Source organism: Molothrus ater, chromosome 2, assembly GCF_012460135.2.
Source record: "Molothrus ater isolate BHLD 08-10-18 breed brown headed cowbird chromosome 2, BPBGC_Mater_1.1, whole genome shotgun sequence".
Classification (NCBI taxonomy): Eukaryota; Metazoa; Chordata; class Aves; order Passeriformes; family Icteridae; genus Molothrus; species Molothrus ater.
Genome location: NC_050479.2, coordinates 33,966,035 through 34,254,392, shown reverse-complemented (window position 1 = coordinate 34,254,392; position 288,358 = coordinate 33,966,035). Strand labels below are relative to the sequence as shown.

General features: G+C 39.6%; 6 protein-coding genes across 7 annotated transcripts; 2 read left to right on the top strand and 4 right to left on the bottom strand.

Annotated features, from left to right (window-relative positions):
* Positions 1–104,716: 104,716 nt before the first annotated feature.
* Positions 104,717–149,008, top strand: PPP2R3B (protein phosphatase 2 regulatory subunit B''beta). Of its 2 annotated transcripts, none has more exons than XM_036381907.2 (13): positions 104,717–105,064; positions 132,776–132,961; positions 134,641–134,744; positions 135,280–135,382; positions 136,127–136,201; positions 139,787–139,873; positions 140,300–140,456; positions 141,824–141,872; positions 142,958–143,047; positions 143,727–143,902; positions 146,615–146,733; positions 146,841–146,947; positions 147,708–149,008. In XM_036381907.2, the coding sequence occupies exons 1-13, from the start codon at positions 104,717–104,719 to the stop codon at positions 147,850–147,852; spliced, it is 1,746 nt and encodes a 581-aa protein (XP_036237800.1). In that variant the 3' UTR covers positions 147,853–149,008. The 2 variants fall into 2 exon arrangements, with proteins under 2 accessions (XP_036237800.1, XP_036237808.1); XM_036381915.2 differs by lacking the exon at positions 104,717–105,064 and adding an exon at positions 118,272–118,636.
* A 1,198-nt stretch (positions 149,009–150,206) lies between these two features.
* On the bottom strand, positions 150,207–208,292 carry LOC118685991 (cohesin subunit SA-2-like). The gene is made up of 33 exons (XM_036381893.2): positions 208,212–208,292; positions 207,926–208,094; positions 203,457–203,541; positions 202,694–202,840; positions 201,135–201,231; positions 200,041–200,117; positions 195,983–196,054; positions 194,028–194,232; positions 192,808–192,959; positions 191,479–191,552; positions 190,929–191,052; positions 186,750–186,848; positions 184,616–184,695; positions 176,631–176,738; positions 174,603–174,705; positions 173,666–173,783; positions 172,698–172,801; positions 172,169–172,261; positions 171,994–172,083; positions 170,808–171,011; positions 169,180–169,256; positions 168,139–168,226; positions 167,041–167,118; positions 165,215–165,307; positions 164,388–164,556; positions 161,648–161,793; positions 160,689–160,790; positions 159,247–159,401; positions 159,016–159,144; positions 155,007–155,197; positions 153,749–153,923; positions 152,711–152,795; positions 150,207–151,198 (listed from the first exon to the last, which is right to left on the bottom strand). The coding sequence occupies exons 2-33, from the start codon at positions 207,967–207,969 to the stop codon at positions 151,190–151,192; spliced, it is 3,573 nt and encodes a 1,190-aa protein (XP_036237786.1). The 5' UTR covers positions 207,970–208,094; positions 208,212–208,292; the 3' UTR covers positions 150,207–151,189.
* A 109-nt stretch (positions 208,293–208,401) lies between these two features.
* On the top strand, positions 208,402–219,660 carry GTPBP6 (GTP binding protein 6 (putative)). Its single transcript, XM_036386852.1, has 10 exons — positions 208,402–208,744; positions 211,435–211,572; positions 211,999–212,069; positions 213,593–213,723; positions 214,429–214,499; positions 214,947–215,105; positions 216,575–216,783; positions 218,045–218,193; positions 218,504–218,656; positions 218,957–219,660. Exons 1-10 carry the CDS (start codon positions 208,402–208,404, stop codon positions 219,096–219,098), a joined length of 1,566 nt encoding a protein of 521 aa, XP_036242745.1. The 3' UTR covers positions 219,099–219,660.
* Positions 219,661–220,942: 1,282 nt separating this feature from the next.
* On the bottom strand, positions 220,943–234,202 carry PLCXD1 (phosphatidylinositol specific phospholipase C X domain containing 1). The gene is given in 7 exon segments (XM_036386864.2): positions 220,943–221,391; positions 222,985–223,168; positions 226,604–226,759; positions 227,282–227,410; positions 230,673–230,809; positions 233,981–234,179; positions 234,182–234,202. Coding segments are annotated over 7 exon segments (1,122 nt in total). The 3' UTR covers positions 220,943–221,095.
* Positions 234,203–260,900: 26,698 nt separating this feature from the next.
* LOC118688839 (regucalcin-like) lies at positions 260,901–267,141 on the bottom strand. The gene is made up of 6 exons (XM_036386751.1): positions 266,976–267,141; positions 266,362–266,544; positions 264,947–265,162; positions 263,423–263,554; positions 262,652–262,806; positions 260,901–260,966 (listed from the first exon to the last, which is right to left on the bottom strand). The coding sequence occupies exons 1-6, from the start codon at positions 267,139–267,141 to the stop codon at positions 260,916–260,918; spliced, it is 903 nt and encodes a 300-aa protein (XP_036242644.1). The 3' UTR covers positions 260,901–260,915.
* An 8,496-nt stretch (positions 267,142–275,637) lies between these two features.
* On the bottom strand, positions 275,638–287,425 carry LOC118686669 (regucalcin). Its single transcript, XM_036382988.1, has 7 exons — positions 287,268–287,425; positions 286,656–286,821; positions 283,654–283,836; positions 282,155–282,370; positions 280,579–280,710; positions 276,715–276,869; positions 275,638–275,980 (listed from the first exon to the last, which is right to left on the bottom strand). Exons 2-7 carry the CDS (start codon positions 286,816–286,818, stop codon positions 275,930–275,932), a joined length of 900 nt encoding a protein of 299 aa, XP_036238881.1. The 5' UTR covers positions 286,819–286,821; positions 287,268–287,425; the 3' UTR covers positions 275,638–275,929.
* Positions 287,426–288,358: the final 933 nt, after the last annotated feature.

Sequence of the window (288,358 nt, the reverse complement as noted above, 5' to 3'; positions counted from 1 at the left end):
ATGGTGATTCAGAGAGCAGAACAGCTTTTCCTGCAGGAAAGCTTCATAAAACAATTCAGTGTTCTACAAGATGTGTAGTTTTCATTCTCCTCTTTTATGTACAGGGCTTTTCTGCCCTGCTTCATATGTAATATATAGCAAGCAAAAACCTAACATGGTGCAATCAAGAGAAGATACAGTGGCACAACAAATACACAAATACTTGAAAGATCAGTCACCAGTGAGAGAGAGAAATTATAACGCCACCTTCACTAACTCTTTCAAAGTCAGTCTAAGATACAGGGAGTCTTTCTGGAGGTATCTCTCCAGATAGAGTTCTTTCTTTCAACAAAAGACAGTCCCTGCTTCTATTTTAAAAATAATAAGCAGTTCATGAGTGAGTAAACTCTCTTAGATGTGGAGGAGAGATAACTAATGGGCCTTAGAGGCTTTAGAAACATCAGGCAAATAAAGGAAACTCAGAACATACCCTTTTTTTAAAATTGCATCATTTTAAAGTCCATTTCTAACAAGAGATTAGGGGAAACTGAAGACAATTTTTCTAACAGACTCGCACTGGAAATCCTGGAACTATATAGTGTGATAAAAAGCAGTAGCAGAAGACATAGTTTGCTGAAATCAAGCAACATCTTATTTTTTCTTACAATCTAATTAATTGGCTTTATTTCCCATGGTTGTAGAAGCACTAGTGTTTGAAGCATTCTGAGTTAATTACAGACATTCAAGAAAAGAAATCATAAAAACTATGAATCACTGTGGATTCAAATCCAACAGATTTGGGCATCATTTTCTAAGTAACCCTCTTAACTAATACACTAAAAATGCACACTGAAATCCTACGCTGGCAGAGAAATTAGATGACTAGGTCTTTTTCATCTATACTTCCTCTGGTTCCAGATTTCTGTGGTTTTATTATTACAAATTATTTTAGGAATCCTTTATCCTGTAACAATGAACTTGTTCTTTGTTTTAATCATTGAGAGACACAACAAGGCTAATAGTTTCATATATTAAGTAATTGAAACACTTGGCCTTCAACTGTGGTGACATCCCAGGAGATTACCCCTCCTGCTGGGTGGTATCACTGAGATTACATAGCTCCTATAAACTTTCTTTTTTGGTGGAACAAAGTAAAATATTGACTAAAAGAAAAAAAAAAAAAAAAGGAGGAGAGGGGAGGGGAGTCAAACTGTAGGGCTTTTTTTCCCTGAGCTTTTAAATTTTCCAATTGTCTTTTTTCTTAGGACTGCCAACAATGCCAGCTATTCAGAGACCACACCAGTATGAACTCCATGATTATATGCCTTAAAGGCTAGCCAGGACTAGTAGGGTCCTCACATTTGGACAAAACTGCAGTACTCTTAATCTTGATGAATAGTCTGGTTTTGGTCTATATCCACCAATTAAGTTGTCTAACGTCAGGAGCAACAGGGAGCTGGAAAGAGCAGAGCTTTTGAGTACTCCATTAAAGCCAAAAGGTGACATGAGGAGTAAAGCACTGTCAAATGTTAGGAAAAGCATCACTGCATGACTTTTCATGAACAAAGGAGACTGGAAAAATCTGTGTATGCTACAGTCCAGAGTGGAAGTCAGGCAGAGGTGAAGGAAATGGCTTTCCTTTGCTGCTTAGAATTATAAAGCCCAGTGCTTTAGACTTCTCCACCCCAAGCAGCTTTGTCTTACATGAGCGATTCTACTTTGGTCATAGGAAACATTTCCATCACTATGAGTTTGTGAAGTTGAACCACAATATAATTCCCATGTTAATATGAATTGTCATGGGAAAAAGGAAAGAATGAAATGAATATACACAACTAAACCTGCCATTGTAGTTGGCTGAGGTAAAGAGCAACAGGGTATTGAAATGGAACCAATACAGTCTGCAGAAAGAAGCATCTATGAGCTAAGAAGAAATACACTGCAAGAAATGTGCATTATATGCTGAGTATTAAAATGTAATGCTTGCTTTAATGAGCCCCACAGAAGCAAAACCCACTTTTTCAATGTTTGTGGGAATCCACTAAAAGCAAACTCTGGAAAGACCTTAACGATGCTCATTCCTCCAGTAACAACAGATACAGGCAGTGTTGCTCATTTTTTCAAAAAAAAGAACACTTTCCATTTTTTTGTTCAGTTTCTTTATGCTGTGCAGCACAGAACATAATTACTTTACACTGTAGGCTCAAAAAGTCACTAAGCAGCTGATAAAAGGCAAAGAAATCAGTATGATTTTCCAGCTGAAAAAAGGACTTTTCTTATTGGAGCTGATAACTCTCACCAAGGGCTCCAGGCTTTTGTTACATCAATTTGAGAAACTCATAATCTCTGCATTATGAATGTTCAACCAGGATATTTTCTGTTGTAGTGTATCAAGCACCTTCAATATCACAGCTCCTGTTGTCATTGTTGGGTAAACAGCTTTTGACACGTTTTCAATATGATTACATTAGAACAAGTGGGTCATGATTGATAACCTAATATTCAGGCCATGCAAATCATCAATCACAGGAAGTATATTAATTATTCAATGAAACCATCTAATGCAAGAATCAATGTTGGAAATGAAGAAAAGAAACTCACAGCTCCCAGCAGAGGCTACACCAGATAATAAAAAAGGAATACTAAATAATCTCAGCCCATAATCCTGTTTAATAAAATCCATTTATTTAGCTGTCAAAAACATGATACAATTATTTAAAAAAAAAAACCAAAAAAAGCAAGATAATGAAAAACTTTTTTTCTTGTGGAAAATGGACTTTTGCACTTTTACACTGTGATTAAATGCGAAATCTAAAAATACACTGTACATAATGAGAATAGCTGTGACATATGTGAAGGAAAAGAATCACTTAGAAAAAACAGGTGTTCTCAGTTGTTAGTGGTGTGGTTAAATCAATTATAACATTACAACACATGGTCTGCAACAGCCCAAGAACCTTACAGATCCCCTACACATCACACACACATGGTGTAACTAATGATTCTGCATAGGAGTGGACAGTGTCCCTCCTTAAACAATCCAAAACTACTCAAGTAGCCAAAGCAGCCCTAGAAAGAAGGATCCTCAAAATGTCTGCCACTCTTCTAAAGTGACAGAAATTGTGGCCAAAAAGGTTTTGTAATACAGAAATGGAGGGGCATAGCAGGCAACACTGGAAATTGCAAGCTTCATGACCCACCTGGCTGATGTGTTGCTGTGGTGGTGGAGAGAGATTTGATAGCACTCACCTGAGCAGGTAGCTCTCTGCAGGCACTTGACCCATATTCTCTACTGGTTTTGACTTCTGCAATTCCTGAAATAACTCATCCTGCTTCATTTGAAGCAGACCTCAGGGTATCTTAAAAATAAAATCTCTGGCAATTAATGTTGGCATTATCAGCATCCACTTAGGCAGGAAACTATGACTCTACAAACAAACTTCTACATTCTACTCATAATATAATCCTACATGACTTCTACTCCATCCATTCTCTTGCTGGTTATTTTCTCCTACAGCACATCTCATCCCTAGTTTCCAAGGCCCTTTGCAATTTTTGGCATAGCATTGCTTAGGCTGCCTCTGAACTGATCATCTCATAGCCACCTCTCTTTTCATTTTAGTATGAAATCCCTTTCTCAATGTGCTTTCCTTCTGCATTTTAGCATCAGATTTTCAAAGCATACAGTTTATTCCTAGTATCTGCTTTCTTTCAAAGGAAACATCAAAATGTATTGGTGCTCCCCCTGCACTCAAACAGATAAGCGTGAGATTTTTCACAAAAGTTCCACCCACCAGGATCAGAAAGAAAAGTAAAGACAGGAGCATCTGACTTTGACCGTAAATGCAGAGAAACCCTCTTGGAGCTTGTTCTATTTTGTTGTGTCTAAGATTTACAAAGGTTTACATATACTCCCTGAGTGGCGGATTGTGACAACATGCCATAACAAGTCCATCAGAATGAAATAGTGACCAACCCCACAAACCTTATGTGCACCATGCCTGTCCACCTGCAGAAAGACAGTTATTATCTTAATTGTGTGGCTAATACCACTTTATTATTGCCAAGAAGTAGATACACTCTACCATGAAACATGGCTTTCAAGATTATATGCAAGAAGGACAGTGGCAGCCACAGCAGATTCTTGCAAAAAGCTCCAGGAAGGAAGCCTTGAGTGATGAGGCAGCAGTTCCATCCACACTATCTGCCCAGTGAGGTGCACCCTAAGATTTCACTCAGCCAAACTTACAGGTCTCCTAATTTATCTTCCCACGAGAAAATAGTATAACAGTTTCAGTACATAGCTGCTTAAATGTGCAGTGTTTGGCAATGAGAGGTTTGGGCTTCTGGAGAAATGCTAGAGCACAGCTTGTGATCTTCCTCAGTGTATGGGTGGAAAGCCACAGCAGCACGGTGGCAGCACAGGGCAGTGTGGTCCCCACAGCGCCATTCACCCCCCTCTACCTGAACAGACTCATCAACAAAGTCATGATTTTGAAACATCTTCTAAACAAGCTGAAGAAGTGAAAGTTTCTCTCATTTCATTACTAAGTTTGAAATGTTTGGTTGTTCTATTTTGGTTGACAGCCAGCTGGTGTTTAAGCCCTCAGTAGTGCATACTTATAAGTATGCATACTTACAAGTTCCCAGGGGTCTTCATGACTCCCATGTTTGCTCCTGCCTCAACATCTTTCAAGTAGTTTTCTTGAACATTGGTTTCTACCTGTAACCCCTCTATTAATACCCATCTTAAGATGCTCAAGGTCCAAACCAATGCCAGTCCAGAGGTGTTTCAGCATCTGAAATACAACCTTTCCCGTTTCCAAATCTCTTCCCTGTCCAGGCACAAATGTTAACTGAACTCATCAAAATCAAAGCTGTTGTAGAGTTCCAAAGGCAATCAGGTTTTAGGAATGTAAGACCTGAAAGGACTTCTACATTGTGAGTACATTTACTTGTTCTTATGAGGACTAATCATACAAACCCTTTCATGAAAGTCCTCAGAAGCTTATGAGGTTGAATCAGGTTCGAATTTTTTTTTTAACATATAAACATTCATATGTGTATGTATATTAGATTTTGGGCTTAGCATACTATGGTGAGATTGTTCCATAGCCTCACCATTGTAACAGCTAGAAACTCAATAGAAATTCTGTTCTAATTTTCAGGCACAAAGCATTCATGAGCAGTTTCTGCTCATTTATTAATTAACATTGTTCTGTAGCTCATCTCCTTCCTTGGAAGCAGAAAATTGCAGAAAATGCACATAAGCCCCATATTCAAAATGGAGTATACAGTTTAATGTACATAGAGATAGGAAGTCCACAAACCAAAAAAATCTTCTTAAATTGTACAATCTCCTTCAAATTGCACATTAATAAAAGTCTTCATGTCTGTCTTCTAAAAAGATAGCAAAAATAGAAAAACATTTGTTGAATAGCAAAAATTCTTAAGCCAAAGCTTTAAATGTTGTACCAATACCTAATGAAGGTCTACTAAACTTCCCAAGAGAACACAGTTGTTTTACAGGAAAATGAAAACTGAGTGTGTTCAACTCTCCATTCAGTCTGTAACAGGGAAAAATACAGATATACACACAAAGAAAATGTGTTTAACGGTTTCTCCTATCAAGAATATCAGGTAGTTATTTTTGGAGAACATGAGGGGGAAAAAGTAGAAATAAGATCACTTCATCTATCTGGAGAGATTTCAAAAAACTTTTTCCAGTACTATTGTGAGTAAATACAAATCACAAGCAGATGACACCCTGGGGTCAAGCAGCAGCGTGACTGGGCCTTGCCATTGCTTTTCCTATCTCCACAGTGCAGCTTTTCACAGCCCCCTGCCCAATTGCACTGTGACTCCAAGTTCTTGGCAGAGCATTGTGGCTCATCAACGAAGAGTCAGTGACAGAAGTTGCAAGCTGCTTTCCACTATAACACAGCAAAGCACTTTAAGACTCTATTAACAGGAATGTGCTGATCACTTACTCAAGCACATACAGTTTTTCTTTTAAAAGAATTGAAATTATGGCACAGAGCAAAAGGAGTTCAACCACAGCCAGAGCATTTTGATCACTACAGAAGATAGTGTCATGCAGGCCTTTCTGATTCGTTCCAACTCTTGGTAGTACACTCAGGCTTCTCCTTTAAAATATTCTTAGTATATCTTTTATGCTTAGTTCTAAAATGCATTGTATCTACCCAAGAGATCAGACCAAGTTTCTGTTTCCAAAACATTTAGACAGTCTTCTTTTTTTCTTTTCTTTTAATTGCACAAGAGACTAAAACTCATCTTTCTGGTCTACCAGGCAATTATACATCTAGGCGTTCAAAAGAAAAAAACATTTTTCTTCCATACCCCAATGGACAGTTGATTAAACACACATTATTTTAGCTGTGGATTATCTTTTCAGTCTTCAAATCAGAACATATTAATTGGTAGCTACCTGGCCTCTTGAAGAAGTGGAGAAAAAAGTACAGGTTATAAAAAAGGTGACAGAAGCCACACCAACAGAAAAATAGTCAAAGCACACAGAGTCAGAAAGTCCATCACAGAATAAAATTTGGCCCACAGTCTGTATCTTGAAGAGTCTGTGGCAATTTATCTACATTTTAGCTTTATCTCATTTTGAAATCTTATTGACTTAATCGAACCATTAGCTTGACCCCACATATCCAGAGGCAGAAGATAAACTTTGTCAATCTTGCTTGTTGCTGAAAAGCTCTTGGACCAGACTTTCATTGTTGCTGCTCCCTAGCCACCTATTCTTGTCATAGCACTGAATGTCTCCCCAGTACAATTTCACTTATCATCTGTACTTTATTTCTTTCCATATTATGATATTGCTCATGTGAAGGAGACCAGAAAAACTCCAGACATCACCATGCTACTGCAGATCTGCAGGTTTTAGGACCTGTGCTGGTCTCTCCAAATGGATATGCTTCTCCTCTCTGTGCCTCAAGGTCCTTTTTTAGTAGTACCAATACACTCAAAGCCCTGAATGCTCTCCCAGGGTAGCTGTCCAAACATTTTCATTCAAAGTCTGAGTGTGGATTGCAGCTTTCTTTCATAACCACATTAGAGTTTTCACAACATGAGCCACCAAAATCTGGGAACCCTGGGCTCACTGCCCTTTAGCTTATTTCACAGGCAGTTTTTCCTTCGTCCCTCTAGAGAAGAATGCAGTTTCAGACAATCCTGGAAGCTATTTCATTCTGCATCAGAGATTTGACTGTGAGTCTCTTTAGGTATCAATCGAATCAGATATCAGATTTCTCACACAACCAAGACAAATGCTTCATCACCTGGCTGAGGGAACGAGGGTGAGGAGATGGAGAGGTACCCAACAATTCTATCTTGTGTAGAACTCAATCAAGTTGGTGTTTGGAGAGCTTTTATTGGATTGAGCCCCTCACACAAGCAAACAGAAACACCTAATTTATGGATCCAAGGAGAATTAAAACATGAAACAGACTGTGAGCTGTTAAGACTGTCAAAAATGAAGTGCCTATGAGGAAGACCAGGAGAAGAATTTAAGTTCCCAAAAAAAAATCCAATGTCAAAAACTTGTGCAGCAGCAGACTTAAAGCAGTAGTTGAGCAGAATTTGTGAGATTAAGATACCAAAGCCACATTTGGAAATTTTGGTCCCTTCATAAATTTGACTCTCATTTTTCAGCACCTTCATTTTCCTTCTTCGAAAGAGGAACAGGAGCACTCTTTCATAGGAACATTGACAAAAATGCATTCAATAAAGTCTGTGAGAGGATGAGCCTTACAGGAAAAGTGCAAGCCTTTGAAAGAGAAATTACAGTTCATAGGTGGAGTTTGCAAAATGGCAAACTTCCAGAAAAAAACATGTTCACTCTGGAGCAATGAAGCTTTCTACTTAGCCCAGGGGCTCTGCTGGCTGGCCACAAGTTAGTTTGTGATACCTGAATACCACTGTCTCATTTATAATACCATGTCCTGTGATGGTTGTTATCACACCAAGTGTACAGGACTCAATATGTGAGCACAAAACACATGCAGAACATGCTAGTCCCTCACTTCACCCTGCTCCTGATTTGAGCTGTCAATGTAGTGGAGAAAGAAACTCTGCTCTTCCATATCAGCCTTCATCTGCTTCCTCCATCATGGAAATTGTCCAGAGTCCCAGAGAAATTTTCACAGGCATTTGTTGTATGCAAATAGCTGCCAAATAAATCATTGTATATTGCAGCACAACCCCTGAGGGGGTTTGTACCTATGGAACTTGCTACTGTCACTCCACTTCCCCATATACCTTAATCATGTTATTCATTCAGCAAGAAGGATGAATGTTACAGCATGAGACTTTAATCCCTCACTGCTGAGGATCTGATTCTCTGAGAGAGAGCAAAAGAGTGAGCAGGAAATCCAGAGGAAAAAACTTAAGGTGAGAGTCAAATGCCATTATTTCTCAGCACTGTGTTTAGGCAAGGGTTATATTATAAAAGCATCTTCCTAAAATACTTTGGAGAAATTTATTGTGTGAACACACATTGATTGTGCATGTGTGCACTTATGTATGCACACATCTGTAAATACAGAGCCTAAACAGGACCATTAAGGCAGAGAATTTTCAACCTATTAAAGCTTCTAAAAAATACTTCCCTTCTCTCTTCCTCTGTGGGCTAACTCTACAGATTACAAAGTAACTTTACAAGAATGTTCCCTCTGTCCTCCAACCCTTTGAATTTTTTTCCATAAAGACAATAAAAATGAAATAGCAGCAGACATGAGAGGGAGAGAAGCACAGCATTTAGAGGTAATCTAAGAGCCTGTCTCTTTAATAGCCCCAGTACATTTTAAAGGTACTGGTTTATTTGATAGCGCTGCAGTCAGTGCTCTCTATATGAAGGGCAATGCCTATTTCATCATGCTGCCCTTGACAGTAACCCTGATGAATCCCTTCCACTAAGATTTAAGCTCTCAGGCCTCTGTTAAGACTGCCAGCAAACATGCTAACTACCAGATCCTAGACAAATCTGGAGGAAACTAAAGGACCACTATGTCACACCCCATAATGCCCCTAAAACAGTGATGGTATAACACTAAATGGCATTGATACATTTGCTTACCTATACTCAAGAGTGTTTACAAATCAGCAGACGAGAGATGCAATGCCACTGTAGTTCATTACAAATTTCTCCCTCCAGCTGGCCCCTATTATTCCAAAACCTAGGAAAGTACAAGAATTGAGGTGAAAAAATGCAGATTCTGGAATTTTCAAACAAATAATTTTTAAAAAGAGCTAACACAACGTACTCCAGTTTAGGTTTTACAAGAAGAAGATCTAACATTGTTTTTGTGAACATTTCCTCCAAGCCTTATTTATGACTGATGACTTAATGAGCAATCTTCATCAGATACACTTTCATAAGGTGAAGATGAGGTCTCACTTTCTTTTCCAGTACATCTTTCTGATCTCATCCCTGCTGGAGGGATTGGCCTGTGTTGATTTTCTGGATCCATTTTGATGTAAGCTGTTTGCAAGCCTGCTGACTCTTCTTGGCCTCATTCCATGTCCTCTATCCATCAACATGGGAAAGAGTACTGCCTTTCTTGAAAGCCCCTACTTCTGAGAAAAGGCAGAATGACAAAAGTGATGAGTTATTGAAGTTAGATATGACAGAGGTGTTAGCCCATTGACCAATTCACCAGTTTTAGTAATTAAATTAATTATTAAATTAATAATATTATAGCAGATAGCCATAAACTGCATTGTTCTGTTCAGGAAGGGAGTAGGAAAAATCACTTTTTTATTAAGATTAGTGTATAAGTTAGATTTTTTTTTTCCAAAACCTTACCAATCAATCAGATTTCCCAACTGGCTGGTGACTGTGAGGGACTCACTACCATATTACCATTATTCAGTGATGTTGTGTTACATTGACACTACTTTCATCCTTCCAGTACTTATCAGTCTCCACCAGACAGACTTGACACCTTTTTCTGCTCTGTAAGCCCCACATGAGTGCTAGTTTTCCAGGTGACAGAAACCTGGAGTGTGAGAACAGAAGGAGTGAATCGCATTTCTGCTACTGCCACCCGGCTCTGAGTGGCCACAGTGCACAGCATAGTGACAACTGTGGCATTCCTGAGTCACCATGGATTTGCTGCACATATTTTATTGTCAAAATACAAAAGATTGTGATGAGGACTGGTGATACAAAGCCTTCCACACTCCCTTCTTGCCATCCCTGCTAAGCTAGGCAAGAACAGTAGTTTATGGATAATCTCAGTTTACTTTCTTGTTCATTACTATTGAACATTCTATGTCAACAAATGAAAGTGCAGTGGTTAACACTACAGATTAATTGTTGTACCTTGCTCTATATTTAAGCAATAACATTTGACAAGATTATCAGGGAGAGGAATGAAAAAGAGTATGATAAGACACAGTATCTGCCATGAAATTTTTGCTGACTTTGTCAAATCACAGCTCAGGCTTGAGCTCCTACCCAAAAATTCCATATCATCTAAATTTGCATCTCACACAGGGCAATACAGTAAAGGACTATATCTTCGCAATACTTGCAAGACATAACATAGACCAAGAGCCTAGCTGAGAAATATGCTTTATATTTTAGGATTTTTTAATAACTTCTTTAATTTTTACTAAATCAAGATATTTGGGAAATGTCAGCATTTTATATTTTCATGTAATCCACAAGGAAGGTAATTCTACATCAAGTATTTACTACACACTACACCACAATATGCTACAGTCTAGATAATTATGCTTTATGGACTCCCTGTGAATGGACCATGTCATGCTAAACCTCAAAGCTCCACTGAATTGCCCTACAGCCACCATTTTATGTCAAGGCCAAGAATAGCAACCATACCTTTGATCTACCAGAGCCGAATGATTATCCTTGATCCCAAAGTGTTCTGCTTCTGTTCTGTTGTGCTCGTCCAAAGCAGAACGTCATGACAAAACCCCATGGTTGCTCAGCTCATCCCCAACACTAGAAAGTCTTGCATCAAGACTGAGCAAGCTTTATTTGTACAAGGGGGAAAGGTTGTGGCCTCATGTTCTGATTGTCTTCATGAAACCACAGTTGAATGGGCAATTGAAAATTAGTTGTTAATTTTAAGCACACGGGTGTTCAATGAAAAGATGGCTAGGTTATGAAAACATACCCAAGTCCTTCCAAAAGTGAGGGTCTCTGCAATGTGAACATAGTGAACAATTCACTGAATGGTTTGATCAGGTTGCCAGCACTGGTTTCAAGAAATGATGCATGAAATAGTTTTCTCATTGTTTCTCATTTACACAGATTGTTATCCTGGGAAAAACTTATTTAAGAGTACCAGCATGTACTGTTGAAAATTAATGACAGTTACTTTCTCAAAGTCAAAAATATTTTATAGGAAAATGATTTCTTATGTTATTCACCACTTTTCTGAGGTTACATTGTTTGGATTCAGCCTTAAGTTTAGGACTGAAATCCAGATACAAACATATATCCACTCTTAACCCGTAATGTCACCCTGGATAAAAATGCGATTAGTATTTTCTCTTAATTATATTTCTGCTAGTACAGCCTGCATTTTCAAAGATGCTCAGGACTTTGTTTTATGCAGTGTGGAGATTTTCATGAGGGCACATACATACTGTTAAATTATAGAGATATTTAGCATAGGCACAAAATAGTTATGCACTTTTTTCTCTTTTTTTCTTCTCCTCCTTTCTGTATAGTCATAGTTCACTGGCCAACATCAGCATAATAGCTATGCTTCCAAATAAAAAATCCAAGTAATAATGGGCAGAGACTTTGTAAAGAAATTCACCCAAGACATTTCTTATTATTTTTTAATCTGGAGAGTCATGTTTTACAGAACAAATAGGAAGACACAAGCACTACCAGAGTGACCTTGCAATCCAACTTTTGCAAAGCTGCAAAGGCGAGATGTCATGCCACACACCAGGCTTTTATTCTTGACTCTGCCAGCAGCCTGCTAGCAATTCTGGGCACTCACCTTAGCTTTCTGCCCCTCAGTTATCTCATCTGTAGGGCAGGGATAAGGCTACAGCATACACTTAGCTCTACGGCTGAAAACAAGAGTGCAGTGCAATGGCTGATCTTTTGAGGGAGTGTTATTCCCTCTCAGAGATGAGTGAATTTGGGTGAGGCATGGAGGCAAGTGGGAACACTACAAACCAAACCATGGAGAATTTCTCCTCATTAAAGCCATCAAGCTGTTGCACAGTTCTGACCTAGGGGTCTCTTCCAGTTTGAGGGATATTTCTGGGACTTGTACTTCCCCCTCACTTCAAAGTGTTCAGGGATAGCAGATGGCTTTGGAAATGCCCCTCCACAAGGCTATACATACAGCCAGTCATGAGCTGCCATGTAACATGGAATCATAGAATCATGGAATGACCTGGGTTGGAAGGAACATTTAAGACCATCTAGTTCCAAACCCTCTGCCATGGACAGATATCCCTATATCTTCCACTAGACTAGGTTGCTCAGAGCCCCATGCAACCTGACCATGAACACTTCCAGGGATGGAGCATCCACAGCTTCTCTGGGCAGCCTGTTCCAATGCTTCATCACCCACAAAGAATTTCTTCCTAATACCAAATCTAAACCTACTCTTTTTCAGTTTGAAATAATTTCACTTGTCCTACATGCTTTTGTAAATAGACTCTCTCCATCTTTCCTGTAGACTAGACTCCCTTCAGTCACTGGAAAGCCACAATTAGGTTGCCCCAAAGCCTTCTCTTTTCCAGGCTGAATGTAAATATATATGAATATATATATATATATATATATATATATATATATGCCATATTACCAGCAACCATTTTTACAGACCTTCTTCTGCAAAAGAGGGAAAGGGTCACAATTAGGCATGAAGGATGAAATATAGCAGATTCAGCCATGTCACAAAGCACACACGTGTGAGCACATGCACACAGCATACCCACACTCACTGAGGGTCAGGCTCTCACCTTTATTGCTGTAGTACAAAAGTAAACCAAAGGAGGTTTTATAAATATGTTTCTGCCTTCTACATTCTTATTGCATAAGACCATCAGGTGACATTCTTACACTCTAATTTCATGCAATTAATTGCAATAGCTGTAGACTCACCCTGAAGGGTTGTCCCCAGAGCTGCCAGCTTAGAGGAATACTTGGACAGTGTGAAGCCATGACAAGAAGTTTTATGTTACTAACCAGTGGCTATCAGTGGCTACATCCCTTTGCATGGGGCTTGTCTAAGCCTCTGCAGCCAATGTCAGTTTCAGCATCCTAAAGCTGATAGTGCCAGATTGTTAATGGAAAGTTTTCAAATTCTGTCAACTAATATTATCAAGAAAATAAGTTTTTCTCCTGTATCACATAAAAGACATTTCTACCCATAAGTAGAACTTTCTAACCATACAAGTCTATATTTTTCAGTGGTAGTGTTATTGCCTCAACAGCATCAAGTGTCAAGGTGTGGCCTGGATAAGTCATGCAGTATGTGCAAGATAGTGGTTTAGGTTCACATGAATTATCCCTTTAAAGAGCTGAAATCCCTAGAGAGCTGTGGGCAAGGGAGCCCCATTCCAGGCTGAGATAACCCCTTATGAGGGCTGGCAGTCCATGCTTTCCCAAACACACCTCAGCTCTGGCACTACCTCATTGCCCAGTCACAGCTCTTCAAGATTCAAGTGATGTGAAAGCAGGAAGTAGCACAGCAAATATATTTGACCATCAGATGTTAAAACTGGCCAGCAGGAAGCCTGATAATTGCGTTTTTACCAAATGGGAAGTAATATTTCATTATTATTCAAAAAGATACATTTACCAAGCCAAGGTTAGGTGCGTTTTTTATTTTTTTAGCTTTCCTTGATGCAAAAAGGAGCAGAGGAGCAAAAAAATTACTCAGTAAAGGCTCTCAGATGTTGTACCTCGTTAGCATACAAATTTTTATGTGAGTTTTTCATTAGTTTGAGACAGGCCCAACAGACATTTGAACTCCTGTAGCCTGATTCTTGGTTTTCATTAGTTTCCATGTAAGGAAAAAATATAAATAAGCACCCTTGATATATCTATTTTATGTCCTTCATCTCTCTATATACGTTCCTCATGCTCCCTTCTAATTGTCCTCTCATGCTGTAACCTTTTCATTTTCCCTAGATAAAGTGTTCAGGAATTGCCTTTTATAACTTCTATCCATTCCCCATCCTATTCATGCTCTGTATTTCCAGTTAAAATTATATCATGACAATCCAATACTTTCGGTGTTCTCTAGCCCTTGATTTTAACACTTTTTTTTTTGCTTTTTCATTACTGCTGCTCCCTAATTTGTCCACTGGCAAACTCTTTCCTGCAGTGACTTCAGTTCAGTTAAAAGGCAGTGATAAAATTATTCCTTCTAATATGTATTACAATGTATTTGTCAGCACTGAATTTCATCTGACATTGTGCTCCCCAGCCACCTAGCTTTAAGTCCCACAGTCTCATTTCATCTGGACTAACCTAAATAATTTTGCAGATTTTGGGATCTCAAGGTTTTCCTCCTCTAGTCCTCACAGATTATAAATGGGTCTGTTAAATGCTTGGGATCACACACACAACAGCATATTGTCATGCTGAAAATGGACCGTTTATTCCAGCACTCTTTTTTTTTTCCCTGAAAACCAGCCATAGTTGGTGGCAGAATTTTACCCCTCTCACCTCCCCTAGAATGGCTGGATTTTGTTGACTTAATCTTCTTAGCAGCTTTTTTAAAAATAAAAACTGTACCTGCTAGTTCTCAGAAACGGAACACAAGAAACACGTAGTCCTTACCAGCTTCTCAGGTGCTGAATATATTAATTTGGATGGATACCACATCTTTTGACACCTCTGCTTCCTTAGTCAGGGAAAGAATCCTTGAATGCTTGCCCTGTTTAGACTCTCTTCCCTAGGCATCTTCTATTGGCCACTTCTGAGACAGAAGATGGAATAAATGGATCCATGGTCTTGCTTGGTACAGCCACTCCTATGCAGTAATCCCATCTTCATTATCTGAAATATTAGGTTTCAGGTTGGGTTTTCCCCAGCCTCCCTGTGATGACGAATGATTTAAAGAAAGCATTAAGACAAAAATGCTCCAAAGTGACTGATTTCAGATGGCATAAGATGACAGCTTTGTATCACGTCTGAATGTAAATAACTTCCTGCTTACTCTCACCTTCGAATCTTTAATGGAGACAGTAAAATAAGACAAATCTTATATTAGTACACCCTCGAGCCCATCAATCATTTCCCTTCCTCAACAGAATACAATTACCTTTGTATATGATTTTTTCTACAGTCTTGAATCCACATGACAGTGGACTCAACCACCCTTCAATGAATTAAGAGAAAAATATTTTTGAGATGCATCTAATGTTTCCCAAGCTGTTATCATCTATATGCTCTGAATTTACAATTTTTTATTTCCTTTTTTTTTTAAGGAAGAAAAAGAGCAGACGAGCACATATATAAAGCAAACAGTTTATAATCCCATGACTGAGGTCAGAGCTTCACAGAGACTGTATTGCTTCCTTTTCGTGTGATATTTGTTTGTTTATGGTAGCAGGAGGACAAGTCCAAAAGGAGATTCAGTCACCCTTCTGGTTTTAGAGATTATTATAACACTCGTCATTATTTAACAGTAGATTTGAGTGCCTCAGTCTTAGACTGTCTCATTGACATCAGTTCAAAGTCCTCCAGCACTAACATCAGGCTCCACATTGATAGATATTTTAAATTAGAAGCTGAAGGGTCTGGATGAAGGGCAAGATAACAGCACTGACTCTGGGTTGCTCTTTGTACCAAGACAGATGTGTATGCTTTTGACAGTAGGAAGATAAATCAGCACTGAATGTTTGGGTAATATTCCTCCTCTGGGCCTGTTACTTGCTGCCAATTTTTCAGAAATATGTGAGTTTTAGTGCATTGGTGATTTGGCTTTGTACTTTTGGTGCAAGGTCTGACATCTGGACCACCCAGGTAAAAGTCCACTGCATTTCAGAAAACAGTTGACTCTAAGTGGGAATGTCCCCTTACAAAAATGATGTTTGGGGGCTAATCCACAAATTCTGCATATGCTGTGAACATCTGCTTATGCTCCAAGGTCAGAAGACCTCTGAAATAACAGAATTTTTTAAAAAAACAACTATTTTTTTTTTGTTTTCAAGAGCCCCAACCCTAGATCCCCAAATCAGAGTGTTACAAAAAAAAAAAAAAATTACAAGGCAGGTTGAGGCAACTGCTTTGGGATTCTTTATCATTGACTGCCATTTAGCCTGGAGACCCATTGTTCCGCCCACAAATCACATGTTCAGTAACCAACCCGCTCAGCCACAGCCAGCCAGTAATTGTTTGCTGCACAAACTCTGTAACACTTCATTAGTTCTGCCACACATCTACTTCCACTGGAGGTACCTCTCCAAAACGAAAAAGCACAGAGCAACATTACAACTTCCATCTATTTTTAGTGCAACTTTAAAAAAAAATACAGGAAATGCAATTGAGGAAAAAGGCTGCTCGCACTGTAGTTTACAATTAAAAGCAAAAATATGATCTGCGTTTTTGGTTTGGTTTTATTTTATTTTTTTCTGTCAATCTTACATTTCTCCAATGAGACTGTGAGAAATGTGCAAAGTTATGTGATCATTTCTGACAGTTCTTGGCAGCTGGGCAGGCAAGCATTGGAAAGGATCTCTCTCTCCCGATCCAAGATTAAATTTGGACTGAAACACAGGGCTCATTTAGGCAGCAATTAAAGGACCTTATAGACTGAGGGAGAATGAAATGATAAATGCAAAGAGGCTTATTTAATGGGGATATTAAGTAAACTGCTGGTAAAAATGCCCATTTATCATCCACTGATTCCTAATTGGTTTCCTGTTCCTGCCTGCATGTGGCATTTTCAGAAGGAATTACCTTCCTTTAGTGCGACTGTTGCAAATGCAATAAATCAAGGCCATAGATTTCTAGCTAATTTAGATGGAGACTAAATTGGAGCCAAAGCATGCAAGAGTGCTTGCAATTAATGTTCATTACAACTTTTAGCTTCAAAAACAGGAAGGATCATTTTAATGCATCATTCCCAAGCAAGGACACTGCTTCCAGACTTGGCTACCCTTTGTATGCTCAACAAAAATCACTTGCCTTTGTAAGCCACTGGCCTTCCTGAAACCTTCCTAGGAATCCAGTTTGAGGTCTAGCAACCCTTTAAGCACCTGTACTTCCAGACAATTCCCTGTCTTTTTCTTTTAACACTAATTTGCCTCATCTGTTATAAAGTCCAACTTACACAAAAATAACTTACATTCACCATATCATTATTGATCTCAGCCACCTGATTATATCATAAACTTTATTTTCATCAGGTGGTAGGAAAAGGTACAATTTTCTAGATGGAAAATTAATAGAGTAAACTTTAGTTTCCCAAGTGCAGCTTTGCTAGATGGTCTAAAGTCTTTCAGTATATTCCTTTTCCAAGGGTTTGGCTTTGCCAAAGAGAGGAAAAAAGACTTACTGTACTTTGCCATTCTCACAAGGTGCTTTAGAGATGGAGTCTGTGTCTCATTTTATGGTATTTTATTGTTTGATACAGCAAGCTGTATTTGAAAACACATGCAGCGACCCAGAGTTTCTGCAGCTCTTGGCATTTGCTCCACTTGAGTGTAGACCTGATATGCAGCACTGTGAGTATTAATAAAACTTCGGTAGCTGTTGTGAGTTTTCAAACACAACAAAAAGAATAAAAAGTATTTCACTTCCTGAATCCAGTGAAGGTCATGGAACTCATTTATATTCAGTGGAAAGAAGATTGGTTTACTGGGTCTGAATCTCCCCAAAAGTTTGTATATGCGTTTCTCTTTGTTTCTCTTACACACGAAAAACAAAATGCTTGCTTATCTTTTGCTTTTAAAAATACAAGTGGCACAATCTAAATACCTCATAGCAATCAAGAGAAAAAGGTTTAGAAATACACTCTATCCTTGGCATCACAGAACAGACAACAATATCTCTTCTTTAGACCTGAATCCGGCCACAGACAGATTTTTTGTTCTCTTCTGCTTGGTCATTTACCATTTAATTCCTTGTTCTCAGTTTGGATCACCACTCACAGAATTAACATTCAGAATTTACAGCTTTCAGTGTTGGCATGTTTGTTGCAAATGATCAGTTTTGAGTGGAATAGGTTGAAACCCAAGTGGGTGATAAAGAAATCCATTAACTTACTGACACACAAATCTTCCATCTTCCTCTGTATTGTACCCATGAATGGTTAAAGGCAGTACCCTGGGGAAGATGAGGGTTACACTTATTCTCCTCCCCCAACCATATGTAGATAAATATTCATTGGGAAAAAAACCTGACATGGAAATACAAATGTTGGTATTAATGCCCATTCTGAGAGTCCATGCTGTGGAGGAAATGGGCTGGCAATCTGAAGATCCAATTTCCTTTTTCCAGGCTCTGCTACCAACTTACTATTTCATCATATGCAGAACATTTCTTTTTCTATGCCTCATCTCCTCCTTCACAATAGTGTGTCTGAATTCCACAGATGGGAATTACCATATACAAGCACTAACTACTTTCACTTTTTAATTTTAAGCAGCTTTAGGATAGTTACCCCTGAATGCCAGGAGCACAGAGAAACACTGAGGCAGGCCTGGGAATGCTCTGCCGTGACCAAAAGCAAGGCATAAATGTTGCTTAAGTGAAACAACCTGTCTAGCTCTTGCCCCAGCTACACTTCTGTTTCAATGCTTGCTGCACACACAACTGAAACGACTTAAAGGAAAGTGTGGATTATACAGAGAGGGAGAGCACTTAAATTTGCCATTCTATCTAAGGATTCCCATTGGTTTGATATTTGATTAAGCCAACTGAGGTTCCAGATTAAGGAAGATCACATTTAATTTACACAATACTTCAAACAGTAGAAAATTACACTTTAAAAGTTCTTATTCCCTTTTTTTCCCTCCTTTTACATTACTCTAATACCTTAATAAATCAGGGCCTAGATGACCTCTGAATTTAAAAGCCAGAAGCAGATTTTTACCAGAGGAGCATATAAAGCTGTTGGGGCCTGGTGCACTGAGCCATTACACTTCAAAAGGGAGAGAGTGCAGATCTTAAACTACAGTACTTTCAATTCCAAATAACTGACCAGGGCTTGATCTGACATTAATGGGTTTTATACTGCTTTAATGCCATTGACTCCAGTAGAGCTACTGATATAATTTTACCAAGGAAAGTAACATCAGAATCAGGCCTCAAACCTCATGCTTGATAGGCTCTCTTACCCAAACAGCTCAATAACTTGCTTTAAATCCTTCTCAATTTACCATTCTTAAGGCCTCACAGTCTTCAGAAAGGAAGATATTTGGGGTTTCTTTAAACCAGATGCAGCTTGTCTGCCAAGCATTTAGTCCAATTAAGTCCCAATTTTATATTATTTTTCAGCCACATGGTACAATAAACAACCGAGTAGAAATGCACATATGGTTTCTGATATTGGAATAATGAAATTCAAAGAAAGAAAGAATTGAATTTCCTGTGGTTACTTTTAAAAATACAAAATGTGTAATATTTTAATAGACTAAAATCAGTACACATGGAATATTACTTGGTCCCAACTGAATACAAGGTTGTACATTAATGGAAAAGTCCTGGTGATGTAAATGAAGAGGCAGAACACTGTACTCAGTAACTGGGAATTTATTACTCAACCAAAACCATATACAGAATTGGTACACATCAAATCCATCAGCAAAAGGGGAGAGCACGTTTATGTTAAAAGCAGCTGCCTGTAGCCAGTGGTGGTAGAATGAACAGATTCTGACCTCACACACCTACAAATGAAGAGTAATTCCAGTGTTTCCACAGGGGCTGCAAGACTGCAAAGCAGTTGTGGAGAAAACTGAATCTGCCCAAGGTGTAATTAACTCCACCAAGTTCTCATGAACTCATCAGCAAAACACACTGCAGTCATACTGCAGTCAAACAGATACAGTCAGGTGTGTTTCATTTCTTTCAAATAATGTGCCTGTCCCATAAACAATTTCCATAAACAAGGTGCCCTGATAATAAATTTCCTGGTTTGGTCTGAAATGCACAGATTTGACAAGGGAAGACTAACACGGATTGAGGGTTCTACAGGCCCTCCAACATGAAGGCCCAGTAACACACATGCTACTGGTGTTTCCTGTATGCAGGCTCCACAGAATCAATGACCATCCAGGGTGGGGCAGGTTTAGGTCAAACCAAAGCCATTCATGCTTTTGACATCATTGGTTCAATCCACAATGTGTCACTTCCCACACCAGTAATCCTACCTGTACCATGGTAAGATTAATTTCAGGGGGCAATAGTTAATACCCACAGGGCACAACCCTCAAACCTGGATGTCTTACAGCAAGTCATGAAGACTGAAAGATGCTTAGGTGCAAATTATTTATTCCCCGTGGAGTTCAAAGGGAGAGAATCACAGAACTCAAACCCTCTCTTCTCCCTCCATTTTTTCATCACTTGTTGTGATTTGGGAAAAGAAGTGAAATAACATGGTGACCCTTACAGCCCATCTCAAAAAAATCCTGTGTGAGGAATGTACTGTTATTGACCTTCCCCTTGGTATATATTAATCTACAACATTCTTCACAAATGTAGGGTGTCAGATGCAGGAGTGAAACAACTGGTGTATGTAGAAAGCAGCACAAAGTAAAACTACAATCTGAGTCTCCTGAACAATAGTAAAATGCAGCAATCCACAAGGGTAAAATGACCACTACAAAATTAACTGTGAGGATTTACAGCTGAGAATTAATTTCATCTCTATTATTATTTCAGGTAAAATAGTATAAGTTATACACTAATTTATATGGAATCACAAAGGAAATCCTATTTCATTAAGTGGATTAAGCATTAATTTATTACCCTTTCCATTTTTATCTTCATTTCATAAAGTGCCTAACAGGAGGTCAAATTAAGAGACCAAATTAACATTTAAAAAAGTCATAGTGAATGTTATACCACAGTGATTCTAACCACACTATTCTTTATCATGATGGTATCAAGGCTATTTTAGCCTTGGTACTCGAAATTAATAACTGTTATTTCCACAGGGACCCATTTTTCCTGAATGTAAATCATTTAGTAAAGCCAGGCAGAAGAAAAAAAAGCATTACTTATTTGAAACAAAGGTGTAAGCAGAAGAGGAAGAAAGAAAGCAGAAAGTGCTAAATCAGTTCCCCATTCTCCCTGGGTGAGCCATACAAAGGAAGCCCTCAGCAATCTCAACTCATGTTTATAACTGAAACCAATGGAGTCCACTCTAACCCAGTATGTCATAGGAGCTTTTTTGAAGGCTATTCTTCAATGACTGAATATTCAAAACAAGATAACGTGACCATTGCCCACATCAAAACACACCCTTGTGCAAAGCCTTATATACAGTTACTCACCAGTGCAGGTCTCCAAACCAAATTCCAGCCACAGCATTTTGATTGGCCTGTTTGTTTGTGGTTTTTACACCACAGGCATTCTCCTGTTAACACAGTTTTCCTAGTCTTTGCTGTTGGTAATTCATATTATCCTTAACTAATATTAAAAGTTTATCACTCCAATGTTACTAGATCAGTTTTCTAAGGAATTTCAATTTTATTTGTGCAATGTTGTTTATATGTCAAATATGTGTCAAGTCTGAGGGCATTGAGAGTTTAATAGCTTGGAGTGACTAGTGAAATCACATCTGGAAATCAGCATTGTTGGAATCTGAGTAATAAACTCATCTTACCATAATAACAAACAGGAAAGATTTCTGTGCAGAAATACATAACTTTGAAGAAATAATTTTTCTATTCTAATCTTCAGAAGCTCCAGTACCAGGTTGTAGCTGGACCATTCAATTTAATTAGTGCATCTGCTTTTTTGCCCTTTGCTGATTATGAGCTTACATTTGGAATGTTTTTATACACCAGTGAAGATAGATTTCCCACATAACATGGGTGGGAAATTAATAATAAGAGTACCAAATGCAAATTGAACCTGTCCTCTGTGAAGGACTTGGATGTGCTGTGCTTCTACCCCTTTTTTCCACCAGAAGGCAACCCATTACCTCCAGGTCTTTTCCTAAGAGCTTCTCTTTCTGTGCAAAACACTTTACAAACATCATATTCCATGGCTGGCTTCCCCACCATTCTCCTACTCCCACATCCAAGCACAGCTTTTCTGTTGGCTGGTATTACTTCTCATTTTTGAGGGTCAGACTTCCTTTTCGTGAGATTCACCTCCATCCTTAGAGACTTCCCACACTATGAGAAGAACACAAAGGCAGCTCTGACCCCTCTGCCAAACTCTGCTTCCTGCTCTTCCCCCGTCTTTCAGCAAAGGGCATTGTGGGTCAGCTGCTAACATGGAAAGAAACGGCTTCTATCAGAGGCTAGTAAGCTCTATTGGGAGAAAAGAGGAAACATGACCGGGGATGCTAAGAGAAAGTCTTCCCTGGACAGCTGGTATTGGTTCTGTGGATAATGTGACTGAAAATGTATCTATGGATCAGGTTACAGAACTTCTGCAAGTTCAGGCTATGTTTGGCAAATCCCGAGGTTCCAAAAAATAGCTTGTCAAATTCACAAAAATTTGTATCCTGTAAGATTTGTGTCTCTGTAGTTAAAAAAGTTATTCTATGGCTAAGAATTATTGCTATTGTATTGCACAGGAATTGCAGGAAAGGAAAGGAAAGGGACAAATACACCTGAAAAGGCCTTCTTTTTTATTCAGCATGGGATGGCTTTCTAAACACCTCTCAATGTCTATTTTTCAGAGCTATTTTTAATATATGTAGTCTTGCAGAGATGTTTAGTCAAGATGTGCTGTGCTGGTCCAGCTGGCAGAAAGAAAAACTTTCCTAAGGAAAAAATCAGTTAAGGTTGGTTTTTAAATTGTCCTGTCAGAAGTACTGTTCAGAGTGAATCAGTGCCACTCAACCTGTATCTAGCCACTTTGGCCCACTGTACATCAAGGACAAAAGGTATGTCAGGCAAATATGTCAACAAGAATGTGGGATTTTCCCTCTGAATATGTGTGTCTCTCTCAGCTAGCTGTAGAGAAGGGGTCAGTCACTAATATAGACTACCTGGACTTTAAAATACCTAAACTGGAAAAAATAAATTATGCTCATGCCTGAGGCCATGAGTTAGTCAAAGACCATTTTATATTGACACACAACAGAAATATAGTTCTGTGCCAGCCCAGCGAGGTCAACCCTGTAAGACTGAAAAGGAGAGAGAAGACAGTGAGATGCTACTGTTTGTACTTGGCATAGATAATCCGCCCATCTTCTGGTTTTGCACAAAACAAATTAACAGATATGTAGATAGGGAAAGGAAACAGGTACATATTGGTCCTAGCCTACAGTGCACTTGAAAAGACAAAGCTTAGGAAAGGCATGTTTGCTTGAAGCCACATTCTTCTTGACCAGGGAAAATTTCTTCCCTTCCTTTCCATTTGGGCAGGGAGTCACTGGTATGGACTTACAGATGGGACAGGTTGAGGAAAGTCACTTCAGCAGTTCAGAAACACAGAAAAGAGCTTGGAAAATAATGTTCAGTGTTTTAGAACTTGCAATGAGCCCAGTGTGGGGCAGGGAGATAACAGATCTAGCAGGATGGCAAACAGAAGACAGCAAAGGGGTAGAGGGGTTGTGGGTCCAAAGAAGCTGCTGAATGAGGTTATGTCTGATCATCTGTCCACATGTCTATTGACCATATGGAAAACAATATTGTAAAACAAGCCAGAATGGCCACACTGGTCAGTCATCCTTATGGCAGTCCTCCAACAGGTGGAGTGGATTATGGAAGGAAGAATGATCTGTTTTGTACAAGTTATTGCTGGATAGTTCCCAGATGTGTTAACAAAGCTGCATGCTATTCAAACAACATCTCAGGGTCTATTCTGGCTCTTCCTCTACCTCTACCCTAATCTTTAGAAAAAAAGACTGTTAGATAAGCCAGTGACCAGCTTTCTTAAGGAGTCTCATTTCAGTGGTCTCCAGAGCTCAGAAATGCAAAAATAGTTTTGTATAAAATTGTGCAAGTTTACATGGTTCTGACATAATAATGTGCTTTTTTCAGGTATCACAAAAATGGCAAGATAGCTTACTGAGCTATAGCTTTCTGCCTTTACAGGTATGGTCCCTGACAGCTGTTTGCTTCCCCTCTGCAACTGGAATGAGACTCCTTGTCCTGGCTTTTCAGTAAGTCCATGGCAATCAAAAGTCAGGAAACTAGCTTAGTACATGTTTTCCTAAGCAATGAAAAGAGACATTCAGGCACACAGAAAAATCAGCAGACATAATAACATTAAAATACTCCTGATGATTTTGCTATATTTTCTAAAACACTGCTTTTGTTTGAAAAGAGTGATGTTTATAGCCCCCTTTAATGCCTTTGCAATGTCAACTAGCTGCAGCCAAACAGACTGAAATAATAGCTGTATTCATTTAATAGAGTGTTAGCTTTGAAGTTTAATTATCAGGGGTAGGAACTCTCCACATTCAGGGAAATGCAGACTGAAGTATAAAATCCCCTTGGCTGCAGATCATTTCTATACCATGTCAGTGCAAGGAGGAATTTGAATTGCGTGCCTGCAGAAGTGAAATCAGATCTCTAGACTGTCCTTGTTGCCTCTCACAATCCCAACATCTGATCCAGTCCATACAACCTCTCACTGATTTCCTTCCAAATCCTGACAAATTCTTCTCCTCTTTCCCCAGAGTGACCCTTGGGAAATAGGAACTTGATTGGATTTTTCATTTCTACTGCTGTCTGTACCACCCTTCGGAGCATCCAGCACTGCGGCTTTGGCACAGACATCAATAACCACATAAAAATCCTGAGACTTTGGGAACCATCCCAACTATCTGAGAACTCTCCCAGAAGAAGGAGGGACCTTTCTCTACTGTTTAACATTTTGGTCACTCTTCTCATTTCCATAAGAGGTAACACACTCCCTCCCAGAGCAACAAAAATTGTTACTTGCATTGCAATAATGTAAATTTGGTTGATCAATCCATCTGGCAGATCTGACCCATGCAGTCCATCCATCCTGGTGTCTTTTTTTCCTATGGCCTTGAAGGCGATCAAGAACAATCGTTAGGATGGCACACAGGCTACAAAAACTGTTTGGAAATCTCTTGCACTTTCAGGACATGGTTGGGTACTTGGAGTTGTGAGTGGCCATGGCCATATTGGACACAGCGACAGTTCCCAGCCTGACATCCAACCCCAGCCTGACTGAGAAATTCAGAACGGTTGATTTTAATTTTCCCAGGGAGGTAAGGAAAGAACAACACAAATCACATGCCTGGAGCAAGGCATATCTGCTTGGGAAGAGAGTTGTTCCTCAGGATTTGGGGATCTGTGAACATTAGGCCTAAGGGTTTATAAACAGGATTCCAAATATTCTCTGAGAATGTCACTGCACTTCATCCAAACAATCCAAACCTGCTGACAATCAAACTAATCTTTTCCAAATCTAGTAATGTCCTCACAATGTCCATTCTCACAATGTCCATTCTCAGCTTATAGGCTTAAATGTCAGTTGTTTTTCCTAGAGTTTACTTCTCAAGCAATGCTTAAAATGCTATATTTCTGAAACCACAAAACAATTTCCTTTTTGTTCATCTCCAATACCTCAAAAGAGATCACGGATTTAATTTAAACATTTCAAAAGTTAGATGCACACCATTAAAATTTTTCACTCCCATGCCAATAAAATCAATTACCACAACTTCTCACACAATTATTTGAAATGTCAAGGTTTATTTTTTTTAAAGTCATTCTATATAGTTGAAAAAACCCAATTTCTTTGGCTCAACTATCTATTACATCACAGTATCTTATTGCATTATTTTTGGATTAAAAAAATTAATGAACATATAATATTGATATGAAAACACAAGATCAAATTCAACAGCTTGATGGTGAGTCTAACCATCATTTTAACCTCCAACCTCTAACTTTAAAGCATTAATCTCAACACTGATTGCACAAGAATATGCAATTAACTGCCCATACAGTGTTCACAGTAAACAGCTTTGCACCTTCTCCCCCAGAATTAAAAGGTGAGATAGAAAAGCACATATTTTCTAAAAAAAAAAAACAACAAAAAAACCACAAAAACAAAAAAACCACTTCACTTGTGACAGATAAATCCCCTTAAGCTAAAAAAGGGAAATAGGATGTAATAATTAGGATGAGTTATCCAACATGCAAATCAGTTCCCATGGATTGCTGAGGAGCTGCTGAAGGTTATTCAGTAGGTTTATCCAGGTACTGGATTCCTTTAAAAAAATCATATCCTGGGAAAAAGGAACAATGGAACAAATGGGCCCTGCCCCTTCACAGAACATCTGGCTGACATGTAGCTTGCTAAAAGAGTGTAAATGATTTAAAGAAAGGCTAAGCAGAAACATACATCAAGTGCCATTATTTTATCACCCACTTTAATCACAGGCTGCTGTTCAGGATGGTTTGGGATGTTGGTTGTTACAGAAGAGATTTCTGTACCATTATTAGTACCTCTGAACAAATGCAGTGAGCATGGGAAAAAAAAGACAGCAGGAGGGAGAGAGTGAGAGTGAGAAGGAAAATGTAGCAGCGGTTAAAGCATAGTTTAATAACTCCAATCTCAGTCACTTTTTTCATATGCATTGTATGTGCAAGTCCATAGTACAGCATAATGTGTCATAATTTGGCCTCCAATTCTGACAGCACTGCTTGACTTGGGCATTAAATCATTGCCCCGAGGAATTCACATTCTGGCAATTCCTGATGGTAGGGCTGTCATCTCCTCCCACACATGACCTATCATTTTTGACATGATTGAATCAAAATTAGTCAGTACATTTAGATGTAAATTAGAGACATCCAAGAATAATAATGAGCACAAAAATATAGCTCTGTGTAATTGACACGGCAACAGCTTAGTACAGTCTTCCACAGTGTCCTCGAAATTATTAATATCATGATAACAGAAGTACTGTATCAAAAAAGTGAGAAAACTTTTCCCTTTTTTTTATTTTTTTTATTTTATTGTTAGAGGGGCATATTTAACTAACGCTTAAATCCTAGAGAAAATCTGTAAGTGTTCACCCACCTAACACTTGCATTATCCATGTGGTCCTAACCAGAGAAAGACTTAACCGGACAGCCAAGGAGAACATGAGGGTGTCCTGCCCCTTCATGTCTCATCCTTCCACCTTCACCACCATTCCCCCTTCAGACAGTGGCCACTGCCTGCCCTGGTGCCACCACAGGTCCCTGAGGGGGATGGCCAGGCGCTGGTTCAGGAGATGATGCCTTCCAAAATCATCAGGACTCCTGTGCACTTTCCAGTGCTGCCCCATAGCAATATTGTCCCCAGCATTTCCCCCCTTAAAAGCTCCTTTTTAGTGTATTTTACCAACCCAGACAGGTGAGACCATCAGGAAGATGCCAGAAGCCACCAACACACTACTCATGAGCCCAGCTCTCCCCACACCTCCCTGGACAGCTCTGTCCAGGCAGAGCCCAGACTACCCTTTGGTTCCATCACCGCTTCCCAGACCAGGGGAACAGTGATGAAAATCCCCAGTTATCACACAAGGGAGGAAGGCTGAAACTTTTGAAGATAAACTTTGCTGGTCCTTCCCCAGAGCTCTTTCCTTCCCTGGGCAAAGGGCCCTCCATGTCACCACAACCTGAGGGAGTGCCCACACTCAGAGTGGGTGTGAGGGGTACAAGAAAGAGCCACTGACTTTAGGGAGGAGAAACAGCCTAACTCTCTGAAGAGTGGAGTGCGTAACACGCCCAAAGTACTCTTCTGTCAGGTGGAAAGAGAGGAAAACAGGAGGAGTTCTTGGTTTTTCTGTTTCCCTACTTCCAAAAGGTTTGGGTGACCTCAGGACAGGAACATGCTTGAGAAATCTTGAAACCAGAGCCACTTTTCACACTGAGCTGAGGCAGACAAAAATAGGCACAAGATTTAGAAACATTTCCAAGTGGTTTTTGTGTCTTCCCAACAGAAATGTCATTTAAAGTTTCTGGTGGCAGTGCTTTACCCATGGGGTGTGCCAGCTCTGGTGTCCTGGAGGAAAGGCTGCCCACCATCAGCCATCTCAGAGCCATGGGGTGCATCACAAGGGGAGGGCCTGATTTTGTTCCCATGTATCCAACAGGAAAATAAATAACTGTTTAGAACCCAAACAGTTCAATGAATCTCTCTCTCTCCTTTTTTTTTTTTTCCTTTTTTTTTAATATATGGTGGGAACATTTACATGTGTTAATGTGGCACTCAGTGATCTCAAAAACCCAAGTCTGTGCTGCTACCTTGAAGCAAACCTAAAATCTCCTGGGGTCATGCCAACATCTCAATGGTTGCGTACTGAGTATCTCCCTAAAGTCTTTGATTACCATGTTGCCGGGGGAAAAAAGAAATTAGCTGGAACAATTTCTGTGTCAGTTGTCTGTGATGAAAGAGGAAGTGCCCAAGATTACTATGTCCTCAATGCACTTGCCATACCTTCACTCAACAGAGATGTTAATATTTTGAGTAACCAGGTGAAGCAAGTGTCAAAGCTGCTTTATTGGAATATGTTTTTCTGGAAGCCACAAATCATAAAACCATTTCTGAAACAATATTGCAAACACTACAAAAGTTTCCCTGTGCAGAGCATATATATGGCCAGAAACACTGCTTAGTGAAACAAGTCCTGGTAAGAAAAAAAAATTTCTACCCCTTGCAACTCAATTTTCAGGGCTGAAAATTAATTATTTGTACCCTGAAAAATTAATAATTTGTACCCTGAACACTGGAGTTTTCAGGTGTCTACCACCTCTGAAAATGTGGCCAATGGGCAGGGCATGCAATCTGTGAGACTTAAATGACAAAGCTTACTGGGTGAAAATATTTTTTTTTGCATACATGGTCTCACTAGCTCTGTTTAAACAACAAAATAGAAATCCAAAAATATTTCTGTAAGAGAAGAAGAACACAAACAGTTTTTATGTATTTCAGGCAGATACCACTATTTTCTTTCACAAGAGCATAAGATGAAATGCTAGTTTTCTATTTATTTTTGGGACTGTCACTGGATATTTTTTGCCTTTTGAATTTGTCATACCACCCAATATGTGCTAAAGTATCATATCTTGCATTCATAACAAATCAGTAATGGGCCAGTTGCTTCTTGTGGTTGAGAACGACAGAAAAGCCAGAGAAAGTAAGCCTAAATGCAGGTACATGTTACACGTGATTTTTCTGGATTATATTAATTCTGTAGGACCTATTAACTGGACTCAGAAAAGGTAGCAGCAATTAAACTCATGGAAAGATTGTGCACTGGATGAGCATTCTCATTCTTATTAACAAATTATGCTAATTTAGCAAAAATGAAGGGCATTTCAAAATATTGTTTATATTTGATGAAGAATGCTACTGAAAGGGCTGACATTTGCCAGTGTAAAATAATGCTCTTCTGGCAACAAAGAAAGGGCTTTGAAATCTACACAGAGTGCCTGGCTTTCCTTCAAGGACTGTGTCTGAAAATGGCTGTCATCTCCTACTTTCTCTTAGCAAGGACCAATTTATTTAAAAAGCCTGTCCCTTCTTTTTAAACTCAAAGGATGTTGCTTCTAGTAGAGATGACCACTGTAGTGGGTAGAGACCAAAGAATAAAAATGAGGTTAGAAAAATGAAAGAGGAGTCCCCTATACTTCCCTATGGGAAACTGAAGAAACAGAGGACAAAGAAGACTGAGAGTAAATATATAAAGGAGAAGGTAGAAATAGGACTATAGTGCCTTTTTCAGACATCACTACTGGGATAGATTCAAAAGTTTCAGAAGGAGGAAAAATAAAGCAGTTGGCAAAGATCCAAGTGAATTTCCCAATTTATGGAGGATGCAGCTGAGATTCAGTGAAGTTTCAGTGAACTGCCAATGGGAATGAGCAGGAAGAGGAAAGGCCTGCATTTCAGTGTTACCAGAGGTAGAAATCTAAATTCGCCATCTACAAATTCAGGATGAGAACCTCTCAGTAAAGTTGAAAATAGTCAGGACATAAACCCCTATACCTAACAACATTCCACTTGAAGTTCTTACATTTGGGAAAGTGAATTATGCTCTCTTAGCTTCTGGTAACACCAGTTTTGATAAGCTCCCCCTGCAGTCTGCACTACATTTAGCAATCCAAAAACTCAGGATATGGACAGAATTCAGCCTCTTCAAGCAGGAACAGAAATGAAACATTATTTCTGAAGTAGTAGAGCAGGCTTCTAAAGGCTACAATAAGCCCACACAGCAGCCCCCCTGCATTTGCAATTGTTTGTCTGACTCAAGCATACACACCTGGTATTTGAGCCCTACCCTTCAAATGCTTTACAGTGTTAAATCAAGGCGAGAAACTGCCGCAGCAAACCTCGTGTCTGTTATGTAAAACCTGTAAACCTGTTGTGTTGTGGTTCCCCATGCAGCAGAGTGGACAATGTTTTTTTCTTTGTGAGAACACATGGGTGGGATTGCCCACATGAAGTAGAAATGCTCTGGCTAGTGCCTGCAGAATCAGGACCCTACTCTTCAGTCATCCAGCTGGTTGTGCATAGTTCTTCAGATTAATTGCCAAAGCAACACTTACACTTTTGTATCTGCCTTTTTTTCAGGTCCTACTCTAATGGTACCAAGGAAACCAAATGCAAAAAACAAAGGTATTAAATATTACATTATAAGAGAGAGCATAAAGCGCCTTGATAAGGCTGACAAGCCAGCCTTGTGGGAAAATATTACAAAAAATAATTCTCTTGCAAACTTTAGCTATGTTCTTTTGAAATAAGCCTTCAAAAATTGAGGCAAATCCCACCTCAGTATGACATGCAGCAACAATAAAAGGCACATGTGATATACAAAATTTCTGTCTGATAAACAGATCAGCCAAGCTACATCAAATTAGGTAATTAATACTTACTTAGTTTGTCAGAAATATTTAGGGGAGCAGCTGATTCCTGAAAATGTCATTATGCATTTAGGCAAGCTCCTGTGGCATTTCTTTACTTGACCAAGAAAAGCCTGATACAGTTAAAACCATAGGGTCTCTGTGTACAGCTGTATTTAATGATTGCCTCTACATCGTATCAATGACTGGTCTAACTAGGACAAGGTGAAAACCCGCCTCCAGCTCTGTAGAGGCAGGAAAGCAGAGTGTATGTTTATTATCACCCTGGTGAACAGATATTCACAACTAAAATAATAACACATTGTTATAAATAGGGCAACTCAAAATCCACCTGAAAAGCAGAATATCAGTATTTTATAAAAGTGTTTCGGCAAAATAAACTATAAACCACATAAAACAAATTCTTTGGTAATAGTTAATCTCCTTTGCATACATAGGTAATTTTCCATGTACTTCCACTACAGCAAATGCTAAACATTTTGAAAATTCTGAAATAGTCTTCATAGCATCATGGAAAAATTCTGTTACTACAGAGCCCTGCAGAGATTATAGAAAAATGTATTTAATCTCCATATTATGTTTTGTTTGCCTCAAGTAACCAGGCTTTTTGAGTGGCAAGAAGTATTCAGCAAAAAGCATTTATCTTGGGAAAAAAAAACAAGTGAACAAACAAAAACCAACCAAAACCACAAAACTTTCTTCCTCTTCCTACATTTGAAATTAAATGGGGTTTTCTAGTATACAAAAGTTATCATGGAATGTGTCATTCCATGACATTACAGGATTTATGCAACCCCTGATACCATCTGTGTCACAGAAGACTGCATTCTGGAAAGTCATTAGCAAATTAACAAACACCTGGAGGATTCCACAGGAGAGAGAAAAAACGGGAGTTTCATTCTTGGTTGACTTCTCTCATAAATGCCTAAGATGATTCATGAAGATATTCTCACAGAACTCTAGCATTAATTCAGTTGTCTTTTTAGGCCCTATTTTCTGTAACACAGAAGGTACCATCTGTTGTCATACTGTATGACAATATTTCAGTCTCACATATATCCTTTATGAATAAAAGTGCATTTTCACAAGGACTGGTGCACTGTCTAAAAGATTTTTGATAGATAAAAGCTTTGTATAGGACAGTAACAGGCATTATTTGCAGCATTCCAAATCAAAATATTTTCTTTAGACCATATTAGGTGTTATCTGGATTTCAAAACATCCCCTTTATTCACACATAATCAACAAGTTCAAGAGTGAGCCTCAGGAAAAGATCATCCTCTAATTCCCTGGGCTGTCTTGGAAGATATTATTTTAACTGCAGGATTCTCAAGAGTTTTCCCTAAACCCTTTATGCACATTGTCCATCTGCATCTCTAATACTCTTGTTCCTGAATGCTACACCCGCTCTTAGACCAACGACACAGATGTTTTTTGACCAGATATTGAAAAAAAAACAAAAGTCTCAAGTGGCTGCAGTACAGTTGGCCTTGTCTTGGATACTTTTTCTTTAATTAATTTATTTAATTCCATGAATCTTTCATCTAAAAATTGAATGGGGAAAAAATCAGCAGCTCACATGAGCATTCTATGCACATTTTCAGTCAGAAGATGAACTAGAAAACAAACTCAAGACACTCTGAAAAAATACGCATCTCTTTTTATTGTAAACATAATAAACTAAAAATTACCCAGAGTTACATTCTTATGAACATTAAAAAAGTGGAACCAAAAAAGTGGAATTGTTTAAAAACAAGTTCCAGTGTCCTCCATAGTAGAAAATATATTTTCTATTAAATACAGAACTTGTCATGGAGATATACCATGCCTCAAAAGAAAGCCCCTTGCCATGTTTTGAGGTAAAGGATCACATAGTAAACAACAATCACATACTCTAAGTTTTGGATGGTTTAAAGACACAAACCGCTGTTGATCACCTTTCTTCTTGTTTCTTGCATATTTGATCATCAGTTAAATAATAGCATGAACTCTGAGACAATCATCATTAGGCTTCAGAGTCAACAAGATATTGAAGTGAAAGGACTGAATATAGGGCATTCTGAGCTGCTGTCTCCAGTTATTACAGAAGCTAGAGGCAACATGGCTTCAATTTGCTGTCAGTCCAAGTGGGGAAGGCTATTTTTGCAATTATATGCTAGAGGCTATTTTTAATGAAGGATTAGAATTTGGAGCACAAGATGACAGCTTCCTAAAACAATAGGGCTTGTTCAGCTGCTGTGAGCCAACATCATTCATCTGCTGAGTCGTGGCCCTGATCCGTCAAAGCACTGGATCTTCAAGGAGACTATTTGCATATTTTTCAGTTTTATTACTTGAGCACCTGGGAGCTTTTTGTCATGGGCAAGAATGGCACTGTATGGACACCAGCAAAACAGCCCTGTCACTAGCAGTTTACAGTCTAAGCTTTCTTCAAGTTTAGGGTTCTGTTGGATTGAGGACTCCCTGGATCTCCTAATCCCATTCTAGTAACACAGATATTATGAGACAGTGCACAAGCACAGTATTTCTCTTTTCCAAACTGCACCAGTTAAAAAAATTACCAGGGAGGAATATTAATATGACATTAGGAAATCCTTACTTGGGCTAGAATACAAGGAGAAAAATGCCCATAATTCTGAATCCAGGATGATATTTTTTGCACTTTAGAATAGGAATGTCATCTGTAATATTCTATTTTAGAAAGCGCACTCTCTTCTAAGGAGTCTGCAATTTGGCTTCATAAGTCACCAAGTTTTTTATTACATAATTAATTTACCCCATTAGCCATATTGCAAATTCCTTGGCTGAAAACAACTGTCTTATTGAAGGGTTAAGCTGGATTCTCAGCTGCCAACCCCTAAGCTTAGTGAAGTAACAGAATTAAAATGGGCTTAAATTGTCATTTTTGGAAGAGCTCTGTTTCTCTTAGTGTTTTGGCACATCATAACACAGACTGTTGACATGCACAAAAATCTAATACAACATGGTGAGTCAAATTATTTGGCTAGTGTCACTCTGCAGAAGTCTGTCACTGTGTTAATACTCAGATTTGATAGATTTTGGAAAAATGTCATTCTATATCCAGTGTTCAAGCTCTTTCTGCTGGGAGTGTAGTGAAAGCTATCGGACCTCTTATGTTACATAGAATACTCTAGCAGGCACTTACCCTGATGTTTTGTGGTCATAATTTAGCATGCAACTACAGAATATTACACATGAATGTCTGCAGATAAAACAAAGTCCACTGTGAGTACAGCTCAACAGGAACTCAAAGTGTTTTACAGTGGCAAAAAAAGAACAGCCCTTAGATGCTTAAACAGGGAACGCAGGAACAAGAGACGATTTATGACAATGGTGAACACATGTGGTGTCCATTCTCTAAGAAGGAAATGGTAAAAATGGAAAATGTGCAAAAAGCATCCCAAGAGCTAAAGAAAATGCTTTACAATGAGACATTCTAGGAGCTCAGTATATTTACTCTTTTGAAGCATGACTGAGAAGTAATATGATTTCAGTAAGTAAATATCTTCTTAGGTAGCAAATACTGTGAGAAATTCTAGAAGAGAGAAGTACAGCAAGAACCCAAAGGGTGGGAAGCTTAAGCTTTAGATCAGAATAAATGTATCTGGGGTTTATGCTGCAGGAGGTGATTAAGTTTTGGAACTCTGTTCTACTTGAAATAGCAGTATTCTTTCACATTTTTGGACTTCTTCCTTGTAAGACTGGTCACCACTATGAAGATATTCTTTCACTAGAGCACAAGTTATTTGGATTTTATGTCTGTAATTTAGGATATGTATAGGTCTGTAATAATACAAAGTCTAGATGACATGATCATCTCCTGACCTTCAACTCTACATGTTCTGGGGAAAAAACAGATTCAATTTCTTCAACAAGGATTTGCTCTCTAAATTAAAATATTCAGATTTAAAATAATCTCATTCTTAAGTCCCTGATTCTGCCCACTGAGTATATTATTATATAATATCAGATTAGAAAATTCAGCCCACTAGTAGGCAAACAGGGCCACCATTCCATTCCACTCCATTTTATATATGCAAGGAATACCAAGAGCCCACATTTCAAACCTGACAAACGAGGGAGAAGTATAGCCAAAATTACAACAGTCAAATGTTCTGTTGATTCTACAATCATTCTCATGAAAGGGCAGTGTACTAAGAATACTACCCTCCTAAGGACACAGTTACTTGTTTTGTCTGTATCACTTTCAATCTCATCAACAATGAGGGAAAAAATTACTGCAATAGGTGGACATCATATCTTTCTCCCAGTACTACTTAGTGTTCACTGGCCAAAGACATTCAATTCAATAAATAAGAAATCATGGGTTACAAAGGGAAAAAATAACAGTACAGTAAAGCATAGTTATCAGTCCAAGCTCTACTCAATTGGGTCATTCCAATAATATTAATTCAGAATTCCGCATGGCATTACAGCAGGTCCAGTGGCACTTGTGAATTACTCCACACAGACTTTCCACAGCTAAAAAGATGCATCATAAATACAAAACCCCATAACCATCTTATATTGGCAGAGGTATTTTTGCATGATACGTGATATAACTGGTTATGGCAAATCAACTACCTCTAGAAACTAGAATTTTTGACAACCTTCTACACCCTGAATGCTTTCTGTGGCTTCCAAGTTAGATAATATATTTGCCTGGTGTAGATCCTTTAGATTGATTGTACATTTCTAATGTGCAGTTGTATATAGCATATGGAGAGAAAAACAGATAGTTAAAATGCTGCAAAAGAGAAGAGTTAAAATACATCCAGCTAAACAGAAATAAACACACACCTAATGGGGAAAAAAAAGTGAAAAAAATACTAATTTTAATGTGAGTATAACAAAAGAAGTTTTTTCTACAGAAAACCCAAAATATGTCCCATATTAGGGTGCACCCACAGAGCACCTGGGGCACTTGACCACTCCCTAGAAGATTCTGGGTTCACCCTGAGAGGATGTCCAAGGCCCCACATCGTGACTGCAATGACTGCACTGCTCCATGCAGTGCCATAGGAAGGGAGGTTTTAGAGAGAAACTTTGGCTGATCTCCATCTGTCCCATCTCTTCAGCTGGAGGAGCAGACAGGGTGGTTTGGCCCTCCATAGACACAGGGGGAAAACTGCAAATCTTGACAAATCTCTGCTGGTTCCATTTGGTTTTGCCTGAATTCCACCCAAATATTATTTTCTCATCAGACACCCCTGAGCTTGCTACAGCATGCCTCTTTTGAGGGATTTAAGCCACAAAACAAATTACAATAGACAAAAAAACCAATAGAGTTTTGTGTCCTTTGAGTACAAGGTTTTCAAAAGTGACTAAGTGATTTTTAAAGGTTTCCATATGACACACACATGTCCAGCAGAGACCCCTTTAAAGTGTCCCAATTTACAGAGGTCAGATACTCTTCATTTCCTTAAAGTCTAGTGCCTTTCAAAGGCATTGAGATGAGCATTCAAATGCTGAGAAACCTAAAATCACTAAATTGCTTTGGAAAAACTTGAGCTAAAAATGTAGCTAACTGCAAGAGATTGATTTCAGCTGCCTGACATCAAAACCCAACAGTTACCTTTTCAGAGGCCAAGAGCAAGGCTTACTTTCCCTGATAAAGTGTTCTCCAAAAGGAACTCATTGCATCTGACGGAAAATTAACACAGGGCATAGAAGATCACAAAAGACTATGACCTTTCTCCTATATAAATATTTAATCAGGTACTTGACCTCACCGGATTACAAATTAACAGTAATTGGGACCCAAAAGGTTTCCTCCTCTTAACAATTTTTTTCAATTGAACATGTTATTAAATTGGTTCAACTATTTTTTTTTTAGTAGAAGGGAATTTGTTACTTACGAAAAATATATTGAGGGACATTAGGAAGACTGCCATGCCTCTTACCAGTTTTCTGTATCCATGTGTTCCTCTTCTTCCCCACAAAGAAAGTCACCCATCTTACCTAAGTTTCATCTGAAGAGATTGTAGACACAGGGCACAATGTAGTTTGTCCTAGACCCCAAATTCCAGACAGCAGATGAGATGTTTAGAGACCCCTGTTAATATCCTTTTCACCTTGTACATGTAGGCAACAGAAACAGGGAAACTTCCACCAAAGCTTTTGATCATTTTTCAAAGCAGCAAAGGATGGATTTTGATCTAAGCTGGGACTTCAGTTCCATTCAGGACAATGATTTTCCAGCCTGGGAATTTTGTGTGCAACCATCCTATTAAATAACATGCACATGTCGTAAAAATTATATGGGCATGCCTGTCCACTCACAGAACTCATGAGTCCATAATCTGCACTCAAGCAACACTACCACTGAAGTTTCCAAGAAAACTTTCATTTGCCCCAGGCTTTCTGATTCTAAAAAAAAAAAAAAAAGTTTCTTTCTTTCTTCATTAGTGTAGCAGTCTCCACAACTTATGCTATATTTTTATCAACAATGCAATTATTCTCCCTGCATTTTCAAAAGTTCATAAAGCATACGGAAAAAATTCATATGGAAGGAAACAGCCTGCACATTTATGGGAAAGGACTTTTACTGGACATAAAATAATTTGGTTCAGCTGTGTGCAAGTTAAAAGAGAAGAAAAAACAAATATAGCAATTTTGTGGGATTCGTTGCTTTTTCTTTATATCTGTAATTCCAAAACAACTTTGAAATGACAACTCTCTGCTAGCACAGATTCATTCTTATCTGCAAAGGGCCATGGACATTTTTAATACCCTGACCCACAGGAAAAATTCCCATGTCAAAACAATCTCTGCCCTCCTGAACAAGAAGGTCTTTTTCCCTGGGACTTTGCATGGGCATCTTCAATTTCAGCAGGCATCACAGTGCTCAGCACAGCTCAGTTGCAACCTTTCAGATCTAGAAAAACCTGCTTTGGATGGCCAGAGACTGCCCTAGATACACAATGTGAGGAAGAAGCCTGTGGAATGCAGAGCCTGCCACTGGCAGCAGAGACAGTTTTGCATGTGAACTGGCCATAGCATGAGCGAAAGGAAAATTCAAAGAAATGACAGTGGGAAACAGGTCTTCAAATTAATCCTACTATTTGCCAAATTAATCTCAATTTCAGGGCTGATGGAAGTACAAAGGTGACTTTGAGCCCAGTTTTGACAAGTAAGTGCTGGTGATCAAAGAGACATCTTGTTCTTGAAGATTTTTGGGCCTGTTCAGTATGTCATGAAGACCAAGGTCATGCTGACCTTCACCCTGGCAATAGCCAAAACCTCATTAAACACCAGGTCCCTACAACCCACAAGTGCTGTACCAGGCTTGTGCTGGGATGGTTAACCAGGGGGATTATCCAGCTCTTTCTTACAGCGACCTTGCAGTTCTAATTTAAAAGAAGAACAGGGATATCAGCCAAATCCTAGAATTTAAATAAGGTTTCCTATAACCCAAGTACTGAGATGATACATTTGTCTGAGAAGTCCATTCACTGGCTCAAGTCCCAGAATGTAAACCAGGTGATGTATCTTCACTCCTTTTTTCTGACAGCAGTAATCTTGCTGAGGTCTGTATTTCTGGGCTGTGGCAAACACCTGGTGACTGTTACAGTTCTTTGTCCATTTTGACTTCTCTAGGCTGTTTGCCAAAAATCACAGTTATACATTGTTCTTTGATTTAGTCTTGTTTCTATGTCTCAGGTACCTATGTAGACTTGTATAGCTGAATTTCCTTTTTTTTTTTCCCAGGGTTCTCTTGTGCCAAGTGTTTTCTGAGCAAATTCTTCCTTATGCAGAGAGAATACGCTCTGGTGTTCCTCTGACATATATGGTTAAAGAATTACTGGAATCTTTATAGGTATATATGGATATCTATGGGATTTGAGATGCCCTACTGTGTCCACCATGGCCTCCAGCTTTCACTGTAGTAATGCACAGGTCTCCTTTAAGTCCTGTATCATTCCTTGTGGATGTTTCAGGTATGTCTGTGCATCTTAAATGGAATAAGAAGAATCAAGCCTTTGATGTCTTATGTTAAAATGCATACGCCGTAGGAACATTTGGGAGTTCAGAATTTGTGAAGTACAATAATAACCATTCGCTTTCTCAACAGTTATGCATCAGTTGTAACACATTTGATCACAGCTAAACCTGTGGTCTTTTCAATTAGTGATATGCCTTGAGAGATGCAATGCTTATTCACATAAATCATGTTTCACTTCTGATTTTGGAACCTGAAACATATCAACACTATAGGCATAGCAGGCTAACTTACAGAGGTCTACTTGATGCAGTTAAACCAGTCCCCACATATGTTCACCATTTCTGATATCTGCCTCATCTGTGAATAAAGTGCAACTTCACTGGTATGTTTTTTGACTAGTCATTCCAAGGTGTCCTTCCTGATGAACATCTTCCCTACATTTTATTTTGCCTTTCTGTGATAACTGCCATTCTTGTACTTCTTGTGACTGATCTCCAGATGATCCAATGTGAGCATGAGAAATGTTTTTGTTTTTTATCATTCTCTGCTTGTAGCTCACATGACTGCTTGCATAACTTATCCCACATCCAGGGTAAATACAGAGCTTCATACATTTATAGTAGTCATACACTGTGTTATAGCTCATTCTAGGTCACCTGGTTGCTTAAAATTACAATTTACTGTCTCTAGCACAACCTCCATATTCACAGCCTTCTTTCAGCCATTGGAAAAAAAATTGCAATAAGCTTGCTTGGTAATAAAAGCAGTTGCAATAAGCTTGCTTGGTTTCAGCAAGTCATTTCTTCTGTTTCATAAAAAGTTATCTATACTTTATGTCTTGTCTTTTGATTCTTGACAAAAATGACAGAACCTTTTACGGCTGTTGCATGGTCTATTTAGAATATACATTCATACATCTGTCCTGTGTCACTGTCGGAGCCCTCGAGGCCTCTGCTGTAGGTCAATTAGGCATCATTCATTTTGTGATCTATTTCTCTTATTAGCTAGACATTGACAATTTGGAGTTGTTCAATTTGAGGATGCTTCTTCTTGCAATTTTTAGTGTTCTCCACAATAATTCCTGATGTTCAAAAGTGCTGCTGCCCATTTCTCTTGTGTCATTCACATGTACTTTCCCCCCAGGAACACCTCCTAGTGTTTGGGGTGTTTTTCTGCAGTATGCTAAATGGATTCCAAAAGGTAATCCCAGGAAACAGCATTTGCAAAATGGTGATTTGAAAGCAAATTTTGAAGTGTTCAGTGTCCAGGGGAGCCTGCCAAAACCTTCCCTCTGTATCTAATATTCTGAAGAACTTGGCTTCTGCCATCTCAGCAAACATTTTGTTCCTTGAGAGCAAATGGAAATGTTTCCCTTTTTAAATGATCTTGTTCAGCATCTTGTGGTCACTGCAAAAATCTAGGCCAATCCTTTTTGCTATTTTTCTCCACAGCTACAAAGAACAAGCCTGTTTTATTGCTCTGACTGATCCTGTGAATGAAGCCATCTGTTGTCATGTTTTGCTGCACTTTTATTAGTGCCACATGTAAGACATTCTGCGTCTTCCATTAACTGTACCTGGAACGTCACCAGGTGACCCCTTTTTTCTGCAGGCACACTTCACTTCACGCATTGGCACATTCATGTCTGGTTCAGGTTGTTCCCAGGGCCATGAATCTACTGGGCTTTGGCACACATTTCAGTGACGAGACCAAACTTATGCCCATGGACCACTTGCTCTCCTTAATGCATTACCATAACGTCTTGTTTTACTCTTTGTGCCTTTGAATATCAGTGACACTTCACACTCGGCCAGGCCTGGAATTTGTCCCTTGCTTTCAGATCTCAGTCTCACCTTTGACTTCTCCAACTCCATACTTTCTTTTGAACAAGTGTGTTTCAGTTTTTCTCACTTCTTTCATTTGTGCTCCTGGGCCTAATTTGTGCATCACATGGAGGCCATTTGTTCTTTGTTTTATTAGGCATTCTTTTGACTTTGCAGCATCTTTGTTGAGCAAATGCACAGCTCACCTCTGCACACTATTTATTCATTTCATTACCTGCTCTAGTCTGAGTGATTTTGCAAACACATGGCTTGTTTTCCTTTCTTGATATTGGCACATATACTGGACTGGTTTATATTCATTTACATCAGCTGAAAAAGCTACTTTTGTCCTTTTTTTTTTTTAAGAAAAAGTACCTGTATTTCTCCTACAGACCTATCTGACTGGTGTTCAAGCATAGGCTCAAGCATTTAGTCTGAGAACTTTCAACTGATTCACTTCAAAGTGTGTAGCTTTGAACAAGGGCACTTTCCATTGCCCTAAATTCACAAGGGCTGGCTAGTTCTGAGTCTGTGCTAAGTTAGTCCCTTGTTCCATCTATATTATCGATAATATCTCTTCTAGAGGATTTTTACCCCACGATGGAACTTTGAAGATCAAATGTCTATTTCATTCACTTTGCTCTTGGGAAAAATAATGTTTATTTGACTTTAGGGTATATATACAGCCTCTACACATGTGCTTGAGCTTTCTCCTTACCTTTTTAGCATTCACCATCCTTTTCAACTATTGGAGATTTTTATCTATTCCAGGCACTAATTCTTTAGCAGGGAGAAAAAAAAATTCCAATTTTTCTGCTCAAGGAAAGCTTAGAGCCAGTTGGCTCTTCTTTTGTTTTTGTTTTTCTGGACCTTGAAACAGATCCTCTTGGTGGCCTGCTGATAAAATTGCTAAGCTACCACAATTGTGTCTCTCTTTGATGAAAGCAACAACTCCCATCCATGAGTCAGAAACAACCCCATAAGCCACACTGTGAGCAATCACTGCTCTTCCAGTCCTTATGTCTCCACAGGCAATCACAGAAGATTTGCAGATCTGCCAGCCCTCCATCAGTTTGTGAAAGTTAGTCCTAATGAGGACAGGGAAATGTCACACCAGATTACACTTCCACAGATTTTTTGCCAAATCCAAAGCACTCTGTTTCCCTTCCCTCTTCCTCTTACCATTTGTTCTCCTTCTTGGACTCACAACACCCTGGTTTGTGATGCATTGCCCAGGCAGACCTTCAGATTGGTGTGTGCCAGTAAGGTAAACTACTAAATTTGGAGTTGTAGCTGTTATGGCAATGCATCACATACATACAGGCATCACCTGTAACTTCCTACTTTTAGCAATGTATTTTCCAGGAAACCTGTGGCATTATTTTATAAATCAAACAAAAATGGCCATGAAAAATGATGAATTTGTGTAACAGAAGATTTGAAAGACAAGCTAGCACATTTGGATCCAAATGAACAGTCAAGTATTTAATATACTGCAGCTAATCTCAGCAAACCTAAAGGAGGTTGTCTTTCCTTTTTTTCTGAACCTGCCAGGCTTTATGCAGAACTATTTTGAACAGAACAAAATTGTTTTGTCTCCTCTCCTAGGTAAGAAAACACCTCAGTGACTGTCATCTCCATGAGATATTTCTTGGAGTTTTTCACTTACTTCTCTCCATATGGATACAGAGTTTTGCGTCATATTTGCTATTAGCACACAGATGGAAAGTTGCATGGTTGGACCAGAAATAGTTGAGATGTTTGGGTTGAAGTTCGGATTTTTTCCCCTTTTTTCCTTTTTCTTTCAAATGGAAAAATTGTCATGAAGGTGGTTAACTGTAGACTTAACAAGCCTAGTGTAAGGACTCTGAAATTCATTTAGATCAGAATCCTTAGGACTAAGTTGGGCCAATTGATCCTGGAGAAGAACTTCCCTGTAGTTTTGGGGCTTTAACTGTCATCGTGTTCTTCAAAAACGTAGCAGGCAGCTGAACGCTCAGTATTCAGCCCTTTTTAAATAGGTTGTACTGATCATACAAAAGTGAGTATGTCAAAGGGGCTACGTGGAGTCCTGTGGTGAGAGGGAGATAATGTTAGGACCATTGTATTTTGTTGAGTTGAAATCTTATCCTGAATGTGAGGGATTTCTGATCTGCAGGCTGCTCTGAGGAATCATACTGATAACTTATTTTAAATAAATAAATAAATAAATAAATAAATAAATAATAATAATAATAATATATACATATATATGTATTTTTAAAAATCCCAAACATACTTTCATACTTCAAAATACTGTTTGAAACAGTATGCATGCAACATTGATCCCAAAAGAAAAAACTGATGTACTCTAATTCCCTTAGAGTGGCTTGCTCACTTGTTTGCTTTTGGAAATGGAAGAAACATAATTCCATCTTTATACATGAAAGAGTGTATTGTCTTTAATGTTTAATTTTTTATTGTCATTGTTTGACTTTATATTATGAGTCAAATATTTGTACTCAAGGAAAGGTATTAATCTCAAACCAGCCCAGTTATCTATATATGTTCAAACACAAGGGAATCCCATTCTTATACAAAATCACCCAAATTACTTAGGTGTCTGCATGTACTCTGAAGATGGAATTGAAGGGTTTTGGGATAAGGGAAGGGTCTGGAAACCCATCCAAAAGGAGGTGCCAAATTTAAATTTTGTAACCAGAATCCAAATCAAATCCATATTCAACTGTTATTAATTGTAAATATTTTCAATTTAAAATATAACTGATAAGTGGGTATTTTCTCAAAGCCTATACCATCCAGCTGTTATAGCATTAGAAAAACTGGTAAGTCATGAACCATTTAAAAAGAATTAGAAGGAAAAATGTGCAATTAGCTGGCCAGACATGTTATCCAGTAGGGATGATAAAACAAAAGCAACACAAATGGTGAAAAGACATTTTCCCAACAATTTTTTCCTCCTCCATTATATTTGAACAGTATTTTTTTATTTTGTGCATTATTTTATCCATGATCATTTTTCCATAAGAATTGTGCTTAATTTTAACCATACCCACATTTACACCCTTAATGCTAAAAATCCTGTTCATTTGCATGAGCCTCTTCTGCTAAAGTAAAAATATGCCATTGCCATGCAAGCAGCCCATCCCACTGTGCATTTCATTTGTGCATTGAGTGTTCTCTGTAAATAAGAAGAAAAACCTACAAACTCTTAGCATCCAAACAATTGTTTCTTTTAATGTAGAAACCCAAGCTAAGGTCTAGAATAGGCAGATATTAAACTTGATTAGTCTAAATATACGCCTAAGGACAGCTTTATGGTAATTCTGTGTATCGCCCCCTCTGCAGTCCATTGAGTTAAAAGCGAAAGCACAGACATGAGGCAAACATGGAAAATGCCATTACTGTATGTTGAGAAAAGCAGCAACCTGGTGTCTATGAAAATTTAATAACCATTGACTTTTTTTTTTATTTCTTACTGCAAATCCAGGACAAACTTTTATTTGACAACCATATGTCCTTTAAAAGCGATCCATAAGTCTTCAAATAAACCAGACTGTTCTTCCCTCTCTCTTTCCCCCTCTCTCTCTCTCTCTCAATCCCTCTCTGTCTCCCCTTTTAATGCCCACATCTCCACTATCAGGAACAAATATGATTTCTGATTGAACATCACTTTATTTGCCAGTTCTGTGGTCTTTTCTTATCTTGTTCCACACTTCTCAGGCTTTGTGGTTAAATTATGTATTAAGGTCAATGTCAAAACACGGAAGATCTGTAATCTACAGGGAGCTCCCTTTTATTCGTTATTACAGTGAAGGCTGAGTGCAACTGTCAGGGAGCTTGGGATGTGCTCAGCATGGAGGCTTGCTACACAGCAGGGCTCTACAAAGCCTCTCTCCTTGTTCTCCCAGGACGAACCCTTGATAGATTTACCCAGATAACCCATCTCACTTTAAAGCTCTCTTGTCTCTGCTTCAATCTGAAAGCTGTCAAGTGCACCTATATAGTAATGTCATAAATCAAACGTAAAATGTGTACACTGGAGACACTGCAAGTGTCATGTATTCACTTGTACTTTGAGATCTTCTAAAGTAAAATGGTGTCAGAATAAGGAAGGCTGGGAGGAATGTTTTTTTCCTTAAAAACGACAGAATATTTGAAGAGGTTAGCTGTAAACTTTTTTTAAAAAACTTCTGTTGTTATAAAGCCAAATTCTGGTCTATCCTAAATTAATCAGGGACAGCTATTTAGTAAACAAAAAAAAAAGTTTCAGGAGATCTATCTGTAAACAATGTGATTTAATGCAAGACTCTGTATTGATTTTGTTTCTTTGGTTTTCTTCTTGACAAGCATTTGTCAACATGGATTTGTATTAGCTCCCAGGTTTGTTTATTAAAGACAGATCATTCTTTCCCTGAACTAGGAACAATTCTCTTGCAACAGGAGTAGCACATCAGAGGGATCCTAAAACAAGATGCCAAGCATGACAAGAAGAAAGGAGTCCTCTATGTGGAACCTGCCATCACTGAACTTAATTTGTTTCATATCTTTAGATAAAGAGAATTTTAATTTTTTATATTGGCAGAAAAGGCTTGGTATTTCTTAAGTAGTGGAGCCTGCATTTTCATTTCCTTACAGGAGGAAAGGGTTGCATTGCAACACTCATATTGCCTCATAATCAGATAACTCCTAGCAAAATATCTTAAAAATTGGTTGTGCACTTCAGGCTTTCTTGACTTTAAATGTTCTGGCTCAAAGCACATCTATTTTGAGGCCAATCTGCATATGACACACGACTAAGGGAACCTGTGAATCAAAGTGTACTGGGAGGTCATTAATCTGTGTTCCACACTGTGTCTCAAACAAGTTTACATCATTAATCTACAAAGAACATTTAGCATTACTGAGAAAGAATCTCACCCATTGAAGCCCTAAAAGAGTATTGTCTCTCCTTTTAAATCATTTGGAAGTGAAAAGTATCCAGTTCAGCTGGGATCCAGAGTGTGCACGTTTTCTGGTGAAGGGCAAGGTGAGGCCCAGGAGGTGTTCAGCTCTGGAGACAGATGTGTGAGTCTGAGCTATAAACCAGCTGGTGCCAAAGGTCACCCCAGAGGGTGCCAGATTTTTTAGGCTGGGGAACCAGCCTGAACAGGATATGATACTAGCTTTTTCATCCCCCTTCTTAGTGTGGATTGCAAATCTCTCCAGCTCCTTCACCAAATGTATCTCTGGTCTGCTTAGGTTCATGGAGGTACTTGGATCTCTTGAAGCTACAAAATAATTTATATTAATTTCTAATGTTTCTGATATTACATCATGCAATATTCCAAAAGGCTTCAGGTACAGGCAGTGACTTTTCCTGTACTCCATACTACTAATATACTACTGACTCCAGACTTTATTACATGAGGTGTTACTTTTACACTTTCCTAATCTACATGCTTTGTCTTGTTTTCATTTAAAACAAAGACCTTTCTGCATGGTAGTCTCTGCTTCACCTTCTTTCAGTTTGAAAATGATGCAAAAATGTTTTGCCATCAGGATCTCAATTTGATCTATCTGGAGATGTACTACAAGAACATCAGAGTGGCCATGCTGGTCAGGTCCAGTGAACAGGCCCATTTGCCCAGTTCACTGGACACAATTTTTAGCAGTTTAACCAAGATCTGTAACATGGAAAAAGGAGCAGAGGAATGTCAAAAAGAACCTGATTTGAAAGAATCCAGGAAACATTAAAGACTGTCTAGTCTTGTTGTCATCATCTGGAATCTTTTGATTATTCCAAGCAGGAGAGGACTTTGTGCTTTTCACTTTGAAGTGTAACTAGATCTACAACTCTATTAGTGTTCTTATGTAGAAAGACAAGACTTTACGAGGAGAGCAGTCCAACCTCAGCATCTCCTTTACCAGGAGAAATTTTTTTGTTCTGTCTTAAATATTTCATTCATCATTATTGAAGATGAGAAAGTCTGAAAAAAAGAGTTTTTTCCTGCCATTCTTCAGCCAGATTTCTTTGGAGTAATTCCCAAGTAATGGCAATACTCTATGTTACTGAAATTTAAAAGACTGTAATCTCACCAGTTGTGTCTCTGTATTGTAGGCTTAAATTCAGCCAGAGGATGCATTGGCTATGACAAAGAAAACACCTTGGCTGAATGCTTCAGTGCATGAATCTTTGTATACCTCTTCTTTCTCAGGTGAGCAACATTCTACTGAGACTGGTTATTAATAGAATTAAGGATTTGTATTTTGAGGATCATGATTTTACAGACTGTTTAAGTAAAGACAAGGTAAATAGAGCTGTGCTTTTAGATAAATGTACAGTCTAAGATATCTATAGAAAATACATATTTCTCTAAGAAAAATAGAAATTGCAATGATTTCACTTTCTTTAACTACACAAGATAAAAGGGCCAGCCTGTATTCACATTTTACTCAATCCTTCCTCACTTGTAACCTCTCAAAAGCACTTCTGGGTTCCAAAAGTACCTTGAACTTACCTGGTAAGTAGCAACTATTCTAACACAATATTTTCCCCCTTTTTGTTTTTAAAAAGAGGTAAGTAGGTTTGTTGTTAAACGTTCTTCTTTTTGTAGAGGTCAGAGGGTATACCCTAGAACCTCATGGTTACATTATTATCAGGAGTAGCTGATCAAAAGAAGAATGAGCATTCAGCAATACAAATCACATTATCCATATTTTGCACTTTTAAATTCTTCTCAGTGTCAATATTCCTAGGTTGCAAGAATAAGGAAAGCACAAGAAAAGTCACCAAAACCCCTGCAGATTTTTTAACAGGTCACTGTTAGGAGCAAGCAAGTTTAGGGCTTTCTTTAAATCCTTGCTTTTATATTCACAAGCGGTTGAGTGTCAGGCTCACCACTGCTCCACTTTACATGTATGCTTTCCACTTCAGAAGGAAAAGCCATGGTGCATCTGAAACAAACCCTATCTGAAGAGCCATGAAAATAACTTCTGACTACCAGGCCTAATTAATGCCTCCATGCTGACCTCTACATCCAGCCCATATCAAAAATGTTACAGCAGTGCTGATTCAACATGAACTCAAGATCAGGCAAGACCTGGTACTAATGAATACTAATGAACAGTAATTACTGGAACTCTGCCACAGAAACCCACTGCAGAGACATATGCTAATGGGCTTTACACAATCAGGCACGGGACTTCATATCCACTAAGAAACTTCTGGTAGACTGAAAGCAAAAGGAACCATATGTCACATGCAACCCTGTGTGCATCCATTTCCTCCCTCACTCCCTTGTACCTGGCATCCAGTTTCTGTCTCCCATACAGGCCCAGCTCGGGTCTGCTTTCCTTAGCAAGCACACAGGGTCATTTGCATCAATCAGTGAGCCTGGCTGAGCCTGCAGTGGCAGAGGCAGGGGAACAAGGACACATAGTAACACTAGCAGGAGAACTTGCTATGGCCTCTTCTGTTATTAACAACCTTCACTGAAGAAAAAGGCATGACATGTAGGAAAGAAAGCTGCCCCACAACATGGAGAGGCAAGATTTGCATGGCTCTGCTTTCTAGAACAGTGTGGTTGGTGCAGGGAATCTGAAGCTCACAAAAAATAATTTCATGATCATAACAACCAGCTGCTTTCCTTAGCAAGCACACAGAGTCATTTGCATCAACTTGGTGGCTGAGTTTGCTTTTCTGCTCTTGTTTCTCCCTCAAGATGGGCAAAACTCTCTCCCTCAGGACAGAAAAAAAATCGGGTTTTAAGTTTGGGGAAGAGGAAGCTCTGGGAAAATCCTATTGCATCCTGACACGGGCTATAAGAAAGAGGGGCAAACTTTTCAGCAGGGCCTGTTATGGTAGGATAAAGAATAAATGTTTTTAAATGAAGGAGGATCTATTTAGATTAGACATAAAAAAGGTCTTTTACAATGAGGGAAGTGAAACACTAGAATGGATTGTCCAAAGGGGTGGTGGATGCCCCTTTTCCGGAAACCTTTAAGTTCAGGTTGGATGGAACTCAGCAACCTGATCTAGTTGAAGATATCCCTGTTCATTGTAGGGGTGTTGGCCTAGATAATGTTTAAAAGGAGCCTTCCAACTCACGGCATTCTGATTCTATGAAAACATAACCTAAGAGAAAGTAATTTTAGAAAGATAAATCTTTATAACAATTGTGTAGAAAATATTTTTTGTTAGTGGGAAGACATAATGGGAATATAGATCAGCATGTATGACATGTGGATTTCCCCTGATACATATAACAAAAAAGGTATCTTCCAGAAGGAACACATGGGACATTTTCAAACACGATGGTGGCCAGTCTGACAAGTATCCTCCCTTTTTTAAAGTCCAATGCTGGTTCTACCCTACTGAGAGAATACCTGGATCTCAGTAAAACTTGCTCTTGACATTACTTTGATTTTATTTTCATTTCTGAGGCCTAATCCTTGCAATAAAAGAATAGTCAAAGGAATAAATGTCATGTAATCAAACCCCCAAATAAATTTACTATTCTTTAGTAAGTTAGTGCAAGAGGCAAAGTAATAAGTACATGAGTAAAGGAATCAGGCTTAGGGCTGGATCCAGCATTTGAAGTTCTGAGTGTGGGGCAACATAAAGGTAGAACACCCCAAAATGAAGATTGAAGAGGCATAATGTATTCCTCCCTGCACTCACAGATACTTGAGTCACACAAGTTCTATAATACCTGTGGTTTTATTGAAGCCTCAGTTCCTAGAATTATATAATTAGAATCTCAGCTTTCACTTTACTTTGTAAGCCATTTTCTAACCCTGGTGGGTATGGGCAAGAGTTTATAAATATGACCCACATGATCACTAATGGCTCCAAAACTGAGTGTTAATTTAATAAAACAAACAAACAACAACAACAAAACCTATGAGCATTCTTTGACTTTGTTTAACAAGGTGATTTAAAATATCCTTCCCTTTGGAGTAGGTGTTGAATGACAACACTTGGAACTAAAGGCTGTGTGCAGACTGTATAGAGGTTATGCTGTGAGTGCAGCCTGCCAAAGGATTTGCACCCATCTTTGAGCACAATAACAGTGACTGGCCCTGGTGGCTCCCTCTGAAACCCCTCAGCTACCAGGATGTTGCTGGTCATAGCCCACTCAGGCTGTTTAATTTGCCATGTCTTGGTGGTAGCTTCTGTGCTGGTCCACATGTCCATAAACGTAGAAAGGAGCTTCAGGAAGGAAAAAATAACCAGCCTTGTCAACTTCCACAGGGACAGAAAGAAAAGAGAAAGAAAAAAGGCACGCAGCAGTTTTACTTCTTCATTTGACTGCACAGTCCTACCCTTCCTCAAAAGATATGTGAGAGTTCAACTTTCCCCCAGCAAGAGATGGGGAAAGCACAGGACTTGTTTACCTGATACAAGGGAGAAAAATGACTGACGTGACAAACAGCTGCATGTTGGGCCCTGGACGGTCATGAACACTAAAGAACACAGGGATCTGTGGTTAGCACTGCCAGTACTCAGCCACTAGCTTAGCTGTGATTTAGCACTCTGTCCACTCAGATTTGTTGTTCTTTGTGACTTTTTCATGCTCAGTTATTCCCCAGGTATTTTCTGCCTCTGATCCTCAGTCCCTATCCTTTTTCTTCTCCATTTGCCCCTACTGAATGTACAGTTTTCCAAGTAACTCACACATTCTCATAATTCATTTTTTCCTCTGACATTTAAGTTCACTGCTCATTGAGCTGGGAATGGAATTTTGTGTTTAGAAGCATTGTTTTAGATGGTGTGTTCACTCAGAAAGGGTGATGGCTGGACCTGTTTACATTTAAAATTTCTATCTTTTTGGCTAGAACAGAAATATTTTGGATTTTTCTCTTTAAATAGAAGCCTAAACTCTACAGAATCTGAACCTACCACATCACCCAGAGAAATGCATCAAACAATAAAGAACACCTCATGGATGAGCAGTTTGACATCTGACTCTTACTTCTGTACTTCTGCACCTCCTCTCCAGCCTTCTCCCTTCTCCTATCCCTGCTGCATTCATACCTTTCTAACTGAAATTGAACTAAACAAGAGATCATGATGAACCTGTAACAGTAAGCAGAACCAGAGGTGTATTTATCAGCTGTACTATTTAGGAAAAACACACACCTGCCCACTGAAAAGCCTCAATGTACTTGACTTTCAATCTGAAAAGTCAAGAAACAGAATTGTTTTGCTACTTCCCAGTCAATATATGAAAATCCATATTCCTTGTCCTCTAAGATGTTAGTGAAGGTATCCCAGTTCTAGAAGTAAAACATTACAAAACTCTTCTTTTCTCCTGACCAGCAATCTTCTGCCTAGCACTGACAAACAGCTCTTGCTCATTTAAGTACCTCCTGAAATTCCCAGGGTTGCAGAGTTTACAGAAGGTTAGATTCCTTCTTTTTCCTTTTTTTACCCCAAATAGGAATATGATATTTTTTTCCTCCTTGTCTATTGTCCAAAATTAAGAAATCAGTTTATCTACAGGTATCTGGAGCTGACTGCATTATTTCTGGAAATAGATCCACAGAATCTTTAATTAGTCACTACAAGCAGAAAGAAAGAAAGGTAATGTCTATCTTTTTTGTTTGCAAAACTGCTCCTCCTCATTTTTTCATCAGAACAAAAGGCTTTCTCTCAGTCAGCAAGCAAGCTGTTAAACTAGAATTAGTTTTTTCCCAATCAAGCATGTTTTTCAGAATTTTATACATTAACAATTTTTACCATCTTCATCAATGAATTCTTTTTTTCCATGTTTTTCTCATACAATTTTCCTGTAGCTGATATAGCTAAAGAAATTCTCAGTGGTAATAGACCAGACTTTGCTAACACAAAGGAGGTACACACTTTGTGAACTCTCTCAATTCAACCAGAAAACATGGGAAGCATTCATTAACATTTTTCAAACTATTCAAGAGCGAACAGTAAGATACATCACCCAGTAAAATCAACATTTAAACACCTGCCCAGAAAGTATATCTGAAGGGAAGTGCTACTGCCACAAAGGCCATTCACTCATCAGACATATAGTCCCACAGCTTTAGAGTACAGTAAGTCATAAAAACCAAGGTTTTATGGCAACTTTGGCACCTGTACCCTTAAGTTCTGTAAAAAATACACTGCACGAGTCTGGAGATGAAAAGATGTGAGCTCAATGACTTGAATACTTTGATATCCACAGTGCAAGAGTCACATACAAGCAGAAATAGATCTGTTTTCACACTCAACTATAAGCTTTGCCAGAAAGATTCCCATCCCACCTGGTAGTCCTTTCCTATACCAGAAGACAAAAACATACCTCTTTTCTGACTTGTCCTGTGGGGAACATGCTAAATTTGAGACAGTTTTAAAAGCTAGCCTCTTTCAAAAGGTCATCTGCCATTTCTGAGTTCTTCTTTTTGACATGTAGTAAAACTTAATGTGTATTTTTGTGAAGTATTCCAGGTTTCAAGGAGGTGTGGAATAGCTGTTGCTTCATTCCTAACAAAAGGTTTCTCTGTATGATTAGCAATACATTGCTTTCTACCCATCTTGTTCAACAGCATTTGAGTAGTCTGGTAAGTATCTGAAATGTTTGAATGTTCTAAAATACAGCATCTTTTTAGCCTAAGTGGCACTTGGTTTCAGCCTTCAAAGTCCGAATAAAACAACACTGGCAATATGTAGCGTTACTACCTCCTGAGCTTGCTTCCAATGTCATGTTCTTCAAACAGCTTCACAAATATTAAGAAAGTTCCCCACTTCTCTTTAAGACTAGATATCATTATGGACTTTTTAAATATGGTAGAATTCATGAGGGATGAAAGAGTTAAGCAATTTTTACCACACAATACATCAGTTCTAGATTGGGACTTGAGCAGTATAGCTTTCTAGAATCAAGTCGGCTGAACACATCACTGACAACCTTTAAAATATGTGGTAAGCATAAAAAATTCCCACATCCCAGCAATGGAAAGAAGTCAGATGCTCAGTGAGCAGGATTTTGCACAGTATTAGTCAAGAATCACTTGGGGGATTCAAAGTTTAATGAAGGACGACAACAGGTCCTGTGTTTGCAACTTGAATCCTTAAAGACCAGTCCAAGGTTATCAAGACAGAGGTCAAGTCAAGGCAAAAAAGCATAGATCTTGCAAGGTAAGTCACAAAGTACAGCAAAACTACAATCCATAGCAGAGTAAAATAAAATATAAAGCATGCCAGATGGAGATATTTTTAAAAGCTAAGGAAAACTACAATCCCACAAATCTTTGGCTGACATCACTTCAAAACTAGTAGAATCCAACATACCCTTCCCATTACTAGCTGGTTATGGGAGCGTTAAGCTGTTAACAGTTATTACATCATCAAAGAAGACATTGCTTTAATATGCTGTCAGAACAACATGCACCCCTTAAATATTTCATAAAGAAATAAGAGCACCACTGTGAGGGGAAGCAAATGGTGTTTTGACATACATCTTGATGGTATCCTTGTATTGCATCATTCAGGGCTCAGTGAGCAGGTGCTTAAATAACATATTGAAGTTTCTGGTCTGGAGGTGGACCAAAAGAAGTGCGTCATGAAAATGAATCACTCATCCTTTATGCTTTATTGTAAATAGCAGTGGAAAAGATCTGGATTTGATAATCAATGCTGAATACATTCTATGAATTCTGCAGATTTAGCAATTGGTAGGAATAATTGCTCATCCTGGTGACTGCTGGAAGAGTATTGTTACATACAAATGTTTGCCTAAGTGAGTTTTTCCACTGACTCCACTGCACCATTGAGCAGGTCCTACAGTGCTGCAGTCTAATTTATTTACGAGCAGATCAGAGAGATTTTAAGTGAATCTTTTAAAGACATGCTCATTCAGACTCAGTGTTCCCATGCATCTTCATTCAATCATAGCTCATTACTATTGATTTTTACCAATAGTTAAAATAGTTTTAATGTGAAATGTTATGTGAGCATTTTAAAAATATTTATAAAGGGTGGAATTAGGACATTGTCTCCAAATTCACACAAAGACTGAATGTCTCACTTATAGAAAAATCACCTCTTTCTCCATTAAATCCCTTATTTTCTTTTATCCTTCAATTTATTTAATTGTAAATCTATTGTAGGAAAACCTCATCCTGAGTCACCTCATCATAGTACACGCAGTAATTTGCCAAAGAGATTTTTTTATGTTGGTGGTAATTTCATTAAAGTTGTCATCCTGCAATGCTGGAGATGTTTCTAAGCAGTTAAGTCACAGGAGAGTAACTGTGCAAATAGTTATCTGACAGTAATATGGGAGGAAGTTCTATCAAGAAACACCAGATTTCCCATTTTGTGCAGGAAAAAGCTACTAAGAGTGTTACTATTGGGCCAGGAAGTTGCTGGATTTTGCAATACCCCTTCACAGAATCTTGCTCTCATCTTAAGGCCTGTTCCTTTGACAGAGAGAACATTTCACAGAAGGCAACACAGGAGTACCCTCCAAGAATCTCCATGGTTCTGCACCAAAGACATGTACGTTCATTGTTGAAGGCTAGTACTTGTTACTCATTCATCTTCACCCTAATGAGGATGGGCATTGTCAACATTAGCAGATGAATTGAATAGCATTCATATACCCTTACACCCTTGTATATATGGAGGTCCAGCCTTAAGACAAACCCGTTGAGACAAATGGACAAAAATAAAAATCATGTGCGTGTATGTGAATAATTACATTGCCAATGAACAGACTTTTGGTTGTTATGTACTGCAACAGAACCTACTTGAGGTTCTTCCTCTCTTCACCTTCTATAGTCAGCTCCACCAGTTATACTTCATTCTTTTGGACAAGCTATACAGCAACAAAGCAAAAAGTTTCAAAATACCATAGATTTTTGTTTTCACCTCTCCCATCTCTGTTACAGTAATGGTGAGGTGAACAATTATATTACAGAATGTGAAGAAAAAAACATCCAGCTCTTTAGTACTCTCTTTCAAATATAAAAGCAGAATAATTTCACAGTGTTTTGCCCCCACTCCTTCACCCTGTTAGAATACTCAGCTCTGGAAAACATAATTGCCTGTTTCTCTTTCTGAAACTCTTCAGTGAGATGCCTTTTTACTGAGAGCTGTAGGAACACATAGCTGTCTCCTAAGAGTGGCAAAAGGCAAACCAAGGAAATGGGAGGCAAAATGGCCCCTGAGACCTTCAGAGAGAACTTATGGCAAGACAGTGACAAGAACTCTCCAGGAACTCTTGTATCTCCAGGAGTTGGAGATATGAGATATCAAATAAATGTTTTATCTCTTGACAGCAGTACTCAAGGCACAAGGAGTACGTGATCAATAGCACCTCCATGTCTATAAAAGAAAATTAAAGACAAAGGCTTTGGGAGAAGTCTGCCATTGCAGTAACTAACCCAAAGTCACAGGCGAGCGATATATTCCCTCTTTGGTTGTGCAGTTCTTCAGTCTTGTGCTCTTTTTTCGGTTTTTATTTCTCCATAATACTCTTGTCCTGATCTAGAATTGTTGTCACTCTGTGTAGAAAACAGAAATCTTCAGAGTTTTGGCACTGAAGTTCTAGGTGATGCATCCCTTTATTTTGCCACTACTAGCCTTTCTGCGTACCTGAAATACTGCAGAATGAGGGTACAGACAGTGAAATCCTGCCACCCAAAACATAAAGGAAAAAGAGTAGAATTTACCTTTTAGTCAATCCCTGACTGTACTGTGTTATCCCTGCAGATACCATTCTGCTCTTTTCCCACTGTATCCACAGTGTCAAAAATGATAAGCCAAAAGCTTTTTTTTATACAGCTGAAAAGATTTATTTCCCAAGTCTCCTTTCAGATTTGATTGTTCCATTTTTATCACAGATGAGATTATTTTATATATGCAAGCACTCTTCCTTCTAGATTCTTTATTTTTTTTATTGAAACTACCATTTCTCAATTTTTCAGTAATTTCTTTTTACTCTTGACAAAAATCTTGATTCTTTCTCTGTTTCTTTTCTGAACTAAAATATTCTATCCAATTAAATCATCATATTTCTCCAGTATTTAGCACAAAGAGTCTCACTGTTTAATACATACAGTCATGTATTTCTTCTATCCAATGCTTAGTTTTTTATTCAACTTTTTGTACCTCAAGGAAGATTCATATTTCACAAAAAAAACCCCAATAATAGATTAAACATATACCCCCTCTTACCTTCAAAAGATCCTACCTAACTCCCTATTAATGTGTTGAGGTATGCAGCCTTCATCCTGTTTCTACTGAAGAAATGAAATGAAAATATAAATTTTAAATGAAAATATAAATTTTGTCTTTAAAGTAGATAATTCAAGCCCTTGATAAAAAACTACAGCAAATACAGGTAATAACCAGAAGGAGACATTATTTCCATAAATGGAGGAAGATACCAGTCTTGAAGCTACAAGTCTCGTGTTCGCATGTGCTTAAAATCCATTAAAATACCCCTTTAAAAAAATAGTGAAAAAAAATCTCAGAATATCATATGACACAATATAACCTATCAGAGTAATAAATCAAAGATTGTGATCATGATTACAGATATTATCTCTTATTACCTGCAAAAGAAAATATAAGCCAGATATCCTATTTTGTATCCAGAATGTCTCTAGCGGCTTAGTATCTTTCTAATGAATATCAGCTTAAAATAAGCTCATCTCCTTAGAGAGCAGCTTCTGTGAAGGCAATATTCCCAAAGAAAACCCATGACTGCTAAATAACCTTTGTTATACTCATATGGCAATGATCTATTGGCCTAGGAAGCATGTACCTTTTGTATAATTCTCAGTAAAAGGTATTTTTTTCCCTGGGAGGTTTTAAGAAAATATCCCTTTTAAATGTTGATGTAAAACTAATTCTCTTTCCTGACTGATTAACAAAAAATATTGCTGCTGTGAAGGAGAATTGTCAATGAATGTGACAGCAACCCAGGCTGCAGAAGAAAGACAACAGCAGAAGAAAGACAAAGCCTGTAAGAGAACTAAATAAAGGTGTTTTCAAAACAATCTACTTAGATGATGCTGAAAGCTTTTAAAATCTCACGTGTAAAAAAAATATTTTTTGTCACTTATGTGTATTTCGCACCAACTTATATTGAAGAATCCTAGCAGGCTCATGATGTAATTCTTATTCATCCCATGAAAGCTATTGGAAAGTTACCACATAGCACCTTTTGCTAAATAAAGCAAATCAAAAGAAAACCCATTGTTATTTGAATATGCTTTTCTCACAGATATAGTGCAGTAATGGGGAAACTTTCAGCAACTAATCTGTACCCAACATAATTATAGTATTTGATAGTTTAGTTTTGACATATTTGTTACTTACCTCATTATCTTCCTATAAACCTAGATCATCATATTTAATTATATTTTAAAAACCCTCCATCCATGCTGGAAAGTTTTAAGCAGCATTCTTTCCCTTGCTCTTTCAGTACTTCTGGAATATGTTGTTTGATTAGTGCATGCCCTTTCCTCATTTAAATATGCTAAAATACTCACCTCTTCTGATTAGCAGTCTGCCATGCAAAGCCTTTGTGTTGCACTTTCTAGTGATTTGTACTGAATTTCACTGAGATCCAAGTGTGTGTCCCTCTTTTCTATTGAGCTCATTTATCTTTGACGGTCAGCCTCACATGTGCATTTGGTGTCAAGTGTTGGAGAGAGAAGCAGTCACTGAAAGGCCTCTGCTCCTTACTCTTAATTTTAGTACTGAAGAGAATGTGGATTCGATGCCTAGAAATTGCCTTTCAAGTCAGCAGCAGAGCCACAGATAATTATCAGAGTTTGGATTTGAAAATACTGTGCCAGACAAAAGGCTTCTTGACAAGTCTGCCTCTAGGGGATGGGAAAACGTAGCAGGATGAAAATCACAGTGGCCTAGTACAATGAGAAAGTAGTATACAACCAGTTCTTGGGTCAAGATCCCACAGTGGTTTCAGCATATTGTTGCTACAATTCCCAGAGCAGGGGAGGGTTGAATAGGTACCATGTGTCTTGCTGTCTCAGTATTTCCAGAGCTTTTAATAAATCAAAAGTTCTTCTCTGCTGGGTATCTTTCATTTCAGCAGATTTCAATGCAAATAAAGGGCCAAAAACATTACATTGCAAAAACGGGGTGAAACCTGGCTTACTGAGGCAGTTGACAGCTCAGGTGGCAAAACTGAAGCCTCCAGCATCCCTTTATCACTGGCACACCTTCTTTGCTAACTGGGCAAGTGTGGGAGCTCTGCACTGCCCAAGGTATCCCAGCAGGGAAGAGAGAGGCTATGCTCAAAATTATGTGAAGAACAAAAAACTGGACCTGTATCTTCAAGTCTTTTATGTATATGCTGCACATCTTTTGAAGAGCAGTTTGTGTGTCTTTACTGAGAGACATTAGAGCTGAAATCACTCAGGTGTCAGCTCTGAAACTTTAGAATAAGTGTCCTTAACACCCTCCCACAGGCACACCTAACTTTTCAGCTCAGTTTCTCGTTCCCTCAGATGAGCACTCATGGAACAATGTGCATTAACCCTGAAAGGTACACAAGGCACACAGCACATCCTACAGATTCAAGTCACACCAGCATCTCTGAGGTCAGAGCTGAGCCTATGGGCTTTAAAGCTCTGTCACCATTCAACAATAGCTGTTCAAACCACTTAGCTGCATTGCAAGCATATGTGAGGGCATCAGAATGCAGCCAGCATAATCCATTCAAAAAGCATACCATCTGCAGAGCACCCAAGCCCCAACATCCAAACTCAGCTCTGCAGCTCCATCACAGCAAAGCCAGGATGGGTAGTCTTCCTCTGTGACAGGTAGACAAGCTGTCCTCAGTCTGCCTGTATTATTGCTGGCAGCTTTCTTGTCCATGTAGCTGCTTCTGTACTGCTCAGAACTTATAACACCTACTCCCAAAACACATCCAGGTGGCACGGAGGGGGTAAAAAGCCCTTTTCAATCCTTCCATCCCTGAAAGCAAAATTTGGCCTTAATGGACACTCAACTGGATGCAATTAAGAAGGGGTAACGGTGAGCAGCAGAGCAGGGAATGCCATCCATAGTTCACTGATTATTCTGTAACAAACCAGACACTGGGAATTCTTCTCAGAGGAGAATGCTGAGATCCCATGAGGCAGAAAGGAACCTTTTGGAAGGAAAGTGCTGGCAGCCCAAGGACCCAAATATTTCCATCTCAAGCTATAATTTTTTGATGTGAAAAAACAATGAAAAAAGAGGAACTAAAAGAAAACACTTTTCCCCTAGTAAGTAAGTCTGATAAAAAGCGTTCTTTCATCTAGCATTTGATACTCAAATGCACTTTTCCATTCACAGTTGGATGGAGATTTTTTTTCAAGTTCAACCCTAATTTATTTATCTTAAAGAAGGCAATGTACTGTAATTTTACAATAAAGGACTCCCAATCAAAGCTTACCTTATCCAGAGGTAATTAATACAAAGATTGTTGAATTAAAGATGTGAGTCTTGACACTTTGGCGGGGGGTAAGGGACATGGTCTCAAAGGCACAAATTATGCCTGAAACAGACCAATTAACACCATGTATCTTCTTTTATGTTAACTTCAATTAAGGTTTCTTAAAATTTTTAAAGTTATTTTCTTCTTTACAATCTCAGAATGTCAGAAATGTACATCAAAGAAAAACGCTTCAGTATGAACACCATAGGTAACGCTCATTTGCACACAAATCTGCATATTGGAAAGGAGTTCAGAGCCCATTTTGCATGAATTATTGCCGGATGTGAGTCAATGAATTAAACAGCTGAAAAATAACAACCATCCAAGTGATTATAAGCTGCACCTACTTATGTTGACATAATGAATTTCAAAAAAAAGCATATCAGAATTTGAGTTAAGTTATAGTGGAAATAAATAGGTGATTTAAAATACAGTGTTAGTCAGGCACAGGACTGTGTATTTTACAATACTTTTCAAATTCATTTTGCTTATCACGTTTCACATATCCTGCACTGGAAAAGGATATTTTTTTTTTACCAGATGAAACAGAAATGGAAAAAAATTCACACTCTCATGTCTCTTGGTTTTGACAGTAAATCCATTGACTTTTTTTTCAGTATGTCATCTACGTAGCTTTTATTCTGCAGTCACCCATCTAAAAGATCACTTTGTCCTTGTACAATTCCTCTTGCAAGCTGCCCATCTCTTCATTTGCCACTGATTTGCCAGAACTTCCTTCTTTTCCTTGTGCCAATGTGCAAGCAACATATTCCTGAAACTGTCACAGCAAAAAGAAACATAGGCTAGCATGACTACTGCAGAAATCTATTACTAAAGAGTTGGTTCTTTGAAAGGTAAAATTATAGTCACAAATAAATAGTCAACTAAAAAGCAGAAATCCGAGGTTTTTAATATAAAGCCCTTTTTTTTGAGTCAAATTTATTCCTTCTAGGACCTCTATGTGGCTCCCCCTGATTCCAGTTTGCTCAGTCCTAATCAGAATGAGCTGCAAACAATAGACTCCTGTTCTGGGCCCTTTTCTTTTGTCCCTCACAACTTCCCCACTCATGAAGCAAGAATTTTTTTTTTTTTTTTTGAGCTTGTATGCTATTTGTAATTGTTTTACTGACTGCTTTTTGACTGCTTTTATTAATATATTTGGGGATACAGATTTTCCACCAGAATTCATAATGATTGTACCACAGGGCTTTTGCTACATAGAATTCAAACCCCAGATTGTGTGAGTGGTTATATATGTCAATTGGCATGCTGCTTCTCTCCTTGTTAGATGACATCCCTCTCATAAAAAGAATAATAGCTTGAGAAGTCTGAAGTTGACTGCATTTTTCAAAAATCAAGAAATGGCCTTAAGAAGAAAGTGCTAAGTAGGATTGCAAAAATCTTATTGCACATAAGGGGAAAACATTCCACAATGAGAGTGGTTATGAATGGGAACAGGCTGCACAGAGAGACTGTGCAATCTGTCTGTCCTTAGAGACATTCATAACACGACTGGAAAAGCTCTGAGCAGCTTGATCTCACTTGGAAGTTAGGACCGCGTGGAGCAGGGGGCTGGACCAAACATCCTCCAGAGGTCCCTTCTGACCTAAATCTGTACATGGCTCTAATATGTGACTCTACAGCCTCAATATTAATGGAAAAAGAAATCAACTGGGCCAAAAGCCTGATGTAGTTAACAGCAATGACTACATTTTCCTACACATTCTTACTGCTCTCCTAATAGCTACCACACTCACTATGGTGCTTAAGCCAATGGCAATCCAGAACGCATGCCCAGAGCAGAACTTGGGTGTTTTTGCGAGCTGTGGGTTGCACTTTTCTATAGGTTACAACATTTATTATAGTAATTATAGCAGCTTGTTCTTTAAAGAGCATTAGGAGAAGTGGAGCATGACCCCAGCTTCCACTACATTAAAAATTACTTAATCATTCCCAACCACCACAGGAACAAGTAATGGTTAAGGTCAAATGCAGGTTTTGTATGCACTTTGCTCTCCAAAGACCCTCAAGAGTTGGGTAGTGATAATAAATTTTACACCTGTATTACCTCCATCTTTTTATGTTTGTGATCACAGGGCAAAAAGGAAAAAAAAAAAAAGGGAAGAAGAAAGAAAAAGCCAGATCAGCTTAAATTGTAAGGGCTCACATTCCATCTGTTTTAGCTCTTTTTTTTTTTTGTCTGAGATGTCAGTATTTTTTAAAGACCAACTGTGATAAAACTTATCTTTGATCAACAATTCTGAAAACACTGGCCCTTGGCCAGACTCATCTGTTTCTTCAGTTTGAGCTCAATTAGAAGACTCCACTTTTTCATGAGCTCTGTCATGAAACTCCTAAAGAACTGCAGTTCCAATGGGCTGGAACCATTTTCTTGGGTTACAGGCAATTTGTGCTATCCCTGCTACCAAAGTGAGCCTTTTACTAAAATCAGTTACAGAGCTTGATCCTTCTGAGCATCCCAAATCTTGCTCACTGAGATGAAAGAAAATACTATGTGTATTAAGAGTGAATTATGGCCTTAGTGAAGGAAGCAAATCTCTTTTGGTTTTAAACCAGAAAATTTCTGCCTGTAATTCTGGCTGGTTTCTGAGAAGAAAGACTATGGTAGCTGATGTTTAGCCAGCTAATGGGATTCTATCAGCAAGTTGGTATTTTCAATGAAAAGCTTGTGTACAGACAGTTACCTGCAAGAAATGCAGGTGATCTGTGTCCTGTTTTAGGATTCATAGCGGACCGTTGTCCAAAAAGTGTGGCATCACTGCTGGAAGCAACCACCACTACTACAGGGATCATCCATTTAGCACTTCTTCTGAAGAACACCAAATCTGACCAGAAGGCCCAGCCACTAATGTTTTACCACCATAATACTGAACAAGAGTATAACGCCTGCTTGGTCAACCTCAAAGAAAGCAACAGAGATACAAAAAAAAATTAAAAAATCTCTCCTTCTTATGCACTCTTGCTCTATCTGGACATAAATAGTAAGGATTATCTATGCTGCCATCAATCATCTGCCAAAAAAAAAGACTGAGGTCACTGGGCAAAGAGGATAATTCCACACAATACTGTACCAGGGCAGGGTAGTAGAGGAAGGACTTGTTAGCTGTGAGTATCCATATGGAGACAGGTTATTATGGCTATTTAAGCAACTAGAAATTATTAGAAATAAACTGTAAGGCACCTGAGTTGCTGTATCTGAACATCAAGAAAGCAGTGAATGCTTTAATCTTTGGCCAACTCCTTATGAATAAATTTGCAGAGTTCAGTCTACAAACATCATCATGAACCAAACTCTACAGAATTCTCACAATTATTACTATTAGGCCAAGTAATCATCTCCAGAGCTAAATTATGAAAGTACTCTTAAGTTATTTAAAGCTAGATTGGACAATTCTCCTGAGAATATTAGGTGGCAGGGGGGGAAGGGGGAAGAGGTGGGAAATGAGGACTTTGTTATGATTAGACTGAAGCTATAAATAGAAAGATATTAATGCAGGGCAGAATTACTGAAACAGCAATGCTGTTTTATGGGGTTTTTATAATCTGAAACTAGGGACATTCTCACTTCCCACAGCAGTCTCTGCCATCCCCAATTGCTCCTATTGCACTGATCAGCAATAACACCTTGTGGCTTCTCATTCATCTACAGTGCTCTAACTTGTACCTTTCTTCTCATGACATGTCAGAAACAGGGACTTCCTGCACCTTTCCCCTGAGGTTGTGTGTGGCTTTTGATTCCAAGGTTTACAGCCCACGTGCATTTGGTTGATCCAGTAGTGCTTGACTCTAAAAGCAGAAGTCTTAGAGCAATATGGTGAAGATAAGTACAATTTGGCCCTTCTGTGCTTCAGAATGAGGAATGTACAAGACAGTCTCCAGTCTCCTCAACGAGGAGCATGTAAAGATGTGTTACACATCCCCTTAAAAGTAGACAGCCTTTCAGCCCACATTTAATAGGCTTTGGAAGGTGTCATGTTTTCTTCTGTGTGACAACATGTCTTTTGGTTCAATTAGCTGGAAGAGTAAGTTCAAGGTTAACAAGACGGACACCTGGAAATAGTGGGATGTTTCCTCAGCCTCCTCCCACTTAAAGAATTTACATGTATGCAAGTGAAGGTAAAGCAACGTTCTAGTTTAGAAAAATCTGTCTTTGCCCACTACCTAAACCTAAAGATACACAACATGTGCAAAGCACAGAAAAGCCAGGCACTTCAGGCAATACATGCTATCCACAAAGGCAGAATTCCAAGGGAACCCCTAAAAACAGGAGAGTGTGGTGCTTTGAGAAACTTGGCCACCTACTTTTTAATGTCTTTTTTTTAATTATGGCTGTCTCCTTCCTTTATTTGATTTTTGTTTGTTTGTTTCAAGAATTACTTCTTCCTTGTCATCTCAATCCAGAGGCAGTGAAAGTTATGGAAGGTGCTTCTTCATCTGTTGGATTTCTAATTCTGACCTGTAGCACTACATTGCAGGTACCAATAGGCATCAACATACTGTATGGCTTCTCAGTAAAACAAGCCTTTTCTTCAAGTGCTTTCTTAAAATGAGTTTTATGTGCCTATCAACATGAGCCAAAGTAGTGTGTATCTACATTCTGAATTCACAGAAAAAATGGAATGTGACACCCAGCATTATGGGATATTCAATTACTTCCAACCCACCTGCACACCTGGCTTGTCAAGGCCATGTTATTGTGTTCTCTTCCAGCTTCTAACATCCCCACAAATATCACTTGGCATGAGAGCTTACTTTTTTCTTTCAGACTTTAGTGTGCAGGTTAAAGATGAAGCTGAGGGAAATGTTCCATAGGCACATGCACTAGAACTGAGCAGATGGCTTCAATAGGCTGGGTGGCACGCACACATGAAAGCAAACATGCCTGAAGATGGGAAAACATTCTGCTGGCCTAATTCCCACCCTGATCTCAACCATTTTTCTTGTGATGAAGCTCTGCTTGTCACATTTGCCTGCAGGAATAGCAGGTGAGTTGTGGGGACAGGTATGTGAAATACCTACAGGAGTGCTATCAAGAAAATCACCATTCATAGAAATAAATAATACCAGCACTTCTGCTCTCCCCACAAATGCACAAGGGGACACATTGTGAATCATGTCACAGCATTTACTAATTCTTGCCTCAGTCCTTGCCCTAAGTCCCCTCTGCTACTTACTGAATACTAGTCCTTTCTAATAGTTAAAAAAATCCGTGGTACTGTGGCATTCCAGAGAGCACAAGCAAAGCTCAGACCTCTCTTCTAGTGCAGCCAACATCTTTCTTCTGCCTGATCAATGGTATTTTGCTGCAGCTCACACAGAAGAAAAGCCCAACATTGTGACAAGTAGACCTTCAGAGACCAAGGTCCACCCCTTCCTGCCACTGCTGTGTGTGGCCTTCTGGCTTAAAAATGCTTTCCTTTTGCTGCAGTCACTATATGTTTTAAGCCACAATTTTGTGATAGACTTTTTCAGAAAAAAAAAGTCCTTCTAAGTATTGTTTAGGCACCCAGGGTGAGGCAGAGTCTGTGCACGTGAGGCTACAGAAATTATCACTGCCCTGTTTCAGCCACTTGCAGACACTGCACACAGAATTGCTTGTGGCATCTCAACAGAAGACAAGAAACCAAGCAACTGACAAGGAGGAGAAATACAGACCCTTCTTTTTTTTCAATTCTAAAAGAAAACTTTTTAAATGCAGACCTGCATTTCACTCCCTCTCAGTCTCATACATCATCAAAGTTTTTTCAGTAACAATAACTTGATTTTAAGCATAAGAATGCATAGAGAACTCCCCCAGCCTCAATCTGCACATACAGATATGCTACAAGACATTTTCCAAATCCCTCCTGCTGAACCTGGTTTAAAATCAACACACAAACAGCAGAACACAGGCTACGGTTGCTGTCCACATTAACAGGTTCTTGTTGAAGACAAAATTAGCAGCAAGGCAAGAGGCAAAAAATCACTGTTGCATCATCTCTGACACAGACTCTGAAACACCGCTGCGTACCTCTGATCACTTTGATTTCAAGTGATTTATTTGAAGAATCTCTCAGTTCAGCCAAATACAGGTCCCCAGCAGAAAGTAAGCAGACAATATAAACAGTCAGTGGGTGCACTCTCATCCCTGCTTATTCTTGCCCAATATATTCATTTTTCCATTTCCATTTAGTTTGATGGGCACATATTGATAATTTCCCATCATTCTAATTAAATACTTTTGTAGCGTTGGTATCTCCAGAGCCATGTCTTCTTCCAGGACAATAGTACAAGGAAAAAGAAATTCACATGACTATTAGGCTAAGAACATTTGACTCTCTCAAGTACTTGTTTAGTGGTGAGCATTGGTGTCAGTGTTCTGTGTCATTGCTAGGCTAGGACTTTGATCCAAAAATGGTCTTACAGGAGGCTGCCGTTATCAGTATCACATCATATGGCAAATTTTAAACATTACCTTTGGAAGGCAAAGGTAGACTTCCAAAAGATCATGTTAGGAAATTGAAGCTCTTCCTGGAGAATGCCTAGACTGTTTTATTGTACTGCTAACTCTCATCATCATCAGAGGATTTGCATGTGACCCTTCTCAGCTATTCTCTGCTCTTTATTGCACAATTCCTGAACAAACCTGAAAATATAAGGTGGAAAAAAAAATCTTGGGTTTATTTTGTAGCATTTGGGTGGCTGAATTCTCTGTTGCTGTTTATGATTCAGTGAAAACCTGCATGACAGCTGACTCTTGTGATAGAGCACTTCATTTTTTCACAGCGCTGAGCAGCCTAGAAACAAATGTCAGCTATATACAAAGATGCAGTAATTAAGTAAACTCTAAAAGTCTGCTGGCTTTTGAAGTAATGCTTTCTGTAAAAGTTGTTTAGCAGAAGGCAAACTAACCCACAGGTGACTGTCCCAACCACATCAGTAACAGCAAGGCTGCTTCTGCCACACAAGCAAACTCATAGTCATTGCATTAAGTCCCTGCTCAATATGTTTTGGAAAAAACAATGCAATTTCAAAGCTGCAACTGATAAAGGTAAACATACATATCAAAAGACTGCAAAAAAGATTCTTTAATTATCTTCTTTTTTATATTAGCCAATGTTTTTGCAGAGCACAAGGCAGAGACACAAGTGAGGTGAATACAAGGACAATCATTGCTTCTGTTTATCCAAGAAGTCCAACTTCACATGAAACACTTTTTCTATAACTCTTTGAGAAACAAGTCATTAAATAAGAGCAAGAGAGAACATACGCATGACTCAGGTTAGGTTAAAAACAGTAGTATACTTTCAGTCTCTTTTTACACCAGTTTGCCAGTGTTTCCTTGGCATGAATCTTATCTGTACTGCAGCTAGTTAAAAGGATTCACCACTTCTTCCTCTCTTTCAGACAGTGATATCTGAGAAAAGCACCATCAAGCCAGGAGGACAACATTCAGTGAAAATAACTACTAGAGATGCCAGGCAGCATTACCAGGAGCTCAGGGAGAGATTCAGAAATTAATTACATCTAAGTAATTAGGAATGTCTATTTCTTGCAGGTTTTTTTCCTCAAGCACTTGCCCAGGACTTGTGGATAATATTTTTGCCCTTCCAGCTAATAGCATTTAGGGTGGAAAAAATTAAAGTAGATAATTTCACATTTTTCTGAATTCCAGTGGGCTCTGACTGGATCTAGCAAAATAAGTCTAACAAACTGCTCATGCAAAGAACAAGTTGAGTGTTATAATGTATTGAAATGCTGATTTAGGTATCGTATCAGTAGATTATACTGTCATCTAGTGGCAACTACTTAACTTGCATTCCAAAACACTGGAGACCAGTCTACACACTGCAAATTCCTACCACGGAATTTTCTCTTGACGAGCTCTCAAAAACAGTCAAATGTTCAAGGGAACTTTCAAGGGCTTTCTCCATAATAATTGAAGACCCGTACATACATTGTGACCTTGACCCTCCTGTACACATTGAAAATAAAAAGCCCCTAGAAACTATCTCAGAAGATGCATAGCCCCCCTAAAATTATCCTACTTCCTGAATAGTGGAAGGTAAAAATCATGAGCTGAAAGTTAGAGAAAAGCCAGAGCCCTCTATCAAGGTGCAAAGGAAAACATACTAGTCCCTAACACATCACATTAGGAACTATCTGGTGCTATTCTACTTTTTTTTTATAGGAATGCATTTTACTTGGATGTCACTGACATAAGAATGCATAAAGTCAAATACTAACTTGGAAACAGATTAAGCAATAAACTTTTTTTTTTCCTTCACAGGAACTTCCAGATGTTCAGAGAACAGAAGTAAATGGAAGGAAAAGGACAAAATCATTAATAGATGAATATAAGCAATGATTTAAGCCTGATTAAAAAACCACAAGTTTGTTTAAGAGACACAATTCTAGGTGTCTGCCTCATTCTAACATAAAACTGCCCATTAAAATGGGCAGTTGATTAAATGATTGTTAGAATAAATCCACTATTGATAGAGTCAGACAGAAAGAGCACAGTGGCATTAAACAGTTTGCCAAGCTAAAGTACTGACCAGTATGCTCAGAGAAAACCAGTAGTTTTCAATTTTCCTATGCCACCAGTCAAACCATACACTCTGGAGCACTCTGCTATCTTTTACTTTTCTGAAGGATAATACAGATATAAAAGAGATCTGAAAAAGAAGTCCAAGGAGAAGAAGAGGGAAAACAGGAAAGAGTGAGCAGATTGAGCAAGCACTGAAGGATGGGCCCTAGGGAAAAATGTACAAGACCTTTGGGGCCAGATGCAGGCTGGAAGTGAGGAGTGTGGACACAGATGCTGTTATTGCTCTTCAATCATTCTGGTGTCCCGAGACAGGGATGAGTAAGGCTTGGGGGAAGGGAAGATGCTCAGCCCTGTCTGTGCCCTTGTGCTGCAACACAGACCCCCTGCATCCCTCTCCATAGATAAAGCTCTATCTGCCCAGGGAAACAGGTGTTTGTACACCCAAGAAGCAGCTCTTTTTTTCTGCTCACAATAGCACAGATTTAACCAGCTCTTTTGAAGACAGCTCATGACTCTGACAGTCAGGTTCTGCCTGCAGCACTGTGCCAGCATAACCATAGCTCACCTATAAAGTGTCTGTGTAAGAGAAAGCAGGCATGAAAAATAACATCTAGCCTGCACCAAGAAGGAGGTTTTTCAGATATGTTGCTGTTATTGGTAATTTTTTGTTGGGACTTTTTCTGGACAGATGGCTACACTCTTTTTCCAGACTATTTTATATTGAGTCTCTTGCACATACTGATATTTTGTTTGCTTTTGTGGATTGCTGTGGGAGACATATTAATGTTTGCTGGACTAGACCTTTGGGTTGGACTTGTGCAGATGTCCTGGTTGTGAAATCCTGTGTTCTCCATTACCTATTATCCTTCTCCCAAGCTACACAGTTCTCCAGTGAATTCTCTTTTTATGGCTGTAACAAGTAAATTTTCTGGCTTTCACAACTCATGACAAATGGCAGTGTTCCACAATTTATTTACACTTATATTTTCAAAATTTGCACAAATGAAATTATCTACAGGAAGGGATTTTCAGTAGTATAAATACATGTTATCACAAAGAACGCATTTGTAACAGCATTAAAGAACCTTCAAAACTAAAAAGCATTTTGATTGCAGCAGGTCATTTAACATGCATACCCCTCACTGAAATTAAGCTACATTAGCTAATCAGTGAAGAAATAAGAGAAGCATTATTTTGGTGTGAATTAATAATGCTGGCTCTGCAAGACAGTTAATTGAGATCGGAACCATAGAGAATTACAAACAAGAGACCAAAATATTTAGAACTAGAACACATTCTAAAGTTTGACAGCACTCTTACTTAAAAAAAATTCTTATCTTTTCATCAGAAAGGCATGACTAAAAAAATCAAAACCAAGGGGTGACAACTCATTCATCTAACTGTGTTTGTAGCTCAGGTTTATAGAGAAGAAAAGTGCAGAAGGAGGGGTAATTTTTTTATCCTGTATTTCTAGACCTATATGGCTACTGCTACCAGTACTCACTGCCACAAAAGCAAGCAGTCTTGAACAAGAAACTGGTGTGCTAGGCACTGCATAGAAAGACTCAGGCCTTCCTTAGATACCATGCAGGAGACAAGAGATGGATGGAGATAGATCATGTTCTGCAGGGACTTGAGGGCCAGGCAGGAAGGGCCAGTCCCAGAACATGGACAGCCCAGCTCCACTCTGTGCTTTGAGAACAGCATTTAATCAAGGATAATAACACCCTCCACAAGGGATAATATGATGAATTGTCTCCACTTCATAGATGGCAAAACAATCTCAGCAAAAATACTCCTTGAATAAGCACAAGTTTTATACATACCAATAATGCTGATGATTGTCCTCCACTGACACATGTCAGAGAAGCCTGTGGTACCCCACAAGGCTGCCTCAACTGTCCAGGGATGATGTCCAGAAACCAAAAGTCTTTCAGAAAAAGTTGTTCACACATACATCTCTTCCATATTCTGTGCTCTGCCCAGCTCATGACAGAGCAGGGGCCTGGCTTGAGTGTGGCCATTCTCAGCCCTTGCCTTAACTAGTGAGGAAGGTAGTCCTGCAACACAGCTCCTCTGCTATAGGCTTATCATTTAAGACACACTACTAGATAATTTCAGTTTTAACTGCTGTAACAGCACAAGAATTACATTCTTATGGACCAACCTAATGCTCATTTTGTACACTCTTTGTACAATCTTTTACTGATTACACATTTCACTTTTTCATTATCTTTTACATTACTAACTCTCAATTGTCAGGGCAATGGGGAAGGCTGGAGACAATAATCCAGATAAAGAAATAACATGGGTAATACAAAAGAGATCCATATTAGGTTTTAAGAACTAAAGTATATTTAATTTTGAAAAAGTTATGAAGAAGGATGCAGTAAATATAATAAAAATGAAGTGGCAGGTGGAAATGGTTAATCCACAACTCAGTTTTCTCACAGGTAATCAAAAGTTGATTGTCCATGTTCACACCTGCAGTGTGCTCCACTGCTGCTCTTCTGATCAAAAATTCCAGTCCTTGGGTTGCTTAGGCCTAAGACTATGGCGACTAGGGTAAAAAATTGAAACCTGATCTGTCTTGGTAAGGGACATCTTGTCTCCCATGGATGTAGTTTCTCAAGTTTTAGTTAGTGAAGGCAGAAATCATGACTGGAAACTAATGCTTTGCAGGATATAAGATTTCTAACAGCCTACACACTTATGGAGATAGAAACTAATGGAAGGCAGCTCCCAGGCTGCACATGCATGCTTCACTTTCTTCAAAGCATTCTCATCCATTGTTGGACTGAGACAAATACTAGACTGGCTAAAAAGTCATTTTGGGGGCACTTCTACAAAATCAAGCTGTGCTTTATTCCCTCAGAACCTGTTAAGGAAAAAAAAGTTAAAATACTTTTAATTTTCCTGCCACAGAAAACAATAAACATTGCCCCAACCCTTCACAATACAGGTAGCAGTTCCTCTGTCTTACTACTGCAGTCACAGAAGGGTCTGTTGTGCTCTGATTTTATTCTAAAAAGAAATAACAGTAATAGAATCAAAAAAGCAATGGAGATTTTGTGACATTTTGAAAGCTGCTCTGAAAATCTAGCATTTTAAAAAGATATTACGTCCCATCCAAACCCTGGTCCCCAAGGCCAACCCCAGAAAACAAGGCCAATGAAGAAATACATAGTGCCTGTTTTCAATACTGACTGAGAAGGACAGGGAAAAAGTGCCACATGACCAGTGAGTCTGGAAGATTTTAACAGAAACTTAATTCAAAAGCTCCTTCTGGTTTCTGACCCCCACCACAAAAAAAAAAAAAAAAAAAAAAAAAAAAAAAAAAAAAATCAAAAAACTTGTTTACTTCAAGAGTTTTTGGGCGTTCCCAAAGAACCAGATTTATTCGTTTGCACTGCTCCAAATTTTCAGAAGAAAACTAGAAATGTGCCTGGTGCTGGATATAATCTCAAGGAATTTACAATCAAAATGGATGAGACAAATGTAGTCCAGTTTTACAAATGTGAAACCAAAGCCTCAAATTACAGAGTTAGAAATCCAATTTACATTCCTGAACCTGATTTGAAGCCTTACCTGCAAATATCTCTGTCTTTTAATTGTACAAATTTACTTTATAATTTGCCTCATTTACAAAGGCTATTAAATTTTACACCTGAATATAAAAACTGACAGTTTTTATAGTTTAAAGAATTAAAGAATTAATAGGAGAACAAACAATGCAATCCTGTGTCCCATGCAGATTGCTACAGCTGAACTTCTGCAGCACAGGAGTTCCACTTGGTTAGGCACCACTATCAGCCAAGGGAAACTAAAGAGCATTCAGCTGGCTGAGGCTGGGATGAAACTAATGTGCCATAACTGTGTACCAGTATATCAAGATTTGTCCTCATTTAGACAACCCCTCTTACAAGAATGAACAATCTTGAACAGCAATATCTTAGTTATGAGAAGATTGAGAAGTAATGGCAGAGAAGAAGCAGAACCACAGGTGACATTAATACTGGCCATACATGCAGCGAAGCACTCTATACTTGTCCTGTCATTTCCTGCACTGTGGCCAGGGGAATACAAAATAACTCTCCTTCAATTGTTCTTTAGGAACCTACATTCTTCCACAGAGCAAGATCTTGTTGGCTGCCATGTCTTACATGAACAATGTAGGGCAGGTGTTCTGCACTGCTGATGGAGTTTCCCTTGCTCTGCTATGTAATGTCACCCTGCTAATGGAAGAAAATGGAATAGCACTTTCTATTTAGGAATCCCAGACTGGTATGGACATGAAAATCACGATGTTGCTTCATTTTATTCCCTACTCTGACTGCAATAAGTTTTCTATTGCTCTAATAAATTATATGTCTTTGAAGTGAGTGCTTGGTGTAGATTTAAATCCTAATGGTTAGTGCACTATTTTTCTCTTGATACACCGGAGAGACATGAAGTGACATCCTCATGGAAGTTTTGTTCTAACAAATTTCCAGACTTTAACTAAGTATATGTAAAGGATGGATCTCAGCAGTTTGTTACTAACTGGAGACTGGTCCTGACTGTGAAGGATATGAGCTTCCCTTGGGCTGCATTTGCTGTTCAGTATGCTCAAAGGGATTTGTTCTTGCTGCAGAGCTCACAGATTAATCTGGTCCCTCTGAGGCATGGAGAAGGTTTGAGCCAGGTCCTTCTAGTCAAATAATGCATTCCACAGCTACATATCTTCTAATAGTTCCCAAAATCACATCTCCTGCAGAATTGATCATATGTTCTAGTTTTATGCAGTCCTGCAAAGAGCAGGGAGTCGGACTCAATGATCCTTATGGGTCGCTTTGAACTTGATTTTAATTACAAATAAGGTATCTGATACAGTAAGCATATTTCCTTGCTTATTAACCAGCTCTTATTTCTACTGATGTTTTTGTTCATAAATTGCTGCAAGCAGCTTGGACAAACAGGAGGTGGTTTGCCTGGATCATTTGCTTTGAATATCTGACATTTGTAATTTACACTGGGTGATTCCTACCTTAGATCAATAGTCAGACATTTGTCCTTCTTAATTAGATGATAAAATTTAATGAAAGAAGATACAAATAGATAATGAATAATAACAGCTCTTTACATTAATATTGCATTACACATTACTTAGCCCCAAACCCAGACATTAACAAATCCAATGTAATTGACAAACCACAGTTTAAGAGGCCAGCAGACATTGTCAAATGCAAGATGAGTGTAACCAAATTTCTTCCAAGTTCTTATGCTGCATCATCCAGACAGTGACAGCTCTAGCCTATACTGCCATGGTGTCTCTAAAAAATAAGGTTATTTGTATACACAGTTGAGTATTTTGTAAGGCACAGAGACACAGAATTGTAAGAGTCACATTTTTCCTATCTCTTTTCCTTTCACCTAAAAATTACACTCACTTAGTTTATTTCTACATTAACTTCACTAAAGATTTTCCTTAAGTACCCTTTTGAACAAGGGCCAAAAATCATAAAATTAAGAACTTAGGACTACAGAAATAAAATTATTAAACTAGTGTGCCTGGGGGAGCTTATAAGAAACCACCATAAAATAATAACAACAGTAATGATCTCATAAGAAAAGGGGGGTTGGAGTGCACATTTGTGTGTTTATATTCAGTTGCTCCTGGAAAAGTGTATTACACAATATAAGTCAGTAAAGCATCCATGGAAATTATTTCTAGAAGACACAATAAAGACCATACCAAACATACTAATATAATAGCTGCTAGGAATACTTTCATGTATCAGGTACACTCTTTCTCACATCATGTGCTTGCAGGACTGATCACCCTGGCATGATAGGCCATGAGGGAGACACTTGCTGGTACAAAGGTACCATATAAAGTCAACTCCTCATTCCTCTGGAGCTGGTTAAGAACAGGGAAAATTATTAGGGCCTCTGCTATGCATAAAATAAACTCACACATAAGACTTTCAGGATCCAGGGTCCAGCAAGAAAGTGAAAATCTCCTTTTACTTTGATGAGTGTGGCATTGCCTTTCCTTTTTTTTCTGATTTGTTACCTCAGTCCAAGTCCAGTTCAACCCTTCAATTGTATGACAACGAACCCCAGCTTCATAAAACTTTTCCACAACTTCTAGAAATGAATTTTCTATCTAAAAATGGCAAGGCCTTGACATAGTCACAACATGAGATGTCTGCATTCTGGTCTTTAGAGACCATGGATTCAAGTGTACTTACATCCCATTTTTAAGTGTTTCATTCCAAAGACTTAAAAAATCATTCTGCTTTTGTTAATGAAACAGGTTCTCTTGCACAGACACTTGCTCCAAGGAACTAAAGCTTTAAGACAGGCATATTTAATGAAAGTACAATGGTTAACTTGTGTTGTCTTATAGTTAACTTTTGTTAACTATGTTAAATAAGGCTGAGCCATAGATCTGTGGGAAATAGCATCATTAAACAGCAAATTTGGCATAAACTGATCTTCTAAGGAATGAGAATATTTGTCAAGTCAAATCAAGTCTTACAGACTGTTTTAGACACAAAAAAAAATGAAGAGGGAATGTCAGAAATGTCAAAACACTTCTCAGGAACATCGACACCTTGTATCCTCATTTTCCAAATAAGAAACTGATATTTTCTATTTGGAAAGGTATTTTTTCCTTACAAATTGAACTGAGGTTCATAAAGGAGGTGTAAGAAAGGGTTAAATGAACTGACAATTCAACACAAGGAATTGCCTGAAGCCAGCTGGTCTTGGCATTGTTTTTTAAAACCAAAATCTTCAAATTCATTGTAACTAGCTTCAAGGAAACCCATAGCTTCTTAGCTGTGAGCAGTTTAAATTATTAAGAAGGATTTGCCCCCCTAAATTTGACTGCCAGTTCTGACAACATTTCATCGATGACCTTGAGTACATCACTCGACAATCTGTGCTTCACCTTCCTTTTCTCTATACCTGAATTTCACTTGGATTTTATTGAAATCATCTCATGTCAAGAATACCATTTACCAGTATGGATTGTCATTTACTTATCAGTTTATCTGTGACAAGGCTGCCCTGTAATGTCATTGTCATCTGATTAACTGGGAAAGTAGAGGTTTACATGTATTTTTATCCTAGTATGGATTGGTGGATATCCCAGCAGCTTGGTGTTGTTATTTCCATTCCTCTAAGTAATCAAGTGGTTTTTGTAGCGTGTTTGTGAGCATTCCTCAACTGCTCAGCTCACACTTGCCCCTTGGTGTTTTCTTCAAAAATAATTTTATTTAACTTTGAAAATTAATAAAGAGAAAGGCTGTTGAATGCACAGTGCAGCACACGACTCCTTCCCTGCTGGGGAAGGTCTCTTGCCCGACCTACTGCATTCTCATGCTTTTTGCTTCCCTCTCAAGGAAATTGAGTGAGTTTCCACATCTGAGCTTTAACCACCAATAAAACACCAACCCTCTGGCACAGGCTATTACCAGCAAGGCAAAGCAGCTCACACAGAAGCAGGTACTTGTGCCTAATCCGTGCTCTGGGACTTTTCAGAAGTTTTGCAGCATCAATTACTGGGGCTAAGCCATCAGGAAGGTATTTACACACAGCAAGTTTCCAAATTCACTTGCTTTGTATGACACTTGGTGGTCACATGGGCTGCCAGGTGGCACAGGTCAGGGACAACATGAGGCCTCTGCTCCCAGGGGACTTGTGAGGGATGCAGACTTGCTGCAGGGCACAGCAGCAGCCACAAGTAGTGCAGTTTCTCAAGCATTTGATGACAAAAACTCTCTCTTCCAACAACAAGCAAGGAGCAAAAATATTAGACAATTCCCAGTATCTGTGGGTTTCATTTTGTAACAAATGGAAGAATTTGGCTCCTTAACCATAAGAACCTGAACAAATGTGTTTATCTAAATTACACACAGATTATTTTCTATAATGCAAATGACCTCTTGCCACATTTGCACTGTTTCTAGGACCAGGAAAACTATCCTACTCTGTCCTGCCTCAGCTCCCAAAGAAAACAGCCCAGGGACTAGTCTCTCGCATCCCCACCATTAAACTCTCCCCCAGCAGGATAGCCAAGTCCAAATCATCATATGGCAACAGCTCCAGGCAGACACTGGGTTGCCCAGCAGAGCACCAGACTGGCCCAGCCAAAGCCCACATCCAGCCCCTTGCTCTGGCTCCAGTTCCTGTACCGCTACTGGAACACCTTGGGGGCACCAACAAACTTACCTGGGAGGGAAAGAGAGAACATCACTGCTGCTGTCTCAAGGACGGGACGCTACATCACACACTCAAGGCCTGTGGGAGAGGCAAATAGAGGGCCAGGGCACTGTCCAGACCTCAGCACTTTTGTCACAATCTGTCCTATGAAAATGAAGAGCCTCAGTACACATCCTACAGCCCCTCCGCAGTACAAAGCCTGACAGCAACACTTCAAAAGCATGAAGGGGTAAATCTTCAGCTGATGTGAATTTAATCAAACTATGGCAATGAGTACCAGGAGAGGCTATTGACCACACTCAAAATCACACACACACACGAATGAGAAACTAAGGCGAAACTCAGGTGACCTGCAGGACCTACCATCTCTTTGTGGAAAGCAGAGTACCTACTACAGACTGGGTTTTGATAGGTGATTTCATAGCTCAAAGACCATCTGTTTCATAATTTTCCAGTTTGTGATACCAACAAATTGAAAAACATTTCTTCCAAGCAGAAGTACATATGTATTTTTGGGGATTTTTTTTGTTAAACATTTTAAGTTAGATATGTTTGGTTGAGGGTAATGGGTTATGTAACTTCATTGTTTTTATTCAATTCCAGCAATAATACCTCACAAATTCTTAACAGGACTCCAGTTAAGACTACAGGCTTAGCTGCTTGCTGAACTGAAGTGGAATTTTATTCTCCACACAAAGACAAGCAAATTATTGAATTTGCAAAGCAACTTTCTAGAATTCTTCCTGGAACAGAGGAACAGAGGTCAGAAGAAGCATGAACTTCCTTTTCCATCTGAATCCACACTTCTTTCTTCTTCTTTTTTTTTTTTTAATTAGGACTAGATCCATATTTTTTTATTCCTTCCTGAAACAGTCACAGAATGTCTTCTATGATCTCATTCTCTTACAAGAAATAAAAAGTATGCTTAAATCCATAAAATATGTGCTTAGCATGAAAACCCATAAATCTGACTAGATATTGTTCCATTTGTTAATACCTCTTTCAGCAAAGGACCATGATTGTGGGTGAGGGAATCTCCCCAGGTTTCCAAACTATTAATACATATTTTTAACAGGGCTTTGTACTTTTTTATACAGACACTGTTTTATAAGGGAAATAAATAAATACTTATTTGCAATAGTCATATAAGCTTACTTTTAAAGACAGACATTCAATTCCTGTTGAAATCTACAGCAAATTTGTGATTGAATTCTATGCTAAATGTTCAGCACCTGCCTCCCTCCACTGCATGCCAGTATGGACAACCTTTCATTCATGTACTTAAACTGTGTTTAGAGCCTCCCACAGGTGTTCTGAAGACACCACAGAAGACTGATAATTAGTTCACATGCTACAGCTTTTCTTGGAAGTATACAGCTGCACAGTAGTATTTGCAGGCTTCTTCTTTGTCACTGCTAGGTACCACCACATCTGTCTATTCTTGCTGGGCTCTTCCTGCTATTATGATATCCAGATTTTAACATAAAAATACCTTGATTTTAAATAGATTAGAGGAAAAAGTTTTATCAAAAGACCAAGTTTTTTATTGTACTTTCAATGAAATAAGTTAATTTGAAACATGAAGTAGCCCTAGTCTTCAGGAAGTCCATCTCCCAGAATAAAATCTTCCATTTTTTTTAGTGTCTATTCCAGGCAAAATCCCAAAGAATTTGGTGGAACGTCATCTTTTCTGACTCTAAGGTTTGCCCTCCACTGATTCAATAATACAGATGATCAAGCTGTCAGAGATGTCTGAGGAAACACACACATTTGCTGTGTCAGAGTGGCACAAGCAAGACACATTAGCATCTATGCTGCCGCTACTGTGCACAACCCAGCAGAGAAGATTCTTAAGCAAGAGGGATTTTTCTTTAGAGATTTTATTTGTCTCAGGCTGACTTAAAGAATATTTTCTCAGAGCATATGCTCTTTTTATTCTTTTTTAAAATAGTCATTACCAGAGCAATATCTCTGCAAGAAAAATATATGGTAAGAAAAAATAGATTTGAAAATTTATTTTCTTTAGAAATGTGGTGTTCTCCAAAACTGATATTGATTTTTTTTTAATTTGTCTTGAGCAAGCACTGCTACATGCATTTTGACTGGTTATAAAAACCAAGCAAGAATGACTGCCAGATATTTGAAATGTACATCTTTTCCATTATACCAAGATGAATACTGCCCTCTGCTATAAATACGGGGTCTGGTAGCATTCCCATCAAAGTTCCAGGCAAATTTCCCATTGACTTTAACAGTGCAACCGAAGGCCTTTACAGAACAGACAGAGCACCTTTTTATTTCTGGATAGGAAATAGAAAAACGTGAGTACCAAAGTTTCTGATCAAAAAGAAAACAAACACACCTCATGGGCTTTTTAATAACTTTTTCCCCCAAAAAAGCAGTAAAGTTGGTCAGGAATTATTATATGTTCGAACAGAAGGCATACTTTCTTTCTAGCCAGGCATTATATCATTCAATCTCTGAACACAGAGATGTAATATAAAGTAATAAAGAGGAAATACAACATAAAGTAAGATTCAGACATATTAAATTGCTTAATGAAAACACAAGAAAAAGACTGAGTAGAAAATATGGTTTCCTTTATTGAGAAAAATTCCCCTTCAAAAGCTTAATCAATAATAGCATTCGTATTTTCTGACTTATTTTTTACCTTTTTTTTTTTAATTATTAAATATCTTTAATGAATATAGATTGTCATCCTTCTGCAGCCTGGCCTGGCAGCATCCTGGATAGATTGCTCTCTGCCTACTCTGTTTCCCCTATGGTGCTGACTGTTCTAAGCAGCACATTTCACAATTTAATTTCAGATCACTTTTGTCAGTGACTTCTAGCCAGTAAATGTATATATATATTTGCAAATACATATTATATACATATATAATATATATATACACAAATACATATATATACAAATACATATATATATATTTGCAAATACATATTTGCAAATATACCTGGGGAAAAGAAAATCCTATAGGATCATGCTGCTGATAATTTGCAGATGAGTTGAACACTTGTTAACACTTAACATTTTTATTCTCTTGTACTGCAGAGCAGATTGAGGCTATGAGAGTATTGTAGACAAACAACCAAGATTATGTTTCCATATTCTTTGACCCTAATCCACTGTCCACAGGCTACTAAATATCTGGAATACAGTGACCAGGATGGTATCCTCTGGGGATGAGGTGCTGGGCACAGAGCAGGAAGGGTGCAGGTGGCTCTCAGCCATATAAAGATATTTAAAAGTTTGACCACTCCCAGATTAGCCCATTTCCTCTCTATTTGTTCTATGACCTGACATCAAGACAGCAATCCCTACACGTATGGGAGAACTGGTGTTTTGGACAGCAGATATCAAAAAAATGAGACCAGGGCCAGCAGACAAAATAGAAAATTTGTGGAAGTTGAAGGTCCTCCTGGGCTGGTACCTGATTTCTATCTGGGAGTCTTCCAGGACAGCATCCGTGCTTAGGTTGTACTAAATCTTTGGCAACTGGTCCCCAGCTGATTTAAAAAAAAATGCTTTCATGCTGACAAAAGCTTCCACAGGGTGTGTGATCTGCAAACAGCCAGATCTCCACATTTCCCCACCCCAAACCACTGGAGATTAAGCCCAAAACTCTTCTTCCCTGGATGATACCCATGAGTTCTCTTGAGGGATTACTGAAAATTAGTGAATATCATCTGAGGCTCCTTTAACTGTACTTCATAAATAAGGAGCAGGAAAACAACAGTGTGCAGAGTGCAGTGTCTGCTGAGCTGCAGACTCAGCAGACACTGCACTCTGCCCACTGATGTGAGAGCTGCACCCAGGGCTGGCTGAGCAGCAGCAGGCAGGTTGCTGAGCAGCAGCAGCAGCACCCGGGGGAGCTGCAGCCCCCCATATACTACACATGCCACACAACACCAGCTGCAGCGTGGGAGCAACTTCTGGAGATGCTTTGGGTGGTTGTGCTGGCATGAGAGAAGTCACAGAAGGGGGACAGACAGAGAGTAAAACACCACAGAGCATAGAAGTAATCTTATTGACATATCTGAGTTAAATCTGGCTAGTTTCTAGAGTATCACTATAGGCAGTTTGCAAGTATCATCTGGAGCATCATCTCCTTCCAATAGAAACCTCTAGTGATGGTTTATAAACAGAAATGCGGTCAAGCTAGAAATAAGCTGTCACACAAAATGCTGACATCTCTAAATACCAAGAGTATCTGAGAGATATTTTTTTCTCATTAAAAATATTGCATTTGTTTTTCTCAGAGGAAGTAGAAATCACAAGAAAAATCAACATTACATTACCTAATCTTTCTCATTTTCATTTTTAATTCCCTCAGCATGGGGGTGAGATAGCTCTGCTCCTTTGCACTGAGTGCCATGACAACCACCAGACCCACCCAGTATCTGCACTGCCATTCAGCTTGTTACCTCAGGAAAAATGTACACACCAAATGCTCAAACTCTTTTTAAACCTATTAAATATAAATAGCTAATATGATCTGACCTAGATAGCTGAATGTAATGTACCATAACATCCCAATATAAAAAAAAAAAGATCCGTAGTGTAAATGCTTTTATAAATGTTATGGAGACTAAGTAAAGTTGCTACAATGAGTTCATCAGTTTTATTTTAAGAGACATTTTCCTTACACAAAATATAAATATAAATGTTTTCAATATCAAAAACAGGAGCATAGCATTCAAGAACTTAGGTATTCATTGTATGCTATAATTATAAATTTCCATGAACAGTGTAGTTAAAGCATTTAATACATATGTACTTTTATAAATTATATACATCATAAATCTGGATAATTAACATCCCCAGAGAAAAAGTGTATTTTAAGCTGCCCTTAAAGATCTAGTTTTTGCACCTTATTGGAACCTAAAACTCAGATGAAAAATACCACAGCTTTTAGCAGTATTTGTCAACAAAACAAGCTGTAGTCACATGCACACTCAAACACAAATAAGCAAAATAAATATATATTAGTTCCTTGCCACTAGCCATTACACAAACATCATTTATGAATAGGTGCATGCAACTCAACCATCAGTCTTGTGTTTTCCTTTCATCTTGTAGTTTATCAATATACTAAAAATCCCATGGGATACCAAATGTCCATTTTGCAGTTGACATGCAAATACCAACAATATATCCAGTTTTACTTCTTGTCCTTATAAATTATGTTACAATTCTCACAGATACTTTATTTAAATATCCTAATGTTATCCCTAAGAAACACCATCATTCTGGCAGCTGGCCTTTGCAAGGGAAGGTAAGATTCTCATCTGAAAAATTACAAAGAGCTGTTAAGATCAAGCTCACACTCTTCAGCTGATGCAAGGTGTGTGTTTAATTAGCACATCTTTTTACCTCTGCCAAATTTAACTGACTGCATCTCTTGTTGATACAGGAAAAATGCCTAGCACTTGCACCCTTAACCTATAACTGCTTTAAAGATGAAGGGCTTGGAGTTTTCTGGCTGATCTCAACTTTATTCAGTTTAATTCTCATGTTCTCTAAACAGTATTTTCCCATTCTACTGCAGCTTTCTTCTCAAACATTTCTTCAGTCTTCTTCCCTTGTATCACTGAATTCCCTAAGCCTTTATTTTCTATTTGATTTAATTTTTGTCCCTTAAATGTCTCTCTTAATACTTAATTGCTTTTTCAGTTCCCCAGATAACATCCAGAGACGTTCAAACATTAATGGCCTTGCTTCCAGCTACTGACCAGCCATATAAATCTGTTCACACATCACAACTCTCTTCATGAAAATTGGGTTCAACTCTGTCCTAAACTTCAATACAAAATCTGTTTGAAATCTGCTGATTTAAACCAGTGTGCCACAAAAAACCACAGTTGTCAATGCAAACCACCCACCTTCATGACCCTAATGTTTTGACACACTTGAATCTGTCAGGAAGTGCAAAACAAATGAATTTCATTTGTAGCTGGGAGAAAAATAAAATTCTTTTGGGTGGGGCTTGCCCCATAAACTAATTCCTCTAGATTCAGCATTGCCTTTCATCTGGTACCACATCCATTCATCTTTTGCTCAGAAACAGGAAGAGGAGGCTGCTGCTTCTGCCATCCTTGATTCAGACCACATGAACCCCAGCTCAAAGAGGCCCAAGTTGGCTTGGGGCTGGAATTTGGTCCACAGGAGCTGACAAAATTACTTTTTTCTCTGCTTGAGATCGAACTACTTGCACAGAAGTGCAGCAGAAAGAAGGACTGTAGGAAAACTTAACTAAACTGCTTTTACATGTTGTCCTCTGCAATGTTCTACAATCTGTCATGTTCTTATTTCTCTCCTTCATGACAGTCTAAGTGGGGAAAAAAAAAGATAAACATTTAGCTAACATGTGAGATCATCTCAATGATTTATTATTGGGACCTTTTTTTTATTTGTTTACAGCTGTTGCAAGAGAATTCCTTTCATTAAAGGATCACCTGGGCATGACTTCGAACAGAAAATATATTAACTGGAATTAAGTATGAAGACTACCAGGTATGCAGCGCTGTGCCATAGAAATGTATTGTTATCTGGTCACCTCCTGCAAGTTACCCATATTTTTAAAGTTTAAATGAGCATCTGAAAGAGGAAATTGATGGTATAAGACTGAGAGAAAAAATATGAAAAAACCTAAGTATCAAATAATCCCTGCTGAAGATATTTCTAAACAAAAAGATAACCAGAGAAATGAAGCCCCATATATGACCCAGAATTAATTGCACTTGACTATTTATTAAATATATGTGCATTTCTATGAGCATGAAGAGAAGAGTCTTTCCAGCAAGGGAGGAAGACTGACTGAATGACACACAAGCACCATTAGCCACAGCCCCTGGGAACCCAAACCAAACAGATCATTGCTCATATAAGAAGAAGGTAAATAGGGTAGAAAATGTAGAAATTTGACAAACTACAGGACTATGGTCTGACACTGCAGAGGATAATAAGCAAAAGCTAAAAAGGACAGTAAGTGATGTCAGTGGTAGAGAAATCAGCTGCATTACAGGCAGAGGTATATAGTTCTGGAAATTTCTTATTTTGAAACGAACATTGAACTGGTTTTGCTGAACCAGTAGCTATCAGCTCTGGAGTAGTGTTTCTTTTACAGGCAATATTTCTGAACTGGGTTTCAACTAAGGGTCTTGGCAAATACCAGTGTGGATAACATAGGCGGATCCATTCTGGATGTGTTTGTTGGAAGCACAGGTATACACATGCCACCCAAATTTCCCAAATATTTCAGACCCAGGTGAACATTATAGGAATCCAATGTGTGCCATGTTTGCATTTCAAACACTGATCATGCGTATCCTGCCCCCTTCTTCAGCAAATGCAATCCACAGGAAAACAAGATCCAACAGAGCTATGTTCTTGCATTACAGCACACTAGTGTTAAGGCTTTTTAGGGCTTCTCTGCCTCTTACCTTCAACAAAGTCTTGAGTCTATCAGTGGGAAACCTTGTTTGGGGTTCAAAAGAGGGGAACAGGAGGTTTGGTATGGTATTTGCTATGTACAATGTATGTGTGAGAAAGAAAAGATAATCAATTTCTACCACATTTAAGTGCAAGGACTTTGGCATCTTTAATTTTCCTCCTCCCTCTATCACCTCTATAAAAGCAAGGCGGCTTTTCAATGTGTTATTTTTTGTCTTGTTTTTTCTTCATTTTCCATGCACTATTCCTCTGGCATTCTCTCTGTCACAAAAATCAATAGATACTAATATCATTACATTATATTAGGGGGTGTTAGGGGTGTGAGCTTTGCAATAACTTCTGCACACATAGACATGCAGTTTATAATTTATCATGTAACTTTGACCAACTCTTTCCCCCTTTGCTCTCTTACATACCTCCCAGGGCCTCATGCTAAGACCAGACAGTGCTGAGACACCATAATGCATATCTTTGTTTAATGTGACTCAATTGGTCAGGGAAAAGTTTCTGTTCATACAAATACAAACTTACCTTTGCTAAATATTACATTCACTTGTACAAGGCCTAGGAATAACAAAACTTGCTCCTTTGTTTGTGAGACAGATATATGTAACACTTCTACTCAAAATTCAATAATTAAACCCACTGTGACAGTAAGTTTTGACACATGGAAAATGGTCTCCTTGTTTCATGGTATCTTTTCAGACTGCACTTCATATGCACTGCATTACAGGGAGCAGTTATGTTGCAAGAATATTGTAATACTCCGTTTTATAGCTATATTATGAAATAGTGCAAAAGGAAAGGAAAATGCTTTTTCAGTAGACCACCAAGACAGTATTGCACTTTGAGAGAATAAATAGTCCAGACCCATGCAGCATTCAAAAATTGCTCCTCTGCACAGTCATGGGTTTTATTTAGACATTCAGAGCAAGGAATATTCTGCTGTAAAAAATATAGATACCACTAGTTACTGGGAAACAAGTCTTTTATTACTGTTTTTTAAGACAGTTTTATGTGTCTCCAACATATCATTGACCTGATTTGCCATAAATACATTGCTGTTTCAACTACCTTGAAAACAGTAACAAAACCCAACAGAACGGTCAGTCAATAATGAAGATACACACATTACTGCCTCACAAGTAGCTCAAGGCTGAAATCTAAACTAAAAGAGAAAATAATTAAAGCACTAGATTGGAATTGCTCATTTTAATGCTGCCTAAACCATCATAAATAATACAAAAAATTCTCTTGTGATTTTGAAATCACTACACATTTTAAGTGAATGAAAGAGGTGATGAAACATTACAAGGAAAAAGAGAGGCAGGCACATGTCTTTTTATATGATAGGAGAGTATTTGTACTATGTCATTATCATTTGAGAGGAGAGGTATTTATCTGACTCATCAGATTTGATAAGGAGGAGAGAGTTGATTCTTCCTTCAGTGAATAGAAAACATAGATATATACAGATTTTCTTAACTTACAGCTACAAATATACTGCATGCCTTCTCCTAATAGCTGGTGATGCAGTTTATAAGCTTCTCTTCAGAAAGAGCAAATCTAATATCCCCAGTAAATGTTCAGGAATTTTGCAGTGCTGATGACATAATGTATCTCGACAAATGTGACCTAGAGGCACTGCAGCATGGCAGATACAGTATGTGCACAGCCTCTGGACACAGCATGTGCAGGTGCCAAGGAGGAGAAGCAAGAAAATCCTATCCCTTTAGCACATTCACATCATTCCCATTTCCTGAAAGACAGGATAAGCACATACACCAGCCCCTACAATGTAGGGGAACAAAAAGGGTCCTTTAGCTGTAGCGGTAATGGGAGACTCTCAGTGTTTCTCTTTGCTTCGTGATATGGAAGAGCTGTCTTGCAACTGAGGTCAAGATTGTAAGCAAGGTTAATACCGGTCTCCTAGAGTTAAAAAGTGAAGATTCCTGGAAAATGGAGAAGAATTTTCACATACTCTTTCAAAATAAAATTCACCTGTGAGGCCTTTAGAGACTCTAGTGCTTCACTTCTTCAATATGGCTACAAGTATTTCATCTTGTTTCTACAGAATGAAGAGGAACAGGTAGAGGTAACACACACAGATCCTTTACCTCTCAAGTTATTTAGAACAGATGAATTTGAAGTTTCCTTATTCATCCTCAGAGGAGTTGTCTAAGGAGTTCAATATTCACAGTTATGTATTTTTAAGCAAAACACTTAAAATTATATCAGTAGCATACATGTGGGTGTTTTGTGCTCTGTTTATATAAAAGCCCATTCAAGTAACTGTGTTTCAGCCTTTGGGAATGGCAAGAAGGAAGGCTTTACTTGATGAACTGCGCAGAGTTACCACTGAGGAGTCCCTGCACACATCTCTAGCAATATAATTTTCATGTTCTTTCTTCAGCAGACAGCAGCATGGTCATTAGAGAATACATGAAAGAGTTTTCCAAAGCTTAATAGGCTTCTGCCTTCTACATCTATCAGTACCTTGCCCACAAGTACAAGCTTTTGTACTTGACTATGGACCCACCAGTATGGGTTTGATCTGCTTTAGGTTTTCTAGTTTTCCCCACTTCTCATGTCCAAAGAGGATGCTTTCAAAGTCCTATCCTGCACAGCATCACCTGGAGTTCAAAATTCAAAGAGTTTTCAACTGGTGCTTAATTTTACCCTTTCACTTTCCCCATCCAGAACCTCCCTTCCCACTTCCCACTAGGCAAGGATGACAAGTCCATCATCATGCATATGTATTATTCTCAGCTGAATTCTGTCTTTGGCAATCAGACTGTGGTAAATAAAAGGTATGGCCTAAAGAGGATTCTGCTTTGGTTCTTATTTGCTTGTAAAGCAAAAAAGAAAAAAAGGAATGATTTTTCTCTTTTTGTAGGAGATGGGTATCGAAAGAAATAATTTAGTGTTGAAATTCTTCATCTACCAATCTGGTATCTTTTGTAAAACAGACTGTTCTCCAATACACTCATGTAACACAATTATATGATTGGTTTTATCTTTTTATGTGCATTTCTTTCTTCCCGATGGCAAACTAATCATTAGACTGTGCACTTGTGCAAAGCAACCTCTTGGACAAATTCTACTTGAGAGCTTTACCAAATTATAGTTGTATTTTAATAAGCCCATGATCCAACAGACAACAAAGTAAACAGGAAAAGCTCTGCTGGAGCCAGACTCTCTCTGGGCTTTACAGCTGTTTCTGTATGTAAAATTATTAGTACATGTTTCCATATTCATGCATGGGGGAGAACAAGTTCAGATTTAACTGTCAATATGTATATGTGCATACCACAGTACCTCATTTGTTGCTATTAAAAAAAACTAATAAACAAGGCTTTGTGAGTTTACTTTTCATTTAAAAAAAAACTCAATAAACACAAGTGCTGGCTTTCTCCTGCTCTCAGCATGTAACCTCAACATAACTTATTCTACCCAGTGAAAATTTTCACTGTTTATCAGTTTAAAATTGATCCCTCTTTTCTTGTTTACTGTTGCAATAATGGGTCTGCAGCTGAAAGAAAAGAGGTTTATTCTTATAAATAAAAGAAACACCGTCATATTCATGTTAACATATTTCCCTGGTATTGTAGAGTTATGAAAATGGAGAAAGGGGAAGGGAGTTGCCATTGTGCAAATTTCTGTTAAATAGATGAAATAAGTCCATGAAGTATGGCTTCCCTGTTCTGGCAGCTTCTGCTTCCCTTTATTCTACTTATATTTAACTGAGCAAAATCGTCTTCTACTACACCTCTCTGTCTTGGTAAAGCAATATCCTGCTGGTCAAAACATTAAGTATTGCTGAAGTCATTGGTATCTCAAGGTATTCAACATCTCATTTAGACTCTGATCCAAAATATACTGAGATAACTGATGCATTCCTCTTACCAGAGTACGATCACATCACAATCACCTGGGCAGGCTCTTTTTCCACCAGGTATTCTGTAATGCTCTACACCATTTGCACTGAACTCAACTGTTCAGAAATCGTGGTGTTGACATGTGGCTAGGAAATTCCTTTATACCCAAGCACAACTGCATACTGCTGGCTAAGGCCACGCACCCTTAAAGTCAAAGATGACTCTTCTAGCAATATCACGGGGAGCTGGAATGATTCCTTTGGTCAGCATATCCTGGCCTGCAAAACCAACAGTATCTGTAAGCTGCTAAAGTTGAAATCTTCAGAGGAAAAACAGATTTGTGTCACATGTTCTAGCACAGTCACAAAAAATTTTCACCTACTCAAGTGAGTTCCAAGTGTCCTTCTCCAAAATATCTCTTCTACTCTTTGTGGACTTTTCTAAATGTCTGGCTTATCTAAATTCGCCACAGATAAAACAAAAGCAAATTAAAGAACTGCATTAGAAAGGGTAGTCCTATCCTCTAAAGTACTGATACTTATTTTATGGGAGTCCAGCAGAGGTCATATGAGGGACAGTGACTTCTTTTTGTACTTTTATCCCTCCATTCTCTCCCTTCTCCAGGAGCAACATAGTCTGCTATGGACAGGACAAAGACTGGAGTTGGAGTAGCTCTAAGGAGCTTGGCTCTAAGGAGCCCTGGGCTGCAGTCCATGATGTAGAATGGTCAAAAGCAGATGTAGAATGTTCAAAAGCAATTCAACAAGCAACTTGTCTCTAATGATACCCAAAACCTTGGGGACAGGCAGTTCCACCCAGACATGTTGGTCCAGTAAAGTTCTTGTCTCCTGCTCCATCTGTGTAACCATTTCTACATGGTGAAAAACAATAGGGCTGAGCTGAGCTTACCACCTTACCCATTGGGAACTGCTGACTATTGAATGCCTGATATAACAACCCTAACACTGTGTGGAAAAGGGTTTTGATACTTAAAAAGTCTTCCCAAAGGTATTTGATTAAGTAGGTCAGTCTCCTGCCTAGTCAACACAGTTCCTTCACTTTACTACAGAGCAGCCATTAGGCTGCACTTTCAAGCAGTGTTTTCCCATTTAAATTATCTTACTGCATTAGGGTAGCAAATAAATACATGTGGCCTTTTACATCATTGGCCTTGCAAGTAGAAGTTGGTACCCAGCCTCAGCTCTCACTGAGATAACCTGAGCTGAAGATCTCCAGCATCTATCTTACAACATCTCACAAATCATGCTTAGAGCCTTCATAAAACCCTTTTCCTCCTTTGTTGCCTACATCTTCCAACCCATCTGTTTTTAAAGTGATACCTCTGAGGGGACGTGAAGGTTTGCTCTTACATCTTGCATCTGCCCAACTGCCACTTTACTGCACAACTTCTACTTTGCTGCATTCTCCATCAGTCCATAAAACTGAGTTAAAAAAGGAAGCTCGTCTCTACAGTCCAGGTGGTTGACATTGGTTTTATCTCACTTTCCCATATTTTAGGATATAATAATCAAATTTCCACAGAATATCTATCCAACAGAACTTGAGGTTTTAGTTTATTTTGAAAAATCAAGTGCATTTTATATTTACTTTCCTATTATTTTGGTATAATACCTTTTCATTTGAATAATCTTGGTTTCATTTTCTGCACTATATATATTCTTTTGTTCCTATCACCCAAGTAGCTGTTTAATGGTTAGCTACAAATTAGCATTTGCTTGATCTCAGGTGTCTTTCTGCCCGAAGAATTAGTGGTGCTTTTGACAATATATACTCGAAAGGTATATTGTCTTGAACAACTCTTTTGACCTACTTGTTACCATAATGTTTGAGGTTTCTGTCAATGTGATTTCTCTTTATCATTTTTCTTCCCTTCCCTTTACCAGAGGCTGATTTTCTTCTAAGAACCTATTTCAATTCAGTAAAACTCCCTTTATTTTTTAATTTTCTTAGGTTATTGAAGTCCCCAGATTCCAAAAACATTAATTTTACATTTTGTCAAATAGAAGGAAGTTCAGTAGTTACAAACAGAACCAGACTGAATAATCTTACCTATGTAATGTCCTTTTCCCTTCACTTTGAAAAATTCAGCAACTGTAGATGAAATTCCTGTTCCTGTGACAGGCTGAAATGAAAATTAGAGTAAGCTTTATTTCATTAGATATAAAATATAAAACTCTCTGTCACTTAAAAAAAATTATTCATATCACATTATATAAGCAACATGCAGACAGTCCTGATCCATCTAGTAGGCATTTTATTTTACAAAGACCCCAATCTTGCAATCCAATCTGAACAGAAGAGCCCTTTCACTTCCACTGAAAGCCAGTGAATCTATTAGGCACTAGGCTTATAGAGGTGTTCTGGCACTTTAAAATGCAGACAGGCTCATAACAAAATCTTTAAAAAAAGGAACAGAAAATGAATTCTCACTCCAGCTCATTTCTTTGTCTATAACATAGCCCATTATGTTTTAGATGAAACAGGGCAAAAAAATTGAAACATCATTTTGGTTTACATAAAAAAAAAAAAAAACAAAAACAAAAAACAGAGATTGAAATTTCTTTCCCATGGAACAAGAAAAGGATAATTTAGAGAATGTTCAGAGAATGGACATTTGTTTTAAAGACCTATGAATTTGTGAGAAAACAATTCATCTCTCTGAACTCTTTCATGTTCAGAGATGTGATGGGTACTGCATCGTTTTCACTTCCAAACAATACCAACTGCAGGTGCTCACAAAGAGGTAAAGGCTTCATTTTGCATCTGCATCTACAATCCTTGCACCACTAAAGAACCAAGGCTGGGATTGCTAAATTCAGATTTTTAAAAGGAGACTATTTTATTGAAAAGCAGAGTAGCTTCATAGTCAATATAACATGCTTTTAATCATAGAATCATAGAATGGCTTGGGTTGAAAGGGACCTAAAAGATCATCTAGTTCCAATCCCCCTGCCACGGGCAGAGACACCCTATACTAGATCAGGTTACTCAGAGCTCCATCCAACCTGGCCTTGAGAACACTTCCAGAGACAGGGCATTCACAACTTAATAATTATATAGTATTACAAATACACCAAAAAGGCAATTATCAGATTTTGATTAATTACACTGAGTTTGAAGATTTACTTTCCAGGTAATTTCTCAGAGATGACTGCATTTGTCTTCAAGAGTAACAACACTTTCAAATTACTTTTTGTAGAATATGATAAAAACTTCACTAAGTTTTATCCAACACTGGAGAAAACCCAACTCAGAACTGGTAGTTGCAAAATGAATGAAAGGCTCCTTAGAATTAAAATATATTTGAATGTTTGGCTATATATGACACCGTCTATTCTAACTAGAAAGACCATAAATGGATATGTAATGATAAATTATTTTAAATTATCCTTTACCAAATACAGAAAGGTTTCTGTAAATACCATAGTGACTTTTCCTTGGAAAGAATAAATGTTTAGGCAATGACTGCAAACTAAGCTAACAAGTACAGACACAGAATAAGAACTCCTGAGATATTTCAAACTGATTTTATAAATGCTAATTTATCAACTTCATAAGCTCACTCTGTAATTTACAGAGTGAGCTTATGAAGTTGATAAATTAGCATTCCAGGATCTCACTGGAAATCTCCTTTCCTCTACCATTATCCTCAGCATTAGCTCAAAGGCCTTTATCAAGACCTCCTACCCTGCAGACACAGTGCAGGGATCCCAGTCGTGCAGCTGAGAACTGAGCAAGCATGGCAGCTCTTGGCTAAATCACTGCCTGTATCTGTAATTGTTAGTGTTTCACAGCTGCCCACACTGGGTAAGGTCTGGCTTATTTCATAAGGGTTTGGTATCTACACTAAAACAAATAAAGAGAAACTTCAAAATAAAGATAAAATTATGCATCTTTATGGCATAACACCATCATACTTTTACAATGATTTTGAACATTTATAATTTAAAATTAGGAGTTAAGGAGGGAAAAGGGCAGAAATTGTTATTACAAACTGTCTTGGAGAGGAAACTGATTACAAATATTTGAGAAGTCTTTCTAAACAAGACAATTTTATCCATACAAATTGTTGTAATTAGATATTCATTACCTCTGCCCACCACTGCTGAAGAAGCTAAAACTGCAATGGTTAAGGCTTTGAAGAATTGGCCATTCCATGTTCATATGGACTTTTACTATCTCTCTATGACTGATTGAGAATGTTTTCTGATTTATACTTTAAAAAAAAGTTTAAACTGCTTGACAAATATTTCATTGTTCCTATACAGCTCACTGCTGCCACTTGTTTGGAAAAATGAAAGGTAAGTTGAAAAATGCACCTTTTCCATTTTCATCTCTAATTGAATTCTCTCTTGACCCCCTTATTCCCCATGGCTGTATTTCAGGTTTTGATGATAAGAAAAAGAATTTTGTATTTGGATAATACAATTTTATCACTTGCCTTCAGCGACCTTCAGCTCAATTTCCTCTCCCCAGAGACACTGTATATTATAGAATTGAATCAAATTCCTTATTCATAGAAAAAAAGTTCCAATTTAATCTGAATATTCAGCATTTTACACTGGTCAGGGTGATGGATGGCAAATTGAAATGCTTTTGGTTCAGGTAATCAAATGGTAGAATTCAGACTTGTATTGAAAAAAATAATGAAGTCTATTCAATATTCTCATAAGGTGCAAAAAATGCACATTACATGGTAGAACTGGGGTTTTTTCTTATTATCTAACCAATAACATCTCCACCACATAAAGTATAGTAAAACATTAAGAATTTATGTAGGTTAGATGTGAAAATCAGCCACCTTTGGGGGGAAATGCAGGCATCGTTGTAAGAGTGATCAGATGAACGAGTACAAAACTGGGGGAAAAACAGACCTGTTCTCAGAATGTGCCTGCAATGTTCAGTGGTGGGTTACTGAAGCCTTTTAATATGTCTTAAATGCTTTTTGAGAATAAAACACAGCCCTTTTAATCACTTCAAGTTGTTTGATATACTAAACCACTGCATTGTTTCATTTCCATCCCTGAAAGTTTTGTCAAATAATGTCATCAGGCATCTCATTTTTTTCCAAGGACTATAATTTAATTTTGGAAAATCCTCTTGCTACTGGTGAAGTTCAACCCCAAAACAACAATTGATTTGAACAATGCTAGCTTGGCACCACACTATTGATAAAATTTACTTGGACATTTGGGCTTGGACAATATGTCTCCAGGAAAACAAAAGTATAATGACACTGCATAAATTTAGTTTGGCTTAAAAATTCCATCAATAGCTACTTTCCTTCCTTCTAGAGGTGCACGGAATTACGCAGTTTGATTTTCAAATCCTGCATACCAGTTATTTCTTTTCTAATTATTTGGAGTATTTAAGCCACAAGGAATGTCTATCTGTAGGCACCACTAACACTTAATCAAAAATGTGATGCAGCAACCTAAATGTTAAGGCACTGTGTTAAAAATAAGTCCTAGGCTGCCCTTACTGACTGTACTAGAATTTGTTCCTTCTCTATGTTTCTGCTCTCACTTCACACACATGAACCTGGTGCATAGACATTATCCAGGAAAGGATGAGGGGAACTCCTGTTCAGAGAAACTTCCCCATACCTGGCAGACACACCTTCTGAACTGGGGAAGAACATTTTTCATCAATTTTCCTTCCTCCACATCACAAGAAAGCAGTGCTCAGACTTGATCTTCCTCTGGGGAAAGACAGAGCTCTGCATGATGCTGGGCATGCTCACAGGGAATTTGTGTTCTCTAAGTAACCTATGGGTGCAGTTTGCCTTATCAGCTTGTGCAGTTTCACAGGCACAGGGTAAAGATGGAGTGTGAGGCAAGTGCAAAAAGTATGCACAGAAGCACTCTGAGGAACAGGATAAGTGCTCAGGCTATCAAGGATAATGGCTTTTTTAGAAATACTTACAAGTTAAAGCTCTTAATTTTGAACTAACTCTTAAATTAAGACATATTGGCAGGAAATGGTGAATGCTAGCAAGAACCTGTGACCCACCAGCAGTTGTGGAGAGAAGAGCTGAACCTAAGAAGACACACAAATATATTCATTTCAGTCTGTTGTATTTTCAGGGTTCCCAGATGAAGGAAGGAATGATGCATCTGACTCCAGGTTCTTAGAAGGCTAATTTATTATTTTATGATACTATATTATATTAAAGAATACCATACTAAACTATGCTAAAGAATACAGAAAGGATACAGACAGAAGGCCAAAAAGATACTAAATAAAAACTCATGACTCTTTCCAGAGTCTGGACACAGCTTGGCACTGATTAGCCATTAAGTAAAAACAATTCACATGAAACCAATGAAACAATCACCTGTTGGTAAACGATGTCCAAACACATTCCAAAGCAGCAAAACACAGGAGAAGCAAATGAGATAATTATTGTTTTCATTTTTCTCTGGGGTTTCTCAGCTTCCCAGGAGAAAATCCTGGGCAAAGAGATTTTTCAGAAAATATGACAGTGACATCAGTCAAGCCCAGATTAAAAAAAAAATTACGTTTTTTCAACTTTTCCCATAACAGCAATTGAGGAACCAAACATTACATGCACCACTGTATGGCATAAGGGTGGTTCTGCAATGGAAGTCACTAACAGGTACACTGATGATCAAGAAAATAAGAGCCCAACTACCCTTCCCAGGTCCCTTATGTCCTCTGGACTTGCAGGAATATTTATATTAAATATAAATATAATTAAAATGCACTATTTTATAGGTAAAAGTGAATAGATACCAAATAGATACACAAAGTTTGGAGTGTGTTATATAATCAGAAACACAAAAATTAATGTAAGATGTCACAGAAGAGGTTTTAAGCATGTGACATGCAAGTAATTCAAGTGGAAGCTTGTCCTCTGTCCTGAACAGGATGGAAAACAAGTGCATAGTTCTGACTAATCTATTATCTGCATTTCAAGGTCCAGAACTAAGGACATTTGCTGCATGAGTTTACTTCTGCTGAGTTATTTGGAATGTCTTTTGTGAACACCTCGATAAAAATATTAGAAGTGTAAAACACATATGACAGCAATTTTTACTACACAGTAAAAAGGAAAATTAGAAAAATATTTTAATTTTGTTGAAAAGTTGCATTCCAATCTTGTTTCTTCCAGAAGAGTCCTTAGTACCAGTCCTTGCAGAAGGGCTAAGTACTGTGTCAGGACAGTCAAGATATGTGAGGAAGTGCTTAAAAGTCAGGAAACAGCAGCATTGAAATACTAATACAAGCTAGTTTCATGTTACCATGGGGACTATTCCCAAAGGCCATATTAGCCTATAGCCACTAAGCCCCGTGGGGGAACTTTCACAACCAAGGGATACCAACAGGCTCTTCTGGAGGGCAGTTCAGATCAGGAAACCAGCTCCAGCCCAGAGGAGTCTGCATCACCCAGATAAATTTAGCCACTGTGAATACTCTTCATACGTTCAAATTACATTCTTTAGCTGCAATTATTTTGCCCACGATCATGTGGAACATTATGCAAGCTTTGTCTTCTTCCAGTGTGCACTTTTCTCATTTCCATAATAGTCCCATATTGGATCTATACCTTGGCAGTTGCTGACTGCTGTCACATTCACTTCTTTTTTCAGCTGGTAGTATTAAAGGTAAATGTTAATTACAGGGACTATTTCTCTAACCTTGTCTCTGGGACAGAATATTTAGTTGGGAACAGTATCATTCATCACAGCTGCAGCCTATTTCATAAAAGCTCAAAAGCCAGACTCCTTGTCTGCTACATATGCTGCCTCACTGAGGACTGCGGGAGTAAAGCAGCTCAGCCAGCCATTGTTAGTGCCCCTCCAGTGCTCCTTTCGGATCAAAGGACAAACATGGTTGTGACAGTGTGCAAAATACTCTGGCCCAGCGCTCAAGAGGCTTTTGTTCTTCGTCTGTGTGCTAACCCCAGTGAGCCTGGAGAGGAGAAGAGGTTCCCATGTTAGCTGGCACAGCAGCGTGAGCCGCTGATACGCTCTGAACGCACGCCAGCTTGGGTAGCAATTTAATAAAGCAGCTGAAGCTAATGCCATTTTTTGGCACTACATAAAAGAGTTTGTTGTAGGGTCACATATATGCATATAAAGGGTCATGTACCAGCAAATTTTCAGGAAATAGTAGACATGCACATTATTAGACTGAATTGCTGTCTGGCTCCAATATCTAAAATATGTAGCCAACTCTTAACCCTACGTCTCAGCATTCTGATGCACTTAAATCAGAAAAACGTGTAGGGTTTCTGTGTCTTAAATGAAGTTTATAGAGTAGGAGAAGAATACCAAGAAAGTAGCACCAGATTCTATACAAAAAATACTTGAAGAGCAATACTGCTGGAATTAGTGCCACTACTGACACAATATTTTGATTAAAAAACACTTTTCAAAATCTGAGATTGCCTCTAAAACCTCGATTTTAAAGAAATTAATCTGGGGCTCTTTTTTTTATTAGGATTTTTGAACCAATAATTTTGTATTTCCAATACTTTCTTTGCAACTACAAGGACTCCTTTTAACATGCACATTTGATGGAAGATAACATTATTACATAATCATGGGACTCTCGAGCTTTATAAGAAAAACAGTAAATCTTATTAAACTTGTGATAAAATTATTGGTGTTGGCAACCTTGCAGACATATGCCGAGAGCTGCACAGTGTTTTCCTCCTCTAACTACTGTAACTAAAAGGACTTTAATGAGAGCAAAAGAATGTAGCTCTGTCTGCCCAGAATCTTTTGGAATTTTCACTTTTCCCTAATGAAAATGAAAACAAATACTTTTCTTTTTTTTCCTGTAAGCTTTTACAGACATCTGAACTGACTTTCATAATGAAGAAGGATTAAGCAAACTCAGGAAAATTATAAATGTGGTTTGTATTAGTGTACTAATTAGCTCATAAATTTAGAAATAGTTAATCTTTTAGTTTTGCTGAATGAAAATAGCGGTCAAATCGCAGATCAGATCTTGTAAATGGAGTAATGCAGCAGTGAATTAAACCCCTCAGAGCATAGGTGTCTGATCTCATAGCATTATGAAAACTGGAAATCTTGCTACTGACTTTGAAGAGCACAAGGTGAATTTAGCCAAAGTTGTAAAATATTACTCAAGCAGCCAGATACTTAGCAAATAATAATAAAAACAATGTGATTTATTAGGTGTGTACTTCTCATTGTATTGTAATCCAACAACTAACTATATTAATTATTTTTAGTTCCGTGAGCTAATTAGAGCAGTGGTAGCTGGCAAAATTCTGTGGTTTACTGCAGTTTCTATTTATTGCATGTATTTATGTACATGGATATTCAAAAGAACCTGCTCTATAAATATTCATGTTATTACAGAAACAGTTGTGGATACCAAGTAATAAAAATATACTTGTCCATTACACGATTTACATTTCTTTAGAACTGCCAAAGTAGAAAAATAGTAGAGGCACTGTTTTACACTGCCCTATTGATAATCTGATGAAGACTGCTCTGATGAAACAAAGAAAAGTAGATTCTATCCCAAAACAAGTTTAGGTCTCAGCTCTTCAGACTGGGTCCTAGCCAGGTGATGGAGATGCAAGAGCCAAGCACCTGGGCATGGTAGCAGACAAGTAGCTGGCAGACATTACAGGCTGCTGGATACAAGAGCTCAGAGTCTTCTCTCCCCTTTAATGATTGCACCAGGACAAGGTTAGAAGAGAACCGGGCTCAGTAACACTCAGCGTGGAGAATGAATGGACTCCCATTCTCACACCCCATAAACATCCTCACGCACACCTTGTTAAACACCACCCCAGAGACTGCATTTCAAGCAGTTTTCCATAAACTCCATGTGACCTGGATACAATGCTAGATAAAACCATCGGATAAAATACAGCACTAGAAGTATGTGAACCTGGGATTAGAAGATCAGGGTGACTTAATACAGAACCAGCCTTCACATCTGGACTGCTGTAAACATTGTTCAGTCCAAGGCCCCTGTGGAAAAAAAAAACCACACCAACAGTAATTCAGTAAAATGTATAAGAACTGCTCATTGCTAGAGCCCTGCAGTGATATGCAGTAGGAATTAATCTAAAAACATGATGGCAAACAACTGCTGAATCAATTTTCTTCTTTGGCTTGTAGTGCACCTGCTCTTACAGTATCTACATTTTATATTCTTTTTTTTTTTTTTTTTTGCAGAGATGTAATATTCCTGCATTAAACCAAGTGCTCAACTAAGGAGAGAGCCAGGGACAAGGCCTTATTCTAACTACATGGTGCATGTGATAAGGAGAAAACAAAATGTGTCTGCAAGTACAGAATGTTTAAATGCCTCTACTCATAACACAAGCTGGCAGGTTACAAAATATTTTGGAATTATATCTCTTATTTGCTCTTAAGGAGTTGTGCACCAGCAAGCTATTAACCAGATCCTATATTACTGCAGTATTCTACCTCAAGGTGGTAGGAGACAGAGAAAATTCAAGCCTCCCATCTCAATATTAGGCTCTTTGGAGAGCATTGCTGGCTGCCAAACATGTGCACCAAGTCAGCATTGCTAACATATCTTTGCCTGCTTATGATGCTACTTCTGGAGGCCATATGACCTATAGTTCACCATTCCAGCTCTATTTTTGGTAAGCTGCTGCAAGACAGGATGGAGTGGTATAGTTAGATAGTATAGGTACATAGTCCAATGGATTACCATTTACTACCATTTTCTTAATATGTATCTTCATTTTAAATGATGCAGCATAAGGCATGCATCTCTTCATTCCCCCACAAATTAGTACCAGGACTTGTAATCTGAGTGACAGTATGTTAGACTTTATCCTTCACTTAGTGGAAAGCAACATTTACACTCCTCTGAAGTGTTTCTGACTGCATACCATAAGCAGGTTTACAAGGAGCATCATACTGGCAGCACAGCCTCAATGAACTCACTGGGCCAAACTTTTCAATAACAGCAACTTAAATAAAAGTGACTGGTTTGTCAGAGCATTCAGCACACCTGCTTCCAACTAAATTAGCACATCAGGAAATTGGGACACAGTTATTTTAGTGCTTATATATAGGTTAGAACTGGACTTCACATGCCTAAATTTCAAAGCTGTGAAATATGTCAGCAAAAGCATTATAAAAGCATTATAAAAACAAAAGCTTAATCAAAATGCAATATTGTCCTTAAAGCAGCATTCAAAAGAGGTACTGTAGTTCTCTTCCCTGAGTGACAGGCTATCATGGTTTAACCCCAGCCATCAACCAAATACCACACAGCTGCTCCCTCATTCCCCCACCAGTAGGATCAAGGAGAGGATTGGAAAGGTAAAAGCGAGAAAACTCATGGGATGAGGTAAACACAGTTTAAGAGGAAAGGCAAAAGGTATGCACACAAGCAAAACAAAACAATGACATGAATTCACTGCTTCCATGGGCAGGCAGGTGTTCAGCCATCTCCAGGAGAGCAGGGCTCCATCATACAGATCAGTGACTTGAGAAGATAAGAATCATCACTCTAAACATCCCCCTCTTCCTCCTTCTTCCCCCCTCTTTATGCACTGATCATGATGTCGTATAGTCTGGAATATCCCTTTGGTCTGTTGGGGTCAGCTGTCCTGGCTCACGATCTCCCACGCATCCATAGTCTGCTCATCAGCATGCAGTAGGAAAAGCAGAAAAGGCTTTGGCTCTGCACAAGCCCTGCTCAGCAATACCAAAAACATTTCTCCATTACCAACTCCCTGTTCAACACAAATCCAAAGCAAGCCCCACACCAACTCCTGTGAAGAAAATTAACCCTACCCCAGATAAACCAGCACAAAGGCACATGAAAAGCTCCAGAATAAGGACTCAGAAAGATCCTGCAGTGAACTGTATTTTGATCTTGGGCACATGTTCCACCTCAAATGGCCAGTCTGTTTAAGGATGATGACTCTGCTTTTGAGACTGGATGAGAGTACATCTGACACAGCCCTGTGCAAGCAAGTAAATATAATACTCCAAAAACATTTATCCTATCTAACTTTAGACTCCTAAAATGTAGTTATGTATGCTTCAAATACTAATTGAGATTCTTATTAAGTAGTGGAGAGGAACACTTTTAAGTCATGTTACAGCTGATCTGGGTTATATGTCTCCCTCTGGATAACATTTATCAGGCCTTAGAAATGTTGCTTTAGCAGAGGGAGATTGGAGACATCTCTTTATTGCCTGTATGTCTAAGTTGTACAGACCCAAGGTTATCAGAAAGAAGCCCAGCTGTCACTGCAAAATGCTGATTAGGAATGGAAATATTCCTTATGAACACCACTGCCCTGTGTCACTGTACACAGTGACAAATAAAGGCAAAGGAAGACTTTAATACTTAGCCAGGAACATACATTGGCAGTACTGCTAACATCACACCTGCTGAGTCAATACCAGTGAAGCAAGGTCAGAAAGGAGCTGTAGGCAACAGAGCAACAAGAGCTGGATGTGGCTCTTCAGTGTCTGCTCCGGGGTTAGTACTTCCACACTCAGCATGGTGCACTAACTCCACTGCACTGGGCTGATAGGCCCAAGCACTCCTGTTATTAATTGGCTCAAATTATATCAATCCACCACCCTCTTGCACTTATTAAACAAGTGCCTTACCTAAAGCATAGTCTGTGTCTTTTACAGCAATGCTAAGTGTGACCACATCACTAAACTTTCAGTTGGATATTGTATGCTCAGTATTTTAATATTTAATAAATATTCAGTGGATTTTTAAAGGAGACCATCTTTAAACCAGATGGATATATTTCATAAAAATGATTAAGACACTAGAACAGATTTTTGTTTTCCATGAATTGAAAGCAATGTAAAAAAGGTTCAGCTTCTGTACTTACTATGTCAAGCAAGAACAAGGAAATAGCAGTCAAAAAGGATTTCAGTTTCAATTCTCAGTGGAAGATCTGAATAAAGAGGTTCAGTTTAGGTATTTCTCCACTTTTGGCCAAGTTTGAGCCCCTGTGTATAAAAACACATCCCTACCAGTAGATACACTGCTGAATAGATCTGATTCATTCAGACACAAGTTCAAAACATCTGCCTCAATTGCCACAACTGGTACAACCTGATGAGGATGCCCAAAGTGTTTTCTGCTTAACAGAAGGCACATGGAATTGATTCCTCTCTCACACCAATGTTATCCATGACACAGTCTAATGAAGCCAGGGTTAGAATTGCTTTGAATCTACACTAGCATGCATGAGAGAACACTATGACTGTGTGCATCTCTCAGAGGAGGTTTTTTTTTCCATTTCTTTTTTTCTTATTTCTAATGTTCCTCTGGGAGATTTCATTGCCAGTTTCAACAAAGGGCATCATCTCTTTGCAGATGATATCCAACTCTACAACTCTGTCAAGTCAGTCTCTGATCTCCTTCTTCCCACCTGTCTTCAACATGTCAATCAACAGATGGCTACACCATCACTAAGGAATGCTTCAAAGGCATTCAAAATGTTTTAAAAGTCCTCTTTGTTCCATGTCTCTTGCTCTGCTATCAGTCTTCTTAATTCAGCCCTTCAGTTCTCCGCCAAAAATCTTGCTGCTATCCATAACACAGGGTTTTAAATTTCTTTTCTCTACTTAAAACCTACTTCCATATTATATACAGATTTATCCATACTTTGACATCTGCTTCTGCTGTGTTATGTTGAATGTTCTACTCCACTTTAAAAAATGCCATTTTGTCCACTGTGGCTTTGCAAAAACATATTTTCTAACTTCACCAACCAATGGGCAGGAAACAGAATACTACCCCACTTCACAAAGTGGAGACTCCCTCAAGAACTTTCAATGTCTTCTTACGTGCAGAATCTCATTTTAAGATTTATGAAAATATATTTCAGTGTTTACAGCTGAAAGCTAAAGCCTTCTGATACACTCAGAAGAGTAATACTGGGTTTTGCCAGATAACTGTTATTATCAAAATATTAATCTGGTATTACCTAAATGTAATTGTGTTGGACTGTACCAGATTTCTCTCACAGCATCTTGGCTTTTCCTTCTTCTAAGCCCTTTCTTATCTCTGTGTCCTCTCTACAAGCTTCCAAAAATGAGAAAGCAAGCCCATTCCTTCACTTACCCTATTTTACTCTTGCCTACATTTTCAAGCCTTCCCTCCAAACCACTGTATCATCTTCAGTACAGCCCCATTTCCACAGCATTAAGGTTCCAACAATTTGTAATATTAACCTATCATAAATCTGGAGTGTCTCTGCTGGTAAAGGAATTGGCAGAATGTAAAATGGATTAACAAAAGTGAAGCGTAGCCACTTGAGGAAAAATCAGTGCAGTGGAAGTAGGGAGTCTGATGTAAAAATACCAATGAGTCGCTGATGTAAAAAATACCAAAGGAAAAAACTATATGGGCCAATGGTCAACCACCTAAACCCCACTGATAGTGCACCCAGGGAGCCTCAAAAGGGTGACAGCCCTGAAAGCTGACAACCACAAAATCCCAGTGTATGTTTTCCAGTACAAAAAAGGGGCTGCAAACAGACTGGCACACGTCGTTCTCTTAGTAAGGGGATTATCCTTCTATTTCTTACTGCCTCCACCTCCTCTTTCATCCTATCATTTGCAATCCCATAACACTAGTGGTAACCATAGCCATTGTCTAGAAAGCGCATTTAGTGTTCTCCTTTTAACAGCATTTAGCAGATGGAACCAGCTCACTTTCACAGAACCACAGAATGGGTAAATTGTGTGGAAGGGATTACAGTGGGTCATCTGATCCAACCTCTCTGCTGAGGCAGGGTCATCCTAGAGCACATGGCACAGAAGTGCATCCAGATGGTTCTTGTACATCTTCCACGAGGGAGACTCTACAACCTTTCTGGGCAATCTGGGCGATCTGTTCCACTGTGTGTGTGCACAGTAAAGACATTCTCACTCATATTCAGGCGGAGCTTCCTGTGCATCAGTTTCTGGCCCTTGCCTAGTCCTAGTTTTGGCATCACCAAAAGTGTCTGGACCCACCCCCTTTGGATATTTATACACATTAATAAGGTCCCCTCCTAGTCATGTCTTCTCGAGGCTGAACAGGCCCAGCTCCCTCTGCCTTTTCTCTTAGCAGAGATGCTCCTGTCACTTGACTGTCTTTGTCACCCTCTGCTGGACCCTCTCCAGGAGCTTCACATCTCTTGGGCTGGGGAGTTGACGCTGGCGCAATGCCAGTGCCCCCATGAAAATACACTCTCCCTGGACATTCCAGATGGGACCTCACAGGGCTGAGTAGAGGGGCAGGACCACCTCCCTCGACCTGCTGTCAATGCTCTTCCTTGTGCATCCCTGGACAGCACTGGCCTTGTCCCCAAGGACACACTGCTGGCTCAGGGACAGCTTGTTGTCCACCAGGACATCCAGGTCCTTCTCGGTAGAGCTGCTGGTGCTAGGGTTATTCCTCCCCAGGTGCAGGGCCCTATATTTGCCTTTGTGGAATTCCAGACAGTTCTTCTCTGACCCTCTCTTCAAGCCGTCGAGGTCTTTCCGAAGGGCTGCACAGCCCTCTGGGGTATCGGCCACTCCTCCCGGCTTTGCGCCATCAGCAAACTTGCTAAGGAAACACTCTGCCCCTTCATCCCTTTGCCAGCTTCTCTCAGAGAACCGGTGAGGAGCAGCCCGTGAGACGCCGAGACCTTGTCAGAGCTCTAAGTTGCAGGGCAGGGCAGGACAGGGCAGGGCAGGGCAGCGCCGGCCCGGCGGCCCCGTCTGGCCCGTTGCCATGGCGACCAGCGGCCGCGTCCCGCGGGGCGGAAGGGCCGCGCTCTCGCGAGATGGCGGTGGCCGTGCCGGGCCGGGCCGGGCCGGAAGGAGGCGCGCATTTGAAGGCGGCGGCGGCGGGAAGGGGCCGTGGCGGAGGTGGAGTCGGGCAGGTGAGTGTGGCTGGCTGGTGCTGTGGAGTCACGGCACTCCTGAGCTGCTGCTGGGGGCTCAGTGCGGGGCTCGGCCGAGGGGAGCGAGCCTGTGGCCGCAGCGCCGGCTCCCCGTGCCCGGGGCGGTGCCGGGCTGGCCCCTGCCCAGGACCGTTCCTTTCGAGGCGGGTGGCGCTTGAGGGTGGCTGAGCGCAGCCGCCGGCGCCGTGACGGTGTTGAGCTTAAAAAAGTAGGGAGACGGGTTTTCTTCACTTTTAGAAACAGAATAACTGAACTGCGAAGTTATCGAGGTTCGGAAAGTTTAGGTGGTGCACTTTTAAAAGCCTTCTCGTTCTGCCGTGGGACGAGGATGAGCTTTAGGTTTTAGTAGGATGTTCGCTTGCTAGGTGTTATTCGGTTCCAAATTGAAGTGCTTGTTTTAAGGCTTGTTCAGCCAAGTACTTGTATATAGAATCATTTAGGTTTGAAGAGACGTCTAAGATCATCAACCATGTATCTTTTATCATGTGATTTTTGTATACAGGTTAAGTTTCGTGAAGGGCTTTAAAAAAAACAAACACAGACACGAGGAAGCATAGATTTTTATTTGAACTGTACCAAATCATGAAGTAATTGGATGCTGAAAATCTTAGTAAATTTTGTTCTGTTCTCAGTGTTTCATTCCAGTCCTCTGTCTCTCTAACACACACACCAAAAAAAAAAAAAATAGAAAAACTAAAAAACACCAAAAACCTGTTTTTTTTCAGGTGAGTGAGTATCTGAACTTGAAATCACACTGGCACAGTTCTTGAGTTATGTAGGATTTTACATTGGTTTTGAAAAGCTGCAAAAGTGAATGTCAAATAAGAGGTTTTAAAATACCAAATGGCAAGGCTTTGGGAATCCCTCACATGGGGAGATGCAAGATGTGGAATCCATATCACAACCTCAGAATGAAAATTGAGCCTTCAGTCTTAGTTCTAAATCTCTTGACTGAAAGACTTGCTTATTAAATTTTATTTGTTTTATCACCAGGGTTTAGCATAAACTGCTTAGATATTTACTTCTTAGTATGTTCAATTATAAGTATTTTCAAGTTCTGTTTTCCATAATGCATGTGTTTTTAACAAATGTTCTTAGAGGATATTTGTTAGCTATCTCTTTGAGAAAGCCCAAGTGCAGTTTCTTGTTCTCTAGTCTCCACCATTTACACAGTATGCTTTTAAAATAAGTTATCCATTATTTAAAAGAAATTATTGGAATTGACTCTGACTGATTTATGGCTTACACTTACAAAATGTTGTTGAAGTCACATGTTAAAATATAACAATATAACTCTCAGCTTCTGTTGGTGTCTTGAGGGAATCAATATTAACACTTTGTTAAATAATGCCTGTGAAACACTGAAAGGTGAATGGAATATCTATATGATTGTCAAATATTTACTTTGAATTTGAACCAACAAAACAGGGAAACTGGCAGAAAATGTCACCTGGAAAAGTTCTGCAACCTGCAGTGAAAATGAAGGTGGATGAACTCTTTTTGTGCTGGTTGAGTCAGCCTGCCACTCAGCTAATACTAAAGGACTGCTTGAGAAGAATCAAGAATAAGGAGAAAACAGAGTTTGGTAACACAGATTCAGGAAACAGTAAAAATAAGAGCTTCACCAGTAAAAATTCCAATTCCAAGCAGTGCATATTAGGAGATACCAGATTGCCTTTGTTGTCTTTGAGTCCTCCTCAGCTTTCTACTACTCTTCCATTGGCGACTCCAGCTAGCTCAAGGAACATTTCTAATGTTAGGGCAACACGTCGATCCTCAGGGACCAAAGAAGTAAGTTTGTTTCTTATTATATTTATTTGTTTAAATGGAACTGACTTTTGTGTTTGTGGTATTGGCAAATTATGTAAGTAAAGAGTTTCCTCAGAGGAGGTATCAGGAGTGGAGTGAAGCAATGGCACTGAACCTAAAATACCAATGTTTGTGTATTATTACTGTTAGTGGATAGGTGGCCTGAGTTTCCATAAGACTATCTTGGGTCCTTGCTATCTAATTGTGGATAAATTTAAGTCCTTGTGTTTGTGTTCCTTTTATAACATACTGCCTTGACTGCAAATATTCCTTTGTCTAATGATACCAGGCACTGTTGTTAGTACAAGACTCAAATTTGGCTTCACTGGATCTGCATATTAACAAAGTAATTGTTTTGGTGCTGCATGGTACACTCAGCACTTCCTTCCTAATGAGCTCTTTATTTATAACAGACAATGCCCTCTATGCAAGGATGGCAACCCTACCCCCAACCTGAACCCTTCTTTTTAAGCTTGCAATTCAGTTCCAAATCTAGTTTCTAGCTCTTTTCATAAAGAAAAACCAAACTGGATAGAAATTTTTGTCATGACTGACAAAATTACGTGTTGCTTATGTATTATCACCAACCCTAGAATCACAGAATTACAGAATGGTTTGGACTGCAAGGGACATTCAAGACCATCTAATTCCAACCACCCTGCCATGGGGAGAGACACCTTCTATCAGACCAAAGGGTGCACAAAGCCCCATCCTAACCTGGCTTTGAACACTCCCAGGATGGGAGATGCACAGCTTCTCTGGACAGCCTGTCTCAGTGTCTCACCATCCTCACAGTAAAGAATTTCAATAATTTCTTCATAATATTTGATCTAAACCTACCCTTTCAGTTTAAAGCCTTTTCCCCTTGTCCTATCACAACATGCCCTTGTACAAAGTCCCTCTCCAGCTCTCTTGTTGGTCCCCTTTAAGTATTGGAAGGCTGCTCTAAGTTCTCCCCAGAGAAGAGGGAGAACTTAGAGCAGCCTTCTCCAGAACTTCTCTTCTCCAGGTGGAGCAACCCCAACTTTCTCAGCCTCTCTTCTTTGGCAATGTACTGCAGCCCTGTGATCATCTTTGTGACCTTCCTCTGGACTTGCTCCAGCAGATCCACATCCTTCTTTTGCTGAGGACCCCACAGCTGGGCACAGCAACTCCAGCTGGGCTCTCACCAGAGCAGAGCAGAGGGGCAGAATCACCAGCCTTGCTCTGCTGGCTGGCTGATTTTGATGCAGCCCAGGATGTTTGGCTTTCTGAGCTGCAAGTGCACATTTCTGGGTCATGTTGAGCTTTTCATCCAGCAATATCCCCAAATCCTCCACTCCAGGGCTCCTCTCAATCTGTTCCCCACCCAGTCTGTTTTTGGCTTGGGATTTCCTTGTCCCAGATGCAGGGCCTTCCACTTGACCTTGCTGAACTTCATGACATTCATAAGGACTTCAAAGAGTTTTTATGCTGTTTGTGCTATAGGACTATAAATTCATACATTTTAATAGTACTGGAAAATTTTAAGAGGTTGTAATTCCCAATTGCTCTATATACTTTGGTATCTAACTTATTGCAGTGTCCAAACCTGGTAGCCCAGGGAAGCCTGCTCAGTTGGGTAAGGGTAGAGAGGATAAAGCTGGGATGTTTAAGAGTATCAGTTATTTATTGTTTGTTGTTGATATGCATTGAGTGTATAGACTTACCCTTTAACCTACAGGAGTAACAGCATGACACTTTTGCACTTAATCTGAAGTGACCTCTAGGTTTCATAAATACTAATTTTCAAATCTAGTTTGACAACTTCTTAGCTCCAAAACACCACATGTCCAGTCCAGTGTTTGTCTAGGTTGACTTTACAATAATAGGGACTTGTGTTTATGTATAATCACCAGCCTGACAGCAGGGCATGATGATTGATTTACTTTTTTGTTGTTGTTCACATTATTATATTTCCTGTTCTAGTGAAATGCAGAAAGTCAGTCAACAGATGCTCAGTTTATTCTCATATCAGATAAAAGCAGGCATAGGAAAAGACAAAGTTTTCTATTAAAACCCACTGTTATTTACCATACTTGATCACTAACTTGTGTACTGCAATTTCTCTTCATGTGTCTTGGTCGATTGCTTGAAGTAAATCCCATAAAGAAGAACTAGAATAGATTAATGAAGTGTAACATCCTTGACTTAATTGGAGTTGTTTGTGTAGTGCTGAGAGAGAACCTAGAGGAGTTAGGTTGTTCCTTGCTTGAGTAGGTTGGGGAGGGGGAATTTCCAAGCAATGAGAAATTTATTTATAGCTTTATTATTCAGGTGAACTGAATCTTCATCCAAAAGTTTCTTAATCTCTAAGTGTAAATTGCATTTTCAGCTGGAATTAGCTCTTAAATACCACCGAGAATTGCATGTTTTGCCATGACAGTGTATTTTCTCTTAGAAAGCACAATGTACCCCAATTTCTTCCACAAACTACCTCACACTGTGTCAAAACTAATGCATCTGCTGTTGTGCATCTTATTATGTTTCTAAGATGAAGCCACAATGGTTCTACCTACCTCATATGAGTTTTAAGTAAGTTTGAGGCCCTCATCTTGTTTCTGTAAGTGGAAGAAAATGTTTCGGATGCTGGACCTACAGTACAAGCTAATACAGATTTAAATTCTAAATATCAGTCCTAGAAAACGATAAAAGTTAATGTGCTTAGCTCTGTGTGCATGTGGGTGATATTAGGAAAAGGCTTTTACATCTAGTCATAAAGAGATGGAGAACTATTTCTTTTTGGACTATGTAAGTCAACTTAAGCATCTTACTAAACTTTTTCTCATTGTGCACTGGAAGTCTCATAAGGCAGCATGCAAGCAGTTAACCTACTTTGGCATGATACATTTTCAGTATCACTGAGCTAAATCACTGCATTTGATTATGGATAAGGCTGCTGTATGCCTTTTTCCTGTTTCTTAAAATGTTCCTGCAATTTTTTTGAAGGATAATACAAACAATAAAGCTGATAACAGAAAACCACCATCTTTAAGTAATTACCAGGAAGTAAATATGATTGTGTAGGAAAACAACATTTTCATCCTACAGGTTTCTGTACTTGTTAGCAAAACATGTTTTTCTGAACAGGAAGCATTCTTAATTAGAATCTAATTAGATGTGTAATCTTTTTATACTTTAAACAGTAGCATATGAGCAAAATAAGTTGGTGTGCTGATGGCAACCATTAAACAGCATTAAATGTACTGTAGCTGTCAGCTATTGTATTCAAGGAGATCTTTGCTTTTTTTCCAGAGATTAGCTTATAATTGAAGCCTGTGGGTTATACTTCTATCCAAAATACAGAAATTGCCATGTATTTTGCTGAAACACTAATGTCATGCCAGAGGATAATTTGCTGTCTTTCAAGATAGTTGAAGTCCTCCCCTGATTAACAAGTCAAAAGTACTTATTCCAATAATGAAAGAACCTACATGGTCTTTATAGAATTTTTTCATCTGGACAGGTCACTTAAAAACATGTTAAGAGTAAACTGTTGACTTAATCCAAATGCACATTTTAAAACCTGTTCTGGGCTCTACCATGAAAATTCATCTTTCAGTGTGTTTTAATGCAAATGAAAACAAAACAGTGTTTGTTTAGGGATTTTTTTTTTTCCTTTATGGGAAAAAAAATGACCCTTTCCTTTATGCTTTACTTTGCTTCGCTTGCGTGGTGCCATTCGCAGTGAGGCGGATATGTGACTGTCCCCATTGTTAACATGTTAATTGCAGAGTTCTGGTGCTTTGGGTATGTGATGTGAAGTGCTTGCTAGCACTTGGTATTCTGCAAGTAGGCCTGTGATTTCTATGTACTATATGCTTCAAATAACAAAAAAGTACAGACAAAAAAATTTCAGCATTCAAGTCTCAAATATTTTCTGAGTATATTGTTGAAGAAATTCTAGGGCTGTAACTTTGAAACTAGAAGGATGCTGTAGATTTCTTCTAACCCTTATCACAACTATAGGTAGATTTAACAGTGTTTCTGGGACTCTAGATTATCCTAAACACATGGGGCATACACAATTGTACACTGTGCATCCCACTGTCAAAAATCCCAGTCCTCAAGGTCTAAAAGGTGCCATGGGCAAGATGTTTAATCCTGACCAGCTGGTGTGCAAGGCATCTGGGGAAATTATTCACAGAATTCCCTATGGGCGTTTTGTGGGATGGTGGTGCAGAGAGAATGTGATATAATCAGAAGTACTTCAAAGTTATTTTCCATTTCTCTGCAGGGTCAACCTTTGATATAAAGGTACTTCTTGAAATGGTTTCTTTGTTTCCTTTATTTGATAAGCATACTGTTCCTGCTTGTTATCCTGTGGCAATTAAAGCTCATTTTCTTCCTATTTCTGTAACTTGTAAATGTTTTTACTTCTTTAGTATATGGTTGCTTAGCTTCAACATGAACAACATTCTTGCCAAATTTTTGTGATCAGTTGCTTGATTTAAACATAGTGGTACTGCTGTGATCCATTTTAGTTTAAAGGGAGGCTAGAATGAAACCTTTTAACATGGGCTGAAGTCTGAATAGCACTTAACAGTTGCTTTTTGAAACAAAATAATTCTGAGAGCTCCAGGTGGAGAGTAGCTGGGCTGATACCATCATCTTAAAAAGTGTGTCTGCATCTGAGTTGCTGCCTCGTTCATACCAGAAGCACTGTGAACTCCAGAGCCTGGGCTGCGTGGGCTGTGGTAGCATTGCTCTGCACACCAGGTTGTGCTGTGTGGTCTAGCACAGACACTCCCTAACTCTGTATCAGGCAAAGATAGTGTTAGTAGTGCCATGTCCTATCACTAAGTGGGGAGGATGCTGGACTTGGCTTTCAACTCAAGCCCGTGACTTAAAGGGAGACTGTAAATAACCTGCTATCAAACTGATGTACTTTCACACTGATAACTGGGCACTATGAGAGATGTCAGCATTAGTGTGATCTCAATAAAGCTCCTTCTATGGTGCCAACAAAGGAAGGGCAGCCAAGAGTTCATATTAAAGTCTGGAAGAGTGCGGTTATAGGTGCTCCTATAAAATCATTATTAGCTTTGAGTGGGGTGATGTAATAGTAGTCAACATAAGCAGCACTGGTAGTATGTTGTGTTATTCATCTTAAGCTTTGCTGTACTGAATAGCTTGGAATAGAAGAGCCATTTTCCTGATTAAAGAACTAACTATTCTTTTTATTCATAATTGAGAAACTGAAAGTTACTCACTGTTGCAGGGTTTTGATAGTGCTCCTTATTCTAACTGTATCTTGTTACCCTGGGATGTAAATGTTACTCTTGTTGGCAGTTATATTGATTTTGTTTACACTTTGTGCTTTATTTAAAAAATAATGAACTTTTGTCCTCTTTCAAAGTGGCAGTTGCACTTGTGTCCTACTGGAAACTCATATTTTTATATGCTGCATCCAGTCTAAGAGTTTTTGGCATTTCTAGTACTGAGAAATGGAAATCAGATTTTTTTTGCTTTCTTCAGGTGAGTTTGAAGCTCACCTGAATCCTGACCCAGGACAATTAAAATTAATTCAGTTTTGAATTATGACATTTATTAATGACAGTGACACCTTTGTGAGTAACTGCCACTTAAAAGCAAACAAAAAAAAGTTCAAAGCTATATCATCATAGCTTACAGGTCATTACTTTCAGTAGCTTCTCTGTTCAGTCTTTTAAAACAAGTAAACTTAATTATAGCTTTATATCAGTCATTTAAACGGTCCATTTTTTAAATGGATGTTCAGTCTGTGAGGAAATTAGGTATTGATGTAGATGAGATAGTGCTTTTTTTTTTTTTTAATCCAGTGATGCTTCAGAACCTGTTTTTGAGAATTTCTTCATATGTCTTACGTTTACTCTGTCAGCAAGAAATAAACTTGAGGCCAAAAGTATGTATGGGCTTACTTCAGTGTAAAATCATAAATGCAGCTCATCCAGTGAACGAGTTTGTCCACTGTTGTTTCCTAGTCAATGGGTGCTCAGGACTTTTCAGCAAGCCATGTTATGAGAAAAATCTTCAAAATGCCAGTGGTAAAATCAGATGACCAAGTCTTGGCAAATTAAGAGGTTTTGCACTCACAATTGTCTTCAAGTTGCCTTGCTTTCATTGTATTTTAGTCACTGCATTGATTCAAGAAGATACTAATTAAGCATACTCATTGTTTTTCACAGTCAGCAACAAATGGTTACTAAATTTAGTGTTTTAAGTGTGCCATAATATGTAAATAACTCCTTTGTTATTTACATATAACATGTAAATGTTATAGTGTTGTGGGATGCTGTTAGTGTGGTGTTCTTGTCTTCCAGTTAACCATATGGTACCAATGTCTGGTAGATAAGAATAATTTCTGTTCTGCAAACAACAGATACAACTTAAAATGAGTCCATGGAAACCTACAGTGACCAAGACGTGTTTTTAAAAGTGTGTTCTAGTACTTAATGTTAGATGTGCCCCTTTTGCATAGCAATCATGTGAAAAATAGCTAGAAACTGTAGAGCCACCCACGTACTGCTTCTTGACCATAGGTGCTTGCAGGAATGATGAGCTCTTGGGATATGTGTCCCATTAACCTTGTGCATGCTGTTTAGTTTCATTTCATATGCAACTAGCCTTGGATATTTGTTCTGTGCAGATCCTGCTAGTAACTTTGGCTGATTTCAGGTTGAGTGGGATGAGCTGGAAGTCTAAAAGGAAAATGTACATGGAATCTACATGGGGAAACGTAGGGGGGGAATACTGAGTGGGTGCTGAAGAAATCATTGCCAAATACTTGCAAGATGTGTTCAGTGTGAATTAGGTTTGGTTTGACTTTCTTGACAAAAGAAGCCTTGTAGAACTTATCAAATTACTTGATTAGGTGTTTTTTTGATTCAGCAGAACCAGGAGAACAGTTTCTAATGAGTTTTATTCCTTTAGAAGCTAGATTTGTATTGATAAACAATAAACAATCTTCTAAATTTTGTAAACATTTCTAGTAGATATGATGAATACTGATGTATTGTAAATAATAATCTTTGTGACATACTTTACCAAAAGATAAAGCAAACTTTGAAATTATGCAATATTGAAACAATGAGCTAGATTATTCTTCTACCTGCAAAATCTTTGGGAATAGTCATTTACAGCAAATACTGTAACAGGAGACTTTCCTGTTGTAGTATTAGATTTTTAAACAAAAGATGACTAATTTTCTTCTCTTACTTGCTTTTAACATGCTAAAAACACACGTAAAATTTTGACTCCTTGCTTATTTATCAAGTGATAAAATTAAGCCTAGTATTTTAGAACAATTTTTCTAGACTGCTTGAAAAAAATATGTAAAATTTACATAACAACTTACAGTAATGGAGATTGGAGTAAAGTCAGGAGTATTGCTCCTGTTCTGGTGGTGTATTTGGGGTGTTCTGCCTCTGTAAGATGTATAATTTCTTGTCTTTTTTCTTCATGCGTAATGATTGCCCTGTTAGTTATTCTGAAAGCTAAAATTCACATAGTTGCCAGTGACCACCTTCTTTCTTTGCTTTGTCCTTTGGCACTGTACCCTGTTTGCAATTTGTGGACAGTTTTCCATTCAGTTCTGTAGAAATCAAGATAGTTTCTGTTGCCTCCAATTCTGGTATCAGCAATGATTTCAGACTGAGACAACAACAAAATAGTATTAGATTAAGTCTTCATAGAAGGTCTATCAGAAATCCTGGTTTTCATTGGTAAATTAGCCTTTGTGATTTTACTGACAGGCATGTAGGACAAAGTCCGTGTCTTAAGCTTCCTGATTTGTTGGCTTTGTGTTAAGATCTTCAGGGAGGGAGATCTCAAGTGAAATCATAAGCGAGAAGCTGTTCTGCAGTTGTCACTGACTCAAAATTATTGTCTTGTGATTTCAGGGACTTGTGATTTTCATGTATTAATCATTCTAGTCTGGGAAAAGATGCTTTTGAAAGGATTAATTGAACATTCAGTTAGTGTCCAAAAGATGGAAGTACTGAACAGGTTTTACAGTGTTTAACTAAATTGCTGGACAGTTATAAAATGTCATTCATGTTCTTAATACCAGACTTCTAAATTACTGTCAACTTCCGAATTGAGGTGACACAATGTAAATAATAACAATAATAACAATCTAGAAATTACTAAATATCCAAAATAGCCAGTGTGACTTTGAAAAGTTCCATAATGCATATCATTAGACTTGGTTGTAAAAGCTGCTGTCTCTTGTAGGAAAATTTCTGGCATTCTGAATCAGCCTGAACTGATTGTTCTTTTTAATCTAAGTCTGCTATTCAGAGGGTTATGTTGGTAAAATTACAAGTGCATATATTGTGGACTGTAGCTTCATCTGTGGATAGCCTCTGTAGCATCACAGTTGATTGAAAATGTAAAAGCACAGCATCTTATTAGAGGAAATATGACTAGTTTGTGTAATCCATAGTAGATTTTTTGTTTATAGCTTTCTCTCTTTAATACTCACTTCATCAGCATCAATTTGGGTGGTCTTGGTTTTCATGATCTGATTAATAGGGTCATGTGAAGATCATGAATAGTAAATAGGCTCCATCTGCAAAACTATTCCAGCAACCTTTTTCCCTTAAAATTCGGTTTATGCTGTACATAAATAAATAAAATGTGAAGTGACTTTTCTTAAGACGGCAGAGAACATGAGAATTATTCTAAAGGGTTGTAAACCATTCCTTTGTTATCAGGCATTGATTTTATAACTTACTGATGCTTGCTGAAGTTCATCTGTCAGATGCAGTTAACAAACTGAAAAAGGCCCTTGCTATGTCTTTGGAGTCCAGGCTGTGTAATCATAGCAAGGTGACATGTATCTTATCTTAGTTCTAAGCTGATAATGGCCCTTAGCAGCTGGTGTTCATACATGGCTTTCTTTTGGTAATGTGCAGAAAATCTGATCAGCCCCTCCCTCCTGGCCTACTAACATGACCACACATCTGGCATCTAACTGCTGTCTTTTTACTTACTCACTGTCTTGTCTCCTAAGAATTCTGGATTCTCTTAACTACTGTGGAAAGAACTGCCAGGCACTGTTCTGTCTAATCCAAGACTACTGGAAAATTTAAATAATCATTCAAGAAGGCATTTACATGCAAGACTTCCCATTCCAGTGTGGAGGCATTGCATCCTACAAGAAAAAAACTTACGTATCTAGGCCCAGATGCACATGAACTCCCTTCCAAGGCCAAAGGATCAGTTTCTTCCTGGGAAGGTAGATTTCTGAACTGCACAGTGTCAACATCTAGCAGTTCATCAGTATGTCATACTCACTCCAGGAACACTGTCCATAACTTTAAAGCAATCAGTTTCCATAACTGGTTGTTGAATGTGAGCCTAATAACTTGATTCCTTCTGCTGTGTACACATTGTACATGTCAGCTCCCTTGGGTTTTGGGAGTGTACTGCTGAAAAGGGATGACTCCCTAGCAAAAAGTTAGTTTCAGGATCTTTCAGTATAGCAAAGGTGAGGTATGGACTATCTGATTTAGAAATAATTCTTGATAACATTAAATAATGGTGCTAGTCTAGACTAGACAATGGTTTTTGAGTGGAAAAAAAAAAGAACTCAGCATTTTAGGGTTGTTTGGTTTGGGTTTTCTTAGTCTAGCAAAGAATTGCTTCTTTTGTTTGTCTTCTAGTATATCTATGTAATTTCTTCTTTGTATTTTTTGCCTCATAGTAGCTGTGTTTTAGCAAGCATCCTTAGGTGATTGACTTCTTGTATATTTTCCCAACCTATTTGTTTTTACTAGTGCCTTCTTTCCACTTTAAACCCCTGGAATATATCTTAAATACTACATTAGTCATGCCATTTTTTTTTCTGTATTGAAAAGGTGCCACCTTGCCTTACTTCTCTTAACTGCTGTGTTCTGCCCCTCACTATTAAGTTACTTTTGTAACGAGTATCATTAGTTGCATTACAGCCCTTTATATTGGCTGATTTGGAGGTACAACAATTTTCTTTCCACAGTTAACCCAGAAGCCACTCTTAGTTTCTGCATCATCACAGGCTGAGGGATGCTATTGGGTTCCGTGCTGTTGCCATTGGGATTGCCTATTCAGCCTTATTTAAATTTCCTCCAAAAGCCAAACAGGCTTTTTGTTGTCTTGGTTCATGTTTTATTGGGTTAAACACTAGACTCCAGCAACTGAAGTTTTTATATGGCTGAAAATTATTTTCTTGGGGTCTTCCTGTAATGCTTTTTCCAGATTTGAGGTCACTTCCACTTAAAGGATTAAGACTTTAATATACTGCTGGTATATGCTTCTGACAAGAAATTCTGGTTTGCTAGGCAAATACTTAAGGGGTTTTTAAAGTTGTCTTCAAGATTGTATTTCCTCTACAATATCCAGAATATTGTGTTATTTATGCTGTGTTACTCTTGTGTATTTTCAGATCTTTGTTAAAGTGACGAACTCTTTGGCCACAGTCCTTGAGTCCAGTCCATTCATAGTGTGTATCTTTAGCTTTGGAAGGAAGTTCTGAGCATGCATCTTCCCCCTGTTTGTTTATCTAGCTAATAATAAGCTGCCAGGATACTTTAACAGCTTCATGGCTGGCACCCAGACCTTCACCCAGTAAAGGATTTTGCTTTAGCTTTCACTGGAGAGAATTCAGATTTAGAATAAAAGTAACTCTAGAACACTTCCAGTTCAGTCGGGATGAAAGCTGACTTTCCCCTGTGATTAATTCATGACTGAAAAGGCTAAAACACATCTTAGGGGACTCATGACCACATTGCTTTATAAATGCTCAGTCTCCTTAAATGTGGCAATAAAAAACCCTTTTCCATTTAGATGGTGAAAATGATGTGATTAGTAGCCAGTTGCAATCTCTGGAACAACATATTGCAACCTGTGAACAACAAATACCCAGGTATATAAAGGACCACTAGGTTGGAAACCACACTGCTAAAACATATTAGACTAACAATGGGATTGACTTGGAGCAGTGAAGTAATATTATGACAAAGCAATGCAGAATATTCAAAATACTGAACCTGGTTTGCTGCTTAAGTTATGATGGGTTCTGAGTTCTGTTTGAATAAGGGAGGGAAATACACACCTCCTTCAAAAATGGAGTTCAGAATATTTCTTTGTTACTGAGGCTCCTTCAGCAGGTTCAGGAGCTCCAGGCCTTTTAGGTTCCAGACTGGCACTTCGCTCTTTTAGGTTAGCTCTCAGTGTGACAATCCATCACCTTAATGACATAGCACAGCCACATCAAATAAGACTGTGCATGCAGCACAGTGATGCAAATGGGAGTGCATCACCTGGTTGAAAGGGATGAAAATAGCAATTTAGGTGAGAAGATGCCTTTCCTTACCTCAAATAAGGGCTGTTCTGCCTAACCTGAAACACAATCTGCCTTGCAATACAACCTTCCTGACCTTCCACATTTTGGTCTGGAATGGTTATCTGTTGCCAGAATAGGATTCCTCTCCTACTCTAACACCTCAGTCCTTCATCTCAAGTTCCAGGCATGCTGCTGTTGTGTACTGCATGCCCGGTTTTCTGTTGACTTCCCTGTGGCCAAGGTTTATCCCAGGTTAGTTGATTTAGTCTTCTTAAAAGACAGTGAGTGACAGCCAGATTTGCTCAATGCAGTTGGATAGTCTGGTCATGCCAACCACAACATGTCTGACTCTTGCCTTGTCAATTCCTTTCTTGTTCTCCCACTTCCGAAAGAAATAAATATCTTCATAACGAGCTGCAGTAGAGAAGTGGGAGGCAGGGACTGGGCTGGATACTAAATTAAAACCAAGAAAGAAGGTGTTTTGTCATTATTTACTTTCTAACAGTGTGTGATAAACTAAAAAAAAAATCCATTTAACACAAATCATGTTTCACTAGCACTTTTTCATAGTTTTCTTTTCTTAATTGAATAGGGATATTTACTGTGGGATTTTAATACAGTGTTACATATTGAATGGCTATGAATAGATAAATGTGGCTAAAGATTATATGGGAGTAAAATAGTGCCATCCAGTAAAAGAAATCTCTGACATAGTGGTGAAAGAGTTGTTTTGGGCTGTGTACATTTTGTGTAATCAGGAAAATGGCCTTATTTAAAGTAGGAGGGATGAAAACTGACTAGGTTTGGCAAAGTCTTTCCTTTTATGCTGTTTGTAACTAAACTTGTGCGTGACAATTATGTTGATAATAAATAGCCAACATCTCTATCTTTAGAGAATTTGGAGGTGCTAACAGTGTTCACAGCTTGAAATAGTATAAGTTACTCTAGTCATAACTGTAGTGGTGATATTTGAAAAAAAAATCCATCAAAATAGCAGCATTTCCTAAAGATTGCTATGATAAAGGTATATCCATTTAAAATGTGAAAACGCCACTAGTTTTAAGTTAATGTACCTAAAATTGCAAAGGAGAAGGAACTGAAAGTCACTTGAATTTTCACAGAAGCTCATCAGATTTCTGTTTCCATGAAGAATATTGATGTGTACTAAAACTTGGCCTCACCACCCCCATAAAATGTATTTGAGGTTCAATACACTGAAAATAGAGTAGTAGTGGAGTCTAATGCTACTGAAATGTGACAAGTATGCAATCTAGTATGTGGATGTTAATGTTTATAAAGTTACTTAGGAAAAAAAGTATCCTGTCAATTTTTTCAAATTTTGTGACATCATTTATATTTCTAATGTAACCTTTTGGTAAAACATGATTTAAAGCAGTGTTTCAGTGTGGTAACATTAACTTCATTTCTGCTATGGTTTTCTGTCTTAACATTTAAATTTTTAGATTCTTGAAATACAGTAACTTAGTTTTTTTTACATCAATCTCTATCTATTTATTGATTATGTGAGCCATTCTGAAAGCCTGTCTGAAGCTCTTTGCCATTGCCTTCATTGTCCCAGTGTAATAGGGTTCCCACTAAAGAGCAAAATAGTTTAAAAGGAATTAATTGCTGTGTAATAAGCCATATCCTTCGGTGAGGTACTTCATTGAAGCTAGACAGTGAGTGTTTTGTGACAGAAGGGAAAGCTGAGGGGGATGGGAGGAGGAGGAAGCTAGAAAATAACCACGGCTGGCCTCTCTGCATTCCTGTAGGGCTTGCCTCTTTTAAAATTGGAAGCTGCTTTTATAGATGCTCCTCCAAACACGGTTTTCATTTTCCATACTGTCCCATTTAGACTTTGGAATGCCTGGATGAAAGGGCAGGCCCCCAAAGTGACTTCCCAATCTGTTTTTGCGATTCCAGCCAAGTTCCCTTTAATGTATGGAGCGGGCGAAGTTGAGCTGACTCTTATAATATCCCAGAACTCGGGCGCAGCTGCTGCTTTAAGCAGCACTGAGAGATAATACAACAGCTCTGCTATTTACTGGGACTCAAGTGCCTGGACTGGCACACAGAGACATTATATGAAATCCGAAAGCATGAGGATAAAGGAGATTTCTTTGCGGCAAGATCCTGATCTAAGAAAGGAGTTGGCACTGCTAGCTCGAGGATGTGATTTTGTTTTACCTTCTAGATTTAAGAAGAGACTGAAAGCTTTTCAGCAGGTTCAGGTTTGTCTTTCTGTTCTTATACAATTAAGTTATTGTTGTCAATTGTACCTTTATAACCACTCAAACTGCAGGCAATGCATGGAAGCTGTCACTCAGCTAGCAGGGTTTTGATAGTCTGTTCCATGTATGATGATTTCTTCTGTGTTTTAAAAGACTCTTCTGGTGGTTTTGTGCAAAGAAAAGATGAGAGTTTGCTGAAGCACATAGCACAGCTCAAGTACAATGTTTGCACAGAGGTATATGCAGTGCAAAGTTGGTGCATTTAATGCTATTAGGCTTTTAAAGACTCTTTTCCTTAGTCTGTATAATTGCAATCTACGTGCATTTCTCTGGGGGGTTTAATTTTCCTCTTATTGGAACTGGGCATATAAAAACTACTGAAATAGGCTGTAACTTCACTAGCTCAAACATAATAGGGTAAAAAGTGCTTGCATACTTGCATGGTGATCCTGAATTCCTTTAGATTGTTTATTTTGAACTTTTTATTTGAATGAGATCAGTTGTTGCTGCTTGATTCACACGTGTGCTGTTGCTGTTTTGTAGCAGTGAGTTAAAGCTACAATTTTCAAGTGTGCTTAAACTTGAGAATAGAAGTATTTGAAAAGTAAAATCAGAAGGGAAACTACTTGTAGAGTCAATGTTCAAAGAGATTTGTTATCCTTTGGAATGAGAAAAAACGTACAACTTTTTTTGAGAAACTGAAATTTGGTATTTCTTTGAATACCCTTTAAGACATACAGTGATATCTGAAAGCATTCACTTTGACCTTACTTCACCCTCACTTCTAATTCATATACTAAAATAAAGGTGTCAGTGAAGGCATGTGTGAATTTTTTCACCCTTTTTTAATTAAGGAAAGTTTAGCAGTTGAATAAAAATTACATTAACTTAGAATTTCTGGCATTGTTAGTTATTCTAAATATAGCCTGCTACTTAATTTTGAATTCAGAGCACTAGTGTCTCTTCCAGATGACCTTCAAGAGAGGGACATAGAGCCCTATGACCCTAAAAATGTATTAGCCTTCTGTCTTCTATATGATTATTTAAAATTTGTTTCAAGTGATCTTTATAAACAATGTTTATTCCTTTTTGCAAAACAGAGTGCCAGTGTTGACTGTGCTGATTTACACCATTCAGCATTGACATGTGAGTTAAAGGATTTTTGACTTGTGTCTTCAGTGCTAAACTGGAGACAGGTACATTGACTAGAGATAATATTTTCTTTTCTTGCTATCTTAATTACCCAAAAGTAGTGGTAGCAGTAATATTTGGGCACCTCAGAAGAGGAGGCAAGTTCAGTCTAGTCATGGCATCCTGTTGTAAACAAACACAGCATTACCTTGTGTGGTGCCCCTTAACTTGATCTGTCTTTCATCGAGCGATAGTTGGATCACTTGTACTTTTACAGGGCCTTTTTATGTTGACCTAGAAAACATCTCAGTGTAGTATGGTTCAGCATACCTCCAAGCTACTAACTGCTTTAGAAAACAGCTTGTCTAATCTGTAGGGGCTCTAGGATGCTGCTGGCTATAAACTTAGAGTGAAGACAAAGAGCAAGTATTTTTCATTTTTTAACCAGTCTTGTGCTTCCTGGGTAAATGGCAACTGTAGAATAATGTATGATAAATGACTTCATTAGATTACAAACATTTGTGAGCAAAACAGAATTAGTAGGAGTATAACACTAGAATATGAAGTCTGTCATTGCTCAATTTCATAGAAAGCATTTTCTCTTAAGTTCCTTTTTTAGGTGATGTTTTGCTTTGACCCCATGATGTTAAGGAGACCTTTTTGGAAGTATCATAAAAAATTAAATATGAGTGCTAGTAACTGTTGATATAGAAGATGTGTATTTTTTACCTGCTGTTTTATGTTAATTCCAACTTATCCTCATAGGTTAGGTGCTTTTCAAATATTAATGTTTATCAGCTACATAATCATTGAAGAAATTTCATGTTAAAATTAGAGACTCCTTAGAGCTTTTGTAAAATAACTTGAAACAAAACTTTATCATTTCAGTTGTCAAACTTTGTTGGTTTTGGAATTTACAACCCCCTATTTCCCTGTATAGGCTTTCAGACACAACAGTTCATGAATATGATGTAAAATTAGAATGCTAAAGTCAAACAGAAATGGAAGCCAATCTATTCTTCCATATTTCCACTACAATCTTGTAATTTTACAGTTTGTTAAACAAATGACAGATTCTCTTTAAGAGGTTTGTGCTATTAAAACTAGCATCTTAAAATAAAAAATTAGTAATGGTGCTGAATGGTGAAATAGCATGTGGCTCAATCTGCTTTGAGGTGGGTTGGAATGACTGGGTCTTCCACAGGTTCCAAGAATTCTAAGGCAGTGGCTTTTCATATAGGGCCATGTAAGTAAATAATCTTTGTAGGTAATCCCTTGTGGTTTAGAAGGGGTGGTCATTAGAGCATAGCACATCAGGTTTCTTGAAAATCTTTAAATAGACCACCAGTAGTGAGGTAGGTTGTTCTAGAAAGTGGAATAGGCTGTTCCTCAGTTTTAATTTATTGATGAAAATTGAAAAAAACTGAGCAAAGTAGGGCTTTATGGAAAGAGCTATTTCTCAAAAGAAAGATGAAGCAATACATTACTGTTGAAATGTTCTCTGTTACCTTGGGGGGCTAAATTTCTTTGTAGGTATTTCTGCATAAAATGAAATAAAACTTCATTCCATCTTACTCTGATGTTGATTGTAAAACCAAGGTCTTTCTTAAGTACTTAACACCTATGGATTATATTGAGCTGGGAATGCAGCACTTGAAGAGTCACTGTGCTTGTCCACCTTGCTTGTCAATTTATCTGAAACTTTGAAGGAAGAAGAAACTCTCAAATGTACTGGCAACTTACAGATGTGACCTGAAAGGCTGAGCATTGTATTTTAACCAATGTCTGGTGACATCCCTACCTGTCAGAGTTGGAATATAAGCAGCCCCATTATGCATGCTATATGAGGAAAATATACCTCAAGTTTGAAACATAATTAGAATAAAATACGTGTGTGTACACTGACATGCTTATGCATTTAACTCAGTGTGAGCTAAACCTTGAAAAATGGGTATTTTTTGATACTTAGAGGCCATGTTGCCTTACAAAACGTCAGAGTTCTAATTTTAAAACTAGACTTAAAAAAATCAAATAGATTCATGCTGAATATAATTTTTAAAAAGGAGCTAAAAAAAATCAAGCCTAAGTTTTTAATTAATCTTCTCAATGTTAGTGACAGACCTGTGCTGGCATATTTTTTGATACTTTTAATGAATTATATCTTTATCTGCTGTGCCTACTGGGTGATCCCTTGGTGTAGTTGTATGCATCACAACTCAGTGTGAAAATGGAGAACTACTCATTTCATGACCACCTGTTAATGATACTAAATGCTGCTTACACACGCTATTTATGTCAGCTGTATGAGAACTATTTCTTCAGCTTCTGCAGTGTCTCACGAGATTAGCTTGCCTTCTGAGTGAAGTGGCTTTAGACTTTAGTGCCTCTTGGTCATTTTTACATTCCTTTGTTACCGAAATGCTACGTAAATGCTTGTGGCATGTTCAAGCAATGAACACGGAGTCTGTAGGTACTACTGTGTGCTGGGCTGGTGTATATTTGTGATGTAGTGCACACAGTGATTCTTTTAGTCATGAAGATAATTCTCATTTCTGAGGCAAAACTACTTTCAAAAAATTTAATTGAGGCTGTTGGGTTTACAGCTATAGTCTCAGAAGAAGGTTGTGTGACAATTAGAGGCTTCAGGCATGACAGCTTTCCTGTTAACATCAGTTTTCTAATTTAACATAATTTGTAGACCTTTTAACACCACAGGGGGAGGACCCAATATTCATTTTTGCATAATACTTTTACATCAGGCACACAAATGCCTTATTAAAGAACACAAGTGTTTGCTGGGAGGGCCAGAGATGGAATACAAATCTCATTCTGACTGTAGCTAATAAGTACACTTGATGCTACTTGCTGATATAATGCCAGTTTTCCAGAGCAGGTGTCAACGTTTAAAACAGAATGAAAATATATAGGCTGCCCACTGAGACTTACTAGTTAACATGAGGTTTTCCATAAATGGTTCACTGCTAGTGGATTGCCAGGTTTTAAGCTCTAGTCTCTTAAAAAGAAACTGTAAACAAGCTGGTAGATTTTTACCATTTCTGTAATGGAGACTCTTGGTTCAAATGCAAAATGTATTGGCTGCCTGTGATAGCAGCTTCTTTACCTGCTCATGTCTGGTCATAAATCTATTTTTTAAATTATTATTACAGAAAATGTGTACTGTTTCTATAGAAAAGCCGGTATGGTGAAAGTTCGTTACAGCTTACTTGCATTCGTGATTTAAGAGTCTAGATGTCAGTTCCCTCTGCAGCTAAGTTTTGTGATGCAGCAATTCATACATTGAAGAGTTCAGATGTACTTATTTTCCCCTTGAAATAAAAGATTCACTATTCTTTTCTCCATTTTAACTAACACTACTAATAGTAGATGTTGTATGACTATTGGTTGTCCTGGAAAGCCTGAAACAGTTCAGCACATCTTCATATACAATGTCCTTCAACTTTTACAGGGCAAGAGGGAGATGAGATTGTTTTCACAATTGTCCAAATCAGAATTTTTCAGGGCATCAGCAGACAAGCAGTTGACAGGATACTTGCTCCAGCTGTTGACTTTCAGCTCTGTAGCAAGGCTGAACTTGGTGGCACTTCTTGTTTGAGAGGATTCTTCTTGAAGTCAATTGCACCTAGTGATTGAAGCTTGCTTGTTGTAAACATGTAAGGATAAAAAGCTATTGCAGAGTTTAAGTGGATGTCTGTCTTAGCTGTATGTGTTACTTTTGATGTTGAACTGATGGCCTGTCCTGACAAGGGCTGTTTTCTGTAGACAAATGTTAGAATTGCCTTGGGTGTACCTGTCAGTCCATTGGCTGTGTACAATCAAAATAATCATGTACTAGGAGGAACTTGCCAGACTGTGCCCTAGAAACAGTTGGGGAACAGAATATAGTGGGAAGGAATAGAGGAACTGATTTAATCTGCAATCAGAATATTTTCTGAGGAAGCTGCAACTATATGACTAACAGTATATATTAGTTATTGGATTACTTAATTTGACATAATTCATAAACTGTAGCCTGTTTGACAGCAACTCACAGGCACTAACAGTTATAGTAGCAGTGACTAATTTTTCTACTACTTTTGTCTTATGAAATTTAAAAGAAAATTAGAAAATTTTGGGAAATTGTGGTTCACGGGGTAGATTTTTCTGAAGACTCCTGGGTTTTTTTCCATTTTATAATTTGTACCCTTTTCTATTTTTAAATTAGTAAGGCATGCGAAAGAGAGAAAATATCTTCACTGGATAAAAAGTGTCATCATTACCAGTGATGGTAATTCTCAGAGCAAACCTCGCTCTAGAAGCCTTTGGTGAAAGTTTTGTCAGCAAATGAAGCAGGTTACCAATGGATGTAGATGTAATGTGGAATGGTCTTGTGCCCTTTTGGGGGGCACAGGTAACTACATCTTTCATTTTGTGTTTGTGAAAACCCAAGTGTTTTCTGAATAAATCAATCAGCTCTTCATACTCGATATTTTTGATATTGAAGCTCTGTGTGGCTGTACAAAGAAAAAAGCGTGCAGCCATATTTGGAGGTGTTTCTACAGCAATAATGCTTTTGCAATAGCGTCTTCCAGTTCCCAGCCCAGCAGGACTGCATGATTTACCTGTGTCAGCTCTACCAAGCTGCAAATTGGGGGAATCCTAGTATTTACAAAATCAAAGTTTTAGAAGAACTTGAGTGAGACATCTGTTAGTGCAGCATATATATTACTGAAAGGGAGGAGACTGGTAATTGTGTGCTATAATGGTTAGGTATCATGCAGAAAAACGCCAGTTTACCTCAGCCTTCACTAACAAGTGAAAATCAGATTTTGACCCTTTGAAAGTTTCCCAGTGCTACTTTTGTTGGTGTGTATGTGATATGACTTGCCTGTGGTGGCCATTCACAAATGCTTTTAGTTGAATGTGGTTTTAAATTCTATACCCCAGATAGTATGTATGGGATGCATTTCATAATTTCAGGTGGAAGCTTTTGCTGCATGCCACTGCATACAGTCTCTTCCTACATTAGAACATGCTTTCCCAGATGGGTTTGTGTAGATGTCCAAAGTTTTGCATGCTCTGCTGCAGTGCTGACACTTCACTGGCTTTTTCTTGAGGGTCCTTTTGGCTATTTCAGTTTGGCTTGGTTAAATAAAGGGGGAAAGTGTTAATGATAGTTGTACCATAATTCTTTATGCCTTATAGGAGGACTTTCAAGACTTATCCACGTGGTGGCCCTTAGCACACCAATTTTGTTCAAACTGGACAGGGTACTTCTTTCCCACGCTATCACAAAATTAAGACTTAAAATAAGGGGAGAAATTAGTTTCATATAGCAAACAGCTTAAAAAAACCCATTTCATTTCTTACCTCAGAATCAGAAATTAGGGTCTTCTTCAGACTTCATTTTTACTGTTAGCTAGGATCCTTCCTTGTGTTACTCCTGTCTGCTCTAAACATCACTGAATCTCTTTTGATTTGTTTATGGAATTGCTACATGCTGTAAGATGTCAGTGATCCCAAAATGGGACAGAGCAGTGTACGGGTTCATCTCTAGAGTAAAGTTGATTCATTGTTGAGGGTTAACATTTGCATTGAACACAAGACCAGATTACCACATACCTTTTTACAGAAATAGACTTGAGAGTAAATGGCCAAGAATATGCATAACTGAGATGAGAATGATAGTCTGTTTATTTAAAACTGAGATGAGTGCACAACCTGGGATGCAGGAAGGAGAGTCCAGCTGTATTTTTCTGGTCAGAATTTGAACACAGGATTGCTAACTGGAACATAGGCTGCTTTGGGAGATTTGCTGAACCCTGCTCTCAGACCTTAACTCAGGTCTCATGTATAAAATTGGAAACAGTGTAGGTTAAAGTACCTTTTTTCTTCTAATGGTATATTGCTAGAACTTTATGGGAAAGTGTATTAATTTTTCCATTTCCTTCCCCCCATGTAGCACAAATATTGACTACAGACCAGACTGGATGAATGAAATTTTCAGAGTTAAGGCTAACAGCAAAAGTAAGCTCGTGTAAAACTGCAGCAGGGTTAAAATTAATGGATGTTTATCTCTTACTGTGGAAAGAAAGAGGAGCACGTATGATAAAATTAGTCTCTATAGCCCATCTAAAAACAGCTGCCAGACAGTCACTGAAGGATAGCAAGCTGAAGTCCAGAATAGAAGGAAACAGCTGGGACTAAAATGATTGTTGCCAGAAGAAAGACTTTTACATATATACCCTGATGATTGGTTTAACATGGGTTCATTCTTTGTAGGTATCTCAGGGTTTGATCAGTTTTATATTTCTGACTAGGTTATGCAAAATGAATCACAATCTTAGCATGGTTTTAAGCCTAATGTAATCTGATTTTAAACAATACTGCTGCAGTACTCCCTGATCTTCCTTACATTAGCAGCAGGACCATGTTGCTTTAAGTGGCACCAAATGAGTGAGATTTGATGAAGACAAATAGGGAGTTTTAATTTTGCTCTTCAGCTGTCTTGGTGACCTGAGGCAATTCACCATACTGCTTCAATGTCACTAGTGAAGCGAGTAAATTCTATGGAGGAAGGGGAAGACGCAGGTCTGCTGTGGTATAGCTTACCTTATGCCATGCTGTAAAGTTCATTATTAAGATTTCAGATAAACTTAATGTTTTTAAGATGATTTTCAGTGTAGTAATTTCATTTTAGAGTAATAGTACTTGGCTGCAGGAAGAACCCAGAAATTTTCAAAGTTTTAAGTTGTCCAAGGATCATCTTTCACAGAGGAAAAAATACTGTTTAGCACACCAAGCTGAATGGGAAGTAGTACAATCAGTGAACTCTTGCAGTAAAAAAATCTCATTAGTTTGGCTGGAAATATGCTAATGAGGATGACACAGAAAGCAATAACAAAGCATCACGCTTCAAGTCAAATAATTTTAAATGTAAATGTCTACCACAAGGTCAAAAGAGCTTATGTTACAGAGGGCATGTTTGTCTGGGCTTCTTCTGAGGAACGTTCTGGTAGTAACCTTACTTTGTCTATCCTGAAACAGATCTTTGAAGGCCCTTCAGCATGTTAAAGTATTTGATGTATTAGAACAGGTTTTTCAAAACTCTTGTCTTTCCTCCAAATGAGAATGAACCCTTTTCTAAATAATAGTAGTGCAAGTCTTTTATGTGAGATTTTCAAGATATAAATTCCATAAAACTACTTATAATGCCAATTGTTTATCTAGAGGGAAATGTTTACTTTCACTTTACAGTCAATTAGATAGTAAGCTTAAAAGGAAATATTTCTGTGATTTTATTGGTCAGACTTAGACTGACAGCAGTAACAGAGCAGAGGGATGGGAAGGCTGGTCAGGTGTTCCTTGTGAGCCTGCGTACTGACAGCTTTTTACATTACATTCACAATTACTATTTAACTGATCAGCTGTAACACACATTGTATTCTTAAGAACTCACTGAATTTAATAAAGGAAAGATTCAGTAAAAAAATGTTACCCTTTGAATCTCCATGTTGGCTTCCATTTTCTGTTGTGCGTCAAGGAATTTCATGCACTTATCTGTTTTCATTGTTAGGTGGTTGAGGAGCTTTATATGTGGGTGGTTGCATGGATATTAGGATTTAAAAGGCTGAATTGCATATCTCTGCAGAAAATCCTCTTAGCTTATTATGCACTTTGGATGATCCAGGTAAGTTTAGCATAAAGTAGAATATATAAGACTAGATGACCTAGTCTGTTGAAGAACTAGATTAACTTACATACTGCACATTGTAAGCAATATTGCAACAGACCTTTTTTCCTCCTAAATTCCTAGTTAAAAACTGCCAAGGAATTGAACAAGACTTTCATCTATTTGATAGGCAAAAATCTCTTTATAGTATTTTCAATATTTAATGCCTATTTTTTTTTTGTTTGTTTTTTGGTGGTTTTTTTTTTTTTTTTTGTTGGGAAGATTGTGGTGTATCAGTTAGTAAAATTGTAATGTAAAGTTGGATGTAAATGTGAGGTAGAATTTTTGGGGTCCTTTTTTGACCCTGTTGTATGCATTCCAATGACTTTTCTCTAGTATGGCCATTATCATGGAAATTCCTGTCAAATACTACAGCAAGAGCTGACTGCAAACTCTGTAAATATTTTTAAATATTTAGGGTTGGGCTTTTTTCAAAGAAACAGGAAGAAAAAATGTTGGTGTAATCAACATTTCTGAATGAAGTTATCTTATCCTGTAGTCCTGTCAAAACAATGTAAATACCAATCAGTTCAATCCAGATAGTGATAGGACAAGGGGGAATGGCTTTAAACTAAAAAGAGAGGAAAAATTCTCTACTATGAGAGTGGTGAGGCCCTGGTATGGGCAACCCAAAGAAGTTGTGGATCCCCCATCCCTGGAAGTGTTGAAGACCAGGTTGAATGGGGCCCTGAGCAATCTCATGTAGTGGGTGGCACCCCTGCCCACAGCAGGAGGGGTTGGAACTAGATGTCTCTTCCAACCCAAGTTCATGACTTAATCTCAGAAATTTCTAAAAGAGTATTAAATTCACAAATAAATTTACCTTGCTTCCTTCTCCAGCAAGTCCTTTAAGTGAGGTTTTACTCACTTGTATTTAAATCCACATATTCAACCCCTTCATGGGGCTCAGTGTTTCTGCTTTGGCAGTTGCTGCATGCAAATATTAGAGCTAGACATTACTGAGCATACATTATTAGAATATCTGGGATCAAGTCATCCCTTCCTTGTTATTTCAGCAGTATATATTCCTGTAGTTGAATGATTGTATCATGGCATCAGCTCTTACAGTTAAGAGAGAAGGAAAAGTGCACCCTTTTAAAATTCCCACTGTCTATTTTTTTGCTTATAACAAAGTTAACTGCTGAATGCCACTCATCAGGTGGTAGATGTAAGAAGACTGTCTAGCTTGAAGAATTAATTTCTCTCTTTGGAATATGGTGTTTCCATGTTCTCTGGTATATCCTAGTGTATCGGTGTATTGTAATTATAGTACTGATTTTATGCCATTAATATAAACAACTACTGAAAGAATGGTTGGAAAAGGATCTGGAAGGTTGCAAAATTAATATTAGAAATTTTGACCTTTGAACAGTGACCTCAATGGGATAAAAACTTCCATTTCCTCCATTGTAAAAATCAAGGCAAGTAAATGTTGGGTAGCTGTGGACAGTCTTTACAATTCTGTACCTCAAGAATGAAAACTGGTTGTGTATTAAAGCTTTTCTTGAATTCTCCTGTAGAAAAATCTTACAGAAGTTTGTTTACATTACTGCAAACAAGATGTTTTCAAGGAATCCTCATTTCCCATCTGTTATATAAAACCTAAACTGCAGTGGCAACTTTGCAATACACTTACAGATCCTGGAATTCATATGTACATATTGCAAAGTTTAATGCTCCCTTCAGTCCTGGCACTTCAACACACATCTGTTTGAGTTATTTACAGGCTTATGTAGCTGTTTTCCTTATTTCCAAGCATCCTGTTGTTGGTACTCTTTCTCAGCAAGTTGCAGGGAAAATTTTAACTGACCAAACAAGTCTCTTTTTTGAGTTTAGCTTACTGGTATAAGTTTTAAAGGTTTTAACTTAAAACAACAGGAAAATGTAGATCATTTTCTAAATGTTAATTTGACCACTGAAATGGAGTAGTTGTGTAAAAAGATTAATGAACTGTTCCTGCAGATTTTCCAGTCAAAGATTGAATGTTAGCAGACTTCGGGCAATTCTTGTTAATGAAGGAATTCTCCAGTTAAAATTATAATTAATTTTAGACCAGCCTAATCTTACACAATTAGTGCATTTTTATTTTCCTGAAATAACAGAACTGACTCCTTCATCAGCTATGCAATATGTGCCTCTACAGAAGTAACTAGCACCTGAACAGAAAATAGTGAATTTTTAGAACCCTTTTAGTATCACACATTCCTTCATTGGAGCATATACAGCAGAGTAAGGAGCCTTTTGTTTATTGGAATTCAGACTGAGAGAAGAATCTTTGGCCCTTCTTGGGAAGATGAGAAGAGGGAGGAGATGTAATATCAACTTTATAGTGCATTAGTTGGAGCTAATGGTTTTGGACAATGTGCTTCTCTCTTTGGTACAGTTCCTATTCCTGTGTTGACTGACATTAACAGCACAATTCAATTGTCCCATTCCAAGTTGCTGGTGGCATTTAAGAAGCATTAGTATGCTCAGAACATCCACGTGGCAGATGCAGAGTGAGAGCTGTGCTGGATGCCACAAGGAATGTTCAAGGGCATTTTGTTTCGTGCCCTAGATGGTATTCTCACTAGATGCCTATATGTAGGCACCAAATAATTCTAGCAGAAATTACTGTGAAGTGATCATACACTTGCTAATACAAATGAAGCCTTTTTATAGTTTCTTCTTTTGCCAGCTTGGAGAAACCAGCATGTGAAAATAGACATCTTTCAGCATAGGGAGAGTTAATTTGTCTTGCTATGACAGATTTGTAGTCTGTATTTGGTCTTAGAATTAATATTCCGTCTTATAGATTAAATATTATATGTTTTTACAGTAAGCATGCTGAATTCAAATGTTTCAATATAACATTTTCATCTTAGAAAAAATCATTTTTCTTCAACTTTGTTTGTCTTAAGTTCTGAATTGGTTGCTGAACTTCTTCCTTATAATCTTTGTCTGTTTTGAACATGTTCCAGACTATAAGATAAAAAATAAATTAAAAGCCCTTACCTTATAATTCTTTTAAATAACTTGTGCTTGGATAGGTCTTACTACAAATCCTGAGTTGAGATTTCCGCATGTATTTAAGAACAGCTTTTAACCTGGACCAATAGAAATCATTTATTGTGTAACTGAGGTATCTAAATTAGTGGTTTCTGAAAAAATATAGTATCCAATGATCAAATGGTTCTGATTATAGCTTTTCTTTTTCTCCTGGGATCTTTTCTAGTGTAGTCTTCCCTCTGTTTCTACCTTTCTTTTTAAAAGAAATTTTCCATCTGAGGCTCTAAATATCGCTAGCTGTGGATTTTAAAAATGCCTTGCCTCTCTGTACTAAGCTTCCTCAAAATGCTGATGTACCTCATGATACCAACAACATTCAGGGAATGTTAGTAGTCTGTGATTTGCACTTTCCCTTTTCTTGGATGAGGCATTCCTCATCGGGCACCTCTGAAGAGCTGGGCCACCTGCTGCTCTGTGGCCATTTGAGCAGCTCACATGGGAGTGGTTGTCACAGAATCACAAAATATTCTGAGGAATACTGGAAGAGACCCACAAGGATCATCAAATCCAACTCTTAAATGAACAACCTGTACAGGGATTGAGCTCATGACCTTGGTGTTATTAGCACCATGCTCTGATCAACTGAGCTAATCTTATGTCAGTCCAGGCAGTTCTTGGAAATGGGGAAATAGGGTAACTGCAAGGGCTCTTGGAAAGTGCTGATGGGTAGAGCTGGGCTTGTAGAATGAAACAAGGTGTTCACCCCATTACAGACATTATTTATAGTGCTGATGGTGATTTTACCTAGAGAATAAAACATTGCTGTCTTTAGACTTCCTAAAATTTTGGAAGTCTGAAGTTGGAAGGAATTTTTGATACCCCGTAACACTCTTATTTTAAGCTGCCTCATCAACTGGACTGCTGAACCAATGATAAGATATCAAAAGTTGTTACTTAACAAGATTCATAGAAAGTGACAGACATTGACTCCTGGTGTCACAGATTCAAGGTAACATTTTCCTCTATGAAATAAAATTTGTAACATAGTTAAGGTAATTCTGCAGCTGTGAACAGGAATTCTGGCTCAAATGCAGAGAAGAGGAAGGAAAGGTTAGTTCAGAGTTTTTTGGGTTTTTTTTGTGGGGTTGTTTTTTGGTGGTGTTTTTTTTTTGCATATGTAGCATTCTAGTGAAAGCTCCGGGGCTGGAGCTCTGGAAATTAAAATCTGTTGTCCATAAGCACGTAGTTCTTCCACTCACATAAAGAAGGACTTAAATTGTGTAGGAGAGCTGGGTAACTTTGCAGGCACTTTGGCAAAGATGATAAAGAATAAAAACAAGGGTTAGGGTTTCTGGAGAGATTTTGAGTTTATTTTCCGCCAGTTATGGTTGAAAATGAGAGATTAGATGCAGGATCTTGAACACCTTCATTATTAGGACAAGTCACCCAATAGCAATGTTTTTACATTTGAATAGTAGGATTGGGAATAAGGACTTTAATTTGGCTTAATTGCTAAGTTTGAGTTGTTTCCTAACTCTGTTGTTACTTTATCTTTGCTTCTACGCCCTATTTGACATTCTTTTGGAAACTGACTACTAGGTAAATTCTTCTTTACTGAACTTTAAAAGCTTTTAAATAAATTTCTCTTGTTACAGGTCATCTGGGGGATTTTTTTAGTGATGTGGTGTATCACAATTCTTGAGAAACCGCTTTCTAAACTCTCATTGAATATACTTTACCCCCCAAAAAACCCCTCTGCAGGCATTGTTTACTAACTTTATAAAATCTATAATTTTTTAGGGTGAAAAACCCAAAATCTTCATCATAACTTTATTAAATAGGTTGGTGGCTTGTAGCAAAGTTATTATATTTATTTCAAAAACCTTGAATCTGTAAAACTAGAAGTATTTCAAAAGCAAAGTCTTTCATAATATCTGTTAAGATGGAGGTTGAAAGGTTTTTTTTCTGAAAGAGATAATAGAACCTGAGTAATTTCAGATGTCCCCAAGAAGCTGTCCAATGTATCAGTCTTGAAACTTGATATGTGTTGAAGATTGAAGTTGTTTTTATTGAATATTTAACATCCTAGAAGGTTTTCTAAATTGACCATTTTTGGAAATACTCATCAATTTTTCTGATGTGCTCTTATTCTGTAATAGTTTATTCAATTTATAATATGAAATCTTTTTGAAGGTGTGTGGAAACATAGAATACCAAGAGATTTAAGTCATCTGTGGAGGACTATGTGTTTTCATGGTACTTGACTGTCAAATGTATATTTATCTATTTAGGTTCAAACAAAGAAGGAAGAAACTTTGCCACCACCACATAGTCAAAACATTCCAACTTTTTACTTTCCTCGAGGATGTCCTAAGGAAAAAGTAAATATAGATGCTGTGATTGCCAAAATTGAGAAAACATTTTCTGAATTTCCAAATGAGAGGGCAACGTTAGAAGACATGGGTAAGGTTGCAAAGGTGAGAACTTGCTGGCCATCTTTTTGTACTGTACCCTATGGAAAGGAAAGATGAGTTCTGTGTGCTTGGTTTTCTTGTATTGTGTGTTTCCATCTCCCATACATTAGTATTTAATGATATTTTACATTGTTGATAATAGTTATGTGGAATTTTCTGCATTAGCTGTCTTTCAAATGACCTTATAAAAAGAAACAAAACATTGAAACAAAACTTGAACTACTTTTTTTGCTGCACAAACAACCAAATACTAAAGAGCAATGTTGTATGTTGTTCTCCATTCCATATTGACCAAGAGAGTTAAGGCAAAAGCACTCCTAATATATGTTTTGTTTTCAGATGGTCACAGAGGTTGGGTTTTTTTTCTCATTTTGCTAAACCTCCATTGCAAAGACACTGGTAAAGACAGAATGGTTTGGTAACTTGAGATTATAGCTTTCAAGTTATTCCTGAAGAGCTACTTTAGAGTTACGGCAGAGTGACAAAATACTTAGCTTATAAAGCAGCAAATATTTTTTAAACTTCTCTGTAAATTTAAAGACAATAAGCTAGTTAAAATGGACTTAAATTTCCATTTTGTTATGTTGAATTAATGCTTGAAATCTCACTGCAAGTCATGATCTTGCTAATGAATCTCAGGTTCTCATCTCTGTTCCTGTCACTTTGTCCAGGGTCTAGAAAATAGAAACTGTGACTGCTCACAAGAGCAGGACTGGGAGTTTGCCTCAGCAAAACTTTTTTACTGCTAAGCTGAATGATAGGATCCCTTTCTTCCACAGGTCCTTCCAACACAGAAGTACATAGAAGTAAGGAGGTAGGGAAGAGACCCTTCTCTCTCAGCAAGGATGCTGAAAGGGTCTAGTCACCTGTTATTCAGTGATGAAAGATGCCTTCCTGAAGAATACTGTCTGAGGACAGTATTCATCACAACCACTTTTATTTTGTTTGAAGTACTAGTTAAGCTATTGCATGAGAAGTAATTGTACTTTTGCTGCAGTGACCTTACGCATCTTGCAGTATTCACAGTGATTTTGGAGATCCTTGGGGATGCCAGCATGTCTGACTACTCCCAGCTGGATTCAGTTTTGGGTAGACTGGGCTCTTGGCTGTTACAGCTGCAGACACTTGGGCTTTAGGTGCATGTGCTCACACTGGAGTTGGGAATGTGTAGCTGTTGAGTACCCTAAAGCAAGATCCTGCTGCTCAGGGCAGGCTGGCCTGCTCCTTAAAATTGGATACAGGATGTGCCATGCACGTGCAAAGGGTGCAGATGAGTGGAGCCATCTTCTGAGTCAGACAAATGTCAGTTTGCTCCAGTTCAGAGGGTTTGTAAGTGTGCTGTCTTGAGCTTAGCTAAAGATATCCAGCTGTTGAGCAGAGCTTAGGATGGACTCTGTTCAGCTGCTTGGAGCATGGACAGACAGCCACGTGACTCGCTGTGTTAGTCTGTTAGGAATGCTACAAGTTGCCCTGTGTTTTGCTCTCCACTTTTGGATTTCAGCCTAATGTTGCTTTAAATAGATTATTTCAGAAGCTGAAGCTGGTTTTGGAAACTGGTTTTCAAAAAATCTCTTCCCTAATGCTGTCTTCTTAACACTTGTAATTTTGAAGGATCCATAAATAGAAGAGTAGCCCTCAGATAAGCAATCAGTAAACTGACTTGATGTATACTTTAATTGTAGGCTTGTGAATGCCCACTGTACTGGAAAGGTCCTTTGTTTTATTGTGCTGGAGGTGAACGAACAGGATACGTGTCAGTTCATAAATTTGTTGCAATGTGGCGGAAGTAAGTAGATTACTTTTTTTAGAAGTACTGCATTTTTTTCATTGAAATGTGATATTTTAAGCTCTGAATGTGATCTTATCTTGTAAAGGGGAATAAAACATTTTCCCATAATCAACTATTGTCAGCAAGCTTGTACATTGGAAAATGTAACTAAGTAATACTTTAATATAAACAAATCTTCATTTACAGGGTTTATAGATTTTAAAATGTTTGGGTAAATGACAGTTCATGAGAAGTGAAAACCATGGCCCTTACTTGTAGATGCCAGTTCTGAACAATGTACTTTTTATTTTTAGTTCTTTTCTAATTTTAACTTTAAATTGTCCTTCCATGTAATCAATTACATGGTGTACCCACCTCCTTTAACATCAATTTAAGAGACGCTTCTGCTTTGATAAGTTTGCTTGGAGCATTTGACATTTGTAATGACCTTTTTAATAAATATTGTTTCATAGGCCTTGCTCTAGGATGCCTGCATGAGGTAGCATGAGCAATTTTCTGTGTAGAATACTAAATAGAAATATTTCCATTTCAGAGTACTTCAGACCTGCTATGATGATGCTGCGAAGTTTGTTCATCTTCTGATGAACCCTGGATGTAACTACTTGGTGCAAGAAGACTTCATTCCTTTTTTACAAGTAAGTTGCAATTGAAACTATTTCTAGGAACACAACAAAATGATGAGCTGGCAAAGCCCTGAGCTGCTTGAACTAAACATACTTTTTCATGGTCATCATTAAAGTTTATTGATAATATTTAGTGCAAATGACTTTGCATGGTCCACTAAGATGCTAGTGACTTGTTTTACAGTTAATAATTTTGTATAAGGTGAGGTGTTTTCTAAGCACCCTGGTGAGATTTCAAATCAGTTGTAGGAATAACATATGTATTGGAATCTTTTATGTTTCATAAGTCAGTTAAAGTTATTTAAGTCAGGTAGCCCTTTGGAGGGCAAAGGAGAAGTGGGATATGAATTCAAATCCTAGTAAATCTTTGTTGGAAGAGCAGCAAACACCACCTGTAGAAATGACTGAATAAAACCTGAATTGACTTCACTGAATCATAGCCACAGAATTAGAAGCTAGGACAGTCAACAGTGTTCAAAATCCTCAGCCTATCTAAAATATAGGAAAAAATCCTATTAAAAATATTTCTAAAATACAGGAAAGCTTCTGTTTATCCAATTTATTTAAAAGATAATTTTATTTTTAAAAGGTTTGTAATATGATTTGTCTGAACCCTCAGTGAAAACATAGTTATCAGTAGTGATTGTGGTAGTTTGTTTAAACTGTTTTGGTTAAGGAATAGCAAGTGTGTTAGTCTTTGCTAATTGTCTTAAATGGACACTAATGAATACTCATTGTGATATTATTTTTTTGTAGGATGTGGTGAATAGTCATCCCGGCCTTTTATTTTTAAAAGAAGCATCTGAGTTCCATTCTCGGTATATTACAACAGTAAGTGATTTGTATCTGGAAAAGCTATTTTTTAGTTAACTAAGGAAATCAAGATTAGTCAAATGTCTCTAAGCATCTTTGTCCCATGGGAAGAGTAGAGTTAGAGCAGGCTGTAAGTCTTCTTCTATTTCTATGTAACTAGAAATTTTGTGGAAAAGGAGTCTTTCTTAGGCCTGATAGTTCTCAACATTTTTAAGAAATTGCTGATTTTAATACTAGTAAGAGAAGCAGTGAATTGTAATAGTGTTGGATAAGTTAATGAGCATTAAATGAAGAGCAGGCTGTTATCTTAAACTCTTGATTGTGGCTGTAGACTGCATTCATTAGAATCCTGACCTTAGTCTGGGATTAATTAAGTGAAGTCTTGAATGAAACATCTATATTAATATGATTATGTTCAGTATTAAGTGAAATAATGATAATATTGAAGCTGCTTGCCACTTGTCTCTCTGGGGACTTTTCTTCCAAGGAAGGTTTTTATACATGAAAAGTTCCATTCCTGTCTTCCCTTGGTTACGTGACTGAAGTATTTGTTCTGTACCCAAGGGAGAAATCGGTGACATTAAATTTTCTCAGCTGAGGACTACACAGTCGATTCCACTGAAGTCTTAAAAGATTAAAATTCTTCAAAATGACATTCAGTTCACTTTCTTTGTGCATGTGAAAACTAGCTTAATGAATATTCTCCAACAAAAAAAAACATGCAGTGTTGATCATCATATATCCATCTTACACTTTTACCCAGGTTAAAATTGTGGAAGGTTTTTTTTTTTGAGAGCATTTGGGTTTTGTTCATTACATCCTTCTTACAGAGACTTGCTGGCCTATCAAGTATGTCCTGCTGCATTAGGTTTTGCTTCTTGTTATAATGATTACCTGAGCTCACAGAACTTTCTCCTGTCAGTTGTGATTGAAGGAATTGTTCTGCCTATGATTTGTTTTGTTTCTTTTTGGATTCTTGGTTGTGTCACAGCCTGCTCTGGTTAAAATTGTGAAAGCTTGCTGCATGACCTGAAAAAGAGTAGGAAAGAAAAGGTCCTGCCACGTCCAGTTACTTTTCTTTGGAGGAACAGCTTATTGGAGTAGGTCTGAGTCTAGCAATATTGAATAAATTAGTACTGGAAATATTTTATTAATAACATTTAGTGTAGCCTTCAACAGAAATTGGTGTTTAATCAAAAAATTGGTGTTAAATCAAAAAGTAAACTAGTATGAAAATATCAATAATATTTGGAATGCCATTCTGCAGATTAAGAAATGGCAGGAGTTCTCTGCCTTTTTCTCATCATATTTTAGGATGGTGCAACTGTTCACAGAATCACAGAATATTTTGAGTTGGAAGGGACCCATAAGAATCAAGTCTAACTCTTAAGTGAATGATCCATACAGGGGTCAAACCCACAAACTTGACATTATTTGCGCCATGCTTTGAGCAACTGAGTTTGTTACAGTCTTCCAAAATTCTGTCCTGCATGTTATTAATGATAATAAATAGATGATTTTACCTATGATGAAATATTTCATACCTGTATTCAGTTAGTTTAATCATGAAGCTTCATCTAAAGGATACATCCAGCTGCAAACCAAATGAGCCATTCTTCTGCTGGTTTTTTTTGTATATATCCACATATATGTATGTGTGTATGCATACACATTACATACATCTCTTTAGCACGTGTTGTGTAAGCCATGAAAGCAATCTGGTCTGTCTCCTAAGATATGTTATAGGTTTGTTGGTCAGCCTAGTTGGCCAAGATAGAGCTGAAATAAGTTAATAATGTTTGCTGTGACAAATGAAATACTACATTTATTTTTCCAGGATGTTAGGTGCATATCTGAACTATGAGTTCTTGAAATTGTAGTCTCTGTATTGCAGCATTTCTTCTCCTTTCTGACAAAGCACTCTGCAGAATAGTAAAGGCAATTCTAGACAATTTGCTTATACTCTGCATCAGTTTACTTTAGAAAACAGTTTAAGTTTGTTCCCAGTTGTCTTTACCAAACATTCAATTTTGGTTTTATTTTTAGACCAGTTAAATGTATAACAGATGAGATAATGACATGCAGATGGATTAAGTTGCAAAGCTAAGGCAAAAACCTTTTTAGAAAAAATTGCTTTGTAGTATAAGCCAAAAAATGGGCCTTCCCTAAATTCACAATTAGAATTAAGTTAATTAAGTTTCAGTAGCAGGATAATCTATTCTTCTGTCTGGAGTCATTGAACCAGCTGTTCTTGTTCAAAGTAAGAACTGAGGAGCTTGCTGCTCTACAGTTTAAGTTTTCTTTCAAAACTTCATCAGTACATTATTCTTCTATTTGTAATTTAAAAATGATTGGTTAGTTTAAACTATTGATTTACTACAATTGAAGTCTGAAGTGATAAAGAGCTTAGCCTGTAGTTGGGAGGACATATTAATTGCAGGAAAGGGATTCCTAAGGAGAGGGGATTTTAGTTAGTACCTGCTCTCTTGCAAATGAAATACTACACATGCATTACTGAGTCTTGCCAATTAGCAGGTACAATCAATCACCAGTTGAGCAGTTATAGTTCATAATATGCTTGGGTTTTTTTGGGTTTTGGGTTGTTTTTTGTTTTGTTTAGTGGTGAATGACTGACGTGAAACGTACACCTGGTTGTCTTAAGTCAAACTAATTGAGGTGAATACTGAATTCAGTTAAGTAGCAGAAAAAGTATATCTTAAAGTCTTATTTCAAGTCTTTAGTTTGTAAACTAAATCTAAGAAAATTATAGCAAATGCATGAGTTGCCCAAAGTAGCCATAGAACCATTAGTTTGGAAAAGATCTTTAAGATCATTGGGTTGAAGTACACGTAAAATTTATTTTTAAAAATGTGTAGAGTACTCATATGGATGTGTTTGTTTCTGGTTCCAGTATCAGTCATGGCACAAGAACTAGTTGTCTTTCTTGCATAGATTATTTTTTGTTGTTGTTCTTCACTTGGAAAATATTAATGTACTTTTAATGCTATTAACAGGGGTTTTTTTTCAAGGAACTTCCAAATAGAATGAAGTTAAATGGGGAAAAACATTCTCTTTGCACCTGCAGGAAATATTTCTGTCAGATATAGATTTGTTGTGTTTGTAGACTTCAGAAGTAGCAACATCTGCTGTACTCTGATCCTTAAGCAGTCCCAATTCTATTTCTGTAAATTCAGTTATGAAGTAAAACAGTCTCACAGCAAATGCAGGTCTTTAAATCTGAAGTAATAAGATACATTAATAGGTTTATTTGATTATATCCTGTAGATCTGGAAGACTTGAGGTAGTGAAATCACCAATATACATATTTTGGATAACACATAAATATTCTGCAACATTACTGAGTGAGATATAGGTACTGCAGCATTGAAATAAAACTTATCTAGAGGAGTTTAGATATAGATTTAGAAATGGTATGAATAGTGGATAATATGACATAAGAGAAGTTCTAACTAATGAGAACAATAGAAATAGGGAAAACATGGAGCTCTCTAATGTAGCTGTACTAAAACATCTTTGAGAAATATTTGGATGGGTATTTAACTACCATAGCTAAAGTTTCTTTCCATTTTCTCTTTCTTGCAGGTCATACAGAGAATATTTTATACAGTAAATAGGTCCTGGTCTGGGAAAATAACCTGTAATGAGCTCAGGAAAAGCAATTTTTTGCAGGTTTGTAATATCTAAAATTTTGCAAGACAGATATTTCTGGAAGTTTTAAAACTGCATTAACTAAAGGCTTAAGGCAGTAACATAAATAGCATTTCTTCCTTTTCCAAAAAGTAATGAAGACCCAATTGCATTAATTCTCATACATTAGAATATGTTTAAATGTAACTTTTTCTATCTGGAGCTGTATACATGTAAATGTGTGTAGCAGAAGTTGATCTGATCTGCTCTTTCTTTTGTGAATGCATTCATTTTCTGCCATGTGTTCAGTTTTGCTGTCACACTGTATGATCTGCATTGTCCCTGAAAACAAAAATTGTTCCACTGAAATAGCATTAGATACTAACTTAGTTATGAGAACTCAGATCATTCAAAAAATAAATGTCTTACAAACTCTTTAATATGTTCTGTTTGTCCTTCTGATAATAGAATGTGGCATTATTGGAAGAGGAAGCTGATATTAACCAGCTGACAGAGTACTTCTCATATGAACATTTTTATGTTATCTATTGCAAATTTTGGGAGCTGGACACAGACCATGACCTCTATATTGATCGGAAGGATTTAGCTCGACATAATGATTATGGTATGACAAATGAAGCACCTTTGTTTACATGTATTAAATGACCTGTAAACTTTGAGCTGAGGAAGTGGTTTAATGCCAGGGACAGTTTCATGAGTCTGTTGGTGTAGCTGGTCCTGCTGACTCAGTGAACTAAAGCAGGACAAGTCATCTGTGATGCTACTTTCCATCTACAAATACCACATTTGAGGAAAATTCTGAATTTGAATTCTGATCTTGACAAAGAAATAGGGCAAATATCACTTACGTGTTGGTGTATTATAAATGGTTTTATTTGGAAATTTTGGGTCGTTATATTGGACAAAATCCATTTTACTGATACTATTCAAGTAGCATTACTTTTATGGCAAGATATGGAAAGAGTAGAAAAGGCAAACATACCTTCAGGTACTTGGCTTATTTGGAGTTTTGCTAACTCAGCTGCAGTGTGTTTTGCTTTAATACTGTTAAGCACTAGTTAGCAGGTTTACATTTGCTGCATGTATAATATGCAATGACTGTGATTCTGTAGTCTTGCATGCTTGTTCCTATTTTAAATATTCTTGTAGCTTGTATGGAACTGTTGGGGCTCTTTTTAGATGCCTTGTGTCCATCTTCATAGTGTTCCTTTCAGGACTGGAAAGCTTACCTAAGCACAAAGTGATTATGGTATATTATCCCACGTTAAAAAGGATAAACACAATTCTGATTGCTTCTGAAAATTTGCCTACTAAATTTTGACAATGCTTTAGGACAGTGAGAAAGGAAAACTGCTTTCATTTGAGTGGCTGCTCTATTAAGTTAGTACATTTTTGAAAGAAAGCACAACTAATACAGTGCCACCTGCAATTTAATTTTGCAAATTCTTAAGGATAAACTGACTATCCTTTACAAAGGTAGTGATTAGTTCAGACATGTCTCTAAAATCCCTGAAATGGTTTCAAAATAGAAGCATGGGTCAAAACCATGTCAAAAATAGATCCCTGTCAGAATCAGGAAGGTATGTTTATTATGTGTGATTGTGCCAATTCTGGTTTGGCTCTTTGCCAAGGTCATGTAAAACTTACTGCCACTGGAAAACATTATTTACTTGTCAAAAAACTGGGAAATGCAGTTTTATTAATCAGCCAATTTTGTTACTTGTATTGCAATTTGATTACTATTTCTGCATTAAGTTTGAATTCAAAGCTGGGTGGTTGTAGTTTTTCTTTGGAGGCTTTGTGTTAAGTGATCCTCTCTAAAAGGATTTAAAGGGATTAATGAGCACTACCCCTGATCGTTCTCACTGATCTGTGTATATAAGAGGAGAGTTCCAGTAAACTCTTCAACAACAGGATACATGCAAAAATAACTTGCATAGAGTTGACACTGTTTCAAACTTTTCTTCACAGCAATTTCAAATAGGATGATAGAGCGCATCTTCTCAGGAGCAGTAACAAGGTACTTGTTTTGTATCCTGGTCTAAATCCCGTTTAATTTTTGCTTGTTAAATTCTGTGGTATTCCAAGGGGAAAAGATGGCTCCCCTCACAAAAGAGCAGTGAATTTTCAGATTAGATTTGTAGTTAAATTCTAGTAGTACTAGAGTGGTCTTGGAACCTTTGGCACAGTTAAGTTCTTCACTCTCTTTACCCATATGAACACAGGCCACTGGCTATTGTATGATGGGAATGAAGAAGGAAGAAATAATTCTTTTTCCATCCCTCAAACCTGTGAAATATGCAAGGAGAACTGAGCTTTTAAGTACTAATTGTAAAATCAATGCTTATTGCATCAATAAATTTACAAAAATGCCTCCAGTTGAGTTAGTTCACATTTCTGACAGTCATTCTTCATTTCTCCCCTTGGGATTTACTTCCTCTTTTGTATTTATGGCATTTTATTAATTTTTGAAATGTTTCCTAGCACAATATCTGAGATAGAAAGCAACTGATCAACAGAAATAAAAGCTGAAATAAGAGACTTACCAGGAATATGTCTAGAGCTTACTCCTTTATCTGAGTGTCTTGGGCAAGGCAAAAACATATACCATATTTTCCCAGACATCTTGAAGATAAAACATCAAAAAATGAATTTCATTATTGAAATGTAATATGTCTAAGAACTGCCTACCTGACTTTTTACTAGACAGGTTGACTATGTGCAACTTACTTGGTTACTGTGGTTGTGAGTAGAAACAGACAATTATGTTCTTGCCATGGACACTTACTTCCTGAAGATTTCTATTTCATTTTTATCTTCATATTTTCATTCCAAAACTCTTAGCTAGTGGAGTTCTGTAAAGCTTTTAAGTTCTCATCACTTCTATCTGAATAGAAATTCTAAAAAGCCTATGTACTTGTATACAATATAGCATAAAAATTTTTTGAGATGGCTCTTCTGTTAACTATTTAGCACCTTATGAACACTGGATCATTAGGAGTAATTAGTTAATACCATCAAGGAAAATTATCCTTAGTTTTGCTTAGTAAAAGCTAAGTGTTCTCTAAAATAAATTTTCTGTCTTTTTCGTCATTGACCTCCAAGAGGTAGAAAAGCACAAAAAGATGGGAAGATTAGCTATGCTGATTTTGTCTGGTTTTTGATATCTGAAGAGGACAAGAAAACACCAACTAGGTAAGCAGAAATAAAGACTGATCTTGTTTTTTCCAGTCCTTAAAGGGGGACCACTGATGAACAGCTGCAACTCTAATGGAAGAAGTTTAAACTATAAAAACATGAGTGGAAAACTGGCCCAGTTCTTTACATTGTCCTTGTTTGTCAGTGTCTCCTGTTGTAGCTGCAGAAGTCTAATTTAATGACTTTTAAGAGGTTAATTCAATGTTATTGGTTCATAAGTTGTGTGTGGCCTATTTATGAACAGGGCCATACGTTAAGGATGTTGCAGCTGTTTCATGATGCCAGTGACTCTGGGAAGCTGTGCAGCTTCTGTATGGTACTGATGAGAAACCTATCATGTGACATGTCACTAGCTTGTTCAGTATGGGAACATAGCCAAAATACTGAAGTTGTCATGTACAATTCAATTTTCCATTGTCTCCCTTGATTTCTTTTTTTAATGTAAAACTATGTGTTTTAGTCTTCTCCTTCACACCATTAACACACGTGTTTTCAAATGCAATAATGGATGGTGTAGCAAATACCAGCAACTCTTACCACAGTAGCTGGTGTTTAATACTTTCCATGGATTAGTGGAATGTACTCTTAAGTCTAGTTTTGCCTTTGAAACAGGCAACATGAATTCTTGAAATTCTGTAGTAAGTTTGTCTCTTTGCTGTTAATGACTGAATTCCAGCATTGAATACTGGTTCCGCTGCATGGATCTTGATGGGGATGGTGCTTTGTCTATGTATGAATTGGAATATTTTTATGAAGAACAGTGCCAAAAATTAGAGAACATGGCCATAGAACCTTTGCCTTTTGAAGACTGTCTGTGCCAGATGCTGGATCTTGTAAAGCCACAACATGAAGGTAATAAACTTCTTTTTCATCTTTAACTTCTGTTTCTCTGGACTTAAGAATTAGTGCAGTCTTAAGAGCACTCAGTTGGTCATACAAATAAAATGCCTTGAGGTTGTCTTCTCACTGACATCTGTTAAAGTTTAATAATTGATCATCCAACGGCAGGCATTCTTTCCATACTAAAATTTAATATGCTGCTTTAAAATTCCTTGTCAGCTTTCATTTTGTGATTGTAGCCACATTTAGTCTTAAGTAAAACCTTGTCACTATCTAGCTGAGGTGAGGCTCTCAGGAAAACCTCTTGATGGTTCACTCATTTCTAACCTCTTCCAGTGCTCATTTGAGTTTCTCTGGAGGAACAGTTTCTAAACAGTGTTTGTCTCTTAGGCCAGTATTGACTTTGGTTACATTAGAAGCCTAAGCTGCCCTTAGGAAATTCATGACAAGGGGATTAAAATTAACAGAATAATGAATTTTTCTGAGTTTTCACTTTTGAACTTTCCTTGACCTGCATTCTACTCTCCTGCATTTGACATGGTATCATCTTTAGCTGATAAAACTTCAGTTTACCTTTTACACTTGAGAAAAACTTAAGAATACAATTATGGTTAGACAACCAATTAGTAAGTCAGGTTTATTGCCCACTTTCTTTCTAGTATTAAGAATATTTAAATTACAAGAAATTTTTTAAAGACACTTGTCATTTATTGGGATGGGGTTTTTTGCATGCTGAGAGAATTGAAATGGCTCAAAATTAGAACATAAAGCTTGATATTCTTATTTAAATAAGTTAAAATGGATTTGCTTAGTGAAAGCACATCACGAAAGGCAGATAAAAATTGTAAATTAAGAAGGAATATTAAGTGTGATTCATCTGAAAGCTCCATCCCTGATATCAATGGAATGAAGTCTTAGACCAACATTCTGTAATGCATGGGGGCTAGGGGGCATTTAAAATGCAGTGAGCCACGCTCTGAGAAGCACATTTATGTTTTATGGTTGCTCATGATCACCTCCTGAACTCAGTAGTTCCCTTCCAGTCTTATGCTTCTGAAAGGCATTTATAATATTTCTGTTCTGAATTTAAAATTAAACAAGGTAGATGAGATACATCAATGTCATGAGGATGATAAAAGAAGGCTATCAAACACAACCAAGATAAGTTATTCAGGGTAACAAAAATGAAAGCCAGTTGAGAAGGTTGGGGTTTTTTGTGTTTTTTTTTTTAGTATAAACTGAATTATGTTTAAAAGGTGGATTAAGAAAAAAATCTAGTTTTCTAATACAAAAACTAGCAGCATAACTGATGTTTCACTTTGTAGCTTCAAAACAAAAGAAGACACTTCCATAAAGTTATGGCTAAACTGTGATACAGTTTCTATAGAATGCTCTGTGTGGAAAAAGCAAACTTGAATTTCTGGAGACCTGAATTAACTACTTAAATTTTACTCCTGTTTTGTTGGTGTTTGAGAGACAGTGGTAGGCATCTACACAAGTGTTACGTGTCTAAGCTCCCATTGCAATAAATGGAAACTGGAGAGCAAATCAATGAACCAAATATAGGAGTCTAACTTAAACTGGGAGCTTATGTAACTAGGATTCAAATCATTTGCTTGCTTGTGGAGAGCTGCTGCTACTTGAAATGGCTCTGTGCACCAGCCATCTGTGTGGGTCTGACAGATAGGGCACAGGTGCCATGGGGGATTTGTGTCCTCCTCCAGTGACGAGCCAGCAGAACACACTGGGGCCCTTCATGACAGATGCAAGCGTGGCGACCATGTACAAATGGGATTTGGATTTTGCTTCCCTGTGATGTCCTTGAGTTACACTTTGTTAGAGGCTGGGACAGTATGCTGAGGAAATACTATTCAAAGTCTGGGTTTTATTGAACTCTTCCATAACATCTTCAGTTAGCTCCTATTTGATTAACAATGGAAGATTATCTGTATTCCAGGTGAATCAATAAAGGGGAGTTGTAAGGATAGTCATCTGTCTTCCCTTGTGTATCTCATATTTTTTAGCCTTTCTGCAGAAGCTTCAATATTCAGCTTTGAAACAGGGTAACATTTCTGAGCAACCTGACAAATGCTTCTAATGTTTAACGCATCCATTGATTTGAGTCTTTAAAGTATCACACTATAAAAATCAAACAAAACACCTCTGAGCATTTAGCTTTCCTCTCAAGTAGTAAATATTGATCAGACTGGACAAGTGTGGCAACCTTGACTCTATGAAAAATTCATCTGTATGAAGCATAGTCACACACTGTCATGTCTGTCATACATTTGTCTGCTCAAGTCAGGGAAGAGAGAGGACTGCTGCCATAGGAGATTCCTACTTGCTACCCAAGCACTCCTTGGGAAGGAATGGCTAACTCACTAGAGACTTCTGTCTTTGAGGAAGCTTAAACTAATACCTTAAATGATTTTTAATAGCTGAGGGATGTAGACTGCATCTCACTTCAACATTCTGACAGGCTGTGGGATATGACAACCACAGCAAGGAAAAAAATCTGAACCATTTCAAGTTTTGTACACTTTGAAGGACACATCTCTAGGTATGTATTTCATCTGTTTGCATCTCTCTCATTGCATTGAGGATCAGTGACAAATGTTGCTAAGCAGTGATGACTGAGTAATGATAATGTACCTTTTGATTCTTCTACTTTTGAGATCTAATAATTTTCTCTCTAATAATCTTATCTCATAATCTTCTTTACAGGAAAAATCACTCTGCATGATTTAAAGCAATGTAAGCTGACAAATGTGTTCTTTGATACTTTTTTCAACATTGAAAAATACCTTGACCATGAACAGAAGGATCAGTTCTCTATGTTGCGGGTGAGTATGAGACTTTAAAAGTCTTTATAGCTACATGCTTAGCAATTAATACTGTTTAAATTAATGAATTAATACTGTTTGGTCTAACATGCAACATGATTGTTTAGGATGGTGAAGGTGAAAGTCAAGAGGTCTCTGACTGGGAGAAATACGCTGCTGAAGAGTATGATATCTTGGTAGCAGAAGAGGCAGCAAGTGAGCAGTGGAACGACGGGTAAGAATGCAGCAGGACAGTTAATATGAATCCTCTCTACTAAAGTACAGCCTCACCACCACTATAATTCATTTAAAAAAAGAATAAACATGTCCTTCCCAAAACTCTTATTCTAAGATATGCATTTTTTTATAAGCCCTTGTTTTTAAATTCATAACTTGGTGAATTGAACCTTCAGATGACTTTTGTTTTCTGTTTAAATTGGTGGTAAACTCATGGGATAAACTCAAGGTGCTGCTCTATTTTAGTGTGCACAGTGGAGTCTTAGTATTTAACTCTACTTTGCCCTATGTCTTTCTCTGAAAAAAAAGCTGATGAGCACATAATGCCTTTATAAAGCAGTTTTAAAGAACAAAAACGCAGTATCTAAAGCTCATTCTCTGCACAGTCCTGTTAAGTAGATGGAAACAACGTGATGAAATTCAGTAGTAGTTGGGAAGACATGCATGAATGTGAGTCACTCTAACCCAAGACCTGGTCAGTGGAGCAGTGTGTCAGTGTGTGCTTTGAATCCTTTCAGTAGAGCTGCATTTCATACTGGAAAGTTCAGCATGTGATAGGAGAGAAAGCTAACTTAAATTCAGGGAATTATTACAGAACCCTGGTGCTGTTGTGGTTATGCTTATTTTAAAATATTGGCAAATATGTTTTTCCTGCAGCTGCCTTGTTAGTGTTCCAACATTCAGGCACTTCTTGGCATAGTTGGACTCTTTCATTTTCTTTTTCTTTTTTTTTTCTTTTTTTTTTTGTCTGCTTCTAGGTATGAAGCAGAACTGAGTCCTGTAGACCATCAGAAGGCCAGTGTTCTAAAGTATCAAATGGAGAAAAGACCATTTTTTGAAATGCCTTCCCATCTGGCTGATGTAGACTTGGATGATTATGGCTATGATGAGGATTTTGAATAGAGGTTACTCATGGCCAGCACTTGCAGAAGAGAAGGGACAGTCTGCAGCAGGTCTGCTACACACTGACACGTTTCAGTGGGGTTTCTTTCCCTACTGAAAAGTATCAGTGGGAAAAGAAACACTTTCTTTAGTTTTGTGCTAAAAATATCTAATCACTACACTACCTTGTAAGCAAAAGAAATGCATTTATATGGAATGATGAGATTTTTGTATTTATTCAATAGTTTATCGTTTGTAAAATAGATTAAAATATTTATTTTCAGATGTTGCATAATTCCTTTTTGGAAGAATAACAATATTTGACTTAAGAGAAAAGTAATCTACTGTTTTTATGAGAGCTGTATAATTCTCTTTAAGCTAATGTGTAGTGCACTGACCATCTCCATCTCACCTGTGAACAGGTATTTCTGTCCTGGTATGGGAGGTAAGGAGACAATTTACACCTGCAGTGTGCTTGTGCTCATAGACAGCCCTCTTTTAGGTTTTATGCCTTGGCAAGAAAGAGATGTGACAATGAGTGCACAGTTCAGCACTCATTTACAAGCAGAGTTTTGTCTGACAGGCTGTGCATATTAGTAGAATACACTAAAGTGAACACCCAAGACAAGTTGTTTTTCTTTTCTGTGTAGTCCTTGTTTGCCCCAACTTTAATTTTGCCCTTTTAAGCTTGAGTTTCTTTGTTGATGTTAATCATAAAAAGATTATTTAACAGTGAAGTCTGAGTGTTCATACTTGATCCAAAACGAGGGTGTTAATTCATGCAGAAGGAACCAATTTTTTTTTAAATCCTTTGTATAAGTGTTACTTGATCAGTGATGTGCACTAATTTGTTGTGGGCATTCAGTGCTTTTGTCTGTCCTCCCCTTTGCTTGTTTGCTATTGACACATTCCATGGATATTCATCAGTGTCACAGCAGCCTGAAATTGTTGCCTCACTCTTAACTGTTAAACAGGTTTTGTTGGGAAAAAATGTACAAAAAGATGTAAGTTATTTTTTTGGTTGCAGTGTAGATCTTTTAAGATGTTTAGAAAACATGTTTGTATTTTCAAATAAAGATTTTCATACATGTAATTTAACAGATGTAATTTTTACATACTTCACACAATTCATGTCTTGCTAATAAAGAGCCATTCACCACAGGATGGGTTACACAGGTATGCAGTCTGATTGGGTAATTACAACAAGCTGCATATGCAAAGCAGTCAGCCTCTAGCAGGTTTTTCTTCATCCAGAAGAGTATTTGCTGAGCAGCTGGGAGAAACCTGTTGTGCTCAACTCCTCACACCAGCTCCTGCACAAACCTACACACCTGTGTATCAAGAAACTCACTGCTGAAGTGCTGGTGAACCTCACTGAGGGAAACTCAAGTAATTGTAATACCATTTGAAGGATTTTGGTTAATTATTCCAGTTTTAACACAGACTCACCAATGTCAAAAGTTCTCCAGGGCTGGCTGGATCCCTTTCACTAAGTGCCCATGGTTTGGGGCTTTTAAGCAGTAAAGATACACAGCATTTCTGTGATGCTCTGGTCCCTCAGGGAAAGGATGACCAGCTGGCATTGCAGAAGGTGATCCTGAACATCTGTTACACTGCAAGATACCTACCTTAAAATTTTTCTCAAGAAGGGGGGCTTGTAACTGGACAGCAAACAGCCACAGGCTTTCCCAGGCTGCAGTGACACATCGGTCACACAGCACTATGGTGCAGGGTCGATCTCTTCTGCAGAGCCGGTAGCTGTTGTTGCCACTTTGTGTTTAATGAAGTGCCTGTTAAATCCTGCTCTCTATTATACTTGTGCTAACCAAGTCCTTTCCTACGAAGAATGTATCCTGCAGTTTTCAGAGAAATCCTTTTTCCTAAAATATGAGTTTGAGGATTACTGGACCTTGCCTCTGCAGGGTAATTACCATCCCAATCCCACTGTTACAGAAATTAAAGTATCCATATGTTTGAAGTGGTTCCAGGTATAACTGTTTTCCTAGTCAAGCTGTATTCTGCCTACCTAGAGTCCTTAGGCCTGCGATCTACACATCATCCACAGATGGATGAGGGGAAGCATCAGTACCCCAGTCCAGGTAGGGGGAGTTACTGATGGAATCACAGAGGAACCTGAGAACCACCTCCCTTGTGTCAGCCTGCACACCATGCACAAGGAAAATCATGGAGTCACTGTGGCCACTTCAGTGTACCCAGTACCTGGGCAACACTCATGGCTTTCACTTCCATCTTCATGGGAACTCCCTGCTCAGCCTGTGCAATAACGCAACAACTGCAAAGGCCAGCACACATTTGCTGCCATTCTTTCTCCTTCACGGTGTGGGAGTATCACTTACACATTCAGTACTAGTGGATAGCAATAGTTCTGTAGTTTATTTTACATAGTTACAATCCAAAATATATATATATAAAAAATAAAGCTGATATGATTACTGCAATGTACAATTCCAGGGAGCAGTGAGAAGGGTCAGTGAAAGCAGCCCCCCACTCCCCAGCCGACTGCCACTGAAACACTTGAGTGACCATCATTTGCAAATTCTTAATGCAAAAACCCTCTGTTTTTGAATGGCCTTATTTACAATCTATTTACATTGTCTTTCCAGCATTTTTCCAAGTAAACACCACATGATCACTGTACAAAGGATTTCCAGAGGAAAATAGTCAGCTGGTCCATTGTTTGTTTCTTTGATACTCTGAAGCCTTGACACAGGTTTTCCAGGAACATGTCCTGATGCTTACAGACCTCTAAACACATTGTTCAAGCAATAGAATTCAGAAATACTTTTGATTGATCCAGGTTTTCCATTTTACAGGCAGGAAATGCACTTGCCATCAGCCAGCAAGTCCCAGTGCTCACAGGTGGGCCAGGCTCTTTTCTCCCCTGCACTGGGTGCAAGGAAACACACATCTCCATTTGGTTATCTTAAACAGTGAAGAACAGGCCAGCAGAGCACTGCCCCTACATGCTTCAGACAAGCTTGTCTCACCTGGTTCACAGTGTCTTTGATTCAGTGTTTGTCAAATACCCTGATTCCAATCCTGCAGCTGTGAGCTTTTCCAAGGCAGCATCAAGGATGAGGATGTAGCTGAGTAATGATGCTCAGAAGGCCCAAGCCTAGAACTGCAGCAGCCACCTCAGTAATGCCCACAGCCAGCAATGGTGAGAAATCAACCACAGTGCTACAAACTGGTTCTGGGTGGAGGCCCATGGGCACAGAAACAACCTGACCCACGTCTCCTGCCACCGCAGTTGATGCTCTCATATCACATTGACGAGTTAAACAACTTGCAGAAAAAACACAGCATGTGCTTCACTTCTGTTCATCCTCTCAGTGTCTTAACTGTCCTACATCACAAGAAAAAAGAGATTAAGTCAGTGCTCTCCTCTGAAGAAGATGTCATGTAAGAGCCTATAAGGAATCAGAGTAACAGTGTAGCATTGAACCATTCAGCGGCTTAGCCATAGAGCCAGCTCTTAAAGAGCTACAGCTTCCACAAAAAGAAAGAAGCATTTCCATACCCCAAAAAGCCCAGAAAACGCACAACAGGAAAGGCACCATACTGCCTAAATAGTGCAATTTCTGTATGGCTTTGATCTTTGTCCATGGAGTTAAATTCTTCTATTATCTATCTTCAGTAGGAGCTGCTTCAAGTACATGGGCCAAACTGTCTACATTTTAACATGCATATAACTGAAAGAAAAGGTAGAAGTCCCTTTTTTTTTCCTTCTAGTCCTCTTTAAAAATTAAAGCCCACCATATGTTAAAAAAACATTGGCTGAACTTTACAGCAAAAACTCATTTAAAAAGACAAAAATCATGCAAAGTCTGAATGTGGTGGTTAGATCCCAGATAACCAGTCACTGGAAATCAAGGAGTTGCCTGACTCACTGCAAAAATACTGTCTGCCAAACAGAGTTATGTTCTGAAGTGCAGATAACAGGGAAAAACCTGAAGGAACTGCTCAGCCCTCCGTGGTGGCTGACACAGAAACATTTAGGAGGCAGAAGGGTTGTGATTAGCTACAGGATAAACCATGGCCTTTCTTTCCCCTCCACCCCTTTCCTTGTACAGCCACTCCACAAGACCCTGCTGTCCAACATCCTGAGTCCTTGCACTCCACTGGCCCAAAGGGCTACAAGTCCTTCCCTGCTGCAATGAGCCGGTCCAGGGCTGAGCTGAGGCCACGCAGACAGCTGCAGCTCTGCCAAACTTGGATCCCAAAGGCAATCAGTGCCCGTGAGACAAGCCCCTGGCTATGCTGGTTGCCACTCCAAGCCCACAATGTTCTCATGCTTCCCTTCAAATCCCCAGTTTGTTCGGGGACAATTTAATCTGCCCAACAGCCTTGATGGAAAAGGGCAAGAAACATGGGATACTCCAGCAAGAGCCCAGGGCTGTCCAGTGATCAGACACATTCTGAGTCTTTCAATCCAAAGAGCACAATGCAAACACCATTTCTGAAGCAGATATTCCCTGCAGGCCACACAGCAGTGCCATCTCTGCAATGTGTCAGTAACACGAAGCAACTGCAGCAAATGCCTCTTAACAAGGAAGCTTCACAGTATGGGGAAAAAGAAAGGGGATCCTCCTCTTAATGTGACATTCAATCCTTACAAATGACCTAAGGATGTCTTGATACTACAATAAGGATTGCCTCTAAAATGTAGATTGAGCTGAAGGAGGAAACTACAGTTGCAGCTGGAAAGGGAAGAGGGCATCCTCCTTTTCTCATCCTGAAAAGGGCCACAAAAGAGCAACCCCCTTTGCTGCTGCATGGCTACCCAGGAGACTCTGACCTAACATTGACCCACCTCAACTAAAGCTGTGCTCAGAGCTGGAAAACCAGCCAGAATTACCTGGTCTGTACCAACGACATCAACGTCTTCTATTGTGTCTTCTGGACCCTCCTCAGAGACATCTTCTGTCTTAACCTCATCTTTGCTGGAAAAAAAAAAAAAAAACAAACCAAAAAAAAATAGCTAAGTCTTGAGATACCTCATAACAGAGACTGAACATGGCAGGGTATTTCACCTAGTAAGATCTGCTGCTGATATCCATGTACGGTAGCCTAAAGTTACTGGCCCAGGATTTCCCAGTATGAAACAGGTTATGCTCTGAGGAATTTTCAATAAAGCAGTTCAGAAACAAAACACTGGTTTAAACAGAGGCTACCTTCATGTTTAATAATTTGTTCTATTTTACTTGTATTCTCCAGGTTCATTTAACAAGTGTCCCAAAACCTGGAAAGGTATGCATCTTCCCAGGATTTGTGTTTCACCTTTTAACCTACTACCTCAATAAATGAACTGAATTAAAGGAAAATACTTCGACTGAGCACTTTGATTGCTCAAAAGTAGACTCCAGACTCCCTATTTCTGCAACACCTCTCTCAAATCCAAGTTGTGTGGGGTTTCACTGTGGCATGTCTGCATGCTGCACACCAACACTTCTCTAAAAGAAAGCCACAGGGTACACAGTGGTTAACAGCAGATCTGCAGAGACAAGAATCCTCTTTCATTTCCAGAGATGCAGAAAACACTTATTGTGTGGCTGCAGCAACAGCCCAAGAGTAACCAGCACCATAGATCTCCAATCTGGACACGGGAAGTGGGACAGGGAACTTTCCTCCATCCTTGTCTTTTTCTCTGCACACCTGATATTACTTCAAGAAGGCATAGAAGCCCTGTGACAGTGGCAGGAGAAAGCAGATGTAGATACTGGACTGAGGAAACAAAAAAACCCAACCTGTCCTTGGGACACAGCCCATAAGAAAGACAGGAGGGGCACACATTCTGAACTCACAAAGTATTACAAAAAAACAGAAGGTGGATAGGGAGACCTCAAGTGCCAATGCCAGAACAGGTGAAGGAGCTTGTAAGACATCAAACTCTCACCAGTATCTTCTACGCATCCCTCCTGGACAAAGGAATGGCAAATGTTCCTGCAAGTGCATCTCCTGAGATTTCAGCCTCTTTCTGCTTTTCCCTGCTGCAGAGGACTGCTGGGAAACACACTGCTGTTCTGGGGCTTTGCTTCCTGCTTCAGTCTGGCTGGTTTCAGGCACAGACCCTGCAACAGAGAGTGAACACAGTCATTCTTCAGCCTCACCCTTAGAGGTCCTGAGATGGACATTTCCAGTATGTTCCCCACAGCAGAGAAACAATTGGGCCAAGCTCAAAAGGACATCTGGAGCAAAGCATTCCTTTATTGAAAGAGACAGCTAAAAGCCACTTAAAAGAAAATCCATTTAATTTGCCCACTGGTCATTTTTGCAATCTAGATTTATGAACTTGGCCCTGGTCCATAACTGCTATCAGTACTGCTGAGTCTATATAATGCTCAAGAAAGCAGCGCCTTTGGGGATACAAAGGAACAAGCTCTCTGAAGGCAAGTCACTAAAAAGAAGATTTATGAGAAAGAATGAGAAAGAAACCAAAGGACACTGTGGGAAAATTTCCTTTCCACCACATACTCCTGCACATGTCCATAACACTTAGCATTTTTATTAGCAATTGTTTTCATAATAGCTTTATTGCATTTTAACTAAGTCCCACCATATCCATACAGTGAATACTTCATTACAGATTGGCAGTCCATAAATGCTGCCAAAGGCTGGATGCAGCCCATCTAAATATAATTATTTAAGGTAGGAGTATAATCTTACAGGCTCCCTAGAAATTCACCAGAGAGAAAAACCCTAGATTTGCCCAGATAATCTGGCCTGAAGATCTGAATCGACTTCTGGAAATACTTCTCCTGTCTCAATTATCTACAGGGCCTAAAGCAACAATGTCCTAAGTTAACAATTAAAAGCAATCAACCAAGTCTCAGTGGCTCAGACAAATGCCAGATTTTAGTATACAGCAGAATTCAGATAATCTTGAATTCTCCTCACTTGGAGTCCTCAGCCCAACCCTATTGCTATTGAGTGATCAAGGGACCTGTAACAACAACAAAGCTGAAGGCAAAAACCACACTTCAAACTGGGAAGTCCACAACATCCAACACACCATGATACTCTACTGCTAATGCAAAACATTAAATACATTTTAGCATGTGCAAATTTGCTACAGCTAAGCAAAACAGCAGATACAGCAGTTTTTCCAGACAGACAAAAAATACAGCTGATCAAGAAATAGGAAGTTTTCATACCATTAGACAATTTCCTTTTAAAAGAAGATGTCTTAGATGAGCCCACAGGGGGCCACTCTCCCAAACTGCCAAGGACAGAGCTCTCCTCATCTTCATTTGACAATAAGGAGTTTCTGTACCAGACCAAAGGCTGCCATTTGTCTCCTCTGCAGGCCAGTGGCTCTGTTATGTACCTCTGTAAGTAACTGTACCTGGAACAAAAACAAAAGCAAGCATAAGGAAACTCATTATCCTTCCATTCAATATCTGGGGCAGGTATTACAAGAAAGGATTTTCAATTTATTCTCCAAAGGTGCAAACAGAACTGTTGAAGAGAAGGCACTATTTTTCTGTGAAATACCTGACATCTCTGAACTATCTATTTAAAATGCAAACATCTTCAAAGCTAAAAGGGTGCTTGAATTTTTAGCATTAGAAACAATACATGATCCACAGAAATTACAAAAGAAATTACAAAACTACATCAGCTTCTATAAAGAGTTTCCTGTGCAGGGAATTGTGCCAATTGCTGCTGCCAGTAGCAACCTGAACAGAGCAGAAATTCTTCAAGGATTCATTTCTTCTGGTGGCCTTTTCTGCCTCATGGACACAAAGACCCCAGGCAAGAGATGCTCCCTGTGATTCAGTGGTACAGAAAACAGTACAGGTCAGGCAATGAGGGTTTTATACCATGAATGCCTGTTCTGTCAAAATTAAAAGAACAACCAATTAAACCACTTTTCTATATTATCAGCTCAAACTCAATCCAATTCTCTCACTAAAATGTCAAGTGTTTGCAAGAAGCAGATAACTGCTCTACAGTTGTGACAATACATGAGATGCAGGAAACATTAATCTCAAATCCTTGTTCTGTCTCTGTCAGAGACAGAATCTCTGTCAGTCCAGAGATTTGACACTGAGCCTTCCTGAATCCCAGGTGAAGCTATCACCTTTCCTGGAGCAAAAAAGGCCATCTTCAAACATTCTTATTTGAAAAACAGGACATTTCCAACAAAGTCTTTCTGACTTACTCAATAAGAAAACCAAAGTCTGACTCAGGATTAGAAACCAGATATTCACCACATTTCAGCTACAGCTCATCACTTTAAAATCAAGCCCAGTGTTGTTAAAACAGACCCCACCTTAGCAAATACCAGAAGTGACAGTTTTAACACCAGCCTGTGCAACATATTATTCTTTTTTTTTTTTTTGATTAGGAGAGTGGCCTGGAAAATATCAGACGTTTCATATGCTTTGCAAAACAAGAAAACCAGTGCTGAGAGGAGGTCAGGGTAAGCACCGGCTCCGAAACAATTAGAGTCCTGGACTCTGGGGGCCCCAGGGATCAAGAAACCCTGGTAATGGAATTTGTTGGTTTCAAACAAGCACACATTGTAACTACAGTTTCAGGGTCTAATCCAACTGCTATCAATGTCAATGGAAAGACTCCTACTGATTCAGGAATCAGGCCCTTCATGCTGCTTGCTATTCAGCAATTCATTTCTTGTGTGCATTTTGTGGCACAGAGCAACTGACAAGCCAGGTATTTTACTGCTACAGCATGTGCAATTACAGGGGAGAGGGTTAAAGTCCATATACTTCCATGGTGTTGAAATATAGTCCTTTCTAACAAATGCCCATATTCTGTATCTCATCTGTTACAGGTACGTTCACATATGTTAACATACAGACCTGGACATCAATCCCATGATTAATAAGAAAAATGAAAATAACCAGATGTTTGTTTCTCAAAGTTCATGTTGACCTAAAACATTCCATCCAATAATTTATGATGGAGCTAAACCTAAATATTTCTAAGAGGAAATATAATCTCCAGTCTCTGCAAGGCACTTAAGGCCTCCCAGAATAGAAACTGTTATTCTAGAAACATAGTATGAACGTACTTGTGGATAAATTGCAATTTCCCTTCTAGCAAATTCTATTGTTTCCCATTTGTTCCCAGCAGTAGAGTGAAGGCCCAAAGCAGTAAGAAGTCAAGTGCATTCCCTGCTACGTTCTGTTATTTTCCACAAAACTTCTCCATGAATAAAACTACCTGAATGCATCAAATGTATCTGATACATTCAGGAATATACTTCCAGGATATATCCTCTAATCAAGAGGTTTAATATAGTCCTAGGGAAAAAATATCAGGATTTAGCTTTGATCTGCCCCATCAACAATTAAATATTTTCCTCTTGTTTAATTAAAAACGACTCCCAGAGGTAAATGAAATGACAGTTCTTCAAGGATGGTTTAACAGAAATCTACTTATTGCATGGGTGTGACCACGGAAGCTTACAGCTCTTTAAAATACAGACAACATGGGCAGAGTTATACAGAAACTGTCCAAACTGGGGCCTGGAGCTCTTCCCTGATGAAGAAAGGCTGAGGGAGTTTGCATTATTCAGCCTGGAGAAGAGAAGGCTCTGGGGAGGACTTACAGCACCTTCTAGTACCTAAACAGAGATGACAAGAGGGACTTTCTGTAAGGGCATGTAGAGATAGGACAAGGCTTTAAAAGGCTTTAAATGGCTTTAAACTGAGCGTGAGTTTAGATTAGATATTAGGAAGAATTTCCTGACTGGGACTGTGCTGATGCGCTGGAGCAGGTTGCCCAGATCAGTTCTGGACTCCCTGTCCCTGGAAGTGTTCAAGGCCAGGTTGGATGAGGCTTTGAGCAACCTGGTCTAGTAGAAAGTGTTCCTCCCCATGGCAGTGGGGTTGGGACTAGATGATCCTTGAGGTCCATGAAAACCAATTTTAGTAGCAGATCTCAAAGATTCTCATCTGAGAAAAATGCAAGAATAGCAAATGAAGTTATCCATACCCATAGATTATGGGTCTGCAATCAGTGTATGTTGACTATTTTTCTTTTGCATTTTGCATTCCAGCTTTGAATCAATTCTTTCAAATGAATTGTGTTGATGGCAATCATTAATAAATTGTGTCATGTGAAGTAACAGGAAAATAGACATTTTACTATTCTTGACCCATGTTACATAAAACCCAGCTGATGATTCCCATGGAAGTTCTCCTCCAATGTAAGACAAAGTGACAAGGGAACAAGCGAGATACACAGAGCTCAGAAAGATGTGACAGTTGGTTTTCTTCCATTTCTGCTGACTTCCTTTCAAAAGTAAAACTTTTCTTGTTGTTTACTGGAGTGATTTGCTCAGAAATGCAGAAAGGCAGATGTGTCTTACTGTCCCACATCTTCAAATATGCTTTCAGAGAAATGGAAATACCTGGAAGTATCTCTGAAGTGCAGAGATCCAGATCCAAACTGGACAGCACTGACTAAGGAAGTAATGCTGAAGGTCAAATAGAAGGAACAATGTTACTTCCATCTCAAAAATGATCAGACCTGAGGCACGTGAAGAAGGGAATAAGATACATACCCATATATCTCTCCATTCAGGTGCATAATACCTCACTGATACAAAAAGAAAGCTATCACTCTTACAGCATTAAATGTAAATATTTAAAACACGACCCACTGGATCAGGGCATATCCCTGTGTAAATAGTAAATTCTTGGATTTAAATATCTATATAATGAAGAGTGTCACATATATTTTTATTCCAAATATGTTCCATGTTATTCACATAATTGAGGTCTGAAGCTGTGGAAATAGATAATTACAAAATAATGATCCCTGCATTATTTCTTCCACAATATTTTTATTTACTTTTCTGTTCAGAAAAGCATTCCTGCCACTCCACTAACCAGTCAAGTCACAAATCTCTTCCACCAAATTAACAGCCTTTCCTTCAGAAGAATTGCCATATGTGGCCACAACTATGTGTAAGAAAAATCTAGAATGCTTATTGCACATACAATCTGAAATAACTACTACTACAAAATTCAACAAGTGTGTCTCAAACTAACAGCCTGAAGTGCAGACTGATTTCAGAGGTTCTCTGAAGTGCCCTTGAGCAAATTCTGCCACGCTGAAGTTCAAGTGTCCTTTGTACAGGGATACACAAATCACAAACTGTGTATGATGGCATACAAGAACTGAACTTACACTAGTCTTTTGTCTGGCTTTAGCAGCTTGTTGGAAAATTCACTGATGATTAACAGAAAGCTCAAGTTAGGAGGCAAGCATTTTCCATCTCCTCCAGTAGCTCCTTGAAAAGCAAATTCAATCCCTTCCCTATTGAAAGAAAAACAGAAAAGAACAGAGTAATAAAACAGGTAAAAGAGACAACTAACAAAAGCAATGACCATGGACAAGATGATGCTACGTGGCACATACTTGTGTATCATGGCTATAGATTCTCTGGATTTCACTTGGTCCCAACCAAATGTTAGTGAAAAGCGACGAGCAAGTTCTTTGATGTTTGCAAAGGAAGGAGAGGAGAAGTCCACACCATTACTGCTGTCTTGGCTTTCTGCATGTGTCTGAAACAGCTGCAAGAGAAGTCTCAGATAAGCAAACACAGGTAATCCTACAGGCAAACAAAGCACCAGGCAGACAGAGAGACAGGCACAGCCACCTCACACTGAGAGAGGCCTCACAGAAGAGCAGGTGAGCCATGCGCTTCTGAAGCACTGCATGGAACAATGACAAGAAACTGACACAAAGGACACTGCTGTGCTCCTAAGATAGGCACAAATTAAAAAATAAAAATAGAAAAACTATGTGTATAAACAGAAAACTGATTCCTGAAGATGATGGTCCCACTGACCTCCTCTTGGGTCTTCTGAACCAAGCCCCAGAGGCCTAATTTGCCTGAGATGCTTTCAGAGTAGCACAGTGCAGATACAAAGCAGCAAGTCTGGCAGCACCATAGTCCCATTTCAGAGAGTAAGAGTAGGTCAAAAGCACATCTTGAGCTCAATTAACTGTGCTTTGGGTTTTTTTTTTCTAACAGAATATGGAAGTAGCTTGTTCTTGTCAACCTGTTAACTTTCAAGGTCAGGCAAAGGCCAAAAAAGGCCTGTTGTCTATGTGATACCTAAACACCAAGTCCTGACTATGTCAGCAGAATATAGTAGCCAAATGCTGCTCAGACTCATCTAAGCTCAGATTTCAAGGGCTGGTTCACAGATCTAAGCCCCTGGCAATGTGTGTGAAATAAGCAAAGCTCATGTGTCAGTATCCTCGGGAGGAGCCTGCTCTCTGGATTACAGCAGGACTCCAGGCTAGAAGCAGCTCTGGCCACGGGCAGAGCTGGCAAAAGCACCTGCTAAAATAGCTAACTGGCTATCAGTCAGCAGCTGCAAGCAACTGAGACCCTTCAGAAGAGCTGCAACCCACTTTCATCCAGAAAAAAATAAAGCTGAAAATACGGGGGGGTTGGAGTGGCCAGACAAAGGCACATGCATGGGTCCTCAAACTGAGAAAGAATTAAGGTAATCCATAAAATCCTTAACATTTATTAAGAGACATCATGTCCCAAGAAACACTTCATAATCTCACATCAGTTCTAATATACTATGCACTTGAAGATTAAAAACATGACCAAAAAACATCATGGACAAAAGCACCTTTTAAGATAGGTGCAATGATTTGAAAGGAGTTTTAGTTGTGACATACAAAAACAATATACATATAGAAAGTGCAGGAAGGGAAGTAAATTCTGTCACTAGGTTTTCTAATGATTTTAAATAATTATGGCATGGGAGGTAAAAATCTTCACTGTGAATACAGCTATCATAAGAGCCCCTAGGCTCTTGCTTTAATCTTAACCTTACCTGCTGCAGACAGAGAATCAGCGTCTTGGCACTCTGAATTTTGTCACTGTACCTTGTTTTGCTTAACGTTTCTTTAATTATGTCTCCAAAATCACTGTAGGTCTATTAACAGCAACAAAACAATTGAGAGTTATCATTCCCCTTCTTTAGCACTGGGAGAATACAAACCACATGACTGTTCAAGTGACACAAGAAGTTCCTAAAACACTCCCAATATCAGAACATGCAAGTTAAAAGATGAAAACTGGATCTTTTATAATATTTCATATGCAAAGCAATGGTATGCTCCTTGAAGAGTAATGTGAGGATCATAGTTACATCGAAATTGTTAAGTATTAACAACTAATTGATTGTCAATTCTTAATTCAAAATTAATTGTAATTCTTTAAAAAAGGCAAAGCCTCACCAAATAGACAAATGGAGTTTTCTGCACTTTACTAGTGCTTGCCAATGAAGCAAAGAACAAGATTCATATTCAGGTATTTCTAAAGTTCTGTCAGTTGACTCAGGAAACTGCCCACTCTCATGTTCTTGGCCCTCCTGAGACCCCCTTCAGAGTGGCTAAACCCTGGTCATCTAAACCCTGGGACTCCTGTGAAATGTAGGTACCTGCATATGCACTGTGTGAGCTGTATGAATTAAGCTGAACACTTCAGTGTGAGAACCTAAACACATGAATCACTCTCCAGCCATAAACTGCTGCTCTGCAGTGGCCTCTCTGGAGAAGCTGAGGAGCAGATGTCCAGACATGCCCTCTCCTCAATTTTCAGTTGCTTTGTCTGCAGTGAGGTACCTTTGTGGAACCAAGAGAGGAGCTCTGCCCCACTCATGTTTGATTCTTTTGTGATTATCCCAGGACTCTGAGCCATAACACTTATTAACACCCTCTTTCACAAACACTGGAGACACTTTCAAAAACTAAAATGCACTGGTAGGAACAACCTTATCTAAAACATTACCTTCACATAATACTTATAGATCTCAGCAGCTGCAGTCATCTCTACCACGTTATACACTATTAACTTGCAATATGCTGCCAGAAGACTCCGCTTTTTGTGCAAGTCATCAAGTTTGCAAGCTTCATCCTTTTCCTCTTCTGTCAGATCTAGGAAAACAAAAGCATTGAAGCTTTGTTCTATTACTTTATTCAAGGTATCTCAGTTTAAATGACCAACTTTCACCCAAATAGCACAGACTCAGCTATTCAGTAACAGGTGCCAGTGCTCATCCCTGTGTACATCAAAAAACACAGGTTTATTCCCATTTCAAAGCTCCAGTTGGTAACAGTGAAAACAGTCTTCTTCCACAGTCTCCTACTCTGATCTTCATAGGACTTTGGCATTTCTACTAGTCAGAATCTCCAAGTACATCACTGCTCACAGCTACAGAACTGAACCAGCAAGTAGAATAAAAGGCACAAACACACCAAATGGAAGGGACCTGAAAAATTGCAAACACATTTTTTTCACAGAATAAAACAGATGGTAGAAAAGAGCACATAACTCACTGGAAACCCTACAAAACTTGTCACACACAGTCAGCAAGAGTTCCAATTAAATTCTCCAAGTTCCAATGAAATTCTCCAAGTGCTTATCAACAAGAGTAAAAGGAAGAAAAGTCACTTAATAGCATTAAGAACAAGTGTCTGGAACATGAGTTAGTTACTAGCTGGGTAACTCATGGGAAACAGATACTCTTAAGTATCTCTTTTACTTTTCATGGGAAAAAGATACTCTTAAGAGTATTCCAACAGTGCTAAAAAGGTGCTTGGGGAGAGTTTGTTGCAGCAGGAGAGCCAAGACACACTCTCTCCTGCTGCACATGTGAGCTATCAACTACCAAAAGACTTCAGTCTCTGACCTATAATTTTGTTGTGGACTGTTTCTGCTTCTAGAATGAGTGTGGGCCTGGAAACAAACATAAGGCAAATGACTGATCAGAACTATCTGAAAGAGTTTAAACTGAAATGAAAGAGATGACAGCTGTGCACCCAGACAAGCACACCTTACATCACAAAATCACTTGTTCAGGAAGGAATCTGCAATAGGGTGAAAGGGATCCTTTGTGGGGAGAACTGAAAAATTGAAGGCATCACAGAATAAAGGTTTGGAAAAGATCTCAGGCCATCTATCCCAAAGCAGTATCAATTTTATCAGTTTCAGATATATAATGTAAACATCCTGAAACATAACCTGCTTCAATAACTCCCACAACTAGGATACTACAACCTACTTGTGCAATCTTTTCTACTGTATCTTTACTAATTCAGATTCTCTTACTATTTCCCTGTGGCAATTTTGGCCATGCAATGTTGCCCATCAGTGGTTCTTGCATATACACCATGACCTAAGGAAGTGTGGTGCCCAAAACTGAACAGAGAACTCCATCTGAACAGCTGGACAGGAGTTAGACAGAGAAATCTAGAACGGCACTTGTTTTCTCAAAGCATGGCACTTGAATTTGTCCTCAGAACCACAACGAACAATGTCTTTTCAAAATACTCCTAAAAGAAACCAGCCTTCATAATTACAACCTCAATACAACATCCAAATGTGTTTGAAAAAAGGCAGTAGACCAACAAACACTATTTCCCACTGGACTGAGGGCAGCCCGGCAGAAAAGGACTTGGGGGTGTTGGCTGATGAGAAGCTCAGCAAGACCCAGCAGTGTCTGCTCACAGCCCAAAAAGCCAACTGTCCTGAGGTGCATCCAAACCAGTGAGGCCAGCAGGTGAGGGAGCTGATTCTGCCCCTCTGCTCTGCTCTGCTGAGACCCCAGCTGGAGTGCTGTGCCCAGCTCTGGGGCCCCCAACACAAGAAGGATGTGGACTTGCTGGATTGAGTCCAGAGGAGGGTCATGAAGATACTCAGAGGACTGGAGCACCTTGCCTAGTGAGAGCACCACCAACTTGAGAGAGTTGGGGTTCTTACACCTGGAAAAGGGCAGGTTCTGGAGAGATCTTGTAGCACCTTCAAGTACCTAAACAGGGCCAAAAAGAGATGTTGGAAAGGGACTTCTTACAACAGCATGTAGTGATACAGTGGGGAATGGCTTTAAATGGACGGGGGCAGATTTATTTCTTAGACATAAGGAAAAAATTCTTCACTGTGGTGATGTGCTGAGACACTGAAACAGGTTGCCCAGAGAAGCTGTGGATGCTCCATTCCATGTTGAAGGCCAGGCTGGATGGGGCTTTGAGCAACCTCCTCTGGTGGAAGGTGTCTCTGTCCATGGCAGAGGTGTTTGGAAGTAGATGATCATTAATGTCCCTTCCAACCCAAACCAGTCTATAATTCTGTGAAATCAGCCCCACAGCCCCAAAATCAAAATCTACTGGTTCTTTACTCTGATGGCCTAGAAGGGTCCATGCAGTGACACACTGCAACACTGCAAGGCCTTCCTCTAACACCATCATCTGTACCATAGAAGTCAGTCCACCAAACACTTTTACTCACCCAGGCCCCGCTTTACTTCAGCCCTTTTCATCATGCAGGTGAATTGGTTAACCCACAGTCTGCACAGATCAAAGAATTACAGCTTTTTTTTTTGTTTGTAAAGGGGCCCAACCAAAAAAAACGCAAAGCAACTCACAAAATAACAACAAAAGAAAGGCCAGCCTTTTTCCCTGATACATTCACTGCAGATGACAAACGATAGCAAAAATAGTAGATTGTTTCTCCAGTGATGAAGATGTCTAACCTTTTTTTTCCTCTTCTCCATCCATGAAAACATGTTCCTGGATAAATGAAAACAGTTTTTCCTGAAGTTCTGTGTTAGGAAGATAACCTAGAAGTCCAACTGCATCTTCATTATTATTTGAATCCAGGTGACTCAAAATCAGCAACCAGTCACAGAGTATCATGAAGGCCTGTACCAAGCAAATAAAGCCAAAGAAGGATTTAGAGACCATGTTACTTCTTGTGCCAATTCCACTTTGCATTTCCATCAAACACAATCAAGTTTCCATCCCACTTCTTCCTTGCAAACTAAAGATTTATCTTTGCCTCAGCTGTGATGAAATGCCCCAGGTAAATCCTTAAAAAACTTGTATGTTAGGATGCAGTGTATACAAGTATCATGCACGAATACCACCTAAAGATCTTCAAAGTTCCGTGGGCAAGAAGAAGAGCTGTATTATGTTGAAATACTCCTCTTTTAACACATGAACCACTGGACAATTTCAGCATTTCTTTAAGTAATATTCATAGCAAAACATGAATGAAGCAATGATAGCAATCAGTACACTGGTCTAATCAGAAAACACAATGATTTTCATTCAGATTGAGGCCTTGATTCTGCAGATGGACTCATGCAGACAGCACTAACTTGTAGCATTTTAACTAACTTAACTTTAGCTTTTATTTAAAATAAATAGATGAAGACTGGGCGTTGTATGTGTTATTTCTCTGCTAAGAGACAAAAACACAGCAAAAATTTAATGGCATGAAACACCAGTATGAAAAAAGGCAGGCATTTAAAAGGAGATCTGAGCACAAATGCTCATTAAGTGATAGAAAAACACAAACCTTTTCTCTTACATCTTTTTTCTTATGGTGGAGGAAGCATGTGCAAATCTGACTGAAATGTCTCAGCCGCCTTCTTAGTGGAAAAAGAGTCTCCTAAAAACACATTTAGGAAAAACAAAAGGACCAATATGTTAGAGGCTATGATTCAACAGAGAATTACAGAAAAAACAACAGTTGCATCTTTCTTCCACTCATATTATTCATTTAAGACAGCACAGCTGATGACATGATGAAAGAAGCTGGCATTTCACAGAACAGCTTACTAGCTATGAACAACTGCATCTGTCACAGTTGCTGAGGCCAGTGGAATTCAGCAAGTCACAAACTCTTTGTTTCTCCATCTGTAGGGAGGGCAGCATGTATTCTCTTATTCACTTCATCTTATCTGTATAAAGCAGTGATAACAATGAAGCAGAGTCATAAAAACTTCTGGTCCATTCTACCTAATGTTCAATGTGCACTGCCTTCTGGAGCTGGTGTTCTCCCTTGCTCCCCTAATGACTACAAAGAGAAAAGGGTTTAACTTTGGCACTCAGAAACTTAAGACACTACACTTTGTTAAGATGAATCCAGTATGGGAGACTATTTGGTTTGCTCACAGCCATACAATAGACTTTCTGACCAGGTCTCAGCTGTACTGCACTGAGCTCTGAGCCATCAGTGTAAAAGGAATGCCCTTCAAGAGAGGCAGATTTCATGTTATTCAGCTCTACATTTATAAGAAAAGGGATTCATCCCAGGACATGCTGAGGAGAACCAGGTAAGGGGCAATACATTCTCTTAACACTGCTAGGGGAGGAGCAAGGGGAAATAACAGAGCTGCTGTCCAGGAATTCTTTTTTTTTTTTTGCTCTTGGAACTTCTCTATCTGCCAACATCCAGATTTGGCCCGGCAGAGTGTGCCGTCACATCTGCTTCCAATCAAAATCTGCTCCCATATGAAGGCCAAATTAAAAAATGTGCTGCCCCATTACCAAGCTGAGCTAACTGTGTCTGGAGTGAAAGGCAGAACACACTGGAGCAGTGAGAGATGTGGGGATCCAGGCAGGAATGGAACGGGACGGGAATAGACAGTGAATCAGTGGCCAAACGGGTAACGCCCCAGCTGGCATTCCTCACGCCAATGTCCGTGTCAGCGCCTGTCCTGGCTGCACAGGAGCGCCAGGAAAGGGGACAGAATGACAAAGCAGCACTCACTGGAGTCAGAAATCATAATGAGGAGGAGCCCCACAGGGTACACATTCACACATGAAACAAAACATAAAAGAGTTTTCCTTTCTGGTGTATTAAACTAGCCTTTCTTCTGGAATATCTGCTAAAGCATGGTACTTTTAAAAATCATGTAAGTAAATAGTCAACCGATGAGAAAACTACCACCTTCCTCAACCTTTCTGACAGAAATATGTAGGTAGGTAAATCAAGAAAATTAAAAAAAGAAACAAAGTTACAGAATGTCCTGGAGTTTTCACTTAATATTCTTGCTTCAAACAAGAAAACAACAAACTCTTTGGCAATGAGACAAGTTCCTTATCTCCATCAAGCCCTAGGAATTTGATGCACATGTTTTGCAGTAAAAATAGCGGTGAACCACTGATCCTCCAGACTGAAAAAGCACACACAGATTAAAAGAAAAAAAAAAAAAAGAGGATAAGATAGAGAGAAAATTCCTCAATTTGATTTGGTTTCCTCAAGAAAACAGACAAACTATCTTCTTCTAAGCTTGCTTTTTCAAGAAATCTCAGAACAGGAAAATTAGCTTTAACTTCTATAAGGGTAAACTTCTATAAGGTGAAACTCCAGGTTTCAAAATTACATCAGTGACCAACCTTGGGAGAATTTTCCGAAACTGCAGCTAGTTGCCACAGGAGAGAAAAATAAGTGCACTGGAGAGCTGGTAGGATAATCTGCAAATAAAAACACATGTCCTTTACTTACATTAAAGGCTCAGCAGCAAAAAGCTTAAGACTAAACAAAGCATTCAAGCCTGACATTCAGCATGCTGCTCACATGAACACTTCCCAGTTGTATTTAGATCCTTAAAATAAATTTAAAAGGTTTACATACAAGCAAGCATTGCACCCAGAGAAACTTCATTACTAAGGTGCTGCTTCTGCAGAACTTCTCTGACATCTCAATGAGTTCAAGGGAAAGCAACCCATATATCCAAAAGTGTATTCCCAGAGGCTTACTTGAGCTTAGCTCCTTGGGAGTTCTTTTAAGCTTTTGATGAAAGGCAGACTCCTCCAGAGGCCAGTTCAGAGCAGAAGCCAAACCTTGGTGCTCCAATGCTCCATCTAAATGAGTCCACTTCTACCCACTGGCTGCAGGCTCCCTCTACTCAACTAAACTTCACCCTTGCCAAAAAGCCCCCCAAGTTCTCTCCGGCAAACAGGCTGGTTTCATTCATTTCATTCAACTGCTGAAGTATTTCACCTTGCAATCCTAGAATACACAACTCCATCTTCACACAGTGTTTGAGGGGAGGCAACCAGATAACCAAAAGGCTGCAGTTGAGATAACTGATAATTATAAACCACTACAACAAGAGTCAATGTGTAAGCAACAGATCCAAAGTATTCCAATTTCTGGTTACATGCAATCTAAAAGGGGGTCCTCAAGGTCCCAGTGATTTCATATGTACTGAAACTGAGACTATGCAATCATTGGAAGTACTGAACATGACAAAGGATCAATCCAGATGTCAGATGATTATCACAGTCTGAAAAATTTCAAAATTAGTTAATATAAAGGCGTTAATTTACAGATTCCAATAACCAAGACAGCCTCAGTTCCCCAGATTGAGAAATGAACACAGTATCTTCCTGTCTCATAGGACACTGACATATAAGATTATTTAATACTTTGTATTTCTTTGTGCTTTCATCAAGAAAAACATCTTTCAATGTTAAATATTAACTACTCACCAGAACAGGCAAACTGCCATGTTCTGTTTCAAACACCAGGAACCTTAAAGTCTTGTCATACAGATTCCACTTGGTGAGATCATGGGCACTGCAGGTGAAAAAGAAATAATAGTGATACACTAAGCAAGAAATGAGGACTCACCTGATCAAACAGGTTAAATGTATCCTATTTCTGCCTTCATATGATGTATAACAACAACATTAAACAACTAAATATTAATTATAAGGGGAAAAAATTAGGTTTTCATCATCTAACACTGCAGTCTTTAGACCATAGCTTTACAGTCTGCACTCCTACCACAAAACTGCAGTGTTATAAGGAGAGGAAAAAGCAACCTGAGTTCTGTATCTTTTGCTATACTTTATGCATAGTCTTCAAGTACCCAAAAAGGTCTAAAGAACAATGTCCTCAGCCCACTCTAAAAGACTGTTTCTAATAGTCTTGAGTATTCTCAACTGAACATTGGACTTCTCTTTGGAAAACCACAGTAGCCCCAGCAGGCTGGACAGGTAATAGACACATTGAGAAAAAGGCCCAATTCCCCCAACCTCTGTACTAGCTTGCATGACAATTTACCAATCCCTGGAGAGCCAAGGTTTTGAGAAATCATCTTTTAACAAAAGAAGATCAGATAAACTAAATATAAAAAGCAGATTACACCTGCTACAAAGAACAACTGCATTCACTACACCCTCTTCAGACTGACCACCAGTACTGTTAGTAAGGCTGTGGGAAAACATCTAACTAGGACAGAGGCACCACAGAGGCGATCTCTGTGTCCACTCCAACATCTCAATTCTGCAGCATACACTTCTCAGCCACATTAGGGCTGATGCTCATTACTAAGTCCAAAAATAATTCCATATCCAAGAGTACAGTTCTATTAAGAAGAAACTAAACTTTGCAGAACCTCTCATAGGGATCACTTTCATTCTCTTGTGAAAAACCCCAATAAACCAAACAAGCAATTTTCACTTTGCATGTGCAAGGTTGACACTTTAAGTATATGGGAACATAAATTGTGTAAATAAAGATCTCACTTATGAAAAGCTGCTACTCTTCTCAAAGTAGAGTGCATCTGGGAAATTTCTCCTGCGTCCATACAAAATCCTTCTTCCTAAATCATGAAAGTTTGGGAAAGAGAAAGGAATTAGCCAGTGTGGGCCAAAGGAATGACTGTGTCCCCTTCCCAACCAACCCACAAGCTTGAATCACTCTCCTCCAGCCTTCCTTTAACCTTTACCTTTAACCATGCTACTCATGTCCTGCTCTACAGTCAAAAGAAAACAATATAACTGCACAGGAATTTTGTACAAGGGAAAATCCCTGTCATTAATAAACCAATGGCAGCCTCCCTAGACTGCAGTATTGCTAACACAGAGCAAAAAGTAGCAATTAGTCTAACATGGTCCCTCACACAGTTGCTAAGGATCTCTGGAAAGCTAAGTGTTCACATGGCGCTGACCTTCCCTGCTTCCAGCTGCCAGATCACATTCAAAGATAGCTAAAAATATATTAAATACTTTCCCATAGATGCAATTGCTGTAGTTTCCACAAGTATACTATGTGATTCTGGGGACGAAATATACAACCAGGAATTAGAAGGGAGGAGTTCCAGAAGAAAATCTCTTTATTTAGATATAGATCACACTACGGAGGAGTCGAAGAATCCCTGGTCTTGCACTGATCTTGTTTCTCATAAGTACACATTCTCCCACATTGACATAGATCTCTATTTAAGACCAATAAAATTAATCCAATCTGAGGTTAGGGGATTTTTTGGCTTGACACATTTTGCAATATCCCTGTGTCCAATAAAAACTTGCCAGTGTTAACTCTCATACCATGGCATGACACCTGTTCATGACGGCACCGTTGATCAGATCAGCTGCAGGCTTCTGTTGTTCAGCTCAGCCAGCAAGCTATTCATATCGCACCAGCTGTTTCTGCTTTTTAGACCTAATAAAAAGCTTTGAGGGAGACTGCAGTCCTCTTTCAAGGGGGAAGTCATTTTTTCCAAGTCCCTCAAAGCTATACAATCTGCATTATACACTGCTGTTTGCTCAGATTTTTTCCCTACATCCAAAGTGACAGCCCAAAGGGCATCCTATGTACAGTCAAATATAGAGAACTACAGAACTGTACCTTTTTGGGAAGAGCCTCATCACCTGTAGATCAGCAGCACTCACTAGCTGATTTTGCACATAGTATCTTTGGCACAGTACTGGAGTAACTACAAAGCAATTTCTTAGGTCCAGAATATCTGGTGTAGCAATTTTGTTCCTCACAAGTACACATTCTCCCACACTGGCGCAGATCAACAAAATAATTCTGAGGTTAGGGGACCTTTTGGCTTGACACATTTTACAACATCAGTATCCAATAAAAGCCTGCCAGAAGACATACAATGCCCCGTTGGTGGCATGGATTACCTTGTTCATTATTTTCCCAGATCTATTCCTGCCAAAATATACTGCCAAAATATATCTGCTTCATTAAAATGTGAAGAACCATTCTTTTCAGAGGTGCAAACTCATCTTTTAGAGTTCTGCTTTCTTCAAGCAGAAATGGCAGACGAAGAATAGTTCCATATCCCCCTTAATTTTCTTTGTCTTCCTTTTTTTTCCTAGGAAAACAGTCTGCTTGCCCCTCAAAGAGCCACACTCACCTTTTGCCAGAAGCAATCTAGTAGCTGGTTAAGCTGTTTCATCAACTCATCTATCATTTGAGTTCGAGCACAATCCACCTGGCTATAGATGGCAATTTCCTCACGGCAGAGGATAGAATAAGTCCTGGAGGAAGCCTCCAGGACAGACATGTCGGAGTGTTTGGCCACAATGTCTTTTATCTCTCTCAGCAAAGCATCCAAATGCTGCAGGTGATAAAAGGGGCATTTATAGGTAAATTGTACAAAAATCCTCTTAGGCTTTAAATCATTTCACTAGGCCCATATATCTCTATGGGTCATATAAACAAGATGAAACAAATGCCACTCTAAGCAGAAGAGGAGTAGAACTAAACAACACAACTTTTATTTTCTGTGTTTATAGCTCTCTTTCATCATTATGTCTCTGGATCTTCCTAAAGAATGAAGCAACTGCTTTAAGTTCTACTTTAGCAATACATGGCTAGCATTACATAGGGAATAAATCCCTTTCCAAAGGACAGATCTGTCTTTAAACAGTAGAAGCTGTCTCCATCAGCAATGGAGAATGTTTTGGATCATGTCAGCAACAGGGTTCTTCACTCTTAGTGGGAAGAGGTAATTTGTGCTGACTTGCTCTCTTCCAGTTCAAGTTTTGGGCTGAAATTAACCTCAGAGTGTTTGCCTAACACTGCCCCCCTGTAAACACCCCTGTTTAAGAATATGCTAAGCTATTTCGAGGATTTCATCTATCCGTTTCTGACCATCCCTTTCCCATCAGCAGATATATTATCTCCATTCTTATCTTTCACTCACTGTCATTCCCCAGCAGCTGGGAGTCAGCCTTCATGGAGAATGAAACCTATTCTGCAGTAAACTCCTGGGAGACACCAACTTAAGATACATGGCATAATCCACCCTCCCTCCAGCCAGGAATGAAAAAACCCAGGGCTGGGTCTACCAGACAAAACCACAAATCGTTATCCACCAAGGCCTGACCCAGCGTTATCAGAACTGACAAGCACTAAGGCTTTTTTTGCAGCTCCAAATCAAAAAGTTAAGCCTGAATAAGAGCACTTTTCTTAAGGTATGAGACCATTTCATTGTATTTCAACAATTTTCTACTTGTTCCAAATCCTGTTAAACTCCCCACATTGTCATATAAATTTAGAACATTCCACATGAACCGATTATCCTAAATCCTATTTACCTTCTCTAGATGTCCCGTACTGTAAACATCTAAATCGTAATACTGAGGAATCTGCAGAAGATTTGCCACTTTTTGTGCATCTGTTGAATACTGCAGAGAAAAAACAGGATATGAGTACATTACAGGAATTTTCATGAAATATTTAACATGCATTCATAGAGCAGCTGTTAGTTACCTTTGCCAAGAGCTGAGGAAGCACCATAATAAAGTGCTCAGTAATTTTGGTACAATCTTCCAATTGGATTTTCTTCTCTTTTACTGACAAAATCTGCAGATAAAGAACTTGGTTTCAATTATAAAATCTCTGGTATCGAGTGGAATCTTACATATAACCCAAGCTTAACTTATATTGCATTGTCTCAAGCATATCAACCTAAGATAGAGACACTTTTCCATGAACAAAACCCAATGCTTTTTTTGTTGATCTTCAATTAGATGCAAATTGCTGAACAGCTGTATGTCATGGATAAAATGCTCATCATTTGTCAATAACATGCTTCGAGTGGCTCTTCTCTAATGCTCATCTCCTTCAACATCCACTTCTAATAAAATCTAGAGGTGAAAAGACACTGCAAAACTTCAGGAAAAATAAGCTATTTTATTTCCTAAGATACATCTGCAACTAGGAACAAGCTGTCTGGCAAAGTTCATAAGGCAAAGATAATGTGATGACAGGACAATAAATAAAACTAAGATGCACTGACTTTTTTGGCTGCACCTCTGCCCACTGGAGGATGACCTTCAGCTGCTTCTCTGACTGTTGCGAGGATGATTTCAATGAGAGCGCTTTCCTGAGCATCGCTCAGTGCTGGAAGTAAATCAGTCTCAGCATCACACAAAAGAAAAGTGAAGATGCAACAACAATTGATGTAAAGCCTACTCATTTACCTGAGGAACTGTGGAAGGACACTAAAGAATGCAGTGTTGCTAAATAAACAGCTAAAAAGTGTTCGACTTCACTTGAAGGAAGTTATTTTCTACATTTAGTGAGTACCATTAATCCCTTAACGGCTTAACTTTTTGGGGCAGTTGGGCTTGCAAAAACACAGGCAGTTTTAATGAGGTCTCCTACTGACTAGTGTCTCATTTAGGACAAATCTTCTTTGAGTACCAAAATGCTCTAACTCACTGGGTTTACAAACTGATTTTAATCACACAATCAACTCCAGGTCTACAACAACTATTCACAGAATGGTTTGGGTTGGAAGGGACTTTAAAGATTTATTTAAGTTCACTTCAAAATAATTCTACAAAAAAAAACCACCTCTAGTGTTAGATGTTAGTGAACTCAATACCTTACTCATTTTCTTTTGAGGAAGGAGTAAAAGCCTGACAATAACTGCATTTCAATCTATTAATACTTTTAGATTCTACAGTTTTGGACAAACAAAGCGAACACTACATAAGCATCATGGCTTAATTACACAAGTATTTACTAGACAGGGTCTAAACTAACATTACATAAATACAGAATACTGAATAAAACAAGTATGTTGATATAAATATTACACTAGCAGTGCATTGAGTTGCATCTGCTTTGCGGCACTTGGGGACAACAATCTGGGACCAAATGGTACTGCAATATGAAATGATCCTAAACTAGCTAAGGCAAGGTTTAAAAAATAGCATGGGGAGATTCATTCAGACGAAACTAAATTCTTTGCTTACCCACCTTCTCCAGCTTCTTCAGCATTTTTTAATAGAAGAGTGGTCATGCACTCCCAGTCCTTCAGGAATTTGCCTGCCCAGTCCCACAAGCTGTCTACTAGGTATGCAACATGTTTGTGTAGCTAGGGATTAAAAACACAAGCTTGTAGAAGCAAACACATCACTAAAAGAAATACAGCTTCATATGTTCCTCTCCCTCTGTCCAATGACAAAGCTGTGTCATTCAAATGCAGTATTCCAACATATTTATTTCCAGGCCAATCAACATTTAAACACCATGTCTTCAACCTGATACAAAGCAGGAAAGTGGGGTGAAAAATCAGGAAAAGTAGGCAAAGAAATGTAATTTTCCCTTTTAATACAAATTTAAATTAAATTTAAATTAAATAATCTCTGAAACTAGTTTCTGTATTCCTTTATATTGCTGACTGTAACAGCCAAAAATGCAGTCACAGGACTAGAAACAAGTCGTCCATCCAATTCTTTGCAGAAAGATTCAAAACTGCTGTGCCTGAGACACTTTTGCCAGATAGAGATCTGCATCCCTGCAAAAGCCAAACCGTGAACTGTTTATCAGCACTTAAGCTGATAAAACTCTCATGAAACTACAGTCTTTGGTCAGCATGGAGCCATGGTACAGCAACCCACATCTGCCTCCAGAAAGACACATACCAAAAAACCTTCACTTGGCGGCATTAGTCTTTCTGGTTGTTTCCAGAAACTGCCTCAGCACCGATTCTTTCCATTAGCACACTTGTAAATTAGGTTTAATACAACAGAACAGAAATGGCTTCATTAAAATCTTAACCTAGAGAGTAAAAACATTTCTAACACCACACATTTAAGGGCTCACCAACAGAAATTGCTTTCAAAAGCAAGAAGATAATTGATTTAACATGCAACACTGGATTTAAAAGGCTTACTGTACGGGCAGTTCTCACCTCACTCTCCAGGAAAAAGTGTATTAATCTTTTCAACTGGTCAGTGCTCGCCCCAAACTTTCCTCCTTTGGGCTGAACTTTATCTCCCCCATGACTAAGCAGCCTGCCAAAAAAAAAGCAAGTCAGTCCAGTTCTGCCACATTCTCCTTACACTCATTTACCAATGTAACACTAATTCTGACAAGATCACAAGGACTTATTTCTCTCAAGTGTCTACTTACTGACCCCAAATCTCATTAGACTTTTTTTAAGATGAAAGGAAAAAAGATTGTTTTCCATTGAAAAGAGAGATATGCTATCCCTGTGGATGCAAGGACTATTTCTGACAGTTTCACCAGCACCCTGCCACCCTTCTGGATGATGGATGCAGATTCCATAAACTGACCATACAACAATGTGGGCATTTGCTCATGCTTGAAAAGAGGCTTGCTCTAGGCCAAATTTAAAACATTAACAACACAGCAGAGATATTACCACACAGCCACTATTCACATCAAAGTGCATCTTGGAACTGCAGCTTCTTAAGGAAAGCAGAGTATCTTGTAATTATAAGAGGCAATTAACGTCATAAGTACAGTGGAAACTCTGCTCTTCCTCTTCTGTCTGAAGTATGAACCACAGTATGACACTTCCACTTCCCCCTTTATCCAAAATGCTTCTGACTACTACCCACAAAAAGTGCTAATCTCAAGATAAATACAGGAAGGCCATCCCTGCAGATTAATGTAAGGCCCAAACAGCTTGGATTTAAGAGCTGGACCACACTACTAAATGTCAGCAAAAGCTTGTGCATTCAGGAAGAGTTTCTGCTGTCATAATTTATGCCAGCTAAGTAACCTTAGTTAAAATATGCAAACATGGAAGAGATTTTGTGCAAACTGAGAAGAAGGGGCAGCAGGGGTGGAAAGCATAAGCATTTATACTAAAACTTAGCAGTATAACCAGGGAAAGGAGGGTGTCACTAACATCTCTTATCACAGCAAAACAAACATTCTATACTGGAAAAAGTGCTGGAGAGAGGCAAACAAGAACAAGGAGGAGATTTACAGGGTCAAGGTGTCCATAAGGCACTGGCAAGCTGGGTAGAAAAAGTGAAGTTATCAGGGTAATAACTTTGGTAGCAAAATACAGCAGAGTTCTGAGAGAAGAAACATCTAATTTATGAGAGCATATTAGGACCAACACAAACAACTAAGTCTAGCAGATGTAATAGCAGATTCATCAAAACAGAAATTTCTCTTCATTTGTCTTTCTGTTGGACTTAGCTCCACAAATTCCAGAATGCCAACATCTCAGTTAGACAGGAAAAGACAACTAGGAAGAGATTCTGTATGCGTGGAAACACGATTATTATTTCTGAATGTTCCCCCACAAAATCCTTGCCTAAATATTTTTATTTTCATTTCTTTTTGTAAGTCGAGATTATTTCTCTCAGTGGTAAAGACAGAATATTTGTCTCTTCCCTTTTTAGCATGCCAACTCCATACAACTTCATGCAACCATTGTTATAAGAAGCCCATTTATAAGAGTTACTCCTGGGGAAGATAAACCCTGTATTTCATTAACCTGACAGGAAACTGGGAGGGCTTTTTAATCTGCTGCATCTCTCATTATTCAAAGCCTTTACAATGTATAAGGCAACTTCCAAAGGGAGAGAGGAGGCAATTTTTGTGATTAATCACCAAACTATGAAAATCCAGCAGATGCCACGTGACAGATTAGCTTGTAAGAAGCAAAGCAATAGGAAAGTAGAGAGAAAGAGGGCATTTTCTCAATATAGCATGGCACTTGTGGATCAATTAGTTTCCTATTCCCTGTGTTAGTCTTGCAACTTTTCTCACATCTATTGTTTCAGGGTTGTGCAGGAAAACATGCAATTACCCCCAGATAGCATTTCTCTTCTGATTACCAGAAGAAAGGTGGCACATACTTTCATCAGAAAAATTAATGCATAATATCCCCCTTAAATAAATCCACCTTAATTCCAAAACAAATGAGACTATGCAAGAAGTAGGCAGGCAGAGATACCTTTTATAAAGGAATTCCCCAGCTGCTACTGCAAGCGGCCGGTGAGTGGTATAAACAAACTGGTATAACATTTCACAGTCTTCAGCTGATAACACATCCCCACAGTTCCTAGGCAAAAATAACAACGGAAGTTATAGGCCAGGTTTATCTGCAAAGAATAGCATGAATGCTATGTCCAGCTTTTACTAGGCTTGATTCTCCATAACCGTGCAACTTGTTTACACAGCTATGTGTAAATTTTTGTAGGGCATTTCTAAAAATGCTCTCAAACAAAATTGGCAGCGTTCTTTTACTCACTGTGTAGAGAAACAGAGGTTTGTGTAATTGGCTTACATTTGTCATGTAAGCCATGACAAATCAGGCCCACCACATGTACACGAATGTTAATTTAAAGTATAATGACAGTTGATCAGTGATCTCGGTAAAAGAGTAATAGTAATAAAACAGGAAAATCATGCATTTACTCTATGCTTAGATGTTCATCATAAAAGATAATAAACAATTAGAAACCTTCATTCTGTAGTACAAATTATTCTTAAGTCATTTAGTCCAGTATTTTAAAACCTATATTCTATTACACTAGAATCCCACAAAAAAAGAAATCAAAACACATTCTTGATGGCACACTTATGGCTGTGACCTCTCTACACAAACACATTTAAAGTCATGACCTTTTTCATTCAGCTACACATCTTGAGAACACCACATGCCAACTACTACACCTAAAACACTCTCTGAGAGGTAGAAATGGTATTCATATCAAATATTTACAAAAAAGAAACTGACACATCAAGGTTGAAAAACCCAATGAAGAGGTACCAGAGCAGTGAAGTCCAAAGCCAGGATTACAGTTTCCAAATACCTGCTTCTTATTGCCACAACAATGTCACTGGACTAGGCTACTTCAGAGAATGGAAGAGCAACATATGAGATCCTGACACTTACTAGACTCAGCTGAGAGGAAAGGGTTTTTATTGATCACTGCATTCAATCCTCGAGTAGTAACATTTTAAAACCATCTACACCTCTGGTCCAACATCCTCTCTACAACTGAGGATTCATGCTGTTCTCCAGCTAAGGGTGATGTCTACAAAAAATCAGCAGTCCTTCCTATGCTTGCCCATTTGTCTCCAACCCATTGCATCCTTTAGCATCCTCACAAGTCACAAAGCCCCAAAAATATCCTCCAACCTGACTGAAAAAGAAGTGAGCTCACACTAGGTGAGATTACCACTGGAGCATCCATTAAAAGGTCTTTAAATGAAAGTGCTAATGGTATGTCTCCAAAAGTGATGAATCAGTCTCACAGGATAATGTGAAATAAAAGCTGCCTTACACACTTAAGGCAGGTTTTGGTGGACTCTTTAAACATGCAATTACCTTGAGAATATATTTGCAGTAATAGAACATATAGGAAGTGTAAAGGAATACATCTCAAGAAATCACCATAAAGAGAAATATTTATGTCACTCATTTAACTATCTACAGAACTGAGAAAATAGACTAAAAATGTGCTTATTGATGTTAAACAGTAAAAAAATGAAAGAAGTAATATGGTTTTATGGTGCATTAGAGCACATGAATAAGCAGCGGTGTGTCCTGCGAAGCCATGAATGATCAAATTTATTAAACTTCTACAAGTTTAACAAGTGAGAGTAAAACAAAGAATGAAAACAAAGAGCACTTACAGGAATAAAAAAACATTATATAATAAATATTAAAAGGCCATGGGGAATTTACAGAAAAAAATAACAGTCTGACAATGTTTCTTTCATTCTTTTTAATGTCAATCTATTATTGAGTTCTTTTAAAGTACTAGTTTCCATGAAGATGTCTTTGTCATTTTTTCTCTCTCTATTTATATTTTTCAAAACCAGTGGACAACTGGGAATATAAGAAATTTCACAAACATAAGGTGATCTGAACTGAACCAATACAGAATCATAGAGCACTGAGGATGGTCAGCACCTTTGCAGATCATCTGCTCCAATCCCCTGCTCACATGAGGATCAGCTACAGCAGGTTGATGTGTCCAATCCATGAAGTCAAAGACTCTACAACATCTCTGGCAATGTGTTCCAGTATTGGATCACTCCCACAGTGAAAAACCTTTTTCATGTGCTTAAATTAAATTAAATATGCCAGTCAAGTGCACACATTTTTTTATATTTAATTTTTTTCTTCTTTGTATTTCAGGTTTTCTCTCTTTAGCACATTTATAGAAATAATGAATGCAATACCTGAATGTTTATATTTTAAAAGAGTTCCTTGACTAAATTGTTCAGATAGCTTGAAGACCAAAGTAATATCTATCTCTCTGGATAGAACATAAGGACTCTTCCTTTCCAGTACTAATGAAACTGCTTTTCCATAGGTATTTTCTATCCTTAGAAAAGAATCCTGGTGGACACCAAGTTGAACCTGAGCCACCAATGTTCTCTTGCTGAAAAGAAGGTGAATGGTATCCCAATCTGCATTAAGTGTTACCAGCAGGTTTGGGGAGGTGATCCTTCCCCTCTACAAAGCACTGGTGAAGCCACACCTGCAGTGCAGTGTCCAGGGCTGGGCTCCCCAGTACAAGAGACAGACTGGGGAGAGACCAAGAAAGGGTCACAGAGATGATCTGGGAATCATCTTTCCTGGGACTGGAGCATCTCTCCTTTGAGGAAAGGTCAAAGGAGCAGGGACTGTTCAGCCTGGAGGAAAAAAGGTTCAGGGGGATCTTAGCAATGTGTGTAAGTACCTGGTGGTGGGAGTAAGAAGACAGAGACAGGCTTCTGCTGCTGGTACCCAGGATCAGAAGCAACAGGCACAAACAGAAACTAAGGAGGCTCCTTCTGAACATTGGGAAACATGATTTTACTGTGAGGGTGGCAGAGAACTGGCACAGGCTGCCAAGGGAGGCTGTGGAGTCTCCATTGCTGGAGGTACTCAAAAGCCATATAGATGCAGTCCTGGGCAATGCACTCTACGTGGCTCTTCTTGAGTAGGGGATTGGATCAGACAATCCTTCTAACTTCAGCCATTCTGAGATTTCGAAAATCCCAACCTCCCCATCTTTAACTTTGTCTTCTAAGAGGTTGGGAATTTATCCATTACATTAATCTAGTGCAGTATTATTTCCTCCCTCCTTGAGACATAAGTAGGTGAGATGCTGCTCCAGCTACAAAGGAAACACCCCCAAACAGCAGAGAAGCAAAGGAAGGGAGAAGAATCCATTTCTTTTGCAACACAAGCTGACAGACACTCCTGACACCACTTGAGCACCTGATCTTCTGCTTTTTCCTCTCTTGAGTGCGAGGGAATACCTGTGTGCCCTACTACTATTACTGTTCAACCACTACTCTCTGACCATGATGAGGTTTAGGCTTATAACTCCCTCTGAAATGAGTGCTCAGGCATTTTACCTTCCTCTGCAAGCAGCAGCACTTGACTACACCTGCTACCACCAGCACTAACACTACCACACTGAACTGTGCCTTTCTTTTTTACATCCATCAGGCAATCATCAACCACACAAAGAATACTTCAAATACAGCAGTAATACTGCTGCAAATTTACAGCCCTCAGCATGCCAAGCAACAGATAAAGGTTAAGCCAGAAGTGCCTGCCAGTGTTTAGGTGCCTAAAAATAAACAGGCATGGCCTTCCACATACCAATCTCATGACATACCACTTTCTCTGCACTTCAGTGTGAACATGTCCCAGTCTTCATGTCCCAGAGGAAACTGGGACATTCTAGAGGGAGATCACAGACCCATTTTGTTCCACATATGGCAGCAGTTGAAAGATATCTTGCTTTTTGTTTCACTTGGTTGCATGCAAGAGGTATGACTGCTGGAGTGGCTTGACTTGGTCTGTTCTGTTGCTCATACCAAGGATAATCATCAAAATCACAAGAGTAAATAAAAACACACCTGACACACTTTAAAGAGTTTTACTCTAGCCATTGTTTTTAGTGGCTGTGCAGAGCAAGATATGGTACACATTATTGTGATGACAATCCAAGCATCTCATTCAAAAAAGAATCTGGTCACTTTGCATTTAAAATTAAGTCAAGTTAAACATCCAAATCTGCAGATGCATTGTAAAAGTAGTATATGTGCACAGAGCACTATCAACCAAAAAAAAATGTATATTAAAAGTATTCTAATGTCTGCAATAAAAATTTTGAATACAAAAATCATGTACTACTAAACTGTTCTGCAATTTCACTCTCACTCCTCTGCTCTCATTGCAGGTTATTTCAAGACACACTTTGGTGATCAGCAAAATGACAATATGGTTGCCACTAAAATGTAACAATAGTCCTTTCCCACCCACTGTACAATGGGATCAGCATGTTGCAATACACTGTGATTATGCTGTGGCAGACTGATGTGTTTTGAGTTTCAAACTCAGTTTAATTTCTAATTACATTTAACTAAAGTAAATCAAAGTCATTTTCCCCTGGGCTATTTACATATTCAAGCTAATTGTAGATTTGTGCCCCCACCCACACCACCTGTAACCTTTCCCCATGCATCTACTGCAGTTACCTTATTACTTTTGCTGCTCTTTTCCAAAATCCCTCTACGCTTTTAGGTAGTTAAGCACACAAAAATTAACCGAATTGTCTAGCAGTAGGCACACTGAACTAATTTGCCTCCTAAAAGGCAATGCTTTTTTTACCTTGGTCTCTCATTGTCACTGATGCTTCTCTGTCTTTATTTCCTTCCTAGTTCTATTCCCTGTCAGATCCTTTGCAACATTAATGCTAACAATTATGCATAATTCAGTACCATTAATAATTTCTATTATGCTAAACCTCATAGGCTCATTTCTGTTCCAGGATCACATCATGCTGTGTAAAAACAGAAATCTACTAGCCCAAAGACTGGCATTCAATTGAGACAACATGCAACAAACAAGAAGGAAAAAAATCTCAGCTCATAGAGATACACAAGAAGAAAATACAAATATGGATTTGAAAAAAACTAAGTATATGCATAGTAGGAGAAATGGAGAAATCTGAATCAGCACTGGGGCTTTTTTTAATAATATAACACATATAAGTGAATTGAAAAGATCAGTTTTTTCACTGCCTCTCTGGCTATCAAGAGAGAGAATGTAAAGGCATAGCAGCTTTATGGGACAGTAGGACACAGAGTAGTCAGTATATATTCCACAGAATTGGAATGCAGTGATGGTTGAGAGATGCTCAAACCTGTTACTACCATACATGGAGCACAGCTTTCCTGCCACTGTAAAACATCACAAAAATGGTCAATTAGCAGCAAGGTCTTGCTGCTATGCTGACCCAAAAGACAACTATGGAAGTCAGTCAAAGAAAGTTACTGACATAATGTATTTTTCCCAAGAAAAATTATCCAACTGAGTAATTGGAAGAAAAAAAGCTATTACTGGATCACTCATGTCATGACATAACAAAATATTTATTCCAAGATTAGAGACATGTTCTGAAGGTCTGTACCTCATCAATGAAGACTATTTTTTTTAATTAATGATTCCTGATCAAATAGAGAGAATTCGGATAGAGGTTCTTTCCAGAAGCTTTAAAAATAACTTTCAGAAACGTGATCTGAAAGACCTCTCTCATCTCACTAAAAACACAAGTTGTGGGCCACTTGAATTCAGTTGCCAGATTTTCAGATGACAAAAATTAGTCATTCAAAGAGAAGCCAAGACAGCATGGCAAAAGTGGCAAAAATTTTATTCCACCAATGCATACACTAGTCATGCCATTTATACAAGCTGTCATTTATTACTTTATCATCCCCTTTGAGGCAGGGGAGTTGCTGTCCCCAACTCAATTTCATACTTTACTGCATGTATCAAGCAGCACTACTGCTCAAAAACCAGACACTTTTTGTGTGTGTCTGGACACACACAAAAGCTTTGAGCTATGAGACCCACCTATTTGGGACACATTAGCCCTGCAGGTTTTTGTTTCTGCACTGCCAGCATCAAGTCCTTTCTGCCACCATTGTAGGTATTAAAGCAGCAGCTTTTCTTTCCCCTGCTAGAAAAGGATCTTGATGCAGGCTCTTATTAAGAAGCCTGTACATGTGACTGGCTATATTATCTGCATTCTCCTCACACAGAGTTATAGACTGGTCAGCACTACTCTTATCAAAGAGAAGAGCTGTTGTTGAATTTGCTTATTGAGTCTCCAACGCACACTTTCACCACTCCAATAATTATGCCAAATCAGCAGGGCTCAGACCAACTGGGGGGGTACAGTGGAAGAAAGCAGGATGGCTATGCAACAGAAGAACAAAAACAAAGAAAAGAATGTATTTGCTACGTCTCTACATAGCTTAATTAAAAACAATTTCATAATGTATTAATTTTACTTATGAAAATTGCATCTTATGATGGAAAAATATCATTCAGAAAACTTTAGATGACATTTATTCACACTGGAAACCATATTTAAGCAAAATTCAGAAAAAATTGCTTCAGGGAAAAAGAAACATTGATCAAACTTTTATAGCTGCAGCTTGCATTAATGAGAACATGATCCCTTATAATAAAGCCAGAGATGATAAACAGCTGCAGTGCCAATATAGCTCTTGTTAATTCAGACACAGAACAAGTGCAGCCCTAACTGGTGTATGGAATCTTTGTACTTCAACAATGGTGAGCTGCTCCTCTTAGCACAGGGACATGTTATCCATGGACACTGCATTGTGCTTTGTTCCAATAGCTAGGCACCACAGGGAACCAAGGGATGTAGAAATGGACATTGTGAACACAGGAACAATATAACCCTGGCTACTACCAGTGAGGTCCAAACAATGGCACTACCTTCAGAAGAGGGTGCAGGGCTCACACCATCATATGCTGTTCTGCTGTGCCTATTGAAGGAGCCCTGGAAAAATGCCATTCAAACCAGTGGAATGTAAAGTGAGACAGGAGACAATAAAGCAGCACCTCAATATACAAACATACTTGAAATTTAATGTAAATGTCTACAGCACCACATTAGCTGGACCACTAAGGTCTATATGCTCCTCTAGCAATGACTAATACTTCTGGCTTAAATAGAGAAGCAAATCCCACGAGGCTATTGGATAATGTCTCATGCTGTACATGGAAATAAGCATCTACATCACCAAAATTCAACTTACACTCTCAGACAGAGGAGACACTGAGTCCTAACATCTCAACTGTATTATCAATGGAATGCAGTGAAGTTCTTATTCCCATTTTGCTTTGAGAAAGAGGGACAGAAAATTTATTCTACACATATTTTGCAAATAAAGATATTCCTAAAATAAACATGCTGCTCAAGGATGTATCAGAAAAAGATTTATATACTTCTCTAATACTAAGTGTAATTCTTCCCCATACTTCCAGCTTGCCATTATCCTACCAAAGCTATGGCTGGCAGGTAAATTTCCCAAGAAAACAACTCTTCTGTTAGCCTTCCACCTCAGCAAAATCACACACTTGACCATTTCCTGTCAGTCTGCTATGGGCTCAAAGGCTACCAGATTCTCTGCCCTGGAGCCAAGAATCTGAAAGTCCAAATTCTATCAACAGCCTCAAAGCTCAAAGCTTCCTGCATCAGGTGCAGAGACAGGGAAGAGGGCAGAGTTCTCCAAGCTTCTGGTCAAGACCTGGCAATCCTGGGACAGAAGGTGGAGTAGGGACCCCATCTTCAGTGGGAACTTCCCCCAAGACTGTCAAATGCTCTTTTTGAGAAAAACCAATATTAAAAAAAAGGTGGGATTTCCTTTCAGAGGTAAACAAAGATATAAAAATGTAGTTTTCAGACTGAATCTCAGCACAAGGGTTTTCTTAACACTGGCATTTCCCACAGAAAGAAAATGTCATGTCTTGAGCAGCTTTAACTGTAACTCATATCCTGCCAGAAGCAACTGTTTCCCAACAAGTGATTACAGGAAGATTCGTCAGGTTTGTACCTGGATCTTGTTGCCATTAAAACAATACAGTAAATTAAAAAAGAAATTATTTACTGTGACATAAGCATCAAGAGTTTCATGGCTTGAACTGCTACTTCATGGTCCTTGTCCAGAGGCATGGACACAATTCGATCCTAATGGATGTAAAATGACAATAAAAAGATGTAACATGGTTTGTTCTCAATAACATGTAATTTTGCTACAGCTAGATCATCTACACTAGTACAGCAGAGATTTATTTTTATTTCAGCAGCTATTTCCTAAGAGACATAAGGCAACTTGATTACTACCAAGTAGTTCCCCAGCCCCTGAAAATTAACAGCATGTTAATTTTTTAACTGAATTAATCATGCAGTAATATGATATTTTTTATACATGTAATGTATGCGTTCACAAGAAATTAACTACACACTACAAATTAAAAGTGACTGACAACTTGTTTCTAAGATGTTACTACTGGCACTTCAGTATGTTAAATGAAGGTAAGCCTCAAATTACAAGCATTATCTAATCAGTTTCTCCCACTAACAGTAAAGTGCCTGCACCTACACATTACAGAAGTCTGTGCCTTGCTGAAAAGACAGTTAAAGTCATAAAGATACCGCATGGCATAGCAGCAATATTGCTGACCTCCAGAATTCACAATATTGTAACTTACTACACATGCAAACAACTCAAAAAACTGAAAAACTTCCCATCCCATGAAACCAGGAACTTGCACACCTCAGAGTGGCCTACACCTTTAAGATACATTACACCTTTAGACTTGCTTGATCTGGAAATATTTTAGTTTCCCTATTTAACACATGGCTTCTAAATCTCTACATTCATTTTCCTTTGCACCTTCCTTTTTCTCACAATCCAGTTGGAAGGTATGTAAATCCACAAATCCTGAGCCTGAACACTCAAGGGTAACAGAGGGAGCATGTGTAACTCCTGTTTGCAGGAAATGGATTGATGGTTATATGATTACACTCCCCATCACTGAGAAAGCATGCTTTAAACTTTGAAACTGGTATTTTGTGTGTAACTGTTTAGATTTCTTTTGTTTAGAGGGGAAGGAGTTGTTTTTGGGTGGGGGTTTTTTGACTGGGGGATGGAGTTAGCAATAATCCATTTATACTGCATCCTCCACAAAGGGAGATCGTAGCACAAACAGCCCAGAGCTATTTCATCACTCTTTATTGAATACAAATCCTGCATTTGGTTACAGAGCTTACAGCAGTCAGAAAGATAAGGGACCACCACATAATCATTTAAAACAGGGGTCAATCTTAGATAGCTGAGTTTAATTCTGAATAATTTATTACTACGATACCAATATTAAGCCATTTCATGTTCTTTGAGGATATGTGATAAGCATTTTTCACTAGCAGCAACTGCTTTGACACATAGGCAAGCCCTGCACCTTTTGCAAAAACACCACGGGTTTGCTAGCACATGCAGGCATTGATTTGTCCTGACATTGAATCATGTCCTGATTCACAGGGACTGAGTTATCTATCACCTCATCTTGAGCTTTCCTACTCAAATACTGAGAAGGTGCAACCCTGCTAGGGTAAGAGCAGCTGACAAAATTCTTAGCAAGGCCAGGGTTAAAAAAAATTAAAGGGCTTACTTCTTAAAATGAGTGGGGATATCGGAATATTACAAAGGCAGAGTACAGGGTCAGTGAAGCCACAAAACAAGCACTCAAAACTACAGTGTATCACCTGATTTGTTCAGAAAAGAGATAAGGAATCCTTCTTCAAGATTCATACTGACATGGTAGATCAAGAGAGAGCCATTCCCACATCAGTGTGATACATGGACAGCCAGTCCATTATCTACAAGGTTAACCCATTATCAGGGACAGCAAAAAGAGGATCTTTAGCATAGGAAATTCTTTGTCATCTGCCAAAGATCCTGTAAAAAAACCTGAGCCAATCTGGATAAATGGTGGAGATAACTGACCACAGCCATGCTAACACCATTTTGTGTGAACTAAAGTGAAATGGAAGAGTTCATAGAAACAGAGGGAAACATCCCTGCAAAACTCCTTCATCTATTCAATCAACAAGGCTGTTTCTGCAGGAGTCTAAGCTCCTCTCAGTCAAGAGAGTGGGGAGATCAGCTCTGATCAAAACATCAGGCCCTGTGTATACACCCAACCTAGACTTAAAAAATCAGCAAACAGTAATTTATTTACCTTGAACCTGTTAGTAAAGAGATCCATCCTGGAAACAAGTTCTTTTCTGCTATAAATTCCCTGCAGCCCCAGAAGACACTTCAACCGCACTTCAGCTTGCTGTAAGACAAAGAGAAATTGGCTAACAGTAAAATACATGTATCTTTGTAAGTCACTATCAGCATTTACATCATGTAAATAAGAGCTCTTTGTGGGTGCCTACAGCAGACTATCCAAATGCTGCCTCATCTTCTTTATCAGTGACATCAGTACCAGTTTGTTTGTGTGTACACATGCTCATCTCTCTCTCACACACACACAGAGGAAGCCTGCAGTGAGCCAAACTCAAAGGTAACATCAAAGTTTGTGTATGGCTCCCTAAGAGTCAAAGAAACTCTCACAGACCACTGTTAGTAAAAGCAACAGAATACAAAAGATACAGGGATTGTGCTATTCATCTGTTAAAGATACAAAGACAGGAGTATGGATGGCCTACTTAGTACAACCAGCACTCTCCCATACATCAGACTTTGCTTGCTTCTTGTCATCAGCTGACTGGGACAATTGCTAAACACAGACAAGAAGTCCAAGAAATTACAGATTTCTCTAGATTCCCAGAGGAAGAGGTACAACTTAGAAATGCACTGTGGATTCCTATAGAGCTAAGCACCATGCCTTCTCCCTATTTCTGTTTTACACTAGAACATGGTATTTTAAGTATTGTAGGAAAAAGGCTGCTTTGAATTCAGCCTAATTAGTTAATTTAGGCGAAATATATTTATCCATACAAGGTGTTATTTCATACCATTAGTACTTTTGCTATGCTGCTTCATAGATCCCTCAAAAAGAAATCTTTTCCTTAGCCAGCTTTTCAATTAGCTCATGCATATTGTTACAACATTCAAAGGACAAAGCTTTAAATAGAACTAGGAAAGTGATTTTGATGATCCAACATAGAAAAATCATGTGTTCTGTAAATTTATAATGCTAAGCATATCAGCAGAGATACTAAGATGAACTGCAGGCTTTGAATCAGTCTCTTCATACTTCTTTCTTAATTCCTCTTGCTAACAATAGTAGTAAGAATAAACATGGAAATCTAAGAAAGGAGACCACCTACACACAGGCTATCCATTGCTACAAGTTCCTGTTCACCTGCTTAGATGGAAAGCCAAGGATGATACCCAGTGGCAGGCTTTGACTAACAGCTCTGTTTAAGACAGCTTTTTGCTAGAAATATAAAATGAAAGGTCAACAGGTAACAATATACACTGTTCTGTAATCTGCCCCTGACACACAAGCAGTACTTATTCTGTATTATATTTTAAAGTCTCTGAGGAAGAGACTGTTGCCCACACCTACTGCTTCCTACTGCCACAGAACTCCCTCACAGACAGTCTCAAGGTGGCACCCATCACTGCACACTGGCACAAACTCAGCTCAGCCAAGGTACTGCAAAACTGACTTGGTTCTTTGGTTCTCTTGGTTCTTTCAGTTGCCCTTGGTTCTCTGTCACAACACTCTGCTTGTGAAAAGGGACTGAATTTGTTTGTGGGGAAAGGGACAACAGTGTGCACCAGTTTGCTGAATGCTCATACAGCCCCTGGCGCACGCCTGGAAATGTCATTTGTCAGTCAGGTGGAGTCAAGTGTAGGCCTGCAGACATAAAGTGTAACATGTTAAAGTGTTAAAAGGTACCACCTCCCTTCTGAGGTTTCTACCCCAAATGTACAATTAAAGTGTGCATTAAAGTGTACCACCTCCCTTCTGAGGTTTCTACCCAAAAGCTCTCAGTCACAACTCCACACATGTATGCTCCTTTAAGTGCTGAGAAAATGAACTCTAGTAAATAGAAACATATAAGTACTTCTGTGACTACTTCTATTATTTTTTCCTAAGTTTTCATCTGCATTTTCCTTGCTTCTCCTTCTCAACCACCTCGCCTTTTTTAAATTCAACATTCCCCATAGTTTTGGAAGGATGTGAAGTAATTTGAATGATCAAGAATATCTCACTACCTTCAGGTTCTTTCAACAACAGCATCAGCAAACACGAACACCCAGCCACTTACCACCCTCATCAAAACTACCACTCTAATCGTGACAAAAAATATGCCTGTTTGGTCCTGCAAAGCTGTGACAGAGTGAAGGGGAATTATGTAAGCACATTTTCAGGATACTCTGAACATATACACTGTGCCTCAGCTGTATCATGGCACATTTTGATCCTGACCTGATGACAGAAAACATCAGTAAAGTGGTGGGCAGCTCTAGTGACCTCAGAGAGCTCTGCACAGGCTCCAGCACTGCTTGAACACATTCAGTTATGAGATTTCAGCCCCACCACTATCACAGAGATGGGGCCAGTCAATAAACCTTCCAAATACAGGCTGGGACCTGGATGGTTTGATAGGACTGCTGAGTCAACACTTCCCAGACTATGAACTGGGAAGGTCTACTTCTGAGTTACTCCTGGACAGCAAAGACAACTGTCATTTGAGGCAAAACAATTTTAAAAACTGCTCTACCTCCCCAGCCTTCCCAAAAAATCCATGACAGTATATAAAAAACACTGCTGCCCCTGCTGGTGCTCTCATTTTGAAATCAGACAATTTGACAGTGGCTGCAAATCACAAAGCACAGCCAGGACTGCAGCCACCAGTAGTGGCACACTACCAGGTCTCAACCAAATGTAGATATGGAAGACACTTCATTTTATCTCACTCTGCTTGCCTTCAGATTAAAAAAGCCTTAGAAAAAAACATTGCATTGCCTTCAGATTAAAAAAGCCTTAGAAAAAAACAACTATTTCCAGTTTCCAGTAAATAGCACTGGGTGAGCTGTGTGTATTAATTAGAGACACCAGCTGTTAATCTTCACTGCAGAGTACTGCAAATGAAGACACATCATCTTCAAAAAACAAAACTTTTTCTTTTGAGAATTCTCCAGATAAAAAGATATTGTGATCAGATGAAACGTACGCAGGAACAAACGACAGTTCCCGATGTATTTGTCGCCCCAAAACCCCAAACGCCACCTTCAGAGGGAGGGCGCAAGCCGGGAAGCGGGAGCCTCGCGCGCCCCCTGCTGGCCCCGTGGCAGAGTGCAGCCTGATCCGCACAGCACAAACATCGCCCGCAGCCGACACAAACAAACCCCGGGGCTTTCAGCATCCACACAGGAGCTACAGGCGCCTTCAAAGGCGGCCTGCAGAAGTACAGCGTGTCCATTTCGCTAATTAGCCGTTCCTGATAAACATTCCTATCACCCTGAAGTCTCTCATGCTTTTTCGAAGCAAGAGAAAAGGCATACTTTCACAGAAGCACAGAACAGTCAGGTTGGAAGGGACCACAATGGTGCACCTGATCCACCTTGTTGGTTCATCTGGTCCAACCTCCCTGCTCAAGCAGGGTCATCCCAGCACAGGATTGTGTCCAGACAGTTCTGAACATCTCCACTGAGATGCCCACAACCTCTCTGGGCAATCTCCTCTAGGGAACAGTCACCCACACAGTAAAGAAGTTCTTCCTCATGCTCCAGTGCAACTTCCTGGGTATCAGTTTTTGCCCATTGCCTCTTGTTCTACTGCTTGGACTTCTATTTTGGACTTACTGACTTCTTTTGGCTTTTGTTTGGGTGGTATTTGGAGGATTTTTAAAAGTGCCTCTACTCAAAAGAAAAAATAAACTATAAGGAAAAGGAGAAAACCCTTTGGGAAATGGCTGGATTTCCTGTAAATATTTTCTGTATCTGTCTAACTCCAATAAGAAATGCAACATTGAAGACTATTCTACTACAATAGAATTGTAGTAGACAATATTTGTTCGTTTGTTATAAATCTAAACAAAATTTTAAATGTTGACCAAGCCTAAAAGCAGAATTTCAGTCAACATTTAACCGTCTCAAAAGATATGAACCATTTTCCATTTCAGAAAAAACTCCCAGTTCAGTGACATATAAATATACTGCACATACAGGGATTCACACAGAACTGGAAAAAACGTTCAGTGTTATTTAGTGTTAAAATGGCTTTTAAAATATCACCTGAAATGGGGAAGAAAGTAAATTCTTATTGTACCCCCACAGTCTTAAACATCTACTCTCAAGAATTTAAATGCAAGGATTCTTTCAAAAAGAAATTTAAAATAAGAGAACTAATGTACTGCCCTAGGCAAAAAAAAAAAAAAAAATTAAACTTTACCTTATCGTAGAGCATCCATCCAAGATATTTTAAGTAGCTATCATTCAAAAAAGCATCTGGGTATGTTTTAATCCAGCTGCCAATTTCTTCCATGCAAGTTGCTCTGATCTCAGGGATAACATCACTGTGAAATTATAAAATTGTAATATTAATACATTAAAAATTAATTTTAAAACCAATTATATTATTTGCAATATTTTTATGTTCTGGAATTTCAAAAGCATGTATAATTCAAAATATTCTAAGTATCTTCATATTAATATTATAAGTTATTCTTCAATCGGTACATAGACCACTTTTAGCTACAAACTATTTTGCAATTCTGGGTATCTTCTCATTCACAAATACACTGCTCTACAGCCAGCAGGAAGAACTGAAAGAACACACTAGAGATGTCCTCTTGGAAGCCCAGATTCTTAAAAATAATTTAACTGCTACACTTTCCTTGACACCATCAGTGCCTCCAGGATGTTTAGCTTGATTCTCCTATCTGTACAATCTGAGCAGGAGTTTCTGGGGAATGCGGATACAGCTTTATTTTCACTCTTACCGGTAACGGGTTAGAAACGTCCCTTTGAAAATAGCATTCATCATGTTCTGTATCTCTAGAAGCTTATGCTCATACTGAAATACAAAGAGAACTGAATGTTAATATTGGTCCCACAATTCACTACACATGAAGAATTTTCATCAGGGCCCTTGGAATACTACTGTGATGCAAACTGCTGGTGCTTAGCAATAAAATGAGGAGTCTGTATCTGCACTAGCAACTGGCCTTTTTGTGGCTACATCCTGAGGAAAGAATTATTGGATACCAACTGCTAGCCTTGGGAAACAAGCTACTTGGTTGATACAGTGAGTCTTGATCTATCAGAAATCACACAGAAAGATACAGCACAACTATTAAGCGATCTTCACATACAGATCCAAATTCTCTCTTCATGTACTTGAACAGAGATGGAAAAAAGGCAGACAAAGAAATTTTCAAAATACACAATGAGCCTATTAAAAAACTGGATCCTGAAAATGTAGGTAGGAATTTCTGAAAATCCAAGTCAACAAATAAAAATATTCTCTCATCAACAACATCAGGAAGGGTGAGAAGTTTGGGTTTTCCCTCCAACACACCTATTTCCTCTGTCTTTGCTGTAAGATCAGACTTACTGACACTAAATGACACTAAAATATCCTGTCTCACCCAAACACTCCTCCCCACAAAAAGGGTATTGTCTCAGAAAAGCCCACAAACACCTAAAACTCAGAACAGAGATAAGTGATTCTAAGGTCAGGAGACAAGGAACTATACCTGATGTTCATTAACCAAGTCACCCTCTCCCTCAAGCCAAAGTTATTTTTTACAGTTATAGCTCTGCCCCTGAGAGCTGAAAAGGAGCTGTCTTTGAGCAGGGAAGAAACAACAGAAACTGAAAAGCAAAAAAGATATGGGACATCCCTGAAGTTTAATCCATTTTTATAATTAATTACTTACATAGAGATGACACTTAACCTGTGTCCCTTTTGATTCGTCACTAAAATTTGGGTTTGTAACTTGTACAAATATGTACAAAACTGCACTCCCACAACACCAGAGCTACTGAGACAATTAAATTTGTGTATAAATCTGTATTTGTGTGAAGATGAAGGGCTAATGATGCCAATTTAGAAAAGCAACCAGTAGGTGAGACATCACAGGTTAACAGTACACAGGGCAGTTTTTACCTCAGTCATGTTTGTACCACTTAACCCAGCCAGTCACACCTGCTCTGCACCATGCATTAAATAAACATATAAACCTCAGAGAATTGCAGGGACCCAAAAGCAAGCAGCCAGTAATCCTTTTATACTTTCACAAAACTCCCAAACAAGACATTTCCCTAACCTCTTTCCTTTTTCTCTCTAGCTGATCAAGTCTGTAACTGGTCCTCTTGCCACTTAGCCTCTTCTTCTCCACCTCATACAATCTTTGAGCATTGTGCTTGTTGACATCAAGGTTCAGATGGACACTTACAACTGCTGTCAGAAGTTTCATTGCTAAAAAAGAAACAAACCCAGTACAATTAGCTTAGCTCAGAGATATGCAGCATAAATATATTCACCACTTTACCACAAAAAGGATATGGTTAGCCAAATCAGCTTATATAGAAAATATGAATACTACTAGATTATAGTAATTTGCTTTAAAATACAGTGTTTATTTTAAAGGCAGACAATGATCAGAAAGGGAAAATTAACTTCTATTTCTGATGATTTAAAACTTTTGGTCAGAGTTCTGGTCAGAGAAGTAATTTACTGGGCAACTCTCTTGTAAGTTTATGTAACTTTGACTTTTCTGCAAAAGAATCTAGAATTGTGGAACAGCTGATTGTTGGTAATCAAAAAGAAAAAAAGTTGTAAAAACAGTGAGGCTGCCTCAGAAATTGCTGGGAATCTTAATATACTACTGGAATGGATAAAAATTCACATTCCTTTAAGGACTGTTGGATGGTTTGAACAGATTTCAAGTCAGGTTTTTGAGCCCTCAAAGCAAACAGCGTACTTTAGAATAAATTATACTTTAAGTGCTCTTTGCATGGCAAAGAGGGTATTTACTGACTTTAGGGGAAAAAAGTAGTAGCTTTAGTTTTTTTCACACTGCATGAAAAAAAATGTGTAATAAGCAACGTTCTTTTCTTGCACAGAGACCACAAGAATAGCAGTTCTCCAAAGGAAGCTTTTTAAGGTGAAGCATCTACTGCAACCTCATCACATTAGTTAGTGGAGGGAGAAAAACAACAAAAAACTGTGAAAAATCAGTTACTGAAAAATATAATACTCAGAACAGCAAAATTCTGAAGTCAGTCGTGTCAGGCATTAAAGATTTCTTTATAAAGAAAAATTATGTTAGATCCATCACATTTAAAGCATTCAAATTCAATTCAGATACACAGGGGAACAAAGAGTTCATATTACAGACATTCATATAACATATACTAGGAGGAAGGTACTCTCAGTGCACAAGAGAACTGCTCCATTAAACAGCTTTTCGATTTAGAGCAGTTTTGTTAGTACACAAGTCAATAGAACTCAGCACTTCTAGAGCAACTCTGCAAGTGATTTTACCTGCCAAAGTGCTTGTGTGCCTGAATGCTCTGACCATGGAATCTGCTAACCCTGTAAGCAGCGAGATGATGGTGTCCATCAAGTAGTTATCATACAGGATGCTGCACTGGCACTGCTGGACAAGCACTGCAATGAATTCACAGAAATTGGCCTTGAACTTCTTCCAATAGGGCCCTGTTCTGATCAGCGGGTAGTCTTCATTGTCCTGCACAAGAGAGACAAGTTGAGAGAAAACACACTAATTAGTTCTGCTTGTGCATTCCCATATCTCCCACTGAACATCAGAGAGAGTTCTGCTGGCAGTCAGCTTCACTTCATCCCCCATAACTTTTTTCATGGCTAGTATTCCAAAGTAGGAACAAGCAACTAGGATACAAGCAAGCAGAGAGAGAAAATAGCTTTATTTGCACTACACTGTCATAACAGCTCACTTTTGAAAGCAATGTAAGCAAGGTAACTGTGAACAGACAGGAGGGAGAAAGTGTGTGATGGCAGAGCAGAGTAAGTAACTTTCACTGGCATAAACCATGAGCACTCCTGGCTTATTCTGCTTTCTCACAGGTAGCAGTGCTTCCCCACTTCCCCATCCTTCCTCTTCCTGCAAAAGTATGGTAAAATCCAGGCAGAAAATGAAGTAAGTAAAAAGTGGAGACAACAACCTGGCATGAACAGGGCAGGACTGTTTGCCTCAGCAGCACTGCCAGCTTGAGCACTTTATCAGGCTAAAGCTCAATGCCACTCAGTCATTCACCTATACCATCTGCACCTGGGTCTCCAAAAACCCCCACAGAAACAGTAAATGCACAATACCTTTGACACTATGCAAAAAGCAAGTTACAATATAAACATAAGTGTCCACAGTATGGTTGATACCGCCAGGAGGAAAGCAGAGGGAAAGTGAAATTACTTCTCACACGAAGTAGTGGAAAGCACACTAGACAGACTTTGTAAATGGCAGCCTCAGACAGTGTGAACATTTCATGTACACCTCAGAGATCCCAGGAATGGCTCAGAATATGAATTTGCATCTTCATAGCTTCCAGGTGTGAGTGAGGTCAAGGAACTCCAAAACTTCACTCACTGTGGAAAACCTCTTCCTGAAGGCTGGCCACTGCTCAGCTGGTCCTTCACTAGTGGGCAATCACCTTCTCATTCTAACACAGCATCACACTCAGCATAACCTCCCGTGCTTCTACAGTACACTTCATGCTCTTCTCTTGTAACTAAGTTTCCAATGCATAGGGACTGCTGCTTTCTTTAATGAGAAGTGTCAATACAGAACGATCACAGGGCTGGCTGCAACCCAAAGCACATCAGGAATTTGGAATATGCTCCACACCAGGCTGTAAGAGTCAGTTCAGAGCCTAACAGTAGCAGCAAGTGCCAAAACAGAAAGGTAAGTTTCCAGCAAGCCTCATTTAATGCTCCTTGATCATGACATGGACAGTAGAAAGACCATCTACAACTTCATGAAATACCTACTTTATCACCATAGCTTACTCCTCAGTCTGAAAATCAGCACAAAATACACAAAGACTTCTGACTTTTTAAGAGCATTTCTACTGCCCATGTTTTTCACACCGGGATACTCTTTAATGGTAACATACACACTGTAACCATACACACAACATGAAGGGCACACCACCTAAATTAAGGCACCACCTAAATTAACTTGGGATTCCCTTAGGTTCCTTTCATAACCACTAGAGAAATAACTCTGCTTCCAGAAATCAAGTCAGATTAGGCCCTTAACACAGGTTCTTCTAGAGAACTATTCAAATCACTCAACAGAGTGATGTGAGCTCCTACTTTGACTCAACCAGGAAATGCTTCCTTCTTTCATACAGAGTTTACAAAAAGAGAAGAAAGTCAAAATGAAGTGCCAACAAGGAGTTAAGATAAATTCCCCACAGAAAAAGCTATACTACAGTTGTGGGAAACAACAATAGCCCTACCATGTCCATCGGCCAAGTAACTGTCAGGATCCAAGGATAAGCGATGAATTTCTTATACTGCAACCCAGTTTCCTGTAATGCAGGAGACAAAATTTTGAAAGCTTGTTAATGAAATGGCACAGATAATTCATAGACAAAAGCATTACAAAACATGCAACGTATTTCAAAGGCCATTAGAACTTCAGCCAATGTGTGCTACAGGTGGCCCACACAAGCCAAAATACTACAAAAAACCTAAATCCTTCTCATCTGGGTTTTGTTGGCTTTTTTATTTAATAACCACTGACAGAAGACAGATACACTTTTATCTAAAGTTTGAGTTGCCTTGTAACTAATACAAGACAACTTATTTCCAAAAATTTATAAGCAAACATATACAAAATATAACCTTCATTATTAATTCTAAGACAAGGCTCCTCAGCAAGTCTAAGTACATAACCCTTTCAATGTTTGGTACCTAGATGTAAAATATCTAAAACCTAAAAAAACATTCTGAGGTTTTCAAATTGAAGAGAAATGTTTTCATCACCAGCGTGACTTGATTCAAAGATGTTTTCTCAACTCTGCAATTATTCCAAAACAAAAGGCATTAAATCTAGAGTTCTTTATCAGGTTCAGTGAAGCACAAGTATTTCTACCCCATATAGCTGTAGAGTTAAGCACCAAAGTTAACTCTTTCCTTCCTAAATGTCTGAGCAACAAAATGGGAAAGAAAAACTACATAAGAACAAAGAACTGCAAGAAGTAAATGTCATAAACAGGAACAAAAGCAGAAGAAACAGATTACCTTAAAATAGAAGAAAAACAAAAAAACAGTGTAAAGACAAGAATGTCTCATCACTGAGGAATACCATGGCTCACAAAGACAAAAAAAATTACTCAACGACCATATTAAAGCCATTCTCTGCTTCCAACACCAGTACAAGTTTTCGCAGAATTACAGAAAGATTGAAATTGAGAGGGACTCTCTGAGATCATCTACTCCAACCCTACCTGCTCAAGCAAGGTCAGTCAGCATAGGTGGTCCAGTGCTGTGTGCAACCAGCACTTCTGCTCTCAACAGCTGGAAATGTGGTTAGCATAAACTAATGCAATTTTAAAAGGCAAGCAGCCCTTCTCTGTGACCAAGCCGGTCACATATTCATTCCCTTTCCCTCATTACCAGGCCCTGAAGTTCCTGTGAACCAAGCAGACAAATCAAACAGATTAATTTCCCTCCCTCACAGTCTCACTGTTCCTGGGTACCAGACCAATCACTCCCTTCCTTACCAAGCCTGTAGGTCCCGGGCATTCAGCCAGGCAGGTGGTGGCAATGACCCAGTCAGAGAACAGGGAAGCATCACAGCACCCAGAGCACTGTCAACAAAATCAAGGTACTGCAAGGTCTAACTGGTGAACTCTGACCACAACTCCTGCTGGACAGTGAGACCTGAGCTATATTATACATTCTATATTATGCTATTATACTGATTCTGCTTATAGAAATCCTGTGCCATTTTAATCATAAATTCTGCTCTATACTAATAATAACATACTGTTAAGAAATAAAGCTTTAATTTTTAACTACAATTGGTGCCATCATCATTTTGTCAAGGATCCCTCAAAGTAAACATCTTTTCCCTCAGCGTCAGGTGATGCCATGAGCAGTCAAATAATATCTGCAGAGACTGCACAACCTCTCTGGGCAACCTGCTTGATCATTCTCTCAGTAGAAGTTTTCTTGTGTTCAGGTAAAATTCTGTCCATTTTAGTTTGCACCCACTGCCTGTCTTGGCTCGCCTTTGCGCTCCCCATCTCACTGCACACCACTGAGTGGAGCTGTGCTTCCTCCTTGTCCTTCTGTCACATCAGGTATTTTATGGGCCAGATTCCTTTGAGCCAGCCTCTTTCCAGACTGAACAGGCTCAACTCCCTCAGCCTCACCCCATATCAAAGATCATAAATCATCTTTGTGGTTCCTCACTGGCCTCACTCCAGTAAACCCATCTCTCTCTTGTTCTGCAACGTCAAATCTTGACTCAGCACTCCAGATGAGTCTCAGTAGTATGAGCAGAGAGGAAAGATCATCCCCCATGACTTCCTGGCAATGCTCTGCCTAAGGCAGGCCAGGAGGTTGTTGGTCAACTTTGCATCAAGGGTGCGTTGCTGGCTCGTGTTAATTTTGTCACCCACACCAAGAGCTGCTTTCCAGTCTACCAGACCCCAATGTGTAGTGGTGCACAGGGTTATTCATTCCCAGGTTCCTAGGGCTTCCTGTTGTAGAACTTCATGAGGTTCCCCCCTGCCAAACTCTCCAGTCTGTTGAGAGTCCCTCTGAACAGCAGAACAACCACCTGATTTGGCAGCTAATCCTCCCCATTTTGCATCATCTGAAAATTTGCTAAGAGTAAACTCTGCCTCAGTGTCCAGGTCATTATTAAATATGTAAAACAGCATTGGCTACAATATCAAGCTGGGGTTCAGCACTAGTGACTAGCCTCCAAATGGACCTTTTGCCACTGATCATTTCCCCACAGGCCTGGTTGTTCCACCAGTTTTCAGTCCATCTCACTGACCACTTAACTAACTCATACTTCACCACCATGACCATGAGGATGTTAGGAATTCTTTTCTTGCCATACTGAACTCTATTAACATTTCCCACTAACATTAGTAAGAATTCTAAGAGGAAGTACTGGTGCAAGGATATAGTGCTGCAATTAATTAACAGCAATGCCATGGTTGAATCACTGAAATCATCAAGAATAAACCCTCTGAATGCTAGAAACAAAGAATAAAAATTCAAAGGCAAGATGATGTTAAGCAAATATCTGGCAATATTCTCCACTCTCATTAGTACTTTCACTATTACTGTCATTCGTTTTTAAAAAATGTTTTTGAAATCCCTGTAGTCCCATACGGCACTCCTCCTCGACTAACTTAAACCACTAACTTACAATTCCATCTTATTTATGGAAAAGATAAGAGAGAACTCACTTTCTTTACAGAGCGTAGAGAATACAACTTCTAAGGCAACTGCAGAACCTGCCTTTTTGCCCATGAGGACAGGTGAAAAGGTTACAGAGCTGTAATATTTCCAGCCTGATGGTAAAAGTAATCACATCTTTGTATCTGCCAGAGTGCCTGCACTGTCATGAGTGTTATTCAGGGCTAATTTAGTTGGCAAAGAAGTGCCAGACTACTAATTCATATGGCCAGACACACAGAGGTTCATTTCTGTCAAAAAATTAGCCCAAGTGCTACTACACTTCTAAAAATGAAGAAAACCATGTTGGCAAATTCATTCTCTGTGGGAATTTCTATAGCAGCTGGTCTTTGAGAGATGCTCAATTAAAACAAGGCTGATGGCTGCTGCTTGACAAATCAATTCAGAAGTGACAAATATAAGGGAAAAAAGCATGGAAGCAACTGTGAAAGCACCGCAGAAAATTTAATGTTGCCATAATTAGTCAAGGAGCAGTCAAGCAGTGAAACAGCATTGTAAAGCTATGTACCTTTCTTAACAATCCCCAAGAAATTAAATACTCACTACTGTTTTCACAATTATCTAAAAATCAGAAACACATTTTTCTTCTTTCATATGATGTAATACAGCTATTAAAAATCATAATTGTCAGTAAAGCAGAAAGAACATTTTCAAATAAAATATCAGCTAAAAATATCTTTGAATTAATTCATCAGTAATCCATATTAGTATTTTTTAAAGGACCTATCAACCAAATACCAAAGGAGCCATTTAGCTGCTGCAGTGCTGGGTTATATCTACATCTCTAAAGTCATTATCAAAAGAACTCCTAAGAGGAAGATTCAGGAAGGCTGCAGTCAGACAGCCCTAGTAAAACTCTCAAAATAAAACTTAACTTAAAAAAAAATCTGCTGCTGCTAAAATGGGTCATTACGACAACAAATTTCTCTTGCAAAAAAACCAGTTTTATTTTACTAAATTAATGCAGTGGTACAGAGCTCCTGATAAGCAACAGGAATTCCATCCAGGTTGCCTATTAAGGTAGAGACTATTGTTTATATTAAAAAGACATGCAAAATAAAGTAGCACCTACCTTATCAAAGGTCTCTGTCATTTTTTGCATGACATCTTTCTTGTACAAACTTTGAAACATCTCTGCTGTTACCATGCCTAAAAAAAAGTAGTGTTTTAAAAAGAATTAGTGACAACTCTATAACATTAATCAAGTCCAAACCACAGTAAGAACTTCATTAAATTTAGAAACACTGAAGACAGGGGAATTCTCTTTTATGTATGTACACTGGTTCAGGCAACATATACAGAAAAGGATACATAAATTAATTTATAGGAAAAAGTATTGATGAACCAAAACTGAAATTCCCATTAGAGAAGTCTGCTCTGTGCTGTCTGGAAAGGCTGTTTTCTCTGCTCATTCACTTACTTCAAGGATTGACTAAAATTTTGCCCACAGGTCAAAACTAGTCAAAAACCCCAAAGTATTTATCATAAGAGAAGGCATATTAGTCAAAGACCTAGAGGGGAAAAAAAAAAGAGATATGTAAAAAGTATGTTTCTAGCTGCTTAAATACACTCAGAAGTTTCAAACTAATAGGACAGTCTTCTTAAATCTCTTACTTGCCATCCTGAAGCATTTCACTAGCAGACTGTCCCCAGAAGGCAGTGCTTCAATATTTGTTATGAAACAGACAGCTTCACAACTCTCTAGTAAAAGCAACTGCAATGAGGCAAGAGATTGCTTTTCTAGCCACCAAAGCAGGCAGCTGAATTTGCTAGCTGGTTATTTTCAAGCAAGGATACTAGCAAAACAAAAGATACCAAGAAATACAAAACAAATGCCAACTGAAACAGTGGATTTTAATTAGAATACTCATCAAAAGCACTGTCCCTATGTGAGGATTCTCCAAAGCAATGTGACATGCCACTTCAGAAACCTGACCCTGCAAACCTTGTTCAAATATAACTCTCAGAGCTGGAATGCTGCTAGCACAAAGAATTTAACCAGCAGCATTCTTTCCTATTTTGCCTGTCCATCTGGAGTTCGTCTTAATGAACAGTACAGATCATAAGTTCATGATTTACTGCACAGAAAAACTCCATTTCAAAAAGCACACTTCAGACTCCTCTCACACACAGGCAGTGGAAGGGGCTGTGAAGAAGGTAAATTACCTTGACAGCCTGAGCACTGAATGAAGAAGTTGATGAGATCCAGAAGTGCCACATTTCTGTCTTGTTTATAAGCTTCAACCCAGTCAACTACTACAGACTAGAACAAATTAAAGAAGCTCATTAGTCAGGAGATGAAGACAGTTTGCTGCACTCCACTGAAGATACCCACAATAAAGACAAAAACTAACACTGCTCCATCTCCATTAAATTACAAAACCAAGAATAAACTCCAAGAAATTCTCTTCCATTTCTAGTAGTTCTAAAAGACTCTTTCAAGTCTTAAACTGCTTTAGACAATGTAGTTTTTCACAGATGCTTTGCTTCCTGTTAACAGGGAAAATTACCACAGTTTTAATAAATGTAATATAAAGAAAAATAAAAAAGTTGTCCTCCTGAGTTCTTGATTGCACTGAGGTAACAATTTAATTTAAAAACAAAGAAATAAACACAAACAACAAAAAATCCAAACACACATTTAGCCTCTGCACCATCTAATAACTAGTATTAAATCCTACCAGCAATTTACCCTGGAAGTTCTCTTTTTCTCTAGGACTTGATTTGTGCAGAAGGCTTGAACCAGTTCACATACTAACATAAGCCAAAAAAACTACTCCAGATGTCATTTCTAGGGCAGTACAGCCTACAGCCTGTAAGTGACATGGGTCTCCTGGGACAACCCATCCAGGCTTCAAGCTCCACACAGGTCTAACAAATTCCAGCAGCAACAGAACTCAAGCCCTGCTGCCTTTCCAAGACCTTCCCATGATGATTAGCACAGCAGAAGCCAAGCTCTTCAGGAAGCTCTACTGAAGTTACCTCAGCTGTAGCACGAAGATTTCACATCCAAAATATAAATGTACTTTTCATGTATGTGCACACACACACACACTCTCTTTGCTTACAAACACTACACACCAGAGACATATCTATAACTGTACATAAAAATATTTGGGTCTCCAGATTTTCATATACATATACAAAGATAATATATACATGTGCTCACAGAATATGGGGAGGTGGGCTTCCTGACATTAAAGAAAATTGCTAACTATATAGATGAACAGGGAACCTGGCTATTATGCAAGCTGCTGGCAAACTGCATTGGAATGAAGGTAAATGATTAACAGTTCAAGGCAAGCACAGGGGGGAAAAGGAAAAAAGGGGGAAAAGGGAGAAAAAAGAAAAATGAAAAAAAAGAAAAAAAATTTAAAAAAGAAAAACCTGATTTTTCAGAATTCTGGACAACTAAAATTTGCTATTGATGAATCTTTTCCACATTTTTTAAAATAATTATCTTTTTGTATATTAAGGCATTGTAGACTGGTTTGGGTACAATTTCCTTCCTCTTTTTAAATATCTGACAGCTACCTCTTCACTAATTTCTTGAAGCTGCAAGATATTCTTTCCAAGAGCCACATTCACAGCAGTTTTCCAATCAAACATGTTTCTTCCCCAGCTAAACCAAAATTTAAATGTTCCACAGTACAAATAATGGAAATGACCACTGTTTATTCATCTTCCCTCCACCAAATGCTTTCAGAACTCAGTGCTGGGAATACCTGCATGGCCTGCTTCCCCATGCTAACCACTTCAAACAAGGTAACTGCCTCAACCACTTCTCCATTCTGCAGCTGGCTCACTCTTCTGCTAGCAGGAGAATTCCTCCTGATGTTTTCACACTGCTCTCGGACCTTCCGCTTCTCTCTCTGAAACGAGTCAAACACAGTGTGTGAGAAAACACAACGCACAACAGGCATTCACAGACACGAGTTTATTTCACTCTTACTGTAAACACTTCTCCAGGCTGCTCAGTTTTATGCCCCACAGACCCCAACAATTCCTTACCAAATACAACCATACTAAAAGGAATGAAAGTAAGGATTTACCAGTTTGAATTTTACTCTTAACAATGAGTCATAAACATAGGCAGATGTAACAGGAAAGAAGTTTTTGTACAGTTGCACACTACCCAGAAGGCAGTTTTCAGTGGCAGCTGTAATTTCTGAATAACAGAAAGCAAGCACAGAAGCTCTTCTACATCTTTTCCCTCACAGGTTAAACTGACTACCTGCAAATTAACATCAGCAGCACACAAAGCACAGAAAGGAAGAGCAATGGTAAAATGAACTGACCACTCAAAAGCCAGCATTGAGGCTTTGCTGCCAATGGAATTTTAGGGTCAAACTGTATCCAGTGACCAGCTTTTAGATGCATTGTGATTGCTGCATGCAGTACTCAATTTTGTAACAACTGAACAAGACACAAAATAAACTCCACAATTTAAAAGAATTAAAACTTTTAAAAGTTTTAAAATTAACTTACTGGTGTTTTCAGGTTGCCATTTCTCACACAGGTGCCATTCTGAGCAGGAGACTCAGGCACAGTCTCATCATGGACAGCATTCTCTCTAAGGTGCAATTAAAAAAAAGATTGAAGGAGTTAGGAGCAAGCACTCAGAACTACACACTTCAGGACAAAGCCAGAAGAAAAGCAAATACATGCATTTCAGGATTTTTAATTTGTTGTTTGGAACTGGTGACATTTTTTCACTAAAACCAAACAGCTAACTTTAAAAGTACAATAGAAATTTGGGGCCTTTTTCAGACTATTGGCTTTCCTGTAAGATATGCAGATAATTAGAAAACCAGCAAAGCTATCAAAGGTATCAAGGAAGTATAAAGTAAGTAAATGAAACAGAAAGCTGACGTTGACTTAATGCAGCCTTTGTTGACTTAAGAGCTTTGCACCATGAACCAGTAACACAAGTAGGCATTCACTCTGTGGGTGCCCTAAGCTAAACAAGGCAGCAACATTTGATGTGTTGACATTTTAAAATGAGAAGAAGAAATTGGTTTACTTTGTTTATTAAACATGCTAAAGAAAAAAGACACATAAAAAACTTCATTTTCAAGTCATTGCTAATATCATGGAGGAACAATTGTATAAAGAAAGATGCACCTTCTGGGAGATCTGAAGCCATACATTTATCTGCAATGAAACCGTGTCATTTTTCATCATTCCCAACGCTAACAATGTGCTTTGCCAAAGGTCATGTTTGAGTAGATGAGCTGGATCCCACTTGTGCAGCAGGTCCAGTACTGGAAGCTGGCTGCAATGGCCTCCTTTAAACTACAGTGGCCAGGACATGAAGCCAGTTGACTTGTACTACAGGAAGGCACAGAAAGAAAGTAAATATGAGAGTGTACAATTACTTCTATTTTCTTGATACTACTGCAACAAGAGCGTGTACTAACACAAGTGACCACTTTACAAACAAAAAAACCAGTGTGTTACACTATCAGATACCATCAACTCTCCAGTATCCAGTGTTGGCTAACACAGATGAGAATTGAGCTGGCTCTGCATCCATGTTCTATGGATGCAGAGCCAGCTCAAATCCACCTACATTTATCAATGCCAGATAAGCATTTTTATCATTCTTCTTCCCACAATTGTTTTGCAAAGCAAATTCTGAGACTGAATAACATCAACTGCAGGATCAAGGTCACAACATTATTTTGTTGGTAAGAGCAGACAGATTTTATTTAAATATGTCTCTGTTTACTTTTTTGATCTACTGAGACACTTCAAGAAATGATGTAGAATAAGGCTTCCAAAGACTCCAATAAGAATTCTACAGAAATATAAAATTGCACAAAAATATATAAAATTTCTAAATACAATTATGCATATGCTTACCTTCTTTACAGAGAAACGAAAGTCAAATTCTGTTAATTACTCGCTATAGAAAAGTTCAAAACATGCCAAAGTGTTTGATAGATGGAAGGAAAGAAAATAATTCAGGATGAACCAATCCTAATACCAACTGTGTGGACTTCTGCATGTGAAGAGTGGGATAAACTATAGCTCCCAGCTCAGTCAGTATTCTATAAGAAATCATTCACAAAATTTTTCAATTGTCTTCTTTGATTTAAAATTGCAAGCCACAGAGATTAAGTAGGCCAAGCACTACCGGAGACTTCCCAGCTGAAAAGAACAAACAGCAAGGAACAGCAATATGCATTGCTTCTCTGATGCCAGTTTGCTCTTCTCAGATCCTTCTACAGACCACAAAACCAAAAATAATCCAAACATGTTTGGCAAGGAGCTGTTTCTCCTATGTGATTAAATCCTTCCACTTTTGATTTCAAAGCAGAATGCATCACTGTGGGGCTGGACTAACAGGTTTTTACTTGCACTGTTTCACAGGAGCTGCAACTCAGGTGCCAGCCAACACTGCAGTAACATGGGTTACCAGTTTCTGCATTGTACCTCAACATAACACTCAACACACCTTCAAAACCTTTTCTGAAGTGTTTACAAGTACTATTCAGCAACTTACTCTATCCCAGAAAGAAAATAAATGCACTGCATTTGATTATAGCAACTATATTTGAGTCCAAGTTGGTTTAAAACATTTAAATAATTAAAAAATCAGAACTGCCACAGGACAGTTCTGTCAAGGACTTGTCTGATCACGTACTGCTTTTACTATCTCTGTGTAGAACATACTTCTTTGAAGGTTTAATTCACGCCTCTCTTTCCTAAGAACATTCTAAAGGACAGCTCTCTGAACAGTATCTATTGGCCTTGTGCTACTTGTTTCATTTCTTATGCCAGACAAAATGTACTTGTAGCAAAAGAGGCAAAGTAAGGAAACGCCTGGCATATGGAGCGGCATGTTACCAAAACTCAGCAAAACCTCCAAGAGTGGGAAGACCACAGACCTACAGCTCCCTCATGCTGGGCCAAATAAACACCAAATAAAACATATCTGGGGTGAAACCTGTTACAGTAACTGTTACACAAGCAACTAAACATCTATCTTAAGCACTCAACAAATATAACTAAGCACTAAATACTAATATTAAAAAGCCATTTAGTTTCTGAACTGTTTTGGTTACCAGTGCATTGCAGCACATAGCTATGCCTCAGAAGCACTGGGCAACAACAGACAACTTACATAAAAGTAGAGGTTGTTTTTAAATTCAGGTACTACTAATTTTCATGTTTCTCCCTTCTCTCTCTTTTTTTTTCTTTTTTTTTTTAGTAGCCTTTAATACTGGTGTTTCCAGTTAGGCTATTCGTAAGGCAGGTACAAACATTTGCAGAAACTAGACCAGCACCTAGAAACTGAAGCCCATGTAACCACTGAGCAATTAAATGGGATATTTAAATGGAACTTTCATTTGCACAACTACATTTCTGTTGAAGAAACTATTAAAAGAATTAAGATATCCTCTTATCCTCTTAAGCAAAACATAGGTATTACTGTACCTAGCTGGGGGAAGACACAGGGGTCACTTCTGCAGCAATCCCTATATGTGTCTCCATTTAATATCTCAACTATAGGAGTGCAATGGTAGGTTTGACAAATTTTGAACTAGCTTTTTTTTTTTTTTTTCTCCCTTTGTTATTTTACACCATTTTACACTTTGCATACATTCACTGCTTCATGCACTGGAAGAAACAGCTTGCAGCCATTTAGTTGTTTCCATCAGCAACCAGTAAGAAAGCATAAGCAGAAGGCCATTTCTATTTCCACCCCTATACCCTGTTATGTATGGCTCAGAGACTCATTTTTACCTTGTGTTCCTGCCACAATGTTGTCCTTTCACTAACACTTGAAGTATTACTTATAAAACACTTGAAGTACGAAGGAAGCCAAGTCCCATATCTAATCCTCAGACACAATACTACTGTGATAATGTCTGAATTCAGTTATCTTATTAAACATTTAGAATAGATCCGGTGACTCACACTTGAAAAGAAAACTGCCTCTTTACCAAAGAGGCAATATATTCATTTTGTGTGTAAAAGGAACAATTAATCTGTGCTACTGAAAGAATCCTACCTGTAAACTTTTTAAATTATAAATTTCAAAACAACAGCTTCATCTATTAGAACCAATATAAGAAGCTCCAATAAGCAACTGCCATGTACCTGCCTAACACCTCTGAAGGTAAAAGGCTGGTTTCAGATGAAGCATACTGGAATGGACATATGGGAAGCTATACATGTCATCATGGGCTACAACTCTCAGCTTCCATTAGAGCGTAATGAAGCAAAACACATGGAGCAAACAGGCCCAGAACGTGACAGGATCAGAAAAGACCAGGCTGCAATGAGTTCAAAGCACACAACAGTGAACATCTAAGAAGTTTCACTCTTTGAAACCAAACAAGAAATATCCAAATGTTGGAACTTTACCTTTTATTTATTTATATTTATTCTAGTGGAACTTCTAGTTTGCCACTGCGTAAACAATTATATGAATACTTTATCTCATCTCAACAAACGACTTAGAAATACATTATAAATGGAAGAAGACATGATGGCTCCCTGATAAAAACAATACAAAATATACAGAAGCAATGCCCCCATGGATGCCTACAGGGAGCTTGCAGATTACTTAGCACTCTTCCCCCTCAGCATCCCCAAATTCTCCAATGAAAGGAACACATGCACTGACAATGAATCTGCCCCTTTTTTTTTTTTGGTAAAGTAGGGTACACATAGGCACTGCGGTGAATAAGGCACAGAAAAGCTTGCAAAGCCAAGGTCCCTCTCAAACAGCATTAAGCACTACATTAAGGAGGTGCTAAATAGTACACGAAAGGAAATAAAATGAAGATATTAGCAATAAAGCACAATGCAGAGCAAACCCCTTTTTTCCCCTTTCCCCCAAGGTGACACACCACAGATTGTCGCGGTATCTGCACGGCACGAACCCAAGGGACAGCACCCGAATTTACCCACAGATTTTACAGACAACCTGTGCCAGGTCTTACTTTTGGCTGGGAAGGGTACTGGCTGCGTTGGGCTCGGCTATCATTTCCGCCACATTATTTCAGCAGCACAAGCCAGCTGTCACGACCTTCTGAGGAAACTTCACCGAAATCGACAGTGTTAAAAACATAACAACCCTTCGGCTGTTGCGGGCGGAACAGCGGCCGAAAACTGTCAAGAAAGGCACACAAAGAGACTTAATTCCACGCAAACCAGGCCAGAAACAGCCACTCCTCCATACCCCGCCCGGCCGCAGAAGAGGATAAAACAGAAAGAAATGAAACCTACCGACAACCGCGCAGTCCCTCCCTGGCGCTGCCCAGCGCGGCCGGCCCGGGCCCGGCGTCAATCACGGCGGCCGCTGGGCCCGGCAGGGGCGGGCAGCGCTGTCACATGGGCGGCGGCGGCGCTTCCGCAGCGGCCGGAAAGACGCGGCCGCTGACGGTGCCTGCCCGCCGCCCCGGGCCCGGTGGTGCCTATGGGGCCCGGCCGCCTCTCGTGGTCGCTGCTGCTGCGCTGCCGGCGGGCGGCGGCGGCTCTGGGCGCGCCCCGGTGCCGCCCGCTGCCCGCCCGCCCGCTCAGCGCCGCCGCGCCGCTCCGGGCCCCCCTGCGCCCGCCGGGCACGGGCAGCGGAGCACCCTGGAACGGGGCGGCGGGCGCCGGCGGGGATGAAGAAGAAGAAGAAGAGGAGGAGGATGATGAGGCGGCCCTGGAGGAGCTGCTGGCTCCGTCTCCGCTGGCCCTGGGGCCCGGCGCCCAGCGCGTTGCCGTCGTGCACCCCGCGGTGAAGTGGGGCCCGCAGAAGTCGCCGCTCACCACGGGTGCGGGGCTGCGGGGGCGGGCGGGCTCGCAGGGAGCTGTACATCAGGGGGGTCGGATGCGCTGCCCTGGGAGGCGGTGGAGTCTCTGTGCCTGGAGGCGTGTAAGAAAAGACTGGCGGTAGCACTGAGAGCCGTGAGCTGTTGACATGCTGGTGTCTGGTCACAGGTTGGACTCGATGATCTCAGAGGTCTTTTCCAGCCCAGTTGATTCTGTGCCGGTAGCGTGAAGTGGCCCCGTGTCACAGCGGTGAAACCGCGACGTGCGGCTCGGAAAGGACAAGCTGGGATAGAAGGTCTCGGTCGTTTTCTCCTTCTTTGACAACTTTTTAAAAGACAAGGAGCTGTTAGTGAGGGCTGGCAGGCCTGTGCTTTGACTTGCAAACCACGCTGACTGTATTTTGGTCAGGTTGGTCAGGGAAGCAGTCGGGTGTCCTCCTTATTAGCACAATGTTAATGCCCTCAGCCCTCCTGCCTGCCCAGGTGGGCTGGAGTCCTTTGGCCTTAGGGCTGCCCAGAAGTTGGCTGGAGAGCAGCAATACTCTCCTGTCCAGACAAGAGAGTGCTCTGAAGATGGAGTCCTGTATAAATCCTCTCGGGGACTTAAGTGCTTTTATGCAGTTACCTAGTGATGCACCAATAATTCCTCTATAAGGACTTTTTTAGAGCTACTATTAGGTTTCTCTCAGAAATCATAACTAGCTAATGTATAAGCATTAATCACACACAAGATACATTATGAACTTGATGCTTCTCTTTGAACACTCTCTAATTAGAAGGCTGCAATGTAAAGGATTAAAGCATCTTGTAAGTTAGCTTTTTATGTATAGAATCATAGAATGGTTTGGGTTGGAGGAAACCTCTGAAGGTCATCTAGTCTGACTCCTGTAATGATAAAGGACATCTTCCACTGGAGCTTGTTCAGAGCCCTGTCTTATCTGGCCTGAATGTTCACAGGGAATATTTACAGGACCTCCACCTCTCTGGGCAATCTATTCCAGTGTTTCACCACTCTTATTGTAGAAAACTTCTTTATATCAAATCTAAATTGAATCTCTTGGTTTAAAACCACTGCCCCATTTTATTGCAACAGGTCCTGCTAAAAAGCCTGTCCCCATCTTTCTTATAAACCCCTTTTATGTACTAAAAGGCTGTAAAAAGTCTTCCCAGGAGTCTTCTCCAAGCTGGACAACACCAACTCTCCCAGACTTTTCTCATAGGAGAGGTTCCACCTGTCTGATCATCTCTGTGGCACTCCTCTGGACTGCTCCAACAGGTCCATGACTACCTTGTGCTGGGACCCCAGAGCTGGATGCAGCACTGCAGGTGGGGTCACCAGTGCAGAGCAGAGGGGCAGAATCCCCTCCCTTGCCCCGCTTTGCTTTGGATGCAGCCCAGGACATGTTTGGCACTCGGGGCTGCAAGCACAGAGCGCTGGGCCATGTCCAGTTTCTCATCCACCAACGCCCCTGAGTCCTTCTCAGCAGGGCTGCTGTGACCTGTCCATCCCTCAGCCTGTACCAATATCCTGGGGGCTTGCCCTGACCCCAGTGCAGGACCTTGCACTTGTTGATCATCACTAGTTTTCCATGGGCCCACTTCTTGAGCCTGTCAGTGTTCTTCTGGATGGCAAGAGACACTTTGTATATACTCATTCTTATATTCCAATTTATTATGTGATGAACCTAAATCATGTTTAGTTTTATTAGTGCTGCTAATTCTAACAAATTCTCACATTGCAGAATAAAGCTTTTAACCTTTGCAGAATTGATGTAAGTGACGTAATTTTACAACTGAAAAGTAGGTAAAATATGAAGGCACTTTTCTGTCCAAACATACAGTAGAATAGCAACGGTCCCTCTCCATTTATTTAGGCCCTCCTTAGAGCCTGAAATCTGAACCAATGTTTTGGAATGATTTTTGAAGCACCACAGATACAATAGGAAATCTGTGTATTTTACAAAAAGTATGAACAGTATGAGGAAAAAGTGGATCACGATTATCTTTGAAAATATGTTACCTTTTGGACCAATGTAATCTCTTTAGTATATAAATAATGTTTTGCTGTCTAGGGAAACTTTACAAATTTGTTCCAAAGAGGAAAAGTTTGGCATATCAAGACTAGAATTGCTGATCTGATATTCTTGTGTAGTCTTTGTGATTTCACAAAGTTCTCAAAAATCACTGCTTTGCAGTGTAGATGTTAAAAACTCAAAAGTAATTGATGAACCAGAATACAGGATTCAAATCTACTGGTTTTAGCAAGTCACAAACCAGTTTAGGTCCTTTAAGTGACTGTGAAGTTAGCAGCAGGATATGCTGTATTAGTAATTCCCAAATTATTGCTGCAAAACATCAAAGTGTTAATGGTGTGGCTTTGTGCTCATCTGAAATAATAGATTTTCCAGCTAGTTACTCATTTCACTTGTTGAGGAAAAAAGCTTGGTGATTTCTTTCCTGACAATACAATTAAAAATTCTCCTAAGCCAACAACCACAGAAATAATTTATACTGTCAGAAAGACGCTTTATGTGATAAAATTGCATTAAACTGTTCAATTACTCTGACTAGAGCACTTTGCTCCTTGTGCTAGAGGTTACAAGAAGTACTGTAGTTATTGGAGATCTGAGCAGGGTTATGATGGTACATTGTAATATTTATTTCTTTTTTCTGTTATTGTTATGTTCCTGAAGCTGAATTACAGATTGCCGAAGCCGTTGCTCTTGTAGATACTCTTCAGAACTGGACTGTTTTAGATAAAATAATTATTCCTACAAAAAATCCCAACAAGAAGTTTGTTTTTGGCAAAGGAAACTTTCAGGTTTTGACAGGTAAGGACTGAGATCTTTCAGCACTGCATCACTCTAAATGAAAGACTTTTGCAGACAAACTGTTCAAGGATAGGTGTGAAAGCTGAAGAGAGGGAGAATTTTGTTTATCCATCATGCAAGTTTCCAGGCAAACATGAAAGAATTTTTAAGGTTACAAAAGCAATGCAGAATAGACATAACCCCTGGTCACTGAAAATGTGTGAGTTAACTTAGTCTGTAACTTTATGTGATTGACATAAGTGAAACTGATGCTGTTCTTGGCACAGAACGAAAGTAGCAATTAAAACTGCTCTATGAACAAATACTATGGTGCCATTTGATGTTTTATGAGCATTCTGCTCAGTGCAAAATGGTTTATAGTCTGGGCATTTTAAAAAGAGAATTTACATTTAACGCTGTATTTTGCAATCATTATCCATCTTTTAGAAAAGATTAAAAAATTGCCCCATGTGACAGCTGTCTTCTTGAATATGGAAAGAATATCTTCACTAACAAAGGTAATTAAACATAGTATCAAATCATATTCTTTGCATCACTGTTGTTTGGAAGCTGTTGATGTTAGGAGAAGTGGTTGGTTAAGATTCTGAATTTGCAAATATTAATATATGAAGCACCAGGACTGAGTTTTATTGAAAAGAATCTTAATATCTATTGCATTTGTCCAGTTGATATATGTTTCCAGCATGTGCATGAAATTTTCTAGCAGCTTACTACAATTTATTATAGACTTGGCTCCCACTTTTGACACTAGCCCTTTTTAAAATGTTGAAAACATTACTCAAGGTGTTTTTTACAAAATTATGGTATTAACACAGGTGTTAACACAGATTTTGTTAGGAAGAATGTCAATATTTCGGATTAGCTATGTGCTTAAGTTTCTATATCTATAATTGATAGCATATTTTTCCCTATGCTGTGGATGCTGAATTGTATTTTGAATATGAGGTGTAAATTCAGAGCAAGCTTATAATTGAATGTTTCAAATACTTAAACTTTCATTCCTAACCCTTAAAAAGAAGCATTGAGGGGTGCAGCATACTTCAGTATTTTAACAGTGGCAGTAAAACAATTGGTACATGAACTACAAATATTCATGGACAAACTGACATAAAAACTTTTCTGGGTTTTTAGTATGTGCAGCATCATGCAGGGTGTAAAGTGTATGCAAACTTTACAAGCAAACATTAATGCTTTGCTGGTGGTTTTGAATGCTTTCCCTGATTATAAAATGAAGAGATGACAAATATCTCTAACAGATGGTTATTCAAGTGCTTCCATTTGTTGATGAAAGGAAAGTTGAAAATGTTTCACTTAAATTTCCTAGTTTTTAGGAAAACTGTTTATTTTACAGTATGAGTTCTTTCAGTACTAGATTTGTTAAAAAATGTTTTCTTTTCACGAATATAGATCTTAAGAGAAATTAAACAGGGTTGATTCAGGAAAGTATTTGAGAACATGTATACAAGCATTCTGGATTTTAGAGATGGCATAAGGAAACTGCTGCATATTTTAAGTGTCTTTTGCTGAATTAGAGCAAGGATGAGGGGTTCGGGTTGGTTGGGTTTATTAAGTGTTTCATTGAAGTAATTTTCCTGCATTCCTCTCTATTTGTTTGCAAGTTTTAGTAATCTTTTTTATTTTCCTATGTTATCCCTAGCCATTCCCATTCCAGTATTTCATAATTATTTTTTACAAGGATTTAACTGCTGATGTACTTGATTCTGAGATATGCTGTAAGACTTGTTGCAAGAATCCATAAAGGGCAGTGGAAGGATTCTCACTGAATTTGAAGGGCCTAGACATAAAGTTCTACTCTCTAAATTTGCTGTAACTCCTCTCTTTCTGGTCAACCAAATTTTGACTTTGCATAATGATTGCCCATCCATTGCAGTGGAATCCCGAGTTCCTCTGAGTTCAAGTGTCCATCAGCTAACTAACTGTACTTGCTGTGTAGGAATTGATCTAGAGATACTGTGGGGGACAGAAGACATCTCGATTATTTTGTCTTGCATGGCTAAAGAAAGAACTAGAAGGTGCCTGGGGCGTGCCAGTCTATGACAGATACACTGTGGTACTTCACATTTTTCGCTGCAATGCCCGGACGAAAGAAGCAAAACTGCAGGTAGCACTGGCTGAAATTCCACTTCTCAGGTATCTGGGCTGTGCACATCACATACTCATAACTACATGGTTTAGTGACTATTTCTTTACAATAACAAAAGCCAGCAACATTTACTGTAAAGAAAAAATACATAGGGTGTTCAATGATTGATTAGAGCACAGAATTATTTACTAGATTGCCATTATTTTAAGCTTCTGCTGTGCTGACAGGCAAAACCAGAATGTGTTCAATAATCTTACAAAATGTATTTTTCATGAAAAGGTCCTGGTTCTTTCTAAGACACAAGATGGATTGCAAGAATATGTAGGAATTGGATATGTATATCCCATATATAAAATTGTTGAGTGTAATAAGGAAAGCTATAAACAAGGAAGAATAATTTGTATTTAAATTTTCCATAATTATACATTCTGTGGCACAGAAATGTGTACATGGCAGTTGGTGTGAGTTATGTGGATGTTTTAGAGGTATAGTTGGCTCTTTGAAATTTCAGAATAGCAATTACAATTTACCAAGAGAGTTGTAGGATTTTTCAAGTTACAGTTGAGCCAGAAAAATTCATTTTGTTTTTTTTCTCCAGGCTTCTTGCCATTAGCAGGTTTTATTTACAGCTCAGTAATTTAGTGGTTTTATTTGTACTATCAGAATAACACTACTGCTTCACAATTTTTAGGCATTTTGGTATAACTGGATTTAAAAAAATTGCTTCCAATTAACTGTTACTCTGCTGCCAGGTCAAATCTGAAAAACGAGATGTCTCAGCGAGATCAGCAGAGAGGAGGTTCAAGATACATCATGGGCTCAGGTAAAGTCTAAATAATCTCATGATTTAGAGGATTCTTTTCTCCATGGCTTTTAACAATTTAGTTGCATCTTATTTTATTTGGAGGAAGTCAGGAGGAAAAAATAGTGTTCTGCGTCTAATTAAACAAATGTACAAAAATCTATCGGAAAGTAAGTTAAATAATAAGGTTTGCGTCCGTACTAGTCAAGTTTTTTGGTCAGTAACTGGTGAAGGATAAACTATTTGCTTGCCACAGGGATTTTTCATAAGTGTACATGGATATTTTAGAGTGGTTAGCATATGTTTCATAATTACTTACTCACTTTTTTAGCCAAGAATACATAGTTTCAGTGGCTTATTTTTAACCTCACTAGCCCTAGTGCTAGCTCACTTGATTTCCAAATACATCACTTGCTATACAGTTTCTCTTGTAAGCTGTTCTGCCAATTACTCATTTGTATTTTTCAGGTGAAAGATTTCTAGAAATACAGAATCGTGTCTTAAAAGAAAGGGAATTTAAAATCAGGAACGCCTTGGAGAAACTGAGGAGAAAAAGGGCTTTACTTAGAACTCAGCGCAGAAAATGCGAGTTCCCAGTGGTCTCAGTAATGGGCTATACCAACTGTGGTAAGCAAAACCTCCTGAAATCATAGCACAAAAGAGCTTATATTGTCTAGTTTTTAATTAGAAACTCTAGCCAGATTCTCATTTGTGTGTTTATAGGCTTCGTATTTTAATTAGTTTTTTTAATTGTGTAATGAATATTTGTCAGTTAGGATGTAGTTAGGAAAGCAAATTAAGCTGCTTGGTTTTTTCAGTCTCCAAGACATGTTTTGGAGAAATGCCTAGCACCTATTGTGCCAGAAAGATTTTACACACAGTGCTAAAGACTGCACTGTTATTGTCCCTTTATATGAATCTCTACTACTTGATCAGAATGGGTACAGAAAAGTACACGAGTGTTAGATCACAATGAAGACTTGAGGCATAGGAAGACAATTAAGAGTTGGCTACTGACCTGAGAAACCTGCTTAAGGACCACTGTAGCTTTTCATGGATTATGTGTAGCACTCTGAGATGTGTTCCTAGGAGAAGCTAAATAAAGCTAAAGAGTTTTTTTCTTCTTTTTTTGGTTTGGTGTGGTTTTTTAGCTTACACAAGTGAATTCTTACTCAAGGCATAAATCATTGGACTAGAAACTTTTTTCAGGTTGGATTATATAAAGACAATTTCATTTTCTTACTCAACTTCTTTAAAAAAATAAAACTTTCATTTTCTTACTCAACTTCTTTAAAAAAATAAAACTATCTTGCACTCAAATATTTGGATTATACTGTATGTTTTTCTTAAATGTCATACTTCCATACTTTACCAACTGAAGATAGATGTAGATGTAGCTATAGATATAGATATAGATAGATATAGATATAGATATAGATATAGATATAGATATAGATATAGATATAGATATAGATATAGATATAGATATAGATATAGATATAGATATAAAACAGTTTGGCATACACATAATTGAAATACTTTAATTAGGCTATATACTGAGCACTTTAATGACTAAATATATGAAGTATTCATTGAGTCAAATAAATGTCTCTATTATTATGTTCATGAGGAAATGCCTAATAAAGGCCTCAGCCTAATAAGGTATATATTATTAGCACTTATCTTTATTTTTTTTATTTAGCAAGTAAATTATTTCATTTGGCAACAGAAGCACTGAGGAGTGTGTAAGTGAATGCTTCCTAATGCTGTCATGGCAGTGCTCTTCAGAGTCTTAATGGTGAGAGATGTAGGTAGATCAAATGAGGTCAAATGAGTCTTTGATTATCTTGTGATTTCACAGCACAGCTGTAGATACCAGTATGTGATTACATGTGTGACCTTAAACCCAATTCCAGGTTATAAAATGTAAGACTGTCTTTGGATTTCCTAACATCATATAGATAACTGATCACAAGCTACAATTAACTCAAATAGATGTAAAAACATATGTTACATTATACATTTCACCTGAGCCTTGCAAATTAAATTTTACTTGGAACAAGCCATTAAAATACTGTCATTTTTTATTTAATTAGGAAAAACTACTTTGATCAAAGCCTTGACTGGGGAAGCAGGACTTCAACCCAAAGATCAGCTGTTTGCCACTCTGGATATTACAGCCCATGCTGGCTATTTGCCCTCACATATGCCAGTTATTTATGTTGACACCATTGGGTTTCTGACTGATCTTCCACATAATCTGGTTGAGTCATTTTCAGCTACACTAGAAGAAGTGGCTTACTCAGTAAGTAGTCAACTATAAAAATCGGGAAATCAAATAATTTCATTTTAGATAATCCTCACCCCTTCAAAACAGAGGAAGTTAATTGACGTGCTGTTCTTAGCAAAGTATCTGGCTGACTAAACTCCTGAGATAATGATGTAAATATCTTAAAATAAACTAATTTTCTGATGCTTTACTTATGTATAACATGCAGCTACGAAGGGATTTCAGAAAGGGCTTATATGTGTCCATCGCCATGATATTTAAACCAGATAAACCAGATTTTTCTGATAAAATATCTGAACAGTGCATTCAAGTGAGTCAAGGCTAGCTTTTCTGGGAGTTAAAAATGAATTAAAGCATCTGAAATTACCTGGTTTTAACTTAAGGTTGCTTGTAGACTACAAGTGGGTGATTGTGATGTGATGCAGGCAGCATGTAATAAATATAAATGTACTTTAGCAATTATTTTCTCATTAAAGTTTGTTTTCCTGTGCTATAACAAAGTGTAAAGCTGCATACATACACACAGATATTTAAACAAAAACCTTGTATTATGAAAGGTAATGAAATTTAGTGGTAGCTAGATGCCAGAATGCTGCTAAAGATTAGACTTAACCATGTAATAGCAGGGCTTTTAAAACCTGGCTGAAACCATCCTGTTTGTCATTTACTTCTAATTATTTTTCAGAAGTATAAAGCAATGTCTCAAGCAAAGATGATGAAACTATTTGAATGCAAATGTTGAGTTTGGTTGCTTGGTTTTTATTATGGCAAACATTATATATATACTTGAAACTGGTAAATTTTGTATGAAGCTTTTTAGTGAAGCATCAGTAATAGTATCCTGGGAGCTAAGCAGAAGGATAGTATTCTATATTTTGAATGTAAAAATAGAATTACAAGTAACAGGGAGTTTTTTTCCCTCTGTTTTTGAAACAGTTTTGAAGCCTTACTGTTACAAAGCCTTTGCTTTGAACAAAATGAATCAGTTACTATTTGAAATCTGGTTCTGTAACTGGCTTGATTGACAGCATTTGCTTCAGGTTTGTGGGAGGCAATTTGTACTCACTAGAGGTGGAAGGCTAAGCTGCTGCAGATTTTCTTCCATCATGGTCTGAGAAACAGTAGCTTAATACTGGTTTAGTAGTTAATTTTACAGTGCTAATCTGCCAGTGTATTACCAAATGGATAGGAAAGTATTTTACATTAATTAGCAATGCAAAAATGGTATACAATCTCTACAACCTGGTAAATGGTATTGTATATTGATCTTTGCCAGGATCTGATAGTTCATGTGAGGGATGTTACTCATCCAGAAACCATTCTCCAGAAAGCCACTGTTCTGTCAGTTCTGAGGAATCTCAATCTTCCTAGCCATTTACTGGACTCAATGGTAGAAGTTCATAACAAAGTGGATTTGATAGAAAGGTAAGCAGGAGATGCTAAGTGTACTTAAACATTTCTTATGTTCCGGAATCTTTTTCATTCTTAGTGTAGAAAAGAGATCCCACACTTCAGAATATATTTAATAGTGTTTCTCAATCTTTTACATGTGTAACTATGGTCTGAAAAAGAATTAATTATCTTTTAATTACAAAAGAAATCACTTGAGTCATACAAGAAGTGGCCTCTGTAGAAGGTGTCAGTACAAAGTAACTCAGTTAAATTGTCCGTGCTTGGAATATTTTCACAACCTAATCTTCATGAACAAATGTGCTAGCAATTAATTTTCTTTCAGGTATAAACCCACTGAAGAAAGCGCTTTAGCTGTTTCTGCTCTGCATGGGCATGGTTTAGAAGAACTGAAACAAGAAATAGAGAAAAAAATACTGACAGCAACAGGGAAGAAGATTCTAACAGTTAATATCAACTTGGAGGGACCTCAGCTAAGGTAAATAATTTTAAATCATGTGAAGGACTTGGAGAAATATGAAACACTTAATCATTCATGTCTGGAAGTTTTCAGATCATATCATACTGATTTTAATCTGCTACCTCTCTTAAGAATAACAGAGATACTTATCAATGTTTTGCGACCTATTGACAAAAAATAGCCCCATTAGAGAAGTGAAGTGAAACACTTTATCTTTTAAAGTGTTACCTAGATAGGAACCTTCGGACCTAGACCAAGAATCACATTTTGTGCAATGTGTCATACTTTTAAGATGCTAATATGCTTTCACATTTACAGTTGGCTCTATAAAGAAGCAACAGTTCAGGAAGTAGAGGTCATGCCTGAAGACGGCACAGCCAGGGTGAAGGTGATAATTGGCAGCTCTGCTTTCGGCAGATACAAAAACCTCTTTCCCAACAGTGAGATTTTCATGTCATGAAATTGCATCCTGTTCCAGGAGAAGAAACTGATCTCTTCAAGAGGATGTGAAATAAATGACCTGTTAGTCTCACTGCTGAATAGTTTATTTTCCTTCCACACTTGATGGTTTTGGCACATTTTAGAAATGGACGCTGTTTCAGAAAACTTCTATATGGAAACAATAAGAGCTCTGAGCTCAATTTTGTCAGCAAGTACCAGGACAGCACTAAATTTTTTATGTTAAACCTGTTGTTGGCTGAGGACCTCAAATACATGGAATGGCATCTGACTTAACCTACAGAAAAGTACCAAGTTTCGTATCTCATATAAATAAAGCTTTTTATTGCCTTTTTCAGAAGAAAATAGTATTTATTATAGTTAAGGTGTTTCAGATGGTCTTTGGAAAAGGAAAGTTAGTGAAGAAAATATTGTTGGTTGTATATAAATAATAAAGATAAATCTGTTTTCAAGCAGAATGCGTGAATGTAAGTAAAATAACTGCCGTGTCTTATTGCAGTGAAGAAAAACAAATCAATTAAGGCATTAAATAAAGTTAGCTGTGAACATCTTTTACCCATACAGTTTTCTTGCCTACAGTAATTTATCCACAATACCTATTACTATGTCAGTTCTTGGAGAAAACATTTAAGGTAAAGCAAACCTTTTCACAGAGGAAAACAATAGGAAAAAACCCACAACAGATCCATTTCTTAAGTTACGAATTACTACTGAGAACCAATAAAACAACATCACAGAAAGGAAAAGCCAAATATTTCACTCCATATTACAGAGAGAGATCAAGTTTTATTAGAATAAGAAGGGTAAAAAAGAGGGCACAAAAGATGGGCAGAAAAACTTCTGCAAACATTAGCAGACATCTGAATTTAGTTTTGTATATAAAGTGCATCTCAAAAGTGAGGTATATGGATGAAGTTGCATAGTGAACTTTACACAATAATTGGTCCTATTTTAGTCCTGATGCTTGACATTTTTCTTGCTTTCATGATGATCTGTTATTACACAGTTCATTTAGAAAAACAGAATTAGTATGTGATGGGAAATAGCATAAACCTCTTAGTTTTGGCATATTCAAAAACTACTTAGTGAGAGGAAAAATAATTACAGAGCTACTAAAATAGCTAAATAACAGACCAGGTGTGAAACCCCAAATGAGCATGATAGAAGCCAAGAATCTGTGTTTCTAGGGCAGTTTAAGTTAAGATCAGGAATTAGTTTCCTCTGTGTTTATTTTCAGTGTAAGGCATACTTAGGCAACACCTAGTAAAATGTTTAACTGCCACAGACAAACTGTGTAAGGGCCTCATTTTGGTATCTTTATCCCTGCAGAACTGGCATGATTAAGTGCAAATTCAATTTCCTCTTAAAAATTCCAAATAATTTTGGGGCTACCCTGTTCGTGAGGTAGCTCACAACTGATACTCAGCACATTGGTGTGTATATATAAGATCATTTCAAATTGGATTGTCAGTGCAGCATCTCTGAAATATCAAAATATTTTAAACTGTTCCTTTTGTTTATTTAACAGAAACTATGAAAACTGACAAGTCAATTTCAGACTGATATAAAAAAGTAAGAATTTGGGTTGCAATTAGTGCAGAATGTCCTTACAATTATAAGGAAGATAAAATCTTACCACTAAATGCAACTACTGATATTTTCCTCCTTCTTTAGTCCTATGGAAAATAAGATTGAGTTCTTGGGACTTTTAGTATCGCCAGCTGAATCAAAGCATCTCCGAAAAATCTAAGAAGAATCAAAATCTATCAAGAATCAAAGCATCTCCAAAAAAATTACACCTATGCCATAGATCTTTAGAGACTTCAGCAAGGTACCTGCCCTCTTTTCTGTCCAAAGGCCTCAAAACCCTGATGGTGTTGAGAGACCTTTTCCTACTAAGCCTTGAAAGTATTACTGGTTTAATTTAAGTGGACCTTTATGGGATTCAGGATGTTTACAGCAGGGCACAATAAATGCAGACAAAGCCTTTTCAACTTTTCATAGATCAGGAAGCTGAGAATTAAATGCTATTTGTTCCACTTCACTTTGACAGAGCAATGGAGGATTAATTTTTGTGTTAAGTTCTATCACATCTTTGACAAAATCATTGTTTCCTATAAAGTCTCCAGCAATGATGTTAATACATTTTCTTTTTGGTCCTGGATACTGCTGCTTTATCCAGATTTTCAAACATGGAAGACTCTGGAGTGTCATTTTCTTCAATGATCCAAATGGGTGTACAAGAATATACCTTAAATTTTCAGTAAGGTTAATCCCTGCCACAAAGAATTTTCCTGAAACAAAAATCAGAAAGTGACACATTAAATATTCTTTTGAGGAGAAGAGAGACTTCTCAGTATTGCATTACCTTCACATCTCGTTCCAGTGGGGATCATTAAAATACTAACTCCACATTCTTTCTGTATTGTTTCGTGTCCCTGTAACTGTTTCCCCTTGTTGCAACTGCATGCTGTAGTAAACAATTCCTGAGCCACACTCACTTATCCAAGCATTCCAGTTTAGCTAAATTGGTCTAGTTATTCATTGCAGTCTAAAGGTTCTCCACTGACTAGTTCTCTGTAAATTACTCCTGTTTCTGTGAGGGTTGTTTCCAAAGGCTCAGCCTTCCCCCGCAATGGATGGGAGCGCAGGGTGCACCCTCCGGCTGGGGAGTGCTCTTCTGAAATGGCTACCCCATCGCCACCCTGTGTGTTCACCACAAAAGCTGTGTCACAGGTTCTGAACTGACCCTCTGTCAGATTGCACTACACAGCATGCTTGAGAGCTGCTGTTCATGTGCAGCTACACCCTGCTCGTACTGCTTGGTATCACAGAATCATTAAGGTTGGAAAAGGCCTCCAAGATCATAGAGTCCAACATTTGATCAAACATCGCCACAACAGCTAACCATGGCACTAAGTGCCACGTCCAGTTGTTTCTTGAACACCTCCAGGGACAGTGACTCCACCACCTCCATGGGCAGCCCATTCCAATGCTTAACCACACTTTCAGTGAATAAATTGTTCCTGATTTCCAAGCTCAGCATCCCCCTGGCCTGAGGCCATTTCCTCTTCTGGTTGCCTGTGAGAGGAGGCAAATTTCCACCTTGCTACAACCTCCTTTCAAGTAGCTGTAGAGAGTGATAAGGTGTCCCCTGAGAGAAACCTTGTATGAGCTTCCTTTAACAACAAGGCTAGTGGAATGCACTAGCCTTCTTCTCTCACCATCTGTGCTGCCTAAAGCAAGACTGGACTGAGGAAGCAGCCTCCTCCCCATGAGGTGGGCGCAACTGCACCAGCGAGCTGGTCTGCACTGAGGGCTCCCTTTCTGTGGGTCGCACCAGTGAGGTGGCTGCCACAATCTCTGTGTGTGTGCACTGACAGTATCCACACAGCACACACAGGGTGGTTATATTCCAGAAGGCAACAATTGCCCAGCTTCCTACTTGTTCTGCATGGCTGTAAGTGCCCCTTCTCTCCTGCAAGTGAACTGCCTGTGCCTATGTCACAGACACATTTTCTGAAAAATCCTTTCCTTAGGATTTTTCTCCTGAGAAGCTGAGAGGCCTCAGGAACAAAATGTAAACAATGATTATCTGCTGCTGTGGAATGCAACAGGTGATTGGGCTCATGTGGTCGTTTCTAATTAATGGCCAATCACAGTCAGCTGGCTCAGACTCTCTGTCCGAGACACAAGCTTTTGTTATCATTCTTTCCTATTCTATTCTTAGCTAGCCTTCTGATGAAATCCTTTCTTCTATTCTTTTAGTATAGTTATAATATAATATATATCATAAAATAATAAATCAAGCCTTCTGAAACATGGAATCAGATCCACATCTCTTCCCTCATCCTGGGACCCCTGTGAACACCCTCACACATGCCTACCTGGCCGGCCCGTCCGCTTCATGCGCTCCAAATACCGGATGAGAGCACGAGTGGATGTTTTGTTTCCCCACCAGTACGGGATGGGAGGCCACAGCTCACAGTGCTTCCCCAGTTCCATCTCCTCTTCGTACGAGACTATAACCTGATGGCCAAGGTGCCACAAGGTCCGCAGCGTGGGCACCACCTAAAAGGAAGCAGGCCCAGCTTGACGTCAGCAACACAGCAGCATTCCTTAACTCCACATACTGTGAGACCTCCCCTTGGCACAGATTCAGTTCAGATAAAGAGTTTAAATGAGCAGCCCAGTAGGTGATAGGCTAGTCCACAAGCTGCAGGACAATATGACCCTAGGAGCTTCAGCAAATTCCTCCTTTCCTCAAACAATTCAGCTATGATCATGTCCATAACTCAAGGTCTTCCACCTGCATAATAGGAAACCATCCCTGTGTCAGCCCTCATGCACAAGCCACTGCTGAAAGTTTGTCAGGGGAGGAAGACTGAGACCATCTGTTGCAGGAATGCACACAGAGAGAAGCAGGAATCATTTAGGCAGATTCCACGCATTGATGCAAATTTGGGACAGTAACCACTAAAGAAAACTGAACTATTTAAAAATGTGTAATACTAAATGTGACTCACCAAGAGCTACGTTAATTCTCATTTCTCTAAGTGAAAAGTTTATGAAATTGGGATGCTCCAGACATTTTTAATTGAGAAAGACCTGAGTCAGACATTTTCTCTATCAGACAGATGAGCTAAAATAGCTGTTAAATTTAAGTGTCTCAATATGAAATTTTGAGACACTACATTTTCCAGCTTCAGAAGTTACCATGGGAGAGAACTGAGCCCCTCTCACTAGTTTTATTTGCAAAAAAACCACCAAAACATATTTAACAGACATTGTTTCTTCTAAGAATGTTGTGGTTAAAAACTACATTTGCAGCTTGTGAAAAAGAAATGGTGGCTTTTTGATGTTCCTATTAGGTTATTAAGTTAAATAAAAGCCAAAGGCACTTGAAAATTAATAATATAAATATTAGAAGAAAGCTGTGGGTTGAATTAATCCCTCTCAGTTCATCCACAAAAGAAAGAATGCAAGCTTCTATTAGGTCAGAAAATATTGCAAAATTAAGACACAAGCTTCTTAAGCTACAAAACTTTGTGGTTGACTGAAGCCTTTGCTTTACTCCAGCTGCCTTTCTAAAGCTGGAACCTTTTAAACAAACAAGCAAAGATGTGCAATAAAAGCCAAAAAAACAAGCTACCAAAGATGTGTATATAAACACAGGTGCTTATTATGCAGACAAAGCAGAAATTAAAGTCTAACAAGGGATTTTTAAACCCTAGTAATCCAGATCAAAGGAAGACACCTTGAATAGTTAAGACAATTAAAATTTTAAATGCAGTGTAATATTGTCACACTGTGGCCTGTGCCAGTACTACATACAGACCTTGCCTGAGCAGCTGCTTCATAAACACTTTCACACTTCATTCTGTACAACAACAGAGATGTGGTCTTGAAAGACAGTAGGTAGCAGTTTATTTTAGAATAAGTCAACAAGCACTTGGATATTCAATGGCAAATCTAAATCTCCGATTGTGACAACTCCCACAGATGCCTAACCTGCAATGGTACCACTAGCAAAGTGAGATCCATTGTGCTAGTTACAGATCCCATAGATATAAAGTTTTCCTACTCAAGGGAAGTACTTGGTTTGTTTTTTCTCCAGTTCTCTTCCTCCATCCTCCTGGACACAACTCAGAAATGTTCTTTCTTCATCAAGTGATCTCAGACCATTCTTTCAATACATTTATTCAACAAGTTGTCATCAGCAACTTTCCCCTTTTGCAGTTAATAACTTTCTTCTGTTTAAGAGCTGGCCATGTGTCTGAAAGCAAATTTGACCATCTTCTCCAGTATCTCTGCTCATCCACAACTTACACACTCAAGGTATGTGGGGAAACAATAAAATAGTGTCACTCAGGTCCTCAGTTATTCAGCTGAGGCCTGAATATTCAGAATCCCTAGTTTTCCTGAGAATTGTTCTATTTTAACTCTGCTATGCAAAATGCTTTGAAGTGGTAATACTCACATGTTACTGATACACCAGCTTCAAAGGCTGAATTTGAATCATAAACAGGGTCATCATTCTCCTGCACCACTCACATCTCCTGAGAAAACCCTCTGTTCCTCTGCATCTTTGAAATGTTAATTATTTAACTACTAAAAGCTCCCACACCTTGTAAAAAAACAGAGGGAGCTAAAATTCTCAACTTCTAAACTCTAGCAATCAAATATTTTCTGATTTAAATTAAGGCTTTTCTGGAGGTATGGGTAACTGTGAGACTGGTTAGGAGGTCAGCACCAGGAAAAAAAGTGCCACCAGAAATGCACTGAGGGCAGAGATGCTTCTAAGAGGGACCTCAACAAGTTGACAGATACCTCATGAAGCTCAACAAAAACAAATACAAAGTCCTGAACAGACTAACCCCACACAGCAGGACAGACTGGTGGAAGCTGGCAAGAAACCTGCTTTGCAGAAAAGGACCTGAAGATTCTCGTAGGCATCAAGCTGCACGCGAGCCAGAATGCTCACCTGGCAAAGGTCAGTTGTGAACTGGGCTGTATCAGCAAAGGCACAGACAGCAAATCAAGAAAAGGGGATCTTCCCTTCTATTCAGCAGCTGTGGGACTGAGCTCAGGTATTGTTTCCAGCTGGGGCTTCCCCAGTACAAAAAAATCACTGATGAGCTGGAGTGAATCCAGCAGCACACCAGCAGAGCAAGCAGAGGCTGGAGCAGAGGCTGGAGCAGAGGCTGGAGCATGGCACACAGGGACAGGCTGAGGGAGCTGAGTCTGTCCAGCATGAAAAGACAAGACTGGACAGTCTGCAAGTACCTAATGGGTAAATGTAGAGAAGACTCCTCAGATATGCACAGCAAAGGATGGAAGTCAGCAGACACAAGAGAGATTCTGATCAGATAGAGAAGGAAAACAATGTTACTGTGAGAGTGGTCAAATTTTGCATAGAAAGGTTGTGAAATCTCCATCCTTGGAGATAATCAAGAATGAACAGGACGCAGCCCAGCGTAACTTGGAACCTGGTCCTACTTTACATGGTGGTGTTGGACCAAATGACCTCCAGAGGTCACTTCCAACCTAAACTGTTTAAAATAGAAAAAAATTAATTTATAATTATTGCTGTGAAAAGGCAGAAAATGGATTCTTTAAATTCTAAATAATAAATATAAGATGTACAACTTTTATTTTCCTTTATTTTTTCTTTCATTTTTCTTTCTTTTCCTCTCTTTTATTTTCTCTCTTCTTTTCCATTTCCTTTCCAAGAAAACTCAGACAAGACAATGGATGACAGTTGTCTCTACTATTGTCCCACACACATAAGAGTCAAATTTAACTCCCTCCTCTACATGGTGGAATGTATGTTTGCTTTATCTCCTCAGTTCTATTAGATAATGACCTATCTCTAATGCAGTAAATGGTACTTTCCCAAGGTTAAAAACACAGTGAAAGTAGAATATATCTAAAAATTTCCAATCAAAGATCTCACTGGGGTGTATCATTCTTTTAAAATGTGAAAAAAAAGCATCTCATACTTACATTTCTAGGACACAGTTTACACTGGAAAATCTCTTTTATACAGGCAACAAGATGATTATGAAGTCTTTTGGTTAATCCATCAAAATTCCTGCAGGCTATGATAACTACTTCCTGAGGATGAGTTTCTAACCACCTCAATATTTCCCACAGAATATCCTACAAGAAAGAGATATGGCAGCTTAGAAAGTTATCTGTGCTATGCAGGAGAAAGGATATACAATCAACAGAGCAGTGATGGTGGAGTAGACTCACAATCACAATAATGAAAAACTGTGTTTTCTCAAAAAAAAAAGTGTTTCTGTAATTATATAGGGCTTTTAATGCCTTCTTCCCTTTAACAACATCTCTCCTTACCAAGGAAACAGGAATGCCCTGAGTATCATCCTGGGACAACACATGATAAACCCCAGAACAACAGGCATGTGGTAGGGGATAGGCAGTGGAGAGCAGGCACAAAGAGTCTGGTTTGAGGATAAGGGAAACATTGATGCTCCAGTATCACATGCAGCTGCTGAACCTAACTTCCAGCCCTGCTGATTTTCTCTAATTTGAAGTCCTCACAAAAGAAAAACAAATAACCTACTCAGAAGACCTTGAGCCAGCATTTCTGGATTATGATGGCCCTCAAATGAAAAAATGACACTGGTTTCATAGCCATCACAAAGGTAAGGAAAATACCTGCACAGTAACAGTTGTGTAAACCATATGCACGAAGTACAAATTCATAGAAGGATCATTAGCCTTGTGGGCAATCCTGAAATCCAAGTATCGAACTCCGGCCTCAAGTTGCTCTGTCACAGTCAGGACCTGAAAGGTGAAACAGAAGACAGAGGTCCTGAGAACTTGAAAGAGATTTGTTTCTTTAGTTTAGAAAGCTAAAAGAGGGGTGCAAAGTTAGCTCTGTGGCATTTTTCACAGGTCTTTCATCTTTAAAATGTTACTGTATGGCACCAAATTGCAACTTGGAAGCATTTTGCTCTCTGGCAAGAGGGATTCCAATTTCCCTGCAGCATTTACTGCAAGTACAGATTAGATTAGTTTCAGACAGTTGCCCTTGTTGTGTTCTGAAAGTTAAAGACCAATTAACCTGTGCATAAATACATGATTGCTCTTCACACAACTATTCATTTAAAAAACCATTGCAGGATCAGCAAGTTAGAAATGCTGTATTTATCTTATTAGATCAAAGGCTTTACTGTGGTTGTCTCTGCGGACCTCACACATCCTCAACAGAAGGAAAAACAAAAATAGAAAAAAAATACTGGCTATTGTTCTTTTTCAAGTTTCTTATGAAGTTTGAATTAACCTGTAGAAGTCTTACAAAACAGAGGCACTCCTTAGATCCACTTCCCTCAGAGCACTTCCACTGGCTTTGAGGGCTGAATAGAACAGGTGATAAAGCTGCTTCTGGGGCAAAAAGTTTCAAATTATTTGTCTTTTCCTTATGTCAAGACTCTCTTAGCGAAAGAAAATAGAATCAATTTAATTAGGTAGGTTTAAACTAGTCCATCTTAGTTCAACCTGCTAGGGATGAAAATTTAGGCTTCAGAAACAATACATTATACTGATTTAAGTCAGAAAGGATCAGAAAGCTAAATCAGTACAAGGCATTGCTCTTGAATATCCAGATTCGTAGCTTTAGCACTGTGGCAGAGCTTAAGGCACATGGCAGGATGCTCACCTTGCTCAGTTTAACCCCTTAACTTCCTGGTTTTTGGACATGAATTAAGCCTCCCCAGGCTGTGCCTGAGGGGCTGGGCTGGGACAGACCAGCCCCGGGTGCCCCAGGGTCCAGGGGTGCAATGGGTCAGCTCTTCCTGGGCCTGCTGGGTCTCCACCAGGCTGAAGCAGTTGATCCACTCCCCTTTGCTTGGATTATGTTGGAGATGGGAGTGTACATGGCTGTAGGTCATTTATAACCTCTTGTACATGGCTGTAGGTCATTTATAACCTCTGTGGCCAGAAAAAGCACCAAATGAAATTGCTGTTCTGAGCTGCCGTTCAGATTAATTCATTTCTTATCTGTTGACTACACAGGAAAACAAGAGAAATTAGACTCTCTAATTAGTCACCTGGGTTTGGATACTGGATTAGGCAGCGTGAACATTGCCCCCTAAAGGGCAAAATTCAAAAGGGAGCCCTGAGGAGCACTGCTGCTCAGAGCTTCAATCTCACACCAGGCATCCAGGGCATGACTGGAAGTTCCACAGCCATTACACAGGAACCATTTGGGCCTCCAGACTGACAGCCACAGCAACTGGGGCTCAAGCAGGCAACTCCCAGGCACTGGGCCATCCAGGAACTTGGGGATCCTACCATCAGAAGGGCTCCATGGTGTCTGTTCTGCATTCCAAAGGGTGGAGTCATCTCCCCACACAGATAACTGGAGCACAGCAGAGCTAAGGAGGGGCAGGATTGTAGCTGTGCCTCTTCCCTAACAGCACTGGGACACTTCCTGCTTGTCACCCTGGGTTTGGACCAGAAGATTATTATAATGATGTTAAGAGATTGTTTGTCACCAACAGGGTCACTTTGCCAGCCACAAACCCACAAGTTAGGAGGTTTCCAAATCTTTCTTTGGCTAAAGTCCCCCTCAAAAAAGCAGCTCAAAATAAACAAGGATCTGTGCTAAGCAAGTGCCCATCAACATCAGCTCATGATTGCTGGTTCATATTCGATAGCTGGTAGTGTCTAAGATTCTAGTTTGCCAGAGCTGCTCAAACACAACAAAAGAAACCTTAGCAGCTTATTGATATTTATCAATTATTCAGTTTTAATTCTCTAATAATGAACTACTCCTTCAATAAGAACAAAACCAGAAAGATTTTTGGTACCTCTTTGACATCAGGAAAGTCTATTCTTTGTAAAAATCTTCAAAAGCTGTACCTTAAATCATGATCATCAATTTTGTCTTTACCATACATTTATAAGGAACAAAGAGATAACTACTCTTACACACACACACATTTTAAAAAGTTAACTAAACCTTATGTGATGGACCACACCTTCACTCTTTTAATCTTTATGGGGAAAAAAAAATCCTTCAACAAGGGTTTTTTCTGTTTCTGCTGCTGGTGAAACACCCAGTGTAGGTAGGGAAAGCAACTGACATCTCACACAACAGTGATAGCAAAAATGACAAGCAAAGCTCCTGAACAAAGTTCAAGAGAAAAAAAATCTCTGTTAATTACATTAATATTAAATTTTATTTACCACCACAATAAACATGTGAAAAATGGTTTCTAGTACCAAGTGGTCAGCTTTAAACAACAACTACAAGTATCATCCCTGCCTCACCTGCATGCTTTTTGCCCATAAAAGATGATTAGATATGTGTGGCTCCTATCTCATACTCTGAAGTGCTGGATTTTGAAAGAGTAATTTTCTTCATATTGGCTGGAATGGAACTGTGGCTTGGATTTGAGCTGGAAAGAGCATTGATTACACAGGGATGTTCTTTCTGTTGCTGAGAAGGGCTTACACAGAGTCAGGGCCTTTTCTGCCTCTCACCCCACCCCACCAGCAAGGGGGCTGGGGGTACACAAGGAGCTGGGAGGGGACACAGCCAGGAAAGCTGGCCCTAACTGACCACAGGGATATCCCACATCATAAGGAGTCATGCTCAGCATATAAAGCTGGGGGAAGAAGAGAGGGAATGTTCAGAGTGATCGGGGTTTGTCCTGTTAAGACATGGTTACACATGATGGAGCCTGGCCTTCTTGGAGGTGACTGAACACCTTCATGTCCATGGGAAGTGGTGAATGAATTCCTTATTTTGCTTTGCTTGCCCATGTGGCTTTTGCTTTACCTGTTAAAAGGTCTCTATCTCAACCCACAAGTTCTCCAGCTTTTACCCTTCAATTCCCTCCCCTGTCTCACCCAGGGGCAGCGAGAAGCAGCAGTGCAGGGCTGAGCTGCTAGATGGGGTTAAACCACAACACCCAAGCATGGGATCTCATGAGAGCACAGATTTCTGGGCAGCAGGCTATTCTGTCATTGTACACTCTCAGCCCTGCAGCACAAGTTTCAACTTTGCCAAGGCAAGAAGAGAGCCCCAGACAATGGTTACCTGTGTTATAGACCACTTCATGATAATGGGGTGCACAATGCAGGGCAGACATTTGTTTAAAAACTTCACCAGCTTGGACTCATTGCCACTAACAGCAGAGCTTTTATCCAAACAGTAGGTCATAGTGTCGTGACTCCCTGTAGAATACAAAAATAAATGTACAGAAAATCTCATTTCTTAACGACTCAAGACCACATTCCATGGCTACATTTCATGTGCACACCTGATAGGCCACCACATTTGCAAGCCACACACCTACATATTCTGAGAGCCTCTGTAGTTATGGCAAAAAGGTGGAATTGTCTACAGAGGTTGGTCACCTAACATTAATAAGCTTAGTGTAAAATCCTTGCAAAGGGAAGGCACTGACACTTTTCAATAAAACATCTGAAATACACATGACTGTTGTTTGCCACAAACCACAATAAAATGGTTTGTTTCAAATGGCCTCTTCCCTACATGGGAAAATATGACTGAAAGAAGAAATTCATCTTCTTACACCTTTAACACTTAACTTTGCACTTTAACCATTTATATCTTAAATATCTGCTAAAGTTGTCTTCCTGAAGTAAGCCCCCACCTCCGCTACAAAAACAGCAAAGAAGGTGGGTGCTTGAAGGTTTCTGAGACAAATCCAAGTTCATGAGTGAAAGATGAACAAGATCCTCGTTTGATGGACTTCAAAAATTACCTGACCCTTTCCAGCACAGGGAATTATGCAGGCCTGGGAGCCAAGACCAATATGCCCAAATACTTTATTTCCTTGAAGTCTTAATAAATCTGACACATCTCTTGCATCATGTTTAGATTAAACTATTGCAACTCACAATTTCATCAGGATATGGAACCAGTGATTTTGCTAGCTTTTCTGTTCCATTATTTCTTCCAGTTTTATAAAGCATCAATAAGAAAAGCTAACAATTCAGTGAAGTGACTTGCTTGGATGTAAACAGAATATCTACAAAGAATTTGCTTATCATTTTGAGGTTTAAGTCTTCTGTCAAATTAAGTGTTCACTGGTGCTAGGAAGTGCTTTCTTGAATTGTCAGTCTTACTGGACCAGTGGTAATATTTCTAATAAACACAGTAAAAAGGATTGGTTTGGAAGTAAAAATTCTTTCAAATTGTCAATAATAGTTTGATGTCTCAATCAATTTTCTCACCTTCTAAAAACCATTTTTAATTTATTTTACTGCTTTAAACACCCAAAACACACTCACTGCAGATGGGAGATCAGTATTGAGGGTAGGCAATAAAAGAAGTATGTGTTAGAAGATGTAGGAGTCAAACTATTAAATATCCATGGACCAAATCCAAGTCTGAGAGATAAGCAGGATTCCATTGATGGGTGTTGCATCTATGGATGCCAACCAGCAAATGGATAGCAATCTTTACTCACAAGTCTTTTCTGATGTCATGAGTTACAGTAATGAAAGGAAGACGGGTACATCCATGACACAACATATATGATGCAAAGATAGTGAGCTAGCACCAAGCCAGGTAGCTCCAGACCTTGATTCCACACCTCCCCAGCAGCACTGTGCTGAATCTGGTGCAAGCACAATACTAATTAATGAGATTTGCCACTGTCTCATCATCATGCTTTCAGAATCCACACTGTCATGTTTCTTGCATGCCTTCTATGAGATAAACTTCCACTTCCAAACTGGGTTTCCTCCCTCTGGAAACCTGCCAGAGCTGTCTTGACCTGATTGGTCTTGATCTGTTTGTGTTCTGACTTGGGCTAGATCAGCTTTGTAGGTCAACTGGACAGACATCAAAATATTCTAAGCTAATAGCCTGCAATGCTCTGTAAAAGTCCTCTAATGTTTGCTGAAATGGACTTGCCTTCAACTGTTCTTCATGCCTGTTCTCCCTGCAGGCATATTCACAAGAACAACAAACATTTTCAAGAATAACAAGGTTATTAGGAGGAGAGCCAGGAAGGCAAACAAACCCGTCAGTAGGTTCTCCACTTTCTAAGATGGCTAAGAAACACCAGGGGAAAGTCTCATAGAAACACCATGGCTCCTTTTCCAGCAAAACAAAATCCCACTGAGTGTGCTACTGGCTTTTGAATGATTTTTGCAATAGGAACAAAAATAGAAAAAAGAAGACTATTACCTTCTTTCTTCAGTCATAAGACAGATGCATATTTTCTTTTTTCCTCTCATGCTGGTTAAATAAGAAATCTAGGGGGTTTTCTTTGATAGCACCTGTCCTAGTCCTCTTACAGAGGCTTTATCCTAAACAGAGATGTGCTTGTTTTGAAGTTAACATCAATTCAAATTACATTATCTAAGAAGCTTCCATGAAATAAGTTTCTGGGTTTCAATTTTAATTGGAACTCCACACTCCATTAGTTCACAACAGGCAGAAAAAAGCCAAAACACTACAATTTTTGGATTCTCCCAAGGCTCTACCCACTGAAGACATGGCTTCACACTATCTCTAAATATATGCCTTTCCCAAAATTAACCCATGATCCTGTGTCCTACATAAAACATTCATCTACACACTGTGCTGCTTTGCCCAAGCTACCTGTCACATCTACAGGTATGAGAGAAAACACAGGCTAGACTTTTCTTTAGAACCATTTTTGAAGTGGAAGCAAAGGGAATCACTCAAGAGCTGATGGCCTTCAGTGCCTCCCCGTTTGTCAGTGAAACCACATTAAACCATAAATTTTTATGGACAGAATGAGAGGGGGAAAAAATCAAGGCAGCAGAAAGAAGCAATAATATGACCAAAGAAAGGTTAATAACACACAGGTATCGTTCAAATGCATTTACACGTAACACGATAAATCCAGTTTTTATAAGCTGGATAATGTAGAAAAGTAACAGTCTACATTAGTAAAAACATGTTAATTATAAGTCTCAATTCTCCTTTTTCTGCAACTTCACAGCCTCTTTTAGGCAGTACAAAGAAACAAATAGTAAGGTAAACCTTAATTCTCCCCTTCTGAAAACATTTTATTATATGGGAATTCACAAGAATTAATTAGGGAAATTTTATCTTTGCCCAAATAAGTTAATCCTTAGATTATTAATAGTATCTCACAAGATAATGCAAAGTGCGTCTTTATTTTTATCTCTAAAAAAACAATAAAAAATTCCTTTGTTACCCCTCCCCTCTAAGAAACACCAAACATTACAGACCAACATTATTGACATAACATCACACAAACCCTCCCCCACACGCTGACCCAAATATAAACATAGCTATCCTGAAATGGGACAAACAGGATATTCCAATGCTTAAATGGTAAGCTAACAAAACAGTGGAGAACAAAAGTTAATCTTTACCTGGAAGAGCTAAGTTATAGAGGGGAATATCCCAGAGCTTCTCTGGTAACTGTGACATCCATTGACCATTTTCATGGCACACGTGAACGAAGGTTTGCAAAGGGCCTTCCATTGGTATGTGCTCTGGGACTTCATAGGGTGTTCTGGGAGGGAAAAAGAAAAGAAAAATAATAAACCACTCCAAATAAACCACTCCATCTACTGTGGTTGAATTAATGGCATTGCACCTGTGAAGGAAGAATTTATAGATGTTAAAAAATGCCAACCCTTCCCTCAAGTAGTTGCAGAAAAATGTCAAGAGCTTGTAGCCACAACATGTGCTGCTTTTGATAACACTGTCTCCCAGCACAATGCCAAAGAATGGATTCCAGCTTCAGGTTTGCAAACTGACCAAGTGAAAGAAAAAATCAAGCCAAGGCAAATATACACAGTTTCATTGGTATGGAGAAATTGCTGTCTGTATTGGCTGTTGTGAAACCACAAGGAGTACCTCCCTCCAGTGTGAAACTCTGTCCGTTCCTTTACCCTCTGCAGTCCCAGGAGCATGGCAATGGGACCAATGGCAGGGCTGGGACAGGGGCTGGGTCTGCTACCCTCAGGTCCCTAGAGAACACTTACCTTCAAGGATCCAGTCAGGTGCCACAGGAGTACCTCTATGAAAAGCCTTTACAAAAATGTCAGGACATTGGATTTGCAGGTCATTCCACCATCTGAGGTCAAAGAGGAAGACTTTTCTCTCCTTATTCCTGCTTTGGAGAACACCAAAGATGTTTTCACCACTCCTATGAGTCCATGATCATAAGTATTTCAGTTTGGTCTGACCTTCCTGAAACTACTCTAGAACAGTTCTTCTCTGGGATCTTCTGCAAAATTTGCAGTGGTCATTCAGGAGTGCCAGTGGAGAAAGCCCAGGTGAGAAATCGTGGCATCACCAGGGCCTGCTAGAGTTATCCTGTTCATTTTTCATTTTATGATCTCCTGGATTGTGCAGAACACAAAAATAAGTTCTTTGTGTTTTGGGGTCTTTTTCCTAGTATGTTCCTAGTTCAGGTGGTGGTCTGAGGATTAGAGCCTTCCTTCTTTTCACTGCTTTCAAGGCTTTATTTTGTCACAGATAGTGTGAGAGTTTCTTCTGGCACAGTGATGGCACAGTGATTACCAATACCAACATATTACCAATATCACAGCTTCCTTTTTAATGTTGTTTTTAAAAGCTGCCAATGTAAATTATTCCTTCCTGTCTGCTACAGCAATCTCAGTCATATACGTATTTTTGAGGTTTTGTACTCTGCAAACACCCTCACTGGTCCCTGGTCTCTTTTGCTGTATCTTAGCACATTAATTCAAGATTGTTTCTCCTAGGAGGTTGTTGGTTTTTTTCCTCATATACTGGAGCGCCACAGTGCTTATATGAAGAACATTTCCTTAAACACGGTGCAATATTTTTTCTTTTGACAGTCACATAGGGTCATCTGAAAGGCAACATTAGGAATTGCATTCCTAAGCTTTATGTCCATACCACACAAAAAGATACAATCTGCTTTTATACAGCCAATGCACAAAGCATCACCTGCCTAGCCGTGCTTTCGGTGCATCTTTGAGTTGTAAGAAACAAATGGTCTCTATATGCCATATCAGCCATTCTTATTCTTGGAAAAATATTCAGATCTCAGGCAGATCAACTCACCCATCCTCTGACTCTGCACTTTAATATGATGAGCTTCTGTCCCCCACAGACCCTTGTTCAGACAACAGATGTCTGAAGCTCATTTTGTCACCTTTTGCTGTTTCATGCTTCATCACACTGCGCACCACTGCTCACCCACAGCTGCTCTGCTCTAGTCTCTGTACCAAGTAACATCAGCATGGGCAGGGGCTGCAGGTGCTGAAAACAGCATTTCTGTTTATAAAGACTGGATGGTCTCTCTTCTTCTCCAGCTCTGAAGCTGACAGGAGCTCTGAGGCTGTAAGACCCCAGCATATGGCAGCACTTATGCAGGACCTGTATGCAGACTAGAGACCTAACTATAAGCATTGTTTTTCCTCTTCTGAGTGGGGAGATTTGCAGCTTCCTTTCCAGAGCTTCTGGGGTTCTCCAAAGCCACCCATGCTCCCCCAGCGCAGGCACCCATCACCCCAGGGACCCGTAGGGTCCCTTAAGCCCTGCCAGGTGGTCACACCTTGTCCTGGCACATGCTCCTTTGCAACAACAGCACCCCCAGGATGCATCCAAGGGTGCAGGTTTGCCTGCTGCCACTCTCCTCCTGTCATGTGCTCTCACCATCTTGTTTGGGCTAACACAAGGCAGCTTCACAGCTGACAAAAAAAAGCTGGGTTTCTGCCATCCCTTTCTCCAAGTCAGCACAGAGTCAGGATAGCACATGCTCAGGAGGTCCCTGCAGAGGCATCAAGCCCTGCAATTGCCTTTACTGAGCTGTACAAGAGATCCCTTGGGATTGTCCAGCCAAAGCCCACGGGCAGCACAGCTGCCATCATTGTTCCAGCCTCTGCAGGACCAGGACACTTCACAAGAGTATCCTGCTGGGCCTGAGGAAAGCCAGCAGAGACCAGAAACAGCAAGACCAAGACACACTGCAGTCCTGCAAACACAGACATGTGAGAGATGCACATCTCCTTCTTTTCCTCTTCTTCTTCCACAGTACCCTGAGAGAGACTGGGGATGGCAGCCGCTGGCAGTGCATGGCAGGAGCTGCACCATGGCCATCTGCTGATCAAGTCCTGTACAGAAGTGACTGGACCAGGTTTTGTCCCACTCCCCCATGCAATGCAAAGCCCTAGATGTTCACACTGCCACCTCTAAACTCAGCTGCTGCCTTGTGTTTGAGGGGCAACCTTTAGGGAGAAACCAAGGCTGACTTGGAGAAATGAAACTGCAACCATTAGCTGCTGCATCTCATTACTAAACCCTAAACTTCACAATAAACTTCACAAATAAGAACTGTTTCTTTATTCCCCTTATCCAGACAGGTAAGTCCACCCTACACACAGTACTGTGATAAACTACTGTGTTGGGTTTGCATGGCAAGATTTTGATAGTGGGGGGAGTCTACAGAGCTGATTCCTGTGAGAAGCTGCCAGAAATTGTCCCCAAGTAGAACAGAGCCAATGCCAGCTGGCTCCAAGGCAGGCTAAGGGTGAGCCCATCAAGAACAGTGGTAGAGCCTCTGAGGTAACAGGCTCAAAAAGGGGGAAAAAGTTGCTGTGCAACAGCAGCCAGGAAAAGAGGGGTAAGAATATGTGAGACAACTCTGCAGACACCAGAGCAAGTGCAGAAGGAGGGGCAGGAGGTGCTCCAGACACTGGAGCAGAGATTTGCCTGCAGCCCATGGCGAAGACCATGGTGAGGCAGCTGTGCCCCTGCAGCCCATGGAGATCCGTTCTGGAGCAGAGCCCTCCACCTGCAGCCTGTGGAGGGTCCCACACTAGGGCTGGTGGATGCCCAAAGGAGAATGTGACCCCATGGGAAGCCCATGTGGGAGCAGGCTTCTGGCAAGACCTGTGGTCTCATGGAGAGAGGAGCCCACACTGGAGCAGGTTTGCTAGCAGGACTTGTGACCCCATGGAAAGGACCCACACTGGAGCAGATCACAAAGAACAGCAGCTCTTGGGAAAGACTGATGTTGGAGAAATTAGTGGAGGACTGTCTCCCACAGGAGGGACCATGCTGGAGCAGAAGAGGGTGAGGGGTCCTCCCCCAAGGAGGAAGGATTAGCAGAGACAATACTTGATGAACTGACCTCAGCCCCTATTCCACATCCCCCTGTGCCACTGCAGGTAGAGGAAATCAGGAAATCAAAAATGAAGTTGCACCCTGGGAGAATGGAGAGGTGGAGAGTAGGTGTTCTAAGATTTGCTGGTTATTTCTCTGATTTCATTGGTAATGAATTCAATATTTTCCCCAAGCCGAGTCTGCTTTGCCTTTTTTGTGACAGTACCTGGTGAGTGACCTCTCCCTGTCCTTATCTGGGCCTATGAGCCTTTCCTTACATTTTTCTCCCCCCTTGCTGAGCAGGAGAGCAATAGAGAGACTCTGGTGGGCACTTGGCTTCCAGTCAGGAGCAGCCCACCCTAACTACCCTCGCTCCCCTTGTTCACATCAGCCGTCTCACCTTCCCTGGGTGCTCTGCATACAGACAGCAATTCCATTTTGAGGACTTTACCGGGACACATGCAATAAACAAGCAATAAAACATGCAGACCTATAAAGCCGCTACATTTTGTATATATCTTATATATCTTGTATCCAAATCTTTGAGATCAGAAGAAAGGAAAATTTCATACTCTTGATGTCAGGTAAATTATGTAATACTATTGAAGGCAGGTATTAAGCAGGCTGTGTTAAAATGTTTAAATAAGGATAAGGGATTTGCCTGCATCCAGGGCACCTGTTCAGAAAGAATAATTGAAGTTGTGATATGAATTACAGAAAAGAATTCTGAATTACAGAAAAGAATTCTCTTCCTAAAATGAGTTGTTCCGATTTGATTTGTCCAGCCGCAGGACACAGAGAGCGTCGGGCTGATGTCCCTCGCCCGGAGGGGCTGTGCCCGGTCGGAGCGCGCCTTGCCCGCGCAGCCCCGCTGGGACACGGCCAAACGCCGGCCAACGCAGTTCCGGGAGGCAAATATAATTAAAGAACCACTCATGATGACATCAGTAAAACATGTGCTGCAGCCGACCCAGAAGCTAAAAAAACCCCCACGGGAGTTACGGGAAACCCTGTGAGGAGCAGTACCCGAGCACCCCGGCGAGGAGGGGCCGCCAGCCCCCGGGGGCGATGGGGACCGGGGCTCCGCGCTGCCCCCGCCTCCCTCCCGCTGCCGGGCCCTCCGGGGAGCCGCACCCCTCCCTCTCCCCCTGGCCACTGCTTTACTCACTCCGAGGAACGACTCCGTGCCCATGCCGGCTCCTCGGGAAGCCGTGCGCACCCCAGCCCGCCCGGGCCCCGCACCAGGCGGGGCGGAGCTGCCCCGCCCGGCTCAAGTGGCCGCGGGTTTGAGGAAGGTGAAGAAGGGGCGGGAGGGATGAAGAAGAGGAGGAGAAGTGGCGCTGCCCGAAGCGCAGAGCCGCTCTCTGGACTGATGGGGCATTGCTCCAGGAGGAGCCTGCGGGCAGGCACAGGCGGAGGGAGCGCCAGGTATGCCATGCTGCTCCCGCATTTGACATCTATTCATGCAGGAAGGCTTAAGATAAATATTTACAAATATATATATACGTTAGAAGTACCTTATTTTCCTGCTGTGTCTATCCAGCAAAGCTTGTCAGGGCCTCAGCTGTGGTGAAATTCACTTATGATGTCACCTGGCAGAAATCTTGGCAAGCTCTTCAAAAAGCTTTTCTGTGTAAAGAGGCAGGAGGTAAATAGATGAGTGAATGGCATATAGAGGCAAACATGCATACCGTCGGTGCAGGGTGTGTTCTCAGCCTTCCCAGAGAGATGGGGAAAGGATCTCACCTACCCCTTAGTGTTCCAAAAGCACACTAAAACACACAGCTCCCTGAGTAAAGAATGGTGAGCTGAAACTCCAGCTGAAAGAATGGATAGACATTAGCTCCCCTTTCTCCACAGGGCAGCATTCCTAGAGGGTTATCTACAATGGAGCTGTTTTCTAAGTGCTCTGGGATCATACTGCATTTTGGATTAGTAATACTTCAGGCTGCTGCAGTGTTGTGCTTCTTAATGCAAGGATGTATTTTCCAGACAGGCCTTTTTCACTAACTCATTTCTGCATGAGGCAGAGCAGTGTATATGCACAGAACAAAACTTGCTGTGGTACCAACAGCAGCAAGATCAGGTTAACACTCAGCTAAATGAGTCATTTCCATTGGTGAATCCCAGGACAGCAGGGCTGCCTGGACTTCAGGGAGATGCTTACAGTTATATGTATCAGTCCAGGCTGCTGTTTATATATCAGGTCTTACAGAGTATCACAAAACTAGCTGCCAGTAGATGCAGAATAGATGTGCACCACGTTTAGCACTAGACATAAAAAGGATGAAATGTCAAAAGAAATGAAGTAAAACAAAGGAGAAGGTAGGAAAGAAAAGACACTATTTGATGGCTGCGTGGTTTTGTACCACCACGCTAGAAAGCAGCTGAGAACAGTTACAGAGAAGTGTTATTGTGTATTGTGCCCTTTGTAGAATGAAATAAATAGCAAAGTATTTCAATCAGAAAAGGCTAGGAGTAAAAATCAAAGTCAACTTTAATTCTTCATTTTCTTAGAAAGTTAAGACTATGAAGGTGTGACAAAACAACAGTCAGGCAGTCTCTGGATACTACCATGATGAATACAGTACAGCCAGACATGGTTCCAGCCTTGTGAACCAAACCTGTGTGAAATTGCTTGGACTAAAAGGCAAAACATGACTGTGGAAAGAAAAAATTAAAGGCAATTTTAGTGTAGATTTGAAATGAGTAACAGAAAACTCAAAAAGAACCACGAAACTGAAATCCCACATTTTATTCTGAAGGCCTTAACACAGGACTTTACACCCTAGTAATGTGAAGTGTCTGCTGAGTGATGATCTTGCAGGTCTCACCTCAACAGAAATACTCTATCAGGAAATCTCTAGCCATGTCCAAACCCTTCTAATTCCTACCCTTTCAAGTCTGAGTTTGTGTCTCAGTTCTTTGTTTGCACTGGAATTACTAGAGATGTCAAGAGAGTTGCTCTTGGTTTAGTTCTGAGATCACAAACTCTCAGGAGGGATTTAGGAATTCCATAAGCCAATGAATGACAGGAAGTTAATCAGCAAATGATTAAAGCCCTGAATAAGCATGTCTTCTGAGGAGCAGTCAAGGCTAGGATAACTTTTAGCAGTATTTGCAGAAATAGTGATAAACAAATTTCAAGATGAGGAAGCAGGGACATGAAAAAGCCCAAGATTTTCCCTCCTCACAAAAGAAATGTCTGCATCAAAAAGACAAGACAGACCTCAAAAGACAAGGAACTTACCCAGAAGGAGCTTATCAGGTTTTGAAGCAATCAGTACTGAAGAGGTTTGAAGCTGGTAGCATCTGAGTGAGTCAAGACAGGCAGATAAATCAGTGTGGGGATTGATGGAAGTGCAGCTCTGATTTACAGCTGTGGGTCAGAGTGAAATTTCTGGTTAGTTAGTCACAGAGGCAGCAGTCATACAGCCTTAAACTGGACTTTCTATATTTAAACACTTTGGCATGCCAAAATATGGTGCTCTCAGTCTGAGAGAAATCAGTTGATTTGTTCAGATGAATTAGAGGTTTATGACATTATTTTGAAAACGTACAGTATTTGAGATGTTGCAGAGGCTTTTGTCTTCCAACCCAGTTTTTTATTTTCAGATATGAAACATATTTGTTTCTATGCTGTAATGTACAGAAATTATATAAAAACATACCACTAAGCATTTGAACAGCTTTAACTGAATTGCCTGGATTTGGGGTATTTGCTCTGAGGACGTGTCCAACGCCCTAGGCAATGTGTGTATTTGTCCCTGTCCTGACTTACTGATAAGTCCTCTCAACCTTCACCCAGTTTCTGGCTTTGGAACAAACAGGCAGCTTAATATTTCTGAGAGGAGGTTGTATATCTAGGGGCAGCAGCCATGATGTGTCCTAAGAGCAGGGGAATCATTGAGGAGGCAGCTTGCAGCACCAGGGAGGTCACTCTGGGTAATAAAAAGACCTGGGAAGGAAAATGTAGCTCAGACCTGCTGAGAGCTTGAAACTGCTTGTCTGTGTTTGCTTCTAGAGTTATGAGACCACAGTGGCTACTCAAGCTTGCAATGCTGTGAGCAGGATGTGATGAGGATGGGAGGCAGTGTGGAGCCCTTCAGTGATGTGCCTCTGATAATCTGGCACCAGCTGGCAGGAAACCTTAGGCAGAAGAATTGGGGTGGGATTTAGGTTACCCAAACACATTGCAGCATGCCAATTCCACCATGAAGAACAGCCCTGGCTTTATTTGCAACAGGCAAAGCCAGTGATAAAATTCAGTGGCTGGTAAAAATGCTACTGGGGTGGTTAGACATGGGGTACAATGTTGCTGAGAGGAAAAAATAGAGTTGAATTTTATTAGTGAAAATTTTAATTGAAATTTTTAAAACGTGGGGGAAAAAAAATCCTCAAATTCTTCCATTTTGATCCATTCCCACCAATACAAGAGAGGCTTCAGTGGGCATGGATCAAGGTGCAGGCAAAATAATCTTCCTCTCAAACAGAAGAAAGTGAGATTTTAATTTCAACTTAACTACACCACTATTGACAAGAAGAGTTAAAATGCCCTAAAATACTTTTGGTACAACCAGCTTACCTCATGTCTGGCACTAACAGTGTTTAAAACAAGGTAAGAAAAGCTCTTCCAACATGCACAGGAGAGCTGCTTGTAATGTCCTACTGGGAAGAGAAACTTAAGGGGAGATAAACAAAACTCTCTCCTCAGACCCAGCATCTGAGAAAACATGAACAAGAAGAGAACTGGGCTTTGTTGCTAGAACCTTACAGAGAACCTAGGGAGAAACAAAAAATTAAATGCATTCTCATCCACCAGAAAGGATTTCAAGTTACAGGTAGAAAGGAAACCTCCTCATTCCTCCCTTTGCCATTAGTTTGTTATCTAACCCTTCAAACCTGTGGGAATTCCCTGTCCTGCATGAATCTCTGTCTTTTTTTCCTAATTGGAACAGGTCAGAAACAAAGCCCTCTACTCAGATGCCCCAATCCCTGGAGAAGCTGAAACAACTATGGACTCACACTTTTCATCCACAAAGGCAGCTCTCAGTTCAGCATCAGAGGCAGCTGCCTGGGCAGGATGAAGCTGAAGCATTGCTCTGGGAAAAGCAGGACCATCAAGACACTGTTCCCTGTCCATATCTTTCCTGTGTGCAGCTTCTAACTTGGTGGCACACGATGGGGAGGAGGAGGAAGGACTCTTTTTGTGCTTAAATTCATCACTTTGATGATGCTGAGGGAGTGAGTCATGTGTCCTTCAGTGCCATAAATAGCATCTCACTTCCTTTCTGTTGTCAGCTGTGAAGATTAGGCTCCTGGGTCCTTCAGGACAAATGTCTAGTACTGGGCAAAGGTTGGAGGTAACAGTGTCTGGGTCTTTAAGCTATCCAGACTTTAACTCCTGTGGTTCTCATGTTGGTTAAGCCTTGGTGACCTTGTGTTGATAATGGATTGCTGGGAAATAACTGAATATTCTTCTAAAGCTGGTGAGTTCTTTTTCTCCCATGCATTGCTGATTTGTACTGTCACCCATAACCTGCCATGGAGCAAGACCTTTTAAAGCCCATGCTTCAGCAACAAAGATGACTCACAAGCTGATACAGATCAGATAAACTGCATCCTCAGTGCAGAGCCACAGAGTTCTGTGCCCTGCAGAGCTACACCTTTTGCAGTTTCATAGACTTTGTGCTTCTTTTTGGTCTCTGCCTGCATTTCACACCTATTGGGGCACAATTGCAAAAGCAGGTGAGGATGGATGTCTCGGGCAGTGCAGGTGTGATCTGCAGTGATCTGCAGTAAATGTTCATCCTCCAACAGAACTTCACTCTGCAAACCAGTCATCATGGCAGCACCAGTCATCCATGGCAGAGGATTTAGATGCAAGGCTGGTAGAAGCTGAGCTCAGGATGTCAGTCTGGGTCAAACTTTGCTAATATTAGATGCTAAAATCTACAACAGAAAAATTCTATATGTTTCCCAAGGAGACAGATAACCTAAGAAAGTACTTCATCTCTTGTTACATTTACTTATTTTATTGCAGGGTAACAAAGCACCATGTTGACCTCCCATACTACCACAGGGCAGTAATTAATAGCATAGTCATTTATGAACTGCTTGATACATATTACTGGCCCTTTTTTGTTTTCCTATCCACTGTCCTAAATCCCACTGTCCATTGGTAGATTGTTTTCCACTGGTATTTGTGTCAGGAATGTGGAGGTGAAAAACTGCACAAGGGCTGCAGCCCAGGGTAGTCCCACTCCTGCACACCCAGGATAGCAGTTTTGCTGGAAGGGTTTGTACAAGCATTTCAGTTAACTTTTCCCACCAACTTTGTACAAACATTTCAGTTAACTTTTCCCACCAACAGTTTGTGTTGTGGGGTTTTTGTGCCTGGGCTAATTAATCAGTATTCAGACATACAATAAATATGCCCATCTTAAAACTCTAAAATAGTATAATAAGTACCCTTCCAGTTGTCACATAGCATTTTTAGTTAGGGGATGTTGCTATCACTGTGTAGAACACACAGCCTCCAATGTTGTCTGGCCATAAAAGCAGATTTGTCAAGCTCCAAAATGTTAACAAACCACCTTCCACTAAAAGAAGTGGTAAGAAGCCATTCCAATGCACTGGAAGCTCAGCAGTTGTCTGCATGAATGTCACAAGAAAGACACAGAGAAGCTCTAGCAGTGACCAAAGCTTACATGACTGTAGTTGTTTTCATGTTTCATTTTCCACGGCAATTTTCTTTCTCTTGGACTGCAGATGCAGTGAGACTCTTGTAACCACACCATGCCTTGCCAGGGAAAAAATGCATAAAAAAAAAAAAAAAATCCTACACAAGACTTAAGTGTGAAGACTGTTTTCACAATTGGCTTTTCCATGGATTAGGGTGTTCCTGATTGACAGGTTTTTCTGTAAAAACAAAGCTGGATCTTTTTCTTTCAGTAATATTCCTCCACATCTATTTTACCTGTCATGGCAGGGGCAACTAATCAATTTATGTTAATAAAGCTGAGTAATAAATCTCCCTTACAGGAGCATATAAACACATTTTTTTACAGCACACATGTTAGAAGCTACAGGAAGGAAGGACATTTGTGGCAAGTTGAAATGCAAGTTTTTCCTGTTCCCTGGTTACAAGTGAAGAACATGATGTCACGCCCATTGCCCATCATTGCACTTATTGACTTTTTTATATGAACAGCTGTGCTAGAAAGAGGAAAGAATTTCACTAAGTTCACAGGTGTGAACCATCAACTCAAAATTCAGCCATTGCTGTAAATGTATTTGAACAATTTCTGATCCTGAAATGGTCCTCAGGTCCTCTGATGTAGACAAAACTTTGTTTCAGCCTCCAGGGTTTGACCCATATTTTCAATCTCTGCACCATATTGAAAGGAAGGTCAGGGCTCAAGTAGTGGGGAAAGGAGGTTAACACAAAACCAAACAATTGATGGTTTATAGGAAATAGAACCTGGCACCTAGGAGATAACTCTAATAATCAGAGTTATTTCTTTTTTGGTATGGTTTTTTCCTTGTTAGGTTTGGGCTTGGGATTTTTATAAGGGGAAGGGAATTTTTTGAGGGAAATTATTTATGCAGTTGCCTAATCTGGTACAGTTTTTCTCCCTACTTTCTTACCCACAGCACTTTTTAAACCACATGCTGAATTGATGCAAAATCTTATCAATTGTATCATGAGGTTCTTGAAAACAGCCTCTCTTCAATGTTCTGATAACCTGACTAACAGACCATTGGGTTTTAAGCCAAATGAAAAGGAATGGGCACTGCTTGTGTCTTGTGGAGGTCACATAGAATCCTAAAATCATTAAGGTTGAGGAAGTGACCTCTAAGATCATTGAGCCAAGCCTTTAGCCCAGCAATACCATGTTTACCTCTAAACCATGTCCCCAAGTGCCACATCCACAGACCAAGATGGCAGAAAGGGGATTCAAGAAAGGGGATTTTTTTCACTTTCTTCCTACTGCCATAGGTAGAGGGGGCTGATACCCTTGCAGAGGGCTGCACACTGTAGGGTGTACTTGCTCCTGGTACCCTGTCTAAGAGGGTCCTGGTGATTCACCTTTAAACACCTGTGGGCCTTTACATCTAAAACCCTGCTGCATCTCCTCGTGGTAGTTGTGTTGCAGCACCAAGTGAACCAAGCTCTGAGCAGCCCATCCCATCCCATCCCATCCCAGAGCTGCCTGGCTTTGGCAGGAGGCTGAAAAGGAGACCCCTGCAAGGGCTCTTGCAGCCCCAGGAATGCTGTGGTTCCAGGCCAGGAGATGTGACCAGAAAAACAGAATTAGAAGGAGGCATTCTAACACAGTTAGAATCAAACAGTCCCAGCCTCATGGGACATACAGTTAGCCAGACTGACATGATTTTTTAAATAGGGTTTCTTTCTAGCAGGTAGGGTGTACGCAGCCACACTGTCATACACTTGCTTCTACTCCCATCGTATCTTCTCTTTCTTCCCAGCTGCTTCTGGATACAAACTAACAACACTCTAAAGTCAACAGGGGGAAAGGAGCACATCTAGCATGCCCATCATCTAACCTTCCTCAGACTGGCTCAAAGAGAGACATACTGCTACCAAAGCTTTCTGGTTGATTTCTACATCCTTCCTAAGGACACCACATTACTAAAGAACCACATTTCAGGTGCCCTTACTTTTTCAGTGGTACAACCATAGTCTCCAACCCCCCTTCTCTTCCTGTTGCTTGTCCCTTTCCTTTTCATTGATGATCATCTCAGCAAGGAAACTCAGTCACCTTTCAAAACACCTGCTTTCCTTAATACAGTCAACCAAGGGATGCAGAAAGCACAGCCTCATACATGTCAGGTTGCTCCTTTCCAAGCCTGCTTTCTCCCACTGGGTCCTGTGATCTGCAAGGACCATGCCTACTGCTTGGGGCACAGAGCTTTCTCTCAGCTCTGGAGTTGAGAAGCACAACAGGGAGTGTTCCAGACCTGTCTCATGCACACAAACCTCCGTGCTTGTCATTTCTGTACAAGGGGCTTGAGCAGGTCCCCCAGTTTGGACAACCACAAGACAAGACAGGAGGACAGAGGCAGCCAAAGACACTGAATTATTTTTTTTTTTTTGCCTGTGAGAGGGAGTATGATAAATTTGAAACAGTCACCCACAGTGGCTCACATTAGCACTGCAAGGCAATTGTGAGGAAAAGAGATCACAAGATACCACCATGCAAGAGCCAAAAGTTAGTAGCTGGAGAGCAAGTGGTCAGCTAAAAGGGGACCACAGTTCTGCTCTCTCTGCATTCATATTTTACCCACTAGGTGTACTGCTGAGAAAGGAAAGTGCTGGTGCCACATTCCTACTATTGCAGCTTGAAAAGAGATCATGAGATTATTTAGTTAAAGCTAATAAATCACTGCAGGGCTGCGTGAAGGGGAAAACAATGGTCCTAAAAGGATCAAAATTTTTCTGAGAGCATATCCACAAGGCATCAAAACATGTGAAACTCACTCTTCACCCAACAGACCTCAGCTGTTGTGTAAGCAAAAATCCCCAAGTGATTTCAGGCTTGCAGCTGTTTAGCACGAGGTTGAGAAATGCAAGTTTGTTTGCTCTTACAGTCTCAACTCCCTTTGCTCTCACAGAGTTTAGGAGAGGGTAATTTAAAGGAGATATAGGATACAATCGTGCAAGCACATTTATGCAGAGGTCTGTGTTCTTTTTCATTGCCTTGCTTACGGGAGTGTGACACCCGAGAGAACCAAAACCAGTGATATCCTTGTGTCAAAATGCTGGTGTACAGCAGGAGAGTTGTGTGCTTGCAACTTACCTTCGCTCAGCATGAGCTCTGTGTACCACCCAGATTCACTCTGACGGCAAGCATTGGTGGTCACGATGTGGTTCTTCCCTCAGGTCATGCTGTGTGGGCTTTCTACTGGTGTTTTCAAAGAAAAGCCAACCAACAGTGATGCAGACAGTGGTGCTATCTTAATGTCACATGTTAGAGTAACCACCCCAGCCGCAGAAGTGCCCAGCTTGCACAAGACCTTGGCGTGATAATTGTGGCTAAGAGAAGTATTTGCACAATCTCCAGTTACTATTTAATCCAACACCTAGGGCAAAATGTCAGGCTATTGTCTTGCAAAAGTGCAGAGTGATGTCAAGGGCTGTAAAATTTCTTGTACAAGCTTTCTCAATTCAGGCTCAGAAAAACACAAATAAAAACATGACTCATATTCTGACAGGGCAACTGAGGCTCAGCCTGCACTTTGAGCAGCACCTGAGCAGGCATGTCCCTTCATATTCCTGTCCCTCTCAGCTCGATCAGGCAGGGCTTCTTCCAAAACAAAACCCAACCATTTTGGTCATCACATAAGCAACAAGGGCTGGGGTTTCTTTCTTTCTTTGTTTCTTTCTCCACTCTACTTTAAAACTTATCTCCAAAGGTTAGCCCACAGGCAACAGGCACAGCTTCATTTTGAAATGTGTGCAGACAATTGTGATGACATTTGTGTGAGGGAAGTACTAACAAAATATGGATTCGTGGATTTTCCTACAGTTATTCAGTAAGCCTAGAAGTCTCTAGGGAATTTCTTAAAAACACACAAGTCGTGCAGGTGCCCCCAGGGGACTGGAAAGGAGTACAGATATCTCCTAGACAGTAAATTTTGAGTATTTAATTCTTATGTGGGCAAACAGTAAAGGAAAGCTCCTTGTACTAGGAGAGCCATAGTTCACATAATCATGTCCCTCTGTCATTTCTCCCTGCACACAGTGTTCAGTTTCCTGAGAGTATTATGCTCCTTAGCAGCATTTTGATTGCTTTACCCATCAGCTCTTGGTGTCACCTGGAGTTTCATCTGAATCAAACCTGGCTTGCGCCTGGAAATCATTCCCATCAGAGGAGGATCAGAGCCACAGAGCAGGGACTAGAGTAGAGAGCAATTTCTAGAGAGTAAGTCATTCCATCCCAAACTAAAATCAGAGGGACCACAGCCTTGAAATTGCCATTTCCCTCCACCAGCTTCTTTTGATGCTTCTGGCAACTGGCACCCCATGTCCAGGAGAGACACAGCTCTAATGGGAGCTACTTGGTCACAGTTGCTTCAGGGGCTGCAGAGAAGGTCGCTGACACAGCCAGCAGTGCATGAACAGATGTGTCTGGTGGCTTCTGTTGGCTCAGGGTGATGTGGCAGCACAGAGCAGACTGGAGTCAGGCAGGGACACACAGTTCATCATGAGCCAGAGCATCTGACAGAGACATTGCACACACTTTTTCTTTACATCCCAGCATTATGTTGCCACAGAAGGACAGACAGCCAATACCTGGTCCAACTCTGAGCCTGCTGGTACAAAAGAAATCATCCATAAAACATAAGATTGAGGTTTTCCTTAGGAAATCGACACTGTGTGTTGTTATGCCCAAGAACTGTGGATGGTTGAAGAGTCACAGTGCTAGATTTAATGTAGCATTAGAATGTGGCTTCATCATGAACTGATTCTGCCTCAGGTCTTGTCTCAGATGTATCATCTATTTTCTGGAGTATCAAATTCAGCATTTAAAAGGAGTTTCAGTAAGAAAGGACGATGCCAGCAGAGGTCAGTGCATCACCGTACTCAACCTCTTTTATCTTATCTGGTAAAAACAAGTTCAACTTGCAGATTATGAATCTTTTTTAAGGGGGAAGTGATTTTAAAAATATTTATAAGTAACATGTTTGGAGAGGAATCATCCCTAGTCACTAGCTCATCCTGAGAATTATGATAGAGGAAGAATGAACAACAAAAATCCCCTACTTTAAAAAAAAAAGAAAGAACTTTTATGAATCTAACACTTACTGACATCAGTTTCTCCATCACCCCTCAACTACACAAACATTTAAAGTAGATGCTGAAAATAAATGAGGAGTTTATAAAATCACCCTTTGTGGTTTTAATTATAAGAAAAGTCACTAACATGACAGGAGATACCCCTTATAAACTACAGTTCACCCTAAGACACTGTCTTTAAGTCAAATCAACTGTACATGGAAATGAGTTGTTGAAATGGATAAAACCAACTGTTAAGCAGGAATTTTGCTGTCTGCCCTATTAGGAAGTCCCGACTGACAGATTATAGAAAATAGCAACTTGTTCTCAGTGACCTGCTTCTTATGGAAAAGCTAGAGAAATTCCTAGGATAGCCACTCTAAAACCACCCTGGCAGCTTTGGTGCCTGCATGCCAAGCAGAGATCACCTACAGTGAAGAAGTGGTAAGGAGCTGACTCATGTTACTCCCACTCACTCTTGTGAAAGTGGATGCAAACAGACCTCATTGGCATTGGCAGAGAGTGGGAGAGTGCAGCAACACCAGCAGCAGCCTGAGCAGGAAGGATGGGATCTGAAGGGCTTGCTATCAGCTTTCCTGGGCACTAACATTTACCTTCCCCTCTCTCAGCAGTTACTCCCACTAATTCCAGTTACTGCAGACCCCGTGTCACCAAAACCCACCAGGTGTTAGTGAAGTAGGAGGCAGCAGATGGGGCTCTGCTGGGGCTCTTCAAATCTGCTAAAGAGTTCTTAAACAGTCTGGTGTGTGCATCAGTTACCCAAGAGTGCTGAGATGATCATGCTGATGTCTCTCCAGCTCTTCCAGGAAGATGGCCCTTGTGTATCTGTACAAAGTTTTCTCTAAAAGGCTATGCTCAGGGAAGTTGTGATGATAGGACAAGGAGTAAGGGGTACAAATTTAAAGAGGGGAAAACTAGGTTAGATACTAAGAAGGAATTCTTTACCATGAGTGTGGTGAGACACTGGAACAGGTTGCCCAGCGAGGCTGTGAATGCCCCAACACTGTCAGTGACCAAGTCCAGGTTGGATAAAGCCTTGGGCAACCTGGTCTAGTAGAAGGTGTCCCTGCCCATGGCAGGAGGGGGTCAGATTAGATGATTTTTATTCCTTCCAACCATTAACATTCTATGGTTCTGTGATAAAGTGTGGTTGCCCCATCCCTTGCAGGGTTCAAGGCCAGGCTGGGTGGGACTTGGAGTAACCTGGTCTACTGGGAATTGTCCCTTCTCATGGCAGAGGAGGTGGAACTAGATGATCTTTAATTCTTTTCAACCCAAACCCTTTAATGGTTCTCTTATCAAGTGTCCTTGGTATCCTTTACACTCCACTCTCATACCAGCAGTGTAATGGACATAGCAAGCTGCAGAGAGGGTTATTAATTGTGAAAAAGGAAGCTCTTATCAAATGATGGGAAACAAATTGAGCAATGTCAGGCTCCATGACCCCTTAACACAGATGATCCTGTGCCAAATTACATAAATTTCCTTCTGAGAATAGAGCTTGGAGAAGCCCTCCAGGCACTGGGCAGGTAGGAGTGACCACTGCCACTACACAGCCTCACCACCCAAAGGCACAAGCCTATGACAGCACTCAGTGACCTCCAAGGTACTTTTGACCAGTGCTACCAACATTTGAGGGACAAGTCCAGGTCACCAGAACACAGAAGTGGGATTCAGCTCAATAAGCTTCACAGATACCTACAGCTGAGACATCTACTGATGCACTACCCAGCTAAGCACTACACATCTAAAGCTCCTTTTGCAATCAAAGGGAGTAATTAATCAAAGGTGTGCACTTTATCAGCCTCTAAAATCAGTCTGCTGACTTACACCCTAAAGCTGCCTGTTTCTCTTGACCGCATAGTGAAGAATTCTGTTGGTTTCAAAGCAATAACCTTTTATTGGAAGTTATTGAGATTTGAAATTGTGTCTTCCAGTGAAAAGAGCTCTGGCCCAAGTTGAAGACTGGCAGAGGCAACAAGAGCACGCTGCTGTGGGTAGTCATCCCAGGAGTAGTGTCTGCAAAGTATTAAGAGATCCCAGACTGGAAGACAAAATTCCAGATGCCAAATTGTTCAAGGTCAGCAAATATACAAGATAGTACAGTCAAGTGTGTCCATAGTACTCTTTTTTAAAGCCAAAGTGAGTCTGCCCGTTCCCTGCTGTGCAGAATTTCACAAAGCATTTGGGAGGTAGCCCAAAACCCACCCACCCATTTACAGCTTGCATGAGTCTTGTTTTGGTGCAGGAGGAGAATGAAACATCAACACCAACTGTTTCTTTGACTTTCAGGTTGTCAATACTGCAGCACACTACACAAACAAACCCAATAAAGTGGTGCTTTATGCAGCTCAAACAGGCTGCAATCCTAGACAAATTTAATCTGCAGCTCTTTCAAATGGTGCCTACTGGGGATGAACAGGTCCATGGCAGAATAAAGAGGTAGCTGCCTTGCTGACATGATATGGCATGGCTGTTTTCAGATCCAGTTCGCTGTAGGAAAAAATTACACATATTTGATAATTTTTCTATTGGCTGCTGTTCACATCCTTGTTTTCTTTCAGTACTAACATACAATTTGTTTTGTCAGTTTTTAAAACATTTCTGAATATAGAGATTAAGCTAGTGGCTGAATCATACCCTAATCTTCCTTTCTCCTTATTTAAAGACAACTCCTATCTTTTTCTTCCTGAACCTTTCAAGATATTACCTGCCTATAACATGTTCTCAGGTAAAACATTATTATCCAATATTCCTTGTGAAGTTCTTTTATATCTTCATGAGAAACTCATAATCCCTTGCTGACTTGAAAAACTCTAAATTTTTCTTTTCCTGTTCTAAGTTAACATATTTACTTATATTGCTGGTATGGACTATAATATCCTTCAATTGAAATATTGATCATTCTTCTAAAGACAGAGGCAAAAAAATGTTATTACAAAATTTTACCATCTGAGTATCATCTAGAAATATCTTTTCCTCTCTTCTGAACAGCTGACTAATCCATCCTTGCCTCCACCTTCCCTCTGTTACAACTGCACTTCTAAAATTATATTATTATACCTCTTGGCAGACGCATCTTGTTTTGAGCTTTTATTTTTTAAAAGTTTGTTCCTCTATCTTCATGTTATATTTATCACTCATCCTCAGTAGTCTGACCTAGTTTCTGCTTCCAGCTTGATCCTTTCTTGTGTTAAGGTTCATGCACAGTTCATGCTTTAATCAAGCTGATCTCTTACTGCACTTTCTCTCTTTTTTCACAGTGGGGTAGTATATGCCTGTGGATGGATATTGTGTCATTGCGTGTATTTTTTGTAAAGCACTAACCCTTCAGCAGCTTTTATTGAAGTCTACCTTGTGTCACTCAGCTGCTATTCCTCCATCTTGTACTGGAATAATCATGAATCAATTTTTTAATGGTCACACCTCAATGGACTTTTCAGCCTTAAATTCTCATCCATTCCTCCCAATTGTCAATGAATACACAAAAATTTCTCCTTTACTCACTCACTTTCCTTCTTGAATCAGAAGTATTTTTCCAGATTAAATCAAAATTTTTTTTCAAGCAATCTACTGTATTTCTTTCCCAGCAGATATTCTTCATTATCTCCAGTAATCTTGTGCAACATATAGCAATCTTTTTTCCCCCCACAGTTCTTTTCTGTTTATGCTACAAACTTTGGGAATAAGATGCAATTTAAAGGTCTAGCTTGCATTCAAAAGCCAAATTTTGCAAAATTTATGTCTAGCACATGTTTTGTTTGATAAGAACACAAAGGTCAATTTCAGGATAGCTTAAGTCATCAGCAGCACAACCCAGAGCACATGAGATCTTGCAAGTAAGGTCATTTCATGTGCTACTGATGTGGCATCAGAGAGTGAATATGTCGAGATAGTCCATGCACTTGTCTCCAGTCAATCTGGCATTTGCCTATAGGGTTAAAGGGTCTGAACACTGGAAATCAGTGGATCTAGGAATATGCCAGGCTGCTGGCTGCTCATGTATGTCCTGTTTAAAGTCATTATAACATCACTGAATCACAGGAAAGAGAGAATACTGAGGAGACCTCTTACATCAAAAGCATGCCTTTTCCAACACAGCTGGACATTTCCCTGAAAACATGACATATTTTAATATAAAATTCCTCAAATATACCAAATCTAGGTAATTATGCTACTTTCAATGCTATGAGCAGAAAGAATATTGGAAATTTATATGTATGCATACACACACAATGTAAAAATAAGGTAATTCTGTAACAATAAATGCAAACTCCATTTTATTTAAACAAGCAAGGAGTTTTCTATAGTTCATAAAAATACAGCATAAGAATAAAATAGTCATATCGTGATATTATATTTATTGTGTACCAGCACACAGGCCCAATGTCCATAGAAAAGGCAGTTGTGGAATTCGTCATTTCAAATAATTACTAGTCAAACACAATGCAAATGATAAAACATAAAGCTTACAAGCTGAAGTTATATCCTAGGCAGACTTCAAGGTCCCAGGTGTTCTTCAGACAGAACACAAGGAAGAAGAATCTTACTTTCCCTACTGTGTATGTATCACAAATAGGCTTTATAGCAGAGCCCAGGAAAAAGAGAGTTATTCTCTATCAGATCATATATGGGGCTTGGGAATACCTTAGCACTTCAGCTTTCATTCTACAACAAAGTGTTTAGGCATTCTGAATATTTGATATGTAAAATCAACATCTTGATTTGATCTTGATTTCTGTCTGCATCTGTAAAGATCCAGAATGAAGAGATTTGAAAAGCACAAAATCACCCCTATGTCATTATAAGGTCTTCTTTTCAGGACTGGTAAATCCAACATTCTAACCTTCTAAGTTTTAGACAGATTAAGTGAAGAGCATTTTTAAGTTCTAGATACCTTGAGGGCCGTAGAACTTAAGAGCATATAGCCACCTGCACCATAAATCATGGAGGCCTCAACAGCTTACGCTTTAGGGTAAACACTTCTTTCAGGAAACAGAATAATGGGAAGGATGAGAGAGATGAGCTAATATTTTGCAGAAACTACTTAAACCAGCTCAACAGGGAATAATAGGTATCTGCACTTGTCTCAGGGATGTAGAGATGGGCTTAGTGCTAAGGAATAGAACACTTCAAACTGAAATGGCTCCTTCTGTACTGAACACAGAGAAACCTCTCCTTGCAAGTGCCATCAGGAATTCATAAAAACTTAAGAGTTAACTTAGACTTAACTAAGTTAGCCAAAGTTTTCTTCCATCAGTAAGAATCTCCTTCCTCTAATTGTGCTGGTACCTTAAGTGTTGTGTTATTCTTCAGTAGCCTGCTGTATTGTGTGGCAAAGACTGTAGGTACATTTTCACCTGCTGGGTCACAGACACTTGGTGTTTCTGCTGTTGATTTCTGATTTTCTAATGGCCACAGTGCGGGTTTACTGTATTTATCAGAGTGACTACTGGGAAATGACAGGTTTACAGAGACTTCTTTGCTGCATGTGTGGGAGGAGTACACTACAAGAATGCAGTGGGACACAGCGTAGGCAGTTATATGGTACTGACGTGGGGGTGGCTTTCCTGTCCTCATGGAGTACCCCCTAGTCCTGTTGTCGGGGGAAGTAGTGCTTGTGAAACTGATGTACATCAAACAGGTAAGAAGTCCTTCATCACAGTTTATGAGGCCTCTTCTTTGTCACACAGAACTGGTGCTGGTTTATAGCAATGCTGCTAGGGCCCCGACAAAGGAGGAATGATGAGGAGGACTCCACTGATATCAGAAGACTAATTAATTACTTTATTATACTATATTATTCTATACATCTAAAACTGAATCTGCCAAGCACTCAACCCTGCACACAACTGCACACACTGCACTGAGTCTCCTGACTGTCCCCTGACAGTCCTAACACACACACACAGCTGGTCCTGATAGGCCAAGAAAACAAAACAACACCACTTTGGGTAAACAATTTCCATATTGCATTCCACTTTGGCACAAACACAGGCACAGCAAATGATAAGAATTGTGTTTTCTTGCCTTGAGGTTCAGAGAATATGAATCCCAGAAATGTTCTTGGGAGGAATTGTGCCTTGCTTTTCTCTGTGAAGAGAAATGTGGGGCTACATTGGTTAGATAATTTAATCCAGTTTGGACTGATGTGGGTCAACAGATGCAAAACTTAGCAGAGGTGGCAGCTTAGTACTCTTCTTATTTTAAAAAAGACATAAAATGTCCACTAGTGTCTTATTGTTCCCCAGACCTGGTTCTTATATCACAGATAACACAAACATTCTGTACACAGGTAGTACATGCAGTACAGAATGAAGGAATATTTTAGCACTGTCTAGGGATTGTTATCCTCAGGCATGTATCACCGGAAAATGTTCTCGTCTGACTAGTATTAAAAATTATATCAATAAACATTTTGTCCATTGCTTTCTGACTATTGTAGGCTGATCTCAGAGCTCTGCCTCTAAGGCACATAGGAAAGGTTTGAACTTATACCCTCCAGCATTACTTGAATCTTCTACTGCTTGAATCGTTGACCTGGTCTGGTCTTGTAGCCTAAAAAGAATGAAATTGTTTCTGCATAAGCAGAAACAATTATAGTAGACCTTTGACCAATGCCAAATTGATTTTTGTAGAGATGGTCAAAAGTATGTGATAAATATGGTTTGTATACCATACAGAGATGTAAAAATAAAGGAGCTGGCCCACATGCAAAGCATTCTGCCTTTGTTTTATGTGGGATTTGGGGATTTGGTTGTGTCTAATGGTTAAGCATTTACCTGTTGGATCAGTCTTCCTCAAGTAAATGAGTCAGCAATAAAAGGAATAAGGTGTTTTGAAGATGTCCACAAAAAGCTCCAATTTACCAAAAGTAAGCACTTAGTTATTGACATTACAAAATTTTAAAATTCATTTCAGTTGGAGTAGATTTCCCACTGGAGGCCTTCAAAATCATCTAACATTTCTCCTACATCTAGGAAGGGAACTTATTTATTTATTTATTATTAAAAATATATTTATATTTTTATTGGTATACACAGAGTTCCTGGGGGAATCACTAGGCACCCAGGATGAAGATATCAGTGCTGGAGGCATATAAATAGGTCTCCATGCACTATCCTTCCTTTGGGAAAGCAGAATTAGGGAAAGGTTTTTAAGACAAAACGAGAACGGCAAGTGAGCACCATTGCAGAACAAAATAATTTTCCATTATTCTATTTTTAACCTTTCTTGTCACTAGAGATATTGGTAGGAAAACAAAAAACTGAAGGTGAAATAAATATCTTTCCAATGTTAAAGACTAAAATTGAAGTCCTTAATAAAGATTTTACATCTTCTTATTTACATATTCTTTATCTGAGGGCTTGAAAAATCCCCCATTTCTTTTCTCATCTCCATATAAGAAACAAAGCACCCTAAATTTTTCCTAATAATTTCCCAAAGTTTTTTGTTAATGTTTGTGTGGGTTTTTTGTGTTAATGTTATAATACAAAAAAGAAAGACAACTATTTTGTCAGGCTAATGTAATTCAACAAAGGAAGAGCTGACAAAAAATCACTGAGCCTTGAGGCAATTTCTGTAGTGGAAAATAAATGCTTGGCATGGACACAACTATACAGATGTAATGCCAAAAGTGAAGTAACTCCTCTCTTTAAAGCCCCAGAGAATCATTGGAAAGCTTCACCCAAATTTCAGATTACTCTGTAATTTAATTTATTTTTCACTGATTCTGTGGCAGGTAAATCACTGAACTGACATTGAGGAGGTGGAGTTGGTTTCCTGCTCCTGAGACAGATTATCTGCAAGACGCTGGATCAGTCACAGTGCAGTAACCAAGAGCAGCCCTGCCAAGAAAGGCTTGAGGCTGCTGGTGGGTGACAGGCTGGACATGAGCTGGCAATGTGTTCTCACAGCCCAGAAAGCCAACTGTATCCTGGGCTGCATCAAACACAACCTGTATCAATCAAAAGCTTTAAGTTCCAAATTCTGGATGTATTTTTATTCCACTTTGCTTCATTTCAAAAACAAAGTTAACCAATGCCTGGTTACTAAGAAGGAATGCAGACCAACTTTTGCTGCAGTTAGGTAGAGAATTTTACAAAAGCAGTCAGTCACCAGCACATTTTTATATGCTTCACTAGGTGAAGCATGGAATGGCTAACTTAAAATACTATTAGTTTAACCTCATCCAGTGTGGTATAGGTCAAATATAAATAAAATATAATAGATACTTATAAAAGGCAGAATGTATGGAGCAATCCCTTAAAATGGAAGTCAGCTGCCATCAGTCTGTGCCATATTGTTGACTAGCTGGTTTATTTTCTGTAGGTTACCCCTGGGCAGGAGCATATGGGGTAGGCCTGACCCTATGTAGGGCTGCCCCATACCAACCAAGCACTCAGCCACTGAGTAACCAGCTCAGAGTGTGCCCTCAGCGAGGACTATGGATACTATGGATATATGCACAAAAGGAACGAACCCACTCTTGTACCAGCTTCCTTCATGCCTTCATCCCTTGCCTCAAGGCAAGGGGCCTTGGCCTTGCTTTGGTGAACTGAGGCTGGAGAACAGCCCCAACATGGCTTTCAATTAGCACTGTCTTTTAGAAAGCAAAATCACAAAACAGCAACTTCTGAAATCTGAAGAGAAGCAAAGTAGTGGGCCTTTGGGTAGCAGGGAGAAACTCATCTATCTTCAAGGCTTTTTTGGTTTGAGAAGCTGTGCTACAAAGAGAGAGTTCCCAAAGCACCCAGACCTTGGAATGTCAGAGCAGCACGCACCATGTCTCCCTTTAGAAATGGAGGAAGGAGTGGCTGGAGAATAACAAACCAGCAACCCCAGCTTACATGCCTGGGAAAGTTCTAGCAAAAAAGAAAAATATTGCAGGGATGGTAAGTATTTCTCAAGTGTAAATTGTTTCAAAATTATCTACTTTGCTTTTCTGGCAGAGCAAAGGACCTAGTAGGTAGGCAATTTTGCAAGTAACTGGGTATTTTTGGTTAAATAAAGTATCTGCACTCACTTCCTATTTTTTTTTTTAATTAAAGGTTAGGACACTCGACTTGCCTCCAAACACCCTGCCATCACATTCCTCTCCAGATGGGGTAAACAGGAAATCTTGCATAATTCTCTATGTTCCTTATACCAGTTTGGCACTGACATGGTGCCAAAGGGCATTTAGCACCTTTGCTCTTAGGAACCCCTAGCAGTTTAATTACTGTAGGAATTATGACTTAGGAAGAAAAACAACAGCCTATTTGTTGAGCAAACATTACAACAAGCTGAATGTTTTATTTCTCAATCTAATTGTCTCTGTGCAGCTCCATGGACTCACCTCCCTTCCAGGGTGAAAGGTAGGAGTGATGGGACAAGCCCCTTCATCTTGTTATACAAATTATCTGGTCAAGTAGCACAGGAGCAAAGTGCTTGCTAATGATCTAAAGTAACCATCTACAATAAGTGTCTGAAAAACACCTGATGTGGGTTCTAGAGTAGTCTTCAGGTAACTGCATTGAAATAATGCACGTTGGAAAATCCTGTTTGTGGCCAAGTATATTCAATAGTATTTAGTGAATAAAGCTCCCTTCATGGTCCTCTGGATATCAGATTACTTTCTGGACTGTGACCCAGTTCTACTGAGGGGTCAAATATACCACCTAACCTTCTCCTGTCTCCTTTAAAATGTGTAGAACATTTTCCTAGGACATGTGGCTTGACCCACCTCCTGCCTGATCAGATCTCAGCATCAGATCTCCTACTTGTCAGCAGACCAGAAGGCTACCACATGAGAGAGTTGGGCAATATGGGTATTTTTAAAGGAAAAAAATCAACTCAGTTTGGTTCTTTCAAAACTGTTGTGAGGGATTCCTGGCTAGGAGAGGGATGCTGGGTTTGGAGAAAACAGCTAATTTTAGAGGAAATCTGCGTACAGCCCATGGAAACTGTGTTTAATATTTCTGCATGGCTAACCACAGTTCCCCTGCTCCTCTGTGCATGGGTTTTTGGGGGAGATTATCCTCATGAGGCACTGAGTACTTTCTCCCTACTCATAGTGTCTGAGGGCTTTGAATAGCAGGGGTGAAAAGGTCAAATACCTCAGAGGAAGACACTGAAACACCTGGTCTGGTAAATGATGCGTATTATTGCCTCCTTTGCAACATTACAAAGTGTCAGCATTAAAGATCTGAAAATGTATTATTTTAAAATGCTGTGTCTCTTTCCAGGCAGCAAAAAGATAGCAAACTCAATGTAAAGGCTAGATTTCACTGTGTGTCTGCAGGTCTAGAGCATTCTGAGATCCTGAAAGGATCACCAGGGTTCAGTGAGTCCAGGGTAGAGCTGGGTCGTTATTTAAACAGCCTATAAAAATATACCTTGATGTTGTCCTTTCTGGAGGAGAAAAGAGGGGAGGATCTAAAGGGAAAAAGGGGGAAAATACTTGAAATGGGAGTGGATGAGCACCAGAAGAAGGGGGAACAAGACGGTGAGGCCATGGGTACATTAAGGCTGTAAAACAAAGGGAAGTTCAAGTGTGTGTGTGTGTGTGTAAATATCACCCCTGAAAGGACAACTCCACCAAGCATCCATGTTTGGTATTCCAGGCTGTCCTGGTGGGTCACAGCCTGTGTGTGCATTGAATGTGTGTGATCAGGCAGTTCTTTCAAGGTAACATCTGAATGCAGAGGAAAAATCATCTGTAAGCATTTCTTTAAATGTAGTTGTGTAGTTCATTTTCAGCAGCCTAAGGGGCGTCCTAAAGACAGGACAGCCTGGAAAAAGGCTAATGAGGATGGAAAAATGGAACCTGGATACTACAAATAGATCTGATCATCAAAGGAAAAAAAAACAAACAAAAGAAAAACAACAACAACAAACCAAAAAAAAACCAAACAAAAAAAAAAAAAAAAAAAAAAAAAAAAAAAAAAAAAACAAGGAACCTCGGGAATCAGGGAATCCTGCAGTAGAGGAACAGTCCAGTTCAAGACATCAATCTTTAAAATGTTTATTAAAATCTGCCATATTGTTGCTGGTGCATCACTGTAACATGAGGAGTCAGATTCTGCTTTGGGAACAGCACAGACTTGAAAATCCAGAGCTGGTCATCAGAAAGTTCAGCAAAACTATGCTTGAGCATTTAAAGGTTTATGGAAAGTCACAAAAGCTACCAAGGTGTAACACAGATTAACTTTACCTCTCTAACCTATTGCATCAAGCCACAGGCCCACAGAAGAAGAAATATCTTCAACTCCAAACAAGCACACTCACAAAGGTGGGCTTAGAAATCTTCACACAAATAAATTCTGTAGTTCATTTGACTTCTTCCAGTCAGATTTACTACAAGATGGAAGCATTTCTCCTTTGCTGTTTAGTGTCAAGGTTCAAGCAGCATAGAAATTCTGTGGGATCCCTTTCACACCCAGGCCGGTTATCTGTTTTAAAAAATTAAAAATTAAAATATAAAAGAAAGGAAACAATATAATGAAAACATTCAAACACTGTAGAACAAATATCATAGCAACAGACTACTAGGTGGAGGGTCCCCTGCTTCAAGAGGAGACCAAAAGGAGTCACTACTTGGAGGTCTTCCAAACTCTTTAACATCACTAAGATTATCAAGCACTACTCAATAATTTTGCTAATTTAAATGTTATCTGTGGCCCTTGCATGTAGTCCTTATCTTCAAAACAATTCATAGTAATTTTTAACACGCTTTGCCCATGCAAGACAAATGTGAGTTTGGAAAACACCAATTCCCTTGTGGAACTGGAGAACTCAATAACAAAACAAAGAAAAATGCTTATTTAGTCTTCCTGTGGACTTCTAAAGTGTGATGCTTGAATATATCAGTTCTCAGCCATGAGATATCTGCCCTAAACACTGCTTTCAACAGGAGTGTCCCAGATCCCATGAACAGATCTCCATCCCTCCTGTAACATGTCTTCATCCTGTGGCCAAACTGATAAAAGACTTTGGTCTGGGTTGATGGCAATTGCTAAGAATTGCATTTTATTCTCCTGAAGTACTTTTTGCTAATGGAGTGAAAAAAAATGAAGAGAGAAACAAGTTCCAGATTCAAGAGCCCCAGACAAAAAAAGTTTTTAAAAAGTAGCAATCATTTTTTGTTGGAATCTGGAATGTAGGGAATTCTCAGAACTTTAGGCCTGTAAGGCAAAGCTTAGAATTAAACAGAGAATTTGATTTGAGACCTTAGAAAAGGTTTCCAAACTTAAGTGCTAGAAGTGAGAATGTGGATTTATAGTTTAAAGTAGAGACACGTTAAGCTAAGTAGAGGAAAGTTTAGAGTTTTAGAGTACAGTATTATAGATTTATATATCAAAACATGAATAGCTAAGAAAGCTTACATTGTAACATGAATCCATAAGAAAAAATATTTAAAGATTAAATCAAAAACATACATATCCCTGTTAACAGTGTTTTATTAGTTAATAAATCCTTAGAAGATCTTATAACTAAAAGTCTCATGACCTTCTAAACCATGTGGTGAAGATGTGAGCCAAACTTACCCTTCCTACCTATACAGAAGATGAAAAAAATAAATCACATCATATAAAAAACCTCAGAAAACCCATTTCTAACTCATTCAAAATTCCTTCAAATCCTCACAATTTTTAACAGACAAAAAAAATCCTAAAAGGATTGAGATGCAAAATTTTGCCCTGGTAAATTTAAAGGAGAAATATGTTCTGTAAACATTTAGATTTCCTGGCACAATTAAAAACTGAGAAGTAAGAGAATGAAATTTGCAAAAGGGATTCGATTATAGTAAGAGATAAAAGCAACACCTTGCAGTGTACTACAGAACACACTATCCATATGGCAGATCCATACCCACTCACTGCCTTCAGATCCTCACCAGCCAGCTTTGGCCAACCCAGATATCAACACTATAACTTGTAATTTCTCCATCCAAGTCTTCCTTCCAAGTGCATGAGCAGCTCTGCAAAAGCAGCTGGGCCTGGCTGGAGGACAAGCTATGCACCTGGAGCAGCTGGAGGTGAGTGGGAGGAGCAAGGGCAGCTGGGGCCACCTCACTCCCAGAACATGAGGCTAGGCAGGTCTGATATACAGAAAGAAAGAAATAAAATCTGCTCACCTTGAAAATTTCTCCTGCATGAGGTTCCTTGGCTAAGGTGGCCTCGTCCAGTCCATCATATGCAGAAGTCACATACATTTCTGAGTAGTCTTTTCCACCAAAGCAGCAAGAGGTGATCCTTGGAGTAGGCAGCCTCACAGTTTGGATTCTTTTTCCTGGGAAAAATGTGCAATTGTTTTCTAATGTTAATTTTTTAGGAAGCATATAATTATGAATATACTATTAGTACACATGGCACAGATGTGACGTTACTCAGAAGGCACCTCCCCTCAGACAGAGACCACATCCTAAAGGACATTTTGTGGGGAAATCAAATTATTTCATCTGCCTCATTTCTAACTATTTTTCAGGCTCTCCCCTGCATCTGCGAGTCTTCATTTCCTTTTCTCTAAACAAAGCAGTACTGTGTGTGAGCTCAGGAAGGGCAGGGACACCTAGCTTGGGATGGATGTTGTTCCTTAAAGCATTTTCCAGTTAAACATTTCAACACTGAGAAAAATTATATGCAGCATTTTGTGGGGTTTTTTTATAGTGGCATTATTAAGAAGAGTGTGCTGCAGTTCATCAGCCAACGATGGGAGCAGGGGTACCTGACATTGGAGGCAGCACGGGGAGCTGCACTCTTTACATGATCAGAGCCTGAGCCAGCCATGCTCTTGGCAACCCATGGGGCAGAAATGGGCAATTCTTTTCACCTTATCTCCCCTTTAAACCATTCCCCCTGCTGCCATTCCCCTTACATTTATATGCACAAACTGGTGGAGGCCTTACCTGTCTCCGGGTCGATGCGGATGACTCTGCCGCCATCAATACAGGCCACCCAGAGCTTCCCTTCTGCGTCTATGCACATCCCATCAGGCATTTGCTCCTCTTTTTCCAGGTGGTACAAAAGCTTTGGGCAGGCTGCAGGAAGAGTTACAAAGGTGATGTTTTGTGGGCTGCTACCCATTCTGTATCAGACCCCAGTCTAACCTCTTCCATGCCCTTGCAAACAGCTACATTCATTTTCTGTGAGAAAGCCATGATGCAAAATGTCTTTCTGCAGATGTGTTAAAAGCCTAATTCAGCCTGGCAGAGACAAGTCCCCAGCACAGACATTTCAGTATGGGATTGTACCAAATTAGTGTTCCTGTTATTTTACCAAGAGAAGAGAACAAAATGCCCCCATCTCTCTTGTTAACCCACCTGCTGCCTGCCACAACACAGCTGCTGCAAGTGCAGTAACTTTTCCTGGACCTTTATTGGTCGTGTCACATAAATAATTACCTGCATTTAAACATTGGTGATAAGCAATATCTCCTAGCAAAAGATCAAAAACTTTACTTTTGAATGGCCAACCAAGCAACCAGTTTTGATTAAACCTGGACACCAGCTCATGGTCAGGGATGCAGTGCAGATATGTTGGTGAGCAGTCAGGTTCATGGAGCAGGGTCCCTGGGTCACAATCACCTTCTCTGACCCACCCATCACCTTCTGGTCATTACACTACCCAAGAATCAACAGCTGTGAACATAAAGCCAAGCCTAGGAAGCTCAAACATGTTACTTTTTTATATTTGCAGGGGGAAATGTTGCATTATATCCTCTTTTGAAATCTTACATCCTAAAATCTGTAGAAAGAGATGTTCTCAACAAAATGAAATCTGAGTGAATGCAATTACTTTGTGTGATTTTCATCTGTGATTACCCAAAGTCTGCACTCTTTAAAGTACAAAGGCAGTTCAGACATTTAAATTCCTGTGAGTATATCAGCTTGAAACAGCATTTTGCTTACACTTAAATTTAGTTCCTTGCAGATACAATAAAAATGTTTATCCATAAAATGAACTTAAGTTAAATTTGAAAACATCTTAATTTCAGAAATTTGGTTGGGAAAACTGTCACAATGACAGCTTGATCCTCTGAGTACCTTTCTGTGAAATACATACATGCATGTTCTCCACTTGTATTTATGGAGCTCGTACAATCAAAGGAATTCCAGTAGATGGCACTCAAGAATAAATACCATCCTAAAAGCTCTTTCTCATTCTGCAGTGTAAATGGCTTCTTCCCTGCAACTCCTTGAATTGGTCTAAGTATGAGCCATCTCTCCAGATGAAAGAAAGCTGAAAGACTGTCAAAACTTTGTTCACCAAATACACCTGCTGAGTAAATTTGAGGAACATCACAGCCAGCTGACAAGCTGTAACCAGAAGATAAGAGATCTGTCAAATAAATCCCTGCATCTCACAGGCCCAGGTCTTGCTGCAGACAGAGCAGTGGCACTACTTGTCACCAAATTTAAAAGCATGCGTACCAATCTTTCCAGTGTGCACATTGTAGCTGAAGGCATGGACAGCGTATGACAGGCTGTCAATGTGGAAGAAGGTCCTGTGGTCCAGGGACCAATCCAGACCATTGGAGATGTCCAACTGGTCTAACTGTTTTATTACTGAGTGGTCAGGGAAGAGGGTATAGAGAGCTCCTTGCCGCCTCGCTCGGACCCCTGGTGCCGTCTCTTCAGCCATCGTGCCTGAAATGGAAGTGGGAGCACTGGTTAGAAAGTAGAAGCTTGCTCCTCGTGTTTGATTAAAAACCTTCTCTAAGTGTTACCAAGATGTTCTAGGGAGAATCACAGGATTGTGATTTTTTTTTTCTTTTCTTCCTAAAAAGAAAATAACAGGTTGCCAAGAGAAGTTGTGGATGTCCCATGCCTTGGAAGTGTTCAAGGCCAGGTTGGATGGAGCTTTGAGTGACCTGACCTAGTGGAAGGTGTCTCTGCCCACAACAGGGAGGTTGGAACTACATGGTCTTAAGGGTCCCTTCCAACCCAAACCATTCTATGATTCTACAATTCTGCAATCCTATGGTGAAAGAGACTAATAGGTCCTGTCAGATTGATGAGGAAGAGCAAAAGGAGCAGATGAGGGGCAGCTGCCTCCCACAGAGCAGATCCTGGCCAATGAAAGGATGCTACTGCATTGCCATGAGGTTTAAGTCATAGACATCAAAGACCCAAAGGACCACCAGGACACATCCCAGGGGGCTGAGGTTTTGCTCACAGCAGAAGTTGAGATGCAGGCAGGCATCAATCATATGCTGTTTTTGTTGTTGCTCTTTGTAGGCTACTTTCATAATTTAAATGGGCTGTGACCATTAAAATACAGGTGCACACCATGTGACTGAGAGCATTGTTCAAACAATTCTTGAACTCTGTTGGGCTTTTTGCCATCACTGCTTCCCTGGGGAGTTTGTTCCAGTGCCTGACCACCCTGTGGGTGAAGACCTTTTACACAATGTACAACCTAAACCTCCTTCTTGCCTTCAGGAGGCTGAGGATCTCCCCCCCATATCCTTGTTTTTCACAGGCTAACCAAGAGAGGCTGCACATAATGGGTGCAAGCTGCAGCTCATGTTCTGCTCTAGAAGCTGCATCCTTCTCTATATTTCCAGAAAAAAACCCACATACATGAGCCCTTCACTGGCTTTTCCATGAAGGCAGTTGTTTGAAAAACACCTTCCACCAAGTAGGGGAGCCTTCCTGTCAGGTAGCCCCTGTCAACAGCTTCTGTCCTCATCTAGGTCAGAAGATGTAGAGTCCCCTGTCCTCCTCCACTGGGCAGTAACCACGCAGAGCATTCACAAGACAGGGAATAAATAAAAATACCTTATATAAAACACACTATAATTAGTTTCCCTTGGCTCCAGGGGAAATTTCTGCCAGGAGCTTACCAGCAAAAAACCTCCCCTTTGGATCCACTTTCCCATCATTGAACCTGTTGTTGGGTTTATCCTGCTCGAGCTCGAGGATGGTGGTGACTGCCTGGGTGTCCCAGTCCAGGAAGGCAAACCTGGTCCCCAGGGTGATGACATAGCCCCCACACTGCCGCAGAGCCACTGAGCTGACACGGGCATCTGTGGGGGAGAGAGAGCAGAGGATGAAAGGCAGCTCTGGCGCCATCACACAGCCTTTACCAAGGGCATCTGGGACATCCCTGGCCAGTAAAGGCTGAGCTGATGCTAAGATCCTTCTCCCCTGGGATTGTTAGCACATCTCACTGGCTCCATGTTCCATGGATTTTTCCACCTTCTAGGAGGGCACAGCCATTAGGACTGTACCTTTTTCTCTGCAGGTCCCAAATGAAACATGCATTCCCATTCAGTCTTATCAGGGGCAACATGTGCACTCTACTTGGCTGGCTTAGGCCACACTGTGCTCAGCAACACGTTGTGGGAAGATAGGGAGTGTGGTCCCATGAGAGACCACCAACCTGCAGGACTCCTACCAGGAGGGGTGGATGGGACAGACAGAGTCCCAGGATGAAGCAGTGAGTGTGGACTCTTACCCACAGACACGCTCTGCACCTCATTGGTGACTGGGCTCCAGCGGCAAACTTTCTGAGAGTTGATGTCTACGTAGACAAGTGCATTCTCCCTTTCCTCCCAGACTGGGCACTCTCCCATCCGGTTCTTCTCCTTCACAACAGACTCGATTTTGATGGAGGAAGACATGGTCTGAGGGGAAGTTAATAATAGATGTAATTAAAAGCTCTTATGTGAATTTTTCCATGCCTACAAAATTGAAAAGTAGAGGTTGTAAATAGCAAAGCACTCCAAATCCCACATGAACAAAGTAATTTAGGAGGTTCTTATGACATTTCCATGGTCTCATAGCTGGAACTGAGCTTGAGGTGCCAAATCTTCTCCTTACCAAAACTTTCCTAAACCCCAGCTGCTGATGAGGCACGTGTCTCCAGGCACAGGAGGGCTAGGGCTATGGCCCTAAGCTGGAACCAAGCTGCTGTCTGGAGATCCATGATCCTAAGGGTCCCCCTGACCACAGGGAGGGATCAGAAGGCAGCAGCACCAATGAGTGGTGGATCAATCTTTTTGTGGAAAATCAAGGCTCTGCCCTATTAACACGAGTGAATTGATTTCCTCCACAGGAAGCATTTACACACCCACAGCACCACACACCCACCACTCCACTTTGCCACAGAAGCCACTACACAACAAATGCCTGTTCCCACACCAAGTCAGTGAGAATATGCAAATACTGAGGAAGGCTCCTGCCTTTGAAATTCTACTGCTTTGTTTTCCCTCTAAGCATTTCCTCTTCATCAGCCCCTTCAGTGCCCCAGCTTCATCTCCAACCCCTGCTGCACACTCCAAATTTTGCCAATGCCAAGCTCTGGGGTGTGATTACCCTAGCTGCTGCTTGGGGGGCCAAAGACACCAGTGAAGCTCCCATTCCATATGCCTGCATCTGCCAGAAGTTGTTCATGCTCTGGCTACCCTTTGCAATAGGGTGCTTGCAGGGACATCAGTCAATCAGCCACAGCTGGTTGACACCCACACATGGTGCACAACCCATCAGTTTTATGTCCAGTACCCACTGATGTCTTCCAAAACACAGAAGACGTCCCGTCCCTTCCCTGACCTTGCTGTGCGGTGGGAAGGGAGCAATAACCTCCACACTGAGCTGTTACAAAAGAAAGGGGCCCACTCAGTGCCTCAGTCACCCCTAATGGAGCCGCCTCCGCTGTGGCACCCGCTGGCCTCAGCACATTTTTTCCACAGATTGGGAGATAATTCTTGGGAGGCAGCCAATCCCTGACAAAACATCAATCCCAGGGATTACTGTCTTCAAGTGGGTATTGTTTCCTAGTAGGTGAGCCGGTGATAAGGTGTACAAATAATTAATTAGCATTAATGCCCTTCAAAATACGTGGGAAGAGCCAGTCAATCACCGTGAGTGGAAATGCCAGGGCTGAGGGACATGGGATCTTTCCTACAATGAGTCACATCACCAAGTTTCAAACAACCCATCTATCAAATATATCCTTCTCCCTTCCAAAATACCCTGGCCACAAGAGGCTGGGCAGCAAACTGTTCCACACAGGAAAAGAGAATCTAAAGCATAAATGAAGATACACAGCAAGATGCCAAGTTTTAACCTCCAGAAACCTGTTAAACAGTGCTTGAGCTGGAGGAGTGAGTTTCTTGTGGGCTAACGCTTTGTGTCATGTGGCTGCCATATGTGGGACCCGAGGCTTGGAGAGACAATGCTGACTTTATTGTACCATGGTCTGGGAAGCACAGAGCTGTTCTCACCCCTGTGGGAAAACATGAGTTCGGCAGCAGCCCGGCAGCACTGTGGTTCCTGCAGAGGCAGAAAGCCTCCAGATCTGCAGCAGCCAGTGTGTATTTGTCTTGTCAGCTGTTTCATTGACCCAACCAAGCCTTATTAAACCTTTTTTTTCCCACCAGCTCCTGTTTCATTTACATGCCCCTTGTCCAACTTCTGCAACACCAAAACAGGGGCCTGGCAGATAAGCCGTAGTGAAATACTGATTCACAGACCCATCCCACATGCCACATGAGGAGTACACAATCACACCACTGCCAGCTGTTTCATAAGGCACAGGCAGGGGAGAAACCATCCTGCCTGCACCAGCTGCCTGCTTCCCCCTCTCCTGCTCCCCCAGGGATGCTGCAGAGACCTGCCCTGTCCCATGGACCCTCAGAGCACATCCACCTTCCCTGACTGCACATTCAGCCACAGCACCCTTCCCCTCTGCCAAAGAAATAACTCCTGTGTGTCACTCCAGCTGTGGAGGTTCCCATAATGGTGAATATTGTGGCTCAAATCATCCTCACCCCTCCCTGTTTTTAAGAAGAGGGCAATTAGAAGGGAAGGTCTGTGTTTTGCTAGTTGAGGTTTCACTAATTTTTACTAGCAGCTGAAAACGGAGGCTTTTAACAGGAAGGACCATCCAACCCTAACTGGCAGCATTGCCTCCAAAAGAGTTTCCACAAGCTGTGAGGGACTCAGCCCTGGTCCTACCCAGTCCCTGTCCCCCCTCTGCTCAGTGCTCTGCTCATTTCCTCCCATGCCTTCCCTGCTGGCACCTCAGGGAACTATACAGCAGTAACATTTCACCAAACACAGCATCTCAGAGGGAAAAATGAGGAAATGACCCCCAAAAACCCAGTTCAAAATAAGCAGTCCCCAAGAATAAGCAGTCCCCAAGAATCCTGCCACCTGGGCACCTTTATCTGTGGCACCTTGCACCCTGCTTGGTACAGCACTGATGAGAGAGAGCATGCAAGGAAAGACGAGAAATTCCAAACAAAATCACCACCAGAGATGAGCATGCAAGGAAAGACGAGAAATTCCAAGCAAAATCACCACCAGAGATGAGCATGCAAGGAAAGACGAGAAATTCCAAGCAAAATCACCAAATACTTCCGTAATCTCCCAAAGCAAAATCCCTGCAGAAAAAATCATCACATTCACCCTGCCTATATCCTCTTTCCAACATTTTGTTGGCTTTGCAGCCTCCTGGACTCATGCAGAAGGGATGGACAGGTGTCACTGAAACATTTTCCAAGTTAAATTGTTAAACTCTTTAACTGGTAAAAGTTACCAGAATTTGGAGACCATAAGAAAATTTTCCTGTTAGGAATAAAAAATGAATGTAAAAACATCCTGTCTGCTCTAGAAACTAAACCTTCTCTCTGGCAGCCATTTGAAAAGAGCCTTTCTAGACCTCTGTCCACATTCCTTTTCAAATCATCTGCACAAAAGTTGGTAATTTCAGTACCCCTAAAAAGATACAGTTAAAATACAAATGAATGACTGACCTTAAAAGTTTTTTTTGCTGTTTCCTTCCCTCTCTCCCTCCCATGCAAACACGCATAATTTCATTTTTAATGACCCTTCAAATAAGCAGGCAGACAGCTAAAACTTTTAATGTTCACTCGAGCAACCATCTGCATAAACCAGAGAATTTTCAGAACCCTTTTCCCCTCAGTCAAACAGCTGAATATCTTTACCAAGCTGGAGGACACCTATGCGAAACTCTGCAGCTCATCACACCAACGCACCTGCTGAGGAAAATATTGCAAGCCCTGGCTTGGTGCCTCTTTTCCAGCACTGGTCCAATGAAACTGGCTGCTGTTTCCAGCGACGGTTAAAAATGTGCACCAGTTGATGTTATCTGCATGGAGCAGGTAACCCTTTACATTTTGTATTCAGTCAGCAGTCACATGAATGATGAGGCAGGGACCAAAGCCTTTCTGAATGGTCTGGTTTGCAGTGCCAGCAGCAGGACATGTGATAGAGAAAAATCCTTGCTCAGTATTTTTCTCATGTCAGGAGAGTGTGAGAGGGAAACTGAGGCGTTGCACCATTCAGTTGCCCCAAGGGCTAGCTCAGTCTTCCAAAATTTAGGGTGCTGAAAGAGGAAGGTTAGTGAAAGATGCGAGGGAGGGTTTTGTAGTATTCTGATAAAGAAAAAAATATTGTTGTGATTAATCACAACAATAAGGTCTATTATCATCTTTAAGACTTGGCTCCTACTCCCAGCTATGCCACAAGCTTCTTGTGTGTGAAGTCACCAGGCTCCTCACCTCTAGCATGCAAAGCCTGATCCCACTCTGGCAAAAAGCTCCAAGCTGCTGCCTGTAGCACACACAGGGCAGGACTTTTACCAGGCAGTCTCAGCAACTGCCATGGATGCTGCAGGATGGTGATGTCTTGCCTGGCTTTTATTTTCCTCCTTCTTTGGCATTTGCCTTCTTTTTTTGTCTGTGGGAGGCCAAGGTGGAAGATGCCAAGTGCCTTCTGTCACCCAGCCCTGCTCAGCAGAGGGAGGTGATGGCAGGGCCAGCAAGGTGGGGACAAGGCAGGCTTGCCATGGGGACAGGGACCAAGATGGGCAGTGAGCCAGAGAGACCACCAGAGTTTTGGTAACAGGGCCACACTCTGCAAGGGCAGAAGCCACTTGGGAGAAATCAGCCCCAGTCCAGCATGCAGGAACAATGCATTTCTTTATTCATGAAAGACTTTAATGAACTTTGTAATTTGATGTTCAAATGATTCACAAGATGAACATGTTTCCCTGATAAGCAAGTAGACAAGATAGATGTATTATCCTACCATCAATAGTCACCATCAATCCACATTCAGAGATTAAAAAATTACAGTCCTAAGACATAAACAAATTCAAACATTTCTAGGGAAAAAGCCAGATACATTTCCAAGTGAAACTCCTTCCAAAATCACTGTATTACAACAACGTGATTCTGGGTGCCTTGAGGACCCTTCTGAGATATCCTTGGCCTCCAATGGCTCCATCTTATCTCTGCACAAACCCTTAGTCCCTGATTGCTCTCAGAAAAAATATTATGGTACTCTGCTTTCTTTTTCATAACCTAGATGAGAACTTCAAGAGGAGGTTCAAGTAGAACAATATGCATGTTTTTCACAGCATTTTCAGCTGGAAGACACATTCAAAAGGAAAATTCTGGCTTATGATAATTTTCACTGAAAATTAATTTTCATCTGGAAAAAAAACCCCTGAGAAATATAAGTTATCTTGTTTTCTGCAAAATATTTCACAACGCATTTTCTCTAAATGGATTTTGGAGGAGAAAACGACATTTTCCACACAGCTTTTCACTTCTGGTGACTTGGCTTCCCCATCATAGGCTGCAGCTACGTAAAACCAAGTGAGGCAGAGGGACAAAGAATTCACCTTGCTGTAAATGAAAACACCAAACATGCAGCTTGCTGGGTGAGCGGCTTGGATGCTGCATCATCAGTGGCACAGAAAGGACAGCAGCTGGGAAAATTATACCAGAACACATCTCTCTAATTTATTCATGTGGCTGCAAATGCTCTGGGGATGCCCCTGACACATTTTGCACCATCTCTTATTCCGACCCTGACCACTTCTAGGCTACCAACACAATTACCACATCTCCCACTCTGCCATTTCAACATCCCACATGTCTGCCTTTCCAGAAGCCAGTCACTTTAGGAAGAGACATATCTCAAAGGTTTTGTAGGTGTTGCTGCTGAGTGGTGCAGCTCTGCAGTAGCAGGTGCATGTATTTGCTAGCCAGCAGCTTTTCTATTAATTGTTTCCACAACATAAAGAGCCTGGCCCTGCCATGCACTTTGTTTGTTTCTAATGTTGCTGGGATGCAAAGCAGAACTTTCTAGTGAAGTTGGCCAAAGGCAGCCACGCACCCCTGTACCCCTGGCTGACACTCAACCACTTGTCTCCTCCTGGTGTGGCTTCCTCTCTCCTTTCCCACTGCTTTGGTGTCCTCTGATGCAACTCTTACCCTCTGCTTTTTGTAGTCCCTAGTTTTTATCAACACAGAATAGTCAGGAGAATACCAAGGCATTATCACACCACATATTGTGGTACTTAAATAATTGCACTTGTCTTCTGTTCCCCACAGGCATGTGCTCAGACAATAGCTTGGAATTTGTTCTTGTGGCTTTGCAAATATTTAGTAAATCCATCGCTTCCCTTTTTTCCCCCATAGCTCTCAAAAATATACTTGTGTTACTTGTTCCCCTTGAGGGTCCATCCCATCACTCATTGCTCTAGAAACTCAACGCTGCTTGTTATTTGGTTGTCCTGATCTCTTAAAGTTTTTATGCACCTTTGCAGCTCTTGGAGGAAGAGCCCTCCCTCCAACAGGCAGAGCTAACAAAGACACAGGCCTTAAAAACCCCGGGCAGATACAGGTATAGCTACTCACCCCAGCGATATCCCACCTGACAGCGTGGTCCAAAAGTGAAGCCAAAGCTTATCTTTTCCTGGCTTCACCCTTTTGTAGGAAGGGCCTGGTCCCTCCCTTGTGCTCGAGATGGGAAGAACTGGAGCTCCCCAGGCAGTCAGTGCCGCCTGCTTTTATTCCAGCAGAGCTATTTTGCCAGCAAAGGATTACAAGAGCTTTCTCCAGCTTGGTTGGGAACAACTACGTTTCACCTATGACTATAGATTTTGGTCATGAGGGAAGAAACCCTTGAGGGCTCAGCAGCTGCTCCTCCTGATACAGCCTTTCCTGTCACTGGGTTCTTGCTCAACCCTAATTGAAATCAGTGCTGATCTTTGATCAAAGAGGTGAGCGCCATTAATAAGCGAGGGATTAAACAAAAGTCAGGAAGCCTTCCTAATTGAGGGAACCAGCAACGGCTCAGCTCCAGTTTGCCAGATCCAGCACCCAGTCATGGGACCTGAGTGAAAATATGCCAGCAGCACCAGTTTGGGCTCCTCAGGGCTGGGGTGCAGGAAGCAGCTCCAGCCTCTGCACTGCAGGCTGCACTGAGACACGCTCCCAGGGCATTTCGGCAGCATTAAAAATGCAACTCTCCTGGCAGAGTTGGCACTTCCTGCTCATGAGAAGCCCACAAAACCTGTGCAGCAAAGAAGAGTAGGTGCTTTTACTGAAGGGGGAGGTGGCATTCATTTGTAAAATGTCTGCAGCAGCTTATTTTACCTGCCTCTGCTCTCACACTCGCAAAGCACAAAGAAACATGTTACTCCGACGTTTGCCCAGTGCCACCCATGCACAGCATGGAGGAAGAGGGGCTCCAGCAGCCATGTCCTCCTCCCTGTGGCTCATGGGTGCCTCTGCGCCAACTCTGATAAACCAGTCTTTGACCCAATTTTTCATGCCTGCACAAGATATTGCTCTTTCTTTTCTAATGCAGCAACAACATAAAAAAGATTGGCTTATTTTTTTGTGTTGTGCTGGCAATCACCTTGCTGCCAGGTGGTGTGAGGGTGTGCACAGGTACAAAACTTCAACAGCAATGGCAGAGGGAGCTTATCTGTGTTTATGCCCACTTATTTTCTGCTGCATCTCTGGATCTCCACTAGTGATCAACCACAACAGCCCAATAGCATGGTTCCAGAGCTACAGGTATCACCAGATTTGTGACTTTAGTGAGATCAGAGCCCTAAATTTGCTACATTCACCATCTCCCTCAACTCAAGCTTTCTCAGTACTGTGCCTTGAGTAGATTTTAGACTGTGCCTTTAGATTGCCTTGGAGCACAAAATAAATTAAGGACACAGACACTCCAAAGAACAAGGCCCAGCTTCCTTCACTGCCTCATGCTCATCCACACTGAAGTGCAGCTGCTCAAATCTTTTTTTTTTTCCAGCTGCCAGGACAGATCCCTGCATGATTTAAAGAGGGGAAACAGTAATGTGCACAAAATAATCTTTGAACCCTTGGATCAAAGCAGCATCAGGGCCTTGGTGGACAACTGATCACTACACACTCGAGGGCACAGCCAACACAAGATGATCCATCAGAAACTAACTGCAACAAGCCTGCAGAAATGGCAAACCATTATGTGCAGATTCTTGGAGCTACCTAGAGAGAAAATGCACTGCCACAGGCTCACTTGGCAGTCACTTGGTGGGTTACCCTCACACAGCAGGATGGGGACACACAGCTATTCCACCTGCAGATGGAGGTGCACTAACATGGGAACATGTAACATTCCAAGAGCAAAATTCTGCAGTATGAAATCCAACTGAGATACATCACAGTGTCTGCAGCACATACAGGCCTGAAGTTAAAGGCAAAAATGCAATCCAGTGAGTAAGTTTTCATTCACAACAGGTGGTGTGAAGAAATTGCAATAGATCTTCCCTTTCCTTCACACTTGTACAAGCAGTGGCTTTTTGGGCATGTGGGCCTGCCTTGCCTCTCTGTACTCTGGGGGAGGTTGGTTCTGGAGGAGGTATGTGCAGGTTGTGCTGTATGCCCAAACAGCCAAGAATGCCCAATGTTTTCCTGTGATCATGGATGTCCCCAGAACAGGCCAAGGTCTTCAAAGGATAGAAAAGCATATGGTTCTTGACTCCAAAATTTTGGGTTTATATATAATAAAATGAGCAACATGGTAACAGGCACTGGGGAGAGAGAGTGATAAATTCCAGACAGAGTTAATTTAAGCACAGCCACAGCTGAGGCCTGTTAGAAGGAAGTTGCAGATGCAGTGAGAGGTATTAATGTTTCAATTGTTGGGAACATCATAAGACAAATGAAGTTACAGTTAAAACAGTGGTAGGACCACCAAAAGGCATTTTATGAGGAACTTCAAAAATATGTAAAAGATACAGTACAACTAGTTTAATCAGTAAAACAATATATGGTAAGTTGCAAATGAGACAGAAGACTACTCAATACATTAAAATATTATTTAATCACAAAATAGAATTACAACAGTAGCTTATTAGGGTGAGAATCTTTTTAGCACAGCAGAAAAAAGTACCATCATATATTTAAAGTAAGTTTAAAGGGAGAAAAAAGATCAGTTTTAAAATATTCCATGTATTTCAGCAGTTTTTCATCCTTTCCTGATGAAATATTATAATGGTGTTATGGTTTCCAAGCAAAAGATGCTGAACACCAGAATTAGACCTTCAGACTTGTCTTGCTTACACCAGCCCTCTGTAATCCATTCTGAAGAGTGTATTTAACCTGCAAAAGGATACGGTGGAACTCCTTTCACCCCCAGTCCTGTTATCTGTTAAAACACAGAGAAAAAAAAAATAGAGTGATAATTCACCATTATTAGGCACTTGCTTTCCTTACAAAACTAGACATGCTTTAATTTAGAAAAGGACTGTGTCCTCCAACTTGACATCCTACTATATTTTGCACACATCAGCTCATCACAGACTGGAATTTCAATGCATGCTCTTTCTCTAAAGCTCAGTAATCACAGGCCAGAGTCCATTCCCCAAAAGCCTCTTCTCTTAGATACTGCTAAGCCTTAATTCTGCAGTTCACAATGTAACCTTCGGCATGCACACACAAAGAGCAGGGCTTTAAAACAAATCCCAGTGGAACGATTTTTAAAAGAGATAATTTCCTGATAATTAACTAGAAAGTAAATAAAAGCAGATGCTTTTATCTGCCTCTGATTAAGATATGTAAGTATTTACCCATCCTTTCCATAAATAGAAAATGCAAACAGTGTTGGGAGAGGGAGAAGTATAAAGAGATGATGCCATAGAAAATTTGCACTATCAGCATTGGTACAAAGTTTAAGCCCCAAAGTATCTTCAAACCTCTAAATGTGTTTAACTTTCTGCAAGACGAACAAAAAAATACAAACAACAGCTTAACATATATGACCAATGTTCTAACAACTGCCTTTTTCCAGCTTCCCACCACTGCCAACTGGAGTTCTGCTACCTTAAAAAATCAAGAGTGAAACAACAGCCTTCTAAAATGAAAGGAGAAAGTATTATTCACCTTGAAAATCCCACCAGCCTGTGGTTGCCGTGAAAGCCACTCTTTATCCATCCCATCACTGGCAGAAGTCACAAACATTTCTGAATAATCCTTTCCTCCAAAACAGCAGGAAGTTGTTTTGTCTACGGGAAGTTTCACAGTCTGGAGTCTTTTACCTGCAGGAAAACATGCATGGTGTTTCCTGTTTGTCGACTTAGAACAAGAAATTTAAACAAATTATCGCAAATAACCTTTGTAGAGCCAGATGTTCTGCAAAAGTGGGAACCAGGGCTGGACGAGGTCCCACCCTGACTGATGAGCACCATGACAGGGAGAAACCAGACTTCTGTGAACCCTGTTGATGATGATGTATCATTTGACAAGTTTCAGGTTCAGGTATCACCAACAAATCCCACTTCAATCCCAGCTTGTCCTCTAATTAAATGCTAACATCCACAGCACAAACACGTATCTGAGCTCATCATCTAGGCAGTCCATGGAGTCAATGGAAATGGGAGAGAATTCCTCTCTAAAACAGGTCACATGAATCACGCCCTAGACCTGCTGACTTTTCTACTTTTAACTACAAAAGCAGCCTGGAGCGAGCAGACCTCGTGCAGCGCTACGGAGGCGTACCTCCTGCTACACCTCTACTGCCTGCAGTTAAGGAAGATTAATTCCTAGAAGTTTTTCCTGAAATTTCAACAGTCTTCCAAATCAAGCTTGCATAAAACAGGGATCACGGGACATGTGAGATGTTTATAGAAAACTAGTGCTACCATAAATAATACCACACATTTATTATGCCAACAAATAATGATGGTTTTAATGAGAGTAGTGAACACATTGCCTCCAGCCCTAGCCAGAAGGCTGTTGAGACATCTTGCAGCAGATTTTTCCAAAATTTCTGCTAATTCTGGGCAATAACAGCCTATTCCCATTATCCCTATTTTATGTACCTACAAGTGAATTAATTTCTCTTTCTAAAAATATGCACATGGATTTCCTTAACATATGTGTAACTTCTCTGTCCTCCCAATTCCATGTGCAAAGGGCTTGGTCCCCTTACAGCAACCAACTTTAGTGATGTGTTCAAATAGCAGGATGTTGGGAACCCTAGAAAGTGACTAACACCAAGTCTGGGAGAAAGTAAGTATGAAGGGCATTCAAAAGGAAAAAACATGGACTGCAGGAAAAGGGGTATGAGCTCCAGAGACAAGGAGATAAAATCTTGTTGCAGGTGTAGAGTGCTTTCAGTGGATCACAGCCTGGATGATATCATTTACAAAGCTCTGAGGTGTCTCCCTGGAGTTTCAAGAAAACCTGCACCTGGATGCTTTACAATCTATCTGGAGTATTACTCTGTGCTTGGTCTCTATTGAAGAGACAAATATAGCAGATCTTTCTGACACTATAAATGTCAAATGATCTTGAAAACAATCATTAGGAAGAACTATAAAATATTTAATTGCAGTTTAGATTGAACATTAGGAAAAATTTCTTCACTGAAAAGGTTGTCAAGCATTGGAATAGGCTGTCCAGGGAAGCTGTGGGATCATCATCCCTGAAAGTATTTAAAAACTATGTAGATGTGGTACTTAAAGACATGGTTTGGGGGTGGAGTTGGCATTGCTGGTTGATGGTTTGACTCCATGATCTTGGAGGTCTTTTCCAGCTTTAATGATTGTAGGATTCCAATTTAAAGAATAAAACTAGCAGGTCACTGAGTGACCAGAGGCTATGACAAGACTTGGTAACCTGTACATTAGACACTCCTTGAGTCCTTTGCAAACCCTGTGGGATCAGCCATCAGCCTTTCCCTGTAGCACATCCTCAATCTAAAGGCAGCAGCCATCTCTGCTAAAGAAGCCTAGACCTGAAAAGCTGCTTCACCCTGATCCTCAAAACCTTCACTTAGGAAAGATGCCAAACAAACAAGTTTCCTGGTCCCATTGCCCTAAAAACAAAGTCCAGGCTTTGCTATCATTGAAACCTGAAAATCCATCACGTGCTTTAGATGAGCTCTTTATTGGTGGATATATCTGCAACTGGCTGACAGCCATTCAAGCCACACTTAATGGCTATTGTGCATTAAAAGAGGCTCTCATAGAATTCTCTTCAAACCTGACTGGGTTGTCTCCCTAAATAATTACAATTCATTCAGAATTCAGGAAATTGCAGATTTTAGATATTACTTCAAAATGATAGCATGAGAGGGCAGGTAAGATGAGATATTCACAAAAAAAGGTGGCTCTTTTTGACATGGCCACTTACCCTTTGAAACTTCACAACACTGCTGTCTGCAGGTGCTATGACATGGGTGAGGGGGAGACAGAACAGGTTCATGGAAGAGAAGTACACTGAGAAATGCACTACCAGCACATCAGTACCTCATCCATCTGTGAGCAGAGTTAGAGACTGGGAGTGCATTAGGGATATGTACTCTGCCATCAATATTCCTGCTATCCCTACACATCTGCTTATGGACATTACTCCTAGCTTTCCCATATGAAAACACCTCCAAAAGGGAGAAGGAAAAGGAAAATAAGTGAAAAAGTGAAAAAAAGGAAGGAAAATAAAAGGCAGGAAAAAGGCAGAAACAGTGAACGAGAGAGGAAAAATTACTGAATCTACTACATCAGGAGAGTATTCAGAGGGCTGGTGGATGTCACCAAGGAATGCTCTGCCCACCAGAGCGAGAGGATGTGGGTCCAGAGACAAGTCCCAGCATTGCTGGCATCTCCCAACTGGAGCTTCCTTCTCCCTGAGCTGGGGTGCAGATTCTGCACAACTGGAGAAGTCCTACAGGTTGGCAAGACTTTGGATGGGTACATATCAAAAGGTGAGGGGGAAAGCAACAGTGTCCCATGGGACTTGTAATAAAAGCCAGTAGGCTGCCCAAAGTAATACACTAAGCTGAAGAAACAAGACTCAAAAATGGTAGAAGTTTCCAGCAGAGTCAGAAGCAAGGCTGGTGCACGTGCACCAGGGTCTGCTGCACACTGCACACAAGGTACTGGCATCCCTGAATCCACAGTCCCACACAACCCCAAGCCTTCTGTTAGGCTCCAGAGGCATCCCAGTGCAGTTGCTCTTCTGCTGCATGATGCAAACTTGTGCTGTCTGGGATCTGACAAAATCATATTCCCATTCCCACCCAACAGCCCTTTGCAATGAATGTGGTTCAGTTCCCCTTAAGTGCTTTACATGTATTTTCTACCCAGAGTAAATCATCCCTGGCACATCACTAGAGTCCAAATGAGAGCAGCAATGAGCAACAGACTCAGACAATGGGCACACCCAAGACATTACTGTGGGAATGATAAAATGCTGTGGAATTCATTAAACATTTTTTAATTGTTTCATTGCAAAATTGATCGTGCAAGTAACTTCCAACAATAAAAAAGATGTTGCTGACATCATTGTCCCATGGGACTTGTAATAAAATCCAGCAGGCTGCCCAAAATAATATACTAAGCTGAAGAAATAAGACTGAAAAATGGTTTTAAGTCATCTTTCCCATTTATCAATGAGATAAACATTGGTCTTAATTTTGGAGGATGCAAGAGGATGCTAACACAAACAATTCACAAGCACAATGATGGTCTCCTTAGTGACTTTATCTTTTCCAACACAACAGATGCTGGGAACAAAGGAGACATATTTACAAAGGTAATTTTTGAGAGCAGGGACATAAAATTGTTTGAAATTATAAGAAAAAGAAAAAAAAGAAAAAAAGCACAGTTTTTAAAAAGGAGCAGATACACTATTTCTGTGAGGTGAAAAAACCCCACCCCTCACTCTTTGTTTTTATTTCTTCTTTTGGGTTTTTTGTTTTGTTTTTTTTTAACACAAAATTCCAGTCCATCTTTTGCAAGGACTTACCTGTCTCGGGGTCAAGGCGAATCACTCTCCCACCATCATAACAAGCCACCCAGAGTTTGCCTTGTGTGTCAATGCACATCCCATCAGGAATGCTCTCCTCCTTTTCCAGTTTGTATATACTCCTACGGTTGCCTGCAGCATAAAAAAAAACCACAGAACTGAGTGAGACAGTTGTTAAAATTTTTATCAGTCACAGCCCAGCAGAGTTATTTGTACTATTATTTTCAAAAGCTGTGCTGAGGCCCTGAGTATTTTTTCCCTGTGAAAGAAATAGATTGTGTCTGCTGCCCTGTTTGTTTCCTGAGACAGTTGTTTCTCAGCATGAAAGCCTGTGGATCAGTTTCTATCCATTGGAAGTATAATCCTTCTTTCTGGCATTCATTTCTAGTGCACCACTCGTGTTCCCAACTTACAATATTAAATGAATAACTGAATAAATTAATGTTAGATATATTCATAAAACTAACTACTTGTTTTAAAAGCAGTTTGAATAATTTCAAGTATGGGTTGCTCCAGCTGGAGACTTTCCAAACAGTTTGCTGGAAAGTGCCAACAATCACTGTTTCAACATAAAACTGACCTTCAGATCTATAAACTGAGAGCTTACATAAACACAGAGTTTGGGGATAAAGAATCAATTTCAAAGGCATACTATGGACCAGAAAACAAACAACTCTATCTGGACTTTTATCCACTGTTAGTAAAGAAAATTAAACCCAACTTTCCAACATTGTTTATTTTATGCTCTGACAACTTCAATGTTCCTCATATGCAGCAGTATTTTTAATAAGTTTCCTTTTTGCTGCTGGGGATTGTCAGACTGCCCACAGAAAGAGCAAGCAAGGATGAGTGAGAGAGAGAAGTACCCTATTTCCTAGGGAAAAATTCAGTTATAAGCCATAGCAGAGAGATATTAGGACAAGGTGCTACATCCAAAATTACTTTAAATTCAGAGTTTTAAAACTAAACATCAAATTGGCTGGGTTCTTTTAAAGCAAAATACTGCAGCCCATGTATACTCAAAAGCAAATTACTAGTCCAAATCACCGGAATTTTTCTTTTGCCCAAGCTTGTAGAAGCCCTCAAGGCTTTGTTTTGTTTTAAATTAATGAAGGAAGCTTTGAGTTACTGCTACCGTTGTTGCCTTGTTCTTTCTGCAGAATCTTCCTTTAGTAGCTTGTATTTTAAAAAACAAAACAGGGTGAAGAGCGAAAAAGAGAAGCTGGCAGAGGTTTTGTGCAAGACTACAAGCTTGCTGTCAGTTTGCCTGTGCTGCCAGTAACAAGAAACACGCTGCCACAGGAAGAGACAGATGAGATACACTTTGTCCTTTTTACTGCAAGATCAGATATGCCTTGTGTTTAGTAACAGTAGTACAGATTGTTACTCAAAGTGCCAATTTAAATACTTTATAGTACTACCAAACGACCCTGACTGGTTTGAGCCAGGAGCCTACGCAGACAGAGGTTAATATGGCTTCTGTTCATCCTCCAAAGCTCTGTGTAATAACCAGAGCAGAAACAAACATCACAACCTTTAGGCACAAGCAATTGCTTTAGAATACAACCATTCATACCAATTTTTCCAGTTTGGAGGTCATAATCAAAGGCATCCACGGAGTAGGACAAGCTGTCAATGTAAAAGAAGGTTCTGTGATCCAGCGACCAGTCCAGCCCATTGGAAATGTCCACCTGGTCAAAGTGCTTCACCACGGAGAGGTCGGGGAAGAGCGTGTACAGAGAGCCCTGGCGTCTCTCCAGCACGGCAGGACGGATCTCCTCTGCCATTGTACCTGTGCACAGCCAAAGGGGTAGAAGCAGGTTCAGAGCAAACAGACTCTTCTCCAGGTTTGGGACAGCCTCTCGCTACGATGGCGATCACACTGCCAGCGTAGAAAGGGGGGGCTTCTGAAATTTGAGGAAGAAACTGAGTTAAAAGCAAAAGAAAAAGGCAGACTTCCAAAGTGATTGCTTTTAGCAGAAGGTGGCAAAACACAGCCTTTGTTCTTTTGTTGAACATTTCTGCAGCAGAAATGGTGTGCAGCATGATTCCTGCAAAATGTTTTATTCAGTCACTCATGTATTAAGACAGGTGTGGCCAGCATTTAACTTACAATAAATCTTAATGCCTTGTAGAGCTGAGAGAGTGGAAAAAAATTACCTCCTCCTCAGAATGAGTCTCACACTAAAGCCTCTTTTAAAGTAAATCTCATCTTTACACGTTGAAGTTGGCAGATAAGACCAGCTCTTGAGAGGCTGGGTAAATGCAGGTTAAGTCAAGTCTTGGGACTGAATGACACAGCAAAGCACAGAATGGTGGTTTAAAATTCAGGAGGACAGCATCACAGCTGAGGCTGGAGGGACACCTCTGGACATCATCCAGGATCACCCCCTGCTCAGAGCAGGGTCAGACACCACAGGTTCCCCCCAGCAGTGTTGGGCATTGAAGATCTCCATGGATGAAGACTCCATACTCTCTCTGGACAACCTGTTCCACTGTCTGGTCACCCTCAGTAAAAGAGTTTCCTTACACTCATACAGAATTGGCTGAGTTTCAGTTTGTGCCCACACCTTCTGGTCTTTCAGTGTGCACCACTGAGCAGAGCCTGGCCTCCATCTCTTTTACTCCCACCACAGTCAGGTACTTCACATACAGGTGGGATCCCCTGAGCCTTCTCATCTCCAGGATGAATAGTCCCTTAGTTTTTAGAAATAATATTCTGAGCCACAGAGAACAAACCACACAATATAATAAATTTCTCACTTAAAAAGTATTTTCTATTGGCACCCTTCCAGTATTCAAAACAAGCAGCTGACAGGAAAGAGGCAAGGCCAGTATCTTAAACTAGGCAGGCTTGGTGTAGTCAGCCTCTTTTTAACAAAATAGTCCAGATTAGATAGTGCCCAGGTGATATAAACAAATCTGTAAATGGATTTAAACTCTGTTTGAAGAAAACAAAAAAAAAATCGCCACCATTTAACTGTGAAGGAAAACTTGCTGCATCTACAACTGATCACCGCCTCTTATCACCAAAACCCAGCAAGCACCAGAGGGAAGAAAGAGACTGCAGCATACCTGCAAAATACCTCCCTGCAGGATCCACCTTCCCATCATTGAACCGGGTGTTTGCTTTATCCTTGTCCACTTGAGTAATGGTGGTTACCAGCTCCTCTTTCCATTTCAAAGCAGCAAACCTGGTTCCCAGGGTGATGACATAATCCCCAGACTGACGGAGAGCCACGGAGCTCACAGGAGCATCTGGAAAGGGGGTGAAATTGAAAAGTGAGATGTGCTATGAAGAGACATTTCTTTCCTGCCCTCCTTAGACATGCCAATTGAACTCAGCAAAACCACAGGCAAGAGAAACAACCTACTTTTCTAACAACAAAACAGATGTTTAAATACATAGAAACAGATTATGTCACATGAACTTGAGTATTACCACTGCTACCAGGAGCTATAATCATTAACAGCACCTAGTTCTGCTAGGTGCTTTATGAAAAAAAAAAAAGGTATAAAAGGGGGGACAGGAACATATGCTTTTCACAATAGCTTACTCTGTGGGTTCTCCTCTCTCCAAGGGAAAAATCAATTGCCACAAGAGCTCTAGAGCAACGGTGTTTATTTAGCACAGCTCCTGTGTAAATGAGCCGTGAAGTGATGGAGGCAGAGTATCTCTGCACTGGGACAGGTCACACGGGGCAGAGAGACACCCCGCAGACCACACTGCTGTGCCACTCAACCTCCAGCAGCACCAAAAACACACCAAGGAGTGGCAGAGCCCCCCAAGAGCTAAAACAAAAGAGAAAATTAGTTCACACTCACTTTCCATGATTTCACTTGAGCTGTTATGCATAAAACCTCAATTACATGTTATTATAAAGGAATAAGTAAAAGAAAACAGTGAGAGCAAAGACAACATTTCTGTAGAAGCCTACAATCAGATGCAATCTAAGGAATAATAACTTTAGGCAGGGCAACCAAGTCTGACATAGTATTTTCTATGAATGGGACTAATCACTAATTTTCTAATTTAAAACCGAAACATTTCTTGTATTTATGACTTTGCAGGGGTGTAATTAGGTAGTACTTTCACAAACACTTATAACCACCACCAGCCACCACTGGGTGACAAGAGGAACTGCTCCTTTCCAGCTGTTTGCTCATGGCTCAGGATGCCCCTTCCCTTTGGTGCCCTGGCAGCAGTACCACCGTGACAGAAATCCAAATGCTATTTGTCCCCAGCACTGGAGATGAACACCTGCAAGCTCAGCAGCTGAGGCTGCTGGAGCTCTGGGCTCACTCACACTGGGGTGCCACCCCTCCTTCCCATGGCAGCACAGAGGGCAGCAGTGTCCCCTCAGCCGTGTGTGGCACCTGCCACATGTAGTAATTTTGCTGCTCTTTGGATTGCCAGTAACCACACTAATAGCAGTGGTTTTCTGCCTCTAGCAGCAGGAGGGGTTTCCTAGCAGAGCATGAGATTGCAAGTCTACTTTTACTCTCCCGGGAAAAGGCCTGGGGCCATGGCTTGGAGGAGTCCTTCCTCCTGGGCAGCACCCAGGCGTTCCTCCCACCCTGGGGGCAGCAGCCCCCAAGCACAGCTGTCCACTGGAGGTGTTGGACATCCAGGTGCCCCTGCAGCCACAAGAACAGCTCCACACCTTCCTGACAAATCACCCCAGAGGAAAGGGGTGCATGAGGACACAGCCACCCTACTGCTCACTGCACAAACCCAGCACAAGGAGTGCCTCAGCCCATGCACCCAGCTCAGGCTGCTGTGACCCCAGAGGGCTTTGTCGAAGCAGCATCTGCAGGAATTGATTGATTTGCAGCACCATTCTGCACCCAAGAGAAAACTGACCATGAGGCCTCCCCTCCAGCCCAGTTATGCAGCTATGGTGTTCCCTCTGTAAAGTTATAAAGGGCATTTGAAGTTGTTTCTAAGCATGGCATTGTTGCAATTCTCTAATTAAAACCTTTAATAATGAATAATTTCTCTTAGTTTCCACTTTGGAAGCCTGCTACTATAATCACATGGCATTCTTTGGTTGTTTGGGGGTTGTTTTTTTTCTTTTAATTGTGGCATTCCCAAAGGCACAGCTATTAATCATAACTGTTCTATTACTAAAGAGAGGAAACAATTAAAAAAAATAAAAGAAAAACAGGAGCTACTTCGGCTGCTCTCCTTTCCACATCTCCAGAGAGGCTACAAGCAAAAGACTACACCTTTGAGAGTATATCAATCTGAGGGAAAGGAGATGCACACTCCCTCAGCTAAGCTAAGAGGAAAAAAGTTTGGGAAGCAACACTTCCAAAATCACCATCAGGCCTTCTCTCATCTTGAAATTGGCAACTACAGTGATTTGGAAGGCAGATAAGCCCAGATCAGTTTCTAGTGAATAATGTGAACAGCTTATAGGTAGGCAAAATTGATTTTCACCGAGTGCTATTGAACATGGGAAAATAATAAATTGCACTGAAACCACTTAAGGAGCTGTCTCCCAACACAAATATTTACTCTATCACATCCAGCAGTAAATCTGGAATCCTTTTGTAATGTGAGTTAGCATATCTCTTCCTTTCTGGAAAAAATACTTGAGCCATTGAGACTCTAGCTGGTGACACCACTACCTTGAAAAAGTATCACCTTCTTAAAGCATTATTGGAAATCATCTTTCATAATATAGAAAATGTTTCAGAATACAGAAAATGTTATGAGCACTGATTCACATCAGAACTACTACAGACACCAACAGAAGAACTTTACCTCTGGGACAAAGTATGAATAAAAGAGAGCGAGCTGAGGACAACTTACAGGGAAAGGAAATAGATCAAACTTAACCCAGTACTAAAAAAAATCAGAAGGAAAGTTCCCAGGACTAGGTCTGGTCTGTATCTAGTGTCTCCTAGTGTGCTGGCAACCGAGGAAACCCAGGCTGTAGGGAAGGGTCTCCAGATCTGAGCCAGTGCAGCAGCCGAGGGACTGAGCCCGAGTCCCAGCACGCAGCTCCCGCACACCGGGAGGGTTTTCCAGCGGCTCCCGCACACCGGGAGGGTTTTCCAGGGCTCCTTACCCAGGGCAATGGCCTGTGCTTGCCTGGTGACGGGGCTCCAGCGGCACACCTTCCTGCCCGTGATGTCCACGTAGAGCAGCGCGCCCTCCCTCTCGTCCCACACGGGCGACTCGCCGATCCTGCAGCCCTCCCTGGCCACGCACTCGATGCTGACAGATGACATGGCCTGCGGGGGAAGCGACACCGCGTTACAGCCCGGCCCCGCCGGGCCTGCGGGGAGCCAGCCACCAGCGGGAACGGGGGGGAAAAAAAAAAAAAAAAAAAAAACCACCCCAAAAAAAAAGAAACAAACCACAAGGAGGGGGGAAATTGAATCGGGGTGCGGGCGGGCGCAGAGAGGCCAAGGCCGCTCCGCGGCGGGCCCGCCCCCGCATGCCCGGCTGCTGGGGCGCAGCGTGTGTGTGTGTGTGGGGTGTGTGTGTGCGTGGGGTGTGTGGTGTGTGTGTGGGGTGTGTGTAGGTGTGGGTGCGTGAGCCGCCGTGTCACGTTCACACGGCGTGTGCGGGACCCTGCCTACCCGCCTGCCGGTGACCGCGGGAGAGAAGCGCAGCAATAACAAACATCAATAACTCACGACAGCAAGGAAGCGCCCCCAGCCCGCCCCGGCCGTACCTGTTCGCAGCGGGCAGCAGGAGCGCTCCCGCTCCCGCCGCTCTTATAGCGCTCCTTGGGTACCCCCGGCAGGGGCGGGCTGCGCGGCCGGGCCCTTCGGGATCCTCCTCTCCCGACACGGCCAGCCCAGGAGCCGGCGGTGGCGGCTGTCCGAGCAGCAGCGGCTCGGCACCCCTCTTCCAAGAGCTGCAGATAGGGAGAAGAGGGAGAAGAGCTTTCTTTCCCACTACGGTGGCCAAGTTTCTCAGCCCCCGGAGAGGCTGATTCCCTCATGCCTGGTTTCTCCCTGCCTTCTTGCTCTGGTGGAGGTGGCCACACAGACTTGGCCCTGACTTCAGCACCAGAGATCCTTCACAGCTCCTGCAGCAGCACCTTGGTTATCCAGATATCCCGGGCCTTCAGTGTGCCCTGTCCTCTTTTACTCCCCTTGCTGATTAGTCTCAAAAAACTTCCAAAGGCAGGAGGCAAATAGCTCGCAACAAAATGTGCAGATAGAGTTGTCTGTTGCGCCTGCTTATCTCTGTGCTATGGCCACTATAGCTCCCAGGCCTCAAGTCTCAAAGCAGGTCTTTATCCAGGTCTCCCCTTCAGCATCCCATGACATACTGCCTTTTGCTTGGAGCTGGTGATCCTCACAGGGATCAGTGACATCAAGTCGCTTCAGTGGCCTTGTGTGTCTCCACCTGGAAACTCAGGAGTACAAGGCAGGCACAGGCTGGCTTGCTGCTGTATCCCCACAAACCAGAATTAACTCAGCTGCTGCAAAGCTCGCCTCTTCCCCATCTAGACTCTGGTTTCCAGCTGGCTTATGTAGCAGCCCCATTATTCAAGGAGCACTGCACACCAGTGATCCCATAGCACCCACCAGGTCTTTTAGGAGGTAGTCTCCACACAGCTCCTCTTAGATATTTTATCTGTTCCTTATTATGTGTGAGAACCCAGAACATCCATCTGGCTGTCCAGGACGGCCAAGACTCCTGCCAGGGGGCTCAGAAGCCCTGGCATGAGCCCAAAACACCTGTGGTTTTGATAATGACCCGTGGAGCAAATTACCAACCTTATATGAAGATCAGCAAGCCACAACAGTTTAG

What these genes read in the sequence shown, in the direction of transcription:
- PPP2R3B (XM_036381907.2), top strand. Translation starts at nt 104,717, where the DNA reads ATGTCACCTGGAAAAGTTCTGCAACCTGCAGTGAAAATGAAGGTGGAT. An exon ending in ACTTCATTCCTTTTTTACAA is followed by an intron (nt 135,383 to 136,126) that starts GTAAGTTGCAAT and finishes ATTTTTTTGTAG; the next exon opens with GATGTGGTGAATAGTCATCC. An exon ending in TTCTCAGGAGCAGTAACAAG is followed by an intron (nt 141,873 to 142,957) that starts GTACTTGTTTTG and finishes TTGACCTCCAAG; the next exon opens with AGGTAGAAAAGCACAAAAAG.
- LOC118685991 (XM_036381893.2), bottom strand. Translation starts at nt 207,969, where the DNA reads ATGATAGCCGAGCCCAACGCAGCCAGTACCCTTCCCAGCCAAAA. An exon ending in ACTTTTTCCTGGAGAGTGAG is followed by an intron (nt 173,784 to 174,602) that starts GTGAGAACTGCC and finishes TTTAATCCCTAG; the next exon opens with CTACACAAACATGTTGCATA. An exon ending in TGATTCTCTGTCTGCAGCAG is followed by an intron (nt 159,402 to 160,688) that starts GTAAGGTTAAGA and finishes CTTCTCTTGCAG; the next exon opens with CTGTTTCAGACACATGCAGA.
- GTPBP6 (XM_036386852.1), top strand. Translation starts at nt 208,402, where the DNA reads ATGGGGCCCGGCCGCCTCTCGTGGTCGCTGCTGCTGCGCTGCCGGCGG. An exon ending in AAGATACATCATGGGCTCAG is followed by an intron (nt 214,500 to 214,946) that starts GTAAAGTCTAAA and finishes TGTATTTTTCAG; the next exon opens with GTGAAAGATTTCTAGAAATA. An exon ending in TAGAAGAAGTGGCTTACTCA is followed by an intron (nt 216,784 to 218,044) that starts GTAAGTAGTCAA and finishes GATCTTTGCCAG; the next exon opens with GATCTGATAGTTCATGTGAG.
- LOC118688839 (XM_036386751.1), bottom strand. Translation starts at nt 267,141, where the DNA reads ATGTCTTCCTCCATCAAAATCGAGTCTGTTGTGAAGGAGAAGAACCGG. An exon ending in GGTGCAGAGCGTGTCTGTGG is followed by an intron (nt 266,545 to 266,975) that starts GTAAGAGTCCAC and finishes TCTCCCCCACAG; the next exon opens with ATGCCCGTGTCAGCTCAGTG. An exon ending in TGTGCACACTGGAAAGATTG is followed by an intron (nt 263,555 to 264,946) that starts GTACGCATGCTT and finishes CTCTTCCTGCAG; the next exon opens with CCTGCCCAAAGCTTTTGTAC.
- LOC118686669 (XM_036382988.1), bottom strand. Translation starts at nt 286,818, where the DNA reads ATGTCATCTGTCAGCATCGAGTGCGTGGCCAGGGAGGGCTGCAGGATC. An exon ending in AGCACAGGCCATTGCCCTGG is followed by an intron (nt 283,837 to 286,655) that starts GTAAGGAGCCCT and finishes CCCCCTTTCCAG; the next exon opens with ATGCTCCTGTGAGCTCCGTG. An exon ending in TGCAGGGAGGTATTTTGCAG is followed by an intron (nt 282,371 to 283,653) that starts GTATGCTGCAGT and finishes GGCTGTGCACAG; the next exon opens with GTACAATGGCAGAGGAGATC.